This window comes from Daphnia carinata, chromosome 2 (genome assembly GCF_022539665.2).
Source record: "Daphnia carinata strain CSIRO-1 chromosome 2, CSIRO_AGI_Dcar_HiC_V3, whole genome shotgun sequence".
NCBI lineage: Eukaryota > Metazoa > Arthropoda > Branchiopoda > Diplostraca > Daphniidae > Daphnia > Daphnia carinata.
Window position 1 is genome coordinate 1,167,566 of NC_081332.1, and position 267,565 is coordinate 1,435,130.

Genomic DNA, 267,565 nt, shown 5'->3' on the forward strand with positions numbered 1-267,565 from the left:
TTATGAAATACATTGAATAAGTGTAGCAATGACCTTATTTGATGTGTTTAAGATACCACCAATTTGCGAATTATTGTTTCAAGTGTGTCTACTTCATTTGGTAGACGTCATTCAATTGGATGGAATAGTAATGGTCATTTCTAATGCAGAAGGTGGGATTCTCAGATGAAATTATTCCAGCGCCGAACGACGTAAGAAAAACCTTAATTTTTAAGCTTTTAAAAATAGTACCTTATGACATAAGGGTCGGATGCCTGTACGTTGTCCTCCCATCAATAAAAGTTGCCATCGACACGGATTCTCCTAGAACATCTGCAGAAATACAAAAAAAATGGAAAGACCTTCATTGGCAGCATAAACAACGACAGTATGGAAATCACAGAAGGTTATACAACGATCAACTAGTGTGAAAGTTGGAAGACTATGCGACCTTGAATACAATCGCTGATTTCGGATCATGCTTTTAAAATTCAAGTACGTGCGTACCGCAAAATAAATGCTAAACGCATTCAAGCCTGTTAATTCACTGTTAAGCACTGTTAATCACTCGATAATGAGGCATTTATCTTTTAAATCGCCAAGTTTCTATGCAAAGAATAGACACGCTATGATACATAAATAGGATGCGTGAATTTCAGAAGGAATTAAATGCCAAATCTGATACCTTTGTTCCAAAATAGTTGCTCTTTCGTACAAGTTCGAAAGTGGTGCTCGACTAAGTGAATCTCAACTCATTCCCGTTTCAAACCGAAAAAAGGTCGGGACGGGCCCAAAAGTTCACCAGGTCCAATGTGGGCATCGGAGAACGAGAATAGCCCAGCAAACTTTTCCCTGTTATGTAATATGTCAATATTGGATTTATAAAAATCAAACAATTGCATCTGAAATGACTAATAGAACCGTAATTAAACTTCATTCAATTTAAAAAGTTAACAACTTGTTTACGATCCAGAAAATGAAAACGACGGTGGTACAGTGCGCAAACCCCATGTAGAACTGCAACTATCCTACAATGGGGTGTAAAAGCATCAAAAAATCTAAATGGGAGCCTAAAATGTCACTGAAAACACGCAGACTAAAAAAGGCGATGGTTATTCAAACAAACAATTTAAGTTAAACATCTGAGCGGTAGGGTTTTGAAATGAGACATCACTTATACCAACGTTATTCGTTCATTGTGAACGTCCATCCATTCGGCTGCAAAAATCTTTTGCATTTCCACTGCCAAACGCATCAGTTGTTTCTAAGACTGTTCAGCACCTTCAACGTGAAGCCATTTCCCGACTGGTCATCATTTCTTTACATTTGTCCTTTTTTTTTTGTCCGGCCCGTCCGCCGGATATGCCGGATATGACTGGAGCCGGATATGACCGGAGCGTTTGTGACATGCCCATCCAGTTCTTAAAGAGCTTAAAAAGCTTACTGATTCTGATCTGTAATCAAATTCGGTGGATGAAAACTTACTTTGACATTCCATGATCACAATAAGACGTTACGAGTCCAAGTTCGTCAGACGTAGTGTCCTTTCAATGGTTATTTCAAAAACCACGTTTTATTTGTTCTTTTCTATTTCTTTCTGGTTTTGAATCGGATAAAAGGCAACTGTTCAGGAGATGCATCTGGAATTTTTGGAAGGGCTAAAATCCAAAAAGAGAAACGTTAAAGTAATGAGACAATCAAACCAAATATTGCGTAACAATGAATAAACCACTCGGATGGATGAATCGAAGGGCTCGAATGGATTTACTGATGATTTTTAGCATCGTCCAATCACTTGCTTTGCAAACGATACACGACTATTCTTTGGCGTACGAGATGTTGATGTGAGATTTGATCGTTGACCTGGCATGGGCCATCAATATCTTCAAATCATTAAAAATTGAGCTGGAATCTGATTTTGTCTAAGGCCTTTATTCCTCTTCCTTGTGTTTCGCTGTTGCCGCGTAACTGATGCAACAATGTTTAGCATCGTTTTAATGTCTAATACTGCATTGGACAGTGTGTTCCTCATCGACAACAAAATGGAATACACTGCATCCCACAGGATTCATCGACAGCCAAGACGTTGTTGGAAGGTCTGGCGGAAACGCCATCTGTCGGAGAAAATTATAATTATAAAAATTCACTAATAAAAATATGGCTCTCAAACCATTTCACTTTAAGATAACCGTATAAGACTTAAATTAGAGCGGTGCATCAGAATTACCAATTAGAAGTGTTACCTTAACCATTTGACCACCTAGCCAATAAGTTCAAATTTCCAGGACATTAGTTCATAAATTTTCCTAATTGTTTTCCTAATTTTCCTAATAGAAGGAAAATAAAACGATAATCGCACATCCACCAAGTGGTAATATAGAAGGATAACGAGAAGTAGATGATTTCACTACTTGCCAAGTTGAGATTTATCATCGGAAAACCACTTCCCCATTTGGAATGATTTCTCTGTGCAACACGCCCTCTGTGCAAATCACGACACACAGTGGCATGTCGTCGACGTTGTCTGTCGGTGTTTTCCAAATCTACCAAAGCAAATCAAAAACAACAATTTAAAAAATTGGATTCCACAGTAAAACCAACAAAAACAATGTTATTCATCGTGTTCTTCACATTGTTGCCCCTAGGAAGTAACGCCAATCGGCTAGTGATGATTCCCCACCAAGAACAACACATCGAACAAGCAGGTAACAATCTCACCTTAACTTGCATTCACCGGTTCAACAGCGACGAAGAGAAAACGTCAGCCAACATAACGTGGATACTGCCCGCACATCTAACCAAGTACCGACAAGTAGACACGAAAAAATGAGTCTTTTAAAACATACGTTGAAATAAAATGAACTTCAAACACAGCAGAGCGACTTCGTTCGTTTGAATCTTCGTTTTCGTTACAAGGCCGAGAGGAATACAACTCACGAGACGTCGATGATGACATTGGAAGAGACCCAGCCCACCGACACGGGATATTATCGATGTGTTGTATGCCCCGAAATCCAAATCGACCACTACGTTTACGTTTACAGTCAGCTCTCTTTTTTAAATAGTCAGTTATTTAAAAATAATAGTAACTCTTTTTAATACCATTAGATGAAAGCCGACTTGTTTTCTTCGGGATGTACGAAGACGATTACAACCCTATTTTTCAGCCCGATGCCATTCAATCTATCACGTTGGTGGGTGAACCCCTCGACATCCCGTGCAAACCAACCCACCCAAATGTCACCATTTCACTGTACCGCCTACCAATACCACCAACGCGAAACGATGAACTTGTAAGTGTAACGTGACTGTAGTCCATTCTACACAAAAATAATTTTAAAAAACTTAAAAAAAAAAGGAATCGCCGCTTGAATTGGGAAATGCCGGTTGGTTGCTGAAACCTTTGCCAGAACGGGGACTGAGGTTAACCAATACAAAACTAAGCGACAGCGCATTTTACAAGTGTGTAGGCACCATGAACAAAACAACGCCAACTGGTCCACAACCCGGAATCGAATTCCAGGTTTTCGTGATTGGTATTTTTGGACTCTGATCGAAATCCAAAATAAAGTTAATTTCAAGCGAATTGAATGTAAAAAAAATATAGGAATGGAACTTGTTAGGGTTAAGGATTCAATCGAAAGTAACAACGTGGTTCTCTGTAAAACCATCCGCCGAAATCATCTCGATACGGTGGAATTTTGGGAACCCAATTGGTTTTACTTCAACAATGAGACCGGCCAAGAACAATTTATCAATCGAACTAACCCTCCTAAAGGTATGCGATAATGTCAGTGCCAAAGAAAATGTCCACTCATTCGTTCCGAATTACAACAGGATTTCAAGTAGAAAACACAGCGTTCAAAATGAGTTCAGGCAACCATTATGGTGGAACATTTTGGTTCGGATTGTACGAGAGTCACTTGCAACTGCCAAGAATAGGCCTCAATACACAAACGCACATTCAATGCAGAATCAATGCCAGTGGTCGAATCATGTCTAAATCCGTTTCTTTTACAGTTCAAGGTATTTACTAGATTTTTGTGATTAGCAAAAATAAGTGCATTTTGTTTTTATTAGAAGAAAGCATCGATCCAGTGGATGTCAAATTGGAAAGAGGAATAGCTCAAAATTTGATTTGCCACCGATTCGCTGATGACGTCCAAATCCAATGGTTCAAGGTAAACAAACCCAATTTTTAATCCTTAATGAAATCATTACGATTTTGGAGTATCAGGACGACAAAGAATATTCGGGATTAATCTATACGAACGGTAGTTTATCTATTTTACCACTAAACGGAAGAGATGGACAAAAAGGACGTTATTCTTGTCGCTGGAACAACAGCCGAGGGGAAAAGAGATTTCGAAATTTCAGTTTTCCTGACGAACCTCAATCAAACGGTGTTGTCATTTTCGTCTGCGTATCTGTCGTGACGTTAATTGTAACTGGAATAGCAATCAAGCAATACGTCGACAAGGTGAGCTTCAACAAAATGTGTAATGTTTTCAATTTTAAAATTAAATTTTTGATACCCCCCCCCCAAAAAAAAAAGAGAAATCTGGAAACAGAAATTCAGGAAAGATTGGATGGCAATCCTGATGGTATTGATCCAAATTTGCCAATCGACTATCAAACTGAATTTCTACCTTACGACAAACGCTGTGAATTTCCAAAAAATCGCCTCAGACTTGGTTTGTGTTTGCCTTTTTTAAGCTCAATTTCAGAAAGTTAACCAACTACGACAACATAGGAAAACAACTGGGAAAAGGATGTTTCGGAGAAGTCTATAAAGCGGAAGCTGTCGGACTCAAAGGATCGGATGAAAATGTGACAACCGTGGCCGTCAAAAAGGTCCTATCGACATCGCAATTTCAAATGAAATCAAAGACGGCCGCCTTAGACGCTCTCATTGGAGAATTGAAAATTCTAAATTTTTTAGGATCGCATTTAAATCTCGTCAATTTACTGGGGGCCTGCACCAAAGACATCATCAAAGGTAATTAATTAAACCTAGCCAATTATTCACTTCAGTATATCACATTTGGTTGGGACAGGCGAACTCTTGGTGATTATCGATTATTGCCCCTTTGGCAATTTGCAATCGTATTTGATTAAACAACGCAATACATTTGTCATCCAATTGGACGAGTTTGGTGACCTTCAACTGTCAAATGATTTCGTGGAAATTGACGAGACTCACAGGTACAAATAATTAAACAATTCAAAGTTGATTTCAAAATTCAATGCTTTAAATTGTATTCAGGACAGTGACTCTTGTACAGAGTCAAAGTCTGGACCCTCAGATTATTATGGATCTCAAGCAATTTTGACAATCAACGATTCACTTTCTGTCGGTAAAATTTCAAATTTGTGAAAACAAAACGATTTAATTCTAAACAAAAGATGATTGCCATTAAAAATCAGAAGCCATTTGGAAATCTGAAAATTCAGACGCTATCACCACTGGACCCATTTCTACTTGGAATTTAATCAGCTTTTCTTTACAAATAGCCAAGGGGATGGAATTTATTGCGAGCAAAAAGGTGGCCTTTCAATTTTATTTTAATCTCATTATTTCGTATGTGAATGGAAATATCTGACATCGATCAGGTTCTCCATGGCGATTTAGCGGCTCGCAATGTCCTTTTAGCCAACCACGGAATTGTCAAAATTGCAGATTTTGGAATGGCAAGACAAATGAAAAATTACATTTACGAAATGAAAGGACAGGTAAACTTGGTAACTGGGAGCATCTAAAAATGGCGATCATTTACTTTGATTTCATTAAAAGGGATTATTACCAATTAAATGGATGGCTATTGAATCACTGACGGATCACATATTTTCCAGTAAGTCCGATGTCTGGTCTTACGGCATTGTTCTATGGGAAATCTTTGCCCTGGGAAAAATTCCTTACCCAGGTATTACAGGGATCAAATTTCAATTAGCCTATTGAGATTTACATTTCTGCATTTTTTCAAGGTATGAACGGCCTTATACTCGTCAAAAATATTCAAGAAGGACTACGAATGGATAAACCAGATTACGCGCCAAATTTCTTTGGAGAAATGATGAAAAGTTGTTGGAACAAAGAACCAAACGAACGACCAACGTTTCAACAGCTGGCCAACACGATCGAGAAGTACATGGAGCCATTCGTTAGCTCTGGCTACTTGGATACAACTTTCATGGAAAACAATGCCAACTAAGACGTTGATGACTCTTCCCTTGGAATGATTTGCAACGAAATTTCAAGGACAAGAAACAATTTCTATGTAGCCCCACCCGTTCTTTAGAGAAAAACGTTAAACAATTGTTGGCGAGAAAGAAACAAAATGATGGGCACGTTGCTCAAGTAGTGTTTGCATGCACTAAAAATACAATTCACTTTCAATTAGGAAATAATCTTTAACAAAACCCAATAGCGGGAAAAAAATACTTTTTGGCGCTTTTTACTTACAAAGCTAAATTCTTTTTGGCTTTAAAACCTATTCATGTGCTTTGAACCAAATTACTAAAAGTACTAACATAAAGTTTAATTAAAAAAAACTATACCTTATTCCAGTTCAGAGACTAGATGGTCCCAACATTCCATTGGTGCAAAACAAAGGAGCCACAGCAATCCGTCCACTTGGTTTTTTTCTTGGCGATTACCCACATTAAACACTCCACGAACAATGAACTAACAATCAGTATCGGTTATTTTAGAATTTCAACTATCAAAAGAATGTTAATCTGTTACCTTTGTTAGTTGTTTGGTTCCATAATTGAGAGAATAGATGAAATAACAGTTCACTATGAATGTACTTGCTCTGCCGAGATCTGGAGTCAAACTGATCACTGGTCAATACCAGTTTTGGCGCCAGCGTCTTCTCGAAATCTACCCACCCCTCTCCTCAAAACAAAAAGATAATCTAACCAAATTCGATTTCAATTATCAAAATAACGATAATCTATATTTTGTGCTACGTTTTAATGCATCCTTTCATTGCAAGGGTAAAGAGATTAAAAAATGTGCTACCTACAAAATGTATCGAGATCTGAAATCAAACAAGGTAGGCTAGTTGACAAGGAGCGCCATTGTCTTCGAAAAATCTACCCCTCCCTCTCTCAAAATCTCTCCAAAATCTAACTAAAATGGGGAAAATTACTAAATTAAAAACCAAATAACCAACAACACAAAAAAAAGTACTATTCGGCAATAAAATGGGAAAATCTTAACTTTAAATATTAACTGTATTTGTTTAGGCATCTGTGGGTTGAGGTTTGCAGACTTTTCGGTTAACTGTATCCGAATATAACATTTTAATGTCATCCGTGTTTGCCAATAACTGCGAAGGTCTAAATGGATTTTTTTTAGAAAATGATTGATTGTATTTCACATACTTTATTTTAAAACCTTAACTGCTTTTGATATACACAGTTGATGATCAAATATACCAGAACCACAGTTTTATCACAGTTTATGTTTCAATGAGGGGTACAATTTTCCCATCGTTTATACATTTTAACGATTCGTTAAACAATTAAACGATTACTACTATCATGGTTTCGTCTTTCAAATGCACGATTGTTGTACCATTCTTCGGCTATGTACAATTCACGCTTAGTGCCACTCGTTTACAGTCCGTCGTCGAGTAGAGAACTTCGTCTCAAGGGTAATAAGAAGTCATTAATAATTTTCCTGATGATAGAGAAAGTATTGTAGCATTATTTTAGCAAAATCAAGAGATTGCGCTCACTGTAAAGTTGCTCCTTTGTTCCTTGGAAAATAGATACTGTCAATTCCTCCCGTTTGACGTTCACTTTCAACCAGTTGTTGTATACTGTTATAGTACTCTCATTCCCTCCAGTATGCTCAGGAATATAAATATGGATCTCCTTAAAGTGGCAGAAGAGAGTGGTCAATCAGGCCACATTATATCTTAGCTAACTTTTGCCTACCTGTAGTCAACACCATCCTATCTGTCACGATAATCCAAATATGCTTTGATACTATCCAACACTCCTGATGGCATATTCTCTACTTCATTGAAAACAAAGTGATGGGGGGCAACTGCTGACATTACCACTTACCCAGGATCTAATCTGATCCTGATATAGTAGTGAACTGTGCTGTAATGACAATTAAAATTTGCAATAGGAATGGTGTATAATCCTTTATATTGCTTTATAAATACCTGATGAGGATAGTGCACTGTGGATATGAAGTGGTGATAGAACTGACTTTAGACCGTTCCCTGTTCAACCATGGAAATCTAATACTAGATGCTTTTAAGGACTATCATTGGTCAAGTGGGCTTCTATCTGACGGGATACAACCTCAGTTGCAATATGTTGACCAAAGACATCTTGTTTCAATAATCCTTGTCGTCCTGTGGAAAGCAAGAAAAAATGTCAGAAAATATGGGGCCCGTCATATATAACATTTTACTTGTAGTGCCATTTGGAATCCAGTAATTGTTGCAGCAGTCACCTAAAGGACATCATAACCTTTCGCAGCTAGAAAGAAGAAAATCGGTTACAAGAGTTGGCACCGAATACACTGACGTAGATTTACAGGAATGCCACAAGGGCACTGAAATTTCGGTTCGAATTCAGATCGTATTCAATTTAAAGGAAAAACATTGGCCGTTTAAATTCGCGAGAGCTAATGTTAAATGGAACGGACAAGAGGCACACACAGCCGATGCGGATTTTTATAAGCTCAGCGTTCAGTCACCATCACCTCTTTTCATTTACTGGATTCATCAGCAGTTAAAGTAGATTCACCACACAGTTTAGATTTTATCGTCTAGAAAATAAATAAGATTTTGTCTGGAATAAAATAAAAGATAATCTATTTACCTTGATACCTTTAAATGGAGCGATTCAAAGTGTTGAGTCCAGCGTCAAAACTCGCAAGCAGTGGAGAGTTGGGCAATAACTAGACGTCTGTACGCAGGTAGACTATTCAGTCTAGATAACGTAAGCCACTGGGTCTCACTTGAAAGCCGATCCTTGGCAGATCCCAGAAATGAAAACAACGGCATGAAACGGTAAGTCCCTGAAAAGAGAATTAAACGTAACCAATTTTAAGTGATGAAAATCTACTCAAAAGCAAACATCGACATTGAATAGCAAATAGGAAAAGAATTACGCACCGCAATTCGTGACATTAACGAACCCCGACAAGTGGACAGCAGCAAAGAAGATCGCACGTCAAGTGGAGATGCAGACGACCTCTTCTATTCGACTCATTTCTTGGCATTTAAAAAATTCATATTGTGTCATTGGAATATTATCCCATCTGTTACTTTACTCAACACTTTGCTTCGCCATCGGCTGCGAAGCAAACCACGCTTTTATTGTGTTCTTTATCTTATTTCATCCTACCTGGACTCGAATGGGTTTATTGGTGATTTTGCTACCAGCCAATCAATGCTTTGCAAAGGACACACGGCTATTCTTTGGCGTATCAGATGATCTTGTTTTTGTCTCTCATAGACACATGACCGTTGACCTTGCATAGGCCATCAGTATCTTCAACTTAATTTTTAATAATTATCCTCCATGTTTTCGTCGTTGGGTTTGATTCCTCATACTTGTGTTTCGCATTTGCCCTAAAAGATTAAGCAAAAATGTTCAACATCGTTGTAATGGTCAGTACTGCAATGGACTATGTGATCTTCATCGACAGCTAAATGGAATCCACTGCAACCCACAGGATTCATCGACAGCAACAGATGTTGTAGCAACTTTTGGTAAATACGCCATCTATCGGAGAACATAATTATTTCTAGCAAGTAAAAAAAATATGGCTCTCAACCATTTCTCTATGATTAGATAACCTAATAAGACTTACATTAGAGCAGTGCATCTGAATAATCAAGTAGCAGTATCGCCTTAACCTCTTGGCCACCTCGTCGACAAGTTTAAACATCGATGATATTACTTCATAAATTGTCCTCAAATAGAAGGCAAATAAAACGATAAGCGCACATCCGCCAACTGGTAAAATGGAAGGCTAACGACAAGTAGATGATTTCACTACTTGCCAAGTTGAGATTTATCGGAAAACCACTTCCCCATTTGGAATGATTTCTCTGTGCAGCATCCCCACTATGCAAATCACGACACACAGTGGCATGTCGTCGATGTTGCCTGTCGGTATTCTCCAAATCTATCATAGAAAATCAAAAACGATATTTTAAAAAGTGGATTCCAAAGTGAAATCAACAAAAACAATGTTCTTCATCGTATTTTTCACATTGTTGCCCTTAGGAAGTGATGCAAATCGGCTAGTGATGATTCCCCATCACCAACCACACATCAAACAAGTAGGTAACAATCTCACCTTAACTTGCATCTACCGGTTCAACAGCGACGAAGAGAAAATGTCAGCCAACATTACGTGGATCCTGCCCCAATATCAAACGGTGCGTAGATACGAAAAATCAGTTTTTAAAAATTTACATTGAAATAAAATGAACTTCAAACGCAACAGAGAACGAAAAAACGTTTAGGTTACAAAGTTGAGAGGAATACAACTCACTTGACATCGACGATGACAATGAAATGGATCTTCGTATCCGGCACGGGGAATTATCGATGCGTTGTACGTCCCGGAATCCAAATCGCTCACTACGTTTACGTTTACAGTCAGCTCTCACTTTCAAATAGTCGATTATTTAAAAGAAAATAATTTTTTTTTTTAATTAGGAGACCGGGACCAAGTTTTCATACCGGGGATAGACATTAATCGCAAGTTTGGTCGTCACGCTTTTAAGACATATATGAAGTTTGCGGGTGAACCTCTTGAAATCCCGTGCAAACCAACCCACCCAAATGTCACTATTTCACTGTACCGCGAAACGCTAATGCCAAACGATGAACTGAAATGGAAGTTGATGGTAACCCCAGCTAAACAAAAAATAATAATAAACTTCCACGTAAATTGATTTAAAAAACCAGGAACTGTCTAGTGGTTATGGAAATGCCAGTTGGTTGCTGAACCCTTTGCCTGAACCAGGATTCAGGTTAACGAATACGACACTAAGCGACAGAGGAACATACAAGTGTGTAGGCACCATGAACAAACCGAAGGAAACTGCTCTACGTACCGAATTCAAAACCAACAATTTCGACGGACCTACGCCAAGTGCTCTACAGACCGAAATCGCTTTCAAGATTTTCATCAACGGTAATGTTGGGCGCTGATTGAAATCCAAAATCGAATTCACCAGCGAATTGAATGATAAAAATATAGGAATGGAACTCGATAGGGTTGGGGAACCAATCGAAGGTAACAACGTGACTCTCATCTGCAAAACCATCTGCCGAAATGAGTACACGCTTAAAATTTGGAAATTCGATTGGCTTTACTTCAACAATGAAACTGGCCAAGAACAATTGATCAATCAAACTAACCTTCCAAAAGGTATGCGATAATGTCAGTGTCAAAGAAAATGTCCCTTCATTCACTCCGAATGGCAACAGGATTTCAGGTGGAAAATTCAAGGTTCCGTATGATATCAGGCAACTTTCTCGATGGAAGATTCCCGTACGGTTTGTACGAAAGTCGCTTGCATCTGCTAAGAATTGGCCTCAATACCCACACGCACTTTCAATGCAGAGCCAATACCAGTGAACGAATCATTTCTCAATCCATTTCTTTTACAGTTCAAGGTATTTACTTCATTTTTGTGGTTGCCAAAAATTAAGTGACATTTATTTTTATTTAAAGAAAACAAATACCCGGTGAATGTAACATTGGGAAGAGGAATAGCTCAAAATTTGACTTGCAATCGATTCATTGATGACATCCACATCAAATGGTTCAAGGTAAACAAAACCAATTTTTAATCCTCAATAAAATCATTACGATTTTGGAATATCAGGATGACAAGGAATATTTGGGATTAATCTATACGAACGATACTTCATCAATTTTACCACTAAACGGAAGTGATGGACAAAAAGGACGTTATTCTTGTCGCTGGAACAATAGCCGAGGGGAAGAGAGATTTCGAAATTTCTATTTTCCTGACGAACCAGAATCTAAGGGTATTGTCATTGCTGTCTGCGTATCTGTCGTGACGTTACTTATAACTGGAATAGCAATCAAACAATACGTGGACATGGTGAGTTTGAACAAAATGTGCACGTTTTGAATTTTAAAAATTCCGAATTTTGACACCCCAAAAAAAGAGAAATCTGGAAAAAGAAATTCAGGAAAGATTAGATGGAAATCCTGATAGCATCGATCCAAATTTGCCAATCGACTATCAAACAGAATATCTACCTTACGACAAAAGCTGTGAATTTCCAAAAAATCGCCTCAGACCCGGTTTGTGTGTTGCTGTTAAAAAATCAATATCAGAAAGTTAACCAACTAGGAAAATGTAGGAAAACAACTGGGAAAAGGATGTTTCGGAGAAGTTTACAAGGCCGAAGCTGTTGGACTCAAAGGATCGGATGAAAATGTGACAACCGTGGCCGTCAAAAAGGTCCTATCGACATCGCAATTTCAAATGAAATCAAAGACGGCCGCCTTAGACGCTCTCATTGGAGAATTGAAAATTCTAAATTTTTTAGGATCGCATTTAAATGTCGTCAACTTATTGGGAGCCTGCACCAAAGACATCATCAAAGGTGTTTCATTCAATTTAGCAAATTGTTCAATTCAGTGGATCACATTTGATTGGGACAGGTGAACTCTTGTTAATTATCGATTATTGCCCCTTTGGCAATTTGCAATCGTATTTGATTAAACAACGCAATACATTTGTCACCCAATTGGACGAGTTTGGTGACCTTACACTGTCAAATGAATTCGTGGAAATTGACGAGCCTCACAGGTACAAATAATTAAACAATTCAAAGTTGATTTCAAATTTCAGTGCTTTAAAATCTAGTCAGGACAGTGACTGTTGTATAGAGTCAATGCCTGGACTCTCAGATGATTATGGATCTCAAGCAAATTTGAAAATCAACGATTCACTTTCTGTCGGTAAAGTTTCAGATTTGTGAAAACAAAACGATTTAATTCTAAAGAAAAGATGATTGCCATTGAAAAACGGAAGCCATTTGGAAATCTGAAAATTCAGACGCTATTACCAATGGACCCATTTCCACTTGGAATTTAATTAGCTTTTCTTTACAAGTCGCCAAAGGGATGGAATTCATTGCGAGCAAAAAGGTGGCCTTTCAATTTTACTTCAATCTGATTAACCAAGATGTCAAGGGAAACCTCTGAAATCGATCAGGTACTCCATGGCGATTTAGCGGCTCGCAATATCCTTTTAGCCGATCATGGAATTGTCAAAATTGCAGATTTTGGAATGGCCAGACAAATGAAAAACTACGTTTACGAAATGAAAGGACAGGTAAACTTGGCAACCCTAGAAGCATCTAAAAATGGCGTTCATTTACTTTGATTTCATTAAAAGGGATTACTACCAATTAAATGGATGGCTATTGAATCGCTGACGGATCAAATATTTTCCAGTCAATCCGATGTCTGGTCTTACGGCATTGTTCTATGGGAACTCTTTGCCCTGGGAAAAATGCCCTACCCAGGTATTACAGGGTTCAAATTTCCATTAGCGTATTGCAATTTACATTCTACATTTTATTTCAAGGTATGAACGGCCCTGTCCTCGTGAAAAATATTCAAGAAGGACGACGAATGGAGAAACCAGACTATGCGCCAAATTTCTTTGGCGAAATCATGAAAAGTTGTTGGAACAAAGAACCAAACGACCGACCAACGTTTCATCAGCTGGCAAACACGATCGAGAATTACATGGAACCATTCGTTAGCTCTGGCTACTTGGATGCAACATTCATGGAAAACAATACCGCTAAGAGTTTGGTGACTCTTCCCGCGGAATGATTTGCAATGAAATTTAAAGGACACGAAACCATTTCTATGTAGCCCAGCCCCTTCTTTAGAGAAGAACGTTTAACGATGGTTGGCGAGAAAGAAACAAAAGAATGAGCACGTTTCTCAACTTGAGTTTTCACACATACAAAAAAACAATTCACTTTCAATTCGGAAATAATCTTTAGCAAAACCCAATATTGGCGGGAAAAAAACATTGTGAAAGGGACATTCTTTTTGGCTTTAAAACCTGTTCATGTGTTATAAAGCAAATTTCGTTCCTTAAGTACCAAATTAAACCCTTGATTTAAAAAGAAAACTATACCTCATACAATTTCTCAGAATACGATGTCCCATCTGGTGCGAAACAAAGGGAGCCAGAGTTACCTCGCCCACGTGGTTTTTTCATGGCGATTACTCACATCGAGTACTCCATGAACAATTAACTTACAATCAGCATCGGTTATTATAGAATTTCAACTATCAAAAGAATGTTAATCTATTACCATTGCTACTATGTAGTTGTTCGTTTCCATTGGGGAGAGAAAAGATAATCTAACAGTTCACTATGGATGTACTTGCTCTTTCGAGATCTAGAGTCGAACTGATAGCGTTGACCAGTTTTGGCGCCAGCCTCTTCTAAAAATCTACCCATCCCCTTCTCAAAACAAAAGATAATCAAACCAATTTCGATTTCAACTATTAAAGTAATGATTATCTATTTTTAATGCTACCTCTTAATGAATCCTTTCACAGTTAGGATAAAGAGAATCTAAAAAAGTGTTATCTACAAAATGTATCGAGATCTGAAATCGAATTGGGTATTTGACAATGAGCGCCATTGTCGTCATCAACTCTACCCCTCCCTCTGAAAAATATCTAACTAAAATGGATAAATTTACAAAATTAAAAACCAAATAAACAGCAACAACATAAAGAATAAAATAAACTATTCGACAATAAAATGAAAATATCTTAATTTTAAATACTTACTAAATTTGTTTTGGCAGCTGTGCATTGAGGTTTGCAGACTTGTCGGTTAACTATATCGATGTCATCCGTGATTGCCAAAAACAGAGGTAGTCTAAATGGATATTTGCTTTAGGAAATGATTGATTGTATTTCAAACACTTTATTTTTAAAACTTAACGGCTTTTGATCTACACAGTTGATGATCAAGTATACCAGAATGACAGGTTTATCACAGTTAATGTTCCAACGAGGGGTACAATTCTCCCATCCTTAAAACATCTTAATGGGTCGTGAAAAAATTTAGAGCTCGCTACTATCATGGTGGCGTCTTTCATGTGCACGATTGCTGAAACGTTCGTCAGCAATGTACAAACTGACTCTTTGTGCTACTCGTTTACAGCCTGTCGTCGAGTAGAGTTCTTTATCTTCCGGATAATAATGAAGCCCGTCAACAATTTTCCTTATTGATAGAGAAAGTATTGAAACATTATTTTACCAAAACTATAAAATCGTGATTACTGTAAAGCTGCTTCTTTGTTTCTTAGGAAATATTTCTGTTTCTTAAATTCATTTTCCGCGCACAGTCGAACATGCATTTTTTCCATGGGCAGAAAAGGAACAAAGACGTCTATTAAATGTTTTTCAATCAGACGACTTTGGTGCAATCCACCACCTTTAAAGTAAAGCATAAATATTCAAAGAATATTAAATTACGAGGTCAAACTCATTTTACCTTCTTCGTTGAAAGCTCCCAGCTCAACGAGTCGTTCAAAATCTCGTACTGTCAATTCCTCGCGTTTGATGTTCCCTTTCAACCAAATGTTATGTACTATTTTAGTAATTTCTTTCCCTCCAGTATTGCTCAGGAAAATAAATATGGATTTCCTTAAAGTGGCAGTAGACAATGATCTATCAATCTAGATTATGTAGTAGCTGATGTTAGCCTACCTGTAGTCAACACCATCCACTCTGTCAACATAATCCAAATAAGCTTTGATACCATCCAACACTCCTGACGGCATCTTGTCTACTTCATCAAAAACAAAAAGCGATTGGGGACATATGCTGACATTGCCCCTCACCCATGATCGAATTTGATCCTGATATAGTAGTGCACTGTGCTGTAATGGGCAAACAAGTGGCAATAGGAATGATATATTAATTTTGCATACTGCTTTTTAATTACCTGATGAGGAAAGTGTACTGTGGATATGAAGTGATGATAGAACTGACTTTTTGTTTCCTTCAGGTACAGGCTCTTGGCTATTAAGTACGTAAAATGATTCTTCCCGTTTCCTGTCCAACCATGGAAACTTAATACTAGAGGCTTTGAAGGACTAGGATTGGACAAGTGGGCTTCTATCTGACGGGATACAACCTCAGTTGCAATATGTTGACCAAAAACATCTTGTTTCAATAATACTTGTAGTTCTGCAATAGGAAGAAAAAATGTCAGAAAAATACACGCGGGCAGCCATATATAACCTTTTACTTGTAGTGTTATTTGGAATCCAGTAATTGTTGCAGCAGTCACCTAAAGGACATCGCAACGTTTCATAGCTAGAAATCAAAAAATTGATTACAAGGTCTGGCATCGAATACCCTGTCGTAGGTTTAGAAGAATGCAATAAAACTATAAATAGCATCAATTTATAGAAATCCATTACGGGAAGAGATTTAAATTCATGCAAAACTATTAAAAAATTGCCATTAAAGATACAAGTTTGACTTTGTAATTAACAATTGGCAGTTGAAAAATTCGTCTGCCACTGGCGCCAAATTGCTAAAAGCATCCAAATCATTTAATTAAAATCTGGCGCTAGTGCCCATTTCCGCTTGTTATTTTCTTCTGCTGTGATCATGCATCAATCGTTCTCTTCTCTTTCAGCCCTCATCGCAAGAAGAACTCGCTTGTTGGAATGGTAACACAAAAAATTTTGTAATTAGCAAAAATCTCGTAGCTTCTAATGTTGGTAATGTGATTAGTAGAAAATAAAATTTAACATGGTAAATTGGTGCCAGTCGTGGGTATATTCCAGTTTAATAGATGAGGGGCGTAGAATGGCTGCTATAGACACTTGCACGTGGAAATGCTATTTTGAAAGGGGATAGTTTTGATTCTATTTTATCACTCTCAACTAATATTTTACTTTACTTTAATTTTGGTAAATAGTAATTTACAAGTTCCATAGTTAAATTACTAGAATAATAGTTGCACAATATTTCTTTGTCAAAATATATATTATCAAAGATTTCGTGTTGTCGATTCTGTAGAGGGAAGAAATAATTTTGGAGACAAAGCATACCTCAGGACTTTGGCCGTAAAAGCTTGGCAGTTCCATTATCCAAGTGGTGAGTGTCCTGAGATTGTTTTGTGTTAATTAACTCTATGATTTTAAATACTGTTCACATTCAGAGTGTTAGTGTTGATATTAACCATTATGAGATATTTGAAATTTTTGAAAAATTTATTAATTTTTTGCTTAATGTTTAAAGATTTAATCTTATAATTATAGGGATCTGGAAAAAGCATTTTTCTTCAACAAAACAAGGATTTTTCTTTTTTAAAGGTGAATAGAATTTTAAGTTTCATTAATGTTTTCTGATTCTTAGTTTGAAAAATAAATTATGTTCAACTGAATTTCAAACTGATTTTAGGTAATGATAAATTATATGGACATTTAAGTTACAAGGAGGTATTTAATTTTTAGACAAGTTTTGTGGTGCTACTACTCTCCTGGTATTCCAAAAGTTGGTAAAGCAACTGTAACATCTCGTGAATTCTTTGGATTTACCCGTAAAATCTCATTACGAAAATACTTGAATTAAAATTAATTGGAAAAAAGTGGATTAAAAACTGACAGAATTCGTAAGTCAGCTATAAAAAAAATCGAATTCAAATCAAGAATTCAGTAGCCCTTCTGGTAAAACTTTTCACAATGCCGATGTATAAAATTTGAAGATGGCCATTATTTGTGGGCCATGAATTAGAACCATGTAATGAAAACAGTGGATGACAGGTACTATTGCATGGTCACTCTCGAACACTGTTAGAACTGTCGCATGTAGCCGATACATCGTGATTCCCCGCTATACTGGATGTAGTGCATGTTTCAACATCGACTTCATCTATTAATTCTAATGGTTTAATGATTGTTCCTGTTTGATGGAACGTTTGACATTCTAAAGATTACATTTTAACGCGACCCACATCTAACATAAATTAAATACATACCGAAATGGAATTCTCCTTTCAAAGCGTAATATCCTTCATCGTCCTTGGGATCTGTCATCGACAGTAACTGAACGCTCTCAACCACCTGGCTCATTTCAGAAAAAGATTTAACCTTGAATCAGCTTATTTCGCACTCGGTGAATATTTGTTACCTGTCGACCGAATACGCAATCAACGTGTTTCTCGTACAAATGGGAGGCCACAGCCTTGATCCCCTGAGAAAGAAAGATTTTCATTTTCTCCTAACCAACACCAAGTTTCATAATGTGCCATAGACGAGTTTCGTACTTTACGCCTGAGTCTGGGGTCTTTGGATATTTTCAGGAGAGTTACGTGCGGTGTGAATCTGTCTCCGTCAATTAGGGAAATGCCTGCGGTTTGGCAACCATCGCGCAACGATTTCCAAAGGTGATTGAGATACTCCGCTCCGTCGCTTTCCTCCTTTATACGGGCGTAGATGACTTTGTTGTTGAAATGCCCCATCTGTGCCAAATCAATGTCCAACTGAGAGTTTGGCAATCTGGCTGAGAAGAGCCCAACAGACTCCTGCAATACCTGATTGGCCCTTGATGGGTTGAAATAAATCACATGGTAAGTTAGTGGTTATGTGAAATGAATGATGAATAAATCACTTGACCACATCCTCGCTGGTGGACAGGTGAGCCACTGCCAGCGTGATGTGCAGGGTTGATGGAGACACGAGGGCAGTCTTGAGACGAGGTTCCTGTTCCAAAATGGTGTTGTGGACATTGTTCACAGTTTGGACAATCTATACGAAAGAAAAGTGAAAGGTTATTGATAAGAATAAAATGTTTGATGGACCAACCTGACAGTCTGATATTCGCACAGCAAAGAAATGATTTGGTGCTGGTGCCTTGGGCCTCTTAATTTTAGGTGGACGCACGCGCCTTATCGGGATATCCCGTACCGTGTTCATCTCTGGTTAAGTATCTAAGGTGAAGTACACAAGAAAAAAAGAAGTCGTTAAAGTACGGCTATACGGAACTTACTGGCGGCAAAAAGCAGCAGGTGGTTTCTTGGAAGATGAAAACAACAAGAAAGGAACACCAATTGTCGCGTTATGCACGGTTTTTATCTCAATTTCTTGTCTTACGTGTGTTCAGAGCAGCGTATCACCAACGTTTTCACCTGTGTAATGACTGGCAAAGAGAAAGTGATCAGAAAAGATGATGACGGTGTTTACGATAAATGTTTTGTTGTTGCTGGTGTCGCTCAAAATTATAGGCAAAATAGAAAGCGGTGTCGCCAGATTGCTCGGTAATTGAACTCGATGTGATTTCGCGTACGCCAAAATGGGGCCGTTTCTTTTTTTTAAGAAGAAAACGGTCACGTCGGTCACACATTTCTTTGAACGATACGTGAGTCACGAGACATGTTAAGATTCATCGGTCAGCTTTGTTTGCAACAATGGTTGCGTTCCTGTAAAGAGAAAAAACGTGGGAAATATGATCCATTGGGGCATATTTCACGAACGAAAAATCGGAAGGATGTGTTTACTGAAATTCAGAAAGAAAAACGTTGAATAATAAATACGATTCCGTTACGACCGGTACGTGGCGCTGTATCATAGAACCCGTTGTTGTTACAATGTTTTTATTTGAAGGACTAAATAATAAAAAAAGAATCTAACATGGATTACATGAGGGAGGTCTCGAGTTTAACACATTCCCACAGCTAAAAGTTTTTCCTTTTCATGTTCTTTTTTTAATTTTTAAACGTGGGAAACGTTGAAAAGAATGTTCCATCGTCAAGGTTCTGAAACAAAGAAATTTTGTTGGTTACATACGGGTCTTGTGTCGCCAATTGTATACACAGCACATCTTTCGCGTGCCTTATCCCTTGTAATGGCAGCGAATCCCCACCCCTTAAATGGAGAGAAAGTCTCGTCTATATAGAAACTGCGAATAATAACAAAATTTGAGCCTTAAAGATGTGACTTTGGCGGCATTTTCTCAAACAATCAAAGATAACGTGTCTGCCCCAACAACTTTCTCTGTCGGACGAGTAGCGCATTTTCTTGCTTAAAGTACAAACAATGACACAAGTACAAACTACCGGCTTGTGTAGTACACCTTGTTATCATTCAATTGGTGATGATGTACAAGCACGAGCTTCGAGAAAGTTTGTCAGCCTAAACTGCGACATGGGGCGGGGTTCTTTTCAGTTCAAGAGGTTACAGAGAAGAAGCAGCTCTTATTTTTATTACAGTGGAAACAATAGAGTTCCATGTCTTGGTAGCAACTAATTATACGACGTTGCCCAATAAGGAATGCAACTCGCTAATCAGCTAAGCACCAAACCGCCAGAGATACACAATATTAGCCTTATTTTGTGCTGCGAGTCCGAAAGGCACGCCAAAAAACAATAGCGGCGCCATTCATGGACGTAAAAAAAATATTTAAATCAATGTTTTCAATTGAATTTTTTAAATCATTATTAATGTATGCATTTAGAACTCGTTTTTTTTTTACGAAACAAAATGCGTTAAACTTTCGTTTCTTAAAATTCGATGACGGCGTATGTAACACGTCTTATATATAGGAGCGATCGTACGTCATTTAGATGCCTAGTGGCTGTATTAGTGATATGTATGTACACGCAAAATATATACGAGATTTCACCGCTTCCAGTTACATGCATAATATTAGCGAGTCCCATATCATCACCTCTTATATGGGCCTGGCTCTTGATCGATGACATTGCGGCTTTTTTTGGCTATAATTTATGCGAAATTCAAAAGATCAGGGGGTTCGTGAATGTTAGAAAAAGGACGTCAGTGTTCTAAATTTTTTTTTTTTTGTAAAGGTATTTTTCCAATGAAGGAACGCAATGCGGAATAATTGCAGTTATGTGGGAAACATTTCGAGTATTTGTTGAATTCTATACGTAAAATGTCGTTTTGCTTGGATGTTTTTTCTAAAGAAATTTCTCGGGCTAATTGCCGTTTTCCACATTTCGAAACGATTTCGTTGTTCCACAGACAATCGAAACGTTTAGATTTTTAATTTCGAGATATTTATATACGCCGAATGGCTACATCATTTTATTGTTTCGTGTGTGTTCATATAGTCGCCTATATGTAAATGTTTTTTTGTTTTATTTTGGGATTATACAATTGGCTCGTATTTCCTCCCTAATAAATCTGTGCGTAGCAATTAAAAGCAACAAGATTTTTCCGAGAGAGAGAAAAATTTATTGTTATTATCTCTTCTCTCTCTTTCGTCCCGAGAAGAGAGCCTGAGGCACCGCAACAATCATTCACGTAGTACATAAAAATAAAAAAAAAAAAAGACAAAAGAAATACGTTGGAATAACTCTGGTGTGTTCGATGATCTTATGACATCAATTTGCATACGCACAAAGTTTGAATAAAAATCTCTAAATTATTCCGACAATGAAGAATTAGATTTAAAAATGAACTAATTGAATACTAGCGGCAACGTCTGTGTGACTATCTCACCACGTCAATATAAAAAAAAAAAAAAATATTCGTGTGCCCGCGTGTAATTCGAGTCCATAAAACATCGTCCCCCTCATTGTCTTGAATTTCAAGACGTGAAAGTCAACGACACATAGTGACGAAACAAACGTTATTCTTTTACAAAATAAAAGGTGTTGTTTCATAAATGATTGTGCTACATAATATTTAAAAAAATAGGAGGGGGACACACACATTTCCGGTGTGTGTGTACTCGGTGTGCCGCCGGATTTGAACCCAACAGTTGAAATACGACACGTATATAAAAAGGTTTTTGTGCGAGCCCATCCACCTGGAAAAATACGAAACCTGCTGGGAAATTCTTGTTTGTCTACATCGCCACAAGCGATTGATAGCCCTAAAAAAAAAAAAAATAAGTTTTGAATGAAACTGACGAAAAAAGATTGATGGCCGATGATGATTGAAACGAATATTGTTTTGAAAGTGCGCGCATAAATTTCGAATAGAAAAAACACAAAATAGATTGGCTAAAAAAAAAAAAAAAAAAGGAAATCCCGTTTGATCACGAAATATATACGCGCCCTATTTTCTCTTGATAAAGGCGGGATGAATGGTCCCCCCCTGACGTGCTACTCGAAAACGATCTTTGCAATTGAAAGAGACGCAAAACAGATGGATGAAATTCATTTGGATGTGGCTCTTAAAAATCACGCAACCATCGTGATTGTATTGATATAAACATCGTGACGGAATATGACACACCTGTGATATCTTTCCTAATATACGACAATGTGTCCGTGGACAAAATGGCCTAAACGTGATGTCCACTCGCTTGTTCTACTTGCACCTATCGGCTCTGCACTTTATTGTCTATAACAAAAGAATTCTCTTTGTATATTTTTCGGGGAGGGTGGTGTGTAAATATCGAGAGACACATCAAGGACGTGACTATTAGCCCAGGTGGAAGCTTTAATTTCTCGTGGGAAATCTTTCGAAATCTCCTAAGAAATCCCACCGCCTTTTAAATGTATTTAAACTTGATGCATTCAAATGTTAAGAGAGAAAGTATAAACGACCATCGAGCTACTGATATCCAAAAGCCAATTCAACTGCCCTTGTACGTGCACGACACGCTCCCCCCCCCCCTAATTGACACGTAAAACACACAAAGATATTTGGCGTCATATTTGATCCTTATAAAGCCGAACGATATTCTCCACCTTTATTAGGCAAGTAAAAACTATTTTTTGAACCGATGCCAATATCTAAAAAAATTTCGTGTTGCACATTCCTGCATAAATATTCACATGTTTTCGTTCATGCAGAAAAAGCGTAATTATTTATGAATTTTCACCGCGTGTGTTGCTGCCGGCTTTCCCAATAACGAGGTCTTCTTTATAACGACGTTTCAGAGAGAGAAAATCATTTCTTTTTTCAACTCGAAAAAACAAAATCGATCGCGAGACGATTACAGGTTTTGATGGATGAGAAAAAAACTAGTGTGTGTGATACAGTCGATAATCATGAAATCTGTTTTCTAGTCAAAAAACGAAGGAAACGTTGTTATGTTTATTCTCACGCCACACCACTGCAGCTCACCTATAGGCAATTCTTTTGTTTCCCATCATTAAAAATCGTGAAATGTTTTTTTCGCATTTTTTCGTTATATATCGCACAAAAGAATATATTTTGTAGTTGTAACACAATTTTCGTGTAATGTATTGGGAAGAGAGAGTTGATACAACACCTTTTTTCTTGATTTGGGAATCTGTACCTGTATCCGGCGGGCGTTATATGTGATACATCCATAATATTTTTTTTTTTCTTTTCGTCGTGTGTATAGACGAACCTTGAAGATGTTAGACACACTCTCTCTCTTCTCTCTGATCTCTCAATAAAAAAGAAGAAAACTGTTTTTTGCCTAATTTTCGTCGAGTCACGCGTGATTTGTGGCCATTTTTGTCCTCAATTCTTCCCTCTGAAATCAAACAATTGTTTTGTGTACGAAATAAAAAGAGTGTTTCATAGCAACAGCCATTTTCTATCGAGATGTCATCACCCAGTTAATAAATGATTGATCATTGTGAACAATTAGATTCCAATATTCAGATAAATAACATTTTTCTTTGTATTTAGAGAAAGAAAAACGGAAGCCTTTTTTTCCATGCGGAGGTGCCACGTAGACAAAATGTGAAAACCACATAAAAGAGATGACTGATGATACGCATCTACCCTTTCATCTTTGGCCACAAACTATTTTTTTTTGAAGGTTGAAATCGATCAGCCACTGGTTTCTCGTGTTGTCACATTTTGCCCTCCAGGCTACTGTTGTTCCTATCTGGCACCAACAATCAGATGGATCAATACATTTTCCAGGTGAAATGGCAAGTGACGTCCTGCTGTTTGTGCCCAGACAAATGGGACATTTCCAGTTCAATGCAAATCTTGCAAGAGGATCACACAAACAAAGTGGGATGCTGTGTAGGATCATTCGCTTGGCTTCCATCATCTTCACATTCCTACAAAGAAAAATCGCGTAAAATCGCATGCAAAACAAACAACAGGATTGAGGACACATAGATGACAAGTTTCTCTACATGAACAAAACCACAAGGACCTTCTATTTGACTATCACCCACTTCCGGCTACGAACGGATGTGTCACGTGCTCCATCTCTCTCCCGCTAACATCGAAAATGCATCTATATATATCCACTCCCGCATTTTCTTTAGGCCAAAAAAGAAAATGAGCAAGACATGCCGGCGGAAGAAGAAGACGGACAGTTTTTTTCGAACGCAGCGTGTGATGATGACGAACGATGATGGCTGACTCACGATCAAAGGCAAGAAAAACAATTCACCCCCGCATCTCTTTAAAATGCCATCTGGTGATGTTCAATTGAAAATGAGATTTTCAAAGTTAAAAGAAATAAGAAAAAAATGGCGTGCAATATCATTTTGTCCGTGCAAGGAAAATCACGTGGATTAGAGACGCAAGGGAAATTACCGTTACGCACAACATATCCACATTAGATATAAAGAGATCCGTTTCAGAGACCCGCCCTCTTTAGTCGAGGCAGCAAAGAGAAAGAAGCAACTTGAAAAAAATAAAAGAAGATGCGTAGAGATAAACGAAAATGAGTTGCGTCATTATGAACCGCACAATTTTTATCAGCGCACGGCATCGTTCACGCAAGGAAGAATCTTTCTCAGCTCTTTCCGTGATTTATTCCCCCTCCTGTTTTCTAAGTCGAAAATCAAACAAAAGAAGATTTTTGACGTTTTCGTGATTACGTTCACGAGAGGCATCACAGTCGGTTGATTATCCAGGCCGTTGCACATATCTCGCAAAACATTTTCTCCAACTGTCTAAACGCACATTTCTCGAATCTCAGCAACGGAAATCCTTTAAAAAAAAAAAAAAAATTCTGGGCAACATTTAGTCGACTTGGCAAGTCGATTTTGAAGCACCCTTCCTCCTTGTGTGTGTTGTGCTGGTGGAGCCAAAACCAGTTGGGGCTTTGTCAGTGCCTGTCTGGACGTGGCTGCGAGAACACGTGTGTCTCCGCGTGTCGACATCTGTGATCGTGTCTGTGAACTACAACAATTTTTAATTTTCGTTTTTGTTGAAAGAAATCAAACAGTTTAATGATAGGCAATTTGACGTCATGAAACATCCAATGGATTGACACCTTCGATAAGAATAGAATCGCACTTTTTCGAATCACAAACTGAAAACAAAATGGTGGTCGTGAAATTCGCAGTGATTTTCTTGCAGTTGTTGTTATTGCCAATCATCGATGTTCATTTGGATCAAAGTGTGGCTGCATCGGCCATTATCCAACGGTTAATCGTGCGCCTAGAAGAACCCACTCTTCCATCGAGCGACAATTGCACGTTCTTCAAACAAATCGAGGTTGGTCAAAAATCTTTATTCAAAGCCAAGTAGGTTTGTGAGTTGGGCGCGCGCTAATGAGGCGATTTGCATATTCATGTCGTTTAACAGCCCGTATCCCCCCACCATCTTAATGCGTATACACACCAATCGTTTAACTCTTTGTCGAAAGAAAGAAAAGAAGAGATAAATTGTCTTTCCATTATGGATTTTTTCCTCGAAAAAAAAAAAAGAAATAATTCGTAAATATTATTCCTCCTTGTTGTTTTCTATGGAAAAATCGTATTTTCTCCTTTTTTGAATATGGAAAATGCGTAGGGCATCAAGAAAAACGAAAAATATGCTAATTTCTCGTTAAGGTTCAGTCAGTGCCTTTTTTCCTACAAATGCGGGGATGGGAAATGATTCGAAAATGCTCTCCCCACCTCCTTGAATTCTTTCGCAGTAGAAACAAGCAGAAGCCAATGAAAAGATTCCAAATATTGAAAGGAAAATGATGGATTGAATTCTTCAACATTCCAATTGCATTTGTTTTTCTTCCGTTAGTACACTATCGTTCTATTACGGAAATATGGCACATTTTTTTTTTCAAAATTTCGTCTTTTTATGCAAATGAGAAATTGGGCACGCGAATCATCCGTCATTTCAAAGTCCCGCCCATTCTAGTTGTTTTTTCCTCTTTCGCAATAAAACGAAAAAAAAATTCACACTTTTGAAATTAAAATAGTAGTTGGATGATTCATCTCGCACCGTGTCAATATTTTCATAAACGGGGGAAGAAGAAAAAGGGCGGAATGAACATTCGGCGTGATCGTCTCACGCCACCCTCCGCCATTAGAAACAGGAAACTGAATGCGAAGCCTTGTTGTTGTCGTGTTAAATAGCAGATAATCATCTGCAATTTTGATCAGCCTATCAAAAAAGGATTTCTTTGTTTCCTTGATTTCAACACCTGAGAAACGAACCAATGTTTAAGTAGCATGTATTAACAATCATTTTTCTAACGGCCATTATTATTTTTGCATATTTCACGACCTCGTTGTTTCTTGGAAAAACGTTGACAGGTCAAACTCGTAGATACCCGCACGTATGCAAATGAGCCCGATGGCTATTTTGCCCCTATAGTTTTTCAAAAAAATTCTTTGGCACGGTCCAGGTATATACTTAAAAAAAAACTGTATTTTATACAAACGTCATGCCACGTAGATGGATGGACTAACAAAAAAAATGATTTACATATTTTTATGATCTCCGGCGCGTTTTTTTTTCTCTGAAAGTGGTGACATCTTTTCGTTCCCCCCCCCCCCTCTTTTATTGTTTGAGCAAAATCCGTGTCGGAAGGGATCTTTTCCATAACAATTGGGGGGAGGGATGTTATACAAGAAGCCGACGGACAAAAGAAACTGGACAACAAAAAATAAGAAAGGCCGTGTGTCGTCATCACTGGGATAAAGTGGGAAATACAATTTACGACGGACACACTTTTTTTTTTTTTTAAGGTCCAGACTCCTCCTCTTTTTATTTTCCACCTACGCGTTTGAAAAAATTTTTCATCCGCCCCAAAAACCTTTTAAAGAGAATATGCAAATGATTTCCGTTTATTTTTTTTTTCAAAATGAGGGAAAAAGGTTAATAAAATAATGATGTCAATCATTTTTCCCAGACGAACTTTTCTTTTGTTTATTCAATAGACGTTCTCACGAAAAAAAACGACGCCCCGACATTTTTATTACAAGATAATGACGCAATTGTTCCTTTTTTTAAAACTCTTCTTCTTTTATTGTAACGCCCTGCCAACATTTCCTGTTTTTTGACATTCAAGAGACGCGTGAGCTTCAAATTCTTTTCTTTAAATGTCCCTTTTAACGTTTGCTCAGTAAAACGATGGGGGTACATGCGTCCATCACGATTTTTTAAGAGAAATTCGTGACCGTGAACCCATCGACCCTCCAACCATCTGGCATCGTCGCTTTTAACGGATACCCCGTTGATTGAACAATCAGAGGATGCTGTTCAAAATACTAAAAAATGGCCGAGGATGTAACAGAAGGTTGTTGAAAAAAGAACGGGATCGTCGGCCGTGTAAACATGTCTCTCTCTTTTGAAAAGCATCTGTTCCAGTCGGTTTGCGCTTTTTTTGGTCAGTGTGAAAGACGACACGTGTCGTGATATTTGAAGAGTTTCTTTCCTCGTATTATTGTTGAATCGGCAACAGCGCGTGCATTGAAATGCGATTCCAGTTCAACCGGTCTGAACCAATCGCCATCTTTTGTGTTGATGTGGGCGCAAGCGGCCACACGTTTTTTGATGGATCGTCCGAGGCCCTTTTTTGGTTGGTGAAAGGGACGATCGTGACGAACGCCCTTTTAATATTCCCGAGCGAATTTTCGTTCTGATTAGATATAGACTAGGATTAACATTTTTCTTCATTAGTTTCCAAATATGATTGTAATCGTTCCGATTCCAAACGATAACCAATCGATGATGCATAACGGCAACAAACAGCTGGACCGCGTTTATGGATACGGCACGATTTTCTTTTTTTTTTTTTGTCTGAACGTTAAACAAACACGAGAGATGTCCATAATAATATTATAAAGATGCCATAATAATAATACCCCCCCTGTTTTAGGAGGTACGCAGCTCCAGTTTCTCTTTTGGTTCACGGTTTGGACTCACGCTGGGTGGTCACGTGAACGTACGACGCCCATTAAAGCGTCTCTGCGTTGGGTCTTTTTACCGCTAGAGAACACGGCAGACTATTTACATAACTCTGATCGATTTCAATTTTATCTGAATTAAATTCTATAAAAGAAAGACTAGTAGCAAAAATAGACGCTAGAGGGCAAATCATCGTTAATGAGGCGTTAATCAAGCCCAAGGCCCTGAGATATCGATAGAAAGTGTCGCCTATTGTTGTACGCGGTCACGACAATGTTTCTATTGTTGCGAGATGTTGATCGAAGTTGACAAACGTTGTCGAGGACGTCGGCCTCTTTTCATTCATCATTCTTTTGGGGGGGGGAGTAAGAAATGGACTGCTGAGATATAACGCCATGTGTTTTTGTGTTGAACAGCAGATGGCCGGCAACAGGTACGCAAGGCTATTAGCCCCGCGTTCAACAGCCGCTGTTTCATTTCATCGTACCTTTTTAAAAAAAAAAAAATAGTTATCGATGTTTGATTTAGCCATTATGTTTTCTAATGAATTGCATCAAAATATGAGCCAAAAAAAAAAAAAAGCAAACAATGACGTCGGTTTAAAATGTGTGTTGGCCAGCCGTTATCCGGTCATTTTCCCCCTCTTTTGTTTCTTTTCCAACAGCAGGTCAGCCTGACCGTATTATTACAGCGCATAATTTAAAAAAAAAAAAACGAATTTCAAACGTTGGCTGAGGAATTTGAATCAATTGTTAAACCGCACAAAACAAGATTCAAGTCCTTTGTCGGAACACGTAACAAACGAGCATTCAGTTTTATTCAATCGATTCAACCGGAAGTTGTCCTCTTCAATTTTTCTCTTCTTTTTTCTTCCAAAAAAAAAATAGAATGTGTTGACGTCGACGTCGGAGCAGCTGCACAACGTGACCGGGGGTCGGTTGCAATGGGACAGGATCAGCGTGTTGGTCTCTAAATCGCTGGCGCAAGATTGTTTTCGATTGACGAGACATCAGCAGCGATTGCAAGTCATCAAGAACAAGAGGATGAACGCGCAATTGGCCGCCTCGCAGACGGCCGACATCGTCATTCACGACGGATCGCATCCGCTCATCGCCGATCTACCACACGCCAAACAGTACGGCGGATGCAATCAGCAAGGATTGGGAGTTCATCTGAGTCGTTCGTTTATCCGCTCCTATCATCCCCTTCATTCCTTCATTTCCGGTTAGATTTAATTTCTTTTTAAACTTTAATTTCAATTTAAATAAATGAATTTCAAAAAAAAAAAGGTCGGCAAGTGTTGAGAGAATGGGTGAAACATCGGTACGGCGTGTTTGATGAAACGGGGTTCGATGCCGACCTTCAGTATCCATTACACACGTCGGAATACGGTTCTCATCCGCCCAACTCTACTGAGCTGCAACAAGAGAATTCCTGCACGACATTTGCCAACAATACCAGGTAAAAGAACCTTTTCTTTTTTTTTTTATTTGATGTTATTGTACAACTGGAGATTTATGTCCCTATGTCAGCGTGGCCTTTGCTCCTATCGGTTTGCCTTCATTTGCTAGTACCCCCTGAAGGTGTAGACCTACACCCCCGATAAAAAGAAAAGCCTCTTCTTTCTTTTTTTTCTCACGAGTTAAACAACCCTTAGGGAATTTTGTTTGAAGTAACCGCCGTAGCACGGACGCCAGGTGGTCACCCGTCGACGACGTTTTTAAAGAAAAAAAAAAAAATATTTCAGTTTGAAAATGGGCGAACTCCTACAGTTGCGGGTCAACTTGAAAGTTCACATTTTCCCGATCGTAATGGACGCGGTTCCCATCGAATTATTTTTAAAGGGATCGTCACGTATTTAAAAGAGAGAAAAAAAAAAGGAATGTTTACATCCAAGTGTCTCGCCGTCTAGTCTTCCTTTAAGGAGGAGGGGGTGACAGTTGACATTGGTCCAAACGAATTGTTTAGTTCCAGCCTTTTCTTTTACCTGGAACATTCGATTGCCATCCGTGACGATGTTTTTTTTTTTTTTTCTTTCCTTAGTGACGCTGGCCAAGATGATCGGCGGAACGGACATTTCGACACGGCATGGAATTCGACGTCGCAAGAGGTGAAAGCGACGCCACCTCAGACTTCAATCATGGCATCGTTGGACGTAAGTCTAAAACTTTCACCGTTTTCTTTTGACGCGGGTCATTTCCACACGATCGACACACATCGAACAAAATGGCCGTCGTGACTTTGGCTTTCTAATTTGCCTATGTTTCAATAGCTTCATTTTTTAAAAACAAATCATGTCTTTTACCCAAAAATGGTTTACCTCCAGTGAAAGTTGGGACGCATCTGTCAGACTGGAACATTTCAGTTTGACTCGGTTGGGGGTTGAAGGTGTCGCGCCCCTCTCCGCAGGACGTAAAAAACATTATTTTTTTGAAAAATAGGCGGAAGATTGGTGCGATGGATCGAGCCACATCCGCTGGATGCCGACCAAACAGAACGTGCTCTGTCAGGAGCAGAGCATCTGGCAAGTCATGGAGACCCACCCGGATTTTAAACGTCCATCGCCATCGACCACCACTGAATTTGTCCCGATGACGGATGATCCAGCCGAACCATCCGACGATGGATGGATGGCCTTTTTCCCGCCTGAATTTGAATATATTCTACCATCCAACGGACATCGTTACATCCTCGTTCTCGATCGAACTCCATCCGTAAATTTCTTTTTCTTTTTTTTTTCATTTTCAAACAAAAATTTCAAAAACAAATTTCTAAAAACACAAGAGCCGAAGATGGAGTTTAATCCGGCGGGCGCTCTACCGTTGGATTCACGCTCTGCCATCCACGGAAGACCGTGAAACTCATTTGAGCGTGATCGTCTCATCGGCCAGCGATCATCTGGTCGTCCTTGGATGGACCAAAGTGACGGCCGAGAATCGCGACGGTCTCGTCGGTCGCATCCCCCGTCGCCCTCTCGGCTCGTCCCCGCCAATGTCCTCCGAGCATCTCGTGTCTGCCATCCGACTCGCTCATCAGGTAAAACACAACGCCCTTCTTTCCAAGACACTTATCCAATATGGCTCCTCTCTTTTCTTTTTTCTTTTTTTTCACGTCCCATTAAAAATTATTATTTTAGCCACTTGTCTCCCCTTGGCATGCCACAGGCGTTTTCTCTATTCTACCTGGATAGGTTCTTTAAAAAGGGATGGGTGCATTATGTGGAAATTCTTTGCTCATCATTTTGTGTTGTGTTGCAGCATCAGCAGCAACAACAACCGCCTCCACATCATCATCATCATCTTCTTCTTTTGTTTTTTTTGTTTCCCCTCGTTTTTTGATGGATCGACTTGATGTTGCCAGTCTGTCTGATGACCTGAACTCGGCACAACATCTTCTCATCTTCCGATAAGCCACACGTTTTTCTCGCTAGAGAGGGGGATGAAAGAATTTATGAATAAATCAACGAGAGAAGCTGTGTAAGAAGAAGAAGAAGAAGAAGGGCCTTTTTTTTTTTTAAAAAAAGGAAAACTAGTTTTACTTTGTTGTGTGCCGTAGAGTTCGTGAGTTTTGTTTGTTGTATGGCCCTTTTTGTCTTGGTTCTATAGTGAAAGTATCGAACTGTTCACGAAGACGACCTCCGTGTCGTGAGAGATGCGAAGGCCCTCCCGACCTTTTGACATTCAAAATACTTCGATAACCAACAAACTTTTTATTTCGTTTTGTTGTGTGCAGACTTTCACTCAAACATGTTTGGCTTTTTTTTTTTTTTTTTTGTTTAGATGTTGAACGATGAAAAGGAAGCGACGTGCTGCGGAGGACAATTGATTGTATTGGCTGGAACGTCGATCGAAATGCAATTGGACGAGCAGCACGACGTCACCGTGCACGCCATCGCTTTCCCGAGCAGACGGACGACGCTCATCGATTTGGGCGTCGTCAACGGACTTCAATTGGCCGTCGACGACGATGACGAAGAGACGTCGCTGACGCAATCGCGATTGGCTGCCGCCTTCCTCCAAATCTTGCGCTACGACCAACTCGATACACCTACCCAGGTAAAGAAACAAACGACTACCGTTTTTCACAGCTGACCTTTTTCCCCTCTTTGCCTACGGCTAAATGGCTGCCTCTCTTTTGAAATGAAAGATAATGCCCGCACTTTACCGTGTTCCAAAGTCTTTTTGTTTTTATGAAATTGACAGCGGTATCGTAAAAAGCTCCTGGAACTCTGATTTCCGAACCATTTGGCCTCGAGTGTCCTTTGGAATGCAAAAGTCAATCACACGTGAATCAAGGACCCGTAGAGTGTAAAATCATTAAAAATTATTTTCTTTAATAAAGTCACCACTAGATTCTCATGGAACTTTTTTTTTTTTTTTTTTTTATATTTGAAGAAAGAGACGGGAAAAGGGAGGGAAACTAGCTACGGGGGTTTCAAAAGACTTAGTTCCCATCATTAAAGATTTGGTGGGGGGAGGGAGTTTGGCTCTCCCGCAGTTCATTCCCACGCCTGTCCCGCGGTTTACATCCCCCCCCCCCCCCTCCATATTTTTCTGGTTTCAATATACGACGGAATAAAAAAAAAAGACCTTCCCAGGGACATGACGAATGTCGAAATGTGAAACACATGTGATTTTTTCCAAGGTGAATTTTAATTTCTTATTTTCATACTCAGGTTCTAGAAGAAACGGTGACGTCCACCAATCAAATGCAATCTGGAACTTTCACGCTGGACGCTCCACTCGGCGCCAATGTCCGCGTGGTGGCGCATTGCGCAGACGAAGCTGATCTCGACACGGTCGAAGTCGTCAGTCCGAACGGACGCGTCTACGATCTTCCGCTCGTCTCTGACGGAATGTTGCACATCCGCATTCCGCACACGGATGAGGTAAGCCCGCATCGTGTTTTGAATGAATAATCGATCAGCAGCATATAGGGGATGAATGACCTTAATTAGATCGATAAATCTAAATGTTGAAGTGGGCACGGCGTTCTGTAATCGCTTACCTGTAGAGTAGGTCATCAAATTCACTGGCCAAAAAAACATTTGAACACAAAAAAAAAAAAAAAAAAAAAAAAATGCAATTAGCCGATCCCAAATTTGGAATGCACACACACAACAACAGAGACTGAATAATAAAACATAAAAGACAGTTTCACGGCAATCGAATGATGATGAAGTTCTCCTTTTAAGAGGCAACCCTCCTATTAGTCATGCGCATTTTTCACCATTTGGACTCGCCAGGTAAATGATCATCAATCGGCTGCTGGCCCAAAACGGAGGGTCTACTCTTCTTTTGTAATACAAACGCGCTAATCATCCGTCATTCGATGCCTCTTTTCCTTTTTTTTTTTTTTTTTTTTTTTTTTTTAATGATACACCGCATGTGAATTGCAGCCCAACCCCAAACTGTGATTTTAATTGCCTTTCATTCAATTCTTTGATTCAAGTTTGGAGAGTGGAATTACCGACTCAGATTCGCACAGCCTGTCGCGTCTTCGTCGAGACAACAGGTGGCGACGACGGTGGAAGTGACTGCCCAGCCGGCCATGACCACGACGCAAATCTACGACCAGGCCATCACAGTCCAGGCCTGGACGAACGTCGGACGCGTACCCGTCAATGCCTCGCAAACGCCCATTTTGATTTACGCGGAAGTTAGGCGCGGACGTAGTCCCATCGTGGACGCTAAAGTCACTGCTCTCGTCTATCCGCCGGAAGGATCCGACAATTCCACTGTCCAGGGTCCTTTTCTTGTCCAGCTGTACGACAAAGGCACCGGAGGTAAATCATTTCATTTCACTTGTAGATGTAAAAACAGCCCACGCCATCTAGCGTCAGAAAAAATAAATGTTTATTTAAAACATAATAATTTTAGATCCGGATATTACGCGGGCGGATGGAATTTATTCCGCTTATTTCACCAACGCCATCAATCAACCTGGACATTATGCCGTCACCATTCAAGTGACGGATAACAATAGAAAGGCATCCATTCCCGTCAGGAAACTCAATCCGCCCGCAGCGGCTGCATCCACCGACGCTTGTTGTGGCAGTTCCATGCCTTACGAACAAACCGTTTTAGTTCAACCCTTCCGGCGGATCATCAGTGGTCCCAGTTTCGTCACTGTGGACGGACCCAGCGAAGACGAAGATGTTTATCCACCCGGAAGGATTTCAGATTTGCGTGTCGAGCGCATCGTCAACGCGACCAACGAAGTCGAACTCGGCTGGACAGCGCCCGGCACGGATTACGATTCCGGATCGGCTGCATTTTATCAGATTCGTTGCTACACGGATCGTTCGGCTTTGAACGATTCCGGTTCGGCTATTTTAGTTCACGCTTCACTCACTCCGCAACCGCTTCCGGCCGGAACGTGGCAAAAGGCCATGGTGGCTGTCCCTTGGCCCAATCAGATTTTCTATTACGCCATCGTAGCCGTGGATTTCGCCGGATTGCGGGGCAAGGTCTCCAACATCGTTCCGGTGTACATCGAGGAACCTCCTCCGCCACCCACGACGACGACAATCAATCCGGTACCTCTCCTTCCGGCTGGTGAACTGGACGGCAATAACGTCACACGACCGGAAGCCGCTTCTCAGGCCTTGTCGGAACAGCAGATGTACGCCATTGCGGGTGGAGTGGCTGGATTCATTCTACTCTTAGTTATCCTATCGATCGCTGCTTGCCTATCCAGGCGGAAGCGGAGCGACGATCGACAAGAGAAGCCGAACAAATCGTCATCTTCTACTTTGAAAATCCAAGTGGAACCGTTGAAGATTAGCCCGTCTCATCACCATCCGGCGGAAGCGAATGCTCAACATCAGAAGGAGCAGGAAGCCACGGCTGCTGCCACGACGAAGTCCAGCAACGAATCACGGCCCGTCTACAAGATTTACGTCAACAACGCTTACATCCAGGAAGAAGACGGCGAATTAAAAATCGTCACTCCGGACGGACGCATCATCCAGCGGGGCTCGCCTTGGTTCTCCTCGGCCAACACGTTGCCTCGCGGACGCAGTTTGACGAATTTAGAAGGGCTGGAAGCCGGAACGAGTGCGACGGATTTGAATCACTGGTCCCTTCCGCGGGCCAAAACGTCTCCGCACCGGCACAAGGTGCTCACCAACGGAAGCATCATGCCCAACAGCGGAAGTCAGAGTGTCATCAACATCAACAATCCGTCCTCTTCTTCCGGAGCGGGAGGTGGGGCCATCGCTGATGGGACGTCCATTTCATCCAAACCGTCCGTCTCTTCAGACGATACGGGCATTGAAGTCTCTGATCATCAGACGGATTCTAGAGATAGTGCTGAAATGATTCTGCCTCCGCCGGGATTCGGACCCATTCAAAATCATAACGGATACATGCCCATGTACGCCAATCACAATATGCTTCCGCCTTTGCCTCCCTCTCCGGGCATGTCTTCTCAGCATCAACAGGATTCCCGTTTGATGCGGATGCCGAGCTTCCTGGACAACAATAATCCAGCGGATCATCACGATGTCAGCGGCGGATCGTTGGCTTGGCTGGGTGATTTCCCCGACTCGAATTTCTGCAGCCAACCGTCGAGTAGGCGGCCTTTGATGATTGGATCGTCTTACGGAACAGGAAGCGAAGATCGGACGCCTCAAATCAGTCCGCCTCCGCCATCAACTCCGACGTCTCAATCTTCTGTTGTTCATCAGCCCAGGAGGAAAACTAGGCACATTTCGTTCGTATAAAAGTATTTTTGTTTTTAAATAATTTGACATATTTTTTTTTTTTTCAAAATTGTGGAGTAAGCGATAAATGTACATATGATGCATCAATTGTGATATACGTATATAATTATGTGAGACTTTTGAAAATATAAAAATTTGTCTACCTTTGAAATCAAAGATGTTACGCCTCGCTCTATTTTCAACCCGTCACGGAGAACATGGGACATCCGCTCAACTGCTTTTTATTGACTTTGGCTGTAAAGATTTTATCATCGTCACAGGTGTTTTTTTTTGTGTTTCAAACAACGAACGTTAACGGTATTCCCAACGATGTAATTTCAGTTGTAGAAATAAAACATTGTTTGGAAAGAGACATTTCGAACGTCTGTTGTAATGCAATTTTGAATTAGACATGGCGAAGGATACTTTTGAATTGACTTTATACGAAGCAGAAAAATGTGAACGTGGTGGCCACGCTGATGAAATGTCCAGTTGCTTCTTTTTAAAATGAGAAAATTCAGGTCCTTAATACTGCAACTTTGGAATTCGAGGATCTGCAAAGAAGAAAAATACATTTTGTACAACAAACATGAATTGCTTGATCCCATCATGGACCCCACTTACTATACGTTCTCCGTTCCATTCCACTATTGAAATAGGGCTCCTTATGTAAGATAACCTGGGGCCAGGTGAGCAAACAACACCTTTTAGCTTCAGGAAATAGGTGTCATGGGAGTCATTCAAACGTTTAGTTGCCTCTGTAAACAAGAATACGTCATTCAGACGTCTACTATTTTACAAATCTGGAAATGCGTTACGTTTTTATCTGTGAAGTTGCAACAAAGTTTAGACTTAAAAAAAGGTGGCCATTGTGTGGCAACATTCTGCATTCGTTTTTGCTAAAACAAAATCAACAAAAAAAAATGTAAGTTTCGTTAAAATAAAGACATTAAACTATTATTATGTTACTGTATTCACAGGATGGATTTCTGTTTTCGGCTCAGTTTCGTACTATCGGCATTGTTGACAAGAACCTCGTCTGCTCGCGTTTGGTACGAGTCCAATGACGTTCGCTGGTCGTCACGTTGTGCTTTCCGCGGCCAAGAAATACTGACATTAGATGTCCCCAACTGGGATTGTGGGAGACAATGTGTTAACCATGATGCGTGCACTCACTTTACCAACACTTTGTATACCTGCATTTTGAAGAGAAATGTCAAAGGTTCTCGAGAAATCAATTCGCCTTCATCTGATTGTGGATTTATTGTCGGCCGTAGCCAGCAGTCTATAGAACCAACGGAGGATTCTCTGGATGACGATTCGCTGATCGGGCCAGTTACCCCTGGAAACTGGGTTCCCTAAGTATTCAACAGCACTACTATTCCAAAGAGGTACTCTTCTAGCCGACCTGTTTTGAGAGCAAGGAAAACTGCACTAATATTTTTTAAGTGGCATTTGACAGCACGAAATGGGTACTTCTCTTTACTATTGAATACACTTTGAAAATGGTTCACTTACCCATTTAGAAATTACTCGCTGAACTGGCAGTTTTATTCACAAAACAAATCCAGCAGACACCAGTCAAAATTCAGTAGCCCTCGAAATCCGAGATTTTGTCAACCTACGATTTTTGTTATTGGAAGCTGGAGCTAGAGCAACAAAAACAATTCGTGAAAAATATAGTTTTTAACTAAAAATTTTAATTTTTGATTTTCAGATTTGTATCTTTCCAATTCCCAAGATGTTATTACCTTAAAAGGACATCGACGTGGTGGCCGAGTGGTTAAGGCGATAGACTGCTAATCTGTTGTGCTCTGCACGCATGAGTTCGAATCTCATCCTCGTCGTATGTATCTTTAGCTTTTTGATTTTCGAAAAACTCTATAACTCTTCAACGCAGTTGGATGGCTGCATTTATCTCACACCTCAAGCGAGGACCTTCGAATAAGAAAATAAATTTAATAATTAGGTTCAGAGGTAATTCGAGAACAAGATGCGGAAAAAACTAGTCCCGCCGCAGGCATGGACCTTAGCATACCAAAAAAGGAATACTTCCCGCCGGAGTCACCTTCGACATCACGCCACCATCACGTGATACAAGGAAGCGCACATTTACATCGCCTATAAAAAGACCAGACTCGCAAGCGTCTCGGGAGAAATTTTTAAGCCAGACTCAAGTTTAGTCACATCGTGGTGAATTAAAAAAAAAGTTCATTTGAAAAGGTGTGTTTACTGAAGACCTCCACACATTACAACCAACCAGCTCCTGAATCAGCTTAGAATTCAACACAAATGTTAGTATTTACACAATAATATGATATTGAATTATTATTACCTTAATGTTGTGCAGGACAACGCTGTGTCTTCGATCTAGCTTGCTGCTCGTGGTATCGGCACTGTTGATAACAACCGCGTCCGCTCGCTCTTGGGAGAAATCCGGGGCAGTTCGTTGGTCATATAATTGTGATTTCGTAGGCCACGACATTCAAACAGTAAACGTGCCTAACTATGAATGCGGAAGGCAATGTGTTAACAATGCGGCGTGCACGCACTTCACCAACAACCAGCATGCCTGCTTTTTGAAGACCAGTAGCTATGCTGTGCTAGAAATCGATTCCCCTAACACAGACTGTGGTTTCATCCTTGGTCGTAGCCGGCAGCCTGAATGATGATGTGCTTTAATCACTTGTATTGTCAAATCTGGATTTTCATACCTTTCATTCTTTCATTCCTTGTAACAGTAGTTTCCACATCTGTAGGCTACAGTTTTCTCAAGCTTCATCTTTTGGTGTCTCTTAATTATGGAAATCTGAAAATAAAAGAGAAAAGAAGAAATCAGAGAATATATTTGTTATAATTCAATAGAATTGAAATAATTTCAAGAAATTTAGAAGTTTATATTACTTAGTATTCTGGCGCCAAAATCCTCTGAAGTCATCCATTATCCTGTAGCAACATCCAGTTCGGGACGAATAGAAAAAGCAGGCGCATTTCTAATCCGAAATTGGAATGGATGGCGCCAATATCCATAGCTTCAAAATGATACCTTTCGTGGTAGATGGTTCCCGGTCGATTGTAACATGCTAAAAGTTGAACAAATCGCAATTTCATCCGATACTGTAGTCACAGGAAGCAAACAACTTTCAACTTGGTGGCCGCTCAAAGCAAAACGAAGAGGTTACGCCAGAGGCATAGCGCCAAAGCTTTTGGCATTGCCACATGAAAATAATAAATTAAATATTAATAGTATTAACAATAAAACCGTAATTTATAAAGAAACTTATTTTTAATACGATAGAAACAGAAAAGTTAGATGTAATGTTAATGAAAAGTGAAACTATTCATTAAAAATTGAACGTTTACTACATACGTGGAAAGTGGCAATGTAGATCAAAGTTCCGCTGGCGCGATTTCACCCCGATTTCACAAAGGGTCAACCATTCCCGTTTTAGTCGTTCGCAACGTAGGTTGTTGGAAATTTGTTTGCTGAGCGGGAATAAATGGCGGGTTTTCTGAAACAGTAGTCCCAATTATGGAGCAACATCAAAGGAAATGATTGAAATGCACGTAAATAAGTAACAAATAAGTTATTATCATTATTTATATTATTGCTGGTTGACTCAAACATATTTCTGCCTTTGAAAGTATCATCGACGCCACTTGTGCTTCATTTTCGTCTACGGTAACATGTCACGTGACGCATTTAATTGGTTTACGGATGTGCTTTGTGGTAGATAATCCGAAGAAATGGTGATAAATTCATGACGTTGGTTTTTTAATCAAGATGGTAACACTTTTTATATCTTGTAGTATTTTCACATCTCATTCCTGGTATATTGAAGCACAAAACTATGATTAGCCCAAGCAGAAACAATGGTGCTATCAGAAGATGAAATTTTAACGTTATTAGTGACAGAGCCATAGCATGAAGATTCTTGCCCAAGATCGAAAAAAATGAGGTATCATTAAGCATATTACCTTCCAAGTACTGTAAAATGTGCTATTGTGTTGTATGATAACTGCTAAATGTTTTCCACTTTATTTGTTCTACCACCACGGTAGCTTATCATTTGGAATAAAAAATTTGGTCAGACAAGTTTGACCGAGAGTTAATACCTTCCTGAAATAGTCTCTATTCGAGCAGTGAGTAACATAGTATTACCAATTGATTATGGGTAATGTTTGGCTTAAGTGTTTGATTCATTGTTCTCATTCATTTGTTTTTTTGTTTAGAGCATGATAATGAGACTGGTGAAAATATCTACAGGGGGACTTGGACTACCATCTGGTAGTAATAATGAATTACCTACAATGGACTTGTAGTTTGCCATGATAGTGGTTTCTTTATAATAATGTATGTCATAACAATCTCTTAATCAAGTGGAATGTTTTAAATCCCATGTTTATTTCATTATGTTAGAGGATGTTGAAGAGACCAAAGAAAAGCATTCAGTAAGGGAAAGTAAACTATAACCCACTTCAAGTCTGCCTACCCCAACAGTGATGCATCTTCTGATGGGCTACAACATTTAGCAGCTGCCATCCAAAAACTTTGGTACAAGTTTTTCCTCATCAGGTTAGTTTATAATTTTATTCTCGCCATTTTCCATGTGTTGTTTTCTTTTGCAATCATTCATTTAGCACGCGTTTGTTTTCGTCGCAAGAGATATTCTACTTTTATTCATTGCCGAATGATTCCCCTAGAACTTCCTTTTTAAGGTCGAAAGTGCCAAAATGTAGAAGGTCGGCGGGTGGGAACCATCGTATACCTCGCCAAACACAATCATGTATTTAGTAAGGACGAGGATGATACAAGATGGAGGAAAAAATTGCCTGACAATCAATACGTATTGCACATACGGTCTCTTATCGCATTCACTTGCTATGCATAACAATTTTGATTGTTTCCAATAAGATAGTTTAGGCTAAAGCGTTTCTTACCAACATCTATTTTTCTCGTGCATTACTAATTGCCCTGTTGCTTACGGATGCTTAGATAAGAGTACATGGGATCTGGATGGCAAGAAATAATAGGATAACTCAAGGAATTTAGTATCTTCGCAAAAACACATTGTTTTGATCTATCCAAAGACGGTACCTGGTCGTTAAGAATTTGCACCTCTGGAAATAAGCACACGTTACGTGTATGGCTGCAGAAAAAATTGGCCAGTATAAATAGTGGCGGTTGATCACAGCAGATCTGCACTCATGTTTGCTGAAACAGCCATCTATTGTACAAGCTCCTGAATCAGTTTGGAAGACAACAAAAATGTTAGTATCTATTCATTAATGAGATGTTGAATTATTGTATTATCTTAATGTGGTGTATGTGCAGGATAGCGTTGTGTCTTCGACCTAGCTTCCTGCTGATAGTATCGGCAGTGTTGATAACAACCGCGTCCGTACGCTTTTGGAACAAATCCGGGGCAGTTCGTTGGTCATACGGTTGTGATTTCAAAGGCCACGACATGATAACATTACGCGTGCCTAATTGGGATTGCGGAAGGCAATGTGTTAACAATGTGGCGTGCACGCATTTCACCAACACTCTGTATACCTGCATTTTGAAGAGGAACGTCCACGGTTGGCGAGAAATCAACTCACCTAACACAGACTGTGGTTTTATCGTTGGTCGTAGCCGGCAATCTGAACATGTGATCAGGGATTTTCTGCTTAACGATGTGCTGTAATTTCTTATATTGCCAAATGTGGACTTTCATTGCTTACAGAAGTTTTTACATCTGTAGTCTCCTGATGCTTCATCTTTTGGTGCCTGTTAACTCTGGAAATCTGAATTAAAAAAAAAATTTTGTTAGCATTCTATAGAGTTGAAATAATTTATAGCACTTTGCATAGCTTCAAAATGATACCTTTCGTGGTAGATGGTTCCCGGTCGGTTGTAACACGCTAAAACTTAAACAAATAGCGATTGCACCCGGTATTGTAGTCACGGGAAGCAAACAACGTTAATCTTGGTGGCCGTGTGGTTGAGGTAACGAACTGTTGAACTGTGATACTCTGCATCCCTGAGTTCGAATCTTATACTCGTCAACAAATCAATTGAATTTTAATGATTTCACAATCTGGCATGCTTCTCATTGGACATTTGTTCTTTGGTTATATCATTAGTGGCACGCCTAGTACAAATGGGATAGCATACTCCATCTTTGTTCGAAATAACACTAAAATTTTCAACGTCTGGCGGTGTCATTTTCCTATGCGTTGTCATCAAAATTAATTTCTAAATGACATACGCGAATGAAAGAAAGCAGAGATTAATCAAACGTCGTTGGGACAGGGCCGAAAAGCAGAGCAATAAAAAAAATAATAATTTGGAACGAACGTAAATGCCGCCATTATTATATCATAGAGAAAGGGAGGAATACAACCTACTCTGGTGATAGCAGCAAAGCAAAAGGAAGAGATTAAGCCAGAGGCATGGCGCCAAAGACTTTGGCGCTGTCACATGGTGATAATTAATTAAGCTGTAATAATGTTAACGAAGAAAATGTAATTTGTAAAGAATTTAATTTTAAATGCGTTGAAAGCAAATAATTTAAACTTTATGCTAATGAAAAATGAAAGTACTCATCAAAAATTGAAAGTTTATTTTAAACGTGAAAAGTGGCAACGTAGATACAAAATCCACTGGCGCGATTTCACACCGATTTCTTAACGGGTCAATCATTCGCTTTGTAGTCGCTATGGAAGTAGGTTCCTGCAAAAATTCTTTGCTGAGCTGGATTAAATGGAGCGTTTTTTGAAATAGCAGTCCTCTTTATGGAGCAAGAACAAAGGAAACGATTGAAATGCAAGTACATAAGGAACAAATACCATTTTAGCATTTTTTATATTTTTGCTGCATGAGTCAAACATATTTCTGCCTTTGAAAGTATCATCGATGGTTCTTGTGCTTCATGTTCGTCTGCGGTAACCTGCCACGTGACGCATTTACTTGGTTTACGAATGTGCTTCGTGGTAGATAATCCGAAGAAATGGTGATAAATTCATGGTGTTGCTTTTTTAATCAAGATGGTAACATTTTTTATACCTTGCAGTATATTCACACCTCATTCCTGGTATATTGAAGCACAAGATTACGATTAGCCCAAGCAGAGACGATGGTGCTACCAGAAAATGCAATTGAACTGTTGTAAGTGACAAAGCCATATTATGAAGATTCCTGTCCAAAATCGAAGAAAATGAGGTATCATTAAGCTTATTAAGTACCGTAAAATGTGCTATTGTATTGTATGATAACTGCTAAAGGTTTTCCACTTTGGGTTCTACCATCACATTAGCTTGTCATTTGGAATCAAAGTTTCGTCAGGGAAAAAAGTTGACTGTGAGCTAATACTTCCCTGAACTAGTCTCTAACCGAGCAGTAGGTAATGCAGTATTACAAATTGATTATGGGTAATGTTTGGTTTAAGTGGGTGATTCATTGTTCTCATTCATTCATTTTTGTTTAGAGCATCATAATGAGACAGGTGAAAAGTTCTATAGGGAGTCATGAATTACCATCTGGTAGTAATAATGAGTTACCTATATTTGACCTGTATTTTGTCCTGATACTTGTTTCTTTATATTAATGTAAGTCATAAGAATCCGTTTATCAAGTGGAATGATTAAAACCCCACATTCATTTTCATTGTGTTTGAGGGTTTTGATGAGACCAAAGAAAAGCATCCAGTAAGTGAGAAGAAGATTAGACCCACTTCAAGTCTGCCCACCCCAACAGTGATGCATCTTCTGGTGAACTACAGTGTTTAGCAGCTATCATGCAAAAACTTTGGCACAAGTTTTCCTTCATCAGGTTAGTGTATAATTTTATTCTTGCCTTTTTCCATTTGTTGTCTTAAGAGATATGCATTACTTTTATTCATCGTCGGATGATACCCCTAGAATTTCCTTTGTTAGTTCGAGTCTGCCAAAATGTAGGGAGGAGGGAACCATCGTATACCTCGCCAAACACAATCATGTATTAAGTACAAAAATGACAGTTATAAAGATTAAGCAGGTTCAAGCCAACAATATCGCAAACAGACTTTAAATTATAGTACAAGAAATCTCACGTTTTTACAGCATTTGAATAACATCTTTAACGTCGTACTCGGTGTAGCGATTGAGAAGGAAGGAACGTGCACTTGCTAATCCGATCGTCATCACGCTCTTGTCGATGTTGTAAATGATCAACAATCGAACAACAGCGTATAAACTTTCTCTTGGACATTTTCGGCAGACGAAATGTAAAGCATTCCATCCTTCATTATCTTTGCAATTCACGTCGATTCCTTTTTCCAATAGCAATCGAACGATATCAGCCAAATTTTCTTTCTCGCATTCACGACACAAGGCGATGAGCGCATTGCAACCGTCTTTGGCCTTCCAGTGAACGTCAATTCCATTTTCAATTAATAATCGAATGGTTTCTATCACATTTTTCCTGGGGCCGTATTGACAGAGGTAATGGAGTGCGTTCAATCCCGCATGGCTTTTACAATTGACATCGATCCCATTTTCCAATAGCAATTTAACGATATCGTAAAGATTATCTTTCAAATAATAACGACAAACGTGAAGGAGAGCGTTGCAACCGTCAAATGTCGTGTAGTTGACATTCACTCCGTGTTTAATTAAAAGCCTTGCAACTCCAATTAGATTATCTCTTTTGTAATAGCGGCAGAGAACGACGAGGGCATTCCATCCATCGAGAGTTTTGCAATTGACGTCGATTCCAAGTTGGATAAATAATTCGACAATTTCGATAATTAAATCGTCCTTTTGATAATTGCGGCATAATAAGAGCAGAGCGTTCCATCCTTCTTCCGTTTTGCTGTTGACGTCGATTCCACTTGCGATGAGCAGTTCCATAATCTCCGTCGCGTAGTCTTGACAACAAAACGTGCATACGTAATGAAGAGCGTTTTCTCCGAATCTGTCCTTGCAATTGATGTCGATCCCGCGTCCCAGCAACAGATTTAATATGTCAATGAAATTATCTTTGCCGTAATTTCGACATAACGCAAGTAATACGTTCCATCCGTCGTTGTTTTTGCAGTTGACATCGATTCCTTTTTCAATCAACAGCCGAAAAAATTCAATCATGTCTTCTTCGTGGTAATATTCAATAACGAAATGGAGGGCGTTCCAGCCGTCGTTATTTTTACTGTTGACATCGATGCCACTCTCTAGAAATAATTGAACAATGTCGAGCAAATCGTTTTTGTGATAATTGCGACACAACAAGTAGAGCGCGTTGTTGCCAATTTTCGTTTTGCAATTGACGTCGATTCCATTTTCGAGGAATAATCGAACAATGTCGATTAACTTGTAGGTGTAATTGTGTTTGTAACATTGACATAAGGACATGAGCGCGTTCCATCCTTCGAGGTCCTTGCAATTGATGTCAATTCCACGTTCGAGAAAGATCCGAATGAAATCGATTAAATTATCTTTGGTGTAAAAACGGACTAGAGAGAGCAGAGGGTCACATTTGTCCCATGATTTTTCAATTTCAGTATCAACTAAAAGTCGAACAATGTCCATCAATTTCTCGATCGGGTAATGGCGACATAACATGTGCAGGGCATCCCATCCATGATGATGGATCTGCTTCCGATGGACAACGACAGACGAATCGGAATCTGAATCGTCTTCTGTAATTATAATCCTGAATTCTGTCATTTTGAAATCTGTATTTGCATCGATTTCAGATGGACTGAGTTCAATGTACGTGTCGGGTGCGGTTATGGCGAATGCGAATCCTTTAGCATCTGTTTTTTCTTGAATTAATTCCGCGAAAATGTTGATCTCTTTTTCGATCCGTTTGACAACATCTTTCATCTCACACCACAATTTTTCATTTTCAGGTGGATCTTCATTGACATCGGTGTGCAGCGTTTGATTCTTGACGACATCGAGGAAAGGCTCGGGACGTGCCAGCGATGCGAACGCGAGTTGGTAAGCGAAACGTACTGTAAACTTTGCCGTTTGTTTACGTAGCATGTCGGCCATGGGGAAGAGCATGACTGTGTCTGTGTACACCAGCTGATGGGTTGTTATTTGCTCGTGAAATTTCCTCATCGCGCAGAGCTCCTTGTGTTTGTCTTCCAGCCACACGTTCAAACGATTTGGATTGTAGGCGAATTGCTCGTTGCCCATACGTCCCATCAGTTTTTTAAATGATGCCACCGTGTCTAAGCCACAGCGGATGTTGAAGTTCATTTCTCTTAATTTCGCATTGAGTTCTGATAGGAAAGAGCTGAAATGCTGTCTAAAATCTTGCAATTTCTCGTGAAAGGGATTTAATTTTACCACGAGCGGATCGTTGAGCATGTAATCGAGTTTCGTGTCCACCTCTTCGTAGCCCTGCATGTGTTTGACGCACTCTGACGCCAGAGTTCGGTTAATTTCATTCTTAAGAGCCGGTGCACCGTCGGAAGCTGGCAAGAGTACCAACGGGTAGAGCCAAACGATACAGGGCACGCCAAGTGGCTCGTTTCCAGCTGGGCCGTCCTTGGCCATCGAGTCAGACGAGATTTGAGTAAACTTGCCGGCGAATTTAATGGCTTCTTCGTACGTTGTTGGGCATTTCACATTTTTCGGCAGTGGGAAATCGCTTTTAAAGAGACATTCAACATTTGATTTGTTGCCGTTTGTTGTCATCGTTTGACCTCTAAGAACTTCGAGTAAATGACCGCCGTAGTTGGATAATTGATCAGCTGCTTCCTGTTCATCTTTCACGTCCTTGTATTTCTTTGTTAAAGTGAACGTCGATTCGGATCCGTATTGAATTTGAGTCACGACGTGAGTGGCCGTGCCATTCTTGCCTATTTTTGCTATGTCCGAGTAGCAAAATTGATCATCTTCTAAGAGATGAGTGGGGACTTCTTTGAGTGCGGTATTGCGGTAGCATCGGACGTGAACATTTGATTCGTGGAACGTTTGTTTTCCTTTTGTTAAATAATCAGCCGGCCCTTTGGGTACGACCAATCCCGTTAATATATTGATTTGAAGCGAACCGTTGACATTCAGTTCGTGAAATTTGTCGGTTAATTGACCCGGTGCGATTAACGAAAAAATTGCGCTTTCATTGCGGGTAATGTTGCAAATCTTTAATTCCGTATCGGACCAAAGCGGATTGCCTGTCGATAATCGGGGGATTATTAGGCATTTTGATTTCTGTTAGGGATTTGATTTACCTGGGATAATTTCATCTGTCCGTGCGTTGTAAAGCGTTCCCAATTTGAAAGGCCGTCCCAATGTGGGTATTTCCAAAACTTGCGTGCTGATATCACAGGACATAATCAACTATGAAATATTCAAAAAGTTGTTTTAAAATTAAAAAATTTGAATTTTGGATGCCTTACTTTTCCTTAGTTATCCACGCAACTTGAAAAATATCCAATGGGGGCCTACGGTCGTTGAGGTCTTAATGTCTTGAATAAGTAGGTCACGATTGCTTTGTGTCAACTAGCTGTCACTTTATTTATACCGGCCGAATAGAGAGCGCTGCACGCGAGCAGCGAAGCAAGAGCGTGACACGGCCGACAATGCTGCCTGACCCAATGAAGTGCAGTTGCCAGAGAGGCTTGTCGATAAAAGGGAAAATAGGAGAGAAAAGCTTGGCTCTTTTTTATTAATAAATCACGGGGTCACGTGATGCGAGAACCTGTAACTTTCATTGGCTCAGTCACGGAACTTTTCAAGGTTTCCTTATTTTCTTTTTTTGTTATTTTTAGACAAGCCCCCCACACCCTGATTGCTAGTCAGGAAAAGAAAACAAGGGTCGTTATACTTGAGCCTAAAACAACCTCGTCTCGCTTGAGGAGGTAATCAGACTCGATTTCTCTACGGTCCGGCGCTAGGGGCGGGTCGCGTGTCATTTGTTTCGGCTTTCTTGTTTTTTTTCATTTGTCGGAACAAATGAGCTACGCAATCGTTCGAATATAACTAGCAATTTTATTCTTCTAATTAAATGTACAGATGCGTAATTGTTGAATTATTGAGAACAATTGAAAGGGACGTCGTTGCCAGTTTGAAAGAATGCGGACGCTACAAGATCACGTCAAAGCTCTTGAAATGCCTTTAACGTTAACGACCTCGAACGCAGCGATTTCTTTCTTTTCAAATTCTAGCTCAACCGTCATCTCTTTCCACTTATCACTTGCAGAATGCCAAGGGTGTTGGCCGTCGTCCAAAACCAGTGGCGACTTTCGATAAGGGCATGCGAACATTGTTACAGAATTAAAATCAACGCGTTTAATAGCTGAAAACAATGTTTTGATCATTTACCCTGTATGCAAATCGTGTATTTCAAATAGGGTAAATGCTATACGTTCGAATCTAAAATATTCAAAATTTCTTTAATACTTTCTTCTTTGTAACGACCTAAGAGGATAGATCGGGCAGTACCGATTTTACCTCCAGTCGTCACTGCGTTCGTGTTGATTTTGTGCTGAATTAAAAGCGGAATGAGTTCTAGCATGTTCTTTTTGCGTTGATATCGGCACACGTTGTGCAGGGCGTTCCATCCGTCGTTGTTTTTGCAATTAACTGAGATTCCGCTATCGAGTAGCAGTTGAACAGTTTCAATTAAATTATCGTTCTGATAATATCGGCCGCACGCGAAATGGAGGGCGTTGCATCCGTTGTTCGTCCTGCTATTGATATCGATATTATAATCTAACAAGAGTTGAACGATGTCTATGACGTTGTCTTGCTTATAATATCGACAGATTAAATGGAGAGCGTTCCATCCTTCATTGTTGGCCCAGTTAACGTCGATGCCTTCCTCGAGAAAGAGTTGCACTAAATCAATTAGATTGTCGTTGGGGTAATATCGGCACACATTTAAGAGGGCGTTCCATCCTTCGTTGTTTGTAAAACTTGCGAAAATGCCACTATCGAGAAGCAATAGAACGATTTCGATGAGATTATCGTTCGAATAATAGCGACACACGTTATGGAGAACGTTGCATCCGCTATTCGTTTTGCAATTGATTTCAATGTTTTTATCGAGAAGAAGTCGAATAATTTTGATGAGATTATCCCTCTTGTAATATCGACACACTAAATGCAATGAATTCCAACCTTCGCTGTTTTTGCAATTGACGTCGATCCCTCGTTTGAGGAACAATCGAACGATTTCGATTAAATTATCTCTTTCGTAATATCTGCACACTAAATAGAGGGCGTTCCATCCTTCGCTGTTCTTACAGTTGACGTCGATGCCGCGTTCCAGCAGCAATCGAATGATTTCGATTAAATTTTTCTTGTCGTAATAGCGACACAGGAAGTGAAGCGCATTGTTGCCGCCTTTCGTCTGATAATTAACGTCCACCTTTTGAGCCAGAAACAAGCGAATGATGCCAAGTAAATTATCCCTCTGATAATTTCGGCAAAAGAAAAGGAAAGCGTTCCATCCGTCCTCGAATTGACAGTTGACGTCGATCCCGCGTTCGAAAAACAATCGAACAATGTCAAACAGGTTCTCCTTCTCGTAGTATCGACACACTAAATGCAACGCGTTTAATCCGCCGTTGGTCTTGCAATTGACATCGACTCCGCGTGCGAGCAACAGCCGGGCTATTTCCAACAAGTTCTCCTTGGTGTAGTAGCGACTTACGAGCAGAAGGGCGTTCCATCCGTCGTCCGTCTTGCAATTGATGAGATCCACTCCGCGTTCGAGAAACAGTCGGATCAAGTCGATTAGATTATCTTTGTCGTAGAAACGACACAAGGCGAGGAAATTCATGTGATTCCAATAGTCGGGTATATCGACGTCGGTTAACAGGCGAACAATGTCGATTAAATTGATTTTGGGGTAGTGTTGACATACGATGTCGATGGCGTTCCATCCGTAGCTCTTTTTTTGCTGTTGATGAACGATGATGGACGATTCGTTGTGCTGATCGTGCGCTGTGATGGCGAAGGCAAATTTGTCGTCATTTTGTTTTGATTGAATTAATTTAGATATAATTGTTATCTCCTTTTCAATGCGTTTGACAATGTCTGGGTTTTCGTACCAACGCCATCTATCGTTAACGTCCGTGTTTAGCGTTTGTGTCGTGATGAGATCGAGAACAGGTTCCGGGTACGTTAGGCAAGTAAAAGCAAGCTCAAATCCGAAATTAACGTTGCATTTCATCATGTGTTCTTGTAATGTTTCGGCAGAGGGGAAGAGTAGGGCGTTGGGGGAAAGAGTGATGGCCATCTGTTCTTGATACTTCCTCATCGTACAGAGTTCTTTGAATTTTTCATCCAGCCAACCTTCGAGCCGTTTTGGATTGAAAGGAAATTGCTCATTATTGATACGCTGCACCAACTGCTTTAAATTGTCGATTTGCATCAAGCCACTACGTAAGTTTACAACCATTTCTTTCAATTCAGTTTTATGATTGTTGCGGAATGAAGTGAAATGTAAATGGAAATGGCGTAGCTTTTCGTGAAACGGGTTCAATTTTTTCGCTAGGATGTCGTTGAGCAAGTAATCGAGTTTGGCTTGCACTTGGTCATAGTTGTCTATCTGTTGAACGCATTCCAGTACGTCACTCTGAAGTGCATTTTCAGCGCCGTGCGTCGATGCCAATGGATAGAGCCAAGCGATGCAAGGCACACCGAGAGGAGCCTCTTTAGCAATTGAATTTGATAATACGTGTGTGAAGTTTTTAGCAAATTGCTTGGCATCTTCGTACGTGGTGAATGTCATCGGAATTAAGAAATTGCCTTGCAATCGACATTGTATGTTAGTTGATGTAATTGAGTCTCTAACACATTCTTCATCTCCGTTGAGAATTGCAATCAAGTTGTTGGCACAGGCTTTTAATAGGCTATTCGCTTCGTGCTCGTCTTCTGTTTCGTCTTCTGTTTCGTCTAGTCTTTTTGTCAAAGTAAAAGTAGCTTCGGCACCGTACTGTATTTTCGTGATGACGTGCGTTGCCGTAGAGTGTGTCGGTGCAACGTTGAGATAACGTATCTTGGCCTCGTCTAATTGGTTGCTAGTAAATTCCTGAGTAGCCGTGCGGTAGTGACATCTGACGTGAACGCTGTATTCGTGAAATTCATTTTTTTTCTTTTTCAGATGCTGCAACTGCTGTGCGATGGGGTCCACTGAAATGGTGATTTGAAGCAAACCTTTCACGCCGAGATCGTCTAATTTTTCGCTTAATTTATCGGAGGGAATCAGGGAATAATTGAAGCCCTCGTTGCGGGTAGTTTGAAATGCTCCCATGTCTTCGCTGCACGCGATGTTACCTGTGTAAGTTGATTAAATTCATAAACATTAATTTTTTTGTGTGTGTGGGGGGTGGGGGTGTATGTATATACTACCTGGCACAGCGATGTCATTGCGAGCGTCGTAAAGAGTTCCCAAAGTGAACTGTCGTCCGAGTACAGGGATCTTCAAAACATGTCCATTTAAACCATTCGACATTTTCGCCTATTGCCTGAGAAAGTCCACAAGAAACAATCACAAAGTCAGCGTAAACAATGAGCCCCATCTTGAATCCACGTCATCGGCACAACGAACAAATACTTGACAACTTAGTAAAAAACGATGTTGTGAACGTGTTCAAGAATTTGGATTCCATGAATCGAGAAATGCTTGTTCATTGCCACTTACCAAAAGTTGTGTCGGACAAACGCAACTATGTAGCACGCTGCACGAAGCGTCAACGTTAGTGGGAGAAGAGCAGACGTTACTATCGGATTCTAAAAATAAAATGCTGTTGCTTAATTGCGGAAGTTGGAATGCTACTCGAAGAGAGAGAGAGAGAAAAAGTCGTCTCACTGAAGGGGGGTATCTTGATGCAATCATTCAACGGGGGGACAGGCCGTTAACGAAAAGAATGCCCGTTAGCTTCGTAAAGTCAACATAGTTTTGCTGTGCTGCAGTGACTGGAAGGTAAACAGACCAGCTATATTGAGTTTATTTTTCTTTTATACCTTTTACAGTAAATATAAAAGAACTTGAAATGGTAAAAAAACTAAGTATTTTGTGCTTCGTCTGCTTTTAATAATTATTTTAATTTTCCTTTTGTTGTGTAGATTTACGAGGTTAAACAGAAACCCATGTTGGTAACAGTCCTTTGACGTTCTTTTGTCCGGAAATCAGCAGTTCGACAGTTGTAGAAGATTTCCTAGGGATGCTAGAGGTATGTTGAGGATTGTGAAAAAAGAAAATTTCGGTACACAAGTGTAGAACTAATGCCTTGAAACATTTGCAGGAAAAGTTGCCGAAACCAGTTTCACGTCCCGCCATTTTGAGGGAAAGATGGCCGAACTCTTCCCATCAACCAATAGAATTTGAGGAGGACAGCAGGCTGGGTAAAGAGAAAGGAATTGGAGGCGCTCATTTCAGTGGCCATTTTGTTTGAAAAGGTGCAGTAGCAACTTGCGTGCTCTGCACAGAACTGCCATGCCTTTTATTGGAATCCTGGAAATTGATTACTGATCTAAAGCTAACAAGTTATTCGACTACATTGTGGAGAAAATGCAGTCGTTCTGAACTGGCAGGTAACAAAACTAAACACTCTTTTTACTTGAGATAACTAGAAATTGATTTTTATTGTGGTATCTATCTGTACAAGAGAACATACTTCTATAAGTTAAAACAAAGTAAGAATTCTAGGTGAATTTAATAACTGTTATCTTAAAGATATTTTAATTAAATAGAAACAAAGGGGAAAGGTATTGAATTGATGTAGTAATCTTCGCGTGTCTTGTACTGCGTACATGTGCATCTCTGGCTGTCCATATCTCTCTTTTCTAGCTTTGGTTTAGCTTTAGGTATCGTAATTCCTTTTTTGTGTTCATGTCTTTTCTGGTTTAAAATTGGTTTTATTCAAGATATGTAATGATGTTAAGAGTAGGTAGCTTAAATGATCTAACATTTTTTTAGGATAAAGAACATTGTTGAAGAAGAAAGCATAAATATCTAAATCTAGCTCGAATACATTTGCTGTTGGGTGAGATGGGTCATGTTGTCAATTCCTTTAGGGAAATTCAAAAAGGTTTCTTGATGTACTGGCAAAAATCAGTATCACATTATGGTAACTGAATACTTACACACAGGTTAGTCTTGTACTTCCAAATCAGATTATGCTTATATTAACATTATGTCCCATTTTGAAGGTTTAACATGGAAGAAATGTGTAAGTGTTGCTGTGGCAGTGGACAAAAAGGTGGTGTTTAACAAATGGATGTGAAAGCTACACATAAGCCACAAGGAAATTCAAGTAAAGGGTTTTAGGTTAGATTGCTATTCAGCCTCAATTTCTTTTTTTTTATGTTTCTTTTTTTAAGAATATTAGTCTAATTCATGTTGCAGACTTGACAGCCATGAAGATGACAGAACTCAAGTAAACCTGTTCGACTGAAGGTGGTTGGTGAAAAAAAGAGGTAACATTTTTTGTTCCATTTTCATACCAGGTTCTAAAAAAATTTTAAACAAAAGCACATATAAGTAAAATGAGAAAGATAGCACAGCAGCTTGTGCAATCAATCCAGCTTGTTACACTAGAATTTCCATTCCACACAATCCGCTACTAAATTTTTCAGTAATTTCTTAGTATAAATTTCATGGTCTGTGTGCAGGGAGTGCTGGGGCCTACAGACTGCGTCTGGTCGAGTTGGCCAGGATCATAGGGTGGTTGCAAATGGATGAGTGGTTTGTCTGCTTACCCTATAAAGCAGACAATCTGTTCCCACCCAGAACTCGCTGATGACTTAACGGGGAGCGGTCCGCTCCTTGCTAAAGGAAAAGCTATTTTCACATTCCAATTTTGAGGAATTCACAAGGTCTATGAAATGGGGCAGCAGTCGACTCCTTACTAATGGGAGAGTTACGGTGGTCAACAAAAATCAAGGTTCAGGACTTCACCACCAGGGGAAGTATGTTTGTAATTTGATGTACACTATTGAGTTACGTAACCTATGCTTCATTGTTTGAATTGTTTAAAGGGAAGTCGACGACGTTGATGATTCCGAAGATGTCACTTAAACACGTTAAGTAATTTTGTTTGGATCAAAATAATTTTCGAAGAAATGCTTCCTATAGGGTCTTCCCAAATGTTGGATATTGGTCCGTATTGTGACAGTGAATTGAGGAAGACAAGTGTTGTTCAAGAGACAGACGCTAAACGCAACGGTGAACGACTAATTTGGTTGTTGGATTGCAGTGGGAATGTTCTCTCGGCGTTGTACCTTGCGACGTGATGACAACGAGCCCGTACTAGGTGTAGTGTTTGGACCCTGCACGTACGTCTATCTTCTTTCAACGACCGGGCTAGCATGTGTTGATGAAGCTCATCATAAGCGACGTAGTGGCGAATGCGATGAGGAGCAGGTACTAATATCGTGGTTCAATGTCCTTATTGATTTTAATACTTAATTGTATTGCTTAAAGGTTTTTGTTTGTTGGGATGAAGATGGGGAAATTTCGGTAGGTATTTCATACCGTAGGTAACAGCGGTGCGTGGAGAACGAAGTAGAAAAGTAAGATTAAGTTTATCTTCCTCCCATTTCTTCTAGACATTTCATCACTTTTCGTGGTTTTTTCGAGATGGATTGATCTGTATAGCGTAATCCATACGCTTTTCATTAGAATAACGGCATACGTAAGTAGAACGCTGTTAATTCAGTTGCAACATCGTGCGCCTTCTGTCAACGCATGATAACATAATTGGCATTCTTGTTGCTGTTTGCATATGTCGTTGAATGTGGTAGGCCTTGTTGCCCATCATTTGAAACCGGAAGGTTATAGTTTAACGATATTTAAAGTGGGTAATTGTTTCTCTGATTGTGCCGTTAAATAATAATTTTTTGTAGGTCTCGAAGCGAAATGCTATTCCCGGAACCTCAGTGAATGTATTTATTTTAATTAATCAGTGTTCTTGTTGATGTAATTTAACATTTTACCTGAATATAGATTACTGTAAGAAAAGGATGGGGCCATATATCACCTATGCTGTCGTACAACAGGAAAGTTACACGAAGAAAAGAATTTCTTTCTACGAAGTTCTTTCTATAAAGATTATGGAAGATGGCATGTGACTTTAGTAAGATATCTGTTAGTTATTGTTGAAAAATTAGTGATTTGATAGTTGCCAACAATTTGAGCGGTTGATATGTGTTGAAGGTAATCAAATTGGCATTGTTGGAATGGGTTATTTTCTTTTGAATAGGTGATGAAAACATCGCTGACGTGGACATAGGAAGGGAAGAATGGTTAAACGTCAATTATCGGTTAAACTTAACGTTATCTCGCGTCGTTCGGGCTTGTCATCTGGATGGCAATGAAGTGATAAAATGATGGGAAAAAATGTAGAATTTCATATGTGAAAATTTGTATGTACTAACCTTATTATTTTGTTTTACTATTCAGATCAAATAGAAAGAAAGGTGATAAAATGGGGGGAAATTTCTAAGTAAGGTCATTCTTACATTGCGACGCAGTTGATAGGATAATTTTGTTATTAGAAAGGAAGGTTCCTTCTAAACCTTGTTGCTGAAGTAAGAGTAAAAATTCATAACGGTAATTAATGAAGTGAAATGGTGCCTCAGTTGTGATAAATTAAGCAAACGATTTTCTGAAAGTATCAAGAAACAAAAGTAGTGCATTGAAAGGTGATATGTATTTCGCGTATACAGAAACGTGTTTGGTTGTTAATCGATAAATTGGTATAAACTATTAATGACAAGGTAAGTAATATGTCGGATTATACTTTTGAATGTCAGAAAAAAACCACGGAAGTGTTGACCGATAATTGTTATGAAAAAAATTAAGGTAAGTAACATAAGCAAAGTTCTTAAACTGCAATAATAAACGGGAAATTTTAATTGAAATTTATTTAGTGAATCATTAAAAACGTCAATTGGTTTTCCGGAGGATTGAAGAACATGGTTACGAAATGGTAAGGAACATATCATTATATTCAACGAATTGGGGAAAAGACAATCTTTAGATAGGGATGACACAACATTTTGTATATAGCATTCACAGATGTTATTCAAATATGTTGGCAGAAACAACTGATGGGAAATTTCAGTTAAAAGTAGATGAACATATGATTGATAAACTTAATTGACGTTTTTCGAATAATGTATGTTCGTTAACGCTATTTAATGTAAAAAAAAATTACCCACGAACTTATTCGTAAAATATCTAATACAATTTGATATCACTGTGACACGTTTTGGTATTTTTCTACGTGATAGAGAAACAAGTAAGAGTGGGAAAACATTTCTAATTCCAGAAGTTGATTCCAAAATGCCGTAGACTGGTAGAACAAATAAAACAAAATTCATAGCTGAGTGGTAGAGTATCGGATTAGTAAATCGAAAGGGGTTCGATTCTCGTTGGGGATCGATTCCCAGTCGGGTGAACTTAATAATGTACATGACAAATTTTTATCTTAGGACCTTTCAACAAAATTATTACAAGTGAAAATATATTCCCCTGAATAACAACGAAAAGTGGAGATGCAACACATAATACTCATAGCGCAATGGTAGAGCATCGGCATTGAATGCCGAATAGGTCGACTATGCTCATACTAGGTTCGATCCTAGTATGAGTAGTTGGCTGCCACGACACTACACAATACAACTAACAGGTTGGATGCCACGACCCTACAACTACGGTAACTACATCGTCATCTGAAGGATGGCGACAGAGAGGGACACAATGGTCCGGGCTGGCACGATGTTGGAAGCCTTTATGGAATGCACACCCCCTGGCATACCAATCATCGCATCTGGCAAAGAGAGTCCCTGTGGTGCATTGCCTTGTGCGCCTTACGGCGAATCTTGGGCAGTGGCGACTGCTCTATCCCAAGGCACAAAGCCCGTTGGGCAGAACAGCGCTGTAGGTCCCTATCGAGCTAAAAAAACCAAGGGGATGAAAGGTGAGTGGCAGTCAACATTTTAATTAGCACTACACATGACACATTATATAATACAACAATGATAAACGAGTAGTAATTTGCCAACAGTTTTGTACGTACTGGCGGTAGCATTGCGTCAAATATTCGGTTTATTTAAAAAACGATTAGCTTAATAAAAAAAGTAGCAATTTCCCTGGAATCAGCATTCAATTTGGAATATATCGTGTGATATTCGACCAATTCTGATGAGTGTCAGTTTTTGTAGAACAAATTTTTAAGCCCGACCGAGAAAAGTCGGGCTTATTTAGTCGGGCTTAAAATTTTTTTCTGCAAAAACTGACACTCATCAGAATTGGTTGAATATCACACGATATACTCAATATCGGATGCGTATTCCGGAAAAATAGCTATTTTTTTAATTAAGTTAATCGTTTTTGAAATAAACCGAATATTTGACGCAATGCTACCGCCAGTACGCTACAGCGCTAGCGCGATGCAACATAAATATTCAGTGAGTGTATAGAGAATTCAATACAAATGTGACCGTTAGATGGCGATAGCAGTAGAACAATTTTTACGATTTTTCTATGCGACAACAAGACATGGCAGACATGGATTGGATAATATGGTTACTTGAACACTGGATTTGCAAATGCAGAACAGCTGACTTATGTTCACATGTCAGTTGGAGATTTTCCTGGTAAACTTTCTAGTAACTCAGCATTTGGTTCCATTTACTATAATTTTATAAAGTATCCTGCATGTTTCGTTAATTAAGATCTAATCCTTTTATAGATTGGCACATCAGTGAGTAAGGTTCAGTTTAGGGATTGAGAGCCTTCAGCGACTATAACATCTAGCCCATATTCAAATTGTAGCACTTGCCTGCTGCCACTAATTCTTCCAAAATGTCCATGTTGTATGGAATGCTTGACAGTCAAATGGTACTCCTATGTCACATAAAAATTAATCATTTACTTTATTTACATTTATTAAAATTTTTCTAAGGAATGATTTAAACAGATGCCAAAGGTGAGACATGATGGAAAAGCTTGGTATGAATGTGTAGGCGTAGTTTTGGAATTCAGAAGTGCTAGCCAGCTGTTTGCTAAAACTTCAGTTAAATTGGATTTCAGTTCAATATGTTTTACTTATTATTTGTGTGATTACGCAAAGGATTGCGCCATCCAGGCAATGTGGATATTCTGCCATGTACATGATAGACCTGGGATTCTTCGTCAACATGCAAGTTATTACCCCCTGGTAATGCCTTTCCTCTGAGTTTCTTTAGTTTTCTAATTTAATCGTCAATGTTGCATTAGCAAACTACTGTTGGCAGAAAAGCTGATACAACTAAATTCTTTTTCCAATCGAGGTGTTTGCTGAATATTGAATCATAACTTATGCAAGTACTTAGAGAGGGCTGCCCATTACAAAGAAGAGCTCATCACGGTATGTTGTGAAATAAATAGTTTTTTTTAAGAAAGAAAACTTTTTAACCTCTCCTGTTCCTCATAGATGCTGTGATGGTATGTTTGCAAAACTAGAAAAAATTCTGTGCTATGGTGGCCTTAAGTACATGCTCAACACTTTGAAAGATGTGAACAGCAAAAACAGTTGGTCAGAATTCCAAATGTCAAAAGTACTTATTTCTGGAAAATGAGTTAATCTACATCCTTATTTTCTGCTGTTCCATCAGCCACTATGCAGTGTGTTTGGACAGCGGAAGCATTCTTGAATCAGACTGCTTCAGTTTATATCGAAGATGTATTGCTTGTCATGCCCTGTGACCAACTTCACAGGACTATGTTGTAAGTTAGTATCACTTTACAAAGCCAAATAGGTGTAACAAAATGCAATTTTGTAAATTTTTTATACAGAATTATTTTACTGCTTTGTTTTTTGTTGTACATTGTACAGCAAATTTAGATTACATGTCTAGTATGAAAGAGATCAAGTATATTACCGAAATTGGCTATCTCAATTGCGACTACCGAACTCAGTCTCAGTCTGTCATTCTGATGCAGGGGTCCTGAAAGAAGTTGGAACGTTTTGAACCGCCTCAACCAATAAGTCTGTCTTTTTCTTGTGCCTGCAAACCCATGATTGCAACTAATTAAAATGCCATTTATTGTGTTATTTGCATAGGTATTAGAAAATAGGTAGTCGGTTAATGATTAGTTTCTTCGCTGCCCGTCAACTTACCATCCAAGCAAGCACTATGTCTGTCAAACCATTAGCTGAATACAGTTAATACCACTAGTTCACCAAAACAAGAGGTAAAGAAGGATTGCACCAATCCTTATTGAATATATATTGATAGGCAAATGTTTAAAAATTGATTCATGTTTCATTTCCTCAAATAGGTTAAAAATCATACTGAATCAAAAGAGGTATCTAGTCGAACCAAATTTCATAATGATAACAGTTGGAAGCCCGAAGGAATTTTTGAAAAATGCTTCCTGCCCATTACCTTCAGTCGTTGCTGCGGCCCGAAACAAAGTATTAAAAGTTATATAAATTGAAGTGCATATCTGGGCTCCCTTCTTTTCTGTGGCCCCGTTTCCCTTAAATTTTTAATAAGCCCGTAGGGGGTCATGCCCCTACTGTGATCAGCAGTAAACGGTTGTGAGTGCGCTGTCCGGAAAGGGGACGTGGGGGTCCCCATGGTTCGATGATATCATTGGAGGGCTGTGGGGCTGCCCAAAAATCCGAATTAACGGTTAATCGCTCACGTAAAAGCTTGTCCGCGACCTTCGCTCTTCTTCCGGCTTCTCTTAGCCACGCACCGGGTAATCTCCCCGGTGAGTCAACTGAGGTAGTGTCTCCCCCTACCTTGGTTGACAGCAACTTTGAAATCGGCTATTTTGCCCTTTCAAAATTGCACGTCTTTATATTGGAAGTATTGTCAATACAAATTATTTTAAAAAATTACAAATCTTGTCTTTACTGTCGTGATGTTGCTCTGCACGTTTCACTATTTTGAACAATTCCTTATTTATATCGGAATGTCATTTTATTTTCAATTTTTGCTGTTCCCAATCATGGGAGAATATTTCTTTGATAGACGACTTAATTGTTTATTGAACGATGCACTTTTATCTCACTTCATGGAGATTCTACAACTTTAAGTGCATTAGCGATATTGATTTGTATACACGCATTGTATATCTAACTTGGCATTTTAAGTTTTGTCTATTTATTTAATTTCATATTGACTCTTTAGGGATTGAACCCTTGATTTCTAGCGTGCGACGCCGATGCCCAACCATAGAGCCATGAGTCTTGAAAATTAGGTAACTATTTTTCCATCTCTTTTGAAGGAGACCTATTTGCACTCGTAATAATATTGTTATGCGTCCCAATGCAATTTAATATTTCCGTCTCGGAATGTCACCTATAAATACAATAGAGTGATTCATTTTTTGTACAAAGAAATATTGTTTACATTGGGAACCACACTTCAATTCTTGTGCACAGAGGATCCAGAAGCGACTCGAACTCTTGACTTTCGGTTCCCGTAGTCAGACGCTCTACCACAGAGCTATTATTATTACACACCTTCCCGTAGCGTGCTAGTATATTATACAGCGTAACGTAAAATAAGAAAAAGTCTTCTTTTTAATCCGGACTGTACATCAGATGGCCGTGCATGATAAGGTTATAATAATAGCACGACGTATATCGTGCTATGATCTATACTTTTCAGGTATACCTTCCCATTAGTGTGATACATAATGCTAGTAGTTTCTCTTAACGAAGTAGTGTTATAAGTATATGCAACTCGCGTTATCAACCAATAGTGAAATAACAAAACAAACACGAAAAAAGCCGCCACCCCATTTCATATATGATCAAAATGCTTAGAATGTTTGGAATATTAATGTTCATTTTTTACTTTTTGCCAAGTTGAAAAAAAAAATTACCGGAAGTGACAGGAAGTAGCCTATATCTCCAGAAATACTAGGCCCACAACAAAACGAATATGATTTTCGTGATCCTCGTGAAATTTAGGGTGTGTCTGACCTCTTTTGATCCGTTTTTGGAGAAAAGTCCATTTTGGCCAAAATCGCGATTTTTCCTGAACTATAGTTCAGGGAAATTTGCGATTTTTGACGATTTTCGGGTATTTTCTACTGGCACATGAATTCAACCCCAAATTTCACGAGGATTACGAAAATGTTCTTCTTTTTTCATTCAGAACAACAGGTAGTGAGTTATTAAGCATTTAAGAACCGGATCTTAAGCCGGAAATTAAAATTTCGGAAAATTCAAAAATGAACTATGTTTTTCTTTAAATGTACACAAGATTTGTGTAGTTCGAAACATAAGGGATGGTAAATTAACATAACATGATCTTTTAAAGTTCAGTTTTCAGGTACGTCTCATATACCACCACGAGGCAATACCACACATAATAATCAAGCAAATATTTCAAAGCCCTCACCTTAATTTGATATCCATCAGAATTGATCAGCTTCACACGATTACACTCGTACGTTTACATTATTACAAATGGAAACCTACAGCACAAGCACACTTCTGAAACAACTTTTCATAACAATGATTTTACTGGCATCTGGCCAGCTTTACGTGCTTGGAACGGCTTTACCCTGAATGATACAACATGAGACCTGGTTTTCCAAAAGTATGTTAATATTACCTCATTCTAAGCCCAAGTGCAACGTCTGACATCCCGTTTAGGTAACGAAGCACTGCAATATTTGCACATGGATATAGGGGTGGAGGTAAAAAAAACAAAAATAACGATACCGTTCAGACGAGGGATACTCAAATACACGTAAAAACAAAGTAAACAATGAGAATCACATGACAACAACAAATAGCAATAGTTCGATTTCAGACGCTAGAGGCTGATGAACCTGCAGCGCCATCTAGTGGAATACAGTTTGGCCAGGTTTAAAATAAGCCCGACAAAATAAACCCGACTTTTATTATTATTTTTATTTCTTTTCAAAACCTAGATATTTCCACAATAATACGTGGTGTGGATTTAGTATTTAACTACGATGACGTAAAATCTAGTAATTTTGACTTGGGAAGAGAAATAAAGTTCGGCCAGGTTTTAAATTTAATCCCGACAAACAAAATAAGCCCGACTTTTCCTTTTCTTTTTTTCGTTTTTCAAAAACCTATATAGTACCCCAATAATACATGCTGTCGCTGTCGCGTGTAGCTAACGATGACGTAAATCAAGTTTTTTTTTTACTTGGGAACTTTCGTTTATGATTTGTTGAAATTCAGTGTGGTTGCGATAAAACCACTTCGATTTTGTTTTACTCAAAAACCACTTAGTTGGCGCAAAAGCTAAAATTTTACTGAAACGAAACATTATTAAAATAACAAAAGAAACACGAAAGAAGCCGCTACACCATTTCGTATATGATGAAAATGTTTAAAATGTTTCGCACATTATTGTTCATTTTTTAGTTTTTGCAAAGTTGAAAAAAGAATTACCGGAAGTGACAGGAAGTAGCCTATATCTCCAGAAATAGTAGCCCTATAGCAAAATGAATACGATTTTCGTGATCCTCATGAAATTTAACGTGTGTCTGACCTATTTTGATCCGCTTTTGGCAAAAAGTCCAATTTGGCCAAAATCGCGATTTTTCCTGAACATAGTTCAGGGAAATTTGCGATTTTTGACGATTTTCGGGTATTTTCTACTGACACATGGATTCGACCCCAAATTTCACGAGGATTACGAAAATGTCTACCTTTTTTCATTCAGACCAACAGTTAGTGAGTTATTAAGCATTTAAAAACCGGATCTTAAGCCGGAAGTTAAAATTTCGAAAATTTAAAAAATGAACTATGTTCTCCATTACAAGGTACAAAAGATCTGCATAATTTCAAACGTAAACAATAGAGAATTAACGTAATAGGCCTTTTCAAAATGCTTCAAAAGTTCAGTTTTCAGGTGCGGCCTACATACCACTTCAAAGGACTACCGCACACATAACAATTGAAGCTAATGTTTGAAAACCATCACCTTAATTTGGTAGCCATCCGAACTAAGGTGATAGTGGAACAGATATGGTTATCACCAGAAGAAAGTAAATTGGAGATCCAGTTCTTGCAGAATATTTTGATAGCAAATAGAACATCCTGCAATAATATTTTACCCATAATCAGTGATTTATGTTCGACATAGCACATCAGTTTTGCCACACAAATACATGATTCGAACTCGCAATTCAACGGCTGTGCCGAAAATTCAATTTGGTTTACCTGGAAGTTATAGTTTTGGAGTTATCGAAATTCGAAGTGGTTGTTAAAACACAATCCTTTGGGTAGAGGTAAACACCACAATTAAAAAACAAAAACAAAACACTGTTGAGATGATGGAAACTCAAATACACCTTCCTAACGCAACAACGTGTTTAACAATAAACACCATGAGAAAAAGGAACAAAAATAGTTCGAATTCTGACACTAGGGCTGATGAACTTCCATCGCCATCTAGAGAAAATATAATTAGGTCAGATCTTCAAATAAGCCAGAATCTCCTATGTTTTATTATTTAATGCTTAAAACCTAGATGGTGCCACACAATTCACATGATTTGTACTCACAATTCAACAGTTACGTGTTAGAAACTTGTCGGTCTCATCTTGCAGGAAATGTAATGTCCCGGCCAATTTCCGGTGCGCTACTCTGTCATTTATCCCTCTTCCCATTCATTAACGTGTATTGAAAACTTTCATAATAAACAAAGGAATGACATGTGAAATAAATTCTCACAGTTACAAATGTTTAATATCACAAGAGGCATATTGACCATCTCTGGACAGATTTATTCAAATTCCATTTTTATTTCAATCGTTGAGTCACGTTTGCCAATGCCACAGCAAAGGCCTGGATAGCTGAGAAAGATACTGAAAATCTACGTGTAGGCATTCCCATCGATTCTGCCAAACTGCATAACCTGTCAATCATACCAATTAGAACATCATCAATGCACCATAGTATAAAGCCTTAGCTGATAGTAAACTACCTGTTTTCCCTTGAATTCAATCTGGAAATTTTTCGCAGATTCTTGGGTCACTCTCCCTCCAAAGTCCAACTGATAGACTTGACTGTGCTCGTTCCACAACGGGGCTTTGTTGTCCAAAACAAACTCACATCTTCGTCTCGTCTGAGCTGGTGTTTCACGTTCTTCACCATTAGTTGCTGAATTCTTTTCAGCTATCCATGTCTGTCGTAGCTAACATATTCAATTAAAAATCTATGCCGATGACAGGTGATGACCACCATTACCTTATTGAGCAGCTGAGCTTTTTGGAAACTCAAGATCGTGAAAATTATGGACTGTTGTTGCCTGAGGATCATCAATGTCATCGTCTGAGCTTTCCATAGCTGTTGCAGTGGCGGCAGCAGGAGCAAAACGATTTTTTCCCAGCCGTCTGGCCAGCAACGGAGAATTGAGCAATTGCCTAAGACCCGGACTAAGCAATTGCTGGAATTTGCTGGCCGGTGGAGGAGCTAACAGCAATTCGGAGCTCTTGTTTAACAACGGCTGACTTTTACTCATATCGTTGCTGGAGAACTTTCGCGGATCGTAAATAACAAACTCTGGTCTTATTCTCGACGTTGGTTTACCCTAAAGATATCGAAAATAATCGTTTTTTTAAATGGCGACAGCAACGATGACAATAAATAAAGAGTGGGGGAGAGAAATGTAACTGAAAAGGAAACCTTGAGAAGAGGAATGAGTCCACCGAGGAATTCGAGATAGAGGGTGAAGCCAACACCTCCACCGCTGCTGATCGGATCGATCAGTCCGTCCACTTCATGCCAGCCGGCAGTCTTCTTCATCGCGTCATATCATAGTGCAGTAGAGCCGTATGTTACCAGGTGGCGCTTTGCAGACATAATCTCGAATTCGTTGCTCTTCCGGAACATGACACTTTGAAATAATTAAACAAATGCGTTTAGTATTTTTTCTTGTAATTTGAAAAATAAAATGATTTCTTACATGGACGGTGTTGGAAAAGAAGGAAGCGATCAAGTTACGGATGAGCCTGGATATTCGGTCAGCGAATATGGGATTGTCAAGCTGGTCCAGTCCGGTTAGGCATAGTCTGAGTTTGAGACGCGCTAAATGTTGCAAGGAAGCGATCCTTCGAGGTGAAACCATGCAACATGAACTGTGCGGAGCCCGCCACGTAATTTTTCTTCCTCCATGACTTTATCTAGAAGAACACCAGAAATAAAGTAACCAAATAGCCTAGGAACAGTGTAACGCACCGTTTACATAAGCCATCAATTCATCAGCCGAAATTTCTTTCTTTGTAGATAAGACGACGAAAGCGAATGGCCGTTCCCCATCTTCGTCGTGGGGTAAACCCACGACTGCTGCATCTTCGACAGCAGGATGACTTACTATATGACTTTCAATGTTACTTGGTAATATCTGTTATTGTTCAAAGCAAATGTTTACTTGTAATCAATTAAAACAAAATAGTCGATCATCTTTCTTACGTCGAGAATACGAAATTTAATCAGTTCTTTGTAGCGTCCAACAATAACAACTTGTTTATTATCATCATAGTGCCCATCCTTCTCTAAGGAAATTGGTAGTTTCCTACAATGCGCAAACATTACATGATTACTAGCTGAAAAATTAAATGTTTATTATGATGTCATACTTACGGCTTGTTGAGATACCCTGTGAGCATAAATGGGGTTTGCACACAGATTTCTCCTTCCTGATTTGGGTCAAGTTTATCACCAGGATGTGCATTAATGATCTAAAATATTGCATAAATAATAAATGCTTTGTCATTGGTTTGTAATAGCAATACATACATTGGCAAATCAAATATCTTTAGTTTGCAAAACATGTATAATGTCCCCACTGAGCCAAAAACGTGCCCTTCAATTTTCAAAATGTATACAGCTACAATAGAAACTAAACATTAAAAAATTTATTTCTACTTTTAGCTTACTTGTGATGGCTATAGATTTCTCCAGTGCAGTCATTTCGGCCATAGTTGGTAGGCGCTGACGACATACCACTCCAGCTTCACTCATTGCATACACCTGGATTGTAAATTATATAAAAAATAATGTATATTGATAATTGACTAATATGCTAGAGAATTTGCAGAATCCTTTCCATAATTGAGTATGGACAAATTTGGAAGCTTGTAGAAAATGTCGTGTTCATATTTGGGGTTTACCAAGGATCCTACTATGGAGACGATTTTCACGCTTGACAGATCATATTGCTGCAAATGGGGGTACTTGCAAACCCAGGCATTATGGGCTGGAAATATGTTGACTGTTTAAAGGCTTTCACTGAATAATAAACAATAACAATCTTTCTATGCAACATTACCATAATAATGATAAATACCTTAACAACCAATGGCTGATAGCAAATTCTCTTCACTAAAATTTGATATGCAGTGCAGTTCTAAGTGGCATGTTGTTGATCCAATGGCTGTGCAGAGTCCACCTGTGTTGTTCATATTATTCACAAAAAGAAACATGGTTTTACTTGCTATTCTTGGTGTACTTCATTATATAAAAAAAAACACATTAGTCATAACTGGTAATGTCTATCTATTTGTTTTCAAGCAAATCACCTGCTAGTATCCTGTTGATTTTACGATTTTTTTAAGGAGCAGACATCTACCGAGAAAATGCCACTTTTCCTGGTGTGACCTTCACAAGTTAGGGAAAACAAAATACGAAAAATCAATCAAATGAAGCTGGGAAGAAATAGCGATTGTTGTTCAAACGATTCTGCCAAGCCATCTGATGATTGAGAAAACAGATAATGTTTCCCCACTTCTAACAAAAACACAGGCCACTTGCATTGTTCGTCAGTTCGAGCAACACAATGTCAAAGATACCCCTCACTCTATGGCGCCATCGAAACAAAAATGGCGCCTAAATGGCGAAACGTGGCCAGAACAAAAAGGTCTGAAAGGCAAGGCCGACCATTAATGGCCGAAAAAAATGCGGAATCGGCGCATTCTCACACTGCATCATTTTAAAGGATTTCTCGCAAATCAATAAAAGGAAAACAAATCAATAAAAGGAAAACAAATCAATAAAAGGAAAACAAAACAAAAAATAAACGGTTGCAATGTGAAAAAAATCACAGCCAAATAACTGGGAGAGGGGAGGGGTCGAGATTTTAAGCCCTTCTGAGATGTCATTGTGCGATGATACATGCAAAACTAAAGCAAAAAAAAAATATCTAAAACTAACCTGGAAAAATAGCAGATAACTTGTTCCGTTATGAATTGCATTCAAACGCAGCACAGCCATCGATGAACTATCTGCTTTACACTGGGTGATTGGTTCTTGTTTGATGCATTCCCGTCGACGGTGCCAATAGTCTCTCAATCAGCTGACCGACTTGCCATCGCCGTCTTTCTTTACGCTTGATACATCATATGATTTCAACATTAAATTGTTTGTCAGCCGATTCTGACTGAAAACTTTTGTCGTCAACACTGTAACCCTTTCAATACGGAAACAGAAAGTGAGACGAGTAGAAGGCACCACGTAACACATCCTTTCGGGATGCCAGTTAAAATGGCAATGATGAAATTGATCAGTTGGTGAGCACAATTTGGCGCTTTTTTTTTGTCCCCCCCCCCCCACTCCAGCTCCTCGACAGCATTGCCAAATCACGCTAGGAATAAAATAAAATAATTAATCGGGAAAAGATGGCGATGGAAATATGAAATGTTAGACTGAATTTCATATTAGGAAATGAATTTGAATTTAAGGATTTCGAATGATTAAGAAAATAATGTATTCACCCTGCTCCTTATGATCATTAAACTATTTGCCATCAACCATAAAAGCGTTTCGTTTCAGGTGAAAACTGTCGGTGATAGCCGATGAACGCTTCGGCACCACAGCGTACCATTCACGATAGTTTTTGGGCCTCAGGAAAATAAAATTTCAACTGGAAACCAACGGTACATGTTTTGAGAAACGACGAAAATGATGAAGATGAGGAGCACATGGTGACCTTGGTATAGATGCAAGTTGGCTTTAGAGACGACCGAGAAATCAAGACAGTTGATAATCATGGTCATTGCCTCTGGATCTGATTTGGGTTTCGCGGAACGTACACGGTCAAAGCCAGAGCGTATTCGTTCAAACAACGCAATAGAGTTTTCGTGCGGAAGTCAGGGCGTTCCTCTCACATTATCCTGTAACATTTTTTAAAAAATCAACAGCTGTTCTTCTTCATTCAGTATCAATTGTAAAAAGACAGGTTGTTGAAATGATGGCGGGCGTCTTGAACAAGATTTCGATGGCCAAGGGCAGACCTTTGACGTCAACAATATGGGTCGAATGACTATTATTTTCAACTCGAATGTTTCCACATTGAAATGCGAACATCTACGCTCTTTATTTCAAGGAGACAAACATCTAACTTTTCCCGGATAGGTGAAAGCCTCAAGCTAAGTTTCCTACACCCGTAAAAAAACAACATAAAATCACGCTAATACAAATATGAAATAAATTCATCACTTAGGCGTTGTAAATTCCTCGTTCAACATGAAACCTGTAAAGCGATTATGTCCGTGATGGTTATCAAACAGAAAGCTCGTCGGTGCCACGCCTGTAATCTGCAACCAAACATGATCGTTGGCTTTCAATTTCAACGTTGATTGAAGTGTCAGTGGACGATCGTGGTGCGTGGTGACGTCACCCTCATGTTGAAAAGTTCTACCAACTTGGATTGCGTTCAAAAAAAGACCTACTCCGACGTAAGCCGTTCCCTCTGCAGGCTCACTACTGGCCAATCCGTTAAACGAGAAGAAATAAATGCCATCCCGTGGTGCGGTGAATATTCCCGTTTTTAAATTTATGCCGTTGCCGACGTTAACCTTTTCGACATCAAATGGTATAGCAACATCCGTTGTTTTGAACAGCTGATTCTTCTGGACAGAGAAATATGTCGGCAAAGATTTCACATCGACATACCCGATCCATGTTTGATAACCTGTTCATCAATGTATGTTCAATAACGTTCATCAAATAAAAACGTGAAAATCCACGTATAACCATTGATCTATTATACCTCGTTCGTTAGGTCGTTTATCGAATTGGCAGAAAACAGTTTCCACTTGTTTATCTCCTCTGACTAAGAAGACTCCGTTGAGAGTGTGTCCCATCCGCCACAAATCGTCACACGATCTCGGCATTGCCTCCGTTTTTGCCTTTCCCTGACATGCTAATCGAGACACTTGGTGTTGACCGGAGCCCTTAAACGGGTTGCTAAAATGGAAGCGGGTGAACGGCAAACGCTTGTCTGTGTTGTAACCTGGATTTTAACACCGATTTCAATTGTCGTTGAGTTTTTTTTTTTTTTAATCAAATAAATAGATCACTCGTACCGTGTTCTTTATATTCAGAGAGTTTGTCGCACGTCGTCAACCAATTGGAAAATTCGTGTCTTTTGCCGTCTTTGTCGATCCACCAAGCGTAGGCTATCCCTTTGTGGTTTAATGGCGCTTTCTTGCAATAGTACTGCACCACCAAACGCCAGTTTTAAGGCAAACGATCGTTCAAAATCAGGGCTTTAATCGAAATACCAAAATGGTTTGTGAGCAGCCATGGGACAATTGAATCAACGCTTGGATTTGTCTATCGCTCGCGTAATATTTGATTGGCCTCGAGTAACATCCAGGTTCGGTGCAATTTCCAATGTCCATTTTCGATTCGCTGTCGTGCAAAATGGATGTTTTGCCATATCTGGACACCTCTTTTCCGTCCATATAACAATGGACGTGGATTGGTGGATCACCGACGCCTTGGCCGTCTGGATCGATCCAGTACATACCGGAGGGGTACGACGGATTTGCGACGTGGATTTCATGGCAAGTACGAAGAGTTGCGTTCTGACGACGATGTTGATTGATGTCGATATTGTCTTTCAAAGGTTTATGTCCTTTCTTCAGAACAGCCAAAAGTGAATCCTGTTTTTCAATTTTAGCTTCCAGTCGACCGACTTTTGTCTCCAAATCAATAATTTTGCCTTCCAAATGTTCTTTGACTTTGATCTTTAAGCGAACACGTAAGTCAAACATTAGGAATTAATGCAGCAAGAAAAGATATTAATTTGGACTCACATAGTTTTTCTCAAGTTGTTCAATTCTTGCTTGCATATCAGGGGGAGCAGCCGTGAGATAGCACGTAGACAGCGCCAAAATAAGAAGAAATGATCGAATCGTCCCGGAGAATTGATGTCCCATCCTTTCGCCTTTGCATAGCGGCTTAGAATGAAATACCGAGTAAACTATAAGCTGGTTTAAATGCCTAGATGATGTTTTGAAATGACATTCATTAAAAAAAAAAGAGGTCAGTTGCATGGTAACTTAAGAATCTATTTATCTGATCTTATCTATAGGATATAGCGGAAACGCTATTTCTTCTTAGTTGCAGCGTATTTTCCAGATTGGGAAAGCAAATCTCAAGGCTGATGTTAAACTATTCCATAAACCAAGAATGATAGCCCATCACTGATCTCACAATCAGCATTCTGTTCTCCTTTTTCTCGAATTAATCGCGTCTTTCGTTCTCGTTTTTCACGTTGCTTTTGCATCTTCCTTTTGCATCTTTTTTGAATCAAACAGTATTTCGGTTTCTTGGTCGTCTTTCCTATGTCTTTTCCTCTCCGTTTCTCTAAATCATTTTAGGTGATGCTGGTCGATCCTGAAAAATGAAACAAACACGAAATGCCGAACTTGATATGAGCAACAAGAAAATATTACTTACCTCGCTGGCCCTTTCTTATTCGCATTCGTCTTGCTTATGTAAAGTCGTTGATATTCTTTCATATTATTTCATTTTTCATCGGCAACAGCTTAAAATTACGTGCCGGATAAATAGAGAATGAAATGAAATATTCCGAAAACAAATCACGGTTTTCTTTCGCGATACATTGTTTTTTCGTTTTCGTCATCATATTTTTTTTGCAGTTAATACTTAACAAAAATCTATTTCAACCGAAGCAAGGGTAAAAAAATTACCAAGGTGGCCTCAACAACAACACGTCGTTATGCGAATGCTTTACCACAAACGCGACCGCCAAACCCAGCACCTACAAAGAATACAAAACGTTAAAACTAGAGAAAGGGAAACAACAAAATGTAAATTGTGCCAAAATGTGAGAGGATGGGCGGGCAGTAACAGTGAGTGAGTCAACGGGCAAGAAAGGGGAATTCTTAATTTGTAAAACCAATTCAGAGTAGACGGGCGAAAAAAAGACGTGGATCAATGTTCTGATAAAAGCGTAAGGATACGCTAGCGCCACCTATACCCCGGCCCTGGACGGGCCCAAAGTTACTAGTCTATACTCTATAAAACAACAAGGAAATTGGAGGTGGAGCCTGTCACGCTGTGCATTTGTTGTGATTGGCTGGCGCCAAACCCGCCGTCTGCTTGGTGGGATGGGGTTGTGGAAAACTAAACTGCGGGTGGAATTGCGGAATTAGACAATTTTCCAGTTTACGGGGTTAGCTTAAAGCCGATGGGCAACGGCACGTAAGCTGACGGGCAGGGCATTTTATTATGATTATTCTAATCAATTTTTAATTAATTTTATTTTATTTTATTAGTTTTATTTATTATTTTTATTGGCCACTAGCCCACTACGGCAGGCGTTTTGGCGGGCAGAGAGGAGGGTCGTTGGGCAACAACGGCGAGTTCTTGGCGCGTAAAGTGGGTTGACGGGCAGAGACTGTACAATAGGTCGGATAAATGCAATTTTTTAGTCTACGGGCTTGGCTTAAAACGAGTGGGCGCTACAGTAGGTAAGTCGACGGGCAACTACAGCAGGTTTTTTTGGTGGGCAAAGGGGGTTGACGGGCATAGACTATTCAACAAAAGACGGGCAGAGGGAAAAAAGTGGTTGGACGGCAACTACAGCGGGCGTTTCCTGGGCTGGGACTGCGAGGGAAAGACGGGCAAAAGCAAATGAAAAAGTCAATGGGCCACTATAGCAGTCGTTTTGGCGGGCAGCAAGTGGGGTGACGGGCAGAGAGGGGATCGACGGGCAGCGAGTGGTTCGATGGGAAGTGCGTGGGCCGACGGGCAGATGAGTGGGTCGACGGGCAGCGAATGGGCCAACGGGCAGCAGGTGGGTCGACGGGCAGTGAGAGGGTCGACGGGCAAAGAGGGGCCCGACGGGCAGCGAGTGGGTCGACCGGCAGCGAGTGGGTCGACCGGCAGCGAGTGGGTCGACCGGCAGCGAGTGGGTCGACCGGCAGTTAGGGGGCCTACGGGCAATGAGAGGGTCGACGGGCAATAACAGCAGGCTTCTTAGCGGGCAGAGGCAAAAACTGAGTGGTCGGACAACAATAGCAGGGGTTTTGACGGGCCGAGACTGTGAGGAAGAGGTGGGCAAATGCAAAAAAAAAGGAAGAAGTCCCCTAGCAGGCATTTTTGCGGGCACAATGTGAGTTGACGGGCAGAGTGTGGGTTGACGGGCCGAGAGAGGGCAAACGGGCAAAGAGTGGTTTGACGGGCAAAGAGTGGCTTAACGGGCAGAGAGGGGGTCGACGGGTAACTTCAGCTGGGTTTTTGGCAGGCAGAAAAGTCAGGTGATGGACGGGCAGAAACAGGGAGTGGGTCGGCGGGCAAGAAAGGGGAACTCCTAATTTGTAATAAGAATTAAAATTAGACAGTTGAAAAATAGGCGTGGTCGATTTTCCTAATAATAGCATTAATTACGCTAGCGCCACCTATACCCCGGCCCTGGACGGGCCCTAAGTTACTAGTCAGTGACATGTATGGTAATAAAAAGAAATGCAGTACCAGAAAGATGTACCACCACTCGGAAAAATTCACCACAACAAAAGGAGCATTGCCTAAAGTGCGGAATCCACTTACCAGGGCACCAGAGACCATCCAAATCCTGCAAAGAAAGCACTAGAGCATTAAGAAAACAATACAATGGTAAACTGCTGCCCCCTGTTAACGGCATAACCCATAGGCAGAAATTACCTCGGTTGCTTCCTACCTGCAAATGCAACGTGTTTACTGCGATGCCAAATGCTGTCGATCTTATTTCATTTCACTGTTCTTACATATCAGTTTACCTCAACTTCGCATAGAAGAATTTGAACTTGGAACGACCTACCTAAATAAACAAAAAAAAAAAAGCAAGAATGGCAAATGGAAAATAAATCATAAATTCAAACAGCTCAGTTCCAACTGACCTCCATCCATTGCGACGACTGGCGTTTAAAATCAGCAGCCACGTAGATTCCGTATTTCTTCACAAAAACAGCTTCTAATACGCTACCGACACTTGCCTATTACTGGAACTTGTTTGAATTACCAAGGACTTGGTATCTAGTCTTCGAATTTGCCTTCACCTCTTGAAACTCAGTTCTGGGTGTTTTGTTATAATTTTTCATTAAAGACTTGACTCTGTCTGAGCAAATTTTTGTTAAGCTTTTTTATTATGTTGATCACTAAGATATCGACAATAATCTTCTAATGTCTCTACAGAAATCTGAAACTACATTGATAATGGGATTGAAGGTCGTTTTATGCCCGTTGATGCCTTCTGTTTGTGGTCGTAGTATTTGCTGCCAAACTGGAGTGTGATGGAAAATGTTTGCGTTTTGCTTAGACTTCTTCTTCTAAAAGCAACCCGTTAAAATGCGTGTGTCCACCCGGGTGCAAAGCATGCCTGATGTTGTGTAGAAACCCCCCAGTTTTCCCAATATAAAACTGGATCCATACTTTGTCTCCGGCTTGCAAAGACATAGTACTTTGAAGGGTGACTGGACTTAGATTATCCGGATATACGACGTGGCCTTTGTTAACCTGACTGACTGCTACTCTTTCACCATTTTTATAAAGATTAGCGCCTAGTTCCCTTTGCACTGGATTTGGACCCTCCGGAAATTGCGCGAGTCCAGCAAACGAAAAGAAGTAGATTCCGTTGACGGGTGCTGTGAATACGCCGCTTGCCAAATCCATGGCCCCTCCAATGTTGATTACGCTACGCTCAAACGGAAGTGGAACGTCTCTTGCCGAAAAATGTTTGTCTTTCTGTACGTAGAAGTATATTGGCTTTGTTTTTATGTCTTGATATCCAATCCTCTTCTGGAAATCTGAAATTTTCATAATATAATTTAAAATCTTTTACTTTTTTTTCCATTTTTTCCCCTGTAATTTGGAAAACAGAATTATTTCAAGAATTTGATTTTGACATAACTCCTTTTGCAGATCTACCAAAATGACAGTTAATCTAATCAAAGATGTGACTACATATCACCTACCTTGTTCATTCGGTCGTTTATCGAATTGGCAGAAAACAGTTTCCACTCGTTTATCTCCTCTGACTAAGTAGATTCCGTTGAGAGTGTGTCCTATTCGCCACAAATCTTTACACGATCTCGGCATTGCCTCCGTCTTCGCCTTTCCCAGACATTCTAACCGAGACACTTCGTGTTGACCGGAGCCCTTAAACGGGTTGCTAAAATGGAAGCGAGTGAACGGCAGCTTGTCTGTGACGTAACCTGGATTTTGACATCAATTTCAATTGTCGTTGAGTTTTTCTTTAAAATCAAATAAATAGATCACTCGCACCGCCTTCTGCATCTTCAGAGAGTTTGTCGCACGCCGTCAACCAATTGGTAAATTCTTGTCTTTTGCCGTCTTTGTCGAACCACCAAGCGTAGGCTGTCCCCTTGTGGTTTAATGGCGATTTCCTGCAATAGTACTGCACCACCAAACGCCAGTTTTAAGGCAAACAATCGTTCAAAATCAGGGCTTTAATCGAAATACCAAAATGGTTTGTGAGCAGCCATGGGACAATTGAATCAACGCTTGGATTTGTCTATCACTCGCATAATATTTGATTGGCCTCGAGTAACATCCAGGTTCTGTGCAATTTCCAATGTCCATTTTCGATTCGCTGTCGTGCAAAATGGATGTTTTGCCATATCTAGACGCCTCTTTTCCGTCCATATCGCAATGGACGTGGATTGGTGGATCACCGATGCCTTGACCGTCTGGATCGATCCAGTACATACCGGAGGGGTACGACGGATTTGCGACGTGGATTTCATGGCAAGTACGAAGAGTTGCGTTCTGACGACGATGTTGATTGATGTCGATGTTATCTTTCAAAGGTTTATGTCCTTTCTTCAGAACAGCCAAAAGTGAATCCTGTTTTTCAATTTTAGCTTCCAGTCGACCGACTTTTGTCTCCAAATCAACAATTTTGTCTGCCAAATGTTCCATCAAGATAAGATATGCACCTGGTTTCACATAGTTTTTCTCAAGTTCTTCAACTCTTGCTTGCAGATCAGGTGGAGCAGCCGTAAGACAGTACGTAGACAGCGCCAAAATTAGAAGAAACGATCGAATTATGCCGGAAAAATTACGTCCCATCCTTTCGTCTTCGCACAGCCGTTTAAAATGAAATACCGAGCAAACTGTAAGCTGGTTTGAATGCCTAGATGGTGTTTTGAAATGACATTTATTAAAAAAAAAAAAAAAAGAGGTCAGTTGCATGGTAACTTAAGAATCTATTTATCTGATCTTAACTATAGGATATAGCGCGAAGAACTTGAAATGAGCAACAAGAAAATTACATACCCCCCCCCCCCAAGACCCTTTATATTTCTAGAAGCAAAGCGTTGCTCACAATTTCTCCCCATGCGTCAGCTAATGACTTAAGGTTATCAGAATTTGAGTTTGGAGATGAACTCATTCTGGCGAGTATCAGTCGTCGTCTGCCTTTCGAAAGACAAACAGAAATCGGTGCTTTTGATATCCAACCCGTCCAAACTGTTTCGAACAGGGAGATACAGTATCCTCCAGAAAAAAGAGGCACCCCCCCGGTCGCCAAAAATAAAATAATATATTACTATCGCTAGATGGCATTTAATTTTTACAATATATAAACAAAAAAAGCATGCCTTTCGTTTTTGTTTGTTTGTTTTGACGGCAAAATTCCAGACGGTTTGCCGATTTCAGATGTTTTTTGTAATTTTGCTTCGAGCAAAATAAAGAAAACTGAAAATTTGAGAAGTCAATCATTGTACGCGTCAAGTAAAACTAAATGACTATCAAACGTTTTTTAAAAAAAGATATTTAATCTTGTTGCTTTTTGCTGCAGTTTACTCAAATAATATGACTAAATTTTAGACATACCATATACTTGGGTTCAGGACGGACGAACAACGCGATCGAAATGCACAAATTTTCCTGTGGCCAGTTTACCTCCTGCAATTTTCAATGAGAAGATGAGTCATGACCACACTTCAATTTAAATATTACATCAATCAGCATTTCTTCTATTTAAATTACAGCGATATTTTCATTTATTTTCGCTTGATTTAAATTAGTCAGAAAATACGCGATTATGCACAGCAGGGCAATATGGAATTCGTCGGTGCAAGTGAAATGGAGATTTTAGAGCCATCACAAGCGGACATGCGTGAATCGTTACGTGATGCCAAACATTCTTCTACAACAGAATTAACAAGAGAAAATCCTGCCGCTAGATGTTTAATTACTGACTGCTATTTCAATCGAAACCGCTTTGAACTAAATGGCGAAATGAATGAAATGGAGAACATTAATAAGATCGATAATGATTAATTTATCATATCGGCTTCAACGAGTTGTTTGGGTGCATCTTGGCACACTGCAATTGATCAATTTTATTAATATTATGGAGGTTTTTATATGGAAACGGTTACCATGTACAACGAAGCCATCGTGCGAATCCTGAAGTAACGGTTGGATCTAGAGTAATCTACCCCAACTGCCTTAAATTGTTTACTTAAACGGGAGTACGAAAGTAATGACGTGGGATACCACCGTCGCTATTGTCGAGGAATATCTGCGTGCGTGCGCTTTAACCGCATACACTCGCCACGATTTCGATCAAGTTTTTAATTGATAAATGGATGGATCGAGTGTACATGAATTGTAACGATTTCGTACATACAGGAATGACTCCAATAGCCATTGATACATAACTCATCACCAATTACATGTATGAAACTGCTGCCTAAACGCCTCAGCATCCTGCATTGCTTCAATACACACAAAAATAAACAATTGACATACTACCTTAGCTCGGCTTCCTCCTTGATGGCTTCAGATTGCTGGCCAAGAATCTGGAAATAAATGGTCGTTTGAAGCACAAGGGATGCGTAGGAATCACGGTCAAATTGTTCGGACGATTCTTGGAAATCGGAGGTGGATCACGTGTTACCATTTTTTATTCTATTCGCTGCCAACTAAACATACAATACGCTAATTGGTAAACTGGTCATGAAATTTATGCAACAGCTTAAGTAAAGTTTTGTCTTACCTCACACAAAGGACTGCAGAATCAGCATGCAACTCTCAATGGCACTCAACAAATCCTTTCAATGTCAAAGCCGAGATGTGGACCAGAATGTGGTAAGAGTTGATAACAGCCTGAAGCCCGTTACTTACTCGTAATTCGACCTGCTAAGTTGTTAACAAACAAAATGTGATAAATTTTCCTTATAGCAAGTGAAGTAAAGTACGATTTTAAACGTCGATCGCAAATTAGAGATTACGTAAGAGCTACTTCACCTGTATTGACAGGTCCATTCCGACGTACATGATTAATCCTGTACTGAAATATTTACCCAAGTGGGTTGACTAATATCCAAGCGCTGATGACTTTTGAACCCGTCAAGTTGTCTGCCCAATACAAATGGAATTATGTTAATAAGGCACACACGTACAACAAACACGTAAGGATCCACTTTCTTCCATCTTCTTATCTACAAGTGAACAATTTACCAGTAAATGTTTGACACGTTCGAGTTGTGTCATAAATCGGTGATGCAGTCGTCGAGATAAAATCAGTATACGTCGTAGGCGTTGCAATAGCTGGTTATTTGTATCCCACGTTCGTTTTGTTATTGTGTGCTTTTTAAGTATCTTCAACCAATGGATTTTCCTCAGACAAACAGCAGCAACAATCAACTGGCAATCATGTAAGAAAGTCTGTTCTTTCCATTTCACCTTGAATACAAAAAACAAAAACGTCTTATTTATTATTTTGTTCAGACTGAAATTATCACACTTTTGGGGAATAAAATATTGCAACTGGAAAACAGAGATAACCGATTGGAGGCCATGGAGTTAAAGGTTCAACAACATGTAAGCATCTCAATTGATTTGTTACATAAATAAAACCAAATTACTATTGTGTTACATCACTATCCCTATCAGGCTGAAATTCGAGAAGCTTTGACATACAAAGTTATTGGGACAAATTCATGAAGACCTCATTATTATAAGATTGTGAAATGTGGTCTTTTCGTCCTACCTTTTAACGAGGGAGCTCGCATCGATGGCGCGAATATGATTTCGTTAATGAAGTTAATGGAGACTAGTGATTTCCAGAGAAAGGTAGAGCTGACATGACCATACCTAAAGGAAAATACTGACTGTTAATTGATGCTCCTTTTTAGAAATGTTCGAACAAAAGCAACATACAACTTTCACTTATTACATTAAGAAGCAGAACCCCAGAGCTTGCCTACAAATATAGCTTCTGGCAGAACTATTCTTCGACGCACACATGGCATCGTGTACTAGACCCTTGTGTACTCCTTGTTCACCATGCACAAGGCTGTCCAAGTTTGGCACCGTACATCACATGCTAGCCGTATTCGACGCTGACAGATTTTTAAGTTTTAACAATCTCGTATGTAAAGCAAAATGTTTTTATGGCATTGGGTTAAAAAAATTTCAATACACTAGATAAATATTAATATATTGATGATATTTTGTAAATGTGAAAAAAAATGAAACAAATATTCACTCACGTCTGGCAACATTACCTCATTCCTTAAGAATAGTTCAAAATGGTGACATTCGGCAGGATTTGTTGCTGAGATCGTTGAATCTCTGACTAGAACCACCAGTCACAAATTGCTGACAAGTGTTCTGGCCATGTAGTTCTGTTTCGGCAAGAGCGACGTTTGGCTCTCACATTTTTGGAATCAGAGAGAACCATTTGGTAATTTTTGATATCGAGGGTTTCATCTTTTCTTTTCAATTGAAATCTTATTTATAAATTTTAAAGCAAAGTTCATTACTTTGTAAACTTTCTACATATGTGGGGCGGCAAGCTATTTCCTTTTCTATGAACATCTTCCCGCCTAAAACTTCCTCAACGTAAAATGGTTTTTCATATAAGAATAGTCAATGTAATTTCTTCCAGGTTTGTTTAATCACTTTCAACCTTCTGAGCAAAATATTAAAATTAGAAGTTTCTGTTGAGATTTCAGTTTTAAAATTTTAGCTACAACCTGGAAGTATTTCCATAATCATTCATTATTCATGAAACTTGTTTTTTGTAAGTAAATGAAAAAGGAAATTAAAGAAAATGATTAACTTTTGTTGCATATTTACTGAAGGTCTTCTGATGTGTTGCATATTGTCTTTTTTAATTTGAGCAGTTTTATTTTCCTGTGGTGTTTGGCTGCTGACATAGGCATTGCTGATCTAGGAACAATGAGTTGAAGAATTTACTAAAAGATTTCCATGAAGTAAAAAATTGTTATTCAGTGTTATTGAATTCTTTATCTAAATATTGGTGTTTCTGTTTCAGGCCATTCTTTCTGTGAAGGATCATCATCACTGGCTATAGACTACAAGATTAAGATGTCTTTCAACACTTGAATGAAGAAGCTGACATGAAGTAATATGTACGTACGTACATAATGAATACTCAAGTGGCGGCCATATGCTTTGGCACCTTTGGCAGCGAAATTTGTCCAATATCCGTGATGTTAATAACCCATCGCCATGGTCAAGGTATTCTTTTTCCTTTTCGTCCTACATTCTCGTATCGTATGCATTCGTCCATATGTATCAACACCGTGCTTACGATTGGGGTAGGATGACGTGTAGCAATTACTTAATTTCAATCAATCACTTAATAATAATCAAATCAATCACTTAATTAGGTAAGGTTTCATTTAAAGTTTATTATTGCGCCACTAACTACTACTTTGGGTGCACTAGGATAAAAAGTACCAGTGAATCGTTCTAAAGTTGGTGCTGCATATTAAATGTTTCTTAAATTCACCGTGTATAATGTTTTTAAGTCTAACCTCTCCTAGCCATGAACTATATTTTGCCACATATGGTTTTTAAGCTGAAATTTTTAAACGTTGAGTAAGGTGATGTAATCTAGCCAGAAATTGATTCCAGGCTGTTATTACTTTCGTTAAACATAGGCTCTTCAGCACCTGGACACTCTTCAACACAGTCGTAAAACACGTCATCGTCCTCTGCACATTCAATCACCTCACCGATGTCCTCGATGAGTGCCGTCAGCCTCTCAGTCATAGTCCTTGCTGCTCTCACATCGTCCATCGTCTTGGCTTTACTTGTATTCGTCAGTGTTTGGATTTGAAGGCGAGTTTCTTCAACCAAGGGCAGCGCCCATTTCACGTGATGATAATCACATTTGGTTAGTAGTTGTTCCACTTGTTGCATCTGTTCCTGCCACAATTCCTTACATTCGTTGTGGATAGGAATGCTGACCTTTGCTGATCCAGTCCAAACATTTTTGACGTGGGAAATAAGTTCTCCGATAACATCCTGGAACTACGTAAGACAAAAGTAGCCAGCCATCAACAGCGTTCAGAGGTTGACAGCTGCCAAAGTCTTTTTCTGTGGATGAAGGTAGTTTTCTCACCGCGACACGTCACGAATGCTTTACCATGCCATTCAGACTGGTCGGCGACAGTGAACGTGTCTTCCAGTGTGTTCCAGCAGGAGAGGACTATCGGCTGGCTGGGCAAACAACAGCGTTTTCCCGGTGTAACCGTAACAAACGACTGATGCATCCTCAGAAAAGGTAAAGCAATTGCCAATTGCCGGTGTTACATATCACGATAATCGATTTTATCGAAATCTTCTTTCGATGGTAAATTAATCGCGTGTTGATAGTGAAATTCTCCGCCAGATTGGTGTTTCCGAATGCAGAATTCCATTATGGATCGATCAATGATGGAAACGATGGATTTGATGATTTGGCGTCCCAGTTAGAGGTGACAATAAGTTGATCCATCTGCGAGGACGAGAGGATCCGCTGGATGTTCCATATTTCGCGGAACACAAAGATGATAGGGTTTCGTAAGCGTTATCTAGTCATTGACATTTGAATGGGTAGCTTGTATTTCTGTTTCCATCAAGGGTGAGCGACGGGGCGTCCTCTACCGCCGATATTTATGTCACCCCGGACATCCACCGGCTCAGTCTTATTCTGCCATCTTCCGGTACTGGTTTCCGCTTACGATCGACGTCTGCCTTTAGAGAGATTGCATGTGGTCTTTGAAATCTTTTCGGGTTGGAAATCATGCGCAAGTAGATCGGCTTCGGAATTGAGATCGCGGTATGGAGTTTAGCTCCTTGATGACAACTCCGTTTGTTTTCGCGTTGTTCTCATTGGTAAAGAAGTCACTAACCTTACCATTAATTATCGCCTGCTTGTTTACGAAAGTCGGCGTAATTTTCGGCGAATGAATCTGGATAGACTTTGAAATCTTCGAAATTGTGTGGCTCGCTGTTCGATTTTCGGTACCATACCTTTTGCGAGGCAAAGTACCACTGGTTGTCTTTAGCATCTCTGTATAGAAGCGGTGTGGAGGCCATACTGCCCAAATTTTTCACATGACTGAATCGTAATCTTGGCAATCCCAGGTAATCCTCGTAACGTATTGCGACGTCGTATTCTGCCGCCAGATCGTCCTCTATCTTTGAAAGTTCGCGGTTTTCTTTGACTATATCCTCTCCTAACTAATTTAAGATTGCCGCTCATCCTTACGGTAAATATTTTCTTCGGTGTGATTTCACCCTTTTTAGGTTTTAAAACATTTCCATTAACGTCATACAACTGTTGTGCGCCTAACTCAGTTCATGGATCGGCTCTCCATTTTCGCAACGAAATGTCACCACATCTTTTAGGTAAATGACGTTTGGAAATTTTCGTGAACTGGTCATTTGTCATTGGGGCTGGGGCCTGTTGTTGTCGCCCGTTTACTATTCCTTTGTTGTTAACGTAATCGTATTTGACGTAGATGGAGTAGTCCTGTAATTCTAGTGTGAAATGAATCGTGTGAACAATTTCAGAGGGTTGATGTGATTTTTTCCCCGTCGACAACCAATAGCCTTGAACAGCCGTCGCATCGTTTGAAGACGGCGATCCATCAAGTGGTACCCTTGGGCCATTCAAGTTCCACCAGCTGGAATCCTTGAACTTTTCCAAATTCACGGGCGAAATATAGTTGAAAATGTCGCTTTCGCAATCACTGCGTGCTATTGCCGTTTTTGAGTGAACCGGGATCTTCCGTCTAATTTCAACGGCTTCCTGCTCTGGTACTGTGGTGCGTATACCGCATGACGTTGATAGCCGACGCCTGCAGGTTCAAAGTCCCCCCACAACCCATTGACCCGATTTCCCTGTCGGTATCAATTTCGTTTTTCTTTATTTCGATTGGAGGTACTCGATTGCTGCTAATCGATTTGAAATCGATTGAATTTCAATCAGCTTCCGGCCTTGTTGTACCAGCCGAAGGTTTAGCCGAAGACTTGAATCCAATTTGACGCTAACATCAGCAATTTAGCTAATGGCTTAGCATCAAGATTGAGTTTGATCCATTTCTGAATGCGTTGCTCAGGCTAACGCCGTCAAATGCCTTTTAGTGGCTAAACGTGTTTTTTCTACTGCATAGTGAATTCTTTGGTTGCTTTTGTTTCCAGATGGTTGCCAGCGCGTTTTTTCCCGGTTGGGCATGTTGCGAACTCATATAGAAAGCTGTTGAGGAATGCTTCGTAAGTGGACAACGATGTGACCGTCCCATCCGCTGGGATTGAAATTGTTGTTCACCAGACTGGTCACTTTGACATATGGCGGCGGTCACTGCCCCCAGCGCCTTTGCCTAAAGGACCTTTGGCTACCTTGCCAACAGTGTAGTTGCTTCAGTTTTAAATGATTTAAATTGGGTAGAATGGCAGCTAATTGTTTCGGACTGTTTTTAGCCAGTTTAAATGCCGTCATTTGAGTCAAATCGGTGGGTAAGCCAATTCCAACGTCTATACCGTCGATCGTTCAAGATTATGCTTACGGATTAGTAAAGTTCCACTTGAAGATTCATTTTACCTTTATGTAATACGCCGTGGCCGTATCAGCCAGACCTTTCAGCGGTGCCGTATGTTGCAGTCAGGATGGACAACTTGGGTAACGTTGCAAACTTTCAGCGAACGAACTATTGGTAAAGACTGCTGACTCCTGAAACACCATTGCCTAAACAGAACTCACCTGGAAAAGCCCGTTGTAGGTACCCGGACTGGTAAAGTTCCACTCTAATGGATTCCATTTGGTTATTAGACGCAGCTGCCGAGATATAGCCGTTGTAGCAGCTGCAATGGTAGCCGGAAGTCCTATGGCTGCAATAGTGGTCCCACCGTAAAGGGCGTGAAGCCTTACACCACCTATGATGCCCAACCAAGTCGTGGGTGTCTTGTACTCCATTGTTGACAGGTTCCAGTTGTCGTTCGCCCGCCTATATACATTCCGCCTATCGCGCCGAATCCGATGAGGCATGCCAGAGGAGGCCAATTCTCCGTCGGGATCGACTGGCGATGTGGCGAGTTACTTATACTTGTACGGGCTAAAATATTGTGAGCGTGGATCCGGTTGATAGAAACGGCCAATGTCCCAGGACAAGAATCGTGCGTGGTAATTGTAAAGACCCGTCTCTTCGTCCCATTCTTGGCCAGTGTATGGATATTGCAGCAGCTGGATCGTTTCCGTAGACGCGCATCAGTTGTCCGTAGGGAAGATAATCGTAAGCGGAGACAACATGGCCATCTCTTAGGACAAGTCGGGCGAACCGGTGGTGGACCCATACGCTGTGGAAGATGCCGTTGCGGAAGAAATAGAGTCCGCAGGGATCACTAAATGTACGACGTGGTCACTGCCATGGATGCGCATTTCAAGTTCTGGAACCGACGCCATCATTGGTGTACGCGTTATGTGCGCCGATCGTACAAAACTCGTCCGTCTTCGTCGCGTAAGTACTACGCGCCCAATATATACGACCTTTTATGGCCTTTGCTTCAATGTCCTTTCTCCATGTCCGTCATAGGCGAAGCGCACTGTTCGGCCATCGACCAGATGGATGGCTGTCGTGCGCTTGGATGCCACATTATATTCTATTCGCTGGATGCCCTTGTGAAGTGCTTGAATCACGTTGCCTGACTGTCGTGAATCATTTCCTTTTCTTTCTCGTTTTCCAGTTGACCGGGATTGTCCACTTTGATAGGGCGGTGATTGATCCGTTTGTCGTCGTAAGAGAAAACTCGTATCGATTGAAACCTGTGTAAAAGGTACGATGGTACCACATTGTATCCGATTTTCGTACGAAGCCGATGAACAGATGCTGGCCCAAAACCATTGGCGAAACGTTGACCCAATGATGCGGATGAAATCGGATAGAAATGGAAACCAAGTGAGATGGACGAAAAATGTCCCGTCAATTTTTGGATTCAACCAATCCGAGTTGTCTTTGTTCTTTGTTTGCTGAGCAACTGATGGACTTTGGCAACCACACGCGCTTGAAACGCTCCTCATTAAAGTAATCCATCTTTGATACCTTTCCATTGAAAGAAACATTTTCTGAAACTGTTCGTAATCAATGAATTTATGTTTACGCGGACCAATGTTGTACAGGATGAATATTCTCGATGTGATCTTTGTAGAGTGCCACGTCCTGAGCGGTTGCACGGCTCGAAGACCGTTATCCAAATCGGCATTACGCAGCAAAGAGTTTGCAGAGTTGGCATTGCCGCGCCAACCAGTCAGGTGCGTTGGTCAGTGAGGATGAATCCAGCGTCATCAGTTTCTTTGATGACCCTCGCTGTTGTTTATTCAGAGCAGTTTGCGTTGCCAGAGAAAATCCGCTGGAACGGTATAGCCATACTTTCCGTTTCGTCCGAAATTTGCTGCTTTAACGAGAGTTCTAGTGATGGCCGTAAGCGTAACGGTGTCCATAAATTCGGGGCATTCGCTTTGGGCCAAGACTTTGGCCATCTGTTTGTGCGTTTTCGTCCTCTGCACTAAAGGCATCATAACCCTGGCCGTCGGCGCTGAAAGGGTAGTAGTAATCTTGAGTGGCGGCCAGGTCTTGGGTCATGTACCCGTTACGTTTAAAGACGTTGAGCTTAAACAGCGGATGTGTTTGATTCCAACGCAAATTTCGAGCCATCTACAACCTGAAACCACCTCAATCAGCGTTAGGCCATCATGTCGCATTAAACATCGTTTTCATGACAATCACCGTCGCCGTAGCCGCTTTGCCCGTATCCGTCTTCGATGTAGATATTCACTTCCGTCAAGGATCGGAAGGCTAAATCGAATAGCCGGAGTGAATTCGTAATGACCAAATGTCGGTTGAATTCGCTGCGGCTTCCTGGCTGAAAGACTCGCTGCCAGCGAGCCACTGACCGGTAATGACGAACGACAACGTCTTTGGCCCTCTGGCATCAGTGGTCAGCTGTCAAGTTTATTGTAATGATATTGCAGCGTGTAAAGGCTCGCCATTTCGTTGGATACTCGAGTCGATTGCAATCCAGTTCGCGTAGCCAGATCGTATGTTTTGCAGGTACCGTCGGACATCCTGTCGGGCATGATTTGTTTCAATTCCACCAGATGATCTTGGCCGTCCCATCGCATTTCTTCCACGACGTTGTAATTGGAGTTTTGCGTCACGAATGTAGCGCTGCGTTCACCCCTGGACAGCGACGGATCATAATGGCGTTGTTCCACCTCTGTTCTGTCAATGAACTGGTAAGATTTGGCATTCGTCAGTGATCCTTCTGCTAATGATTTTTGAAATTTTTCTCGTGACATGGGCATCTGTTCCAGATATCCGGTGCGAGTAACAGTTCCATCGTCGACGTCGTACTCGTAAAAACGACGCTGTCGATCGTGTGTCCGTTTTCCTCCGAATGGACTTCCAGACGAACTTGTCCGGCACTATTGTAATAATAATGGAACGTTTAGCATCAGGGAGTCGTTTTGCTAGTGAGTCGATCAGTTTGGTCGTCGTAGCACATGAAAGTACCGAATTTTTTTCTTGTGGATCTCGTCCGTGTTGAAGCCGTGTTGCCGGCAACAACGGACTGAGCTTCATTAACGTTTCGGCCTGGAAGTGGTAAAGGGGCGGAAGGATTTTGATGAGCCGTTTCTTGGAATCGTATTCGTAAGTACTCAGCAGTGATCGCAGCTGGGACGTAAATCATGTAATGCCACTCTGTTGTCGTTTTCATCCAGGACGGCCCTTTTCTTGTCCCGTTTGCCAATTCTTCGACCTTGTGTCGGAATCCTCTACGCGTTGGGAAATGGTTTTCTACGACGTCGATTTCGTTGTCTTTGGCGCTGTACCACGTCCGCGATTTCTTAGCGAATGGACCGTTGACGGTGAATTCCGGGCCGGGTAGTCCTTCGATGATCTTCTCGTTCAGCGGATTGACGTCGTATTCTACGCGAAAGTAAGCAACTCCTCTGTCTGGGGCATTCAAACGATCCACTTCGCCACGGAGTCGATGGGTCTGCCAAACTGGAGAGCGGATCGATGGATCGATCGGCCCACGGATGAAATCTTTGTGGTACGTCAGCAATGGATGTTGATCATCCGACGTGATTCTCGTCACTTTGGTGGTGATTGCTGGCCGACCCAACGCGTCGTAAAGGGTATGAGAAACCAGAACGGATGTATCGGATTCCAACTTGATTGTCTGCATCCTTTCTCCCCATTCGTTTAGATATTCCATTTCTGTTCGTGGATTTCCCATGAAGATGCAATCTTCGATGAAACTGTTGCCTCTAGCCTCGAAAATCAACGACGTTAATGCGCTTTTGACTGAAATGACGTCGTCCATGAGCAGGACGCTGTCGATCCAAATGAACAATCTGCCTGCCTTCCATCAACACAATCAACGCCTGCCATTGTTGGGCATGTTGGTAGCAGCGTACAAATTTTGTTTATGCCTTGTAGTGAGAGTCAATGTGCTAAACGTTTCTGCTGATTTTCGCGACATTGACGTGTCCCGCAGGTTTCCTGTTACGGATGCGTTGGAAGACACCAACGAATAATAGCAGCGAATGGCTGCTGGGAATGGTCTGTTCCAAACAGGGCCGAAGGATCCGCACTGACGAGTTGATGAGATTGCTGATGGTTTGTTACGGCAACCGGCCGGGAGCGACGGTCCATGCTGCGTTTCGTGATTCGGATGCTGGAATAGTCCAGCGATTGCGCCATGCGAAAGCGTCGAAAGTTTCATACAATCCGCCGTTATCCGGATGGAAAACAATGCGACATGGTGGCTGTTTGGCAATGTAGGAAGGCAGCCCTCTCGGTGTTGGCAACAAATGGCCGGTGACACTGGAAGTTGCAACTTGCTCTAATTTGTGCCGTCCGTCGATTGCAGTGACGTCATCGATCACGGCCATCTCCCGGCCGTGGTAATAAACAGTTCGGCTAATGGAACCAATGGAGCCAAGTATGGAAACGGGTTGTCCGTTGTCCGCATCGTAGACGATCGCCTTGAAGTCGTGTGACATTGGGGTGAATCGAATGTGGTCCACATCCAGAACAGCTGTCCGCCCGTGTTGCAACTTGGCTTCAGCTTTCAGCGTGATGGAAAATTGAGGTATTGTCGTACTCTGTTTCGCGCCTTCTTTTAGCGTCCCCAAATGCTCGTCGTAAAGTTGCTTAATCTTGTTAAAGTTGATCGGCATTTCCACGTAGATCCAGTCACCTGATTTGCGCATAATGCGGGCCAACAGGCCTACCACCTCGGTTCCATTAGCATTGACAATGGCCTTGAAATAATTTGTGGATTGATCAGTTTCAATTGTGGTGGCCAAGGAGCGAATACCATCAAGTGGTCGGATCCAGCAAGAAGCCACGTAATCAATGTTCTGTTTAGTCGGAATAAAAGTACCTTCCAATGTTGATTGTTTGTTATTGGCTTTTAGTCGCAAGTGGCGGTTACCGGTCAGAGAGAACCCTCCCTCTACGACGTCGGATTCAGCAAATCGCCAGCGGATGGGCGAACTCGAGTTGTTGACTTCGTACCGTTCAAATCCGTAATACGAAACCATCTGATCACCTAAATTGAAAGGTGAGAAATCGCTAATGATTCTTTGCCTGTTGGTATCCCACAAGATGCTGTTGCTCGTGCGTGGGTTGTCATTATTCTCCTCAGTTTCGTGTGTTTTTGGTACCGAGTGGCCGCGAGCGTCAAACATTTCTGATGCGGTTCGAGTCCATCCACCGGAAGGTTTGCCGTCGTACGTCCACATTTGTCTTATCCATCCGGCCAATTTTCTATCGTTTCCAGGGATGATGGTAAGAGTCACGTTACCTTCGACATTGTTGTTCCACTCGTAACCGGTATAACGGTGTAAACTGGCGTCGATGTTGCTCGTTTTCATTCGTTTAACGGCATTCGTTTTCTGGGCAAAGCTGTTGTCGATGGAACGCAAGGATCGCGTCAACAACTGCATTTTCTCCGGATGTGATCCATCTTTACTCGCCAATGTCGTCACTCTGTCGTACAAGCTGCTGTGTGTCATCAGCTGTTCGTTGGGGAAAGTGTGGACGTTTCCCAGCACCTTGCCGTTATCAGCAAAGGAAATAAGTATTGTGACGTTGTTTGCTGTTTGGTAAGCCAAGTACACTGGGTAGCGATTAACAATCCTATCAGGTGGGCTGGGTTGTAACTGATGAAGTTGGGGCCCGATCTTGCGATTAGGCACAACGGTATCTTGGGCATACAGCGTCCAATGTTGTGCTTGTTGATCATCGACTTGCATTTCTTCCAAGACGAATGAATGACCAAGACTGACGGATAATGGCTTGCTTTCTTTGGCATTCATTTTGATGTCGGGATCTTGCAGTTGCCAGTCGTCACCCATCATTTGAATCAATGTGCCGTTTCCGGTGTGAAGCCCTTGCTGAGTCATCTGTACTCGATAGAATGGCCAGTTGATTAAAAACCAGTTGTCGAATAATTTTAGAAATTCCTCATTAGCATTGAGATTGGCTAACATGTCTTGCGATTCTTTGTGACCACTATTAATATCTATTCCTTTATTCTTCCACTCGATTTTCAGCTCTAGGATCTTGTTTTTTAGTTGCCGCATTGGTTTATAGATCGACTGTTCACCTGTAACCGTCACGTTTTTCTCCCATTGCTTTTTCCAGTTTTCGGCGTAACATGCGTCCCAATTTTTTTTAATCCGTGTTGCGTCATCCAACGTCGCCCTTTCATTTTTAGACAGGGCTACCATCTCGTGGCAATAGCGGTTGCATGGCCTATACGACACGTCATCACACGTTGGCTGTTTACCTTTCGTCTGTTCGTCCGCCTTGTTGGATGTCTCGCCGCTCGCTGTCCGTTTCATTCGCCAAACTGGTCTAGCATTGCCTTGTCGTAAGTCTTGAAATCTCTATCCTTCCAAAGAGTGACATTTTTCTTCCATTCAGCATCCAGTGTATTGAAATTTCTATTCTGTTCTTGTTCCATCTTTGAATGCATTTCTTCAACCCCTTGACCGGACACGTTAACGATTCTCAAGCGGAAGAAACCATCTTTCAGCAACTGATAGGCTAGTTGGAATTTTGTTCCTTCTTGTTCTACACGCTGCCTCACCTCCAAAATGCGTTCACCGTGCAACGTGAATTCTCGTCGACGCGCCACGTTAAAATGAGCATCCACCAGATAAAGACGCATTTTCAAAAGGAGTTGCTGATCATTGTTGAGGTGCAACGAAGTAATGGCGATCGTGTTGCTGGATATCTGCAGAACATCTTCGCGAAGAGTTTTGATTAATGTTTTCTCAGCGTCCGATGGCAAACGGAACTTTTTAACAATGGACGATCCTCCCTTAAATAGGCCGTCCAATTGCTCGATATTGCGGATTTGCCATTTCCCAGTAGACCTTTGCCGGTGGCAGATGAAAAGCTGCCGATCGTCGTAGCCGACCACCATTTGCTTGAACATTTCAAGCCGAAGGACGTTGTTGGATGGTAATTTTAATCGGTGCTCGTTCCATTTGGAAAGATCTTTGTTTAATTCTATTATTCTGATATTGTCTGATTTGTCCTCAAGTAAAACGACTCCGGCTTCATTGGATTGCATTACCGCATCGTGGCCGAACCAAAAGCAAGTAGAATCCTTGTTCCATTTTGGTGTCTCATCACGAATGGTTCGATGAAATAAACACATTTTCTGCTTTTCCTTTGATTTTAGAAGGAGAACACAGAAATTTGTGTAAGCGAGAACGTCGTAGGACAGGACTCGGCCTTCCACGTTTGCTGGCAAAGCTGTTAGCTCTGCCAGCGTTGCCAAAGTATGGGTGTCGAGAATTTTCAGCTGAATCTTGTCGGCTAATTGTCGCTGTCGGAAAGCCATAACCGCGTAGTCCTGACTGTAAGCAATGGCCGGTTGTTCATCAACAGGATGCGATACAGACGAGGGAGAATCCGGCAGAACGATACCATCAATTTTTCTGTGTTGAAAGTGTACGTTTAATCCCTTTGGCATTTGGATTTCATTCAGCAACATCTCAACGGCTTCCGATGTTTCGTCCTGGTATTTGAAACGGAAGATGGATTCGCGGACGTCAGCCGTTATTGGCTGCTTGATGGCTTTCAACAACCGCCGACTTTTCTTGTCTGTTTCGTAAATGAATTCCAGCGTTTGCTTGTAGTGTTCTGTCGTTATTTGGCAGCCCGTCAGGTAATGTGACTCTCTTAAAGGTACCGGAAAGAGTAATAGACTACTCCTGATTTGTTTGAAGATTTAATGATTGATATTCTCGTCTTGGAGTTTGACGGCGTAATCGAATGTGATGGTTGTCGACGACTCGATCTTTTTCAACCGGATGGCGGATGTCCAGCGATATTTATGAAGGCTATTCTTTTCTTCGATGGTATCAATGTCGTAGCGATAAATAATTAGTTTTCCTGTAGCTTTCACCTGCCGTTGGATCAAATACCAGGCGATTGAACTCTTTTAAGCGATTTGACATCGTTGCCCAATCCTCGCCAATGAGGCCAGTGGAGGTTCCAGCGAATGGCTTCTACGGTGTTTTCGGATCCGTAGGTGAGCGTTTCCGTTTCTGTGCGAATTAACCAGCGCTGTTTTTCTTGATGGAATTCAACATCCCACTTGAGTGCAGGTTGCCGGAAGAATAGAACAGGGCCTGCAGTCGAAGCTGTTGTGAGTTGAAAGAGAACGCCGTCTACTGCTAAGGAAAATGTCCAGTCTTCGATGAAGATGCTATTGTTGTGATCGACAAAGATGTAATTATCCGGCAGATGAAGTGTCCAGCCTAACCCAGCAAGATTAGAAAACATTGCACTTTGGCTGTCATATGAAAGTGAAATTGAATGAGGCAGATCCGGATCGTAAAATCTGGTCGGTTTGAATATAGGCAACTCAAAATGGATGGCACCGGTTATCGGATCAACTGTATCCGTTAAGGAAATCGGCTCAGCGTGCTGTTCTGTCCATCTGAGTATCGGTCTTTCAGATACTGGAATGGCACGTCTCACCTGCAGTGGAATTTCTACAGTTGAATGACGGGGAGTGACTGGAACAACCGCGGGAGCAGGAATGGGAGAAATTTTTCGTTTTATTTCGTCTCTAAGAAAATAAAAAAAGAATTAATTGTGATCTTACAATTTCTACATCAAAAATTTTAAAAATTAAAAGGAAAGATGCCGCCAATTTAACAGGTAACTTGGTTGCATACTTAACGGAAAGTCGGCTCAAATAAAAGTTTTTTTCCTCATCCAGTGTCAGTAGAAATGACTCCTTGTATCCACCTTTGACCTTTACGGCTTTTAGTAGCACCGCCAATAATAGCGTAGCGTTGTGTGGCATCATTGAACGACGAAGGATCCAACAGAGTTTTCCAGAAGAATTCTTCTGCATCGAATTCAAGTACTGTCAGTCCTTTTGGGCCAGTGAAGAGCAAGTCATCTTGCCCGTCACCGTTCACATCAACTAAGCGGATGGATTGATCGTATTCTTGCATCCATCCATTCGTCTCAGAAAATGCAGCGTTGTAGTGAATGAGACTGTAGTCCCTCATGGAAATGCCAGTTACATTCGGAGTGTTTTGTTGGTAGACAAACAATCCATGTGCAGTAAAGTGGGCTACGTCTTGGAAAGGTCGTCCGGTCAAGTTAACGAAGAAAAATCGTTCATTTAATCCGGCGGAACTGTCCACCAGTGACACTTTGGCCACCTGTCGAAGTTCGTACCTATCGTCGAACTGATACAGCTCTAATTGAGTTTCTTTACGTGCGATGATGCTGTCCTGTCCGTTCCGTTGGATGTCCGCCACATAAAAATCGGTTGCTTTAAATATTTTGGAGACCGCAGCCGAAGCTGTTGCGCTTTTTCGCAAAGGAAAAAGCGGATGCGGCTGGCGAGATTGAAGTCGGTCCTTGGAAGCTGCGTAAAATTCAACAACCGGGCCGGACTTGTCGTTCTTCCGGCTCATGACTCCGACCAGCCGCGTGTTGTGATAGAATCGGCCAATGAGGACAACAGACTGATGGACTTCTCCCCTTCCATAAAGATCACGGAAGCTGGTGTCACGTGACATGCCCTGAAGCTTTGCGGCGGATTTATTGGTATTCTTTGGATCGAAACGGTAGAAACCTATTCCGTCCTCGTTACGAAGGACGATCCCATCACTGCCGTCATCAAGCATAGTATTAGTAACAAGCCATGGATAGGCTCGCAATGGGTAGGACATCTGTTGGGCATCGTTAAACAAACGATGATTCCAAAGTCGATTCAAATGACTGAAATTATTAATATAAGACACGTTAAATGCAACCAGATTGGCACCGTGTCTGATGTAGATCCTTTCACTCGATGGATCGTCATATTTCGAATCGAGAACAAAAACATCGTCGATGTGACCACTGAATGGACTGCCGAGCAGCAACTGCCCAGCTTCCGAAATCGATTGAAATTCAAGAGTCATATCTAGCCTATCATCTTGATTTAAGTTTAAAAGATAAAAATTGTTTTCAGTTCGATTATTAAAAACAAATTACTATATTAGCTTACCTTTTCCTTTTTGTTATTCAGGTTAATTCGAAGAGCGTATAAATGATGCGTGTAGCACAGAGTTATCAACTTGACGAAATGAAGCGAAATATTAAAATCCTTGTACTTTCGCCAACCGACGAATTGAGACGCAGATGTTGGAAATACTCATATCATTGGCAAGGGAGGAAGCTTGGCCCCTTTGACCCTTGAGAGTCCAGCATTTCGAAGAGATATCACATGTCAAATTCGCTTGCGGCAGATGAAAAATATGGTTCGTTTATTATTTATTTGGTGAGTATAAGTCTGCGTCGTATCAGTAGAACTCATTTTGCCTTCGAATTGAACTGTTCCTTCCAGAGCTTTCGCTGCAAACGACATTTTAAAAAAGTACGAAGTTTTCTTAATTTCAATAATGGCTTACATGGTCTCAAATACTGCCAGCAACCTGAAAGTTTTCTGGTCGTTTTCCAACCGTCATCGCTTGGCCAAATTTTGGTTAGTAACTATTGCTCTCTTCGTTACTAGACCATTATTGATTTCTACAAGTCCATTAACAGGTTAGTTCCTTTTGTTAAAAAGGTCTCCAACATTTCAGAATGTGTGTTTTAATTGCAATATTATTCACGGCAGATGGCCCTGGAAAATTAACTGACGCGATTATGATAGAAGTTGATGCCGATTTCGATCGATTTGTCGACCAAATCAAAGGATTGGTTTCCGCGGTCGCAACTGGTACTTCAAGCGGTGACAAGGCGGCGAGACTTCGGAAGAGGGATGCATCCAGTGGGCAACTGCTTTCCGTCAGCGAAGCAATAAAGCACATTGCACAGGGTTCAGATTTTCCTTTCGAAGCACCCAATAGTTGTTCTCTAACTGAAAATGAGTTAAACAACATCAATAATTTGCTAGAAAGTCTCGGTAGTGGAGAGGTAAGGAGCAACTTGACGTGTGAAGTGAAGGAAGATAAACTTTCAGTTTTTAGTTTGCCTGGTTCGCCTGAATATTGCAATCAGATAATTGAATCCATTATTAGAAATATTAATGGTGTGAAACATGCTTTTCGCTGCTTGAACGCGTCAGAAGAGGTTACAGATCAACGCTACGAGGAATTAAAAGCAGCTTACGAAGGCGAAGTTCGTCGATTGAATTCATTAATGGAAAATGAAAAAAAAAAATTTGATCAGAAATTTCAAGAGGAGATCGATAAGTTAAAGAAAAGTTATCACGAAATAGAAAAAAATGCAAGAGATTTTGGAAAAATTTCAAGAAGAACGACTCGCACATTCAATTGTTAGTATCAAATTGATTGTTGAGTGTTTGGTAAATGGGAATACGGAATTAGCGTTGGAGACACACAAAGCGAAATCCATGGGCATCAGTAAAACCATTGCGATAGTGCAACGAGCTATTGGCAAAGAATTCAACGGAAGAGTTCCTAATAAAAACGTCATCAAGTTTATAGATGGATTGAAGGATAATGTTGACGCAATGGTACACGGCATTATCAGTGTATTCAGCGAAATGGAGAAAAGACAGATCCTTGATCGGGATACTGTTAACAGTTTGCATGTAACAATAAAAAATGTCATTAAAACATGTATCGATCTAGAAGGCACTGATTCGGAGGAATCTAAATTAACTCTAGATGACCATACGATGGATGAACTAATTGTCATTAATAATAAAATAGAATTTTTAAAGTATAGTTATGGTCAATAGAATTTGAAATTTCTTTTTTTTTTAAGTGTTATGTTTTTTTAACGCACGCTGTTAAATGTCTTATCACCAAGCTCCTGGGTAAACAGTTTGTTACCATTTCATGTTACTGTTGAATGCACGTTACGGTGATCTGATTCTACTGAGCCAAACACGGTTGTAGTGTGGGAAAATATGTAGCAATTATACATCTAAGCTGGTAGTAATAAAAATATTTTGAAATATTGAGTGTATGTCTTAAAACATTTAAATGATTGTAGTGAATCCAGAAAAAGTGTTTCTCGAATATCCGTCAAATCCGTCCCGACCGATGATGTAATAGAATAACATTTATGAAATTTCGCAGTTAGCTACTTGGTGAAGCATGTGCTTCAAAAGCTAAAAGTCAGTGGTTCAAATCTCTGCAAACCCGTTGTTCTTTAACGGTTAATTGTTTATTTACTCCCTCTGAGTGACGATTACAAATACCAAAAAAGGTTAAACTGCTCAAATGAAGCCTTCGTGTCCAGCAAAGTCCTAATATGCTGAGGTCAGTCTGTGGAAAGTACCGTTCTTCGAGGGCAAAATCCCTACTTTTAATTCAGATGAATATTCAATTCATCTTTCGGATTCACAAGATTTGTTGACAAGTTTGGCATCGTAAATCACATACTAGCCATACTCGACGCTGTCAGATTTTTAAGTTTTAACGATCTTGTACGTAAATCAGGATGTTTTTATGGCGTTGGATTTACAAAGTTTTATACAGTAGATAAATATTAATTTACACGTATTGAAGATATTTTGTAAAAGTAATAAAAATGAAACAAATATTCGCTGATATTTGGCAACATTTTACCATTCCTTCTAAATAGCCCAAAATGGCGACATCCGGCGCGGTTAGTTGCTTAGCTAGCGAGAGCATTGAACTATTAGTGTAGAACTACAACTCACCGCCGTATGGCACGTGTTATGGTCATTGTCCAGATCCGGTAAAAGCGACTTTCGGATTCCCCACTTTGGAATCAGGAAAATTGTTCGGTAATATTTTATGTTAAAGGTTTCAGGTTTTGCTTAAGTGTAGTATCATTTATGAATTTTAAAGCCGATAGTTAATCATATCTTAATTTTCAAAATGACTTGGGCAGAAAGCAATTCCCTTTGCTGTGATCGTCTTCCCGCCTAAAACTTATTAAACGCAAAATGGTTTCTATTAGCACTAATCTGGGATTATTGGTATAATTATATGTAATGGAGCAAGATCATTATCACAAGGAAATTGGATACTTTTGTTGCACTATAATAAGCAATATTTCTATTAGTTCAGGTCATCCTCCCCCTGAATCACCATTATCGTTGGCTGGAATAGTGGATTGAGATCTTTTCTACCCTTGTGTTTCTGGTATGTTCATTTGAGATGACGTGTTTGTTTGTTCTAAGATGTTAATTTCCAATATCGTTTTTAGACTGTTCATCAATAAAAGCAGGTGTTTGCTCCTGAACTTGTCTACTCTACCTGCGTATTAACTTAACCCTGCTTCAGTAAATGGGAAATTCACACGGGTAAGAAGTTTCCTATTCCTTCAAACAAAAAGCTACTATAAAGTAAAGCGTTCATTTCAGATTCTCGTCGTGGGAAACTTTATCCAAAATCGTCCGCTTGCTGCTTTTCGGTCCGAGAATGGGAGTTAGTTTCTCGCCCAGTGGTATTATCTTGCTTGTTGAGCTAAAGTTTCCGTTATAACGCTATTCACTACAAAATTTCCTTTTCTAGAACATGTGTGTCTTTATCGCCGTGGGACTTCGCCAACGTGTTCCGATTACTAATTGGACCCAATTGAACGGGTACGAATGTCTACACGTTGGAAGAAAGTGAAAGGAAGTAAAAGGCAAACCACAGTATGCTGGGAAGTTTGTTTTCTTCACCCGAGTTCTTTGAAAGGAGAGGATGACAGCTCTTTGAGTTGGTGAATTCCGTGCACGTAATTCACGGCGATTCGAATTTAAGGAACATCCGTATCTATTAGTGGCGGAAACGCACGTAACCAACGCTCTTCTTACTTTGGTTGGACCTTATTCTTCCTTTCTCAACTTATTTCTCATTCATTTTCTTTCCTATTCATTGCCTGTCGTTTTCATCATTCAGTTTTTTTTTTACTAGGTGTTGGTGGCTTGCCCTATGATGGATCGTTTCTTGCCTGCAACCCGTCTTTCCGTGGTCTGTTTTCACTTTAGTGCTGCTCGCCATTTTAGGCTTTCTGGGAGGCAAGTATCTGGCGGATTTGTTCATGTGAGGAAAAGTATCTGAAAACTATGTGCATAACCTTAAAGTAATGGTGTAACGTAAAGTCCATCTGGGGAAAAGTTCGGGAAAATGAAATCTTTTTTTTTTTTTTTAGATGTTTCTCCCTTCCTCTCGTCACATGGGTTCCTTGTCCTTTCTCTTGTGGAAATTGAGTCGGGGCTTCCTACAACCGGCGGCTCGGCGAGTTACCCAGGAACAGAGGGTCACGGGAACTGGATTAGAGGTTTGTCACTTTATCCTATAAAGCCGTCAATACGTTCTTACCCAGAATCCGCTGCTGGCCTGGCGGGGAACGGTTCGGTAAGATAGGGTAGTTCAGGATTTCAGCATCAAGAGAACGTAATTTGACGTGTAAAAGTACAATATATTTAGTAACGCATTCCTTTTCATTAGACGTCGTTTTGAATGTTTTAACCTAAAATAACTTTCGAAGATGAGAGAAAATGGAAAAAAAATTCGAGAATTGAGATTAATGACCTATTGTTCGTTGGTGGATTGAATGATTGTTCTGGGAATTTGCATCTGCTATACATATACAATGACTACTCGGATCGTGCATGATAGTAGGTGGAATGGAACTGAGAGGTTGTTTAATGATGTTGGAATTGTGACTCAAAAACAGGAAAGGTATGTATTGTTTTAAATGCTGCTATTGTATTACTTCAAACAATTTGTTTGTTGGGGGTTTAACAGCTGTGAGGATGGGAGAGTCTCTGAGACTTCCTGTCATTGAAATGGTTTTAAGTTGCCGTGTGAATGTTTTCCGTGCATTCTGCACATCTGTCTTCTTTCGACGGCCGGCTCAGCAGATTATTGAAGACGCCCAACATAAGCATCTCAGCAGTGAATGCGATGAAGAGAGGTAATATTCCAATCGTGCTTTAATGTCGTTATTAATTTCCATTTTTTTCTTATTTATTCGTAGCTGGGTCTAATTTATCGTTGGGTGAATTGGTTTCATTAACTGTTAATATTAAAGATATCTTACTTAAGTAGAAACAAAGTGGAATGGTATTGAATTGATGTATTGATCAGTAAGTGTCTTGTACTGTTCAAATGTGATCTCTGGCTGTCCATATCTCTTTTCTAGCTATGGTTTAGTCTTAGGTATCGTAATTCCTTTTTTGTGTTCATGTCTTTTCTGTTTTTTGAACTTTTTTATTCAAAATATGCAATGATAAGAATAGATAGCTAAAATGAGCTTACATTTTTTAGGGGAAAGAAGAAAGCACAAATATCTAAATCTAGCTCAAATATGGTTGCCATTTCTTGTGGTGTGAGATTGGTCATGTTGTCAAGTCATGAAGGTTTGCTGGTGGGTTCTCATCTTCTCTGTAAACTTCGATCAATAAACATTATATTGTTAACTGATAGTTGGTTAAAAACTGATAGTTAATGAATTGATTCTCATTTTGAATGTTTGTTGGCTCTTTCAAACCCTTTTACGGACAGATTCACATGTGCTGATTTGAAAATGAAACGAAAGGAAACACAAAAATTAATACTTACAAAAGAAGAAAGTTAGCTAATCTAGGAAGATAGCTGTTGGGTCATTCAACCAACTGTAGATTGGAACGCCAAGCATAAATTACTAACTTAGGCATGCAAATTGCATTGCACCATTATCATATTGATACTTGCCACTTCAATCGGTCTCTCCTTCTCTTCCTTAATGGATAAGATACTTATTATTTACATTTTCTATTTATCCATCAACAGCAAGTATATTTGACATAGCTGTTGATGGAATTAGGAATACAAAATCAAAATTACCTAAACGGTTAACAACACAGAAAGGTAAATAGTGACCAAGACGGTTAAAACTTATGCCATGTTATGTTTATAACTAAAAACGAAGAAATTCTTGCAGCAGTCGTAGCGGCCATTAATTTAGTACTTAAAATTTTAAACTTGTTGAGAGATATAATAAACGGCTCCTAGATGGCGTCAAAGTCTTTTGACATCACTTTCCCATAATTTCAACACATTTTGCTTGTGCGTTCGTTTGGGTGTGCAACTGTCTGACTGAAGTCCTGTGTAAGTTTACTTCGAAATATGGTAATTGTCAATTTTTTAAAATTACAATTGGAAATCTCGTTTATTGTTAAAAGGATCAGCTATTGTTTCACTATTTACTTGTTTTTCAAAGACTGGATATAGTGAAGATCAACTTGCTGGTAAGAATGCTTTTTAAAGTGGCTATTTTCTTACCTTATATGGTAATGAAAGTTGTAAAAATGTAAAATAAATCATTTTTAATATTTCTGGTTCTAATAGAATCTAATTTTTTCTTTTTCAGAGCACAAATTTACCGTTTTCACACATCTTCGAATTTAGCGGTACTTGGGGTTTTCTGCAACCATCCAAAATTTCATCGGACATCAAAGTGAATTAGGGTGGAGTATTTTCTAAATGATTCGAGTTTTCACTTTTGAGGTTTTGAATTTGCTTGAGGTATGTCCTGGGCTGATTTCCATTGAAAGCGAATAATTTACAACTTTACCAAAAAAATATGCTTTTCAATGTTTTTCAGCATTTAAAATTATAAACAGTGCTTCGGTAATTTTATAGATAAAAGTTATTCCATGTACGTAGATGTTCATTGTACAGAGATTTTCAGAAAATGGTCCCATAGGTGATAAAATTAATATTATATGTATTATATATACATATTATTAAAGTTAAGGAGGGATGTTTTGTTAACAAGAATCGGATAATTTGATTTCTTGGGGATTCCGCTACACTTATACTTTGTGAATGGCGATTAAGCGTAAATTTTATTCAAAACGGATGATCATTCAGTAGTTTTGACTACATTTGTGCGTCTAAATATATGTTAATATTTATTGTGTACTATGTATTCCTTGTAAGCAACATACGTCTTAACATGAAAATTGCTTTTAATCTATGAAACTATCGAAGCACCAAATATCTAGGCGCATTATATGTGTCCGTGTATTACTGATAAAATTTTGTTTGTATGTTGATGCTTTAGCCACGGGTTTAGAAGCGTTGCATGTACGTTTAATGATATAGAAGTGAAGCAAGGAATTTCGATAGGTATTTTGCTAACGTAGAGAAATAAGTAATTTTTTTAAACTTTACCATTACGTTATTTCATTTGATTTGTCACTCCAATTCTTTGTTATTAGCAAAATTTTCTTTAGGATTTGTAAGTGTTATATTTTCCTAAGTCTTGTTTGAAACTAACAGTGTTTTCATTTTATTGTAGTGCTGTTGAAGATGGAACTGCCATGAAGAGGAATTAATTAACTTGCGGTATGCCCTTGAAATCGAACAGCGTCTAAGGGTGTAAACTGAAAGAAGTTATTCAATCATTATTTACTCAACAAAACAAGATAAGGTAGAAAAATGCCTAAACTAATTTTCAGGCCCGTTTGAAATGTATGTTTTTGATGATAGATGGCGAGTGGCTTCCCGTGTGCCCTTCGACATCGTCAGTACGCTTTCGAATTTGACATGTTCAGGAATGCTAGTAACATGCATACATAACAGCATGTTAATACCAGAGCATCCTGGTGAGTTTGTGCGAAACAGCTACACTTCGAGCTTGACATACGTATTGATTATGCCTGGGATACTGCTGGTAAACTAAATGTTAAACCATTGTAGCAGCCATTTAATCGAGACACCTAGAGGAGGAGTTATCACCTATTTTGCCATGCCATGGAAATATCAGCTGTTCCGTCTCGTCTGACGTCAACCGAGAAAGGCATCGAGGTTTCGTTCTGTGAAATTTCTTCGCCGATTTGTTATTTGAGGTATGTTTATGACGTAAATTTTCCGTTTTTGGCGTAAAGATAGATTTACATTGTTGAGATAACACATAGGTGCCTCTTAGAAGTCTCACAACTAAAGTTTTAAGTAAAAGCAGCATTATGCGACTGTAGTAAATTACGGGGAGAAGTATGGCTGAGTATCGTTTGGTTACCAGCATATGTTTTGCTTTTGTTATTTTAATGTACATAATTTTACCATCTTTAAAGAAATGGAACTATTGGTTGTAAAATTTTTCAATCTAAGTGTCAATGCTTCCAGGTTTTGTTAGGTATTTTATTTTTACTTTGAGTACTATTTATCGTTGGATTTATTATTTGAATACTTTTTATGTTAACAATATTGGTGTAAACTGTATTTGCAGGTTTCCAAGCTGTGTCTGGTGTGCTGGCTAGGGGAATATGCTGTGAAAGTATGAAATGCCAGCAATATTATGGTGTCAATTTGAATATAAATATATAATATTTGCAGTGTCATTCCTGTGTTACATATAGTGCCTGCTTTGAAGAAAAGAGAAAAGCTAAAGATTTAGTTGTTTGAATGGCTTTGAAATACTACCAGGAAAGAAGTTTTGTTGTAACAGTAAAGCATATAGAGAAGAGAGTCAGAGGAAAATGCTTTGAAATGGAACATGAACATTCCTAAGTTCTTTTGCTTTTCTTAGTTGGCTTAGTGGAACAGTTTGGTAGCACGAGTAGTTGCTTTTATTATAAGTTTTAAATTGTAAAATAAATACAAGTGAGAAATTTATAAAGAATTCTTATATTGTCCCACCTCCACCACACAATTCCACCACTATTTTACATACATAATATTTACATAAATACAAATACATACAAACATACACTTTACTAAGTTAACCCGTTGGCTGCCAGGCCATGCAACCCGTAGGTTGCTTAACTACAGTAACTACGCATCGCCGTCTGAAGGATCCGCGAACAAGGTGGGACTTGTCCGAAGACAAGTCCGGGCTGACACGGCAATAGATTCCATTCCGGGAATGCACACCCCAGGAATCTATTGCCGCATCGACAAAGAGAGGCCCTACTGGTGCATTGCCTACGGCGCCTAATGGCATAAGCCATTAGGCGCAATGGCGACTGTTCCCCCCATGGCCATGGGGAGAACAGCGCCCGGTCCCTATAAGCTACAAAAAAAAATGGGACGCAAACGGGGTGGCAGCCAACGGGTTAACTTACAGATTACAATGCAAAACAAAACAATACCAGGGCAACGTTCCACGGTGAAATCCTCCATCCTCGAGGGGACGGTGACAGCGACCAGGTGAAGGCGATGAGGTGAAGGCGATGAGGTGAAGGCGATGAGGTGCGACGAGGCGAAGGCGATGGTGACAGCGACGAGGCGAAGGCGATGGTGACAGCGACGAGGCGAAGGCGATGGTGACAGCGACGAGGCGAAGCCGATGGTGACAGCGACGAGGCGAAGGCGACGGTGACAGCGACGAGGCGAAGGCGACGGTGACAGCGACGAGGCGAAGGCGACGGTGACAGCGACGAGGCGAAAGGCGACGGTGACAGCGACGTGGCAAAGGCGACGGTGACAAGGCGATGAGGCGACGGTGACAGCCCCTAGGCGAAGGTGATGAGACGATGGTGACAGCGACGAAATGAAGGCAATAGATGAAATGTGGTCCTATCACGTAATTTTACATTACAATACAATAATACTCCACAACATGAAAACTTGAAATACCAAAAAGGTGGATGGTTCCAAAGCCTATGCAGGTTTATAGCCAACGGTGGGAAAACTGAAGGTTTGAAGATTTGAGGCTCAACGGATGAAAGGTAATGGGAAACTGCATTGTGGCCAAATGAAGATTGAGAGATTTAAGCATTGTGTCTTAATCTACTCAATTTTGTTACCTACAGTGTCAGCATCCCTTGTGAGTGTAAGACCATGATCTTGATAGCAATGGAAGTACGATGCCCATACAGAATAGGAATCCTCTCACTGTGCAGTTGCATGATGACCAGTGGCAATTATAGCCTGTCCATACCATGATATAACAAGCTGAACTGTTGTATGAAGGGGAAAAATCAGTGTAAAATATTTGCCACTCAAAACACACAGCACAATGGATTTATTTCTTTACAAAGAACATACCATCGATTCTTTGTTGAAGTATCCTTTGAAAGACAAAATGTAGGGAACAGAACAAACGTGTAAACCATTCACTTCCGTACTCACATAGCAATTAACGATGACAAATTTTCCAAATAGTTGAGTTTCAACCGCTAGATGTCTCTTAGTTATAAGTAAAATTCCTATCAAATTTTAAGCCCGACAAAAAAAAATAAGCCCGACTAAGGCAATCCGTTTTACCCATAATAAAAATAAGAAATGTTGTCCTTTTTTTCTATTTTACTGCTATCGCCATCTACCGGTCACATTTCTAGTTATAGAATGGGCTTATATGCTCGGGCTTAAAATATTTTAGATTACTCCAAAACTATAAAATCTACGTAAAAACAAATTCCATATTCGTTTTTCATGGTTAATCCTGAATCAAAATCAACTATAGTTATCTAGATTTAATGCTATTATTTTTTTAATAGGAAAAAAATATTAAGCCCGGCAATATAAGCGCGGGCTTATTTTTTAACCCAACTTTTACCATTTTTTACGTTTTATTCAAAAGCTATGAGTTCCACGAGAAAACAACACTCACATTCGTGATGCCCGTTCAATTCTGCATCGTAACATGTATTTAAAGCGAAATCTAAAATTTTGCAAAAATTGAAAAGTAAGAAGGCTATATTGCCTTCTCACTTTTCCAATTTCTTAAAATCCTAGATTTCATTAAAAATACATTATTCCGATTCAAAATTAATCGCTGATCACGAAAATGGGGTATATTTTTATACGAGGCATTTAATTTTTGAATTAACCATAAAAAACACAAAGTAGGGCTTATTTAGTCGGGCTTAAAATTTTTTTCGGTCGGTGTATGCAGAGAATCAACTAGAAATATTACCGGTAGATGGCGTTAGCAGTAAAGAGGAAAAAAGTCCAATGTTTTTTATTTTTATCATGGGTAAAACGGATTGCCATAGATCAACACCAAAAAGGAAAACACTTAATTGGAAATAGCACACCATTTGATTTGATGGAAACTCTACGAGCACAAAATAGTTTGATTTCTGACACTACGGCTGATGAACTTGCGTCGCCATCTAGCGGAAATTCAATTTCGTCACATTTGCAAATAAGCCCGACAAAAATAACTAACCCCGACTTTTCGTATTTTAAAAATTAATGTTTGAAACCTAGATATTGCCATAACAATACATGATTTGAATTCGCAATTCAACGCTGATGTCGAAACTTCAGTTTGTTTTTACCTGAAAGTTATAGTTTAAGAGTTATTCAAATTCGACGTGGTTGTTATAAAACCCCTTTAAGTAGAAGTAAAAACCACAATTAATAATCAAAAACAAAACGCTGTTTAGAGAATGGAAGCTACACTTATGATCAAAATGCTTAAAATGCTTGGAATATTAATGTTCATTTTTTACTTTTTGCAAAGTTGAAAAAAAAAAAAATTACCGGAAGTGACCAGAAATAGTCTATATCTCCAGAAATACTGAGCCCACAACAAAACGAATATGATTGTCGTGATCCTCATGAAATTTAGGGTGTGTCTGACCTATTTTATCCGTTTTTGGTGAAAAGTCCAATTTGGCCAAAATCGCGATTTTTCCTGAACTATAGTTCAGGGAAATTTGCGATTTTTGACGATTTTCGGGTATTTTCTACTGACACATGGATTCGACCCCAAATTTCACGAGGATTACGAAAATGTCGGTCTTTTTTTGTTCAGAACAACAGATAGTGAGTTATTAAGCATTTAAAAACCGGATCTTAAACCGGAAGTTGAAATTTCGGAAATTTAAAAAATGAACATTGTTTTCCTTTATAGGGTACAAAGGATATGCATAGTTTCAAACGTAAACTATAGAGAATTCACATAATATGACCTTTCAAAGTTCTTAAAGTTCAGTTTTCAGATGCGGCCTACATACCACTTCAAAGGACTACCGCGCACATAACAATTGAAGCTAATGTTTCAAAACCATCACCCTTATTTGGCAGCCATCCGAACTAAGGTGATAGTGGAACAGATCTGGTTATCACCAGAAGAAAGTAAATTGGAGATCCAATTCTTGCAGATATTTTGATGGCAAATTGCACATCTTGTAATAATATTTTACTCATAATCAGTGATTTAGGTTCGACATGGCAGATCAGGTTTGCCACACCAATACATGATTCGAACTCGCTATTCAACAGGCGATGCCGAAAATTCAGTTTTGGTTTACCTGGAAGTTATAGTTTTGGAGTTATCCAAATTCGAAGTGGTTGTTATAACACAATCCTTTGGGTAGAGGTAAAAACCACAATTAAAAAACAAAAACAAAACACTGTTGTGATGATGGAACCTCAAATACACCTTCCTAACGCAACAACGTGTTTAACAATAAACATCACGAGAAAAAGACACAAAAATAGTTCGATTTCTGACACTAGGGCTGATGAACTTGCATCGCCATCTAGAGAAAATATAATTTCGTCAAATCTTCAAATAAGCCAGACTTTCCTATTTTTTATTTCTTAATGTTTAAAACCTAGATGGTGCCACACAATTTCCATGATTTGAACTGACAATTCAACACCGACGTGTTAGAAACCTGTCGGTCTCATCTTGCAGGAAATGTAATGTCCCGGCCAATTTCCGGTACGCTGCTGTCATTTATCCATCTTCCCATTCATTAACGTGTATTGAAAACTTTCATAATAAACAAAGGAATGACACGTGAAATAAATTCTTACAGTTACGAATGTTTAATATCACAAGAGGCATATTGACCATTTCTGGACAGATTTATTCAAATTCCATTTTTATTTCAATCGTTGAGTCACGTTTGCCAATGCCACAGCAAAAGCCTGGACAGCTGAGAAAGGATACTGAAAATCTAACGTGTAGGCATTCCCATCGATTCTGCCAAACTGCATAACCTGTCAATCATACCAATTAGAACATCATCAATGCACCTTCGTATAAAACCTTAGCTGATATTAAACTACCTGTTTTCCTTTGAATTCGATTTGGAAATTTTTTGCCGACTCTTGAGTCACCCTGCCGCCGAAATCCAGTTGATAAACTTGACTGTGTTCGTTCCACAGTGGAGCTTTATTATTTAATACAAACTCACATCTTCGTCTTGTCTGAGCTGGTGGCTCGCGTTCTTCACCATTACTTGCTGAATTCTTTTCAGCTATCCATGTCTGTCGTAGCTAAGAGATTTAATTACAATCTACGTCGATGGAAAAATAACTGAAGAACACCATTACCTTATTAAGTAGCTGGGCCTTTTGGAAACTCTCTAGATCGTGGAAATTGTGGACTGTAGTCGCCTGAGCGTCGTCGATATCATCGTCTGAGCTGTCCATAGCCGTTGCAGTGGCAGCAGCAGGAGCAAAACGACTTTTTCCCAGCCGTCTGGCCAGCAACGGAGAATTGAGCAATTGCCTATTGTTCAGATATTATTCAGTTATTGATTAAAGATTGAATCAAAAAGCATTTAAGGTGAATTTACCGTATAGGAGATTGGTGGCGGCGTTCATTTTTTACTGTAGCCGACGAATTATTCCGGCGACGTCCTATGGCTGGACTAGAATTAGGTGTGTTGGGTTCAGATCGGCCAGCAGTCGATTTCCCTGCCGACGATGAGCATTTACGACCAAACAATGGACTGAGTCGGGCCAAAGCGAAACGCTTTTCCTTATTAACTTTACTATGACCTTCGCCATCGGACACATGTTGGGCCTGCAAAACTTGGCTGCCAACTCTCGAACGAAACGAGTTTGTGCTCGTTTTTTTGTCCGTCGTCGTTGCTTTTGTAACTAATGGTTGAGTAATTTGGACGGCCCAAGAGCTACGAATGTCCGGTAATCCCGAACAACGGCTCCGATTACTACCAACAACAGGACTAGAGTCCAGTGAGCGACTCTTTCTTCGTCTACTATAAGGCCAATTGCTATTGTTGCTGATTGCAGACGCTATTGCGAGATGCCCAACGCTCTGACTACGCCATCTAACGGCCGGTGTAGACAATATGATCCGCGAGTCAGAGTTCCACTCGATCCGTAACATTTCGTCGAGTGTCGTCTGAGGTTGATGTTGAACCGTCCGTCGATGATGAGTCGGTGAAGGTGGGGGTTCCATCCGGCTCATTCCGGCTTTCCGTCTCAATCGTAAATTAGGTGTCGTCAGTGGAACTATGGGCGGATGTTGACGGTTCGATGATTCTCTATTGCCTTTCGAATTATCTTCTTCGTCCGACGGGCAGATTGAAATGGGTGCCCCTTCTTCTTCTACTTCAGTTCCAGGTGAAGAATCACGTAAATCGACCACGCCCAGCGTCATTTGACGCGGTTGAAGGTGTAACAATGACGTCTTGTACGTAATCTGACCAAGATGCGTCGGCAGAGATGGCGTTAATCCAGTGATTTTGAATCGAGTTCCCCAAATGTTTGAAGCCACTACAGCCAGCGTTGAATTCTACAATTTAAAAATTGAAATAAACTTGACTTTCATTTTCAAAAATTTTTTTCAAGTTCAAACCTCTCCATTAGTTTTACAGTCGTTATTATCCCCAGGATTAGCATGTTGGTTGTTGAGTTTCCTCCCTCCAAATTTCCGCTGAAGTCTTGGGGTCGATACGCAACTATCGTCCGTTTCGGAATCTGAATCAGCCGAGTGCTGTCCAGCAGCCGGACGATTTCGCCTGAATTTACGTCTAAGACCAGGACTAAGCAATTGCTGGAATTTGCTGGCCGATGTAGGTGGAGGAGCTAAAAGCAATTCGGAGCTCTTGTTCAACAAAGGCTGACTTTTACTCATATCGTTGCTGGAGAACTTTCGCGGATCGTAAATAACAAACTCTGGTCTTATTCTCGACGTTGGTTTACCCTAAAGATATCGAAAATAATCGTTTTTTAAAATGGCGACAGCAACGGTGACAATAAGTAAAGAGTGGAGGAGAGAAATGTAATTGAAAAGGAAACCTTGAGAAGAGGAATGAGTCCACCGAGGAATTCGAGATAGAGGGTGAAGCCAACACCTCCACCGCTGCTGGTTGGTGCATCAGGATCGATCGGATCGATCAGTCCGTCCACTCCATGCCAGCCGGCAGAGTCTTCTTCATCGCGTCGTATCATAGTGCAGTAGAGCCGTGTATTACCCGGTGGCGGTTTGCAGACATAATCTCGAATTCGTCGCTCTTCCGGAACATGACACTTTGAAATAATTAAATAAATGCATTTAGTATTTTTTTCTTGTCATTTAAAAAATAAAATGATTTCCTACATGGACGGTGCTGGAAAAGAGGGAAACGATCAAGTTACGGATGAGCCTGGGTATTCGGTCAGTGAATATGGGGTCGTCAAGTTGGTCCGGTCCGGTTAAACATCGTCTGAGCTTGAGACGCGCTAAATGCTGCAAGGAGGCGATCCTTCGAGGTGAAACCCATGCAACATGAACTGTGCATCCCGTTGCCACAAACAGACGTCGATCGTTATGTCCCCACGTAAAACTTGTAATTGGAGCCTTTGTTACATTACATGAACAAAACAAAGAAAAGCTTATTTAAAGACAACAGCCAACGTCTCGTTTTCTTAGTGATTAAGAACGACGAGATCAGTTTCAAAATAGCTCAAAACTTTTTGTTTTCTGCGTTGGAAAGTTTGCACCGTGTTTGCCAGATGAAACGGATCAATATAGCGCACTATGGTTTTTTTTTGTTGTGGTAACCGGAAACGGGAAGGATGCGGGAAAAAAAGTGACGAATATGCGAACCTGGGTGTAGGGCACGGCGATGCGGAATCGCAAAACGCCACGGCTGTTGTAAAACTGGAGGACGTTGGCGTAGTGATGAAGCCCAGCAGAGGAGCTCTGAACGTGATGGTGACCCCCGAGGCAGAGTAATTCACCATCATTATTCCATTCCATCATGGGAGATGACAGTGGTCCCTTGTTCCAGCAAGGAACGTTTCCACTACCTGAATATCCGTCGGCTTCGTCGTCATCATCCACCGCGGAACAAGGATGGATGTCGTCGAAACCTTTAATCAAACTCAACCGGCCCCCCACAGTCAGGACGGCCAAGACATGATGTTGATCCTCCACTAATCCCATGGAGAAAAATCCAATATTAAATAGGGGAAACTAAAAACGCGGTCATAAATCTTACCACCATTGGGCATGGAAGAGAGTAAATGGCCATCTGCAGATGTTGTTTGACGTGGTGCGTTAGTTGAAAGCGTCGATGACGTCGGTTCTTCCATTTTAAATCGCGGACAGTTCCACGCCAGCTGACGAATGCCATTGGCAGGTGATGTGTGGTTAGTGCTACTACTCGATATCGAACCAGGCGATATGCTAGTCGGTTCCGACATTTGAATTTGCGCTACGACAGCGCCATTATGCACGTCCAACACGACGATTGATCCACTCGACGTTCCCAGATAAACCTGTTAAACGATTTCAAAATGAAATATTTTTTTCAAAAGATATTTTTGAAAAGGAGAACCTGTTGATCATCAGGGGTCCAAGTTCCGGTGGTAATGATGGACTCTTGGTTGAGTACGGTCGACCAATAGCGCTGTCCAGCAACGGAGCCAACGAGAACGAATCCATCCTATGGGTACAGCAATGCATCAACATCCCAATGCTGTTCATTTAAGCAGTAATAGAGCAAGGACAAGTAAGAAACAGATACGCCCCATAAAAGAGCGGAATTGCACATATATAAAAAAAAAAAAAAAGATGTTAGGGAGAAAAAGTCTCCTCTCTGGGGGCTTTTGTTCGAGAAGGAGACCATGATCCAATTTGCGACGCTCTGTCCCTCTTATCGATCTCTCCCACCCTCATGTATCTAGGAGCTTTGACGTCATGATCAATACTTACGTAAAAAGCCTCTCTGTCAACCCATCACACCAAAAGTATCTCCTTTCCAACCAAAAAAAAAAAAATAGGGGGGAGGGCCTTGCGTCGAATGAAAAGCCACCATCATTGACTTTTATTTATCGACAATGAACTTTATTGCGTTTTCTTTTACCTGGTAAGCGATGACTGCCATACGACCGTCGTGCGACCATGAAAAGTGGGTTACCTGTAAAATGTACCAATTAAAAGTCAATCGATACAAAACGTAATGGAAAATTCGATTGTTTAATTTAAATGATTCGTTTACGGGAGTGTTGCGATCGTTGATGAGCTCGATGGACCAGCGGCCTTCGTAGCGGATCCAGACGAAGATGATGCCGGACACGTCGCACGTGGCCAACTTTTGGTACGGCTCGTTCCACCTCACCAAACTTATCTACACAATTCGCCATCATAAAAAATTAATTAATGATCCGTTTCCGCAAAAACACGTAAAAATATTGCGTAATGCTGTTTACCTGAGCTCGATGTCCGCGCAAGTTGTAATTGGTGCGTGGCGGTAACGGAAGGTGTGGCGGAGTCGGCGGCAGACTGCCGGATATTTCATTACCATCTCCCGTCGAATTGGAGACGTTGCGATGAGGTAGTGTGCTCGTAAACGTGACTCCAACAACGCTCCTGTTGTTACCAGCCGCTAACCAGCCCTCTTGATAGTAACTGGTTCGATTCAACTTCCATCCGTGTCCCTTTTTTGAATCAAATTGTCAACAAACAAGCGATCATCATCAAAGGCACCCAAGTACAATATCCCGCTTGATTGAGAAGTACAGCCCCCTTCTACATTCTTAAGGGAGTTCTCTTTAGTGCGGTCCCAATTCGCTCGAGCACACATTTTCAATCAACGTCTTAACGATGAAAAATCAATAAGACTATTTTTGTTTGTAAGGAAAATATAAAAATTAGTACAGCCATTAAGGTTGAAATGTTGTTTTCCCTTTTTTGATGATTAAGTCATTCGCTTCAGTAACAATAATCCTCCTCCCAACTCCCCACTGAATGTCCACCCCATCTTTCAATCGACCGTCCTCGTATAAAGCCATTTATACTGAGCGTGTGCTGGCTGTACCGTCGTGCGCGGTCGTTGTATTGATCGGAACTTTGCCCTCCTCCCGAACGTAACCCATGGAAGACTACGTGGTGAAGAAGAACAGGGAAAACTTTTGAGGTTTTTTTCTTCTTCACTTCTACTTTGAGCAGTGAAACAAAAGCTAGCGTGAAAAAAAAAAGGAAACAAAGAGGGACTTTACACTGTTGACCGCCACCTATTTTTACCCGGTTGTTTCGGCTCTCAAGTGGACTGAAAACTAATTAATTAGCCATGTGACACTTACCTCGGGCTGTTCATCGGGGACGCGTCCCATCCACGATAGGGAATTGATGACCGAGTCGCAACGCAGTTGGCTACTAGGCTCCTCAAAATGCAGATGCATCTTGCGATGCAAGGAATTTTTTTTGCTTCGGACGGGAACTTGTTCTTCAGACGCCAGGCAATTCAACAACTCGCACGGTGAACTTGATCAATAAAAAAAAATAAATAATAATTACGGGAACGAGATAACAGGAAACATGTGTAGAGATAACACTAGATACTGATAGAGGATTTAGGACGAGAGTTGACGGGCGACGTACGTGTTGACCCGTCGGCAACTCTGCACAACTACCCGCCGACGCTGTAAACCTGTTCATTTCGGTGCCTTTCACGGTTGAAAAGATCCAGGGGGGTGGGGTGCACGGAAGGGAGGTGGGGAGCCTTCATCCTCTTAAGACGTCGCAAGCGTCGTCGCCGATTCTGCGCATCCAGCGCAAGGACGATAGAAAATTCCGTTGGTCTTTCAGCGACATCTATTATCAACTGAAGCAACTTCAATGCGTTCCGCAATAACATCAATCGTTCATAAATCGTAATTTGTATTCTAATTAAAATAATTCTCTAAAATGCTTCGTGGAAAGCGCTGAGTATAGGTAATCGGTAAAAAGGATGACAATGCACTTCAAAATCAGCGACATCCACTTCCGTATAGGCCTGCCCATCTGTTAATATGCACCCGAAACTGTTAATAAACGCAGAAGTTGAACAAGTAAACAATGACGACCAACCTTCAAATTCCAAGATGACTTTTTCTGGCAGGATTTCATTAGGTTGATAATTCAGTTGAATGCGAATAATGAAGCTTTTGCTGTTCTCGTCCGATACTCTCACTCGCACCAATACGTTTAACGTATCCTTTGAAAATGTGATGGTCCGATCAACGCTATCTCCGAATTCAGCCTATAAGTAATAAATCGTCAGGTAAGCAAAAGCCTCTCTTACATTTTTTAGAAACAATACTGCAAACCTCGAGCTCCTTGATCTGTTGTTGCCGATTAACGAAACTATCTACCAAGATGGATATATCCCAGACCAGGCGATCAAGAGGTTTGGTTTCATCCATATCTGACATATGGATGGATTCTGGCAAAAAACATTCGTCTACTTCGTAACCTTAAAATGTCCATTGCAAACGAATGTAAAGTCAATATTAATATTTAAACCCATGTTTAAAAATTAAATATACCTTTCTGGGTGAATTTCACAGTCATTGCGTATGTCTGGTAGTTTGTGGATTTATACATTGAGTGGAAATGGAACGTACACGCTTTGTCGCTGCATTTATTCACCGAGATCCCTACGGTAGTGAATAGCATTGAAATCAGATCCTTTTTGTCGTCGGATTAAAAGAAAAAAAAAAAAGATTCTAAGAGCCAAACCGGAGAATTTTGTCGCCTCGTGAATCCATTTCCAGTTTGCAACTTGACGGTCTTCCATGATGCGTGTCTGTTTCATCAACGCTTCCTTTTCCAGTTCCAACTCAACCAGCTGCCCACGTAACTTCGTCACTTCTGATTGAAGCTGTTCCAGCTCAGTACCTTGTGCGGCTTCGTCTTCTTCGCCCCCTGACGAACGTTCTTCTTCCTCTCCAGCTTCCATATTATTGTTGTACTGGCTCACGTTCCGCAACCACTAAATCACAATCTGAAAAAAAAAAAGAGAAATCGATTGATTATATTAAATCGATCTAGTCGAGACGGGTTTGCTACTGCGGGAGGGGGGAAAAGCACAGCACAAACGGGACAGGCAGATCAGTCGTGACCCGTCAAGGCCACAATAGACACACACGTGTGGTAGGAATATCGTTCATATTTACCGTCTGCGCAATTCACTGGGTGTTTGTTTTCCCTTATCCTCGTGCCCGGTTTGATTTTTCGTTTGCTGCGAAAACAATACAATTGCAACCGAAATGAATACACCTGCGTTACACCTTGCGGATCCAAAGAAACTTCAACAGGTATTTCCTTTACTGCAGACCTACAAGATAAGACTTCAAGTCAATTATTTCCTGTTAAGTTATTTTTTCAATTAAAATGCAAATTTTTTTCATTTTCCGGACGAATGAGCTTAAGTTGTGTTCCCTACAGTTATCAGAAGGGAACTCGGGAGGGCAGGCGACGATAAACATTAAGGATGATTGATTGACAACCTGATAACTAAATGAAAGATTTTTTCTTTACTTGCTTCAACAGGTTCTTGAATTGTTACAAGGCCTTGTCCTAACAGCAGAGACACAGAAGAAGATTAGGGATGTTTTCGAGTCTGAGATGGAACTAGGGTTGGCCAAAAACCCTCCTGTGCCCTCTTCCTTGCAGATGGAAAACACTTTCTTGCCTGAACTCTGTGATGGCTCGGGTTTGACACTTCACTAATTTATTCTTAAATAAATCAGCAAACAGGATGTTTTCCCTGATTTCAGAGGAGGGAGATTATTTGTCTCTAGATCTCGGAGGGACAAACTTCCGGGTTATTTGGCTAAGCATCAAGTCTGGTGCTGTGATTAGTGAAGAAGTTCAATACTACCAGGTGCCAGAGGATGTGCGTCTGGGGCCCGGGGTCAAGTTGTTTGATTTTCTTGCCGAATGCATCCACAATTTTATGGATGACAGGCAGCTGAAGGGACAGAACCTGCCGTTGGGCTTCACATTCTCCTTCCCCATGACCCAACGTGGACTGGATGTTGGCATCCTAGTCTCTTGGACCAAATCTTTCAACTGCTCTGGTGTCGTCGGCGAAGATGCCGTCAAAATGCTCAACGACGCTATTCACCGACGTAAAGACACTGACGTGGACGTTATCGCCGTTTTGAACGATACAACAGGTAAAATTTTGCTTACGATCAGAACAGGATATTCTATAACGCTTCCCAAAACTGGGTTTCACTAAATAATCTCAGATAAGTATTGAATTTACCTCGTGATTAACTTTCTGCCTTGACGAGTTTTCCCAATCTGAATAGCAACGTCACAATTCTCCAGAGGAAAACTTTTAGGCGCGTTTTTCACGAACCACAGTTGCCAAATCGCACCTATTCGCCAAATGAATTTTACATTATAAATATTTTTTTCTTAACATTTTTTATCTTTGTAAAATAAAAGGAACTCTGGTGCAAGGAGCTTTCGTAGACAGAAAATGCGCCATCGGGTTGATTCTCGGCACGGGAAGCAACGCTTGTTACATCGAACGAGCTGATCGCATCGAAAAGTGGGAAGGGAAAGATAAGGACGTCGAAGAGGTTCTTATCCTTTTCCAAATGCCTTTTAAAGGGAAGCCCTAATGTTCTTCATTTCGCTAACAGGTCGTTATAGATGTCGAATGGGGTGCTTTCGGCGACAATGGTGTGCTCGACTTTATCAAAACAGAATACGACAAAGAAGTCGATCGAAATTCTCTGCTTGTTGGATCTTTCACGTAAAGCTCTTGATACTCTTTTTTTTGGAGGATTGTTTAACTCTAAATTTACCTCAGGTTTGAAAAGCATTTTGGAGGGAAATACCTCGGCGAAATTGTGCGTTGCATTCTAGTTCGTCTGACAAAAGAAGGACTCCTCTTTCAAGGCAATGCATCCCAACACCTCCTACGACACGGCGCCTTCACGACTCGCTACGTTTCGATGATAGAAGAGTTTGTTTTACCTACTATTTGAAATTATTACAGTTGTTAATAACAAATTTATCTTAGGGACAACGTGAACGGTGTCGATACCAACACTACCACTGCATTGAAAGAGCTCGAGCTAAGCTTTAATCAGGAGGACATAGACATCGTAAAATACATCTGTTGGCTCGTATCAGACAGGGCAGCCATCCTCGTTTCCATCTGTAAATAGATTTTAAATTATGAAGTGTCTGAAAATGAAAGAACTTTTCATTACAAAAAGGTACGGCATCACTTTTGGAGCGGATGAATCGACCGGAAACGACAGTAGCGATTGATGGATCTCTCTTCAAGCACCATCCTCGTCTTAAATCATTCATGGAGAAATACATTGCCGCCATGGCACCAGCAAACAAGTTCAAACTAATGCTTGCCGAGGATGGAAGTGGAAAAGGTGCTGGGCTTATAGCAGCTATTGCCAGCAGGTTGAAGAAATTACAAGCCAAGGCCAACTAAGAAAAAGAATTAATCAGTTGGCTATTACATTCCAAACACAGAATTATTTGTTTGTCTTGTGAAACAAAAACATAAAAACGATCATGAAAATTATAAACCGTCTAGTTTTCTCTCCAGTGTACTTCCAATTCCATCGATACAAGCTATTCACACTATTAGGGTTTCTCTTTCCACTCCCGACATTTTATTCGCAAGCCTTAACCAAGGCTTCGGATACTTCGATGCTGATTTCAGCTTCAGCTTTTGCCACATCAGAAGATGCTGAAGCCAACTGGCTTTGGGATTGAGCTAAAAGCTCCCTGGCTGCGCTGATGTCGAGGTCGCCGACTGGCACGGCTTCTTCCGCCAGCAGTTGCACTACACAATTTATGTGTTCATCACTGGGAATTCATAATTTTTTAACTGGTTTTACCTGTGGAATCTTCGTTGATGGTGACGGTACCACTGGAAACAAAGAATTTCTTGGCAGCACCATCATTTTCGTAGACGGTGACTACACCAGGCTTCAGAACAGCCAAGGTGGGTACGTGGGCGGGCAGAATACCAAAACTTCCACTGAAGGATGGCACATCTACTTGTTTGACAGAGGCATTGTTATACAGAACCTGAATATACAATTTTTAACCATTAATATAAAAATATTTCTTGGCAGCTTTATTCTATTAGGCTGAATGATACCTGGGAAGGTGCTGCGAATGTAAGGGACATTGAAGGTGCATCAGCATATCCGCGAACCTGGCAGGCCTGAGCAAACCGGTTGGAGAAAAGTCGTACTGCTGAGCGAGTCAATGCCATTCTGTCAAATGTGATCTATAAATATTCACACAGATTATTAAATAGTAATAGCAGTAAATGTTTTTCCCGAGCAGCCAAGATAGGTCGGTTACGGTGGAGCGGGAAATGAATATATTATAACACGTACAGGGGTGGAAAATGTTTGTCAAAAGCTAAAGGGCAATATCGTTCAAAGCTTTTCGTATTAAAAGGGTAAATTTTTATAATTGAAATGCATTAAAATTGTCTGATAAAAGCAAATTTTTGTTACCGTGCAGCCGGAAACGTGAACTAACACCAGATGGCAGGACGACGAAGAAAGCGATGGGCAATTTTACTCGATCCCTAAACACCAACCATTCCATTCCCTGAAGTAAGAACTTTCCTTAATCTAAATGAATTTGATTGACATTCATATTTGATTTTTCAAGTCTAAAATTCAAATTCTAAAATTACGTTAGAGATTTACTTGAAAACATTAGCTAAAAAAAATAAAGCAAAGGCCGCCACGAATGAGTTCAACTGCAGTTATAATTGCTACCACCATGGCGCTTGCGACATCGCTCATTTGCACGAGTTAGCGAAAACCCTTGAACATATTGTGCTCTTATTTAACAAAATTAATAGAGCATTTTTTAGTTAGAAATGAAAAATACGTGTAACTTTTCTTATTGTGAACTTGGTTTTTTCATAAATGATCAAAATCCATGTAATTGTCAATAAGTGACATTCCCCTGGTTTGGTGGTAACCTTAGATTGAGCTTGCGAATCCACTTGATGGACGTGTTATCAAAGTGAGCTGCATAACACAAAAACAAGACGTTAACGGTGTTGAGCAAAGGCGTTTCGTTTATTAAATGGAAATGCAGTGAGTTCCAGTGAACACAAAGCAGTTGCAATTCCAATCTTCTCAATAAGTTAAAACTTGTCATTATACTGATCAGTATGCTGGAAATTATATTCAAATTTCGTACCTTTGGATAAACAGCTTTCAGATACGAAGTTAGCTTACGACAAACAAGAACGCCCTCAGGAATTGATTTGTTATTGATCACCTGATGCACTTTTTATCGAAAATAAAATTTACATATTCTTCGCTTCACAAATTGTATTGCCTCATAAATAATCATATATTTTCAGTTCTCTTTCAGTTGATCCATTATTTAGTTACGAAACAATCAAGGTTATATGAAATTTAGTTCATAAACAAAAAATCCTCCAAAATCCACGACTCTGATGTAAAACAAGTTCTCGTATAAAATAAATCTTGACATTTCCAACACATTAGAATAACATTTTTTTAAACGTTACTGTCGTCATCAAAGTTCTCTGGCGAAATCATCATGATACTTTTCAGTAGAAAATAAGCAACTTTTTCGTATGGATTATCACTTTGATTGGAAACTGTCAAAGTCTTCTTGGGAGTGTTTGGATGTTGCTGGTGATGGTTGATAGGCAGACACAGTAGCTGATGATGATCTTGTTCGTCCTTCTCCGATTCTTTAGGACTTGACTGGGCAGCTGGCAAGCAAGACGGTGTCATTTCAATGGCGGGGTACACAATAGTCTTGATCGTTCCATCTTCCAGTGGCGATGAAAGTGGAACTAGACCGATCTGGTAATAGCTGTATTGCTCATTGGAACACCAACGTGCCTCTTCCGAAAACCCGTGAAATGCTCTACTAATTATTCCGAGACGCTCTTTCCCGGATGAGATGGCCGGAAAAACTGGAAGTTTATAAACCGGTTCCAAGTTGCCAATCAAATTTTGAATGCGTTCCATCAGCGGATCTGAGATGTAGTCAACTTTCAAGACGAATACTCTGGCTCGTTTTTCACAACTGGATGGAGGTCGAGACTCGATTTCCGCCATGTCGAACATTCCCATCTGGTGGCCTTTCAGCATCAAACAGATGGCGTCAATCTCACTGCGACGTTGGATCAGCCAATCTACCATATCTGATAGTAAAACACAATCAGAAATAGTTTTGACGTCTTTTGAAACTTGGTCTTGGATACATTTCTTTGCAATAATGTTAAGGTCATATTGCATTATTTCGCTTTCAGCTGGTTCCAGTAATTCGATGAACTGACATATCGCTCTTTCAAAAGGAGGAACTCGATTAAGAAATGGATGTTTTGCTATCCTGTGACTCTCCTTCATAATCCAGTGCCATTTCCTTTCAATTTTCAGTCTCTTATCAGTTAGTCTGTCCAGCACAATCCGAGTTTCAATTTGTTTAGGAATTTGGCGCCGTACGATGTAAATGGGACGCCACAATTTCGCAGGTTGATTATCTTCTTTGAAATTGATGACGTCCTTAAGAAATTCGCAAGACAGTCGAAACGAACTCTCTGTCGGTTGAACATCTTCTAGGCTGCTGAGTATTCGGCAAGACACTTTTTCTAATTCAATTGGCGGCTCGGTATTGATTGCCTTCGGTCCGATAATGCGATCGAAATAAGCTTTGGCCACCAGGTAAATGTTTTCTTCAGCGCTGTCCTTTGTCTCTCGCCTCCAGTCGACAGGTCTTCGCATGGAACAAATCAGCTCGGCTCCGTAGACAACCTGTTCGACCAAATGCGTGGCCCATCCACCGCTGTCTAGTTGATAGTTGTATATTTTGGAGTTGAAAAAATGTTGATCGAGTGTTTCAGTCCGACGGATGACACGGAAGAAGACAGTGACTAGCGCCTCATTTTCGTCGCCTTCTGACGGACTAGCTTTCAGAAAATCGGCGAACCAAAGAAGATTCAAATCGACAGACCCTTGTTCGATGCTCTCCCTTAAATGCGAGTTGATGCCAAGCAAAGAAGGTTTGAATTTGGCAGGTTGATTAAAGAAAAAGTACCGTTCCGTTTCGGGAATTAATTTGTGCTCGATGCGTATGCACTCGCCCGGTACTAAAATACTACCTAATCGATTTAAAGATAATTAGAAATTAATGAAGTAGTTAATTTATTTTAAAACATCTTACTTTTCAAGATAGTGTCTGTATAATAGTTGTACAAATCTCCAACTAGTACGTCACGTCCTAGTGCCGAAACCGATATCCGACTGCAATCCATTAGCGAAACGCTGCGTTTTTTATTGGTCTCGCGAACGTAACCAAAAGGTCAATGGAAACGAATCACTTCACAGGTCATTACGCAATGAATTCTGTTCCATTCTGCAGGCTGTAATTACCTAAAAAAAAAATAAATAGCCGATGTTGCACGTCAATTGTTTGAACTCAATTGCCAAACAACAACAAAATAAAGCACTTGAGTAATGTCTGACACTGCGACAGCCAGCACTGTAGCGAATGAAATCCACAGACAAACTGAATAAGAAAAGATGAAACAAAGCCCCAAAGGGAACAAGTTGTTTTGTAAAAACAACAACACAAAAAAAGGCTATGATCCAACAATATTCGACGACCCGACAATGCCAGTTTTCTTTGGGATTGCCAAACGTACATAAGGAAGAACTGGACAAGAAAGGATGACCTAAACAGGAATCCCGATTGTATTCGATTACGTGGCTTGAAAAAAAAAACATTAGAATTTTATTCTCATTGCAAGAGCTAGGTTATTCCCTTAATAAAAAAAAATGTCAACCAGTGAAGCTCGAACCGGTCCTTTTTTTTTTATAATTGCGCTGTTTTTAATTCCGTAGAAAGCGTGTGAAATGGTGTGGAGCGTGATATGGTTAGACAGCTCTTCTTGCATATTGTGATGCGCTGTCATTCTTCAAGGATATGTAGCGGTGGCTTAGTTGTCAACCTCATCCCGATTCTTATCTACAAGCAACAAGTTCCCTACAAACAATTTGGCTCATACTTGTACGTTTTTCGAAGCACGTACAAGTCAACCGATTTTGTTTTTTCCCCTTTACCACGAGTAAAAAGTAACCCGAATTCTTTTTCAAACCTGCTACCAAATTGGGGAAAATGACGAAAAGGAATGGGGTGCGGTTCTACACGAAGATATGTTCGTTGTTGTGGGGCAAAGATAAATATCTAGATCTATTGGGATGTGATACTAGTCACTTGATGTAGCATTTTGGCATTTTTCTTTGCATCGGCATCCTGACCGTTGTTTTTACTTGATCGTTCTACTGTAGGAGCCAACCATTTGAAATGGTTCATTTGCACAGCAAAAATTATTCGAAAACCGGTTGTGCCGAGCTTCAAAAACCGTCTCTGGGGCAGAAGATTACCCAACAGTTTCAAGTACCACGAACACATTTTACGAAATGATAAAATATGAATAATGGTTGGCCTGAAGAACAATGCCGACAAGCCACTAAATCATAACTAGAATTCTACACCTATTCAATAAATCGGAAGGTACCTTGTTTTTCTCCTCGATTCCGTCTTGTGCGTTCGTTGGTGACGTCCACACCTGTATGCACTCGAGTTTCTATGCTACTTGAAATGGTCCATCTAAAAACAAGTGTCCAAATTAACTCTATTTTCATTGTGGTTTATCCTTTTTTTTAAACCCACCTTTTGACAACGCCCCGGATGATCAAGTCCTCGTTGAATTGATCTCATTAAAACCGGAAGAACATCAATGCTACGACAACGTGGGTAGGAAATCTGGTTTGTGAATGTAGTGAATTAGTTGCAAAAGAAAACTCAAGTTTTGTTTATGTACCTTGTTCAAGTCGTGCCAGACCTCGTGCCGTTTTCAATTCGCAGCAGAGTTTTCCATGATCACATCGTTGACAGGCTAGGAGAAAACTTTTATGACTGATTCACAAGGTATTGTATAGATTATCTCACTCTTTCAAGTTCGATCGAATAAAATATGTGTCGATATCCTTGTTGCTCCCGTCGCATTCGACACAGTTGCAGGACGTCCACATGTGAGCAAACTGGTTCCCGAAATGGTATGGATATTGGGTGTGGAACCATCATCTCCCGGAACGGAACCCAATAAGATAAATGAGGGACTCGCTCCGGCAGCTGTATAATTTTCTTATCGTTCAGTCATCGTGTCAATGATGGCAAGAAAAAAAGGTTCCAACTTTCAAAGGAAAAAGACAAATTTAGTTGTACTTTAATCAACTGGGGTGTCGTGTTCGTTATGTTAATTCACTGATTGAACACACATTTCCCTTTGGTATTATCTGCATATTAAATCGAGGGCGTCCAAAAAGGAGGGTGGAAAAAAACCAAGTTACATTTTAATTTTGATGTCACAGCATAGAATGGCTGTACCTTTTTACAATCACGATTGCTACTTAGAACACGAAAAAATTTGTTACAGCGCTTTGAACAACAACTCCTTATTCGAAAACGTTCACATTCCATATTATATGTGATGCAATTGCAGTGCTTGGCAAAATATAATATTATTTCTTTGAACTGTTGTTTAATAAACCCTTGGCGGAAAAATCGTTAGTTATACCGAAAATGGCGCGAAGATGTACAGTTGACAAGTAACAAATAAACTGGTGAGACAAATCGACCGGTTTATGTCGTGGACAGCAATTGAACCATTTCTTGAACAGATGTGTACATTAATCAAGTACCAAAATACCTGTTTATATGGTAGCTTCAATCCTGTAGATAATTTCGGCCGTTTGTATCAAAATTGCTCAATTACTGTCACGAGAAAAATCGTGTCAAAGATACCGTTCGCTGACCTAGACATTTTTGCCAATAGTTTCAACATAAATTTTTTGTGGGATTGGCTATTTACTTGCTATCATACCATTGATCATGCCCATCATACATTTTTGTGGTAGCAATGAAAAAAAAACTTGGGTAATGCTAGTACACATCCAAACAACTATCAGCAACCATCGAAGAAACACCAAATTACCCACTTGCCAATCACTAGCAGGAAATGTGAAATTGTTCCAAATAACCCATTCCTGATCAAAACAAAGAATACACATTTTCTGTTCGAAATAGCTGGAAACACTTGCCTGCAAAAGTATTACTACCCTCCCTCTGCGAAGCTGATCTACTGGTAAGGACTGTCCCATTAAAGGCTATTATTTGAGAATGCTGAAGAAGAACTGATTTGTCTCATGGTAGATAATTGGAGATCTCAGGAAAATGTAACTGTTAATTAGGAGAAACGAAAACACTAATGAGAAAAAAAAAAGAACACGCGACTTTTCGTCTGTGAAAACGTTCTCCCAAAATTGTCTATTACCTTACTGTTTTGGTTCTGCTCACCACTAGGAAGGAACAAAATTCCAGAAATTGCACTAATTTAAAAAAAGCGATAATGAAGCTTACTATTGATAACGTCGATATCATTGTTCGAGAAGTGTACATAACCAGCACAAGCAAAATGGGTGGAGGCCAACTGGCTCTTCAAATTGTTCATGGTCATTAAGTGCCAGCTAGTGGCAAAGGTCAACATTTTCTAGAAAATTCGGCGATATGCAGCCGTACACGAGGTCAAGCAAAAAGTAGGGCATTATAGTTTATCATGCAACTGTTGGGTGTTACACCAAAATGTATTTATTTTGATCCTATTATGGTAGTAAATCGATTGGAAAACTTGTTGAGCAATTTCCTAGGTCGTTATGGGCATTCAATAATTATGATGCCAGTGTGTGGGCATTGAGAAACTGTTTGGCCCAATATTAATGCATCAGTTGAGACCTGCTGTATGTTGGCTTTCCTAACGCCCGAGATGGCCATAAAGGTATACCTGGAGTAAAAGACTCGCTGTTCATTATGCAAGCACTGCAAGAAACAAATGGAACTGTCAAAAGAGCTGTACGATTGAAATAAGTAACGGGTTTTCGTGCCGGTCATTTAAGATAGGACTTTAAAAAGCCTGAACAGATGGGACGTTTCACTAGAATGATGACAGTCTACGTCAACAACTAAAGGTCCATCGCATCATTCCTGGTACTCCCTCTCAGACAACTTAAGATTTGTCACTGAAAATCTGAACGATCGATGGCATACAGAAAAATTAAGGCGAACGGAAACAACTGTAAACGCCTAGAGTGATTTTGAAGTTCCCTGGAAAAGCAATAGTATAAATAAATAGCTGTGCCAAAGGAAATTGATTGGTAAGATATCACATGGATATTATTAGAATTAAAGCAAGTCTTTTGGGTTTTTTTTTTTTTTTTAGATCGCATTGGTGGCTGGCTTGACATACGATTCGTCTTTGTCGACCGGTTTTTATCTAAACGTCGTCGTTACAAGCCAAGGTGAACTGGCTATCTCAATTGCTCTTGAGTTTGATCACCAATTTAAATTACCAGTTGGAGGTAGTTCCAAAAGGTCACAAAATGATAAAAAGAAAAATTAAGGCATAACAATTTGACAGAGCTATAACCACTGTTTTGTTAACCCACAGCATCTAATAAGAATTTGGATCCTCAAAAGAAAAATATACCTCATTTGAAAAGCGTTTGGTGGCTGAAAAACTAATTGTGTTTCAATTTTCTTCTGGTGCCAGGCATCAAGCTTTTGCCTCTTTGAATCTTCTCATCTTTATTCTCCTCTTACATTGGTTTGTATGCCAACAAATGACATCTCGTTGTCATATTGGTCATATCTTTTGGGCTGTTGGCTTAGTAGGCATGCAACACGGCGTGATTCATACAACAATGTAGAAATAGAAAATCCAATCCTGGATCAATGCTATTTGGACAACAACACGCACATCGACTTAGCAAGAAAGTACATTGCCGCAAATGGACTCTGGTCCTCTTTTTTAGCTATGAAACTCAAGGTGGGACAATCGTTTCAATTTGGAAAACATCAGTGATAAATATATTGGTTTTAACAGGTTGCAAGCCATCAGGTAGGATTAGCCATTCTTGTTTTTCTTGATGCCATCAGCAACCGGATTTCATTCGCTACGACGTCACCAACGTAGAAGCAGGCCATACATCTTTGACCATTGACGATATCCCATTATTCGGAGAATCGGAGAAAACAAAAAGGGCTGACAGATCCGACCGTTGGGTTTACTGTAACAACAATTAAAACGAAACCAGCGACAACAGTTGGAACGTTAAGGCACGGGAGATTGTTAATCAGCTAACAACCAGTTGAGTTCGACGTGGGCCAAAATAGTGCGTCAGGTGAGCAGAATATTAATGTTGTTTCACTGGAATCTATAGGTCAGTGATAAGGAATGCTACGAGCTGGACAGAGAATTACCTGGAATACTGGATGATCGGAGTTTGGCTAGCGAACTTGTGCTCTAATTTAAGTTTATAGCATAGCAGGTAGGATGAAACACAAGAATAGTGTGATTTGTGGCCAGATTTTGCAATGATAAAGACTACATTTCGTGGAAGTCGTTTAATGATACTCGTTTGTCATTGTCGCACACATTCTAATTAGCTTTTCCAGCGTATTTCATCTTAAGTACTTCCCCGCGACGTAAGAGCAGATGAAACTTTTAAAATTCTTAGCAATGAGGTGCCATTTGTTAACGACGTTTACGTGCCCATGACTACCTACACATAGTATCCCTTTTTAAGTTGTGAAACGACGCCCCCACGTTAACAGAGTGCTGGATTGAGACAAATTGAGAGAACGGGTTTTTATCTTTTAATTGGCAAGTTTCAAACGAGTGCATGTCGTTGTTCGTGCGCCCAGGCATTCACGTTAAAGCTTATTGAAACTGCACAACTAGTGGAAACTTGGATGGATTTGGAAGATGGGAAAAGGAATGCAAATCAGGGGGGGGGGGGGGGGGGGGCTGAAAGCTCAGAAGATTCAGAAATAGAACCAAATGTAAAAATCACTCACACAAATCTGATGATGCAGAGCAGCCGTTGGTGATAGGACACTGATCGATCGAAGAGTATAAGTAAATCTTAAATTAGATAGAGCCACCATAAATGAGCCGTAAATAGAACTTACTTTCGTTTCTAGTAAAAGGCGCAGGTGTGGCGGAGTTGAGCGCTAAATGCATATTGATCCAAAGCAGATATAAAACTGAGTTACGCATCGTGTTGTACAACAGTCTGGAAGACGACGATCTTACTGGAGAATACCACTGGAAGCTTCAACTGTCTCAGCTCCTCTTCACTATACGAAAAGTAAGTTTAGTATTAAACATCGTACCATCTTATTGGGACGGAATTTAACTACATCTTAATAATTTGGAGGTATAACCAATTTTTTAGAAACCGAAATACCTGTGGCAAGAACAATAAAATGGACGAGAGCACCAATAGAACTCGAGGAGATCTTGTTTGCTCCATTGCGGCTGAAGATGCTCAGAATGTTGCCCGATTGTGTGTTCTTTTACTTCTGGTTATAACTGTATTTGTCATCTTTGTAAAAGCTTTAAGGCAATTGTTTCAAGTGACGGCTACTCCTTACAGAAAGTTCGATAGTAACGCACTCTGCATTTTGGTTTTCGGGTTGGCCTTTTTTCTTTTCGTGATTGTTGTGGATTGGACTAGCATTAACACTTGTGGGGGTTTACGCACAAACCATACCACTAACCTTCATTCAAACGTTGTTGCTTGAATGCGATGTGGAAACACATGATTGATTCTTCTACAAGCAACTTCAAGTTCAAGAATCCTGAAATGGAGAAAGACGTCTTAAGGCCACTGGAATAACATTTCACAATCATCACTCGCTGCTGTAGGGGTAAACCTGAAATTGCAACCTCGCTTGAGGGACACGTTGATATATTTGGAATTATATTATGTACCTGCTGATATTTATTACAAATTATGTGTGGCATTTGTGATGACGCAGAGTTTGTTCTTGCAGAGAAAAAGAGCTCAGGTCAGTCGTTTATCTTTTCATCACGTTAGGTCTTCAAATTCCAAACGGATCTAAGGTATGAAAGTCCGTCGACAACTTTTTGCAGTGGCTATAAATATGTAAATCAGTAAGCAGATAAAACCTCAGTATACTAAAAGAATTTTTTACTTGCCGTTTAGGTTTAGCTAAACCGGTTTAAATACATGCGTTAGGAATGATAGCGATCCACCTTCCCGTACGAAACAACGGGATCGCCGTAGATAGAACGAACGAGATTCGTTAACAATTCCACGTGCTCAGGTGCAAAACTTTTATCTTTCATCAGACAGCCTTCTCCTTCTGCCATTATAACTGTTTCTAGGTCGACTGTTCGGCAAAAAACATTGTTTAAAAGAAAATAATCAAGAGCACAAAAAAAAGAAATAAATAAAATAGATTTTGCGAAATTTGTTTACCTTTCCCAGCTGTTGCACATTTTCATTGATGTCGAGTAAGCAATTGGAGCCACTCTCTACTAGTAACTCTGTCGAATGTGAAGTTTTGAAGGTTCTAAAATTCGATATTCACTTATGGGCACTGTCCTCTGTTTGTTGACAGATGTGGAACCGGCAGAAAATCATGTCGGAATTTCATTTTTCACTGGTTCATTTTTATCGGCGATGGAAGTAAATTTTCAAATCCAGTTTAGTTGTCCTTTTCGTTCCGCGGAACACAATCGTTCTAACGTGATTTTGTAATTTTACTTGGTTGGATAGTTTTACACGGCGCTGATGTATTATGTATTTACCTCTAGTATGCACCCGTTATGTTTTCCTTTAGAAAAAAAAGCCGACTTTTCCACACTTGTGGGTTGGCTGACGTGAATATTGGTCTCTTTATTATAGATAAATCAGTGTTGCACCACTCTTTACCAGATGTTCCGTTCGTACTAAATCAAGTTTTACACATTATTTAAATTTTTAAAGCGAAAACATTTTGGAACAGGAATACCTTAAACGGGTTCAACTCTAATCGGTGTAGTGGAGAATGCGGCCACAGCACATGGCGTAGCAGGAAATAAATTTGCTGAGACGAGATTAGTCCCCATCCAAAGCAGCTGTACGAAATTTAATCAAAACGTTTCATTCATCGAATGAATCGGTCCTATTGAAAGGTCAAGCTTGATCAATGATAAAAATGACACAAACGAAAAGAGAAACTACACACACAAAACTGTAAAATAAAAAGAATTAGTCAGGTGTACATACCGTTCATACTCGCCATAATTTTATAGACCTTTTCTTCTGTATAATGCTATCACTTTCCCTATCGTTTGAACTCGACTACAATCAACGGCTGACGACTCGCGCACCATCGGAGATAGAACAAGAGACACTTCGAGCCGCTGGTGGTTTAAGCTGTTCACACTTCCGTGAAAATGGACAATGAAGACGAAATAACTTTCCCTCTCAGTTGAAACAATGCAGACTTACGTATTGAGAGTTAGTAAACCATTGTGTGCGTCATTCATTCTTCAGAAATTTGAATGTGTGCTGACAATGCATTCTGCAAGTATAAAAACCAGCCGAATTCTGGAATAAACCATCAGTACGACTTTGTCTGAAGAACACATCGTTCAGCAGCTACTAGAATCTATCCAACATGCACAGCAGCAAGGTAAAATCATGGCAGCTTCAATCTGGAAATTCCCTTTTTTGCATTTTTCGTTTGCATACCGTCTAATTAGATTTCCGTCATTCTGGCCATTGTCCTGGCCATCTTTGGGGCTACTTCTATGGCCGGTCACCTAAGGAGTGGAGGATACGGTGGTAGTTTCGGCGGAGGACACGGGGGTAGCTTCGGCGGAGGACACGTTAGTGTAATTGGCGGTGGAATAGGAGGATATGGTGGAACACATGGTGGAGCACATGGTGGCGGGATCCATGGAGGACACGCCAGTAGCTTCGGAGGAGTACATGGCGGAGGACATGGCGCAGGATACGGTGGAAGAACTGTTTCTGTAGTTGTCGTCAGAGGAACAGGTGGAGGTCATGGTGGGCACGCTGGAGGATATGGTGGCGGATTTGGCGGTGGTTTTGGCGGAGGCCATGGCTGCCCACACTGCTAACGGCTGAAAGTAATTTATTCCAAATTACTAGTTATTGGAAATCCGTCGCTGGCTGACTGGAAAAAATAAACAAACTATCATTGAACAAGAATTCAGAGATTTTCTTTTATTACACGTTTGACATAAACCACACAACATGATGCTTGTAGGTGGCCTAGTCTTCTCCAGCTGGCATAGCATCCTCTAATTTTTTGACGAACTTGACTCGAAGTTCTGTAGTAGGGTCTCCTTTCAAAGAATCTTGAACAAACCAGCTGGTAACTTCCAGTTGAACCTAAAGCAGTCAGGTAGTATCTAAAGTTTGTACTGATGTGCTTAACATGTTACCATTTCACAGGCTCCCCTGATAATGCCACAAAAGAGATTGCAGTACTTCAAGCTAAGACAGCTGTCTGGTAACTCAACAAATTCTGTCATTGGGTTCTGATCAAATAATAGGGAAAACTCATCGCTGGCAGCGGACCAACTAGTCACAGTTGGGTTCACCCCTAGATACATCTTAAAAGCACTCTGGATTTTTTCGGCAGTGTCCCGCATGTCAGTACATCTGGCAGTAGATGTTCTAGCCAGAAAATCTTCAATTATTCGAACACCAATGTTGTAACCCATTCTGTCAAGCTGTCGGTTCACATCTTCGGCGTTTTCGTAATCTTTCAGTAGCTGACTTACCAGGGCTCCATAAGTAAGTGTAAATAATTCTGAATTCTTCATGATCGTTTTTGAACAAACAAAATTAAATTTAGATTAAAAATTGTGCCCAAAGAGCTCAATGGAAATTATAAGCTTACGATCTTTTTGGAATCTGCTACCCTCGCTCCAGGTCTTGCCATTATTTTTGAATAAATTAGTTGGAATGATAGTTTAAAATTTTTATGGTTTATGACAACCCGTTTCACCCTCCTAAATAAAAATCAGGCTTTTTTACATATCGCCATCTGACGGTCAGATTCGCAGATAATCCTCTAATGACAAAGTTGGCATACTCTAACCATATAAAAACCGAGACCGAGCAACGTCCTAACGCGGTCGCATACTGGCGCGGTACTGCGAACCAGCGCTAGTACCGCGGGAAATTCACTCAAAAATCTCGAAAATTTGACACTCCTTGGAATTTTTTGAAAATTGCAGCATGTACTCAAAATTTAATGCTGATTCCGGGAAAATTTTATTTTTCTTCAGTAAATCAACCGTTTTGGAAATGCACCGAATATTTGTGGTGCCCCAAGCGCTGTAGCATACTGGCGCGCCAGCGCTTTCGCGCTTTGCGAATATTCGGTGTATTTAAAAAGTTTTTGACTTAATGAAAAAAAGAACAATTTTCCCGGCATCAGCGTTTCATTTTGAGTATAATCTGTGATATTCAACCAATTCCAGTTAGTGTCAAATTTTGCAGAATTTTGAGGGAAAATTCCCATGGTATTAGCGCTGGTTCGCGCAAGCGCGCCAGTACGCTCCAGCATTAGGCCGATGCTGCGCAAATATTCCGGGTATTTCGACAACAGATCCATTTTTGAAGGGTTATTGAGCAAAGAATTACTTAACGTCATCTACTAAACGATTCCATGGTAGCAATTATTATGAAACACTTCTTTCAACCGACATAACTTTTTATCACTCGCTTGATACAATGTTCTAAAAAAATCTACTTGACAAATGAATAGTAGTTTATCACAAAAAGCATATTTATTCAATTTCCAGTAAACAAAAGCGCAATGGGGGAAACGACGGATGGAAGCTTTCACCTAGATGCATAGATGCACTGACAGGTTTGACCGATATTTTAGATAATAGCGTACTGATCGTACAATAGTTCTCTGACGCGGTAATAATCGTCTGATACACAGCCTTCCAGTGTAACTTTACCCGACTCGTTCTACAAAAAACAAACAAGGAAAGGCCCCTAAACGTTTTGTAAATTTAATTAGGTATTGGTGGAAGTTCATACCCTACGAAGTGCAACATTGCCATTACAGCACCAAAGAACGCCTCCAATAAACTCAGATGGGATACCGTGACGCACAAGCACTTGTTTAAAATCCGATAACTTTAGTTCATTAATATATGACGTTTCATGGCCAGGAATCTAAAGGGAAAAAATGTTTATCATTGGCACTCAAAATAAATTGAACTTAACATAATTACATCTTTGGGCTCTAACGGCTCCAACAGCGGTGCTTGTTCTTTACGGAGCGAATTATTTTCTTTATCGTCCAAGTCCCGCAAGTCTTCTGCCTGTTATCAAGAAAGCCCACCAATTATTTGTATTTTTTTGTTCAGTTCTTTTGTCATATTAAAGGAACAGCGAGTGTACTTGATAGGTAAGCTTTGCATCAATCCAGGCCACTTCAGCATCTCTGGCTTTACCAAAGGAAAGTGAGGACAACAATGAGTCTTTTAAGCGCACTTGGTAAATATGGCTTTCGATTGTTGCATCAATTGTTTCTCCTTTTCGGGCTATAAAGGCTTTATTGTCTGATGAACCTAACACACAAAAACAAGAAAAATAAGGACAGCCGGCTAATTTTGACTAACTATAAAGAACTTTACCAGTTGAAAGGCATAAATTATGCAGTGCTTGGCAAGATTCGGGTGATCCTCTGACGACTATGGTTCTCTTCGGTTTCATGGATTCAATTAATTTTATGATGGATTCACCGTCAGATCGTCCTTCGAAATCAATATACTGGATACTTGCATTAATCGGCAAGGTTGTCGTGGTGGAAATGCACTTGGTAGGACACTCTGTTGTTTCCGGCTAGAGTGAAAGAATGAAAAATCAAACGCAAAATAACACGATTGTAAAAAGCAAAAGTATAGCTCAAATTGTTATACTTCTTCTTCCCATTTGGGTTTTTCAACCGAATAGTCGGTCATATCGTGGTCCTCAGATTCGGCAATTACGTAATCTTCCGGGCGGATAATCTCACCGTATTCGTCGAATTTGATTTTATCTTCAAAATACGGGAACATGGTGGGATGCTTCTTCGAACTTTTAAAAAAGTGCTGTACTGCTCCTGGACCTTTATCGTCTGACCGTACAACAATGTCATGCCGGCCTTTTTTCACCTCATCTTCCGATTCGCTAGATTCTGCTACAGTTTGATCTTTAACTTTAATCCCTGCTAATATATTTTTTTCTCGTTCTCTTCTTCGGTATTCTTCCAACTCCGCACCTTCAAGTTCAAACAGAGCTTTTAGAAATTCCGTTTGCTATGCATCGCGAAAGCAATGTGTTACCTTCTAGTTTGACACGCTGTTTCAGTTCGAGGGTGACAGACTTTAAATTCGGCTGATTGTACAAACGTTGGCCCAGCGTACCTTGTCCTGACCGGCTGGTTAGAACAACAGAATTTCTGGAATCGGAACACCATAAGGCAAACAGGTCTCTGGCGAATCCACACTCCAGATCAGGCCAACTGGACAGAACTACTTTTGAGCCCGGTATGCGAAGCACCTCCGATAAGGTGTGACATAACTGCAAATACCTATAGAATATTGGTGGAATTATTTCAATAAATGCACCGAATTTAGAGACACTAAACGGCTTACTTGAATCCAAACGGATTATTTCTTGCTCCTTCAAATGATTTCATTAATTTATCTGACATCCATTCTATCTGGGATTTGGCGAACTCATTCACATTGTACGCCACATTGTTTAGCAGAGCCAAACTGTAGGCTCTCAAACCAGATTCTTGATTTCTCCACAACTGCTCCAACATGTGGGCCAATTCGAGAACTCTTCCAGCCGTGTCTACAGCGATAAGGACATTACCGCCTCCTCTCAACGTTTGTAAGATATTTGTCATCAGTTTTTCATCACGGCTTCGTCTTCTGGGCTGTTGGTAAAGGGTGTTAAATGCATCTGTAATGAGAAGCGATGGTCGTTGTATCTTTTCTAACTCGCAACCATTTAGATGGCGTTCCTTTTTGTGATTATAATCCACAGCATAAATAATATCTTCTTCACCATCTTTTACTATTTTCCACACTGTTCCTCCCAACATATGTCCTGCTGGAAGTGGTGTGATAATCAACCCTTGCCCTTTTCCTGTAAAAACATATCAATATTTATTAATCAATACAATGTATCATGTTCTTAGAAGTTTACCCTTTAGAGGCACACTTTGGCTGTATTTTAACTGTACAACTTTATCAAATGAGGTGTCAACATCGTCCAATGTGAACAGATCAAAGTCTTCCCTAAGGAGAAATTGTAATCACATTAGATTTTTTTTTGTAGTACTATAAGCTCGATGAGGTATTACATGTTATCCTTGGACTGATACCAATCGTACATAAACATCTGCCCCATTTTGTAGACAGGGACCGTAGCATAGACAGGACAGGCAAGGCCAAGTTTCCCAACTGCATATGCTAAGGCTCCCAGATGCAGTTGATCAGGATATGACAGAAGCACAGCATCAATCTTGTTCACATGCTTTTTAAGCTCAACTATGAATCCTTCCGAGCACTTTTCATCCCAACCGCAGTCCAGCAGGAAGGTGAAATCATCGACTTTGAGAAGGTACGAGTGTGGTGAATCATCAAGTGCGCCTGAAAGCGCACAGAATTTGATGATAGACGTCATCTCTGTTTACCGCCAGTGATTTATCATAAACCAATTTGTCAGCTAGATTGTTGACGTGTTATTCTTCAATTTAACATGTGTAAAAAAAAGTCATCGCATTACTTCTCAATAACGGAATTTGTAGATGTTGTCTGCCTGCAGCGGTGCCATATAAGTTTTCCCATGAAATGAACATTAGCAGGAAGCCGGCAACGGTGTTCTGTGACATACTAGCAGACAGCTGAATGTTTCACTGTGAAGAATCATAACAATAAGTGCTGCTTAAACGTGCTTAGCATGGCTATAAGTTATTCTAGGTTAATCCAATTGCGATTAGCACAAAAGTGTTTCCAAAGATCATGTAGGAGTGTTTCTAGACAACGTCCCATAGCGGCCTCGTCACAAATTTCCAAAATAGATCATAAGAAGATGATAGAACCAGAAAAGAAAGAGGACCGCGTTATCTACGAACTTCCTAAAGTCCATGTAGAAGAAAAAAAGACCGCCCTGGCGTTATTCTCTAGTGATACCAACTATGGCATTAAAGTAATCGAAGTTATAAATGCAATCAAATTTACGCCGTATGGAATAAGACAAGCATGGGATATATTTCAAGAAGACAAGTTGCTGAGATCACAAGTTTATATAAAAGAACGAGCAGAATTCCTTGGCCCAGAGTTAGCTACAGCTCATTTTCTTTGTTATCGTGGAGGAAAAGTACGTTTTCATGGACAAGAGGACTGGATCACACAAGATCCTGATTCTGATACCTTAACAAGTTTACCCAAATTCTATGTTGGATCATACAAAGTGGAGGCTGCTGACTGTTCAAAAATGACCCTCATTTATGAGGGTTTGGAGAACATGAGTAAAATTTTTAACAAAAAAAAAATTTGGTGACATTACTACATTGCAATACTGTGCATTTTAGAGAAAATGGAGAACCTAAAGTGGCTTAGTCTGGAAAGTTGTCCATATATTGATGATTGGTGCCTGGATAGGATTTCAGGTGAGTATGGCGACACATTGGAATACCTAGACATTCGAAACTGTCCGCTAGTGACAGATAAGGGGATTGCCTCGTTAAGCAAAATGAAGAAACTCAAAACACTTATTTTGGGCGGTCACCCTGAAGCTAAAAACCTTGAACTTGTATGTCTCATGCTCGAGGATATTTTGCCTGAAATCACCATCAGAGGTATTGTTTACTGCGATACCTCTCTATTGAAACCCAATGAAGCTAACGAGTAACATGTACAGCCATTATGTAAGGAAGATCCTTTCTCGCGACAGGTCATTCCTTTTTTCCCCTTAGAAGTTAAAGACAATACATAAATGGTATTATTTATTCAATCCTTTTAAATGGAAATGACAAAGGTTAATAAGAACGAGTTTGTGGGGCTTCTTAAGACGAAATCATGTACGAAAAATATTGATTATTAGGAAAAAAACAAGGGGTTCAATAACGACAATTTTAACGGATTGGCGACTTTGAAATTATTTGAATTAAGGACGGGTCTCACAATTGTTAATTATTTTTCCATTCATTCAACTCCGTAAAATGACCTTATAACTGTTCTCCAAGTTTTATTATGATCCACCTTGATTTAAACATACAAATTATGCCCCCCTATGCCTACTATGTTTTTTTTAAAAAAAAAGGTGATTTAGTACTAAAAGAAGGGATGGGTTTTCTAATACATTTTAATGTTTTTACCCCAGATGTTTTCCATAATTATTTTTTTTTTTTTTTTTTTTTTTTTTGTTTTTTTTTTTTTTTTTTTTTTTTTTTTTTGTTTCTTTATTTCCCTTCTTTTTTTAAAGCCTGCAACGATGTAGTCAGTCCTAAAAAAATATTCAATGCCGAAAATGAATGGATTGCCATGTAAAATTGTTAGGGCAATCATACCTTGTCTGTGCCGTATTTATCGTTAATCACCTGCTCGATGAAACTTCGTCTGTGAATAACAGATAAATATCGATTAAAACACAATGTAGGTATTGCAAGGTCAGGTTAAAATTACTATACACGACTCATCTACTTTGGTCACTTATGACCGAAAAATAAAGTAACACACCATGCTGGACCAGAATAAAATTGGAACAAAACCAGCAAGTCATTCATGCAGACTTCCGATTTGGCACGAATATTTAAACTTAAAACGACGCCATTCTCAGAGCGTGAAAACTGAAACTGTAACTTACTTCGAGCCAACGGAGCTAAGCGGTGGTTGATCCGGAATTTCTTCATCATTTAGCATTTGTAGGATACGACTAACTTCGGCATGTAGGTCATCTTCCAAGATTTCTGAAAGTAATAAAACAGAATGGGAACCAAGTAGAATAGATAAATAAAAAAAAAGGGTAAAAATATGGTGAATTCTAAAAAATGCGATAAACTTCAACAAATGAAGAAGATAACTAACTATATGTTTTCTCTTGGATCCAATCTTCGAATTTCTTTTCGCAGTCCATCACTTCTTTTACAGGTTTAGGTGCTGCTGGAAAAGTAATCAAAACTATGCTCATGTTATCTCGGCTTCCCTAAATAATCCAAAAATCGACGCTGAAAACCCAATTCGTAAAAAAACGATTCAAGTAGCTCTGATACCTTAAAGAGGCAATGATCAACGACAGCCGCGCAAACTTTTGACAAATCATCCGTGATGGTTAATTGATAACGAATAAAATGGCATAAGTCCTCGTTTGTCATAACGTCCCATATACCATCGCACGCGAGAACGAGGAACTGGTCCTCATCATCTGGCTTTCGTGTTTCGACGTAAATTTCTGGCTCTGGAGATACCAATTGTTCGGTCGGCCCTACGATGCATTAAGAAAAAAAATTCATACAGCGTTTAAATTAGATGACAGGGATGAAATGAAAGTTATACCTCTGCCTTCTACGCTTTTGTATTCGAAGTCACCAAGAGCCCTTGAGACTGCCAGTGATCCGTTGACCCTGTGAATCATAACCGAGCCGCCTGCGTCTTGTATTCTTTTTTTTTTCAGCAGCCACTGTCGGTTTGTGGTCCATCGTGCACACGGCTGCCTCGCCGTTTCGACACAAAACAGCTCGCGAGTCACCGCAATTAGCAATGTAGAAGTGGGTTGGTGAAATTAATGTGGACACTGCTGTTGATCCGCTCTTATCTTCGCCCTTTACCACACACGGCATTTGCCTCATGGTCTCATCTAATCTATTAGACAATAAATTCTTCTTAAAGATAGCGCAACTAACATGTGACTTTTTTTTTTTTTACTTAAGAAATCCCGCGTGAATGGCACCTCTAATGCTTTTTTCAAGTTCGTTGTTTTCTTCATCAATTTCAGCTGTCTTTGGTGAAATTTTCTTGAAGTCCTCTGTTTCTGTAATGGTTGGCAACAAATGACTTGCACAATGAGCTGAAACAGTCGAGCCGCAGTGCCCGTCAAAAACGGCGAAAAATGACCAATCTGCATGTCAAAAACAGGAGAGAATGAGGAATTATGTTAGTCATATGCTGCACTTTCTCAGGAACACACATACTACTAATTCAACTTAACATGGAATCCAGCAGGACACAAAATTAACCTAAAACTGACAAAACCATACAGGCAAATGAAGACTTGACATTTATAATACCTTCGAAACCACCTGGTAGCCCAATAACTGCAGTATGTGAATCTTCCATTTCTACACGCCAACCTTGCATACTGACAACTCCATATCTGAGTCCATTGCCTTCATTACACTCTTGACTTTTATCCGTTTTCGGTTTATCTAGGAATCCCCCCATTTTTTTTCTCAGGTGAAATAAGGTTAGCAGGTACAGTACAGCCCTTCTCTTGGCTTTACTAATGATTTGTTTACTCTGGGTGATGACTGTGCTGGATTTCACATCCATGCATTGATGGACGTCCCAACAAATTGCTGGCTGTTTCCTAGTGCTTTCCTAAGCACATCACACTGCCTACAAAAAGAAAATTTGGAAAGGTAAGATGTTAATTGAAAAATATTGCCAAAGTCGGGAAACATGGTTATTAAACATGAATTAAAAAATTATTAGATGTGAGTAAAGTACAAAAGACAAACCATGCAACTTTAACCTCAACATGAAAAGAAGTTTCAGAAAATGGCTACGCCTAGACGCAGTGGATCTGATAAGCTAGATAAGATGAAATTTATCTTAGGTGATAACGGTCGTAGTCATTTCTTTACCTGGTATGTGACGTTCGTTTACTCTTGTAACTTTTTTTTTATTGATTTGCTTTTTTCGGCCCGTGTTAATTACAACTGCCAAGACTCCTTCAATAATAATTATAATAGGCGACGGCAAGTCAATAAAAATTTGAGACACTGCAGATTATTATCGCCTGCCTTAACTCAATATCCTCGTCGTTGCAAAATCAATTCGCCAAAACTGTTACTATTGTACTACTATCTCCTCCCAACAACGTTCTTCTAATGGCGCCATCGATTATCGAGTTACACGTTTATATCGATATGTAGACTTAGGTATCATCCATCGTTTTTCAAAAGTCATAACAACTTGGAATCATCATTGCCGTTTCTAAATAATTTTTAATTAAATTGCAAACTGGAATTTTGAAATTTACAAATCCAATATGGGATAAGGTATTGAATCACTTTAATACAATAAGGCCATCTAATGAATAATTAGATTACTAATGTAAGGCAATAAGTGAGTGGGACAACTCTGTGCTTTATTTTTGTAATAATACTTATCATGTAATATTCACAAAACAAGTTGCGGATAGAAAATACAATATTATCATTCACCATCATGTATTCCATTGTCACAGTCTCACTTTTTACACATACTCATGGTAAACAAAAAATTTTTGTGGTCAGCCCAAACCGTAGAAGTCATATCCCTACACAGAGTGTTACATGGATAAAGGAAGGTATGGATATAGCCACTTGTGAAAAAAAATGCACAGTTTGGAAGATTAGCTATTTCCCTCCTCCTCCTCCCATGCCCATCAGGTTTCCTAGGCCACCGGCAGCCCCTTGTTGAAGTTGTCTCATCATATTCTGCAATCCTCCCATACCACCTTTATGAATAAAACCACATTATAACTTTCCTTTCACCAAACATAACTTAAACTAGTACCATACCCATTCGCTGGAGAACTGATGGGTCCATCATACGAGCCATCTGCTGATTCAATTTGGCCATTTGTGTGGGATTCACATTTTTGGTCATATCTCCTCCTGTCAAAACAACACGATAATGCGATTAGATATCCATAATATAAGCCCAGCGCGAAAACTCGGCGTACCTTTGAAGAGTCCCTTGATACCACCCATCTTCTTAACAACGGCTGCGAACTTTGTATACTGAGAAATCAATTCTTTAACTTCACGTTCAGTCACGCCAGACCCTCTGGCTACCCGCGCCATCCGCGTAGGTTGTTTGCTGAAAAGTTTAGCTCCATCTTGATTGTCTAGCTCAGAATCGTTCATACTATCCATGATTGTCATCAATTTCTTGAGTCTGGCCATTGACTCTTGTTCACCACCTTTGGTCATGAAATCTTGACTGAAGCCCGGTATCATCCCCTGTATTTCAAAAATAAATATATATGTATATATATATATATACATACTGAAACAATTTTTAAAATAGAATTAAGAAAATGAAAAAAAAAAGAAAAACTTAACAGTGGAGTAGCATATTCTTGAACTGCAGTATAGAAGTTAAAAGCACTCACCATGATTTGAGAAAACGGTCCCATCTTCATGATGTTCGTAAACTGTTCGTACATATCGCGTAAAGTGAACTGTCCATGCTTAATTTTTTCTATGAGTTCCTCATTGTCGTCCAACTTTAGCTCATTGACTTTGTCTATGAGGCCTTCGATATCACCAAGCCCCAGCAATTTGCTAATAAAAGGCTTCGTCTTAAACGGTTCAAGGTCGTCGATATGCTCTCCGGTACCAATGAAAATTACGGGACTCTGCGTGGCAGCCACACTAGTCATTTGCAAAATGTATGCGTAAAGCAAATCTTTTAAACATTTTTTTTTTTACGTGGCTGACTTACGCGCTGAGGGCACCACCACCCTTGGCGTGACCATCCAACTTTGTGATGATAACTGAACCGACATCTACTTTTTCTTTGAAAGCACGGGCTTGCGCCTCGCAAGCTTGACCGATGGAAGCGTCCATCACGAAGATAATGTTGTCTGGTTTCTTTCGTTTTCGATCAAGAATTTTGGTAAATTTCTAGTGTTAAATTGTATTTTATTCGTTTTACTTACCACAGCATTTGAAACTTGCAACATTTCTTCGAAAAGAGAATCCTCTTGCTTGTGTCGGCCACTTGTATCCACCACGATGAACTCAAAATTCTCCGCTTTGAACATATCAACACCCTCCTGGGCAATAACCACCGGATCAACTTCTGTGTAGCTAAAAAATATGGAATCAAAACAAACTGCTGTGTAAATGATAAAACACTTAGGGTTACCTTCCATAGAAGGGAATTCTGGCTTTGGTGGCATTTTGCTTCAACTGATCGTAAGCACCAGCACGGAAGGTATCGGCACAGACAAGACAAGATTTCCAGCCTTTCTTCATATAGTGGTAGGCCAACTTTGTGCAAGTTGTGGTTTTACCAGAACCTTGTAGACCAACAAACATGATCACATTTGGTCGCCCCTTGACAGGCTGATAAGGCTTCACTCCTGGATCTACCAACTACCATTTCAAAAAACGTTAAGAAAAAATAACAGCTGGAAGTTTGTTTGGGTGTACCTTGATTAGCTCTTTGAAGACTGCACTTTGGATCATACGGCGCTTGTTCAAACCACCAGCCATGTCATCGAAATCAATGACTGATTTCACATTTTCTCTGAGTTGCTTGACCAGCCTGATGTTGACATCGGATTCGAGTAATGCGGCGCATATCTCCTTGAGCATAGCATTTAAAACCTACGTGGACAAGAAAATGTGAGATTAGGGTCATACAGCTAAGCATATTTTTGCTTTCTATTAGGCACAACCTCTTCATTGATGACCGTTGCATTACTCAACGACCTCAGGGCCGAGGTAATTTTCCTTCCTAAATCTGCCAACACCATTTTCGCGAGCTATTTCGTCGAGAATTCCCTAATTGTAGTAATTTGTTGAGTGAAATTTATACTAGCAGAGAACGAACAAGAGCACGTCACTCTCTTACTTCTCTAAACAACTACGGGCGAAGGGCTCCTCTTCTAGCCAGGAGTAAGAATTGGCGACAAATTTCTAATCGTATTTATTACCATTTTCTTATGGTAATACGAACAAACTAGCTGCCTACCTGCTAGCCGCACTGGTGTTAGAAACAAAAACTTATTGGTATCGAAGAGGGTCACATATCCCGATGATTAGCTGCCTGCATCCATGAACCTAGTGGCCATGGGGAGATTTACCAACAACCTACGACCTACGATTACCTCTTCTCTACCTCAGTTTTGTGGGTCGATCTTTAACATGTAGTGAACGGTACTACAGATCGATGTGAAACGTCTGTATATGTGTTGTGTAGGTATATGTGTGTATTGTTTTTTTAGTGTGGTGCCATTTTTAGCCCCTTTATAGTAGGCATGGCTCTTCTTTTTTCTTTTTTCTTCTTTCTTCATATCCAGCGTTGTCATTTTGTTTTTTGCGTTTAACAAAATCTTATGGAACCTGTGTCCAACCAAATAGAAAAAAAATGAGCGTTGTTTAAAGTTTTGTTGACAATTAAAATATTCGTTTCATATGCAAGCAAATTACATAAAAACCATTTGAACCACTTATCAATGTTCATCTCGCGTGGCACCAGGACAACTGGAACTGAGATCTAGATCGTCATTAAATTTCGTTGCACACCAAGTGCAATACCAATGCACTTGGCGGAGGTATGCCGTGATCAACTCCAATTGTTCACCAGGTTCTAAAAGTTGTTCTTCTTCTTTTTCTTCAACGTTTTCGTCTTCTTGATCAGATTTGTCCGACTCTTTGACCACTTGGGGCCAAAACCAAAGTTCAGCCGGTTCCAGGATGTTCTTTTCTTCGTCCAGAACTTGGCACATCCGTTGGCTCTTCCTCAAATCAACGAGCATGAGTTTCTGCACGGTTTCATCCTTTTTACGATTTCTAAATTCAGTTACACTTGTCGAACTGTTTTGGCTAGAGATTCTGTTCTGCAACATTGTCATCTTTCTTTGTAGTATATCCTTCACGGCAGCCTCTCTACCCAATCCAGCTCGCGTAGCCTTTATTTCAACGGCTACAGGCTCCACACGACCTTCTTCTGTCTTTCCCAAGCCTTTGCCTGGATTGTAACCCATTTTTTGTAACATGGCAAAGCCTGCAATAAAAGTAGAATGCAAATTATTTGTCTAAAGATCTAATTTTATTCTTTCATACCTTTATTCTGGCTACTAATAGCTGTGCTTAGCCCTTCTTCACGCTTTTCAGCCTCTAAAACTCTGACTGGTTTGTTCAATTTTCTCATTTTTTCATTTGCACTTCGGTGCTGCTCCTCCAACTGGAACTGCCTTTTAGTGCTCTGCTTGAAAACTAGTCCTGGCCTGACATCTTTTACACTGTAAAATGATTCAGTATGAAAATGACGTAAGATCCAGAAACATTAAACAATTAAACTAATGAATTTTAAACACACTTTTTGTTATAATTTCCTCACTTAATTGATTTTCAGTGAATTTGATATTCATTACGACGACGGAAACCAAAACTATACATCTTGAGACAGTAGTTTTCTTTCATTTCTCTGCCTCTTAAATTTGTTTTAGATCCAACCCATAAGCTTGCTTAGATAAAACACCATCATTGGAGTAAGACATTCATATTACCATGCCGCCAAGAATTCTTCAGACATGTAATCCGGCTCCTCGTCAGTATCTGCCATAATTGTTATTTCTGGTCAACAAAATCGAACAACAATCATTATTTCTCCAGCCTGACTGCTGGAACAGAAACGTCTTTGTAATTTCATGGTGTATAGCAGACAAACTGCTCAGTGGGGAACAACATTGCCGCGTTTTTCAAAAAATAAGCGCCAAAATTTGAAGAACAACACAAATCTATTTTCTTCGTGCTTGGATGGACTACTTCTATTTCATGTAACATGATTATCGAAAATAACGTCATGATTGAAATAGTGTACCAATCAATGTATTTGACGTACAAGGCTTACAGCATTGGAAATGAAAATGCAATTAATTGGTCGAAAATGAATCTTTCTTCCACCACATCAGTTCCAGCTGTGTGGTAGTATTAAATTCAAGGGAATCAAAGCGAGCTGCAAATGCACCTAATATGGAGGCGGTGGTGCGTAGGCAGGTGCGGGAGGAGAATACGCAGGCGGCGGCGGAGCGTATGATGGTGGGGCATAAGCCGGAGGAGCGTAAGGTGGAGGAGCGTAGCTTGGTGGGGGAGCATAAGGTGGGGGTGAATACTCTGGAGGTGGTGAATAAGCTGGAGGAGGGTAGGGCGGGTATTCTGGCACGCCGACATGGACAGGAACTGGTTGCTCCACGAGACCGACCATGGTCATTGCCGGGACTCCAGCGCCTTTCGGTCCAAGACCCAAACCGAGGCCGAACCCGCCTTTCTTGCTGTAGTACAAGAATCGCTTATGCCGTTCGCCATGGCTCTTGCGTTCTTCCTCTCCTTGGCAACTCCAAAGGCATAGTGAAAGCAATAGAACCTAGCATTACAGCCAAATGAACAGTTAGAATCTCGGTCTGAAGAATTGTTAGATAAAACACACGTAAAAAACTGAATCGTAATAATGAAAAATTAAAATGAATTACCACGACTGAGACGCAATGCAATTTCATCTTGCCACAGAACCCCGAACAGAGTGGGACAGGTTTCCAATTGGTTTTCGAATTGCTATTGGCTTGAAGCCGGTAGAAGATCGAATGATGCCGCTCAACATCTCTTCTTCTTCTTTTTATTCATTTTCATTGCTATATTATGGTGTGCGACCTTAAAATTCAAAACAAATTTCCAGTAGAATAAAATGTGAATACTCATGGTCAATTATTAATTCAAGGTATTTCAGGTGCTTGACAAGGTCGATTCCACAAAGCTAACGTTTTAAACTCTACATTTTTCGTGAAAAATTCGGAATAACTCAAGTAGGATCATAAGTTAAACTACAGTAAACCAGATTTTCCAAAATGCAAATTTCTTTTTACCGATAAATAAACCGTGAGGTATTCGTAAACCATTAGCATAGTGAGTAACGTACATCGTACTGAAATTACGTACATCTCTACCAAAGTAAATTGTTTTCGCTTCTACTTGTTTCATGGACGAGTATTACCTGTGAAAACTGAGATTAACGACTTCCGAGAAAAAAATTACAAGACAACAATGATTACATTTTTGAAAACCTATTAGCTCACGAAGGTCAGAGTTTAACCTTTGGGTTCTTCCCGGGAAAAGTTTAAACCCCTCGCTACATTACATCGTTTTGAAAGAATGGAAGGCAATAAATACCGACTTGCGTGGTCCTATCAGCATCAATCACCAGCCTTCATCGGCCTAGTATTGTTGCCAATCGTTGTTCCAGAAACACGGTTATTGTTCAGAGGTGTAACTGTAACACCTCTACGATGAAGTTCCGCAAGGTAATTTCGATAATTTCAGATGTTAACATGGTACTTTGAATTTAATTCTATTCGCTATCCTAAAGAATGTAGCGCTGCTGTCGCTGTTGGTTCTCTTTAGTTTGATGGCTGCTAGAGCTGATGAAGAGGAGAGCACTACGACCACGGAGGGATCTACTTCTACAGAGGAATCTACCGACGACTCGATAAATCGAGATAAGCGTTTCTTGTTCTTTATGAAGAAGAAAGGCGGCGGAGGAGGTGGTGGAGGAAAAGGATTAGGAGACGTCGACAATCCAATTCCGATGGTGGGAATCGTTCAGCGACCTGTGCCTGTTCCTGTTCCTATACCGATGGACTATCCTCCTCAACCTTATGCTCCTCCGCCAAGCTATTCTCCTCCAGCATATGCTCCTCCTCCTAGCTACCCACCTCCATCTTATCCTCCCCCGAGTTATTCCCCACCTCCGTACGCTCCCCCGCCAAGCTATTCACCCCCACCTTATGCACCTCCTTCTCCTCCGCAATATGCCCCTCCTTCCCCACCACAATATGCCCCTCCCTCGCCTCCGCAATACGCCCCTCAATCTCCTCCGCAATATACCCCTCCCTCGCCTCCGCAATATGCCCCTCCTTCTCCTCCAGCTCCTCCTGCTTATTCGCCACCAGCTCCACCTTCTTATCCATAAAGGATTCTTTTTAATGTTCCTCATGGGCGGATTAGCAAACCACCACCTTTTGAGCTGGCTTAAAAGAAAACGTAGTAAATGTCTGTAGTTTTGAATGCTTACCGAATATTGTTAGGTTCGATGTGAGTTATCGAGAATATAGTAATTCATGGTAGTTGTTTTTTCGTCTCATTTGTTTCTTCCTTCTGTGAACAGTGAATTAGCCTGTAACATTTCAAGTATCTATGGCTTTTTTTCCAAACTGTTTCAAGGACTGATAACCCTCCCCACATCTCTCTGAAAATAAAAATACAATTTATAATAAATTAAATTGAATCGTATTACATTTACGAGTGAACAAAAATAGAAAATGAAACTGCCGATAAACAGGGTATCTTTGTTATCAGAGAACAAACCGATTACGTCATCGGGTTTTTCTTGCGTGCTTGTGTTTACGTTACTTGAGTGAGTGATGAAAAAAGGAATGTTTTAAATAACCCCTAACTTGAATCAATAATAATAAACATCAATATGAGTTCCTAAGAATTTACCTATTTTATTTTCGACAAGCTGTCAACGATGTTCTGCGCGCGTATTTTCGCATGTGATTTAACCTCCATTAGTTAGAAAAATGATATTTTCCACCTGAATTTCGGCGAAACGTGCACAAGTAAGCTGTTTTTATTAATCTATTATGCCACCTTAATACTATTTTCGATAAAAGCACGTGAAATCGGCCCACAGAAATTGCATGAAATTTCATCGAACCTTGCGATGGCCTTATGAATTCTATACAAATCCATCAATTGGGAATAAAGAAAAGACATTCAGTTGTTCGCATCTATCGTGTCAACAACTATAAAACAGTGTCTCAATAACAAATCTGACAGTATATAAAACGATGCACCCAAGAAATTAAAGCATTGACTCGATTGTAGACCGGTCGGCAACACTTGGCAAGGATGAAATTTCAAATAATTTCAGTATTAGTACGACTATTTCATCATGTTATTTTGACAATTTATTTTAATGTTATTTTTTTTTTCAGGTACTCATTTTCCTTATGGCAGGAGCAGTAAAATCAAGTAAACGTCAAAAACGTTTCATTCTTTTGAAAAGAATTCTACAGATGAACGGTGGAGGGATTCCTCTCTCTTCCGAGACCCAGCACCTTCGTGTCCACCCATCTACATTCAACAGCAATCACAAACAGCGGCTACTCAGACACCCTACTACACTACTACACCCACTCCTTATTATACCACAACAACCACCCCTTATTATACTACTATGCCAACCCCCTATTATACATCGCCGGCTTACAACCCTCCACCAGTATATCAGTACACTACACCAACACCTCCGCCAGCTTACAATAAACCAACTTATCCACCAAGTAAGCCAAGATACGAACAGCTACCGACTTACCTCCAAATGCCACCAATCTACAAGCCACCTACGCCGTCCGAGCAGATTTATAATCAGCAACAACCTCCGTCATCGTACCAATCTCCACTTTTGCCACACCAAATGTTCTGAAATTAAAACAAGAAGTTTAGTTTAGTATAGAATGAAAAATGCACGGGTTGCACATGTCAAAATTCATCACTAAGCCTTCGGAATGTAAACTCAATTTGCTACATACGTCAATTGCTAATACAGAAACGACTTTTGAAAATACGAAACTGGAAATAATATTTCGCTAGAATTATTTGGCTTCATTGTTTCTTTGATAATCTAATTACAACACATATCATTGTTGCATCAGAAATTTTCTTTGCTAACACTTCTTTAAACTAATTTAAATGTTTTTCTAGACGGAATACCTAATTAATCACGGCAAGTGTGCAAGGGAACTTGGCCCAGTACCCAGAAAGCAATAGACGAATGAAGAATGTCTTCTCGTGACTTGGCAAACCGTCACATTCGGTAGCTTTTGAAACACTGGAAAATAACACGTCATTCAACACAAGAATTTTATGTGCCAGAAAACTCCAATTAGTAACACTACATTGCATTGTAAGCCATATTTCTACTGGTTCATCAGACGTTAATTTTTAGGGCAGAATCCCTGCACGAGGAATGTATGCCATGTTTAGTTTTTAATTTAAATAAAAACAAAGAGCCATTCTCTGATAGATAAAATCACCTAGCAACAAGCAAGGCTTTGTGCAAGTCATACCTGATAAACGTTCGAGTTTCACTCGTACATTAACGTAGAGAAATTGGGACGAGTCACACGATCACCACATGCTCGTTGCCGCCTCAGTGCTTGCTGACTGTTATCTTTTACTTCCATCAAGTGAAAGAAAAAGAGCGCCATCTCTGTCGTCTGCAAACATTCCCGTCATCACATTCCGGACGAGTCTAATTTGATCAGTTGTTAATCTGGCTTCTGTCACTGCCTAGAAAAAATAATTATAACTGAAGGGGAACTACTAGTAGCGAGCCAACAGTGATGCATATCTCCGGAACAGCGTGATTCACTTTTCCTTCGTATTCTTCTTCAGCTTTGAAAAATCTGGTCTTTCAGAGAATAGTCTTCAAAAATTTGTCTGCCCCATTGCACATGCCTCAAGTGCACTATTATCTTTGTCGGTTTTGGGATTGCCCGTGTCTGTCGTAATTTTGCGAGCTTTTACCAAAGTCCCATTGTCGTGCATCAAGTTGTTTTTCCTTTGCATTTCTTGTGTATTTATAATTCCAGGTAACCCAACATAACCAAGAGCTACAATACTACTTACATTGTTGTTGAACATAACAGCTGTTTGCACTATTTGTTTAATTGATACTGCTAACAGAAATCAAAATGCAGTCCTTTTCTTTTCTTGACAATAGACGAGATTTGCTAGGCTGCATCCCATAGGATGAACATGTCTGTGAGAAATCGTAACAAGGTAGCAGACATGTTTTTTACTGTTTTGTTAAATCAATAATAGTTATTTGAGAAAATACCATGGCTGTCATCCAGTTTACCCCAGAGAAGAATACGACAATGTCTATTAAAGAGAAGACGACTAGCATTTCAAGAGCCTTCCTAGTCATACGGATGCTCTTCTTCACAACTGTGATTGCACTGACTGTTCTTATTGCAACAGGTAAGAAATAGTGTAGAAACAAAATGAATTGGATATACCTTAATAGACTTTTTACGTTCAAGTTATGGTCAACAACACAACAGGCTGGATTTCTCCCCATCACAGCACGAACCTTTTGGACAAGCTTTCTTTAAGCCTTGGCCTTCAGGAGCATGTTTACACGGTTGTTATTGATGCTGGTAGTACAGGCTCAAGAGTGTTGGCTTTTACCTTTCATCGGTCATTATCAGGTAAATACAAAGTCCATTAAATTGTGCCTTCTCTTAAACAATTACTTTTCATAGACCGAAGTGTAAAGCTAGACCAAGAATTCTATTCACATATCAAACCTGGATTGTCTTCCTTCGCTGATGATCCCAAACAAGGAGCTGATTCGATAAAACAACTTCTAGACAAGGCCAAAATAGTTGTACCCCCTCACCTTTGGCACCAAACGCCCCTAGTCCTGAAGGCAACAGCCGGCTTGAGACTTTTACCTACTAAAAAAGCAAATCTTATTCTTGAAGAGGTAAATGCCTTTTTCATTACATCGTTTGCCCACTTACTAGGGTTGTGTACAATTTCAGGTTCGACGAGTATTTGAAGAATCTGGATTCATGGTGACACCGCGGTCGGTGAGCATCATGGACGGCATTGACGAGGGTCTCTTTTCTTGGTTTACCATCAATTTCCTCCTCGGTTAGTAACTTTGAATTCGTAGCTTACTTGAATAAAAACATGATTTGTTGTTTTACAGATCGTCTGCACCATCCTGAACAAACCGTGGCAGCATTAGACTTGGGTGGAGGTTCAACGCAAATTACTTTCGTTCCCAAAGGTAGGAATCCAAAAATTTACTGTTTAGATTAGAACAATTACGTAATTTTCTAAAAATCTTAGAAAAAAGTACAATGGAGGGAGCCCCTCAAGGATTTATCCACCAAGTAGCCACCCTTCAGCAAAAGATTGATGTTTACTCATTTAGGTATATAACGTTTCGGTACTATTTCATTGCACACTGTAACATTATCTTTTGTTTTAAAATAGTTACCTTGGGTTAGGATTGATGGCAGCGCGAAAACAAATTCTGTCGGCTGGCCAAGAGGAAGGAGAACTTGAATTGCGTTCACCTTGCATTAACCCTATGGTAAAGAAAGGTTGGACTTATAGTGGCGTGAATTACATTGTGAAAGGAACTCACGATGTTGACGTCGAGAAAATTCCTCTGTCCGAGTGGCAAAAGAAAGGCGGTGTACCTAAAGCTGATTTTAACGAGTGCCTCAGACTCAGTCGTAGTCTTCTAGAAACTTCTGTTCATAAACCTGCCGAGCTCAATGACCGCGAAGTGTTGGCCATTTCGTATTATTACGACAGAGCCAGCGACCATGGTTTGATAGGTATATTTTCTTAAATTCCTTTAAATCCACAGCCACCCTAATAAACTTTCATTTATTCAGACTCATCTGAGGGTGGAACATTGACCATAAAAGAATTATTTAAAATGGCAGAACAAAGTAATTTGATTTAAATTAAAATTACCATGAATTTTCACTAAATTTTTATGTCGATAGTTTGTGCCGTCCCGAATCCGGACCAAGCTTTTGCCTGCTTGGATATGACCTATATTTCTGCCTTGCTTCATCATGGGTTCGGTTTAGCTACCAATACCAAGTTGCAGGTGTGTTCAATATGGCAAGCGTTTCATCCTTCCATTACATTAATCGTTTCTTTTGTAAAAAACAGTTGAGGAAGAAGATTGACGGCTACGAGACCAGTTGGGCTTTGGGCGCCGCTTTCCATGTTCTTCATAATGGAATTTAAAGTGCCAGTGATAGTGCCGTATCACATTATGATGAATAAGCTTTTCGTTTTGTACGAGGAATCTTTACTTTCGGTTTCTCTCATTGTGTTGTTGAACTTGAATGTGCCTTCCTCTCTCTCTATTGTTGGTCAACTTAATTTTTCTTCCTTTCTTCCATTGGTTGCTCCTTTGCTATAGTGTCTGCCCTTTTTATTTTAACATTCCTCAATGGCGCTTGATGTTTGCAGCCCAAGTGCAATGCTATAAGAGTCGATCTTCCCAAAACACCAAGTTCCGTTTGTTCCCATTTTAATTCCTCGCATAGTCGGAGATCAAGTAGTGTTGGCTTTTCCTTACATTTGCGTGGTTGGTTACAGCTGTTTTTAATCAACTGTAAATATATAATAGTTTGAAGGTCATGGGTGATGAAATAAATAATATAATGAACAGTTTGGCTTATACTTAATGGTTCATCATTTGCCATAAAATGATTGCTTTCCTCAACTATTTACTATGAAAGTACCTATAGCATTCCAGAAGAGCGTGTAACAACGTATTGAGTTATCCGCCTTTGATCTTGGGTGGCTTTATTACTTTCAAAAATTACAACGACATTCCATTTCACTTGAATACTGAACTTTCAAATTCTCGTTTACGTAGGCGAAATATATGCCTTGAATCTACATCCAAGAGAAGTAGAATTATGGAAACTTTACTTCCTTAAAAGTCTACAATAATCTAAGATCTATACTCTAATAAATGCTAATTAAAACTTTGAAAATATTTTCTTGAGGAAAACGACTTACTTGATCCGGGTTTCTTTTGTTTTTCCAGCAACAGGAATATTAAAGGGTCATCTTCTCTTCGCCAAATTTGGAAAAAACCCATTGATTAGAAATGTCCAAGGTTTTTCTCGGCCATTGGTGTCAGGAATTTCTGGTTTTCAAATGACGTGATTGCTGTCTTTGATGATAGCTCAACTATATCACACAGATTTCTCCTCTAACCTGTAACAAAAGCTTTCCTTAATTGTGTGTTAATAACATTATTAGTAAGTTTAAGGTCACTAATACGAGTCAAAAACGATTTTCAGAGTTACCTGTCTACGGTTCATTTCGTTCTTTTTTCAGCCTATAACACTGACCTGCGCCATAGGTGTACGTGTTTACATAACTGGACAGTCTTTATAATGGGCTTGCAGTTGCGTTCCACCAGCATGCCGAGTGATTCAGCATTTTTCTTTAGCCGGAAGCGTGAATCACGACGTGGGCGGCACCGATACAGGTGTCGATATGCTTTGTTCATTTTTTTTCAATAACTTGGTGACCGATAACAAAACGTTCCATTTGAGTTGCGAGTTGTTCCACTAACCTCAGTGTCATTTGGCTTGTGATACAAACTGGAATCGCCCACTCCAGTCAGAACACTTTCGAAATTCTATGTAAACGCGTAGAACCTAGAAGAGAAAAAACAAAATTCAAGCATTAAAATAATCACACAAAAAATAAGTGAAGCCTGCTAGAATATAAACGCTGTAACCAATTATTCTAATTGCACTTTCTATTCCTATATGCGATTACGTCTGTTTGGACATTATCGAGATACGAGTAGTAATCTTTCAAGTCGGTTAAACAGAGAGAAATAATTCCGAATAAAATATGTTTACACGATAACATTTTCGGGATGCTCCCTCGTCCTTGTCTTGATGGGGAGTAGAAAGGGAACTCCCCTGTCAGGCGGACCAGTTCGCTTTTAATCAAAGCGCTCTCTCGCAATGACAGAAACCCAAACTGAAACATTTGCTCAATTTCAATGCGTACATATTTATCGTTGCAGAAAAACCGGTCGGGAAAAATAGAAACGCGTGCGTGTGAAAGCTGACGGTGATGAGTGACCCAATAACAGCTGATAATTCATACACACAGAGTTGCTACAGATGCAACTCGCATCAAAAAAGGAAAAAATCTACCGTTAGGTCTGACCAAGTTTTAATGCAATACCGTCCCAATTCAAAAAAACTGGAAGATGAGAATGCCACTCATTTTCTCCGACAGCAAAATCCTTTTTTTTTTTTTTTTTTTTTTTGGTGCATACAGAAGGTGAAAGCTCAGCGAACACGGGGATCAGTTTTCTCCTATACACCTTCATTGCGAACGAGCTCATCTCACTTCACCTCAACTCTGTGACCAGTCAAGTGCTCAAAAACCATTCGCTCGCCGGTGGGGGAAACAATAAACGAAACTCAATATCCACGATGGATGGCATCATTGTAAGCATAGCCGTTTTACTCGTATCGTTGCTGGCTATTCTTCTCGGATCTAGCGCCCAGCAGCAGAGCCTCGCCCCGGAGAATCGCACGAGATTAATCCGATCTTCCATCCCGTACGCGAATGACAGACGAACATGGACGGAAAAATTATTTTCACGAGGAATAACAAGGAAGAGTTCCAGAAGAAGTTCGAAAGACGATGGGCGTAGTTTATCGACGTTAACCAAGAAAATGAAGAAATGGTTAAAGAAAAAGGAAAAGAAAGAAGAATTCAATCCGAATATTGTCGTACTGCCAACGGACGACGCTACGCCTTTCTTCCAGCAAACGATGCCCGCCAACGGAACGATTCCAGACGATGGTTGCGATTCAAATTCCGTTCGGTTCGCAAAGGATGGAAAATGCTACCCCGTGCTCGGTCGAGGCCCTTGCAATGACCCCAAGCAGTGGGTCACAGTGGACCCCTACACGTTCAAGGTATGACGGGAAATGTTTGTGTCAAAAGAAAAGGAAACATAAAAATGCAAATCTTATCAGGGACGATGCACTCCGCGGCTCTGCGGAAGGGAAAGAGTTTTCGTCGTTCGCGATGGACTTTGTCACGATATCTACGACCCGATCGAATGCCAAGGCGGTCGTCGTCTCTATTATTCGCCTTACGGAGACCCCATTTGCGATTGTCCCGTTGGACATTATCCTTTCCCGTACCCTCAGGACGATTGTGTCCCACTTTTCACTCAAGGTTAGCCAACTATACTTAGTTCCGCCATCACGTTACTGCAATTCCTCGATTTCTTCAGGCCCGTGTCCCTACCGACATGTTTTAACTATCGATTCGGAGGGGTTTGAGTTGCACGCCATCTCAATGTCCAGAATTGCCCGCGACAATCTACGGAGACGGTGCCATCTACGGCCATGCGCGACAGGTGCAATGGGTACCCACCAAGAACGGAGTCTGTTACGAGCTGGGAACGAGCGGCCCGTGTTCGAGTTATGATTCTCAAGATAAGCTGTTGGGATATGACGTTTTGAAACGTCAACTGGAATGCGTCGATATCACCAATCCTACTTCGCCCTATTTCTCTTCGTGCGAAGAAAACAATTTACTCGATAGCGTTTACGATCAGTTTCATCCCGAATACGACGTCTTCCGCATCTGGTTGGCTTATCAGAGTCTTCACTTTGAAGACGCGGTCAAGTACGGTAAGAAAAAGAAGAGTAAGAAGATAATCAAAGGCAATGGATACGAACGTCGACAACAGGGAAGTTTAGGAGCCATTCAATTTCCCAGCAGCAATATTCCTTTGCTCAATCCTAGTCGGACTGGAACTGGACAGGGCAAAGGCACCAACCCGATAGTGTAAAAGAAAATTTTTAATACCTTTACGATTGTCCACGGTACGATATTAATTTCTGATGGTTTTCATGCAGACCCGACCGGAACCGAAGGGAAGTGCAGCAAGTTGTTAAGCCGGGCAGTTCAACAAACTGCCAGGGACGTCAAGTGTTTAACGCTGCAACTGGTCAGTGTCGAAACGCATTTTAGCTTCCAGCTTCTTATTTATGCATCAACCACCATAAGGGGACAGCCTTCAATAGTTTTGTTAAATAGACATTATTTCAAATAAATACACTTGTTCAATATATACCTCTGTATATTCAGCTGTAAAAATATAGAGATCTACCATACGCTGTTTTTCTTTCTGCATTTCGTCGTTCATAATCGCATCCATCAATTCTTCATGAATTGGCCGATAGACATATTTCAGCTTTACCATCAGGCTGTTGGTTCTCGGGATTGAGTGATCTGTAACAAAAAACCTCGACCTATTAAGCAGATCTGATCACCTATGACATGTTCTTTGCAGATTTTCATGCAAATGGACGATATTAGCTTTTTCCGCCCTAACGGTGTGCCGCTTCGTTTCATCTATATTCAATTGATAAAGTTAGAAAATGTCTTCAGATGCTCCTACATTGTAACATTTGAATTATTTACCTATCATGCTACACACTGATTTTGTGGATTATCTCTCTGCGGCAGTTGAGTTTTTCAGATAGCCATGACAACAGCACTTCAGTCTTGTAAGATCAAGTAAAAAACATATCCATATATTCTTGTCTTGATATAAATTTTCCAGGCTGTGCCCACGCAGCCATACTGTGCATATTTAGTGGCCTATCGTTGAAGTATGCCAGAATGTCTGCAAAGCACAAAAAAAGTAAAGCGATAACTTTAGGTAACTACAAAACTTGTGCAATGAAAACACTTGAATATTTTTTACTGCACTCACATTTACATAATCAAGCAGATTTTTAGTAAATTTTACCTTCCCTTTATGCAAGCATAGCACATTCAAAGATAATTAGAGCACAAACGATAAAGATCTACACAATCGGCCCAGATACATTTTCTTTCACGTTAATATAGACCTTAAAAATGCATTCCTCATGAAAAATAAGTGATTGTAAAAAACTTGAAAGGTTGAAACAAACCTGGCCTTTCAATCTGGTGACAACTAATTAAAATGGCTGCACTTCGTTAGATTCACCAAGCAAGAATTTTGGCGGCAAAAGATCGGTGTGAAACTGGAATTGAAGAATGCATAACTAGAAATTTTTACATAAATAATTAAATTAAACAATAAAAAAAAAAACGTTCAACTTGTCTTCAGTTACAAGCATAAATTTTTCATGTGGGTGAACGGCAACACTTGTCAGTTTTAGAAAGTCTATTGCTTAACGTCTTCAACGTTCATAGTTGTATAGCCAACACATGTGTCGCTCCACCAGCAAGTCACGAGATAAAACGTGTTACATCTGGATGCACGAGGTCAACTATTGTACCACAATGGAGACTACGAATATAAAGGAGTTCTCGCCAAGACACGAACCAAAAAGAGATATCCTTAAATTAAGGTAAGAACGACATTTCTGTGTACTAATGATAAACCAGTTAATACTTGTTGCCTCATGTTACAACTTATCCCATAGAGCAGGATGTTTCTTTTAATACGGCAGTTTGCCAAGTTGGCTAAGTGTTTTGTGCGCGCCAAAAAATGTCAATATTTTATTTTTTGCAATTGTCACAATTTAAATGAAGGTTCATAAAATTTTTTAGCTCATTTAATTATATTTTGATCAAATTTTGACAAGGAATCATGTCACAAACAGATGCAATTTATTCCATGTTTTTTTTTCAGCAACAACGGAATCAAATGCCCAAGAAACTTTCATTTTTTTCGAAGTCACAATCTAGGAAATTTTATTTTAATACCTCAGTGGAGAATCTGAATACTATACTATCGTTAATCAGTACACTGAATGTTAAATACATCCTTTTGAAAATTGTTCGAATAGAGTTACAAATTCGCTTAAACCCTATTTATGAAAAAGGATTGTGCAGAGTTATAGAATAATAACCCACGTCACAACCGACAAAAAAAGAGAAATATATCATTAATCTACTTGAGATACAGTAACCAGAACCGACAAAGAAATTTTGTAGGATTACAAGATTGCCAAACCTTCAATTCTTACCACAAGTTAACGCTACTTTCAATTCACTCTGCCTCACAATAAATATGATTGGGCTATAAACAGCGGAAATCAATTCTAATTCCTGGAAATAAGGTACCATCCATTTGAGCAAACGACATTGATATTCGTCTACAATGGAAGGACAGCTAAGATTAACGCATGAAAAGATGACGCTAGGAAAAGCCACAACAATCATAGATATAACTCCTATAACTAGAGTGCGAGTAGCTTGCATTATGATTTGGCTTTGTTTCCTTTTTTCCGCCTGAACAGACATTATCCGTGTGGATTGATAGTTTAAGCTGTCTGATTCCCCTACCTTTCTTTGGCCAGTGATATCCAGTTGAGCGTTAGAATATGAACAGATTGTTCGATATTCACAAAGAAGACTCTTCGTCTCTTGATAGACGATGAAATTCAACACTGTACAGACGAAGTATAATAAAATTGTGCTTATCGTAACTAATTTAACACGAACAAGCCACACCTCGCAGCGTAAGGTTCTCAGTCCGACTATGTAGGAAAAGTTCTGGACAAAGACTGTAAGCAATGAGCTAAAAATGACAATGGCACAAGCTAGACGCTGTGTCATCTTCCTCCGATGAAACATCGGATGTTTGATGGCTAAATATCGGTCGCCCAATGCGAGCAATAAATTCAATATCAACAGAGTTTGCGGAAGAGCAGAACAGGCAACGTAAGCCTGGCAAACTGATTCAATCGGATACAGACACACATAAATCAGTTCGATAATAGCAACAACAAAAAAAGACAAGTACGAAAAAATTATGCCCAGCAAGAAGACGATGCGTGGTTTCGCACGTAGCTGATGATTTCCAATTAATGCAACGGCGATGGATACGTTCAGAGGTATTCCGACGCAACAGGAAATGGATTTAGAAATCATGAAGCCATTTATATAGATGGGGTTGTATACGTCTTCGTTTTCGTTGAGTAAAACATCTTCGTTTCCGCTAATGCTGTTATTCATGATTGTAAAATATGCCCTAATATTTAAAATAGTTAATTAGTAGAAGCATTAAAGTTAATATATGATAGTGTTACCTTGATAATTAAGAATATTAAGTAGTACCTTTGTACGCGTAATCGGATGACTTTATATGATGCAGTCTCGACTCGGGATGCTTAATGGAGTCTCGTATTTTAGTCGATAGTCAAGAAATGATGTGTCGGTCAATTTTTCATTCGCTCTAATTTATATCAACGACCTTTACGTAATTAATGGAGTCTGCGCAGAAAAAAAACCCCAGAAAATTATACGAAATTTATCCGTTATGCTTTTACTGAGGAGAAATAAGTTCGTAATAAAAGAAATGACGAAACATTGAATACCTCGTGGATATATACTGACAATGTGTAACAACCTATCGGACGAGATCCAAGCAGAATCGGTTTTTATGCTCAACAAAGGAATGGACGACTTAATACTACTATTGAAAGAACGCCCATTCATAAACCGCAGTGCACTTGGCATAGCGCAAAGTACGGAGAAACGACAAAGGCAACATTTATTTAGTAAAAAATCGTATTTTACCAAAAAGCAACATGTCGTCGGGTACTTTGGAGCGGAACTGGCGGAAAATAGTGAAAAACGAAAGATTTCCTTAGACAACGTAAAAGGCGGATTAAGAACTAGATTGTGTCTCGTGAACGAACGCGTGGGGATACGATGCCATAGCGAAACGTGACAGATGCCGGTAACTGGAGCGGAGAGGTCTTCGGGTACAGTACATTCTTGTTTGGGGCCAGTGAACTCATTGAAACGCCAGCACGTGTTTGTAGCTCGTGAGGATTACACTATTGCTACTATCATTACTCCAATTCAGGCCTCTGATGAGATGATGAATCTAGGAACATTTTTATATCGGACTCAGGTAAAGCATTCGTCGCATGAAACCTGTAGATCACGAGTTCGTCCTAACAAAAGCAGGGAACGCATTTACGAGATACAGAATAATGTCAAAACGCCAAGTATGTTACGTATTCCTTGCAAAATCATCAGTTTGGTTCGTATGGAATGAATACGCAAAGCAAATGCAAAGACAAGTAGTGACCGTTCAACTCGCAAGTAACGGTCATCAACATACGCCCGTCTAGCTATGAAAATCAAAATGCACGATACAAGCGAGTCGGTTATGACCACACAACGCACAAGACGACAATAGAAAGCCTCAGTGATAGCACAGAAAGAAAATTCAATTCGATAGCATACCTTCAATAAACCAATTCCACTATGACGGCGGTGAATTACGGCACGTCACTATATGCCCAATAACGAAATGTTGCTCGATGAAGCGGAACAATGGAGGGGTCATGGAAACGGCCATCGGGAATTCTGGGAGGCCACTCGATGGCACACGAGACTGCGTCGATAATGTAGACGCCATTGTGCAGATCCTCAATGTGTGTCCAGACTACGCCTTCTCAACAATGGCGCTACTGTTGCTCATCCTGGAATAGAAGGAAAAATATTGAGATTTCAATTACACAAGTGTAGACATTTCATTATAATGAGACTGAAAAATAATAGAGGCTGCAGTACCTGCCCTACATCCTTTCACCTAACTCTGTCAAAAAGGTAAAATTTTTTGATTTCATACCCACCAGCCTGGGCTTTGGAGATCGTGATCGTGATTCACCCACGTTGTGGGAAACGAATTTAATTGTTCCGTCAATCTGTTCAAAATGGGACAAAACGTACTGGTTACACATGACAAACCACCACAAAAGGCAAATGTACACGTATACTATGTAAATCCAGATCTTACCACACGATTTGCGAAACCTCCATTACTACTACTACTACTACTAAAATGTTTTCAAAAAGAAAAGAACAAAAATATTACCCATCCATTTCTGTAGGACATTGGCGAAAGTAAAGGATAAATTTTTTTTTACCTCCAACTTGTTACAAAGTGCTTCCTCAGCCACGTTGGCTGCGGAGTTTAGTGTTCCACTGGAAATGTGTACTAGAGATTCACACAACTAAATTATGTTACAATTATTTTGATTGATAAGGTGGTTGAACAACATTTCTCACCCAATAGGCTGCTAGGTATTCAGGATGGAAAGTGAAAGTTCGAACCAGGTAATTTCGATTTCAACGACCATATCTGTAATGTCGCAACACGTGCTCAACAGGTTGCGGAACCTATGTTAGTTAAGAAATTTATTTTCAAAACGGCCTGTGGTGTCGCTAAAGGAAATTTGGAAATCACTTGACCAAAAACTAAAAGTTGCCATGAGGAGCACCTGCACACGTGAGATCGTTAGCCAAGAGATGACACCTATGAATTTCAACAATCTAATAACTAGTGATAGTATAGATACAATACACATGATAAATTTCGTTTCAGTGCCAACAATTGATGCCCAATTAATATTTTTCTTTACCATTATACACGCAGCTGGGAAAGTTCGATGTGCAAGTTTTCAAAATCGTCCACGCCGCCATGATGTCTTCACAGCTTTGCACCTAACTCACGTATATCACTATCCCAACGTACAGATAAGATAACTATATCAAGATCTTAAAAATCATCAGAAAACCGATAAGATTATATGAAAACTTAATTATGTAGCTGTTATCGAGAGATAAACATCTCCATTTTCTCGGGAGATGCAACCTTAACTACGCAGAGAAAAGAAATGAGACGAAGAAATTTCAGGACAACCTTAGGCAAAAAGAAGCTCTCTTAACCCTCTGCGAAAGGCGGGAAAAAACATGGCCGTCATTAACCAATAAGATTCGAGAAGATGGTGGATGAGGTTGGGGTGAGGAAATGAAGCATTCTGGATCCTTTTGATTCCAATTATCAATTTGTCAGTTACTAACCAAAACATGGATTTAAGCCCCATGCACGTAATATAGAGAATTTTTTTTTAGAATCATATTTGAATGATTCTGTAATTATCACGACTGATAAGGTTCAGGCAACATTGCATTTCGTCATGGATTGGACATCTTTGATTCATACTAACCGGAGCCTTCAGATTGCCTAGTTCATACTGCATGTGTTAAGCCTGTGACACGATACCGAAAACGTAATTGTAATTTCTAACTCAATAGGGTAATATACCTTCCCAAATGTGTGACAATATGTTGCTTGTTTTTGATCATGGCTAAAGTATCGCCCAATCGAGAACCGATTCAATTCAAAGCAGACGATTCTGTCGAATACTAAGTGTATTCCAACGTTTTTGAAGATGATAACGTTCTGGATGGTTGCTTTGTTTATGCTCATTGGATCTCTATTACCGAGTATTGTGAAATGGGTAAGTTCTTGGTTTAGTTTCATTACATTTTTTCTAAATTTTATGGACTAGGTTGGCAAAGTAGAAAGTTCTGGACAGAATACTTTGAATATCTTTCGAAACATGTAAATGCATATCTCTATCAGGCAGGTTGAGATAAGATAAGTTTATAAAAAATAAGACTTTTTTTATGACTGATTATATTTCTTTTATTACTATCATCAATTTCACCATTCTGTTGGCACACCATCTACGTGACTTTAATCATAATCCTAGTGCACATCGAGATAGTGTTGAAATTGTTGTCTAGACTAAAACAAACATTTTCCAACGATTTATGTTTTTAGGGCACACACTTCATATTTAAGATAACTGACGAAGAAAATATACATAGAGAAGAATTCAAAGAACTCAGGAAAGAGTTGGCTGGTATATCTGCTGTAGATGAATTTGCACGTTACGCCCGCACTCAGCGAAAAATGAACAAGCTGGAGGAACAAATCCAAGCTCTTGGTCAGTCGAGAATGGACGATCGGGAATCTATCAGATGGAAATTTACTAAAACCATACAGGTTATCAATGTAAGGTGTAGCATGTGAATATATTTCTAACGTCATTGAACTCTGATTTAGTTAACCCTCGTTTGCTTGTCTGACAGGGTGCCGTTCTTGTCTACCTGGCTGTCACTCAACGGTACGAACCAGTTCTTACTGGAGTTCCTGACTGGTTCTGGCCACTGAATCTCGTGATTAGTTACCCCACCGGGGTCGAAGGCGCACTCAGCATTGTATTCTGGTTATTTATATGTAACAACGCCTGTCGGGCAATCCTCAAATGAAAACACTTGCACGTGGTATGAACACCAATTTCCGAATGATGTATTTTGAAAAGAATGTAGAAAAAAAGAGGGAAATTAAGCGTTTCTTAATTGTGGAAATGTGGGATGAAAACATTCTATTTAAAAAATAATCATTTAAGAAAATTTGCACTTGCTGAAATCCATTTCAGGATGTTGTTCCATGAACCTGTTAAAAATAGAAAAGTTCACTTGTCGTGATGTAAGCTGATTGCTTATTCAATGAAATATTTACTTTTTGAGCATGTCTTGCTTCTTTTGCTCCTCGGACGTCGGCAGTCCCATTTCCTTCTGGCGCTGGTCGTACATCATCTTCTCGACGAGCCCGCGCGTCTCCCCGTCCAGATCAGACAGCTTCGACGGCTCCGGATTGATCTTTTTGGTGTTGATCTCCGGATCCGACACGACTAGGCGACTCCACCACTCCATCTTGTTCACCTTCTCGAGCGTGATGAGCACCGTCTGTTTATCTTCAAGCAGCCACGTTGATTCTTCCATCTTGACGTCATGCAAGAGCCGGTCGTCGAGCATGGCCGGCAGCTGATTCTTGACGGCGGCCTTGACGTGATTTTTCTGGATCTCGACCGTCAGATCGCGCGAACGGAGTCCGGCCCTCGGCAACGGGATCCGCACCTGTACGGCCCAAAAAAAAAATTGTAATTACGAACTGAATCATGGAATAACCCACCCTAAGGCACTACAGACAGTTTTAAGAGATTATCGTGTGGTGTTCTACCTGTTGGGAGGGACTGGTCATGGGGAGAAAGAAAAGCAAGAGTGTAACAGAGGAGGAGGAGGAGGAGCAGAGAGAAGAGGGGGGTTTGGTCCGTTTGGAAGGAGAGGTCGTGGATCAGTTACACAGAGTGAGTCCACCTTTACGGTTGCCTATTTTTTTTGCCCACACAACAAAGTAGGAAATAACAAACAACCAGGAAATATTCAAAGTGACGCGAGAAAATGTCATTCAACGGCCACTGGATTCCATCCAACGCTAATTTCATCCCGCCCGTCGCTCAAGTCCATCGCCAATATCTGCATCATCAACAGGAGCAGGTCAGAATGAATAAACTTATTCTACTGTTTCGAAGACGTCGATGGCTTCTGGGAACGCGTTAAGCGAACGTGACATGTGAGGACGGCGGAATGTCAAGGCCGAATGGCAACAGATTCCTGGGGTTAACGTACTGGTTAAGACCACTGCTTCTATTCTCCGTTGTCAACACATGTCATAGTCCCGTGCTCGTGGTGCCATTATACAAAGGTAGATAAATGAAGAGGTAAATGACCTCACCCTTGACCTTGACTGCCCGTGATAAAGGAAACCAGTTTCAAAAGGAAAAAAAAACGAGTGTGGTTACCGTAGTACGTTTTTCAAGATGGGCCATAGTTATCCGGGAAAACCCTTTTTTTTTTCCCCTAAAAAAAATCTTCTCATAATTCAACGGACCCGTTATTTTCTAGTTTTGGAGAAGCAAACAGTGTTCTTAGGTAGTTTCCAGGAAAGGTAGGAGGTTGTTGGGGACGAATGGGCCGAAGCATCGCAGAGATCACGTATAGATAGAAGAGCAAGTGCCCCCTTTCAGCTTAAGAGTATTCGCATTTTTTTTTGCTAGGTGACCTTCTACAAGTGTCCTCCCAAAAAGGGACAAATGGCCATCAAGTTCAATAGTCAAACCACAATGGAATTCTAATCTAAGCTGGCGAAAAGATACAGACAATATGATTCAACTCGGAATTTCCACAATTACTATTAAACTTGCTATTATTTACAATATACAATACCCGGGGAAAAACCAGTTGGTGAGGAAACGCACCACCGGCGCCTACCTATTATAAACAGCCTCACCATACAAAGAAACTATAGGAGAAATAATAGAGGTAGAGTACGTAGACTCGCCCTGAGGGGCCAAAACACAAATAAAAAATTTTAATAGATCAGTGGAGAAGGTTCTCTTAGCACTTTCAGTTTTTTGTTTTTATTCATACGGTAAATTTTACTGTACCCGGACTTGACGATCAAAACCTTGAACTCTGTCGTGCTCTATCATCGTGGGGATGCGGCGCTTAACATTCACAAATGCCTTCTATTAACTATTTCGAATTTGCTTAACGAAAATTTTTCCAGGGAACTCTTCACATTCCTCGTCCTGTTCTCACTATCGTACAAATGCCTGGGGAACAACATAGCTTGGATAGCATCAATTTGCCGCCTACACCACCGTCGTCATCGTCTAGCAATGAGCTGACAATGTCCGTCTCAAGCAGCTACATTTACGATCGCTGCGGCACGCCGACGAGATTCACCTTATTGGGAGAGTCGGGAGCTATTACTCGGAAAAACCGAACTACACCCACCACTTGTCAACTGTCCCTCACGTTTTGTACTCTGGCCCTTTTGGCCTTGGTCGGCATGATCGTCTACATGGAAGGTAAACATTTGTCCCATCCAAAATTTATTACAATTAACTACTTATATAATTATAAAGTTTACATGAAGGAAAGCCGAGTCTGACCTCAATGTCGGAGAGGGTCTGAGTCCATCGGTAGTTGGGCATATCGCAACCATTGCCGGCATTGGGTTTGAGTTTGCCAGCGTCCTGTGGATCCTCCTCTTCTTCATCCTTTTTTGTGGTGTCAACGTCCTTTGTGGCTGCTTTAGCCACCGCCGTCGACGATTCCTTTTGCTTTTGTTGTTGCATCATCTCAGCGGCTTCTTCATCCGTCAATTCTCTGATTTTCGGCTCGAGAGCTTCACGTTTTTCCTGCTCTTCCAATTGTTTCTGCTCTTTTTCTCTACGTTCCTTGATTTTTCTTTCCCGTTCCTCGACTTCGGCTCGTTTTTTGGCTGTTTCCTGGTCTGCCTTTACCCTATATTTGTTAAACTTCTCCATCAGCAGCTGGAGCAACAAGAAAGTGATCATCAGTTCTCGTACAAAAAGAATAGAAAACATTTAAAATTCAGCAAGAGACCAAATCATGCTATGTCAGAATAAATGCTATTAATATTTATTGCCTGTGTTTTGCTGCCTTCAGACATACTTGTACGACATGTTTTCATGAATTCTGTCTCTCGGTTTCTCTTTTGAGTTGTTACCCTGAAAATACATGTTCGTCCTAGTGGGGCAACGTCAGTCACTCATTATTACCTTTTCAGCTGCTTGAATTCCTGCACCAGTATAAAAGTCTGTTTTTCGACACAGGAAACTGAAGATCGTGTCGAGCAACTGAAAATAAACATTTTAGTACATACAAAAATCAAGCATGGAACAGAAACAAAAACCAAGCGACAAAGAAATAGTATTACGTCTTGAACACCCCCTTCATGTTGGGTGGCTATGGACAACAAAATTCCATCAAAAGCTTCCGTTTTATCAGCCATTATGCTATGAAATGAGTTTCACGTGTTAAATTCGAGAATTTTCCGGCCGAAATTTGCACGCAACTTCGAACGGACGACGTTTTGATAAAAAACAACGAGCTTGGTAACCAGCGTTGCACAACAATAACAAGTAAAATTTTCAAAAAATCAGAAAATATGTAATCGTGTTTTACATACTTAAATTCAAGAAGTTTTGAAAACCTGATAATTTTCATTAAATATATGAATAACTTTATTAGCATATACTATTACGCAACGTTGCCTTAAGACCAAAACATGGCCGTATGGTAAAGGTGGGAAAACTGTGGGGCGGTCTGCTGCGAGCGATCCTGAAATAAACACTGACGTGAGTTTTATGGGAATTTGAGAAGACCCATTCCCCCATTGTGAACCGTCTCCCTTTGGGAATCGAAAGCTATTTCTCGTTTTAATTTCCAGCCAAACGTTTGCAATAGGCAAACTAATTGGTTTGCAATTGGTTATGGTTTGCTAAGTCGATGTACGCTTGGATATTTCACGTCCTTCTACTATTGTTTATTCCCACCTACGCCTCGAACGTTAATGATGCCAGACGGTAGTGCTTTTGCAAGTACGGTGGTTCTTTATTTTTTTTTTTCTCCTCCCTCCTAATGTGCTGTACTATGAAACAAATTTTATTATTAGTTGTTTGTTCAGGTTGAATGGATTGTTACCTGTAATGGACCCCATTGAACTCACACAATTTGGGCTGAAACAACTATTTTATCAGGTAAAGCAAGGCTTTCCTGAGGTGCCTGATTCTGTTGTCAATGATTGCATCAGAAAGGTAAGATCTTGGTTGGAAAATTGCTGTGCAGAAGTTCACCCACTGTTGTTATTTGCCATCCCATACAGGCTTGTTACAACAGGCAAGCTGCAGAAGCCCTACTGCAGAGAGAGGCTCCTAAATATGGCAGGTTTCCCCTCGTCAAGAAAACAACTCAGGGAAATCCCAAAAGTCTTTCGGCAGGAAATTCACCCCTCGACGGTGGACCCAAATCTCTCACTGACTGCGTGACACCTACCAAAGTTCCTCCAGCACTGCCAGTCACACCACCAGTGGCTGCAGCAGCAGCTGCATCTTCCGGTCCTAGTCCACCGATCTACAGCTCGCCACTTTATCGGCCCGACATTGATTTGTCACTGCCTCCTCCAGACATCTCCAGTGGTCGGGAGACAAAAGCTTCGTCCCAAGTCCAAGTCTTTTGCGAACAGCCAAGATCATCCACGTCAGTCAACGTGATCTTGCAACCCGCCACCGACACTCTTCCCTACGTCACCTACTCGTCAGCCTCCACTGACCATCACAGAGGATTACACTCGCAGCTACAAATTACAATCAGTCCTCAAGGTATCGAATTCCCTGAAAGAAAATCGTTGTTTAATTATTAAAATTTTAAATTCCTAAATGATAGGAGGAACAGTATCGGCCGTTCAGCGATCTAATTTACATTCTCCGTGGCATTACGGTGCGATGCCTGTACCTAACCCGGTGAACGGCCTCAGCCAGCAACAGTCGACCTCTTCGTTGAGCTTACCTGATCAGGCAGAGCACATCAAAGAGCAATGCAAACGACGTGAATCTTTGCGTCGCTCCTTGGAGGAGGACCGCCAACAGTTGATCCTGTTGCGTCGCAAAGTCGAAAACCTTCAAGAAGAATTGACGAAAGAAAAACAACTCCTCGACACGAGCGAGAGAAATAACGTACCCCAACGATTACCACCAGCGCCACCTATTGCCCGGATTCTGCCACATTATCCGCATCAACTCCAGCGCCAACAAGCCGTAATCGCTCATATTTTTTATACGTCATTAAATCATTTGAATATTTCCTTTCTCTCGCCAGGTGATTGACTTGGAAAACTTGAAAGATGAAATGCGCAACTTGGAGGTGGATTGCCAGCGGATGTATCAAGAGCTGGTCACGCGTAACAGCGAAAACCCTAATCCATCAACGACTCTGTCTACAGCATCGACTGGCAGCCCAGCGTTCTTTAAGGGAATGCCGCTGCCAATAGCCAGTTTGACGGAGGAGGAGGATGATGAATCGGACGGCTGGAACTGCAGCCGTTGCACCTTCCAGAACCACCCGGCGTTGAGCAAGTGCGAGGAATGCGAATCGCCACGTCCCGTCTCCAGCCCGCCATGCGCTCCTTCTTCGTCTATGGTCACCTCTTCAACGCAAGGTGATGAGCTGTCTTTGCTGGGCAGTGGTAGTCTTAATAATGATGATATTAGTAGCGATAATAACGTGGTGGGTTGCTTTCTCCAGCGGACGCAGCCGGAGATGGCCAGGTTATTGTTGTTGTGCTTTTATTGGCTTGTTGTGACCTTTTGCTTATTCTACCAATTTCTTGTCCTCTTTTCTCGGGTGTGCTGGTTGTGGCTTTCTCTATTCACAGCAGGGGTGATGGCCGTCCGCAGCTTTATACCGTACAGCCGGCCGGGCAACATCCACATCCACGTCCGCCACCGTCCGCGTAAATACCAACATCTCTCATTTTTGCATTTGGTGCCAACCTATTTCAAACGTATTCGCTTTTGCAAAACACCTGCCGCTTTTTAAGCTTCTTCTCTTAGTTTTAGTGCCATCCTCTGAAAGACACAAACTAACCATAACAGTCGTTTCTCTTTGTTTTTGTTCCAGGTACGATCCAAGGGTGGGGTGTCTAAAAAGAAAACAACGAATCGGATTGGATTTTATCTTTGTTTCACGGCATTTCTTTCTTTACAAAAAAAAAATAAGAATTAAAAAAAAAAAAATTAAGTCTCGTCGGACGGCCGTGCGATTCATCATCAGAATCCCCCCTGAAGGAACCAACGGCCGTTTCTAAAATATTATTATTTTTTACTTCTCCTTCTGCTCATTTGTTTCGATATTTCATATTCTGAAAAAAAAATTTGCAGTGAATGAAAGATTCGTTCATTGCATATCCTCTGTATCATCCCTCTCCTTTGAATTCACGTGTGTACATATATTATATACTTATTGATCATTTGCATACATCTGCACATCGTCCGTTAAAACAAAACGGAGTTGTGGTCATTCAAAATTTCCTCAGTTACAGGTGCGCTCACCCTTCCGGGCCAACAAAATGAAATTCATAAGAAAGGTATACATTTACGTTTTTCTATTTTCTTTAAGGTCATTGCTCTTTTATTTATTTTTCTTGGCCGTTTCCTCTATTGTTTTTTTTTATAGACACGTACATGCGAAAATTGCGCAGCCTTAAGAGTTCGTGACAAAGTTTGACAAACACTTGAAATGCAACGTCGAAAAACCTTTGCTGGAACGCCTCAGGCAGTGCCCGGTTATGGTCTTTTTTTTTTTTAAAAGAAAAGAAGGGAGTGCCATAAACCTTTGTATGTCGAGACATTTCGTCAGACATGCACATGTTGAATGCACTGTTTAATTAAGAAGCAGGTAAATACGTTAAATCAATGAATAATTCAACGCGAACCGTGAAACCGTTTTTCGTTCTTTTACCGGTTGAGGTTCAACCCTGGAACAGGTGCAGTCAACGGTTCGTGCCAACTAGTAGTTCAACAAATAGGTAAATAAAAAATAAAAAAAAAAGCCAAGTAGCCACACTGAATGCAAGTTGTGCCAATGACTTTAAAAGGAAGAGCCGGTTATAATCCCAACCCCCCAAAAATGGGGGATTCTGGAACCGGCTTGTAGCGTGATGGAAGGCACATGTTGGCACGGAAGGGCGGTGTGGGAATGTTATTTGTTCTATCCTTTAGCGAAAAGGAATGGAGGTCAAACCGTTGTAAACGATGTGTCACGACACATGTGGCCTTCATTTGACCAGACTCGTTTACAATGGGCGATGACGGCGTCTAAAAGACTCTGAGCTTTTGAAAAAGGAATTGCTCGTTTGAATCCGGAGAAACACATGGTGTGTATTGTAATCAATCATTAGTGAATCGAACGGCATGTTAACACGAGGGAATTTTGAAAGGGAAAAGATTTTTGAACTCGGACGGGGGGGGGGGGGATATTTTAAATAATTAAAGCCACAAGTAGACGAGAGGCAAAAAGAAAAACATGGAAATTTTTAAATAACCAATCACCAAACAATTTTTTTTTTTCGCGTTTGGGGGAACGGCACGCGATTCGACTGGGGATTTTTTTTTTTTTTTATGTTTTGTTTTTAAAATTTTTTCTTTAAAAATCCCGACCCAAAAACAAGAAAAAGTTGCTGTTTTTTGGAAGAAAAATGAGCGTAAAAAATGGAGAACGGGGTGGTTCAAAATGTGAATGGGAAATTGGGAATTCAAGGTGGTTGTTGTGGAGACGAGTTTTTGTTCAAAATGAAAAACAATCGAAATTAAAAAATAATCATCTTGATGACACACAAAATAAATTGAAAAGGGCGTGGCTGGATGGCTTTGTTGCGGTCTCCAAACGTTTTGCTAAAAAATACGTGGGGCTTTCATTTGCATTTCAAAACGTCATCATTTTTTGAATTGCAAGGCACTTTGTTTTTTTTGAAAAAGGGGGGTTTTATTTCGATGGGAAAGGGCGTTTGCGATGGATCGTGTTTAAAATTTGATGATGCGGCGACCGAGGGATCTCAAACCGAACTTGGACTTTGTGCGGCTGTTGACTCGCGACTCGAAGCGAGCGGAAGCCGGCTTGGTTTCAGCATCGGCCGAGGTAACGACGATGGCAGCAGAGTCATCCTGCGTTTGGGGCTTTTCTTCGGCCACGTCCTTGGCATCGGCCGGGGTACCGGCGTCGTTGACGAGGATGTACTCGACTTTGCAGTCGGTGCTCTTCTTCGTCTCGTCAGCGGCTGGGTCAGCTACAACGGCTTCGGCAACCTTTTCTTGTTCTTGTTCGACGACGACGGGTTCGGCAACCTTTTCTTGTTCTTGCTCAACAATGACGGGTTCGGCAACCTTTTCTTGTTCTTGCTCAAAGACGACGGGCTCGGCAACCTTTTCTTGTTCCTGCTCAGCGACGACAGGTTCGGCAACCTTTTCTTGCTCTTGTTCTGCAGCAACGGGTTCGGCAGCTTTCTCCTCCTCGGCCACTACGGGTTCGGCAACCTTTTCTTGTTCTGCGGCAACGGGCTCGACAACCTTCTCCTGCTCTACAACGGCTGGTTCGGCAACCTTTTCTTCTTCAGCAACCTTCTCCTGTTCAACGGCGACGGTTTCAGCAACTTTTTCTTGCTCAACAGCAGCGGGTTCGGCTACCTTTTCCTGTTCATCGGCGACGGGCTCGGCAACGGGCTCGGCAACCTTCTCCTGTTCAACAGCAACAGGCTCGGCAACCTTCTCCTCTTCAGTGGCAACGGCTTCAGCAACCTTTTCTTGCTCAACAGCGACAGGTTCAGCTACTTTCTCCTGCTCAACTGGTTCGGCAACCTTTTCCTGTTCAGCAACCACCTCTTGTTCAGCCACAGCAGGTTCAGCAACTTTCTCCTGTTCAGCAACGGCAGGCTCGGCAACCTTCTCTTCCTCAGCTACCACAGAGTCGGCAACTTTTTCCTGCTCAGCAACAACGGGTTCGGCAACCTTCTCCTGTTCAGCAACAACGTGCTCGGCAACCTTCTCTTGTTCAGCAACAACAGGTTCGGCAACCTTTTCTTCTTCAGCAACAACGGGCTCGGCTACCTTCTCTTGTTCAGCAACAATGGGTTCGGCAACTTTCTCCTGTTCAGCAACAACGGGCTCGGCAACCTTCTCTTCTTCAACAACAACAGGTTCGGCAACTTTCTCTTGTTCGGCAACAACGGGCTCGGCAACCTTCTCTTGTTCAGCAACAGGTTCGGCAACCTTCTCTTGTTCAACAACGGGCTCGGCAACCTTCTCTTGTTCATCAGCAACAACGGGTTCGGCAACCTTCTCTTCTTCAACAACAACGGGCTCGGCAACCTTCTCTTGTTCATCAGCAACAACGGGTTCGGCAACCTTCTCTTCTTCAACAACAACGGGCTCGGCAACCTTCTCTTCTTCAACAACAACGGGCTCGGCAACCTTCTCCTGTTCATCAGCAACAACGGGTTCGGCCACCTTCTCTTCTTCAACAACAACGGGCTCGGCAACCTTCTCTTCTTCAACAACAACGGGCTCGGCAACCTTCTCCTGTTCGACAGCCACGGTCTGCTCGATCTTCAAGTCGTCAGCGACGGGCTTTTCCACTTTGTGATCAGACTCGACGGCCTGCACCTGGGCCGGCTCTTCGACTTCCGTGGCCGTGACGCGATCGGGTATGGCGATGACAGCGGCCGGCTTCAACGACACCTGGGCGTCCCCTTGATGACCAACAGCGAGGCTGCCAGACGAAACGACAATCTCCTCGCGGTAGATCAGCGGCTGCTCAGCTGGAACTTTCACTTGCGAATCGGCCTGCGGCAATTGGACGGGCTCACCCGACTGGACCAATTCCACTTGGATCTTCTCCACCGAGTTGTCCTCGTTCGATTCGGTGGCCGTTTCCACTTTCTCGGTCGATGCGTTCTCCATCGAGTTGTCCTGTTCCTTCGAGTTGTCCACCTGCACGGGGCTCACAACTTTGGCCGGCTGGTCAGCCTCGAGGACGGCCAGGACGGTGTCTTGCTGGTCGACTTTGTTGGGCGTAGCGACGTCGGATTCGATCCACACTTCGGGTTTCTGGAAGGTCGGCGTAGCTGGGAATGGCCGCGAAGGGACCTGGACGGCGTCCTGTTCTTGAGGGACGGCCGGTGCTACTTGGATCCAGATTTCCTGTTGGCTGTCGGGATTTGGCTGGGCTTCGGCCACTGGAACAGCAGCGTCTTCTACGGGTTTCTGTTCTGTAGCTTCAATGACGGGCAGAGGGTCGACCTGGACAACGTCGGCGACGACTGGAGTCTCCTCGACAGCCACAACTGGAACAACATCTTCGACGGGCTTCTGTTCAACTTCGACGACGGGCAGAGGATCGACCTGGATGACATCAGCGACGACTTCCTGTGCGGGCTCTGCGACTGGAACGACGTCTTCTTCGGGTTTCTGTTCAACTTCAACGACGGGCAAAGGATCAACCTGGATAGCTACAACTGGAACAACGTCCTCTTGGGGTTTCTGTTCCACTTCGGCGATTGGGGACAACTCGACGACTTGCTGTTCATCAGCAACTGGAACGGCCTCCTGTGCGGGCTCGACGACTGGAACAAGGTCTTCTACGGGCTTTTGTTCCACTTCGGCGACGGGCAGAGGATCGACCTGGACGACGTCAGCGACGACTGGAGTTTCAGGAACGACTTGGACGTCGGGTTCGGCAACAGCGATGATTTGTTGTTCGATGTCGGCCAGTGGATCGACGGGCACGAATTCAACGACAGCCTCGGGTTGATTGGCGTCAGCAGAGACGACTGGAACGACGATGGCATCATCGGTTTGGCCTACTTGGAAAGCGGTTTCGGCAACTTGAACGGGTTCGTCAACGGGTTGAGCTTCAACGGTTTCAGCAACCGCGACGGGTTCCTCAACTTTGGTGGATTCGGCAACCTGATCGGCTGAAGCTGCTTCGACGGCTACCTGAACGGGTTCGGCAACTTGTTCGACACTGGGTTCGGCAACTTGTTCGACATTGGGTTCGGCAACCACGGCGATCGGCTGGATTTGGGCTTCGACAACGGGTTCGACGACAGCCATTGGGGCCGGTTTGTCATCTTGGACGACTTGTTGGACCGCGACGGGCTCTTGGCTGTCGAACGACATTCCTGATGGAACAACCAACGGGCTGAGTTCGGGCTGATCGAAATCGGCCTCCGATTGGACGGCAGCCACCTGTTGAGTAGGTTCAAACTGGGCCTGTGCCACAGCGCCCAAGAATCCGTCCTGAGTGGCCGGCTCTTGCAGTTCGGGTTGCTGTTCATTTAGCTGTTGCTGCTGGGCGACGTCCGGCACGAAGTTGCCAACCAATTTGCTTAGATCGAACTCTTCTTCTTCCTGTGGTTGGTGATGATCTTCGTTGTGATCGAGCACAAGGACGACGGGTTGTTGAGCTTTCAACCCTTCGTCGGCCACGTTGGGCGCCACGACGGCGATCACGCCCGCAGCTGTTGGCTTCTGCACCTTCCATTTTTATTCATTGCCAAAAGGTAAAGGTATTTAAACGATGTTATTATTCGATGTCGTCTATACTTTAACAACGGTTTTTGTTTTGAACGTAAAAAAGGTCATGTTATTTCTAACATAACAATGTGCCGTAGGATAACATTCCGAATGTATACGTGCAGACGGGGCTCTTATCAGCCACCTGTCTTTATTTTTGTTTTTTTTTTGTTTTGTTTTGTTTTTCAACGCTTTCAGGAGTTTTGACATGGACATCACGACGGTAGAAAATGAATTTAGCCTCGAGCAATGAGAAATATGCAAAGGTGCTATTGCTCCCCCCCACCGATCGTTTGTGGTCAGTTTCAAAACTTGAATGAAAATGTTAATCTTTTTTTTTTTTTTTTTTTTTTTTTTTGTTTGGTTTTGACAGCGATCCAAATGGCCCCGGAAATTAAAAAAGTCCTTACCGGTTGAGGTGTGGCGACGTAGCGCGAGAACGGGGACCAACGGGGCCACCCGAACACGTTCGGGTAACCCGATTGGTAGCCGAGTGACGACGGGTAGCGATAAGCCGAGTAGCTGGTTGGCCTCATGTACGGCTGATTTCGATTGTAGCCGCTGTAACTGGAATAGCCGCCGTAAGGGGAGCTGTAGTAGTCGTCGGCCGAGTAAGCAGCCGGCCCGTAATAGGAAGACGGTGGGTAATAGCCGGCCCGTTGCGGGTAATATTGGCGTTTGTACGGGGCAGCGTCGAGCGCTACCAGGACAGTAGCCAACAGAACGGCGACCTTCATTTGTTTTTTTTTCAGGTATAAAATGATGTTGAAATATTTGGGTAAATGACGTCATGGCGAAAAGAGCATCAAATAACATCGAATCATTCAACGAGTGTCTATAAATAAGGAAGTTTGAAATAATAGCCTTGAAGTGGGCAAACAAAAAGGGATGAGCAATAGACTGTGACTCTTTCGATGATCTCGAAAGCCTTGGCCAATGTGATGCTTCGTCTATTGGTGCGTGACTGGACCACCAATTTGTCCTTTTGTAGGAAAAAGACATAAAAGGACAACCTTCGTTGATTAGAACAACGAAAAAAAAAATAAAGGTGGGATCTGAAATGTTCAATTGACATTTCGCAAGTCGACCGTGTCTGGCCTTTCCCATTTTCTACGAATTTATTCGAACATTTGAATAGAGTCTAATATTTAAAAAAAAAAAAAAGGGGGGGCGTACTAACAAGTTCAAACACCTTTTTTTTTTTTTTAGACATTCCTGGAACACGAAAAAAAAAAAAAAAAAGAAATTCATTTTGAAGAAATGGAAAATGAACTTACGTGGAAACGCATGTTGGTTCTCGTACGCAAAATCCTGGCTGATTCAAATAAATAAATTGGATGAGAACAAGGAAGTGACTTGTCCGGATGATGAGCACCGACTGACGGTTGGACGATGGCGCTTCACCACTTTTCAAGCAAGATTTTTTCCCCAGGTAAACAGGGGGTGGGGAAAGGAGGTGGCCAACGTCGTTCCGCGTGTGTCTTCCGGCTGTGACCTTGCACTTGCTGCTTCGTGAGTTGTCTTCTTTCGTCTGCCAGCCCAAGGCGATTTCCCCTCCAAAAAAACGATGTTCTCTTTTTGTTTTTCAACCCGCCTTCGATTCGCCCAGCAGTGGCCAGCTCCTCAGCTGGCCAAGTTTTTATTTTGGCTCCTCCTTTTTCCGAGAAACCTTGAAGCTTCTTCCTACCAGCTGATTGCGTCTTGCACAGGTAAAAAAAAACACGTTCCACCTTTTGCGCTTGTCTCTTAAACGCTCCGCATATGGTGGCCGTCTTTTTCTTTATCTATCGATCCATCTCGAATTCCAAAATGAAAACATTCAGCGTAGGCCATTTCTCCTATCGGCAAACGTTTGAAATCGAAAGGTTGTCGGCCCTCAACAACACGATTTCTCTTTTTTTTTTTTTTTTTTTTTTTTGTCTTCTTCCTCCTCCTTTTTTTAAGGGTCAGCAGAGTGAAAAGAAGAAGGCCCAAGTTCAAGGTTTGTTTAAAAAGAATCTCTTTTATGTTTGCCTCTCTCTTTAAGATGATAACGAGTGACAAGAAGACTCAGCTAAAACCGGCCCGTTCGTCTCTTGTTTGATTGGGCCATGTACGTTTGCCCTTATCAGGTGAACGCTGATGATGACCGGGCTCCTTTTGCGTCCTCATCAAATTTTATTGTGCGAAATTTTAAAAGATTTTTACACGAATGATGCAATGACGTTGCGATGCTTGGAAATCCCGATTGATGTTAGTCATCCGACTTTCATCATTTTGCCCTAATGATTCCAATGCGCTCAAAGACGAATTGAGAATAATAAAAAAGGAGAAACTTGTTTTGATCGTCAAACTACTCTGCAATTTCGTATTTTTTTTTTTTTTTTTTAAAAAGAATTGTTTTTATTTGAAAACATACATAATGCCGCATTCTTTGGTGTATGATGGGACGCAAGGTCGCCTGGCGCCATAGCAAGAATATAAGCCGTTGGGCCGATTGTCCACTAGCAAATTGTTCCAAACAATGGCCCCCTTTTTTTTTTTTTGTTATCTCTTTCAAGAATAAATTGCAAGGTAGAACGCTGATCCCGTTTAATGTGTCAGCCACACGTTAGTAGGGATCGTATAACGCACGTTGTAATGAAAAGCCACTGTGTGTTCTTTAGAAATAAGGCACGCAGATTTAGGCGTTTGGAGCCCAACCCACGTTGTGTGTCTTTGAAAAGAGCCTCTTCTTATTATGGGCTTTTCGGAATAGCGTGTAGCTATCACGCTCCCGATGGCTTTTTTTGGTGGGGGGGGGGACGCTCGGTGTCGTTGACCCTCCGTGCACCTTTGCTTCATTCTTCAGCTGCTTCTATCCAGCGAATAGGAAAAAAAAAAAAAATAAAAAATAGGAGCAGCTCCATGAAATATTCATTTCTTGTTTTTGAAATAGATATATAGGGCGTTGTGGTTTTATAAAATAGATTGAAACAATTCGGGTATTGCGGAATTGTTGAAATAGCCATTAAATAATAGGATACTTGAAAATTCCTGTAGAAATGTGGAAATGCGGGACTTGGCAATGCAGCCGTTCGTTTCACGCGGACTGAAGGGAAAACTTCTCACGTTTTATTACGTTTTCATTTTGCCTGTTGGCTTTTTATTCTGAAGCCATCATCGTTCTTCGTGAATTCTTTGTCAGGAGGTTTTTCTTCTTCTTTTCGGCGCCGTACACTATTATATACCCATCACCAGACTTATTCTATTATATAACTATCGTGACCACCCCATTTCTATATGGATGTATTAAATCTTAAAGAATTCAAATAAAAAAATGGCAGACAAATATTTGATGATGTGCCACTCTATGCAGACGTTCATTTTCACCTCTATAATATTTTTGTTGAACATCTCGTACCAAGTGTACAGACATGGGCGTGTGTGTGTGTGTCGTGATTTCACGCTAACCTTCACCTTTTTCTCTATGCACGTTTTCAACGACATTCTTTTGTTTGCTGGCCTCAAGGGCTAAACGCGTCTCATTCTTAATTGCATTTGAATAAAGATATTATTCACGTAGGAGTCGGTCCTTTTGCATTGCCCAAAATAAATACGCACTGTTTGACCTTGATTATAATTATACGCTTCTCACGTCCCGCGTGTTGTGTCCTACACATATACCCAAAAAAAAAAAAACTGGTACGAAAAATAAAAAATAATCTATTTTAAAAGATCCGGGTCAAAAATGGAGTGGGCCCCTTCTATATGCGTGTCATGCCATTCCCGTTATGTCACAATCATCAATCGATGATATCAAATTGCGGGCTCTTACGCAAGAATTGAAAAAAAAAGAAGGTCTCTTCAATGAGGTGGCGTGAATTTCCGATCGGCTGTTCCACTATAGTCACATGACCGCAAGGGTGGGTCGTGCCCCATTTCACGCGGCCACCCGTTCGAGGAAATCATTTGGTTTGCACTTACATTTAGTCGACACGATTTGAAACATGGCGATAAACTTCTAGAACGAAAATCATCTTACATTACAACCGGTTCAGCGACAAGCGTTTTTCCTTTGAAATGCTTTCGTGATAACCGTAAAAACTTTGGACCGAGGACGACAGTCGCATACCAAATGAGCAGCGTGAAATTTAACATACAATGGATGCGTTTGCATATGCCGCGGGCTCTATACAAAAGAAAGACGGGCCTTTCAGGCCTATTGTACGTACGATGCAAGTTTCAAGCACATAACGTAATTGAACGAGAGAAAGCCAGTTTGATCGTCAAAAGCTAATTGATTCGTATAGGCAGCGCAGGTGAAGCCGTCCATTCACATTATTTATTCCAAAACGGCACAATTCTATTTTTATTTTGGATTTTTTCGTGAACCATCTCGTTAGTGAAACGCCTCAGGCCGTGGTGGACTATCACGAAAATAAAATTTCGAACGTGGCGCCACATTTCAAAGTGAGTCGGACATCTTTAACTCGATGAGAAATAAAGGGATCTTCCGCGAATCGCTTTACTGGAGCGTGCAAACGTCTTCCAAAATATGTTTACACGAACAAAACCAAGACACGAGGAAAAACATTCGATCGACAGACTTTTCGGAATGCGCTTTTTATTTTCTAACCGGAAGTCGTTACGTAAGCTAAATAATTTTTTTTTTTTCATATTATTTATTGGCGTTTTGAGAGAGATGAACAAATATTTTTAATTTCCAATGATATAAAAAGAAAGACAATTAGAAATCATCTAAAAAAAAAAAATGGCTTTCAAAATTAGAAACGCTCGTCTTTGTTATATCCTGAGGGTTCCTCGTAGTAATCGGGTTGCGGTGCTGGAACATTCGACTTTGTCGAACTGCTCCGCGATCGAGTTGGGGCAAGTCTTCCGTTAATTGGAATTAAATTGCGTCTACTCAACTCTTGTCGCAGCTCCTCCAGGAACTGGTGCTGCATGTGCTCGCCCAGCCGACGTTCCAGTTCCTCCCTGGACATCATTTTCAATTGTTCCATGAAAGGTCCTCTGCTCATATTCGTCGACTCCTTTTCTGCCTCTTTTTCTTCTTCTTGTTCTGAAGATGAAATTTGGACATCAGCTGGCTGTTCTTGCATCCCAACCATCGGATACATCTGTTCCGGCTGGACAGGTTCCATATCCATCATCCCGCTGATGCTGGGCGCTGTTTGTTCATAAACCACGTCAGGTTGATAATGAATCTCTCTCACCTTTAGATCCCCAATTTTTTTAATTCAAATTTTTTAAATTGAAAATTGTGAGGTGTGTACCTTGGGCCGTTTCATGCCCATTGATATGAGGATAACTAAAGTTAATGCCAGGACGAAATTAACTCCGCTGATCACAGCGACTCCTATTTCCAAATCAAACCACAGCGAGCAGTTGATGCTAGTGTTTGATGTACACGGATGTTGGGCATCGTCGGAGCCGATCCGCGATGATTCCATGGCAGTGACGGCCGTGGAACCGATGGCCCCGATAGCGGCCATTACGTTCATAAAGACACTGAATCCCAATCTGAATACGAATCAAAACGACGTCAATAATAAAAAAAAAATAGACGTTAAAAATGGATGATGATGGATTGTGTTTGTTACGTGGATGAGGAACGTTTGGAAGAGACGCAGCAAAGGCAAAGAATGCCGGTCAAGAGGCAAACAGCGCCGCTGGCCATGGCCATCCCGTTGCAAACGAGGAAGAACTCGTACGAGTCAGCGGCGTCTCCGAACGTGATGAATACGTACGTCTGCACATGTGAAAACAAATGAATAATCATTGGATTTGAGGTGTTTGAAATAGTACACAGGTACCTGAATGGCTACAACAGCAGCGCCTGTGAGGGCCATCAAAACGGACGGGACGTTGGCACTGTCCGTCGTTGGTTTTCGATGCCCATGTCCAGGTGATTTGTCGTGATTGTCACCAATGTCCGACATGTTTTGACCTTCAACGTTTGAGAACAAAGACGGTCCACTTCCTTATTTGAAACTGCGCGTATTGAAATGCTAAATCGAACTAGGTTCGATTGCGCCAACTGACGGACAGACCACCAGCCATAAGGACGTCGAACGATGATATCCCCGATGTCACGATAAAATAGGTGGAAAATGTCCTGAACTGATAATAAGAAACAAGGTTCGAGACTGCGTGAGTCTGATAAAAACTAGATGTTTACATTGATGCTGATAACAAACGATTACAAACACATTATCAGTTCATATAGTCTCATGCATCGTGCCAATCTGCTTCCCATCTTAAAAAAATAAATGACACATTCAAATGATGATGACAAAAACGATTTTTATTTTCTGTCCAAAAATCAATAGGGGGAAAGAAATTTTAATAGCGATAAAGGCTGCTGTTGTTGGTGGATGGTTTGGACGGGACGGGCGGAGCTGGAGCGCGTTGCCTTTGATTGTGCAGCACTTGCAATCGTCCTCGATTCGTTTGGCTGTGCAGAGGCACTTCGGGAGCGACGCGTTGAGGCGGGCGGTATTGCAAAGTGGGCGATGTCTTTGGCGATGGTTTGACGGCCGCCTGCTGGGCCATTTGCTGTTGCAACGACAATTGCTGCAAGTGATAGCTGTACTGCGGATTCAAATCCTGGTACGAATGTCGGCTAGGCTCGGGCGATCTCGGCTTGCTGGGCAAGTTGTTGTTGTAGGCGCTGTACGGCCCGTCCTCTCCCTTCACTTGCGGCTTGTTGTTGTTGTTGATGCGCACGATGGGCTGTTGCGGCTCCATGGCCGGTGAGTGATACGGTGTCACGTGATGCTCGTGTTTGTCGGCATGTTTGCCACCCGAGAGGCCCATAAAGATCACGCAGCCGATGAAAATGTACTCGCCAAATGCCAGTCCGCTCAAGACGGACACGGTCACTTCCAGGGCCAGCCAATTGGTGCCTTTTTTGAAAATTGTATTTCATTATTAATCAATTATATTGATTGAATTGTGTTCATACAAATGAGAGGCGTGGGCACTGATGTGTTTGTTTGCGAATCGGATGATGCGCTGCACGGATGTTGCGAGTCCGTGTTGACGGGCGTGTTGAGCCAATCGGCTTCCAGGGCCGTCAGAACGGTAGACGCTGCAGCCGCACCTGCTCCCACGACGGCCAATATCATCCCCCATAAAAGCCTGTTATGTCCACACACAATTTTGAAACAAGAAAATGGCATTCGTTGTTAACACTAAAGGATACAGTTAGAAATAGCCTATAGCGTTTGCGTTGAATGTTGCACTTGTCTCTTATTGACGAGATTACGAATGTTGGACTCGTTTTTGAGGACGCCAAGATAAAAACGTACAGTGCCACTCGCTAACGGTTTCCGTTTGCCCGAAAACCTGATGAGCAACTACACGTCCGATCTTATTCCAATTGGAATCAAACAAAAACTAAACGTTCCAAAAGGTGTTCAACTGAACAATTCAATTCATCTAAAGGTTATTTACATTTTGGTAGTTGTCTCTTCGGTGAAGGCGACGATGTAAAAAATGCCAAAGAACAAAGAGGCAGCGCTGTTGGCCAGGGCCATTCCGGTGTAGGCATTGCTCCAGCTCGTGCTGTCCGTCCCTTCGCCGTACACTTGGCTGTAATAGCCAAACACGTACAACTGCGCGGGTAAACATCAATCGAACGTGTCAAATCAAATGAATGCCTGAATGAGTTTTGAAAATAAATACAACACCTGCATGCCGAGGATAAACAGACCCCAAACAGTCAAACAAATGGCCCCGATCAGCCCCATTTTCTTGTTCAATTTCGGATACATGGCCAAATTCGGTCAGTTCGGCTTGTTACGACCTCAACTTGTCAATGACTAATGTCCTAGGTATGGACATTACGCTTTTTTTACGTTATCATAACGTTAAAACAAAAGCAAAATGGAGCTTAGTACGATGCAGACGGCCTACTATCATCGCAACAAGATGGAAGCTGTTCCACATGTTTTGTAATGATAACCGTCACTCCTTGTCTATCGCATTACAGCCCTAAAAAAAAAAAAAAAAAAATAGATAAAGGCTATATAGGGTAGTGACGTTATCTGTTTTATCATTCACGTTGTCCCGACATTATATTTTCACGAGTGTTTAATTTTTGACATTTAAAATAAACGTGGGACTAAGCGCTGATGTCACTGCATCCGGAATTATCGTGCGTGTAGAACCCAAGAAATGAGTAATAATTGCGTGTGTGTGTGTTGCGCAAAACTAAACGAAAAGCGAAATAGGGGACAGTTGCGTATCTTGCAGCGAGTGGCCAGCCCGACGGGCGTGAATGCGACTACATAGCGCACCTGTTGCATTCTGCACGGCCAAATAGAAAAATCCCGTTTTCTTATTATTTTATCCCGTACGTAATCGATTGACTTGGCGTTTGAACCTTTGCATATTCAGCGTTTCTATAACGCCGTAAACGCAATCGTTCACCTTGCGTGTCCGTCGACCACACGCCGGGCCATAATAAACAATTCTTTTCCCTTTAAATATATACACGAACACACCCTTTTTTTTCTTTTATTTCGCTTCTTTTTATAAAAGAAAAAACTCTCGTTCGAATAGAAATTTTGATCGTGCGATCGTATTCACTGATTCGGCAGCATTTTTTCAAAACAAAAACGAATAACAATCCTACGGCGTTATTCGGCCGTCCATCAAGGTGGAAAAAGCCTTTTTTTTTTTTTTCTTGAAAATGCACTGGCGAAAGGAAGTCGCACCATTTGTGCGTCGAGTGCCATCTTCTTTCATTGCTTTTTCCCCGCCGGCTATTTTTCAACTCGTTTTTCTTTTGGTCCTCTTCCATCGTGCGTGATTAGCGCTCGTTTGTTTTTATTTCGGTCAAAGAATGACGTCGCGGACAAAATGCGAAAAACAAAAGACGACACCTAAATGAACTTTATGCATTTCATTAATTTAAATAAATGATGCGACAATAGAAACTTTCTTTTTCGTTTTTATTTGTTTTGTTTTTTTTGGCGACCGTGAACCCTCCGACAAGTCCATGTGTGTCCATGACTTTCATTCTTCTTTTTTTTTAAAAAAAAAAGGGAAATGTTGTTCCCACACTCTCGCCCTGGAGGGGGCAAAAGGAAATACTTTTCTACGACTATAAGAAAATTAAAAAAAAAAAAAAAAACACTTAAAAAAAATAAAACACACGCTGCGCTGCCGTGAATACTGATATATACATGGTGTGTTAACCCCTTACAGGTCGTCTGTGTTTGGACGCAAGGGGGAAACAAAATATATCGACGTAGACGGCGGACCTATGAACACATTTTCATCCGGCCGGAGCAAGCGGTTCATTTTTTTTTTTTTTTTATGTGCACGGACCCTCGTGACAAATGACCGCAGTTCCGGGCCGCGTGATTTCCTTCGACAGTGTGGGGTTGAAAGATGGTCAAACTCTGATAAAAAAAAAAAAAAACAACTAAAGAGAAATTTAACGAGTACTTGACTGTGTTTGTGACCTGAACGCCCGACTCGATAATTGGTGCCGTAAAAACGCGCATTAAAAAATTGAGAAAGAAACGTGCAAGAGGTGGGAAATGCAAGTTGATTACACAAAGCCGATAGCGCCAAAAGGAAGGATTATTTCGAATGTTTTATTTTTAGGAACCCCCAGGTCCACCATCACGAAAAATATTTCTCGAATCAATTGCATTTCAGCGAAAGTTATTGCGACATTCAAATCAACGCGCATTTTCTTTTTAAAAAATCGTCTCGCCGCCATTTTCGCAGGTGTTTCACATTTTTTTGAAACCATTATCAAGGATCTTGGCCTTGTGGCGATCGTTAGTACAGCCTTGCCAAAATGGGAGGTCAGTTAAGTTTCATCTCTACACGCGTAGATATACAAAACGCGCACCGTGACGTTACGAAAGGCCCCACAAGGTTGGCATAATCTTCGCATTGTCCATCTCTTTTTTATTTTAAAAAAGACTGGCGAAAATGGCCCGAAAGCAAGTGGTGTAAACGAAGCGAAGAACTTGAATTATGTTTGTTAACAAACTACACTTTGTTTATGACGGGATAGAAGCGACGCTCTTTCGAAAATGAGCTTAACAGCTTTTCTTTTTTCTAAAATATAAAAAATGATGGCAGATCATTTACAATGTTTAGAGATCTCTAGTCAGGTAGAAAGAAATTTTAGTTCGTTTCATTTTTTTTTTTTTTTTCGCTAAATAAATGGCGCAATTTACGACCTCTTCTTCTATTTCCTGCTACGCGCATAAGAGCAATTGTGTATCACGCAGAACGTTAGTATTTTTTTTTTTTAAACAGATAGACACTGTCTGGCAAACCGAAAATTTTGTGTCTGTAAAAAAGAAAAATTCTTGAATTGATGATCCGCAAATGCGCTTGATTTTTTTTAAGGACGGCGCCGGAGAACCTACAAAATGAAATGTTTTTAAACGAAGAAGGAGGAAACCTGTTGGATGATTATCACAATAGAGAAGACAGACAGAAAAAATAAAAGAGGACGTGCACACAAGTTCAACAGACGTGATTGCGTAGGTCGGCGGGAGACGAACGTCCGTATCGGTACTCGAGAAACTCCATTAACAGGAGAAAAAACAATCTGATGCATTTGAGTCAATCGCGCATTAAAAATTGAAACTTGTTTGGATTTTGAAGTCCGTCAAAGATGGCATCCATCATCGTCGGAATTTCCCGAATTATTTGATTCGACATTCGAATTTCTTTTGTCGTCTGAAAAAACGAATAGTCTTTTCAAGATTTCGGCTAGGAATTTAAATGCTATTAGATCCGGCATATTAATGCAATCAGTTTTCATGGGCAGCACTTAAAGAATAGACTTAGATAATGCGCCAGCTTATAGAATCCAGCACGAGCCCGCGATATTTCAAATTGCTTTTGTTTTTCTTCTCGATGCCTCTGAAACACATTATTTTTTTTTTTTTTTTATGCCATAAGAGGTATGTACTAACGGTAAAAACATATAAGGATGCTGCTTAGCCATCTTTCTCTTCACTGCGGGATTTTTTTTTTTTTTTCCAGAAGTTTATTGCACACAAGAGCTATTTCCTGCCCGCTTTGGTCTTTACTGATTTATTCTTCTTCGTGCTGATCCTTTAGGCTATAAGATTCATACGTATTATACAAGTCAAGGAACAAGAAATGGCGGCGTTCTATAGTTTTTCTTTTGGTCTGGTCGTGCAGCGGTTGACGGCCGCCAAAAATTCCACCTTTGGTTCGGTGGGGTTACAACTAAACATCTCCATGGGTATTCTCAATCTCTTGCCCATTCTTCACGGCGTCCGAGAAGACACAACGTCTCTCTTGTCCGCCCAGGTCTCCACTTACAGCCACATGTGCAGCTTTTTTAGAAATATGCTAGACACAAGAGATAGTCATTTGCATTTTAGACACTTTAGGGAGAAGGAACAACATTTAAACGTTTCTTTACCTATCGCCTATTGGTGGCTCGTCGTCAAGTGCGGTTCAAGTTGGCCATGATTGTGCATTACAAGCCGTACGCGTTTATTTTTCTTAAACGAATGCCTGAGATTTTTGAATGCGTGGCTATCTAAATTCTATTAGGTATCTCTCTGTACAACATTGCTTTTGGCATCATAATGAGTCAGACGTACAGAGAAGGTGAATCGTCGGATAGAGGTAGACGGACCGGTTGGCTCTAATGGACGAGGAAAGTAGGGATAAGCACGGGAGAAAATGCTACATGTTTTCAAGGCCAAGTCGGTAATGACACAGCTAATTGGAGAATTGAATATTGAAACAAGGTATACTGGTACTAAAGGCACAGGACGTACGTGAAAAAGACTCTTCTCTTTCCTATTTTTAACGAATCGAAGAGTTGATTGCTTGACTCAAAAGAGAAATAAAAGACAAAGGAGATTTAATTCTGTTTGGGTTCTCATTACTTTTTGTTTTCATTAAGGACCTAACGAAAGCCAAAGGTTTTGTTCACAGATGGAGGCTTAACTATTTGTTTTTTTTTTTTGCTTTGCGTGAATGCAGTATCAAACAGGAGGAAAGTCGGTAGAAAAATAATTGTCATTGATGGATTGAATTTATTTCGTGTTCAAACAAGAAGAGGAAAAACTAAAAAGGAGTTTTTTGGACATTTAACCACTTCCGTTTTTTGGCCCGACTATTTCAGTCGATAGATGGCATTGGGCTTTAATAGTGGTCGATGATTAATGATAGATGGCACCACTTCTTGCAGCAGTCGATGTTCGATGATGAAATGGAGCTAAACAAAAAATAATTTAAAACCATTTCATTGAAGTCGAGGATTAAGATCAAATTTAAAGGCGTTCTTGTCAGAAATGGTACTTAAAAGGAAATTCATGTATATAATATGGAGCTTAGTTGAAGGTGACTCAACAGACAATATGATTTGACTAAAGGAAAAAAAAATCGGAAACCATGCTTGCATGCGTATTCGATCATGCTAAACCGTGCATTTGATTTTTGATAAAACTGGAACCGTTTCCAGTATGGGTAAGCCCTAATTTTTTTCCCCCTTCTGAATCCTCGTTCTAGTGGCAACCCCTTGAGCTGTTTGGTTCTAGATGAGTTCAAATTTTGATTTTTAAGCAGCAATATCACAAAATTTTTAACCAGTAATACCAGTTAATCCAGAGAGTAACCATCACTTCCTTTTAATATTTCAGGTGAAAATGAAGCTCACCTATACAGGCTGTGTTGTGGGGAATCACAATTAACCAGGTTTCTGATGTTGACTGCAATTTTAACCTGTGGCAGGAATCCATATTCTTGATGTAAGTGGCTTTATCTTTTCATTCAGGTCTTCAACATTTTCTCGTCTGTGTTAATAAGATTTCCTTGAGATGACATTCATTTAGTACTATATGGCACAGCAATAAGTTATTAATTGGTTTATGGCTGCACATGCTTCATCTATCACCTGATAAATTTGGTTTAAATCAACCATAAATCTAAAGTAGTTGGATATGTTTCCTATTCAATCCATTTATTTGCATGGTGAAGAACTGTACATAATTCATAAAAAAAAGGTATAGCAAAACATTTGATTCAAAAAACATATTTCATTCCAGTTTTTATCTTGAATCATTTGACTAAGAGCTTGTTTACATTGTCTTGGTATATGTTTTTGTGAATCATGCTACATTCACTGTTTTCAGAGACATGGCTAATGTTTAAAAATTCCTTTAATCTCTGTTTATCTTTAGACCTACTGGGCCATTCAATTACTTGGTAGTTTTTATAGCTCTATTCAAAATTTATCAAGTTATATTTGCATACGACCCTTAAGCAACAATGGTCAGGTAGAATATTTTTAAACGATATTTACAACAATTTTGTGTTGGTTTAATGGGCGCACTTATAATTAATTATGTTCGCGTGTGTTCAGCACACACACGAATATTTACTATGAGGACATGCATTCTATTTAGTTGTGCCAATACTTGTGAAAGGTCCCAAAGTCTAATCTCGAGTGTAAATATTTGTAATAGACAGTATCTGCTATCACTGCCTGGCTCTCATAGCCCTTTTGCAATTACTGTGTGAATTTGCAGTCTGCATATGTTTAAAGAACCTGTTTAAACAAAAAAATTTATTGGATCGCTTTTATTTGCTAGACCCTCATAACCATTTGGGGAAATTATCGTCGACGTGGAGGGGTATAAAAGCGCATCGGTAACACATGCAAAATCATCAGCTACATCTCGTCGCTTCCCCTGTTCTCACCAGATATTCAAAATGCGTTCGCAGTCAACTTGTGGGTAAGTCTGCTAATTCCTTCTTTGTCTTCAAATAATTGAATTGCTCTTTAAAAAATTGTATCTGAAAGAGAAAAATTGAAACCACAGTGTAAATGTATTCCAATCAGATTTTTAGCCCTGGTCGTTCTCGGTTGCGTATTACCGAGCATCTTGGCCGCTCCGTCGATTGCCGCAGCCGGTCATGAAGAAAATGGGCTGGAGCTTAATAATGGCAGAAACGATCCGAATGAAAATCGGGATAGCCTGGCAGTCGCATCAAAGTTGGTTCAGGTGCGTTGAAATCTTTGTCATTTTGTCTTGCAAATTTGGCAGTTATTAATTGATTAGTTTGAATTTAGTTAATGGATGGGGAGTTAAAAATTTTTTTTATGTGTAGACATTGATAATTCCTTAAATTTCGACAGGCATACGGTAGCGATATTGCAAAGGTAGCAGCACGCGTGTGTGATAGATTAGCCTACGGAGAGACCATTGACAAGGGTAAGAATTAAGCTCAACTCGTTAACAGGATCTGAATTTCCTCATTCTTATAATAATTCGTTATAAAAGTAATGCTGGAAATAGCTAAAGAAGAGGGCATGGATAAAATTGACATGAAACAAGTCCGTGAGATGATTGAGGTAATAGAAAACAAAAAAATATTTTCGTTATTTAAAATCCATAACCTGTATGGCCAATTTCAGAAATTTGGCTGTTCGGCAACCAAATGGACCTGCCTGCTCTGGGGAGCCGTATGCTGGGGTCGTTAAATTTAAATAACAACTGGTTGGAATTTCAAGACGGAAGCTGCTAATCGACACCATTATGTTTTGATTGATAATCAATAAAAAGAGAATTTGCAAAATCAATAGTGTGTTATGTTTACAATTATTAGTTCTGCAACTTGGCGATTTACTTTGTTTCGTACTTACAAAATCCATTTCGATTTATACGGGACCGAGGACCTAATTATAGCCAAAGGTTTCGTTCGGAGATGGAGGTTTAAATATTGTTTTTACTTTGCGAAAATGCAGTATCAAACAGGAGGAAAGTCGGTAGAAAAATAATTGTCATTGATGGATTGAATTTATTTCGTGTTCAAACAAGAAGAGGAAAAACTAAAAAGGAGTTTTTTGGACATTTAACCACTTCCGTTTTTTGGCCCGACTATTTCAGTCAATAGATGGCACTGAGCTTTAATAGTGGTCGATGATTAATGATAGATGGCACCACTTCTTGCAGCAGTCGATGTTCGATGATGAAATGGAGCTAAACAAAAAATAATTTAAAACCATTTCATTGAAGTCGAGGATTAAGATCAAATTTAAAGGCGTTCTTGTCAGAAATGGTACTTAAAAGGAAATTCATGTATATAATATGGAGCTTAGTTGAAGGTGACTCAACAGACAATATTTGATTTGACTAAAGGAAAAAAAAATCGGAAACCATGCTTGCATGCGTATTCGATCATGCTAAACCGTGCATTTGATTTTTGATAAAACTGGAACCGTTTCCAGTATGGGTAAGCCCTAATTTTTTTCCCCCTTCTGAATCCTCGTTCTAGTGGCAACCCCTTGAGCTGTTTGGTTCTAGATGAGTTCAAATTTTGATTTTTAAGCAGCAATATCACAAAATTTTTAACCAGTAATACCAGTTAATCCAGAGAGTAACCATCACTTCCTTTTAATATTTCAGGTGAAAATGAAGCTCACCTATACAGGCTGTGTTGTGGGGAATCACAATTAACCAGGTTTCTGATGTTGACTGCAATTTTAACCTGTGGCAGGAATCCATATTCTTGATGTAAGTGGCTTTATCTTTTCATTCAGGTCTTCAACATTTTCTCGTCTGTGTTAATAAGATTTCCTTGAGATGACATTCATTTAGTACTATATGGTACAGCAATAAGTTATTAATTGGTTTATGGCTGCACATGCTTCATCTATCACCTGATAAATTTGGTTTAAATCAACCATAAATCTAAAGTAGTTGGATATGTTTCCTATTCAATCCATTTATTTGCATGGTGAAGAACTGTACATAATTCATAAAAAAAAGGTATAGCAAAACATTTGATTCAAAAAACATATTTCATTCCAGTTTTTATCTTGAATCATTTGACTAAGAGCTTGTTTACATTGTCTTGGTATATGTTTTTGTGAATCATGCTACATTCACTGTTTTCAGAGACATGGCTAATGTTTAAAAATTCCTTTCATCTCTGTTTATCTTTAGACCTACTGAGCCATTCAATTACTTGGTAGTTTTTATAGCTCTATTCAAAATTTATCAAGTTCTATTTGCATACGACCCTTAAGCAACAATGGTCAGGTAGAATATTTTTAAACGATATTTAGAACAATTGTGTTGGTTTAATGGGCGCAATTCATATTCGTGTGTGTTCAGCACAGACACGAATATTTACTATGAGGACATGCATTCTATTTAGTTGTGCCAATACTTGTGAAAGGTCCCAAAGTCTAATCTCGAGTGTAAATATTTGTAATAGACAGTATCTGCTATCACTGCCTGGCTCTCATAGCCCTTTTGCAATTACTGTGTGAATTTGCAGTCTGCATATGTTTAAAGAACCTGTTTAAACAAAAAAATTTATTGGATCGCTTTTATTTGCTAGACCCTCATAACCATTTGGGGAAATTATCGTCGACGTGGAGGGGTATAAAAGCGCATCGGTAACACATGCAAAATCATCAGCTACATCTCGTCGCTTCCCCTGTTCTCACCAGATATTCAAAATGCGTTCGCAATCAACTTGTGGGTAAGTCTGCTAATTCCTTCTTTGTCTCCAAATAATTGAATTGCTCTTTAAAAAATTGTATCTGAAAGAGAAAAATTGAAACCACAGTGTAAATGTATTCCAATCAGATTTTTAGCCCTGGTCGTTCTCGGTTGCGTATTGCCGAGCATCTTGGCCGCTCCGTCGATTGCCGCAGCCGTTCATGAAGAAAATGGGCTGGAGCTTAATAATGGCAGAAACGATCGGAATGAAAATCGGGATAGCCTGGCAGTCGCATCAAAGTTGGTTCAGGTGCGTTGAAATCTTTGTCATTTTGTCTTGCAAATTTGGCAGTTATTAATTGATTAGTTTGAATTTAGTTAATGGATGGGGAGTTAAAATTTTTTTTTATATGTAGACATTGATAATTCCTTAAATTTCGACAGGCATACGGTAGCGATATTGCAAAGGTAGCAGCACGCGTGTGTGATAGATTAGCCCACGGAGAGACCATTGACAAGGGTAAGAATTAAGCTCAACTCGTTAATAGGATCTGAATTTCCTCATTCTTATAATAATTCGTTATAAAAGTAATGCTGGAAATAGCTAAAGAAGAGGGCATGGATAAAATTGACATGAAGCAAGTCCGTGAGATGATTGAGGTAATAGAAAACAAAAAAATATTTTCGTTATTTAAAATCCATAACCTGTATGGCCAATTTCAGAAATTTGGATGTTCGGCAACCAAATGGACCTGCCTGCTCTGGGGAGCCGTATGCTGGGGTCGTTAAATTTAGATAATAACTGGTTGGAATTTCAAAACGGAAGCTGCTAATCGACATCATTATGTTTTGATTGATAATCAATAAAAAGAGAATTTGCAAAATCAATAGCGTGTTATGTATACAATTATTAGTTATGCAAATTGACGATTTACGTTGGCAAGTGTTCCTTACTTACGAAATCCATTTTGATTTATACGGGACCGAGGACCTAATTATAGCCAAAGGTTTCGTTCGGAGACGGAGGTTTAAACATTGTTTTTACTTTGCGTGAATGCAGTATCAAACAGGAGGAAAGTCAGTAGAAAACTAACTGTTACTGATGAATTGATTTTACTCCTGTTCAAAAAAGAAGGGGAAAAGCTAAAAATAATGTTTTTTTGCACATTCAACCACTTTCTTTTTTTTGCCCGAATTTTGGCCGACAGATGGCACTGACTTCAAAGAGAGGTCGTAAATGATAGATGGCACTTTCGCTAACAGTGGCCGTTCTACGATAATGTGAAATGTAAAATGGAGGTAAACCAAAAAGTCCCATTTCATGTAATGTCTTAAGTGTTGGATGAAATTTAAAGACGTATTATTGAACAATAGTACTTAAAATGCATCATATGGAGCTTAGTTGAAGGTGGCAACAAAATACGTGATTTAACTAAGGGAAAAGAACTGGGAAACCATGCTTGTTATTCCATCGTGCTAAACCGTGCATTTTATTCACGATGAAACTGAAATGGTTTTCAGTGAGGGTAAGTTCTATAGGTTTTCCCTTTCTTTATCTCATTTTTGTAGCCACCCCATGAGCTGTTAGCTTCTAGATGAGTTTACTTCTTAATTTAAAACACATGAACCTGGTTTTTGTCACAAAACTCTGTACTAATAATGCCATTCAATTCAGAAAAGCATTATCATTTCTTTCTAATATTTCAGTTGAAAACGAAGATCACCTGTACAGGCTGCGTGTGATGAATCATGACTACCATGGATTCTGTTCTGGACTGCAGTCTTAACCATTGGCACAAATCCATATCTTGACGTAAGTGACTGGTTCATTTAAGTCTCCATTATCTTTCTATCTGTTCATAAAATTTCTTGTGAATTTCAGAAATGACTTATATTCCTTAAGTACTATATATGCCATAGTGATATTTTATGATTTAGAATTTAAATTGTTACCTAAAAGCCTTTTGATTTTCCAATTCAAGCAATGGTGAATCTTAAAACTAAATGGGTTTTTAAATTTTGTTCTTTTCTATTTTGCTTGAGATTGTAATCAATAGCTATAAACACTATTGTAGGAAGTAGAACAGGGTAAACACAGGAAGCATAAAACCGAAACTGTTTGAAATCGTGTGCTAAAAGAGGAAAAATAGTAATTGCGTAGTTATCCGTGGTATATGCGTGGACCTGTCTCCTCGTGTGAACTTTAACATCATCACTGAGTCATATCTACAATTCCATAGTTATTTGGCTATGGAATTTGAACATTTGACTGTAAGGGGGTGAATCACAAATGTGCTACGTATTGTGAAACCTAAACTTAAACAGTAAAGATTTTGAGCGGCATTGGTAGTTTTTTCGTCATCGTTTGAGTTGCTTCAGTTTATGAGTCACCTGTTATCTATTTCCAATATTTAGATTGTATGCTTACAACTCACCTCTAGATAACAGTTGAGCCTTGTATATATAAGCGTAATGTACGGAGCCTTCCCTCATCGACAGGAACGCATTCAATTGATACGGGCTCATTAGCTTATCTGGTCGAAATCGTTGTATTGTTTTCCTCCCTTAGCACCTTGCTACGTGATACCTTTTCACAAATCAAATTGTTGCTGTTCAATTTCGTCGTTATTTTAATCAATTTAAACCATGGAAAAAATTCTAGCAGCAGCCGACGCATTTGTGGGTCTTTTGGCATTTAGCTTGCAGGTAATTTCTCGTTGTTGTTAATCTCAAGTACGAGGTCATCTATATCCATGACCCTATTTTACTCACAATGTGAAAAGGTATCAGCGTTGGCGATTTATTCCAATTGGATTCCAGATGATATCGCTTCAGGCATTTGGGGAGGAATCTACCTTGTCGCCTTTGCAGCTCTATTGGCCAGCAAAACGTCGGTTCTATTCTTCTCTTTTTAATCGAAAATTCTTTAAGTCTAACTACAATTTTAAATTAAATTATTAGATTGAAATCGAGCCAAATTGTCATGGGCATGGCGATATTCGCTTCGTTAATTGGTGCCACGTTAATAGGATTGTACTCTTGGAGTATTGATGGCTACCAAGGTTTGATTGCCGACTGTGAATTGTATTCTAGCAATTCAACGTTGACCAATTCTACAGCAGGAGAAATGTATCCCGACATTTTCAGTCCTCCCAAAATATGTGAGTGATTTTTGAAAAATCTTTATTGACTGAATTGATATGAATATCTCTTGTGTATTGACCAACCTAGGTGACAGAGCGGCCATCGATTCTTTGATGATCATCTGTGGCATTCTGGCTGTTATCGTCAACGGTTTTATAGCTGCAACTGCTTCATCTATCACTTCATAAAATTTCTTTTAACTTTTCGTAAATCTTTAGAGTTCGGATTTGTTTCTATTTAATCCCATTTATCTGCATGAATATGAACTGTACCCTTATCTTTAAAAAAAGCATTGTAAACTATTTGATACGAGTGAAAAATTTCCGTTCCAATTTTAATCTGAGCCATTAACCGAGAGTTTGTTTACACCATCTGAGTCTGACGGTTGCACATTGCGACACATTCCCTATGGTTTTAGAGGCAGAGTTTTTGTTTAAAAATTTCTTTGGATCTTTGTGTTATCTTAGCTTCAGACACATAAGGCATTTAATTACTTGATAATTTTTATTACAAGGCCAGGTAAAAAAAATGTTTCGACGATATTTCGAACAAGGACTGTTAGTGTAATTAACGTGCGTAATTAATATTCGTGTGTGGACTGAACTAGTGAGACACGCATTACGTGCGGCTGTGCCAATACTAATTTGGAACTCAAATAGCCAATTCTCGTATTGTGTAAATAGTGTAATTGGACAGTGTGTGTCTATGATACTAGCTTTCATGCCCATTTTGTGATTACTAATTGGACTCGTTACACGCGGAAAATCTGTGCGTGTTTAAAGAAACTGTTTAAACAAAGAGATTAATTGGATCTTTTTTATTTTCTAGATTTTCAGGGCCCATGTGGCCAATCATCGTCGATTTGGAGGGATATAAAAGCGCATCGGTAAGACAAGCAAATCATCAGCTACATCACGTCGCTTCTCCTGTTCTCATCAGAATTCCAAAATGTATTCGCCATCAACATGTGGGTAAGTCATCAAATACTTAAGTTCGCTCAAAAATGTTTGAATTGCTGTGATAAACGTTATCTCGGAAAAAAAAAAAGTTAATTTGTTCAACGTTCAAATCAGATTTTTAGTCTTGATCGTTTTCGGATGCGTGCTACCAACAATCTTGGCCGCTCCGTCGAATGTTGCATTTGGTCACGAAGGAAATGAACTGGCTGTTAACGATAGAAACGATTCGACCGATGTTGATGAAAACCCTTTAACCGTAGCCATGTTAGTTGCGGTGTGTTGAAATTCCATTTATCTTTTCAGTTTTTTCGTCGAATTATTTGAATTAATTCACCGTTACTGTGATTAATTTTCCATAATTTCTTGAACTTGAACAGAGATATGGATGCCCAGTTGCCAAGGCTGCTGCTGTAGCGTGTAAGTTGTTACGCGACGGTGAAACCAACGATGAAGGTAACACTTTGGTTATGGTGACTGACATCATCTTAATTATCTTTTTCCCAATTATTTATTGTAAAAGTTCTGTTGGAGAGATCTGGAGACGAAGACATGGATCAAATTGACATGAATAAAGTCCGTGAAATAGTTCAGGTAGTATAAATAAACATGTTCTTCACTGCAAAAACTATAACCGATACGACATTTCACCTCAGAAATACGGTTGTCCGGTAATGAAAGCCTTCGCGTTTGCTTGCAAGCTGGTCCCCGGTAAATAACTGGCTAGGATTTCAAAATGGGTACACTATTGATCGATAATTGTTTGCTTTCTGGTGGAGAGACAATAAAAAAGGAAATTTACACATCAATGTCGATTTTAGATATTATCAGTTCATCACAGTGATGTTGATGTGCGTTAGCAAAGATTGTTTTAAACATCCATTGTCCAGTTTATGTTATTTGCAGGATTGGTGGATCTGCCAAAAATCTTTGAAACCACTCTAGTTAGTATGACGTTGTCGAATTCTAGGAAAGCTTGTGCAGTAGCCACTCTTCACGCTGATCATCATCGTCGTCAGGTAATATCTAAATGTTTCCTGGAATCTCTTTAATTCAAGGATTAATACGCAGTTTCACCTTAGGGATTACCATCATTTTCACGACCGGACATCCTAGAAAACCTGTTAATGGGTTGGAAGGGATACTAATGCTGCTTTAAATACCACGCTTTTTTTCAGATTGCATCACACTCTTCTTTTAGTCAATAGCGAAGAAACAATGGGCCCGAAACGGTCTTCCGAACTAACTGACATTGTGATCGACATGATGAACAGAACTGATTTATCCTTCTATTTCACCGGCACCATGAGGTAACTAAAAATCTTGTTTTATTATGTGAATGTCAAGTAATATATGAGCGAATCTTTGTCATTTGTCTTGCAGATTTGACACTTATTAATGGATTAGCTTGAATTTAATTAATGGATGGAGACTTAAATTTTTTTTTTTACGTTTAGACTGTTCGTAGTACGAGTGATGTTGATAATTCCTTAAATTTCAACAGGCATACGGTAGCGATGTAACAAAGGTAGCAGCATGCGTATATGATAAATTAGCACACGATGGAACCATTGAAAAGTGTAAGAAAAGCTCAACTCGTTAACAGGATCTGAATTTCCTCATTCTTATAATAATTCGTTATAAAAGTAATGCTGGAAATAGCTAAAGAAGAGGGCGTGGATAAAATTGACACGAATCAAGTCCGTGAGATGATTGAGGTAATAGAAAACAAAAAACATTTTTCTTTATTAAAAATTATAAGCTGTATGGCTTTTAATTTCAGAAATTTGGATGTTCGGCAACCAAATGGACCTGCGTCCTTTGGGCAGCTACATGCTGGGGTGGTTAAATTTGAATAAAAAATGGTTGGAATTTCAAGACGGACACTGCTAATCGACGACCATTGTTTTCATTGATAATCAATAACATTAGAAATGACCAAATCAATAATCAAACAGAAAGTCAGTAGAAAAATAATTGTCATTGATGGATGGAATTTATTCGTGTTCAAACCAAAAGCGGAAAAGCTAAAAAGGATGTTTTTTTGGACATTCAACCACTTCCGTTTTGGCCTGACATTTCAGTCGACAGATGGCACTGAATAGGTCGAAGGTTAACGATAGATGGTACCACTTATAGTGGCCGTTCTCTGATGTGAAATGTAAAATAGAGGTAATAAAAAAAATTCATTTCATTTAATCTCTTAGGTGGATTAGATGAAATTTAAAGACGTTTTATTGAACAATAGTATTTAAAAAGAATACTTAAGTGTATAATGTGGAGCTTAATTGAAGATGACTCAACAGAAAACATGATTTGTTTAAGGGAAAAGAACTCGGAAACCATGCTTTTTATTCGATCGTGCTAAACCGTGCATTTTATTCACGATGAAACTGAAACGGTTTTCAGCAAGGGTAAGTTCTATAGGTTTTCCTTTTTTTAAATCTCATTTTTGTGGCCATCCCATGAGCTGTTTTCTTCTTGATGAGTTTACTTCTTCATTTAAAGGACATGAACCTTGCTTTTGTCACAAAATTCTCTACCAATAATGCCATTTAATTCCTAGAATCATCATCGTTTCTGTCTAATACTTCAGATGAAAATGAAGCTCACCTGTTTCAGGCTGTGTGTGATGAATCATGACTACCGTGGATTCTCATCTTGAATGCAATCTTAACCAGTGGCAGGAATCCATATTCTTGATGTAAGTGACTTTATGTTTCATTCAAATTTTCAACATCTCCCCATCTCTGATCATAATTCCCTGTGTATTTCGAAAATGATCTGATAATCATTAGGTATTTAATATTCCATAGTGATATTTTACGTTTTAGATTTAATTTGTTACCAAAAAGCCCTCTTTCTTTCCAGTTCAAGCAGTGGTGAATCTTAAAACTAAACAGGCTCTTGATTTTTGTTCTTTTCTATTTTGCTTGAGTTTTTAATTAGAAGCTATAAACCACTACTGTAGGAAGTATAAAGGCGCAAACACGGTAAGAATAAAACCGAAACTGTTTGAAATTGTATGCTGAAAAAAGAAAAATTGTGATTGCGTAGTTATCTGTGGTTAATGCGTGGATATGTCTCCTCAGTGCCAATTTAAACATCATCATTGAATCATAGCTACAATTCCATAGTTATTTGGCTATGGAGTTTGGACATTAGACTGTAAGGGGGTTAGTAACAAATGATAACGTGTTATGAGGCCCACGTTTTAACAGTATAGATTTTGAGGGATTTTCGGGGTATGTTTTTGCGTCATAGAATCCCTTTGAGTTACAACAATTCACGAGTCACCGGTTATCTATTTCCGATATTTAGATCGTAGACTTACAACTCACCTCCAAATAACAATTTGTGCTTGTATAAATAAGCGTAATGTATGGAGCCTTCCCTCATCGACAGGGACCCAATCAATTCTTACGGGCTCATCCGCCTACCTAGCCCAAAGCGTTGCATTGTTTCCCCTGCCCCTTAGCATCTTGCTACGTGATACCTTTTCACAGACCAAATTGTTTCCGTTTCAATTTCGTCATTATTTTAATCAATTTAAACCATGGAAAAAGTTCTAGCTGCAGCCGACACATTTGTGGGTCTTTTGGCATTTAGCTTGCAGGCAATTTTCCGTTGTTGTTAATCTCAAGTACGAGGTCAACTATATCGATGACCCTATTTACTCGCAATGTGAAGCAGGTATCAGCGTTGGCGATTTATTCCAATTGGGTTCCAGACGATATCGCCTCAGGCATTTGGAGGGGGGGGATCTACCTTGTCGCTTTTGCAGTTCTATTGGCCAGCAAAAAGTCCGTTCTATTCTTTTCTTTTGAATTGAAGAATCTAAAGTCTAACTACAATTTTTAAATTAAATTATTAGATTGAAATCAAGCCAAATTGTCATGGGCATGGCGGTATTCGCTTCTTTAATTGGTGCCACGGTAATAGGATTGTACTCTTGGAGTATTGATGGCTACCAGGGTTTGATTGCCGACTGTGAATTGTATTCTAGCAATTCAACGTTGACCAATTCTACAACAGGAGAAATGTATCCCGACATTTTCAGTCCTCTCAAAATATGTGAGTGATTTTTGAAAAATCTTTATTGACTGAATTGATATGAATATCTCTTGTGTATTGAACAACACCAGTGACAGAGCGGCCATCGATTCTTTTGTGTTCATCTGTGGCATTCTGGCTTTTATTGCCAACGGGTTTCTAGCTGAATGGCTTGAATCATCACTTCGTAACATTTATTTTAACCTTTCGTAAATTTTTAGAGTTCGGATTTGTTTCTATTTAATCCCATTTATCTGCGTGAATATTAGCTATACATTAATCTTTTAAAAAAACATTGTAAACTTTTTGATTTGAGTGAAAAATTCCGTTCCAGTTTTAGTCTGAGCTATTTAACTGAGAGTTTGTTTACGTTATCTCAGTCTGACGGTTGCACATTGCGACCCATTCCCTATGGTTTTAGACGCATCGTTTTTGTTTAAAAATTTCGTTTTTTCTTTGTGTTATCTTAGCCTCAGACACACTAGGCATAAAATTACTCGATAATTTTATTACAAGGCCAGGTAAATATGTTTTGACGAAATTTCGAACCAGCTGTGTTAGTTTAACATGCGTACTTAATATTCGTGTGTAGCCTGAACTATCGAGATACACCTTATGTTCGACAGTGCTAATACTCATTTGGAACTCAAATAGCCAATTCTCGTATTATGTACATAGTGTCATTGGATAGTGTGTGTCTATGCTACTAGCTTTCATAGCCATTCGTGATTACTATTTGGACTCGTTACACGCGGAAAATCTGTACGTGTTTTCAGAAACTGTTTAAACACAAAAATTAATTGGATCTTTTTTATTTCCTAGAATTTCACGTACCATATGGCCAATCGTCGTCAATTTGTAGGGATATAAAAGCGCATCGGTAACACAAGCAAAATCATCGGCTACATCTCGTCGCTTCTCATCAGAATTCCAAAATGCGTTCGCAGTCAGCTTGTGGGTAAGTCTGCTAATTCCTTCTTGCTTCGAAATAATTGAATTGCTTTTTAAAAAATTGCATCTAAAAGAGAGAAATTAACGCTTCAGTGTAAATGTATTCCATTCAGATTTTTAGTCTTGGTTGTTCTCGGTTGCGTGCTACCAACAATCTTTGCCGCTACGTCGAATATTGCATACGGTCACCAAGAAAACGAACTGGCAGTTAACGATAGAAACGATTTGACTGACGTCGATGAAAACGCGTTGATAGCGTTTATAATTAAGGTGTGTTGAAATTTCATTTGTCTTTTCAATTTATTCGTCGAATTATTTGAATTCATTAATGGTTACTACGATTAATATTCCATAATTTCGTTCATTTGAGCAGAAATTTGGATGCGCCGCGGTCAGAGCTGCTGCTACAGCGTGTAAGTTGATACGCAACGCTGAAATCAATGATGAAGGTAACACTTTAGTTATGCTGGCTGACAGCATCTTAATTATCTTTTTTCTCATTATTTATTGTAAAAGTTCTGCTCGAGAGATCTGGTGACGAATCTATGGACCAAATTGACATGAATGCCGTGGATTTAGCTAAGGTAGGATAAACAAACATGTTCTTCATTGCAAAAACTATAGCTGATACGGCATTTCATTTCAGAAATACGGTTGTAGGATAGTAAAACTCTTGGCGAAGGCTTGCAAGATAATCTAGTAAATAAGTGGCTACGATTTCAGGATGGGTACTTTATTGATCGATAATCGTTTGTGTTCTGGTGGAGAGGCAATAAAAAGGGAATTTGCATATCAATGTCGATGTTATATGTTTCCAGTTCATCAAAGTGGTGTTGATGTGCGTCAACAAAGATTTTTCTAAAATCCGTTGTCCAGTTTACATTATTTGCAGGATTGGTGAAACTGCCGAAGGTCCTTGAAATCATTCTAGTAAGTATTACGTCATCGAATTCTAGGAAAGCATATGCAGTAGCCACTCTTAACGCTGATCATCAGTGTCATCTGGTAATATCTAAATGTTTCTTGGAATCTCATTAATTCAAGGATTAATAAGCAGATTCACCTTAGGGACTACCATCATTATCACGACCGGACTTCCTAGCAAACCCATTAATGGGATGGGGATACTAAGGGATGCTAAGTTTGATTTAAATACTACGTCATTTTTCAGAATGTATCACACTCTTCTTCCAGCCAACAACAAAGAAACAATGGGTCAAAAGCAGTCTTCTTCTCTAACTGACATCGAAATCGACATGATGAATAGAACTGATTTATCCTCCCATTTCACCAGCACCATGAGGTAACTAACAATTTTGTTTTTATTATTGTGAATGTCAAGTAATTTAACAAATTTCATTTTTAGCAGTTCCTATCAGCCGGATGAATGTTTTCATTGCGGGGCCAGATTGGAAGACAATATCTTATTTGATTCGAGCAGAGGAAAATCATCTGGAGACATTTCGGCTGTCCGATGTCGTCCGTGTCGCATTTGTCAGTCGACAAATGTCATCTTGGTGAAATTCCGAGAGGTTACCACGTCATGCCGTCGTTCTTTTCGAAGTCATCCCACTGCTGATACAGAATCACAACCTTTCAGTTTAAATGGTAATCACAATAACATGCACCATGCAACATCACATAACCGGACCCAGCCCTCACATGATGGAGGAGTTTCTACGTTTCTTTAAAACCCTTGACCACAAGTTCTATTATAAAAACAATTAGCAAGAAGAACTTTTAATTGCTTTTGTGCAGTTTTGATTAACATAAAATGTGATAGTCTCAACTTCTTCATTTCGCCTTGTTTTCAACGTTGGGAATGACACCTCTTGAAACGGAGGAAAATTCTAATTAGTTTTTATACTTGTAGAATAAAAATAAACTGTATGTTTGCTAATAGACATTCATTTATTCATTAAACCTCTGCCATTACAAGGACAAAAGTGAATTTCCCATATCCTGCGATCTTACTGATTCGTTAAAAAGTTTTTACCAAAACTAGTCCGTTCATCGTGGTCGTATTTTGTTAGTGGGCTAAGAAAATCTAAAGATCTTTCGTCATCATCGTTTGGATGAATTTGAACTGAGAAGCCAAATCGTCTTGTTGGGTCTCGTCTTGTTGAAGCTCGTCTTGTTGAAGTTCTTGTTGAAGCACGTCTTGTTGAAGTTCGTCTTGTTGGGGCTCGTCTTGTTGGGGCTCGTCTTGTTGAAGCTCAGATCGTGGGGCAGATTCATCCATGGAAGCAACTTCAGCCACGCTATCATCGGCAGGTGTTTCGATTTCATCAGCGACCTGCTGATTGTCTTCTTGAACATCGGCAGCTACTGGCTTGGCAGTGGTTACGGCAACCGGGGACTCAACACTAGCTCGGCTAGTAACTGCTTTGGCCGCGGCATTGGCTTTTCTTTGTTGAATCCACGAGCTGAGAAAACTGGACAGAAAATCGAAGTTGGAGTTTTCGTTGCTATTTTGATTGATGTTAGTGTTGCCTGTCGGTTTGCATTGGCTATTCACAACGCAAACGGCCAAGACGAGAGCAGAAAGAACGACCTGTTGGGTATTTTAAAGGAAAACATCATTTTCATTTAACGATTATTTAAGCAGTGTGTATAAACTGGAAACCAAAGGCATTAGTGAAGTTTTACTTACAAAGATCTTCATATTGATTCGTTTGAATGAAAGGAGAGCTGATGCTTTGAGAACGAAGCTTGGAAACTGATGACTTCTGATGATTTTCTGTGTCTTTTTATACTTTGCTTACTTACAGGAAAAGTTACGGAGTTTACCTGGGATCCAACGTTCGTGGCTGTCCTTTAGTTGTTTTGCGATGAACTTTGTCGTGTTTATGAGTTTTAATTCATTAGTTCAATTGGTTTTCTTCTATCAATATCTCGTGTTCAAATAGGACCTTCATACTCACGATTTAGACAAGTCAAACCTGTTCAGAATTGATGACAGGTTAATTGGGGAAGAAAACATACCCATTTTGAGCAGCTAATCAAAGTAGGGAAATAGACTAAAGACAATAATAGAGCTCCAAGGAACACAATTATATATCATCCTAACTAATCCAAGGTTAGTCGAATGCAATTTCGTCTGCCACCAGCAGCCCTTCATGGACGTATGGGACAAGTAATTGGAACTCTGGCCAATTAATGAGGTGAGCAAATGCAGAAACTTGATTTTGATTAAAGGTAATGTAAACGAATGAAGCTCGTTGGTTGCTAAAACTTCTATGTTCTTTGCCAAGGAACAATGGCAACAGTTGTAGTATAAAAGCGTTTGACAATGCAGTGTAATTTCAGCAGATCCATCTTCCTCATCTAGCAACCCACATCCCACAACTTTAGCGAACAACATGCATTTTACGGTAACTATCAAATTATTTAAAAGTTAACTGCAATGTCCAAAACAAAATATGAGTAATTTTATATTAATTTTAAAGGCATCCTCAGCTATCATTGTACTAGCAGTTTGCATGGCATCGACTATTGATGCTAGTAAGCTTCCAGTTACTAAAATGATGTCTCAAAGAACGATGATGCATCGTCCATCGTCACAGACTAACATCAACATCAACGAGAATGATAACGAAAACTACAATTTTCTCTTCAGCTCACTTATTTCTGAACTGCTTGCCAACATGAGCCAGGACTCAGACCAAGATCCGTGTGATAGCGACGATGACGACGATTCTTGCTTTTGGAATATCATTACAGCTAATCTTCTCGCGAAATCAGCAAAGACTGCCAAGAAAACTGAAAAAAAAGTTATTGCTGATGATGGAACTGACAAGCCAATCCTCGAAAAAGTTATGGATGATTCCAAAAGCCTTCGATCACGCCATGGTTCTGGCCCCAGCAATTTTAATTTCAACTCCAACAGCAACGAAAATACCAACATTGATATCAGTTCCGCCTTCGCATCTTTGCAACAGTTCTTGAAGAACAAGAACAGGAAACTTGCCAAGGCCACCGTCAAGAAAGATTAAAACAATTATGGCAATTACGACATGGACTTTGGCAATGGACAATCGAAATCAGCGACACAATTTTCTTTTTTTCTTGATTAGGAATATTGCAATGAATGGTTCCAGAGGAGTTTCAAATAAAAGCAACAAATTATAGAATTATGCATCCCTCTTTTTATTTTTAATGGTTTAATAAAAAGTTGAATCACAAGTATACAATGAGGAGTGAGGAGTTGAGGACAGCTAATTTTGATTCAACTGATTCAAATATGACAGGAGTTTCTAATTTTTTTTTCAGTCAAATGAACAGCAATAAATCATAGGGATGATAATAATGACCTAACTTTTAGCCAAAAATCAAAGTAATTAAAAAATTATTGCAAAGATTATTTTAATTATTATTGTATAATTAAATCAGGCAACCATGGATGGAAGACCGCAATTTATACGTAGTTCATTGTGCGCCATTAGCCTGGCAAAATGCTATCGATAGTTGTGAGCGTAAAATATAATAGCCACCTGAGCAAACTAATTCAATCTAATTGCATTAGAACATATATTTTAAAATTGCGAGTAAACAATACGTCGATTTGCATCACGGACGTTTTGCTTACCCACACCTAATGCCTGGCGAAGTAAACTATTTACTGCCATAGTGTGCCTGAAGCCTGAAAATTGAAGAACTTCCAAGACAGGCAGGGGATGAGTATGAAACTGTTCTAAAATCCTTTTGATGTAAAACAAGGCTAATGAGTTTTGCTTTCTAGACCCATAGCATCTGCAAGTAATGCACAAGGTCAAGAAATCAAGAAGGATAGGCGATTAATTCAATGACAACGGTTCGGAAACTGAAGACCCATCTACAGCAAAATTGCCGCGTACGTATAAGATTTGAATTGGTAAACTTGTTTCTTTATGGCCGAATATGTGTACCTTGATTATGCACGTGATTGTTCACTGGAACGAACGTAAAAAGGGTCATAAAAACGTAACAGTGATGTGTCACGAAAACATCCGGATCGGCGTGTTAGTGGGTTCTGAAAAACAAAGTTAATAGTTCGTTGTTGGTTGCCGATGAATGTGTAAACGTGTCCAGTCACCCATAAAATTGCTCCACCGATGTAGTTAGGAACCTTTTTCTAGCAATAAGCGTATTCAGAGCAGTGATGGGCAGTGACCTGAAATGACAGTAAAAGTTGGCCCAAATAAAATGTTAATACTAATGTATGTTTGAATACTAGTTTTTGGCTTTTATTTTCCTGTTTGTGTAGAGTCTAGACAGTAGGATTATAACACGTAATCGGATATTAAAGAGAAATAATTTTCTGCTCTAGATCTCTCGGCCATAGCTTTTGACCTACCCTTGGAAATTGGTCTGACGTAAGAGCGCTGTTTTTACCACCTATAAAAACCATGGACTGACTCTTGAGGTCAGACTTTTTTTTTGGAAAATTCATCACGATAATGTCGTTTAGTACAGTTGTCGTCCTTGGTCTCGTTTTGGCCGTCCCAACTGCTAAGTCTCTGATAAAACCCATGACTGGCGTTCATTTGAAAGTATCAGCCTATTACGTAAGTAAATTGTTATACCTACACCTTTTTTTCATAGTGGCCATTAGAGAATACTTTTTGTTTTGTTTTTTTACAGGAACCACCGATTTTTACGTTTGTAAAGGACGTGCATAATTCGAGCATTATTCAGTATGCTGGCCTGTACAAGGACATTATGGATTGGCTGTCAACTTCCTTAAATTTCACGTGAGTTTAACTCTTTCAAAATATTTGGTTTTCTCATTTCGTTCGAATGCCATGAAAACACTTGAACATTTGCGTTTTATTCATAGCTATTCATTTGTTGAAGTGCCAGCCAACGCCGTGAAAACACACGGATCTCTCGATTCCACTCTGATCGACTATTTGATCAGAAAAGTATGCACAACTTTGATGAATTGAAAAGCGGAGGGATGTGTAAAAAAATTTGCATTCTTCTATTAGGAAGTTGATATGATTTCTCGTTTGATGACTCCCAGGGTTGATCTTCTTGGCATTATGGATTTTACCACACCCGTTACCGTGACGCAATTTGCGTTTACGCAACCATTTCCTAAAGTCGAGGAAGATATCTTAGCGTCGGTGAAACCTTTTCAAAAGATGGTAAGTTCTATAAGTTCCATTACTTAAAAAAATGGAATCTCCTATGAATGACGTATAACAGGTGTGGCTCTCAATTGGCGTTTCTTTTATTGCCGTTATTTTGGCAATGACGTTTGTGGTAAAGAAAGGATCGATAGAACATTATAAGAACAAAACAACTGCTGGTATTTCAGCGGAGTTGGCCATGTATGGATTTCTTATTCTCCTCGGCCAAGGTAAGATTTAATAAAAAAAAATGGCATTGAATGTTAACATAAATGTCTAATTGGCGTAAAACAAAATAGGTGGACGTTTGCCAAGCAGTCGGCTGTCTTTGCGTTTGATAGCGGGATCTTGGTGCTTGATGGCCGTCGTTCTTGGCTACGGCTTCAGCGGGACATTAATCTCAAATATTACCGCTCCGAAATACGACCCAGTAATCAATACTTACGAGGACATGGCAAACAGCAAAACAATGCGGATCACCGTAGCAAGAGGAAGTCCATTTGCACAGAATATGCTGGTATAACGCACCTTTATAAGAATCAAATCTTTAATTCTTACGTTTCAATCGTTTGATAGAATGCTACTTCGGGAGTGATGGGAAAACTTGGTAATTCGTTGAGACAAAATCCTGGAGATTTAATTCTGCTACTACCTCGTCAAATGTCAGGTCATTTGCTTACGGGTTGCTGCGCTTACCTTGAGGTTAGTTTTCCATTTCACTATTATGGTAATAATTTTCAACATTGCATTTTGAACTCAGTCTAAAACTATCGGTGATATCATCGTTCGCACGGTCATGTTGAAATCAGGTGGAAAGTGTCTTTTGACTACCGGCAAACCCGTCGATTACTCTGAACTACTCAGTTTCGGCATAACTAAAGATTTCCGTTACCGCTCCATCATCGATAAACAGTTGTGGCTATTCCAGCATAACATAGCATTGCAAGAAGTTACCTTATTTTTATTGGACAGGTTGCAGCTGATGCGTGAAAGCGGTCTGTTTTCGTTCTTCAGGAAGAAATACGTCGTAGAGGCTGATAAATGCAATGCCCGTCAGGTGTTGCAACCAAAAAAGAAACCGTTGGCGCTCTTTGATTTTGCAAGTGCATTTTTCGTGCTGGGCATAGGAGGCATCCTTTCTCTCTTGGTCTTCTTCAGCGAATGGATGTCGATTATTTATCTGCGTCGTGGTCGTGTCAATCACTGTCGACATCCAGCAGTAATAAATACTGAAGAATTGATGTAGAACAATCAGCTTGGCAATGGACCAGACATGAATATGGTGTTTGAGTTTCTATTCATCTTACGTCAGTCTAATGCAATATTCTAATCATATTAATTCTAATGTTATGCTAGCTTTTTCTTGAAGATAGCTAGTGGTTTTATCATTAAAATTTATACTGTTCGCTACGATATTAGTTGACGCAGTCGACAGACGGTTTCTGCAAAATCCATGTCTTAACAGAGGAATTGATATGTAAAGTGGCCATTTGTATGCCTCAGTGATTGAATCAACGTATCCTAAACTGGGACGAAAAGCAGCAGGGCAGTATGAAGAATACTGCAAACGAATAATTTACAGTACCTACGGTTGACGTAGGAGTTCTTAATGCCTTACAGTTCTACATAAATGGATTGCTTTTTGTTATCATCTGCAACTTGTATACTTGAGACCGTGAAAGAGACAAGATAGTCTCACATTAGTAGGAAGGTCAATCGTGAAAACAGTTCGCCAATAATGTTCTTCGTCACTGGATTTTTCTTTGGTGTTTTACTCGTCGTCGGAAGTTTGGCCAAACAAATGACTGGGGTACATCTGAAAATTGCAGTTAATCACGTAAGTAAATGAAGTAAAATTCTAGTCAATAACTACTTTAAAGTGAAGAGGTGTAAATTTATTATTAGGAACCGCCAATCTTCTCCATCATCCGGAATCCAACTAACGAGAGCTCAGTCCGCTACTCTGGTTTCACCAAAGATGCCTTTCAAATTCTATCCAGTGTCCTCGGTTTCACGTAAGTCTGATATGATTGTTGTTTTTATAGTATTTCTTTTTAAGACTTCGAATATAATTAGATTATATGTTGCCAGGTTTTCGTTTGTGGAAGTCACACCGACTATGGTCAAAAATAAAGGATCAATTGATGCTGCCATGGTTCACCAACTATTGGGAAAGGTATTTCACAAGCTTTAATCAATTATAATACAACTAATTTTTAAAATGTATATATATATATATGTATATGTATATATATATAATAGAGCGCTGATATTGACGGACGACTTATTTCCCCAACTGCGGAACGTTTAGAGTACATGGATTTTACCCTGGCTGTCTCTGTTTTGAATTTCGCCATCATCCAACCAATGCCCAACATTAATAATCGATTCATGGCGCCGTTCAAACCCTTTCAGTCAACGGTACATAGTTCTAATGCACCTGTGAATGAATAACTTTAAAACTCAATTGAAATTTCGATTTTTTTTATCAGGTGTGGTACATGATTTTCGTTGCATTCGGTGCCACCGTCGTCTTTCTCAGCATGATCACGAAATGTACCAGATCAAGCAAACCTATTCCGAGGCAAATGCAATCGAGAGTGTTCCCCGGAGCCGCTTGGTACACGTTTAGTGTCTTAGTCGCACAAGGTAATTGTCTTTTTTTTTTTTTTTTTACCTTTATTCAACTATTGGAAAGAGTTGTATTGCATAGGCGCATATTTCCCGTCCAATCGTGTGTCTCTCCGTTCCATCGCCGGTTCATGGTGTCTGGTGGCAGTCGTTTTAGTTTACGCCTACAATGGTACGCTGATTTCTCACGTATCGCTACCAAAGTATGAACCAATCGTTAATAACTGGGCAGACCTCGCAGCCAATAAGAATCTGCGCGTTACCGCTCAAAGAGGAAGCCTTTCTGCTAATATCATCTTGGTAACCTTTAAGAAAAAAGACAATGCGAAATATGCGTAATTTGGAAAAATTCTGTGATTATGCAGAGCTCAAAAACAGGTTCGTTGAAAACGTTGGGTGATTCGTTGAGACGACATCCTGAAGATCTTTTGTTGTCGTTACCTGGTGAACTGGAGAGGATTTTGCATTCGGGTTGCTGTGCCTACGTTGGAGTTACTACATTTCTAATTAGACAAATGCCATTTTTCTGTTAGTTATCAATTAAATGCATTGTTAATTAGGTCAAGAGGCTAGGAGAGCTCATAGTTTATGGGAGCATGATAGCTCATGGAGAATGTAAGCTGACTATGGGCAAAGAACTTGATTATTCACAAGTTTGGACTTTCGGCGTCGCTAAAAATTTTCCTTACCTTTCAAGCATCAACAAAGGGTAACTATGAAAGAAAATGCAAATTCATGTTATTAACAATTATGGAATGTTAGCATACAATCGATGCGGCAAAGTGGACTTCTCACACGAATTGGGAAAACGTATTTGAAACCAATCGATAAATGTTTGGCTAGTTCTGCTGCTCGACCCAAACAAAGTCAATTGACTCTTTACGATTTGGCTGGTGCTTTTACCATCATTTTCGGCCTGGGATGTCTTTTTTCAATTTTGGTTTACCTGCTAGAAATGGTGGTGCCGTACCTAGTTAGCAAGACTCGTAGCCCGGATGCGGAAATTACGCAGTGAAATATTTCTAATGAACAAAAGGGAACGTGTGTTCCAAACTTTAACAGGAAAAATGGTTAGATCTAAATATCTATCTTAAGAATACACAGACGTGCGAATTTACGCAATTATTCTACCCCATATTAATCAATTGTTGATGGAATATACAAAACTTCTATTTGGTATAGGTTTTTCTTTAAAAACATGAAGTGGTAAACAAAAATGGTACCAACATTTTATCATTTTCAAAATTGCTCTACGTGTATTGAAATTCAGTGAATACAATTACATTTAAATTTATAAGACTATCCACATATTTTCATTTAAATGTATAGCATATGTCTGGAATATGACCGTTCTTCTCCTGCACTGGTTTGGATATAGGAAGAGCTCTTTGGAGCATTAATGAATGATGTAGATTGTCATTTGTTAGTTGTGTAGGACCGTTTTCCCTCCTTTTGTGACATAACAAGAGTGTCATAACAATACATTTGAAAGAAAGCTGTTGAATACAAGATGTGTCCTTTATGGATTTTTCTATTGATTAATCAAGAAAATGTCATGAATTTATCGATCGCTATCGATTCAAACAACAGCGTACACGTGTCTGAACCAGGCAAGATGAGCAATACGTGGGTACATTTTCAATACTTACACCTTCGTGGCTGATTTAGGGCTCTCTACAAATGAATCACGTCAATAAGCATTTGCAAAAGTATTTGATAAACTTTCTTAATTGCGTACGTACAATCCACATTGCAAGAAAACTATGGAAATCAAACAAAATGTAAGCTTGTGAGCTTGGACATGTCGTTCACATATTTTCTGTTTAATTCCGCTACTGTTTTTAATCTCACAATTGTTTATGCACGACGTCAATAAGTCGTTTATATTAATTTTCTTTCATAATAGCTTGAAATATTCACCCTTTTTGCAGCAGACGTAAAACGTGCGATATCTGGGAGGTGGTGACGGTTTACGTAACCTGTCCTTGGAATTTTCAGGTGGAATCGTTCTCTTCCCTACGAACATAAAAGTTTTTCAGGTTATAAAAGGTGCACGTGCAAAAAGGTCAATAATCAGTGTGTATTTAGATACTTTAAAAGGGTTGATGTCTAGCCGTTCAAATCAATAGAAAAAGTGGTACCAAGCGAGACCCACGTCTCACTTTTCATCTGCTCAGCTAGTAACCTACCGCCAAAACCTATTTGTTTATATTCTTCTTTAAGCTACCACCGAAATATTTTGCCTCCTCATGGATGCTATAGGTTAACAAAATTTAATAATTTGGTCTCAATTTCAGGGATCTGTCACCTTATATTAGCAAAATTTGTATATTTGTCCTTTTGAATGTGTCACACATGCCTTCTATCACCTTATCACAGAGAAACTATACATGTGTTGTGAATGATTATAATTTAATTACAATTTTGATTCTATTTCTCCTTTTGGAATGTTTATTATGTTCATCTTCTGGGTTCTATAATCTGGTAACAATTCAGACAAAGGAAACTGCTACGTCAATTCAGTTATCCAGCAATAGTTGAGCTATAGGTCAGTTCTCACATTATTAGCCTAAAAATTTGTTTGAGGTAATACTGTCCTTTTTTACAGGTTAGACATTTCACTGGAAAACATTCAACATGCTGGCTGGGTTGGGAAATGGATGGAATCAATTGGTGAGGTAAACCTTTTTCGTTGGGACTTTTTTCACTTGTGTATTCTATTGAGAAAGGGAAATAGGCTTTTAGTTTGACAGCATGTTTAGTTGTTACTGCATGCAGGGCACATGTTCATGTTGCATTACAATTGTGGAGGTGGGATCTGTCCAAATTTGTTTCTGTTGTTATCCAGGACCAGAAACAACATTTTATATTTTTTCTATTTCAATAGTGTATTTAGTTGGATGTCTGTCGATTCGTTAACATGAAAGCTTATTATCCTAGTTCTCTAATGGTATGCTCTAATGGTACGTTCTCCAATCTAGTAATAGTAACCTGTTTTCTTCAGGGCATATTTATTATTTAATAGTAATATAGCTTCATGTTTACATGTTTAGGCAACCCAAGATGGAGAGGACAACATTTATTTTGCCACCATGTTACGAATAACACATATTTGACAACTAATGCTACTTAAAATAATGAAAAGGAGTAGCCTGAACATTTGATGTGGTAATATTTTACCCTGCACATCTTGGCGGCAATGGCAACTTTTTGTCGTAAGTATAAGCATGAAAAGTTCTGCTACGAGTTTTCTTGGGCATGCATCACATTTCTAAACGTATTCAACTTGATATTTATAAACGACATTATCAATGAATATAGAATTTCGCCGACAAAACACAAGAACGAAAGAATGCATCCAGAAATTAAGACGCTAAACGCTCCTGAGAAATTCTTTAAGGTGATTTTTGTTTTGTTTTCAAATATTTCGCTCTTTCGTTTTTTATCCGCTTTGTTTAGACAGAAGTTGGCGTTTTTGTTTTTCTGCTCTTCCTTTCGAGTCCAAAAATCGATCAGCCCGCCTTGATGCAGCTCCATGAATCTGCACCACGAATAATTGGTATTATGCCATGACTGCACATTTGAAAGGACTGAATATTAGTACCCCTTGGTGAAAGATTTGGTGTGGGGATTTTTCCAGGGCAGGGCCCATGCCGTGATTCCCGGAGACGGGTTGGATTTTCTAGCAATAGCCAAGTGGCATTTGTTGGTGGCTTTGAAATCTTCGTCGAGGACAGTCAAAGCACCAAACGCGGCCTTTTCGTACGTATTTACAAAAAACAGACAATTGAATTAATTCAACAGATAATTTCATCTACCTGGATGTAGGCGTATCGTTCGTATTTCACCAGGTTGACGCAATGTTCCTTTTTCGTGCAACGCGATTTCGGATTTGACTTTAGCCTGTCGCCGAGTTGCTTGTAAGGTCCATCTTTGGCCGTCTAGATAAAGAATTTAACGAACCGTAGGATAGATCTACTATGTTTTAATTTACAGAAAGAACGGTGTCTAAGGCTCTCCCCTTATCAATGGCAAAAGGAACGTGCGGTTTATCAGCAAGATCCCGAAGGGAAACGACTAATAGTTCTGCATTCGATTTCAGAATGTGAGAAATCAAGACGCTGTTGTAGGCGCAAACGAGTACGAAAGTGCCCAAGCACCAACAGCCCAAAACAAATAAAACCGCATTTCGTGATGTTGCGGAAAATCTGCCGCCTTCGTATACAGCAAAACGCGTGTGTTATCATTTGGTTAAAATCGTAAATTAATTAGCTTACCTTGGTTCAAAAGGATCTGCAATATGATGATAATTGTTTGGCATGTGGTTACGAGGGATGAAGGTTTTGCTTCTCGTTTCCGATCCAGCATAGATGAAGCTATCGGTCGAGTAGAAAAATGAAATACGAGCGCCGTAATCGGAATGAAGGAAATCAGTGCGATCCAGACCTATGGTAACCAAGAAGTAAAATTTTATGAACTGAAATTTCATCACTAATCAATTAGGTGTGTAATAGTTACCGGAAGTTGGAAGGGTTCGGTGATGGCTGCGATGTTGGCTGTTGATTCCGGCATTGGTATTACAACATCGATTGTCGTGTACGCATAACCTTCCGCAAAATCCATTAATCCTAAACGGCTAGTTGCCATTAGGATGGTTCCAACAATCACGTCACATCGCTGCAAAACTTCAGCGTTAATTTCGAGCTACTAAACACTGCATCATTTATTTGGTGAGTCAACGTACCCCGTTTCTCATGTAATAAGCCATTCCTGGTGAACCGTCACTTTGTTTCTCTAAGAAGGTGTCGTTCACTTGTAGAATCGAATACCTTCGTCGTTTACGTATAATACTTGTAACGATAAAGAAATGTTGAGAAATCATTAAAGCAACTTACGTGAACTTAAAACGTTGAGATAATGCAGCGAGAGTGTTAGCTCCTACACCGTGTAACTTGAGTATGTGACCGGAGGCGTTTCTCATTACATACAAGTGAACAGCCGTGTGCTTTCGGACCCAAGAAAAATATAAAAGAATTCTAATTTTCAAATCTTTTTAGTTTACCTGTGCACCTACAAACAAGTGTTTTCCTTGAAGCGGATTGTATTCGCTTGACACGATTCCTACCAGAGCCAAGAAGAACGAAGACCAGTGAAATCCCTTCATGGCTGGAGAAGAACAACGCGTTCTAAAATTGGAACTCAACTGTTGCGTCAAGTGTGGTGGAGGAATGGATTTCAACAGATTGGAAGAGAACCATTCTTTTTATCCAAGCCAACGAACACGAGAGGGTATAATTCTATCGCCGCGACATCTAAAGATCCTGTCGAAACATCACATTAAAAATCCACAACATTTTTATTCCATATATCTATTTTGTTGTAAGCAACGATAATCCTAGGTTTTGGTAAGTTCGGTTCATACGTTGTCAAGGAAACGCTGTCATTTAGAATTAGAAAAATCACAAGTTGGAAATCATGGATGGTAAAAATTTCAGATCTAGGAAAAGAAATAATTCAACATCTGTCACGGGATGTAGCTCCATATAAAACGAAAGATTGGGAATTTTCTTTAAGTTAACATAAAGCTTACCACGAAAAATATCATTCATCATTTCATTGCCGTCGAAAAGATGTCAATTTTAATATTGTATGATACGAATGAAACTACATTGTAACTTCCCAACTACGGAGTGTACACTTATGTACCTCGTGAACCACAAGAACAGAATGCAGCTAAAAATATGTGACTTGTCGACAGCTTGTAAGTTCTAAGAATGAATAAAGGTAAAAACCTAGGTATTGATTAAAACTGCCATGCCCTACACAAGAAAATGTTAGGCAGCCATTTTACATGTCGATTTTTGTTCAGTAACCTGTAGAAGCTGCCATTTCCTATGTGGCTCTTAGTGGAAAACAAATATGAAATTCTTCGAAAATTTCTAACTGATTAATGATATAGGGCAAAAAAATTTATGTAAATGTGGTGACATATTTGTTTTTCTATAACGATAGTGATAAGCAATACTTCGATATATTGATGTTTTAGCATTATGTATAGTTGTTTATCTTCCCATTCCTTGCTTGCCATGTGCATTATCTTTTCCAGCCTCTTACATTTTTCTCATTTTTGCTTAGATTAAAAAAACAAAAACAAGAAAAAGTCTTCCGAAGTCTTGACAATCTACCATGATAAAGGAAAAGGTCAGTAAAGTACTCGGTTGTCCTTTAGTGTAATTGGCGATGTTGTAATCGAATCATTCTAAACTGAGCCCGCCAAAAAGTGCAGACATTCACGAATGAAACAGGCCACAAAGAAATGACATAACCATTAATGGAGACGTTCGTCAAATAAAGGTATGTTGTTTTTTCATTGCGTGCTATATTATGCTACGTTAATTGCTGTCTGTTTTATTAGTTGATAGAAGTTCCTAACGAGAGCCTGAATCGAACTTTATTGAACTCTGGAAACTAGTGACGACCTGTGTAACTGCCATTGGAATTTTTCTGGTGAAATTCTTCCCTACCCTGCGAAAATGAGGTGTTTTGCGTCGTAAAACGTGTTCAGTCTTTTGATTACGACAAACATTTTGATCGTCCTCTGCAGATTGTTATGTAGCCTTTCTGGATTAATTTCTTCATTAATATCACTAGTTGTAAGTAGTCGTTTGACTTCAGTTCCACTCATGGAAAGCAAAAGATTGCATTGCATGCTCAGAATTTGTTTTGCCCTTACAGTGATTCCCAAAGTATGTATCATTGACAGTGTTTTCCTCTGTCATTTTTTTAATTAGCAGGTGCATCAGATTGCAAAAAATTGGAGGCAATTGATGTTAAGAAGTAAACATGCCCACATAATATGCATTTGGGACACATGCAGTAAAATGCAAACATCTCCTAAACAAACTGGTAAATATCCATTTCTTGTTAGAATTCACGTCATAAGAAGTTTAATCAATTTTCGGAAGCTTCCAATGCCGCCGTAATTCCATGCATTTATTAAGTGCAGTTCTGTTTTTCCCATTAAGGACAAGTCTGGAAAACTGCAGTAAACTCAAATAGTCTATTTTTCCATGGCCACAAAAAGGTTGGAAGGAATAGCTTAGTCTTCCTCTCTACTCGTTCAAGTCCTTAGAACCTTAGGTAAAGATTTTGGAGTGTTCAATCGAAAATTTATCAACACAAGAGATAAATGTTCGCCGGCAAAACAAAGGAAAGACACGATACTGCCAAAGATTAAGACGTAAAACGCTCCCGAGAAATTCTTCAATGAAATTTTCGTTCGGTTATCAAATAATTTGCCTCGTTGCTTTTCCTTAGCCTCTTTGAGACAAAAATTGCCGTTTTGATTTTTTTCCTGTTCACGTCGAGTCCAAAAATCAATCAATCCGGCTTGATGCAGCTCCATGAATCTGCGCCAAACAGGGAAAAAATTACCAGAAGTAAAATTTTAAAAATTTTAGCAGTACCCCTTAACAAAGATTTTGGTATTGGGACTCTTTTTGGGCAGGACCCATGCCAAAGATCCCGGAGTTGGATCTGTTCTTCTAGCCAGGGCGAGATTGCATTTATTTGTAGCCTTAAAATCTTGATTGATCATCATCAGAGCGCCAAACATACCCTTTAAAGCATCAAAACAAGGAAAAAAGCAGCTAAAGTAAATGTTTCGACCTGAAGGAAATTTCAGCCATAAAGCGTTGATCGTTTGATGTTTTTTTCTTTACCTGAATATAGGTGTACTTTTCAGATTTCACCAGTTCGATGCAGTCACGATTTGTCGCACAGCGAGACTTTGGATCTGAACGTAACTTATCGCCCAGTTGTTTGTAGATTCCATATTTTGCTGACTAAATTAATATATATTTTTTTCTTTTAGAATGACCCAGGCCTACATGTAAGCATTGATCCAATTACCGATAGGACTATATCAATGCCCTTCCCTTCATCGACCACAAGACGAACGTTCGGTTTCAGGGCAACGTCCGTGATTGATTCGACCAGCGGTTCTGCATTTGAGCCCAAGATGTAAGCAACTAAGACACTGTTGTATGCGCTACTTAGCACGAATGTGCCCAAACACCAAGAACCCAGAACAAAACAAACAGCTAATCTTGTTATTTGCGGCACTTTGCCTCCTGAGTGAAAAGGAATTTTTACATTTTTTATTGGAATCGGATTAAATTGAATATTCTTTACCTTGGCCTAGGAGAATTCCATAAACTTCGAAAATTATTTGTCCTGCTGTTGAACGTTTTGGACGATGCATTGCATTTTGCTTCCATCCCAAGCCAACAGAGCGGATGGTTCCAGGCATCGGAATAATTGAAAGGTAAGTGACAATCGCCGTGATAGGAATCAGTAATAGCAATGCAACCCAGACCTGTTTATTTTCGTAATAATGTACAACTGTTGTTTACAATCCATACCTTCAATGTGCTTACCATTTTAGGAAGATATATAGTTAACAATTAACTTACTGAAATCTGGAAGGGTTTGATGATTGCTGCCGCATTGCTTGTTGATTCAGGCATTGGCATCAGGACAACGGCTGCCGTGTAGTAATATCCTTCAGCGAAATCCATCGACATTATACGGCTAGTTGTCATTAATATGGTTCCCATCATTAAATCACATCGCTGGAAGGTAATCAAAGCAGATTGGTAATGTCATAGCATTATTTGAGCACACAGAAAAAAGGAATGTAACGGACTCCCTTTTCCATGTAATAAGCAAATCCCGGTAACGAATCACTTTGCTTTTCTATGGAGTTGTCGTTCACCTGCAAGTACGAATACCTATATAACAAAACAATCAAAAAGGTATAAAAAATTTTAAAAAGCATCGTTCAAAGTTGATTTCAGGTGACTTACGTGAAATTAAAACGTTTTGATAGTACAGCCAGAGTTATAGCTGCCACTCCGTCTACCCTAACTATTTGACCGGTGCTGTTTCTTATCACAGTAGCGTGAACTAACGCCACCTGGGAGTAAATAAAGGTGACGATAGTTTAAAAAATCATTAAAGAAGCAAACCTAAAATCCCATTGTACCAGTGGCCCGACATTCAGGTGTTTTCCATTCAATGAATTGCAATCGCTTGATACAAGTTCAATTAAGAACAACGTCAAGTGGAGTGTTTTCATCACGAAAAGACGTGAACCTGTAACGGCTGTATCTTCACATATGCTGGTCGAAGGAGAAGACCCGTGCTTTTTAACCACATGGACACATTTTGTATCCTGCTTCAATCACCACGGAAACGTAATTTTTAAAAACACGGTAAAACTCAGATATATTTCATCTATATTTTTTCCTTTGTCTTTCAACTAACACAATTCCAGGGTTTCGCGAGAGTGGTTCGTTCAAAGCTATTGTTGGTTGCGCAGTAGACATGGATCTATAATAGAAAGCAACCAAAGATGCTAAGACTGTCACAAACAGCTAATGATAGAAATAATTGAACGCCTCTGCCATCAAAAGATATTTCAACAAAACTTCTGTCAAACACAAAAGAACCGTGCACCGAACTCATGTTTCTGTCTTTCGTGAAAGGAAAGAAGACTTTCATGACAGGTAGAATAAGTTGTTCAGAATCACCAATAGACAACGTCATTTCCATGGCTCGGGATCACATAGGCTAACAAATGATCGATAAAGATTGGAAATGAAATTGCAATGGAAGGCGCTCACATGTCCCCACAGATGACCTTCAGTAACAACAAGTGAACCGTAAACATCTCGGAGTGAACAATAACAACTGTCATCAACTATCAACAATCAAGCCGTCATTACGATGGCGATGTGATAAACGTGTGCACACGACCCATCACCATCATTTTACCACTACCCGTTACTGACGGAGAAGTCTCAATCTACAAAAAGGTTCGTTGACGTTATTCGCACTACTGGCTGACAAAAGCGGTGATGGAGCTTGTATTCTTTCACATCTGTATATCGTATGAATTATGCAGCATTCTATTGTGGATCAAATCAATACGACAAAAACGAAGTGGGTAGCTACAAACAAGAAAATTCAACCACTAATATAGTACCCGATACGGTTGCAGTATCTCTGCGTAAGTTAAGCTCAATGTCATTTGTTCATCGTTTCGATTGCAGCTCCAAAACAACCGCTTGGCAAACTTGTCTTGAAAATTTCGATATTGTAACGTTAAAAAAAGTAGAAATGACGAAAGATAATCTTTACACAGTTTATAGTGAAAAAAGGTAAACATTTTCCCCATTATTAATTCTTTGTCAATATTTCATGTTCCTTATGTTCCATATTGTTTCATATTTCCCAGAACTGATTTCTCGTTTTTTATTTACAGCGTCCTTTGAAGTGACTGTCTTTAGCCGGTAGATGTACGCCAATGAAGCAGGCCACAAGTAGTCCGCACAATCACCAAGTGAAACAATCCCAAGATGTGCTTCAAGGTAAATTTTATTTGTCAAAGATTTGGCGCCCGTTTTATTGGCCTCGATCAAACCAATAATAAGGAGGGTTTTTCATTTCCCAATGACAATGTTGATAAAACTTGCAGACCTTGCTGAAATACGTACGGAAGTGACACAAGAGGAAACGTAATGACATCATCAGTGTCGGAAGAATTTCTCCCAACGAGGACGGGGGTACAACACAACCTCTTTCACTTATAGGACGAACAGAATAGCACAGATTACGGACACGCTATACATGGAATTCATCGTGCAGAACGAAAGCTCTGCAGCAAGAGAATATGCCTCAAGCGGGAGTATAGAGTCTGCATCCGTACATGGTAATGCTAAAATTAAAGCCTGAAGGTTGAGCAATGCTCGAGTGACGTGGAAACGTGGGAGACAGTTGTAATCAATCATGGTTGCAATCTCGTTCAAGGAAACTGACGCAATCAGGGGAAATCCCATAATGCCGAAAGGCGGTATACTTACGGTATTTGTATAATTTCACGTTTCCCTTATGCTAGATTGATATTCGTCTACAATAAAAATAGTCCCGTCTGCTTTACCGCAGAAACCTTTACCTGGAAAGACCCAAACATTCCGGATTTTCCGGTGATTGTGGAGAAGGAGGTAATCAAAGGATACTCGGTAATACCTAAGGTAATAAAAAAAAAGGAAAGAAAATCGTTCTCCCACAATACCGCTGACAGGCTCCTCTGCAATCCCATTCTGCAATGGATATAAAGCTTTGAATAATAGCATTGATTCGATGTCAGTCTCCTGTGTCTCAGCACAACGAACCCAACTACAACTAGTCAAAAAAGCTAACTCCATTATGCATTCACTGAAAACACTGGTAAGGCTTCACACTATGTTTAAAAATAATACTCCAGTTTTTGATAGATTAAATTTTTTTTTTCAGATAATAGCTCTATTGGTGTTTGTTTGCGCCATTGTTGCCCGACCTATGATTCAATTAGATTCTGAATCTAATGACGACGTATATCACAGTTTGAATGTTCAACAATTACCTGTCGGCTATCATAGTTCAACATCCAACAGTCCTATCCTGCAATCAGAAAACAATTCAATATTGCCATTACCTCTGCGGAAGGATCGCTTTAAAAGTATGTCGGACTCATTTACTCAGCAAGATTAAGTTAGGAAAATTTTAGGAAACATGTTTAATAATGACTTTTACTTGAACATAGGAAATACGGTGGTACAAAATCATAACGGAATACGTTATAACGGCATAACTATTAAACTTCCAGAAGGCGATGGCCTCGCTAATTCACTGGTGTCATCCAGCACGGAAAAACCACGAACGAAGCCAGGCAACCGACTGACTCGTATTCATATCCGGATAGGGTGATGTTTGGTATAGAGATTATTTGTGTATTTACAATCGTAGGTGTAAATAAAATTTCGCGGTATGTTTTTTAGTGGGTTTTAATCTCAAAATGTTTACCATTTCGGTACGCAGATTCTCCGTACTAAACAAATATTTTAGCAAGTAAAGCCTTTACTAACAAAGAACGGAACGTTGTTTGGCTTCCTGGCACAGTCGTTACCATGTAAAAGATTTCATGTTTTAAAATCAAAATGCAAAATTAAATAAAATAAACCTCTGTGGCCTAATGGATAAGGCACCGGCCTCCTAAGCCGGGGATTGCGGGTTCGAGTCCCGCCAGAGGTACAGGTAATGAACGATAAGTGGGAATGTCGTATACATTGCCTTTTTCAAAGAAGAGATATGCAAGAGATGATTTAGAAAATTCTAACACTGTCATGAAATACGGTTTGACTCCTATTCAAGCCAGTGAAACAATCTGATTTCACTGCTTCGGTACACGAAATCCAGTTAGTGCAATGCAACTTTAACATGCATCTGTTTATTCGTGAAAATAGGTGGGTTTATAGCAGAGTAAATTCGGGCCTGCAGTAAAACGAACTATTACATTATATGGCATTGCAACGAGCAAACATGTCTGGTTGAAAGTTTGATTTCCATCTTACAGGGTTGTCAATGCAATTTATGATTCATGATTCACAAACATGCACTAGGGCTCGGCCCCGATTGTCTTTGATCGGGGCAAACCGCGGTTTTTCATTTAAAAATCGTCAAACCGTGGGTTCGGTTTGGTCTTTGACTGCGGTTCGGTTTGCAGTTGGGCAAAACTGGTTTGAACCACCATTAAAATTTTTTTTTAAATTTTACTAAAATTCCAAATCAAATAATTATCACTAATTGTTGTGAGCGTAATGACGATCAGTAACTTGTTGTAAATCAAATTTCCGATCAGACTTGTAGGCATCGCGATAGAAATTGGTCGATGCTTCCGCCATCTAGCGACAAAATCTGTTACTGATGTTATTGTCCTATGCAAACCATAAAACCGCGGTACAAACCGTCAAACCGCGGTTCAATCGGTTTGAAAAAACGGCAAATCGAACCGCACCGGTTTGTCTCTTTAAAAAAAAAAAACCGCGCGGGTCGGCCAAAATCGTGCCCCATCGTCGCGGGGCCGAGCCCTAACATGCACCTGCATGCACAAACAATGAAATACTTTTTTTCATTTACGTCACTATTCTTCCGTTTGGCAACGAAGCGAGCGATCCGGCCTGGCCCTCTGCTGGTAATTTCGCACCTGTTTCTTGTGTTCCTCCCTGTTCAGAATTTTAAAGCATGGTGCCGGCAGCCAAGGCTTCCGGGCGAAAGCTATAGCTGGAGATGGTTGCTGTCGTGATACTGCGGATTGTCGTTCCTACGGATCCGTAAGTTTTATTTCTATTCATATTAGTTTATCGAGCTTGCCACAGCTGCTTGAAAATAATATTAAGTTCATGCGATGGAGTGATTCATTTTCTTAATTTACAGTAGTGACCAATTGTTTCTGATACGTAAACTTTCATGGTGGAGTCAGTCATATATTAGCCATGCATGATTTTGACATCAATTGATTGATGGCTGTAAATTTATTGAATGCTTGATTGTTACTAAGGATGTCTTGATTTTATTATCAGCTAGGATATGGGAAAGCTCTATCCTGAGTATCTTTTAACAAGTGTGGGCCGAAGTACCTTGACCTGTGTTTAGAATGGCTGTGTTATGGTGTGAAATCTGGTAACTTGTGACAAATCAATTACTGTATGTGCAATTGTTTAGGAAAGGCAATGGCTGCTGCATGTCCCGTTAAAGGTGTGTTAAGATGTCTGACTCAGTTTACGTTTCTTGGTTACATGAATGGTCTGTGTCTAAGCTGATTTTTATGATTTAAATCATTTTCACGACCATGGGTTTTGGTTCTTAACACATTTTTTCTTTACAGCTGTAACTGGCAATTCCGTGTACATGTGGGTCCTTTTGATTCTTCATTCATTGTGCGCTTTGATTGGTGGGAGCCTTTTTTAAAAATGATAGTATGATTCTAATGACTGTGGTTTGTTTCTTAGGTACTTTACTTTAATAGCTGCTCCCCACCACTCAACCTGTTTTCCATATTACAGGTGTTACATGTGACCGTGCAAGATAAGTTGAATTTGCTTTGGCTATTGGATTGTAAGGGGGACTTGAGCTAGTCATGGCGAACACTTATGCTGCGTACGGATATGGCTGCTCTGCAGTTTCTTTGAAATAGGTGGTCTCATTTTAGCGACGCCATGTGATTTTAGGTTAGTATTCTTTTGTTGATGTGTTCTTGCCCCTGTGATGAGTTTCCGCTCTGCTTTAATTGGCTTCCGGCAATCCCGTATCTGGGGGTTACAAACGGGGCACTTGTTGCTTGTTTTAGATACTCTCGGGAAGGTCTGAGATATGGCTTTGCTCTTGATGTAGAGCTGTACGCTCTAGCCGGGCGGCCTTTTCATGAAGGTGTAGGGGAATAGAAAGATTTCGACTGGAGCGTTATTAGGCCCATGATGTTCGTTCCAACGGACTAGGCGTTGACTTCCACGTACGATTGGAACTGCTTCTATGGCTTGCTTTTTGAGTCTAATGTGCGGGTTGCGGGATGCTTTGGTTAACTGCAAAACTCAATTCAGACTAGTCTGTCGAAAGCCAAATTTACTGCTCTGCGTCTGAGGGGATTCGCATGTTTTAATGTTGGTTTGTGTTTAAGCTTAAGGGTATAGCTTAAACATTTCCTTTTCATTAGGATTTACACGTTTTGTGTGGCGAACAAGAGGAAACCAACAAAAAAAAAACATCTCTCTTCTTGTGATCTGTTATTTCTTACCCCCCTCTAACACACAAGAGCAGCTCCACTAAAATAATAAAACAAAAATGTATAAGAAGAATGTCGAATTCTTTTGATTTTTACTGACACATTTTTTTCATTAGGATTTACACGGCTGGTTGTGGGTTCAATGGATGTTGGAGATTATCAATGAAATTGGTCTGTATTCATTGAGCATTGATGTTGTGAAGTCTGAGTGGCTGTGCATAATGTTACCATCTTGTTCTAGGTTACGTAGGATAGACAGATTGGGTGCCATTGCTTTGTGTAAATTGTGCCTCTACATCAATCAAGTAAGTTCATGATTATTTCTAGTTTTGGTTATACGACAATTTTCTAATGCTAGTTCTTTTTATACAAAGCATGTTTCGCGTTTTCTCCTGTACGGCGTTTATGGCTACGACTAATTGGTGGAGTTAATATAATCCATGGTTTCGTCAAAATGCAAGCTGACATTTTAAACTTCTGATTGTTGCATTCTGGTTAGTCCCGTGGAATTAATGTTGCTTGTTAAGCGCAGATTTTTATTCCAAGAATTCGCTACTGGAGTTTTCTTCCTCGTGTGTGAACGGCGTTTGGCTCGGCCGTCGACGGTGCGTTGCTGCTCGTCTGTTGCTGCATTCTGTTGGGGGCTGCCTTTAGTCAGGTAGGCCATCTGGAAGTGATGTGTGCAAGTTTTAAATGGATGGCAAAACTTACAAACCGTGGAGAAAGGGGATTGAAAGGGTAAGTGAAATATCCCTTTTATCTTTTCCTTCCTAACCATCTTTACATTGGTCCCATGGTGCTCTTTGATTTTACAGGTAGTGAGCCTTTTTTTCCTGAACGGTGGTTTGTTTCACAAGTTAACCGGCAGGAAAGGGTGGAAGTCTGATCCTTATTGATGAAGAAGAAGAGTTTAACAGACTGCTATCAGGAAATAAGTTTGTAGATAATATATTATCTGATTGATTAAAAAGGAAGAACTTTGATTTCAATTCCAACTCAACGGATATTACGAAACACTTCACTACAAAATGTTATTTATTTCTAAAATTTATGAAGAACTGTGCAATTAACAAATCCAAGGCGTTTGACTGTTATATGGTTATTTTCCAATCGTCATCCCTTGGCTGGCCTTTGTTTAGTAACTTTAGTTCTTATTGCTTATCCATTATTGTCTTCCACGAATTCAATAGCAGGTTCGTTAATTTTAGTGAAAATAGGTTTCAACATTTCAGTATTCTACTTAAATGGATATAGATTGCATCACTTATTAAACAAGTAAATGACGTTAAAAATGCTTTTCGATGTCAGACTAAAACTATGTTAAACGAAGTAAATTAGGTTTTGGGGAGTTGAAATCAGACTATAAATACAAAAATTTATTTGTTGTCATCAAACGGTAAAACAATAGAAAATTTATGTAAAAGAACAAATCGTTACACAGTGCAACGATTCATTGGCAAAGATCTATTGTCGATGTTCCAATTAATGACGTCATTAGTTTTACAGGAAAATTTGTAACAATGTTGAAATAATGAACTGAAATTATCTTTGTATTCAACCATTTGAAAGATGAAACTATTGATCTGGATACTGTAATTTTTTGTATGTAGCATTATGTATGTTGAAATATTTTATCTAGAAGCAACTGATTCAGAAAAATCCATTAACTCTAATCGTACATACCTTTCATTAACAAATTGTCATTAATAATTAAATTTTTGATACGTATTGTTCTTTAGTTAAGTAAAACATGTTTTTCAACGCTATTTAATCTAAATAATTAATTTACCTAGAAACTTGGTGGTACGACATAATTTAATGTCATAGTCGAAGGTACGTCTGGCTAGTTTTTTCTGTGAGAGCGAGACAAGTGTGTAGAGTGGAAAAATATGTTTTAATAATAGTACATGTGAACAATTTGTAACAAAAAGATTGAGTGTTTTGAGATCTTGAAAATTTAGAAAAATTAATTTATCTTAAGCAAACGATAAGACGGCTATTGACATATTCACAAAGTCTGGCTTTACAAAGTCTAACTACGGCCGCCAGATGTCCTAAATCATTGTTATGAAAAGTTGTCAGAAGTGTGCTTGTGCTGTAGGTTTCCATTTAATAACAATGTAAACTTACGAGTGCCATCGTGTGAAGCCGATAAATTCTGATGGATATAAAATAAAGGTGAGGATTTTGAAATATGCTCTTGGATTATTGTGTGTGTGGTATTGTTTTAAAGTGGTATATGAGTCGTATCTGAAAACTGAACTTTAAAAAGGCTAAATTGTAATAGTTAATGTTTGAAACTGCCCAGATCTTGGATACCGTGTAAAGAAAAACATAGTTCATTTTTTAATTTTTCGAAATTTTAACTTCCGGTTTAAGATCCGGTTTGAAAATGCTTAATAACTCACTATCTGTTGGTCTGAACAAAAAATGACCGACATTTTCGTAATCCTCGTGAAATTTGGGGTCGAATCCATGTGTCAGTAGAAAATACCCGAAAATCGTCAAAAATCGCAAATTTCCCTGAACTATAGTTCAGGAAAAATCGCGATTTTGGCCAAATTGGACTTTTCGCCAAAAACAGATCAAAATAGGTCAGACACACCTAAAATTTCATGAGGATCACGAAAATCGTATTCGTTTTGTTGTGGGCCCAGTATTTCTGGAGATATAGGCTACTTTCGGTCACTTCCGATAATTTTTTTTTTCAACTTTGCAAAAACTAAAAAATGAACATTAATATTCCAAACATTTTAAGCATGTTAATCATTAGTGTAATGGTGTGGCGGCTTTTTTCGTGTTTTTTTACTAGTTTACTACTGGTTGATCGTGCAAGCTGCTTATCTAGATATGGTAAGCGCTATGTCCTATGTAAATTTTTTTTCCGATATCAACTTTGTCCGGCTTTTCATTGCTCGTAACAAACGAATATACTCGCTGGAAAGTTGCGTTCTGCGATTTTATGGGTATTATACATCTGTGATTCGTTTCGTTGTGTAATTAGTAGTTCAGAAGTTCTTCGTTACTTCCGATACACTTCGGAAATTTGCATATAAACAGTAAGGAACCTTGAATCTAATCAATCACTGGGGGTATATTTAAAAATTGAGAATGCTTATCTCGGTTGCTTCGCATTAAAACCCGAAAGATTGAACACTACCGTCGTCTGTCATGTCCGCCATTAGCCATGTCACCATGCAAACATTTTTGCCCTGTTTTTTTTTTTAGTTTTCCCCCTGTTTTGTGCGTCTACATCAACGAGTAAGTAACGTACGATCATTACTTTTTATTCAGGCATTATTATTTTGCTTTATTGTTAGAATTAGGAAGATGGAAGCGTTTTATGTAAACCAGCAGTGATAAGTTGAACACAGATAGTAAGGAAGTCGATGCTCAGCTGTTGCCTTGGAAAATCAGCCGTATGATGTTTGTAGCGTAAAATATCTTTAAGCTCTTCTTCAGAGCATAACAGAAAAATTGTTGGCAAATTGTTGAGTATTACTTGGCAGTGAGTCTCTTACATAGAATTCTGAGTAGAGGTTAAAGGATTGGCTTAACTTTTTCAATAACGAGCACACTAGCTGAGCTATCAGCATTTAACTTATCAGCCTTTTTCATCTGTATCGTAATAATATAAACTAAATGGTTTATTAACCTTTTTCCAGTTTGTATTCAATATCGTGACTTCTGTTGTACTAAATATTTGTTTGTTTGAACTTCTTGAATCTACGTTCAACTAGCAAAGCTTTATGACAACTGTTTGTGACAAACTCTTTTTGAAGAAGATTGAACATATGGAATGTTTGATAACCATTTAGCAAAGGATTTCTTTTGAATGCAAAACTATTTTACAGAAGTAACATTCCCTGTCTTCAGTCTGTTCATATTATGGTCCCAGTAATCCTGGGAAACTAAACGAGCTAGTTTTCGTTATTTAACTTGTATCATTTTTAAAGTCCCGGTAAACCATAAACATACTTAGATCTCTTTTGTTAAATTCCTATGTTGTTCTTTTATCTAATTCCTTTACATCTGGTACATTTACATAGGGCCAATAAAAAGAAAATCCTGATAGTCGCCTCATCGCCATCTCCATCGCCGCCTCCATCGCCTTCTCCTTCCCCGCCTCCATCGCCGTCTCCTTCGCCGCCTCCATCGCCGTCTCCTTCGCTGCCTCCATCGCCGTCTCCTTCGCTGCCTCCATCGCCGTCTCCTTCGCCGCCTCCATCACCGTCTCCTTCGCCGCCTCCATCGCCGTCTCCTTCGCCGTCTCCTTCGCCGTCTCCTTCGCCGTCTCCATTGCCGTCTCCATTGCCGTCTCCATTGCCGTCTCCATCGCCGTCTCCATCGCCATCTCCATCTCCATCTCCATCTCCATCTCCATCTCCATCTCCATCTCCATCTCCATCTCCATCTCCATCTCCATCTCCATCTCCATCTCCATCTCCATCTCCATCTCCATCTCCATCTCCATCTCCATCTCCATCTCCATCTCCATCTCCATCGCCGTCATCTCATCGCCGTCATCTCATCGCCGTCATCTCATCGCCGTCATCTCATCGCCATCTACGGGATTCGCCTTGGTATATTGTTTTGTTTTGTTTTGCATTCTAGTGTATAAGTTAACCTGTTGGCTGCCACGCCGTTTGCTCCTATTTTTTTTGGTAGTTGTAGGGACTTGGGCGCTGTTCTCCTCATGGCCATGGGGGGAACAGTCGCCATTGCGCCTAATGGCTTTATGCCATTTTTTACGGATTGCCATATTTTTATGGCAATCCGTTTTACATGAAAAAAAAAAAAAAAATGGCGGAAAAAAAAAAAAAATCGCACTTTTTTCTATTTTTTCTACCCGTAGCCATCTATCAGTCGGTTTCGTTATTACAGGCATGTAAGCAATTTGAGTTAATTGTATCCCATTAGCAGTTAATTGAGTAGCGTGGCTGGAGAACAACGCGTGGCTGGAGGAACAATTGAAAAATGGATAAGATAATAAAACAAAAAAATGGTAATTATAAACATTATTATATTGGTTTTCAATTATTAATTATTGTTTATTAGATCAAATTATGAAGCTGCAGGCCCAGTTATTGGAACAACACAAAATATTAGATAACAAAGCTAAGGATCGTAGGCCTAACACGTAATGATTCTATTTATTTGCTTTTATTCATTCGTGTTTTGTAGCTCAATTGAGTCTTCAAGCTCAGCTAGGGGAAAAGAACAAATTGGAACGGAACAGTTTCCAAACAGTGAAGGAGGTTTTTCAAAACTCATCTCTAACTGAACGTGAGGATGAGTTGGCATTAGGCGAACACAGCCAGGTACCTAAAGTTTTCAAATAAGAATTCAAAATAAGTATAGAATTTTAAAAAAACAATTATTTATTGCTTAGTTATTCAGTCCACCACATGACAGTGTGTTAAATTTAAATTCTGTTAGTGCTGCACTAAAAGAATCGTTAGTAATAAGCTCATGCAGTGAAGGAACTGAACAATTGTGGGAACGTATTTGGGCCGAAAATGGGTGTGGTACAGAAACCCAGAAATGGCACAAGTTCAACATGAAACATGGATTAGGTACTTTTCGGTTTTTTGTCTATCGAAAAAGTATTTTTAATGCTATTATTTTGCATTCACAGATTTTAACGGGGGATCAACTCAAGTCTGGAAGTGTTACAGGATGGAAGAGTGAGCCTACAGACGAAAAAACACTGAGAGTGCATTACCGTAAGGTGTGAGGTGAATTAATAGAGTAATGCAAATTGCCTAATGAGAAGTACCATCTTGTGTTAATGAATCCAGTACAACAGCAATCCTTTATAGTTCTGTCACAGCTAGAAGCCTCAAATAATTCTGCTTCTCTGTCTAAAGAACAACTTGTCCTTTACGTTCAGAGTGTTGGGGAAACTGGGTACTTAAATGGCCCTAAAGATGTTTTAATTTTGCTGCTATTGCAGAGATGAACATCGTACATGGACTCTTTAGGTATGAAAGGATTTTTCTTCAAATAATTTTGAATTTATGACGAAGAATTTCTCCTCCTTTTCGCCAACCAGGTCTTATCTACCAAAAAAAATTTTATCCAATAGGAAAGGATTTTCATGTACTGGGAACACAACTATCAACAATGCAACATTCTACAGGTGCTAGTTTATCATTCAAGAGCCTTATACAATGAAGTTAATCTGCAATTTGTATGTCCTTTCCCAAGCTTCCACCAGAAGTTGAATCTATGAGTCATGTAAGTTCCATGATCAACAATTGATGTGTTTAACGGTGTTGTTTTTCTTTTCTCAATATAGGTTAATAGTAAAATTGGATCTGAAAGATTCTTGGTTGGGGCAAGACACTGAATAAATTGTATTGATTGGATGGATGACATGACATTGCTATACTTAATTCGGATTCCCGAGACGGTATTTGATATTAAAAAAATTGAAGTGCATATCTGGGCTCCCTTCTTTTCTGAAGCCCCGTTTCCCCTTGACTCATAATAAGCCCGTAGGGGGTCATGCCCCTACTGTACGGTATATATAAAAACAACATATACCGAGGTTTGGAGGGCTCTGGCCGGAAAGGGGACGTGGGGTGCCACTTCGTCCGATGATGTGTTCACGGAGGGTGACGTGGCTGCCCACAAATCCGAACTAAAGGTTAATCGCTCCTGTAAAAATGTTCCAAATCTTCAGCTCTTCTTCCGGCTTCTCTTAGCCAATCACCGGGTAATCTCCCCGGTGGGTCAACAAGGCAGTGTCTCCCCCTGCCTGGGTTGACGGCAACTTTTGAAAGGGCTATTGTGCCTTTTTAAAGTTGCAAAAATAATTGTAATGTGCAGAGAATTGTCAATAAAATTTTTTTTATAAAATATTTTTTGCAAAATTCGTTTCTTTCATTGTCTGTGTTAGCTTTGTTCACACACTGCATTTATCAAATATTTTATTTGGCTTTGCTTTATTTGGTTTTTGTCACATTAGATGGTAAGGTGACGGGTTTTGGTTTATCGTTTATCTGTAAGCATTCTATTATTATCCAGGGATCGAACCCTGGATGTTTGGCATACCTCGCCGATGCTCTACCAGTGAGCCACGAATCATATGATTTTAAGTTGGCTTCTTATTCTAGTCCCTTGTGGACTTGCATTTACACTTAGAATAAAACTGAAATGCAATTCTGCAATATACTCTTCTACATTATTCTACTTCATTTTTACACATCTACTGAGGTTTGAACCCAGGGTAACAGGTATCGCAGATAAAAGCTCTACCACAGAGCTAAGAACCTTATGGAAGCAATAGAAAGATAAACATATAGTTGTGAAAGACTGCATAAACATCCTAGACGATAACATATGATATGCGATAATAAACTATTTAGATATATCTCGTGGCTCAATGTTAGAGCATCGGCGTTGCACGCTGAATGTCTGGGGATCGGTTCCCATACGAGTAAAACAAAATACAAAATTACTTCATAAAATATCCAGATTATTCCTTAAATCTAAGTTGAAGAATTCAAGGAGTGTAATAAATAATACTTACAGATAAACGATAAACCAATGCAAGCAAGCTGAATATAAAAAGTGTAAAGTGTGAACACAGCGAATACAGACAATGAAAGAAACGAATTTTGCAAAAAATATTTTATAAAAAAAATTTTATTGACAATTCTCTGCGCATTACAATTATTTTTGCAACTTTAAAAAGGCACAATAGCCCTTTCAAAAGTTGCCGTCAACCCAGGCAGGGGGAGACACTGCCTTGTTGACCCACCGGGGAGATTACCCGGTGATTGGCTAAGAGAAGCCGGAAGAAGAGCCGAAGATATGGAACATTTTTACAGGAGCGATTAACCTTTAGTTCGGATTTGTGGGCAGCCACGTCACCCTCCGTGAACACATCATCGGACGAAGCGGCACCCCACGTCCCCTTTCCGGCCAGAGCCCTCCAAACCTCGGTATATGTTATTTTTATATATACCGTACAGTAGGGGCATGACCCCCTACGGGCTTATTACGAGTCAAGGGGAAACGGGGCTTCAGAAAAGAAGGGAGCCCAGATATGCACTTCAATTTTTTTAATATCAAATACCGTCTCGGGAATCCGAATTAAGTATAGCAATGTCATGTCATCCATCCAATCAATACAATTTATTCAGTGTCATGCCCCAACCAAGATTTTTTTCAGATCCAATGTTACTATTAACCTACACTGAGAAAAGAAAAACAACACCATTAAGCATCTCAATTGTTGCTCATGTGACTTACATGACTCATAGATTCAACTTCTGGCAGAAGCTCGGGAAAGGCCATACAAATTGTAGATGAAAATCATTGTATAAGGCTCTTGAAGGATAAAATAACACCCCTAGAATGTTGCATTGTTGATAGTTGTGTTCCCAGTAAGCTGAAAATCCTTTCCTATTGGATAAATTTTTTTTTTGTAGATTAGACATGGTTTGCAAAAAGGAGGAGAAAAGCTTCATCATAAATTCAAAAATTTTTCCAGAAAATTCCTTTCATACCTAAAGAGTCCATATATGATGTTCATCGCTGCAATGCCAGTGAAGTGAAACATCTTTAGGGCCATTTAAGTACCCAGCTTCACCAACACTCTGAGTGTAAAGGACAAGTTGCTCTTTAGCAAGAGAAGCAGAATTATTTGAGGCTTCTAGCTATAACAGAACTATAAAGGATTGCTGTTACACAGGATTCATTCACACAAGATGGTACTTCTCATTAGACAATTTGCATACTCTATTACTTTACCTCATACCTTAATGGTAATGCACTTTCAGTGTTTTTCAACTGTAAGCTCACTCTTCCATCCTGTAACACTTCTAGACTTGACTTGATCCCCCACTAGAATTCTGTGAATGCAAAATAATAGCATTAAAAATACTTTTTCGATAGACAAAAAACCGAAAAGTACCTAATCCATGTTTCATGTTGAACTTGTGCCATTTCTGGGTTTCCGTACCACACCCATTTTCAGCCTAAATACGGTCACACAATTGTTCAATTCCTTCGCTGCATGGACTTATTACTAACAATTCTTTTAGTGCAGCACTAACAGAATTTAACTTTAACACACTGTCAGGTGGTAGACTGAATAACTAAGCAATAAATAATTGTTTGTTAAAATTCTATACTTATTTTGAATTCTTATTTGAAAAGTTTAGGTACCTGACTGTTCGCCTAATGCCAATTCATCCTCATGTTCAGTTAGGGATGAGTTTGGAAAAACCTCCTTCACTGTTTGGAAACTGTTCCATTCCAATTTGTTCTTTTCCCCTAGCTGAGCTTGTAGACTCAAAATTTGAGCTACAAAACACAAATGAATAAAAGCAAATAAATAGAATCATTATGTATAAGCCCTTACCATCCTTAGCTTTGCTGTTATCTAATATTTTGTGTTGTTCCAATAATTGGGCCTGCAGCTTCATAATTTGATCTAATAAACAATAATTAATAATTGAAAACCAATATAATAATGTTTATACTTACCATCCTTTTGTTGTATTATCTTATCCATTTTTCAATTGTTCCTCCAGCCACGCGTTATTCTCTCCATCCACGCTACTGAACTAACTGCGAATGGCATCCAATGGACTGAAATTGCCTACGCCAGTAATAACGAGTCTGAGCGGTAGATGGCTACGTGTCGGAAAAAAAGAAAAAAGTGTGATTTTTTTTTTTTGGCGAAATTTTTTTTTTTTTTTTTGTGTAAAACGGATTGCCATATAAAAACGTATTGCCATAATAGAATAGCTCGCTCCCGACATTAAAGTCTGGTGAACCTTCAGCGCCATCTAGTGGAAATAAAGTACAGCCAAGTTGTAAAAGCTTGAGAAAATAAGCCCGACTTTTCTTATTTTTTTTTTTTTACTTTTTCAAACACCTAGTTATTACCCCAATAATACGTGGTGTGGGTTAAGTAATTAACTACGATTATGGAAATCAAATTATTTTGACTTGGGAATGGAAATAAATTTTGGCCAGGTTGTAAAATTAAGCCCGACAAACAAAATAAGCCCGACTTTTCCTATTCTTTCTTTATTTTTTCAAAAACCTACATATTACTCCAATAATAAATGCTGTGGATGTAGTGTTTAACTATGATGACGTAAATCAAGTTTTTTTTTACTTGGGAACTCTAGTTTATGATTTGTTTAAATTCAGTGTGGTTGCCATAAGACCAGTTTGATTTCGTTTTATTCAAAAACCACTTAGTTGGCGGGAAAGCTAATATTTTACCTATAATCATTAGTTTATTTTCGATAGGGTAGATAAAGTTTCATCAAATCCCAAGTCAAAATATTAACCCTAGCTGAGAAAAGTTGAGGCTCGAGTTTATTTTGTAGGGCTTATTTTTAAACCTGACTGTACATCATAAGGTGATGTATGATAAGGTTAGAATAACAGCATGAGGTATACCTTTCATGTTATATCTACACTTACCAGGTATAACTTCTCATTAGTGTGATACATTATGCTAGTAGTCTTTGTTAACGCAGTTGTGTTATTAGTTTTGAATTCTGGAACCAAATGAAAAAACTGATTTAGAAATGAAAGACAAAACTTGCTGTTTCCTAGTATGCTTGCTTGCTTGGACTTACCAGTATTGGAAAATTCTTTTTCAAGCGCAGCAGCAAAGTAAATCAACTACAAGTTACAGGACAATTTCGGAAAATTAAAAAATGAACTATAATCTCCTTTACAAGGTACACAAGACCTGCATAGTTTCAATCGTAAACTATAGTAAATCAACATAATATGGCCTTTCAAAGTTCTTAAAGTTTAGTTTTCAGGTACGACCTGTATACCACTTCAAAGCACTACCACATCCAAAATAATCGAAGCAAATGTTTCAAAACCATGCCTTTAATTTGATCGTACCTTGTTCTATGCCCAACAGTTTACATTTTGTGTTGGTAACGAAGCAGTGTAAAATTTGCACATGAATAATGAGGATGGAGGTAAAAATAACAATAAAGAAAGAACGATACTGTTCCGACGAAGGAAACTCAAATACACGCTTTCAACACAACAACAAAGTAAACAATGAGAATCACATGGCAAAAAAGCAAAAAATAGTTTTGATTTCGGCCGCTAGAGGCTGGTGAACCTGCAGCGCCGTCCGCTCGAAAATAAGTTCAGCCAGCATTTAAAATAAGCCCGTCTGTTACCATTTTTAAATTTTTTTTTTTTTTCAAAAACTTCGATCTTCCCCCAATAATACGTGGTGTAGATTTGTAACACGACCGTCTGTCGGAGAAGACTAGAAAATTAAGTTCCATAATTGTTCTTTGGCTTAAACTGAATCAGGATCGAAATGTTTCGCCCTACAGAAATGACATTTGACTTGCGAAACAACGTTGTATACGTACTCTATTACGACTGCATTCAGATCGTCTTACATTAAGCAAAGGTTCATATATAAGGCTTGCCTTAAGGAAAACAATGGAAGCTTCAGCATTTACCATAGATTCCAATCATCTGGGAAGAAGGTTGTAATATCAGCAATAGCAGCAGCATCGGCGATAACCATTCAGCATTTTCAGCCATTCAGCACACCCCAAGAAATCCGCGCTGCACAATGAGATAGGCGGGGCCTTATTGTACAGAAATAAATTGCATAAATTATATCAACCACCTGTGTTGATCTTGGTTGTTGGTGTTCTTGTTTTTCGACATGCGTATCAGCCAAATGCTTGCACGTGCCAGACAAGGTGGCAATATTGTGTGTTGCACAAGAGATGATTGCACAAGCGACTAACAGGTTGTAAGTTTGTAGGTCAATGCTGAAAATTTTTGTCTGTTGCTGCTGGTGAAGACCCAAATTTTAAGATAACGAGTGCAAACCCTGTCCTCAATATTAATTTTGCGTTGGCTTTACATAGCAAAGATTTATTCAATACGTTAGGCACATTGCTATGTTCTATATCGTTGCCTTTGTCATATGTCCTAAAGTAAACATTTATCGTCGTGTCTGTCGCTCTCGATTGTTTTTTACTCCCATCTCGCCAAATTGGAGGAAAGTGCGCCGAACGGCTCGTGATAATTACACAAATCACGAATTTCACTTATAAATTTATTTAATGGGACTAGCTTTGGACTTGTTGTAACCAACCTCCCTCCACATTTGCGTCCCGAAGCTTCCTTTCACTCGTGTCCTTCGTAGCACGCAAATAATTTCAAATGTAGAGCTAACTAGCCTGTGTTGGCAAAAAAATTTCTTTCACACTGCTTGTATCCGGTTTCTCTCAATTTTTCCCGCTTAAGTCGAAAAAAGGGAGGTATAAAAGCCGGTGACTTCGAAGCGATTGGCACAGCACCTTCCACTGCTTCGTTCGAGCAAGTTGAATTCGAAATATCTGCAAAACACGCTGTTCAAGTTCATCAACAATGGCTGCTAATTTGAAGGTATGTTTCTTTTTTCTTAAATGGCACTTACGATTTCGTTTCAATTTCATCGCTAAAGAAATGTTTTTACTTTACCGATTTGTTCTTCCAGATCGCAATCCTTATCGTAGCGCTGATGCTCGTTGCTGTGGCAGTGGCGAAGAAAGCCAAGAAGGTAGCCTATGTTTACTACACCGGAGGTTACGGTGGCGGTTACGGAGGTGGTTCCAGAGGTGGCTATGGAGGCGGCTACGGAGGGTATAGCAGTGGTTATGGCGGCCACGGAGGTTACGGAGGTACAATGGTTGCCATAGTTCCTGGCTGTAACAGCGTGTTAAAAGACTAGTGAAACTAATAATTATTTTTTTTTTTACGTCTGTAAAATAATTCCAGGTTATAGCTCGGGATATTCCGGTGGATATGGCTATTAATATGGCATCCCACAGCGATAACTTTTCGGCGAGCTAAACAATCCTTAATTTATGAAGTCTTAGCGTTTTTTCATTCTCCTGTTTAGAAATACACGTACGTAGCAAAAAAAGAGTATTACAGTGTTTTTAATGGACTTACTTTTGGTACGTACTTCGTACCATCTTTTGGTCGTTTGTCCTGTTTTTCTACCGTGCGCGTTACACGAGTAAGCAAAAGATTATTAGTGGTCTAGTTGTTCAGTTGGAAGGACGCATGTGACTGGTAGAACGGGTTCCTATGGGAGATTAGTCGCGTTACGATTAGTCATCAAACATATGCGATACTTAAAGGATTAGAAGAAAAAAAGAACGTCGATAGCAGCGTACACGGTCAACAAGAAGGATTTCGTCTTTAAGATGATGGTCTCTAATAAAGGCTTCTAAAGTCGGGCAATATAATATCTAGAACGTAAATAAGATTAATACATTGCAAAACATTGCCAGAATCGTAAGAAAGCTAAAGGTTTACCGTCCACGGGAAATGTCCCAACTTTTTCTTTTGTTGCTCATTCCAAAAATAGTCAAAGACTTTTACCTTCTGTTCCGAGTCCAATTGATATTCCTCTGCCAGAATGGGATTGCACAATCGAAATAGAAAATTACGTCGAGCTCTACGTAAAGGAGGGTCCACTGTGACGTCCTTTTTCACGAGTTTCCAACATCCATTTTCAAAATACCAAAGTCTTCTGCAGCTTCCGTTCGTAAACCGGGATCCTCGTCAATATCCTTACAACAAATTCCATAACCTAGACCCCCTAAATTCTGAAAGATTACTATGTCAAAACAAAGCAACGTCGTTAATTTAACATTATATCCCATCTCAATCTTGAGTCAATGTCTGCGTCTTTATTCACCGTTTAAGTTGTTTTTGTTCAATGCAATTTCTGGTTGTGATGCAACATAAAGAAAATAAACATTTCGCTATTCACAATCTGTGAAGAAAAAAAAATTATGGGGGAAGGGGGCGAAAGCTATACACTGAATCGAACGTTACTTGAGACTTCCATTTAAACTAGATGTTAACTTTTGTTGGCTTACAATTTCAGATAAAGGAGTTAATGAAAATGTTGCTTACTTCATTGCTCATTTTTACTCCCACTTTTCAACGCTAGAGGGTTGCGGATGTGTATCAAAATTTCATTAGTTTTGCAGGTTTTTAAATTTGGCAAATGTAATGGCGGAAGGCGTTACGCTAACTCGACAGGGCGACAGCTAGGTGGACGGAAACTAAAGCGACGATAATGATGCGGGAAATGAACGACGAGGCGTTGATAGATCCGGCACTGCCATTTTTACTCCGGTGACAGGGTTCCGTAATGTGACGCGTTTTGGACATTAGCCAGTAAAAAGCTCGCTGCGAAAACAAAACAAATAAAAAAAAATACATAAAAAGATAATGAGAAGACTCATCAGTTAGTTGCGACCTATTTTTGATAGTTTAAAAACAAAAACAAATGATAAACACAAAAATAGATAGGGTATGCTCACCATCCGATTTTGGCGTTTCAACTCTTCGCCTACTTTGATCCTCACCATGGCGTGATAGTGATTCAACCAATGCAGCTATAAATGACATTAGATTAATGGCTGTTTCGCTGTTCCATCGTAAAGAAATACCTGTTTAAATGTCATTAGCTCGGGCACAATTAAGTACGGATCGAAAGGCACCAACGATACCACCTCAAAGCCCAAGAAACGTCCGTCTCGTTGGTGCTAAAAATAAAAGGCCAGCGTTCTCAGACGCTCAGTATTCGATGTCATGTGATGCACAATAATTAGAAATACCTCAAACGTTTTATTGATCACCCGCAGAATAGATTCCAAACGGATGCCAAATTCATTTTCTTGGTAAAATCCAGGCTCTGTGCAAAAATTCGCATTTTTCAAGCAAAGAGCCAACACGTGTTATTACGTTTGTATACTACGTACCATCAGAGAAGAAGTAGTTTTCCTCGAAATGATGGCCAACTTTGCCGTAAATACGAATTTGAATTGGACCTTGAAACGAGCCAGATAAGTGAGATGATAAAGCACATTTCGAAAGTCGTTATAAGGGAAATGTTACTTTCGTGTACGTTGAGAAATGAACCAATGCCATGCCCAGTCCCATGTAGGTAGTCCAGTCCGGAGCTGTACAAGTGTTGACGAGCTATCACATCAATCCTGGTGTCATCAATCGAGTCGGGGAAAACCAGTGTGGCCAGGTCGATAGCTCCCATTAAAACCCGAGTGTAAATCTCTTTCTGACGCTGCGTCGCCCGACCAAAATGGAATGTACGCGTCACATCCGTCGTCCCGTCTAGACCCGTCCAAAGTCACAATCATCAATCATTTTGAAAAAGAGAAAGGCCAAAAAAAAAAAAAAAAAAAACGGAACGACGTACCGAGATATTGGCCACCAGAGTCGATGATCAAAAACGAAGAATTGTCAATGATTCGATTGGTTTCCATTGACGGCCTGTAATGGATAACTGCGCCATTGGGTCCGAAGGCAGCGATCGTACTGAAACTTGGTCCTCGGTTCAGATCCTGCTGTTGGCGATACTCGTCCAAGGTGTGAACGACTTTCAACTCGTCCCATTGCACTTTGCCTTCGTGTACCTTAAAAAGGGCAACAAAACGCGATGCGATCCATCAACTTCATCAACAAAACGAGGCTGATATCGATTGAAAAACAAAAAATGAGAAATTCGAACCTGTTCTTGGAGAAGAGAGAGAAAATCACAGAGGGCCACTGCATCTTTCATATGGGCGTTTTTCATTCCCTCCACTTCGATGGCATTTTTTGTCGCCTTCAATAAAATCAATGGCGAAGGAGATGTCCGTCTCTTGTCTGCCGGAATCTGTATCAGCAAGCGAGCCAAAAATAGTCAAAAAAAAAAAAACAGCCACACCAAAACAAAATAGGGGAACGTACCGTTTCGTAAATGGCAAAACTGACTCCTCCACTATAGGCGTATTTCGATGGAAGTAGAATGGCGTTGGCTTTGGCTGTTAAACGGGGCAGGTCGCTGAACACATTTTCATATCGCCTTATTCTTTATCGCGTCCACAGACATCCAATCGAAAAACAAAGTAACAATCGTACAAAAATAAGAAAGATTAATGGAATAGAAGTAGGGAGAGCGAGTCGTTCCCGTAAATGGGGCAGGTGATTAGATACAGGCGCACCACCTCCCCACATCATAATTTTTCACTGTCTGTCATTGAAACAAACCGACAGTGTTTCCACTTCCTCGTCCCTTCTATATAAAACTAACGCCGTCACGACCATCACAACAAGACAAATCCTTCACCATAAGGGCGTGGCAATCGGCCTACCGCGGAATTTCTTCTTTTGTTTTTGCATAAATCAATAAGCATATCCTTTTCGTACGGTCAGGTAAAAATAAACACACGAACAAAAGACGCACATTTAAATTTTTCGAAAAATCCCCAAAAATAAATAAATCAACAAAAAAGTGAAGCCAAATGGATATTGTTTGTCGTTGGTGGGTGCCGCCTGTTAGCCTCGTAAAAATAAAAAGGAATCCCGATGTTGTTCTTTTTGATGATACGGGGATACTTTCACAGTCATTAGTGGTTCCATCTTGACGTACGTGATGAATGATGGTACCTTATATGTCATTCCTTCCCCATCGAAACATCTTCTGACCTCCTCTTTCTTTCACGAGGCCGTAAATAGCCGGCGTGTGTCGGGCGCCCATATCAGGCAGGCACACACATCTCTCCAAGACACACCCTTATTATTATTCCATCTACATTTGTGGGCGCTGAATGACGAAGGGCAAGCGACGCGAGATCAAATAAAAAAAAAAAAAGACTTTTTTTTCGCACTTACTCAACGCAAAGGTCATCGGGCTGATCCCGGAGGCAGCGATCACTCTCCAGATGCTCCCTGATGGGCGCCACTTTTAATTTCAACGGCTCGACGAAGAGGACGACCTGCTGGAGCGAGAGGTAAACGTAGCTCTTGACCAGCGGGCTGTAAGGCACGTCGGCGCCGCGTAGATTCAAGAGCCAAGCGATCTCGTCGAGGGCCGTCACGACAATCGCGTCCAAGCCGAGTTCCTTTAACTCGTTGCGCACCGCGCCCACCTTCTCCTGCCACGACTGCCCTGTCAAAGTTAGAGAAAAATAAATAATAACAATAGCTTTGTCTCACTTGATGACGGATGAATGCATCTGCAACAATACCCGCGTAGGCAATGTCGTGTATAAAAGCCGGACGAGGGTTGGGTTTAGGTCTTCCATTGTCCTCATTCCAAATGGAATCGACTAGATTGGCTTGAATCGCGTCCAATTTGATTCCACTTTCGGCTATTAAAAAAAAAAAAAAAATTAAACGTTATTTCATCATTTTTAATGTATGAAAAAGCATCAATAATTAAATACCGAGTTCGGAACGCCATTCGAGCCACTGATCGGCACTGACCAATTTCGGATCAGCTCCGATGCGGTCGCCAGAAGACAGGACGGACTTGAGCCATTCACTGATGCTGGGCACTTGATCTTGGCCGGATTTCATGACGATCCATTGGCAGTCGAGTTGTTGATCTGCCTGCAGGTGATAGCGTCCGTCTACCCAAAGAGCGGCCAAGTGTTGCGTCACGACCGCCGTTCCAGCGCTTCCCGTGAAACCCGTCACGTACTGGCGTCTCCTGTCGCTCGGGGAAACCATTTCAGTCTGCGAATAGACAACAAACGCGAGTACGTCAATCAGATGGCACGCATCATAAAGATTTCGAGTCAATGTCAAGATCACGTCAAATTTTGACGTAATGAAACGCGCCCTTTTGCATTTTGTTTTTTTCTTGGGAAATTCTTTGGCACCGACATGTTCCCACATTTCATTCTGTACTCCGACCACGAACAATGTTAAGATGTGTCCAAGAAATGAACCCCCCCCCCCTTTCTATTGCGCATCACATTGCAGAGTGATAAGGAAATAAAGGATTTCTTAAGATGACATGGATAAAAAGCTAAAGCTGCTGCTTTAAAACTCTCCCTTTGGGGGGTGTTAAAAAGGAACTTTCGTTAACAAATGACACGGCAGACATTATCATTCTAACAACAGCGTGATTACCCTCAGGCCAATTTTCTTTCAAAAAGAGTACTTGGGTGTGTCACTACGCATGTGACTGATATTGCTTTCCATAGCCTGCAGTTTGATTTTCGAGACACTCGGTTGACAAAGCCGTTAACAAACGCCATTAAGTGAAGGGGGGAAAGCCATAAAAATGCGTTGGTTCTTCGAACATAAAGATGGCCTTAATGGATCGGTATGTGTAAATCTGGTTGGCCGTTTGGCTGTTACCTGGTGTTCGTCGTCACTTGTGATGATGTACGCCTTGAGCGGTGCTCCTCTGACTAATTTGACGGCAGACATGGCGACGCGCAGCTGTTGCAGCCTCAGCGTCGTATTGACGCGGTTGATCGGCTGCTCTTGTCGATGAACGCCGTCCAGGCAGCCCAGACGATCGGGCGCGGTGCGGCTGCTAACAACCTCGGCCATCCAAACGCCACTCGTCACTATGCCCATTAAACAACAAAAGGTAAATAATAAAAACTCAAACGAGATCATATCAAATTCTATGGGAGGCTAACCGTTTGCCCATTCGTTTTGAGCATCTTAAAATAGGCAAAGGAGTGCTGTACTACCATACTAGAGATGCGGGGAGAATGGGGGGCGTCGCTCGTCAGTGACACGCTGACGAGTGCGTTACATCAACATTAGCGATGGCGGCAGACGCAAGGGGCAAAAACAAAAAGGATTTTTTGTTTTTTTTTCTTTCAAAAATATTTCTTGTTCCGCCTTTTCAATGCGTGTTGTCCCCACCCCGCTTGTGTGGTCGTTGTCGGCATCCGGCGACGCTGGATACTTACGTTCTACCGCCATCGTGTAACAAGGTGTACAAATGCGGTCGGATAAGCCAAAAAATGTAATACATTTTCTTTTTGTTTCTTTCTTTCTTGTTAAAAAAAAGAAAAAAAAAAGAAACGTAAAAAAAAAAAAAAAAAAAAAAAAATGTCTTGGTACCTTTAAAACAAATCACGAGGAATTCTTAAAAGACAGCAGGGGGGGGGGGAGTGGTTTGGCAAGCTGAATGACTCATCACGTATATAAAGGTGCACTCCTTTTTTTTTTTATGTGTACGTTGGCTAACGAGTTTTCTTATAGACACCATATGGGAATGCGCGTTATTACACTATTCCAAGGCCGTTTCGCCAAGGCAAAAATGTTGTGGCTTTTAATGGAACGAATGGAAGTTCTTGTGATGGATGCAAAGAAAATGGCAAGGGCATGTACGGCATACGCCACCGACTGTTTAAAAACACAAAACACTGTTTCCATCTGGTAACTTGGTTAACAAAAATTGTTTTTGCCCGGCAGTTGAATGAAAACATAAAGTAAATTCAATGCGATTTCAATTGGCAATGTCTTGCGTTGCGCGATCTGATTATTTTTAAAACTCCTTGCATTTTTTTTTAACACGCTTTTCTTGGGGAAATAAATTGGAGGGCTACTGTTCCGGATGGATTTCTACGAAAAGGATTCCGGCGATTTTGTCGACTCGACATTTTCCTTCGAGCAAAAGAAATAAAAAGCGACGCGGGTGCCAAAAATAGAAATAGAATTAAAATTTGGTTTCTTCCAAACGGCGGTAGATGAACGATCGGAAATTGCGCGCCATTGTTTTGATTAGTTACAACAAAAACAAAAACATCCGCCCGTTTCCGTTTACACATTTTTTTTTTTCGATCGTGACGGCAAAAAAAAAAAAAAAAACAGGCGGGTGACTACGGGAAAACACGGAAGAAAAACCCGTTCCAGGTTGAACTACTTACCGTACAAGACGATGAGCAATGATTGCAGACAAATCATTTTCCTTGTAATTTCACTGATGCGTTAAAACAGGAACGAAGACATCAAAATGAAGCACTTGTCAGACACTTCACCTGTTTCTTCACACTCGATAGTTTTTAGCGTGATTTCGATAGCGACACGTTTCTTTTTCCCTCTTGGAACACGCAAGCGATAGATGATGTGCGCGAGCGAGTGCTGCTGGCGCCTCACTGCGCCTTCGGGACCAACAGCAGCCGCTCGTCATGTTTGGAACTCTGCGTGTGTGTGTATGCATTCAAAAAAGCCCACCTCCTCTTCTTCCCTGTGACTAGTCAGCCATGCAAGCTTTTGCTTGGACTCCCCCCTTTGCGTGTTTGCTGCTCTGCTCTCCTTCACCCGATTCTTTTTCGCCCCTTTTTTCTCTTATAGCAAACTGAGAGAGCGTCCACCGTCTAATTTCGGTCATCGGCTCCCAACCGCTCCATACCTTTATAAATACATCTATATTTAGATGCCTTTTCTTTCGACTGTTTCAATTTAACAAACTTATTCTTTTTTTGCTGTGTCCGCTTGTCTCGCGAACTTCCTTTCGCGAACAAACAACAAAAGGCGCTTTCTTCTTATTGGTTGGGACCTTTAAAAACAAACAAATAAAAATGTCAATCTTTTTTTTTAGATCTTTCACTCAAACGATAGCAAATGATTTATTACGTGATAGATGAACAGAAAAGAGATGCAGATTGTTTCAATTCTTACCATAGCTGTAGATGCCATGTTTGACGTCGTGCGTTCTCGTTGTATCTCCAGTTTACGGGAGATGCAACATATTTTCTGCGCAATTTTTTTTCTAATCTCCGGTAGTTGTGCTCTTGTGTTCGTTTCGTGCGTACTGACATTAGGGGAGGGCGTTGTCTTTTATTTTTTACTGTTTCTTTTCTTCTTTTTTTTTTTTTTTTTTTTTGTACATTTCGACGTGCCAATCTACATATCCTGCACCTCCGCCCCACAACTACTACCATTTTCTTCCTCTTCTTCTGCAGATACAATGTTCAACGCCTCTTTTGCCCCCCTTTTTTTTTTCTTTTCGAGAATTTATCGACCTTTGGCTCCAGGCTGCACTCGACTTCAACAGCAATAACTCTTTGTAAGGTGTATCTCGCACTATCGAGACTAGTTTTGCAGCTTCACCCATTTTTTTTTTTTTTTTTGGCGAGAGATAATCCAAGTATCTTGACATTTTTCTAGACCATCTACGTGAAAAGATAAAATGTCGTGTAAAAGGCCCTTACATTCCTTTCTTCTGCGATTGTTTCGGCCAGCCATGGAACTGCTTCATCAGCTGGGAGTTGAGCTTTGCTAGACATGAACAATTATGATGTAACGTGGAATAATAAGAATTATAGTACGACATTTAGTTCTATAAATAAAAACATGATAAAGTGTAATGGCCTTAGAAATGAATTGTTGCCTCTTAAAAAAGACGAGATGGGCGGGGATTCTAGGTGTCGGTTACGGTGAAGAGGTTACCGGCCGAGTTTTGGAGACGAGCCAGGGCCAGCATCCGCCTGTACTGCTGGTCGACGCTGTGTTTCGCCGTTGTTGTAACTCAGCGCCGACGTTCAGCCGGACCAGTTGGTGGTAATCGTTCAACCACTTCATCTGTTATTAATATAACGCACAAGACACGCGACGGTTAAAGGCACAAAAACAAAACAGAAGACAGATTTGTAGGGTGCCCATTTATACACGGTAGTTTGATGGCGTAGATTTCCAGCAACTACTTTGTTTGCTTTGGCTCCAAAAGCTGGAACACGAAAGTGTCGGAAGAAAGAAAAAGGAGAACGAGCGAAATGTACACAGGCAATGATGGGGTGCTTTGCTCACTTGTTTGGAGGTCATCACGTCGGCTAGAATCAAATTGGGCTCGAACGGGACGAGAGTCACGGGCTCAAAGCCAAGAAACCTATTCCCGCCATAGTGAGACTCCTCCTGTGGATGCTGCTCCTATTTTTCCGTGGAATGTTGTTGCCATTGTTTGTCATCCATCAGTGAAACCAGCCCCCCCCCCCCCCCCCGAAAGAACGTCCAAGAAAAGAAGAATAGTTGGGTAAACAACACACGTTTCAATGGACGTGGCTAAATGTACCGTCATGTTTACGTCGACGACACGAAGGATCGTTTCCAATCGGATGCCGTACTCATTGGCCAAGTAATAACCTGGTTCTTTAAGAATGTTGAAGATAAACATAAACGGCTAGTAGGTGAAAATCGTAAATGATAAAAACGAGATAAGATCTCACCGTCAGAAAAGAAATAGTTGGCGTGGAAATGATGAGCTTCTTTGTTGTTGGTGTTCACTTGAATGGGACCTGCGTAATAACCGTGTCAAAAACAAACCAATCAACATTTCAATTTGATTTAGTTGTTTACATACTTTCGTGAACGTTGAGAAATGAGCCAATGCCATGGCCGGTTCCGTGAAGGTAGTCCAGTCCGACCTGGTAAAGGTGTTGACGAGCGATGATATCTATGCGGCTATCGGCAATCGAGTCGGGGAAAACTAGTGTGGCCAGGTCGATAGCTCCCATTAAAACCCGAGTGTAAATCTCTTTCTGACGCTGAGTCGCACGACCAAAATGGAACGTACGGGTCACATCCGTCGTCCCATCTAAAGATCACATTCATCAATCATTTTGAAAAGAGTGAACCCGAAAATGGAACGACTTACCGAGATATTGGCCACCAGAGTCGATGATCAAAAAAGAAGAATTGTCAATGATTCGATTGGTTTCCATCGACGGCCTGTAATGGATAACTGCGCCATTGGGTCCGAACGCAGCAATCGTGCTGAAGCTTGGTCCTCGGTACAGGTCCTGCTGTTGGCGGTACTCGTCCAAGGTGTGAACGACTTTCAATTCGTCCCATTGCACCTTGCCTTCACGAATCTTTAAAAGGCAATCATTAAAAAAGTTCGATCAGTCACTCTCTTCATCGAAACGAAACTTCAATTAATTCAAATTGAAAAAAGGTAAAAAAGAAATAAATTTTAACCTGTTGTTCAAGAAGAGAGAGAAAATCGCAGAGGGCCACTGCATCTTTCATATGGGCGTTTTTCATTCCCTCCACTTCGATGGCGTTTTTCTTCGCTTTCAATAAAATCAATGGCGAAGGCGATGTTCGTCTCTTGTCTGCAGGAATCTGTATCAGCAAGCAAGCCTTAAATAGTAAACAGCCACACCAGGAATTTCTAATTAATTAAAAAAAAAGCAGTAGAACGTACCGTTTGGTAAATAGCGAAACTGACTCCTCCACTGTAGGCGTAGTTCGAGGGCAGCAGGACAGAGTCGACATTCTCCGTTAAAACGGGCAAGTCGTTGAGGACGTTGTCGTAGTGTCTCACTCTGTCAACAAGATGGGTCTACGTTAGGTGGGCATTCCAAACAAGCAAAGCATTGAGCATGGCCAACGCTTTTTTATTTTTATCGACCACGCACTCGACACAAATAGTTCCCTCTTGACATTCGTTCAAGTGTTGCCAGATCAGCTCCGTCATTTTCGTCGGTTGGATAAAGAGCACAATGCGATCCAGCGATAAATATACGTAACCTTCTACCAAGGGGCTGTAGGGCACGTCGCCACCCCTCAAGTTCAACAGCCAAGCGATCTCGTCCAGGGCCGTCAATACAACGGCATCCAGCTTTTGTGCCACTAGCTCATTCCGCACTGCGTCCACTTTGTCTTGCCACGATTGACCTGGGAAACAAGAGAAACTTGTAAAAAAAAGAAAGTTACAATGTTTTTATTAGGGCTCCGCAATGCCCCATTTAATGAAGACGGCCAAAAAATCAGGGGTCATTAAAAATCAAACGGACTCAAAGACCCTAAAAAAAAAAAACCTACCATTTAACATGGGCGCATTAAGTGGTGCCTTAGCCAAAACAGCTAGCATTCCGTGTTTTTATAAGAGCTTATAAATTATACGGTCGAGTGTTGTGCATAATAAATAGTCTAGTATACAGTACCGGAGTAGGCTATGTCGTGAACGTAAGCCGTAGTGCTTGGTTTATTGCTGCTGCTGCTGCTGCACGCCGAGTTGTTAGGACTCACGACTTTGGCATGTTTCCAAACTGCGTCCACGAGATTGGTTGGCAAAGCATCCAGCCAAATGTCGCTTCCGGCTGTATAAGGGGATCCCGGACAAAATAGCACAGCAGAGGGAAAAACAAAAAGTTTGTTAAGTTTTAATAGTCAGCATTTTTTTCTACCCGTGAACGACAGTGGATTGTAAAACGTCATCGACAGGCAAACAACACCTGTATGTTTAAAGTGCTAGGCAAAGTTTTTTTGTTATTTTCTTACCGAGTTCGTTTCGCCATTGCAGCCAATGATTGGCGTTGACCAATTTCGGATCGGCGCCCACTCTATCACCCGGTGACAGGACAGACTTCAGCCAATGGCTAATCTCAGGCACCTGCGACGACGAGGAAACAATCCGAAATTACCAAAAGATATTGTTATTTAATTTCTTTTTTTTTTTTTTTCTCCAGAGATGTAAAAGATTAATCTCTACCTGATCCTGTCCTGATTTCATCAGTATCCACTGGCAATCCAGTTGTTGATCAGCCTGAAGATAGTAACGTCCATCTGTCCATAAAACAGCTTGTTTGTCTGTTACGACAGCTGTCCCAGAACTGCCAGTAAAACCGGAGACAAACTGCCGTCTGTCGTTTTCTGGTGAAATCATCTCAGTTTGCTAATGGAAATGCAACCATAGAAACGTGTCTAATCAATCGCCAAGATCAGTAGCCACTTCGTTGTCCATTCGCGTGTGAGCTGAATACCTGATGCTGATCTTCACCAGTGATGATGTAAGCATTTACATTTGACAAAGCCATAGCCTTTCTCAACATTTCCACACGTAAAGACGTGTTCACACGATTGGCTGGTTCAGGGTGGTCATGATCCGGTGGGCAAGCCAGTCGATCCATCATATTTCGGTAGACAATGGCCTTGATTGTTGGCAATGTTGAAGCAGACAAAGTGCTTTTCGCCATTAACCAAGCAATAATAACTTTTGTTTCACGACAATGTTAAGCAAAAATTTCAATTAGTTACATATGCAATTGATTGGGTTTCCAAAAATAGATTTTCTTACTAACCGGTTATGGCGAAACGTGGTTTGCTTGTGGCAGCACGTGCTTCCATATCTTTTCCGTTGAAGGACAGCAATTCAACTGAACAGGCGTTGTAGAGAATGATTCCATAATTGTAAAAACCTCAGAGCTGGACAACAGATTGACGTTGCTTGGTCAAAATCATCAATTCTCAGGAGGCATTAACGATTAACAGTGTAGGAATCGGGGAAATTGATGAAGCCAAGATGAGGATACAGGTAGGCTTTGGCAAAAATCAGCTAGTTTTTCCCACTGTCTCTTTGCTAGGATTATTACCAGCAGAAAAAACAACCACAAAAGAGATCATCGTGGAAGGTAAATGACCTCCAATATCAATCTATCCAATATCTGTGTATGCAAGTCTCCAACGTGTTTCGAGCTTGGCCTTGAGCGTCATTACCTCCACCCATGTTCTCGTCTTGTACTCGTGCTACCGTAGTTTCTTTTGATTCCGACAATCCTCGATTCTCTGATCCCAGTTTCTTTTACATTCAACAATGCCTGAAGACAGGCAATCCATTTCTTCAAAAAAAAAAGCTGAAATAAATGGGCATTTTGTTATTTTACACACCGAACACAGCTAGGGCAAAAGAAACTCTGACCTAGTCGTTCGACTCGACAAAGGACAAGAATCGAATGACAAAGAATCGATTATTGATATTCGTCTGCTAGGTTTTAAAATTTTTGTCAATGGTTGTCTTAAGTGCATTAGTTTTGGACAACCAAATTGGAATCAGTCTAGTTTGACTATTTTTGCTTTGCTAGTTATGGATTTAAAGAAGAAGCCTTTTAAACTGGTTAGCCAGGATCGAGTGACCAAAAAAGGAGTTGTGGCGGGGAGCCTGGAAGAGGTGAGACACAAAGGTACTTAAACAGTTTTTAAATTTCTAGTTATGCATTCCGAGTTTAACAAGGCTTTTCCGTGATAGCTAGAGCACTTTTCAACTTGGGGGCAGAAGATTTTCAGATAGTGCTGGAAGAAGATGGAACTGAAGTTGTTGACGATGATTACCTACTGTACCTTGACAACAACACGAAACTGATGGTTCTTCGAGCAAATAGCCAGTGGGCACCATCTTTCCCCGCAGTTGATGAGACTGACTGCCCAGGAACGGAGAGGTCTTACAATCCCATTAAAATCCTGCAGAAGCTTGTCCGCAGTCCTGGATCTATTGCTCTCCTCAGCGAAGAAGAATTGGATGTCGTCTCATCTTTCACAGAGCACCACAACATTGGTATACCCCAGAGCGAGGTTGAATATCTCATTGAAGCATGCCAGAGGGAATTGGAACAGAAGAAACGAATCAAAGACGCCCTGGACTTGGTTGATTTGTATCAAAGAGCCAAACAGTCAGACATACATCCCTAAAAGGAAAAGGAGATGCAAATCTATCGTTTTCTCTCATGTTTCCATTTATATATTGGCGGTGTGCTCTTTGTTCCAGGCGCGATCCGTACGGGTGGTTTACAACTTTTGGCCTGAAAAATAAATATCAGTTACGTGTCTGTACTTGGCAAATCAATAAAAAAATAAGTTAATTGCATACTCTAAGCATTTTTTTCATTTCCATTTTTTGTTGCGCGACCATCAGTTGCTTTTCGCGGGCGATTCTTTTTTCCAGTTGTCTGTAAGACTTCATTTGCTCCTCTGCCACATTCTTCAAAATAAGGTTAGCACGAAATCAAGATGTGACAGAATGTCGATAAGTTTTACCTTGGTAGTTTCGTCGTTTAATATTTTACTGAGATCCATTTTTTTTAGATCTTCCAATCTAGGTCTATTGGACTTTCTTGATAGAAGAGCCGGATGAGTTTGAAGTCTGTCAGCTACATTCAGATTTTTGGCTGCCGTTTTTTTTTTTTTTTTTTTTTTTTTTTTTTTTTTTTTTTTTTTTTTTTTTTTTACAAAGATAGGTTTTACAATTGCTAGTGAGACTTAAAAACATTTGAGTTTACCTTCTTGTTTGGTGTCAACAAAAAACACGTGATTATTTGGCTTTTCTGCATCTATGAGGTGAAGCTGGGCCTGTAGTTTGTCTATCTTTCTGGACTCTACCAGACGTTTGTGGGCAATATACTTCAAATCTTGAGTCTGCATCAATTTCAGCTGCTCAGGAGTGCATTCTTCTTCTTTTGGTGTTTCAATGTGTTCACCCTCCTCCATGCGGGATCGAATCATGTGGAAGTAGAACTCATCAGGATTCTTGTTGAGTGCACGCTTTTGAAGTCCTTTCAATGCCCCCTTCTTTTCATTGAAATCCCTGAAGAAAACAAAATGTAGATTGAAATAGATGTCAAATAAAGGTGCACTTCGCTCCTTCATAATTACCTAGCTCTTTCGCGATAGTCTTTTTTTTTCTCCAGGAAGCCCAAATGGGCTCTGGCTTCCGGCTGCCAAATGCAAAGATATATCAGCTATCTGTCTACAAAACTTAATGTAAATAAGTAGTATTGTACCTGGTGTCTCTCTCGATGAGCTTTGTTTGATTTGAACGCATTTCTAAGTGAAGCCATTTTCGTTTCGTCAACTGTCGTGTTCGCAGTAAACACGTGAATAAGCAGAATGAATTTTCGTGTTCGACACCACGGCCACCTATGAAATAAAATGAGCGGTTTAATAGTATTCAAAATGCACCACAAGATGGCGAAAACTTCTAATGAATCCATCAAAATTTAGAACTGTTAACGGCGATAAGGGTAAAATGTCATGCGTAAGGGTTACAATGACGGAGGGGATTTTGTTTTCACGGTTAGTTAAACTCAATCTCTCTTGCATTGAGGCTTGATTTGCCTTCATCCTGTTCTGTCACCACATACTACATGAAACAAACCACGCGAGAAGGCAATAATCTCGTCGATCGCGCTGCATCTAAACTGGCATAGAACTAGACTTTTTAAAAAATGCGAGTTAAATCAAACGAAATCTTTTCAGGTGTTGCTATTTGCTGCTTTTCACACGCGCTGATTCCAAATGCTGGGTCGTGTGTGTGCTGCAATGCCTATGATTTGCATAATACATCAAACGTAGTTGGCTTATTGTGATGTGAAAAGGAAGAATATGTATGAAATATAAGGCGAAAAAAAAAAAAAGGACTGATATCATAAGAATATCACCGGCTTCGGATCATGCAAAACAGGCACCCTCTCTCTCTCTCTCTGTGTCTCTCTCTCTCTCTCTCTAGCATTAGCTTTAATATGAAAATTTTTTCTCTATCATTTCCCCGTTGTTTGCGATAGATGCGACGATGGATTTTAAGCCGATTGGCGACTCCGTCCATCCCGTCGCTTTAAAAAACAAAAATACAAACTCGCTATTCTTTTACATCGATTTAAAAAAAAAAAATCATATTCCAGTTGTACGTGAATTTATGAAAAGGAAATTGTGACTTTTTTTTTGTTTTTTATTGGAAAAAAAAAAAATTTAATTCACCCCTTTATTGCGATGCACACATGTAACAGTACTTAACTTGGGATACGGTGGGGAGAACTGAAATGTTCCATCGGGACTTTCAAAAAATATATATATATAAAAAAAAAAAAAAAAAAAAAAAAAAAAAAAAGAGTAGTGAACCACCGCTAAACAGACGTCGAAGAGACAAGTCGAAACGAGTGCCATCCAGGAGAGAAAGAAAGAAAAGGGTAGTAGTATTTTTTTTTTTTTTTTTTTTTTTTTTTTTTGCTTATATCTTTTGGCTCGTACATCAGGATCGGTGGGGAGGCCAGGAGCTTTTGATGCGTCTCTTGGGCATTTTCTTCACGCCGAAATTTCTCTCTCTCTCTCTCTCTCTCTCTCTCTCTCCTCTTATACGAACCACACCCCTCTCCCCCGTTCTTTTGCTGGCATATCCTTTGGGCTTGCTGTTGGGGGCTTCGTTCATAGATCTCTGTATTTTCGTTCAGCTCATAGAGAAGAGAGGAAGAAGAAGAGCTTCTCTCTTTGGCTGTCTGCCTTCTCCCTTTGACATGCAAATGATATGGAAAAAAGGAAGAAAAAAAAAAAAAATACATGGATCTATATAGTGGAGGGAGGCAGTTGAAGCGATATTTTATATGAGGCACAAGGAGGAGCAGCTACACACAGAGGGGCACGAGCCAAATCTTGCTCTATTTTCCGAGTAATTGATGTAAGGTGGAAACTACTATATTTATGTTCTGTCAAATGACGTAATGAGCCGTCATTCAAACCTTCACTCTCATTTTTTTTTTCTTCTTCTTTTAAATTCTATACCCCACCCCCCTTTTTTTTCCAATTGTTTCAAAACTCATTTTAGCACGTTGAAGTATTATTATCTTTGATGCACATAGCCATCGACTTTATTAGTGTTAAAAGATAGAAGGAAGAAAAAAAAAAAAAAAAGCGGGGTCGGGAGGGGTGTAACGTGCGTGACGAAATCCGGTTGGCTGTACGGCCGCAACGGTCGACGACAAGCGCCGATGGGTTTTAGATCCGCCTGTCAACGCCACCCACCCACACACATTTCCTTTTTTTTTTTTCTTTTTCTTAGAGGAAAAAAAAAAAGAGGAAAATTATCTATTTTCTTTTTTTTTTTGGTATATCACATAAAAAGATGCTGCAACCCCCGCCGTCCTTGTGGCTTTTTGATGGCAAGAGGCCTCGCCCTCTGCGTCATGTTTTTGGCTCGTGGCATCGACCTTCCTCCCCCCTCTTATTCCCTATATCTAAAGCAATAGATTATCGATGCTTCTGCTCCTGCCCGGGCCATCTACAACGAGTAGTAGCCGCAAAGATGACCAGTCAAAAAAAAAAAAAAAAACGTAGAGAAATAAGGGGAGAGAAGGTCATCGATATCACGTAATGTACTACGGCTCGACACACAAAAGAAGATGACAAATCATCATTTCTTTTTTTTTTTTTTCTTTCTTTTATATAGATGTATAATAGATAATATAGAAGGCTGTGTGTGTGTGTGTGTGTGTGTGTGTGCATGGAACAAGAGGTCTGTCTCTGATGTTGGGACGCGTGCGGCCATAAGAAAATAAATTGGGCGGAGCTTCTTCTCTCCATCATCTTCACGTATAGGCCGAGCTTTTCTTTTTTCTTGGCAGCACGACGCTATGCGATTCAAACGATTATCCTCTTGTGTTTTTTTTTGTTTTTTTTTTTTAATGTATGTACGTGTTTGTTTTTATCCGGCTATTGAATCGCTTAGTTTTCGGGCATGATTAAGAGTTTTGCCCCCGCATCGTTTAACACACACACACCGCTGCGTCGGCACATTTTTTTTTTTTTTATCAATGGCGAGCAAAAAAAAAAAAAAAAAAAAAAAAATAGCTCTGCATGTTTTTAGATGAATACTGAAATTGGTTTCAGCCCTCCCTCAATCGAAAAAAAAAAAAAAAAATAGAGGGTCTATCCATCAGGATAGGACACAGGTACACAATCTCTTGTTTCATGCCACCGTGTGTTGCAGCAGCAGCTACTGAATCTCTTTAAGAGATCATACCGCGCTGTGCTACGATTTCTTTAAAAGAAAAATATGCTATTAGCATATGATGATCGGTAAACGTTTGGAATGAATGAGTCAATGTTGTGGGGGTAGAAAAAAACAAAAACAGAAAAAAGCCAGAAGCTGTTGATGAAAGAAATTCTTCTATTATTCACCCCCCCCCCCCCCCCATCTTACGCTACAAATAAAGAAGAGCCCCCCCCCCCCTCACTAAAACGCGTTGAATATTAGTCCGCATATGTACAATCCTGAAAAAAACAAAACAAGGAAGAATAATAAATGTCTGTATAGATAAGAATGCGCCCTGTGCGTTTCTTGCAGTGGGGAGAGATGAAGGATCGTGTTGTTATGCATTTTGCCTACACATACATGAATAAAAAGAATCTCATTGAACGCTTTGATTTTCTTCTCTCGGCAATAAATGCGAGGGAAAAACAATCGAGATTCGACGTTAAGAATCGACTTCATCGCACACTTTTCTCCGCTCCCATTTTTTTTTGGGGGGGGGGGGGGGGAAATCTAGCGCATCAGTAAAATATAACAAAACAAAATCAAAATGTGACAACAACAAGAACGAAAAAAAACAAAAACAAAAAGGACACGCGGCCAAAAAAAAAAAGAAAAGAAGAAGGGAAGTGGCAGCGGAGCGCACGCGCCAATTAAATATATGCGCATATTTTGGTCGATGCGGGAATTAGACACGCTCTTGCTGATGTAGGCAACAACAGCAACGACATAGATATTTACGCACCCTCTTTTTTCTCTACGTGAATATGACTATCAAAATAATACGAATCTTCCTTAAAAAAAAATTTTTTTAAACAATCAATTTCGGATAGGTGCGTTGGAATTTTTTTTCACGACCCTCTTCGTTTGGACGCGCTGACGAGCAAGAGTTTGGCAACATTGGGCGCAAATGTCCTTTTAGAAATATTTCTAAAAAAAAAAAAAAAAAACGCCAGTCAAGGGGAGATGTGAAAAAGGGTTATTTTACAATTGGATTTAGCGTGTCAATTTAAATGTCTTCCCCCTCTCCCCCCCCTCCTCGCCGAATAAAAAAAAGAGAAAAAAGAAATGTATCATATTTGAAAGCATTCACCACACAACACGGCATGTGGTCACATTTATCGCATTCAACCAAAAAATAGTGAGGGGGAGAGTAGTGCACACATCAATTCGATTAGAATTAAAAAAATAAAAAATAAAAAATAGCGGCGTCTATTTAGGAGCTTTAATTGGATTAAATCGCTTTGCTAGTCCGAATCATTTTAAATAGATGCCACTCTTTTTTTTTTTTCAAGTTCTATTTGGGAAGAAAGGTTGAAAAGAGTTTTTGGGGGAGGTAAAAGAAGAGACTTGACGATATATTGTCTGAATATGGGCCGCCTTGAAGAGCTCAAATACAATCAGAAGAAGAAGAAGAAGAAGCACATTTTATCGATGTGTGTGCAGTGTGTAGGCGTCGTAAGGAAGGGGAACGAGATGCGCCAGCAAGAAAAAAAAAGGGGGTCGCCCGTTTCGAATATAAAATAAGAAGAAAAGCGCATTTGCAATTCAAATGAGCCAAACGAGGAGTCATCCCCTATATTCTCCCAAGTTCTTCACCAACATTTCCACACACACAGCAGCAGCAGCGAGCGAGCAATGTATATAAAAGCGAAAGAAGAGGCTACATCACAGTAGAGCGACGACGTCAACAAGACGAGCTGACATTGCCATTTTCTCTCAATCTCCTTTAACGTTCAACAACTCGACTTTCAAAAAAAAAAAAAATAAATAAATAAAGTTTTTTAAGGGAAAATTGCACGGTTCGATAAATCAAGTCTTATATTCGATCCGTCGCCTCCAATCTTCTATCGTCTGTTCTACGTAATCAACTTCAAAAAAAATAAAATAAAAAGAGTTTAAATAAAAAAAAAAAAAAATGGACGAATCAGCGTTTGAAATGCGTAGATCATGCGCTGTGTACGGGATCGATACGTTCACAAAAGATACTGAAAAATATATTCATTTTCGAGTGTGTGTGTGTGTGTGTGTGTGTGTGTGTGAAGCGACCGCAGAACAAAAGGGCACTCGAACGAAAATAATAAAAGAAACAAATGATAGATCGACGACATTTGATGACGACTACAGCAGCAGCCAAAACAAAACAAAACAAAAAAAAAAGAGTTGATGTATCTAACACGAGTCTTACAAGAGCACCGCAAAAGATAAGAAAAATAAAGAACAATCATCACTCCAGACAGACACAAAAAAAAGGAGGGGTCTGAACATGCATAAATTATGGTCAGAATAAAAAGACAAACAACAACAACAAAAAATCTAATCGACATATCTTATACATTAATCGCAAACAAAAATTTTCAAAAGAATTGCTTTTTTTTTTTCGTGAAAAATTGCTGATTTAACGCTATTACGCAATCGGGACCGTTTCCCAATTTCAAACACGTTCATGTCTACATTTATCGAATATTGTATCATATACACGTACACACAAAATCTATACAGCCCCGTGTGTGTGTGTGTTTGAATGTGTGTGTGTATATAAAGCTTTATAGATGGCCATCTGTCGCCTTCCTGTTTAGAAAGGGGGGGTCCGCTTGTTATACACCGACGCCTCTAACTGCCATTGTCAGTTTTTATTTGATAGGGCCTATTTAACTAAATAGTTTTGGCTTCTATAGCAGGGACCCCCCCCCTATGATTTTTTTTTTTTTTTTTTTGTCACCACCGCAACTGTTAGATCGCGCAAAAATTGTTTCGTGAAACGCCATTGACTTTTTTGTTTTGTTTTCTAGTCGAAATAGGTGGGGGAGAGAGAGAGAGAGAGACAACAACAACAACAAGCGTCGAAATGGTTTTTCCACGCTCGACGCCATGAAAAGAAAAGAGATTTATCATCATAGAAAAAAGAACAAAAAATGCGATCGCTTACAGTTTGGCCCTTCTTTATCAATCGCTTTCTCTTTCATCATATGCCCAACTCGTCATAGACGTGCATGGGGGGGGGGGGGGGGGGAGACAGACGTTAAACGACAGCTATTCTCAAAAACGATACAATGGCACAAAATTTCGACTCCCACGTGTGTGGCTCCCTTCGATTTCAAAACTTGCGTTTTTACCATTTTGAAAAAAATTGTATTTCGATCTGATGTGGATCGTATGACCGTGCGAATTTCGAACGTGTTGCAATAACAACAACCGAGTTGTTTGTCCAATGCGGAGATTAGAGTCACGTGTGATTGCTCTTAAATGCTCCAAATTGTAGAGGCACACAACGGTGTCGAAAAGATTGACAGTTGTGTGAGCATTTGAACGTCCCTCTTTTTTGTGCAAAACTCCAAACAATAATCTGTTGATATAAAAGCTATTCAAACGTCTATTTTCTATTTGGAAAAACAGCAATCAAATATTGTTGTCATTTCCAATCGTTTCACGCTCCGATGCATCTGATTACACCATCCCCTCTTCTTCTAAATGTATCCACATCAAACAACGACCTCATTAAACCCTATTTATTTCAATATTTAAACAAAATGCACTTGGCCTACGGACAGGAAGTAGGAGGAGCCAGCAACGTTTTCTCATTGGCTACTTGAACTATTTCTCATATATATATATATATATATATACACCCGAGTGCATAAATGCGTGTGTACATCCGCACGGACGCCATCTTGGCTGTATTATACGAGATCACGTCTGGCTGAGCCCAGCAAAAAAGAAACATTCGTATTTCTTTCTTCTTCTTTTTTTTTTTTTTTTGCGTTGCGATGTATAAAAAAACGTAGATGCTACTGCGCATGATCTTCAATTTTTATCTTTTGCTACGTAAAGAAAACATAAAATGTGCGGGTTGAAAATGATCTCCGCCCTTTTCTTTTTTTTTTTCTTCTGACGCATTTTGCTGTGGGTGGGGATTACATCAAAGAGAAGAAGCTTTAGAATATTTCTTCGTGCTGGATGGATGTTTAGCGTGCAGTGGGCGTGACCTCTTTTCAACGCTACCATCTTGATTTTTTCCGTTCCTATTTAAAGATTGCACAAATCACGCGGGATAAAAGGTTTGCACTCGACGATACACTTTTGAAATGTTGTACCTCCCCCCCCCCCCCAAAAAAAAAAATATATATATAAAAAATAGAGGTGAACGCGGTGCTGGACGATTAAAGACTGGCGACGTCGGACGAGTCGCACTCTTCCTTTTATACATATGGCCCATCTACATAGAGACCCACACACACATTGACTCTCTTTTTTTGTGTGTATAGAAAAGACGAATCATTAGCATACCACTGATATATACGAAGCATCGCAAATCGAGGGCGAAAGCCAAACTATTGGCCGCTAAAAAAAAAAAAAAAAGAAGGGCTGCTCATTCAAACTGTTTATGCGACACATTAAAAAAAAAAAAAAAGGGGGGATCATGCAAGATTCATGAATTCACGCGCCCTCATTACGTAGGCTAATGGCATTCACGCTGCCACGCTACGTAGCGCACTGTATAGGGCATCGATATATCGATCAGTAGGCGAGTTGAATTGATATTCCAAAAGCGTTCTTTTATATAGGATGTGTTATGGAACAGGAGGGGGGGGGGGCAACGACGAAAAGGTGAAACGATGACATCACACGTTCGCCATTGGCCTTGCTGATGAGATTCAAATTGGCGCTCGTATTACGTCTACATCTCTTATACATCAAATGAAATATGTATAGCATGATGGCCGATATTCAAGTTCAAGGACGACCCATGATTTATATCATCAAAACCGCCAGTTTGTATCATTCAAAACAGCATTGGCAATTCAAATGAACGTGACGTCACAGGTGGCTATTGAACTATTTTCACTTGAAAACATTTAAAACTTATCATCAGCTATGAAAACTCTGGCTTTTTCTCTCCCAGGATCAACGATTTCAAAAAAGAGCGCACCAGAGCCGTTGAGTCAACAGACGATCGGCATGGTGCACTAAACAAACAACAAGCGGCAGGCGGTGGATGCTGCCAGAGAATAATATAATCCAAAGCTGCATACACATTTTTTTTTTCTCTAGAAAATGAAGAAAAAACAACATAGAAGAGAGTAGGCACTATCATGCATGACCACGCAACCCCCCCCCCCCCTTCAAAAAAAAAAAAGAAGCTGTATATATATATATACACGTCAGTTTTGTGTGAGAGGATCAACACGAAAGAAAATAAAATAAATTTATAGCGCGATGAAAAAACACGAGCGCGCATATCTGGCCTAATATAAGTGGCCTCTCTTGAAGGAGATCACACAAAAAAAAAAAAAGAATAATATGCTAATGAGGATTGATCAATGCGCGGCAACGCTTTGATGCGATTGCTATAAACACCCTTTTGCGGGATCAAGTCTATATATTTATAGGATCTTCAAACGCAAAAGAGACTATCGTGCAAACGGTGTACGGGGAATAACAACGATAGAAACATCGGTCATGTGAGACTTGGCCGCTCAGATTAGAAAATGGCACTTCCCTGAAGGCTATACAAAAAGATTGTTCATTACGCTGCGGACATTTGACGCCTTCTATATCTACGTGTCTTTTCAAAGAAAACTATATTTTTTTTTTTTTTTAAGGGGGGGGGAAGAACTACGTGCCTTGAACGGCCGAGAAAGGAAACGTCAATCATCGACTATGTCGGTTTGAAAAGAAAAATCAGAACAAAAAAGAAAAAAGAAAAGCTCGTTCTAATGAAATAACAAGAGACCGGAAGGAAATGCAACGTGACTTTCAATACGAATACCTGCATTACATTTTTTTTTTCTTTTGTTCTTATTTTCTAAGAAGGGGCAAGAGAGAGCGCGCCAGTTTATTAAGTGTTAAGACATGGGGCCAAAAGAGATCAAAGTCCATCATCATTGAGCGCATAATCACCAAATAAGGTTCTTTTATTACTCGACACACAGTAGGGGGGGGGGGGTGGGGGTGATATTGAGCATCCAATAATTGAATACGGTCAGCATCTTATTGTTAGATTCTCATCACTATCGACTCTTGTAGGGGGTGCGTGGTCAATGTCTTTATTTCGATCAAGAACGAAAAAAAAAAAAAAAATGTGACGGCCATATTAGTTGATGAAGCCTCGCGTTTTCGATACGAAAAATTGTAACCGACCTTTTCGGAGCCCCCTTCGGCCATTTCCCAAAACTAAAATAAAAAAATGGGGGAATAAATACGCACAATAGAAATCCCCCCCCCATCTATACACAAGTGTGAATAGAAGCTGGTCCGATCTTATATCGAGATACTTTATTATATACATTTTTGGATTTCTTTTTTGTTAGCATCAGTCCAGATGTGTGGCTGAGGGTTCTTTATAAATAGAGGAAAAGGGAGGGACTTTTTGGCGGAGCAGAGACACACACACACACACAAAAGATGGATAGATACAGTAGATATACACACAGACACACACACACATCCGATATCAAAGAGGGAGAGAGACGATAGATACTTTGAAAAATATATATATGAAAAAGAAAGAAAGAAATGGTTAGCCCAAGCGTGTAATCCGTTTTGCCACTGGGTGACAGGCGCGAACACATCAGCAACCTCACGCATGACAGGCTCCGGCCAGTTGTGCCCGTCCGTCGGGGGCAAACTATAGACCACCATATTTCCGAACTACCCCCCCTCCTCCCGAAAAAAGAAGAAATGATGTGTGTGATGGTTGGTGGCGTGTCGGACAAGCGCTCATTTGAATATTAAAGTTTACGTCTTTAAGGAAGAATTCTCTTTAAATGCAATTTCGATTCAAAGAGATGGTGAATCCCTTCATTTCATCAATCAGAGTCCAACGCACAGAAAACAGATCAATAAAAACAGCTTTTTTTTTTTATCGCACTCTCCACCCCCTACCATTTCGATATTTATCTCGCATTTCGAAGTGTAACGGACAAAGAGCAATCGCAGATGAACCTTGTTGGCGCCTTTCACCCCGGGGGTTCTCTGTTGGGTCATCAAACGCCACGTTAAGAGAAAAGCGGTGCCTTGATGCGACACTTTCTTTTCATCTTCTAGGACAGAGGTGTCTATTGCATTCCACCATCACACAAGATCAAAAAGTTTTATTTAAACACCTCCTTCAGAAATAGCATCTAGTAATCAAGTCACGTTTTCACACAAGAAAAATGGTGAGGTACAATGAAGAGCCAATTGACGTCCCATACATCGACGTGATGTACTATTTATAATATGTATAAATAAAAAAATAAAAAAAGACTTTTTTCTCTATGTTTTGAGGGGGGAGGCTGGATAATACAACGCTTGAAAAAAAAAAAGGAGGTGTGGGAGTTGAAAAAAAAAGAGGGGGGGGGGCGAACCTTGCGAAGCGGACGACGCTACGAGTTGACTTGTAATTTGACGATAACCGAATTTCCGCATCAGCTTTGAACGCTAATGTGTCACGAAGTCTGTGTAACCCCTCCTCTGGCTATCGCCTCTGACAAATGTTACAATGGCAGCAGCCCCATGTTGCGCGCCCTCCCCTCCTATAAGAGAAGACCCCCAAGTCTCGTGGATGGGGGGGGGGGGATCGTCGTGCCGAAGGGGAAATAAAAAGAGACTGGGTCCCAAAATTCGGTTATATCATTATATATTCCCTACAAGCAACATCACCAGTATACAAGGGTGTGTCTCACTCTTAAAAAAAAAAAAAAAAAAAAAGGCCAGAGGGTATGTGTGAGCGTCGCGACGCCATGCCATCAAGGGCATTTTTTAAAATAAAAATAAAAATTTTTATTTATTTTTTTGCAAAACCAAGACACCTTTTAAGAATACTTAAATAAGGTGTGAATGCAAGAAAGAAAGAAAAAGAAGTTGAATGTGAAATGGAGAATGTTGTAGGGCCGAATTGGAGCGTGAGTGTAGAAGAGAAATGCGATTAGACGATGGGGGAGAGGGGAAGTGACACGCAAAGGACATGACGACGTCTGAAGTGACGTCTTAACAAGAACGACGTGCCTTTCATCCTTTTTCAGATGCGCACAAGTCGAGAATATATGCCACCATATGAAATAGACTTTAAATCGTGCGTACGTACTTGATCGGGATAGCGCCAAACAAAAAATAAGAGACTTTTGGCATTGTATGCAAATTGCGACAAGTAGCAGAAAATAATTGTTTCAAGGAAGAGATAGAAATCAATTCGTGTCGTACGTTTTTGCCGAAGCCAAAAAAAAAGAAACAACCGTGGCATATTTTGATGCGTTCGTGGAAAATCAAAAGTGGATCACTCGATTGACCTGTTCTTGTGGTACATTCAAGCCATTACGTAAATGGGATAGCCAATCACCTTTCCTCACATAGTTTCGCATTTTTATTGGAACAATATTCTTTCACCACCTTTTAAGTGAAAAATCAATTAGGTCGATTGCGAGCAGGTGTTTTCGTCAACCGGTTAGAAACAATCAGAAGACACAAAGGTAAAAATGCACGAGCTGCTAAACGATTTCATCATCGTGAAACGCTGATGGATTCCCCTTTTTTTTTTTTTCATTTAACGGGATAAAAACAGGATCGCACATATTCAAACATCAACGTGAGTTATGCGCGCATATCGGTCGTCTCAATCACAATGGCCCCAGTATGCAAATTCTTTCGTTTTTTCTTCCTACCCTGCAAATGATTAACGGGATGTGTAGCAGAAAAGCTTCTTCAAAAAATCATGTACGCGTGAATCGTGATTTAGACCAAAGAAAGATTTCAAAAACATACAAAAGGTAATACACTTCAAAAAAAATGAAACGCGTGCCAGCGCGGGACAAACTCACGAAAAACGAGTTTTTTTTTTCTTTCTCAAGTAGCGGGAGCACAAAAAAAAAACTACGCAAATTTGCATATCCTGTTTTGGTATAAGGAATCGGAGACGACGGAGCGTGAATTTCTTATTGCCGCGCATTAGATAATAGGAATTGATTTCTTTTCTTTCTTTTTTTTTTGATCGCATTTTCTTTTTTATTCACCATGTGACGATCTAAATAAAAAAAAAAAAAAAGGGGAAAATGGCTTCCCTACTTTTAGTTCTCCGTATATGACGCGTATATATTTATAGTTTTCCAAGTAGGAAAAACAATTTCACTCGGTCAGCACGTGAACGATTTTAGCGCAACTGGTTCTTGTTTTGTTTTTTTTTGTCACTTGGGATGAAAATAGAAAACAATTTCATTAAAACATTCGTGTTAGATCTCTTTAAAAATAGATGACGCTATCGATCACTTGGAAATGACTTTCAAACTGGTGAATCCCAATTGATTACAGTCCAATAAACAGAACGAATAAGACGCAATGATTCGTTACTAACGAGACCCTCTTCTACATTTTTTTTACTTAAAAAACGTTGATGTTTGGCCAGATTTTTCGATGCCTATTGTCATCAAGCGGAAAGGGAGGGAGAAATACCAGCAGCTGTCGCCGAACAATTAGCCGCTTATTAATCTACATTTTCAAAAGAAAATCGTATATAAAAACCGTAGAACATCATTCGTTGACAAAAAGCAGACGTAACAATGCGCAATAGCCAATAATCCCATCACGCACAGGCTGTTTTAAGCGGATGACGTCACACACACACAATTGCTGGGGTTTCCCTCACGCTGACATTCTCTTTACGATAAGTATAATACCCCCCAAAATGAATTACATTTAATGACCCATTTAGCATTTCAAAAAGGAATTCGGGCTCAAAAGTTCGTTCGGGAAAAGAAAAAAGAAAAGGTGTGGTCGTTAGTAGGCAGTGATCGGTGCTGCCCCCTGGCGGATTTTCTCAATGGCTACAAAAATTCGTTTCAATACATTTTCAAGCCCCCAACCCTAGAATTGAAAACAAACGACATAAGAACGAAAACACAGAGGGCTGACTGGGCACGTGCGTGAGTCTAAAACAAACAACGAGGCCCAAAGTGCTGAACGCTGTACATATAATCCTCACTTGTATAACATGAGCTATACTTTGCACCTGCTGTAGCCCCCCCCCTCCTTACTTTTGTTTTTCCACACGACCCCTAGCAATTTCTCTGAAATGATGAAAAATAGCAATGAAAATGAAGAAGATTTGTAAATTAGCTCGTGCCATTGAAAAGTTGAATTGAAGGCCTAACCGCATAGAGGAAGAAGAGGGAGGGAGGGTTTATATTTAGCGGCTTTCACGCGGGGTCGTGCGGGCCCTTCCCCCCCCAAAAGTGAAATGCGCTTATTACGCTGGGCTAATTCACAATAAAGTCACACGCAGAAAATGTTCTCCCCCCACACCCCAACCACCTTTTTTTTTATTATTCTATATTTCAATGATGCGCTTCGATGATGCCAACAGCAGCACACAACGAAAACCAATTTCACGGCCAAACCCCCGGTACACACACGTCGTTCTATAAATTTGTGTGTGTGTGTGTGTGTGTGGCGGGACGAGGAGGCAAATCCAATCATCGATTCGTTGATCATCTATGCGCACACGCCGATTTCTGGTGTAAAGTTTTGTACACACCCCACAAAAGTTTTTTTTTTTTCAATGGCTTCGTTCGGCTGATGAGAAATTCAATTGCAGAAATCAACGCGGCTATAGAATTTCAACTTTCGATTCTATTCAACTGACGTACGTCGATCTGAAAAAAAAAAAAATAGGTAGGTCCTATTTTTAGAGATTTCGGTAATTAAAAATGATTGGTCCTTTCTCTATTGCGAAGGTGACACGGATCAAGAACAATGCAAAACATGTAAGAATGCAAACGAGTCGTCAATGGATGCAAACGAAGGTCGTCGGAACAAAAAAATGTTATTTTCGTTGAAAACGACCCCCAAAAAAAAAGAAAAAAAAAATCAATAGTATATTACGCAATGGCAAATTGAAGAGGAAATCAGAGTGAGCTTCAAATAAAAAGGGAGGGTATGAATAAAAGATGAAACTGCAGTGTCATCATCATTTGTTGCTCAGTTGATTTGAGCAGAGTGCTGCCGTCGTCTGCTCTCTAGCCTATCACTGCACCCAACATCATTTAGCAAATGGAGGGTAGCCACCGCACAAAATGTTTTCAACCAATTTCATTTGTTTCATATAAACAGAAAAAAAAAAAAAAGACACTACTGAATGGAAATGGGGCTGTTGTAATACAAGCTGTTTGTTTCCTACTCGGCAATCGGAAATAATTTATACAAGTGGTCTCGTAAAATAGGGCACTTCCGTGTTGTTTTTTTTTTCAAGTCGAGTGCGGGTTACAAAGGCAGATGTCCAACCAGCAGACGAAATTAAACCAATAAAATGCCAATGAAATAAAAAAGCCACGCGGCCTTGCAAATAGTAGCAAATAGCCATTTTACAAATAGCTCATGTAAATGGCTTAAAGGGTGACGCAACAATAATCAATCTCAAATAATCTTTTTTAAAAAAAATGGATACGCACAGCCTACCACCAATTTTTGCATGCATTTTGGCGACCGTATCGATTTTAAGTCTCGTAATCACAAAATCGAAATTGAAAAGAAAATGTACAGGAAGTCCGCCACCTGGCGGTTATGGTGGCTGCTGGTACCCTCATCTTTTATGCATTAGAAACGGGGGGGGACAAAAACAAAAATGATACGCGGAGATTGTTGCAACGAGCCTAACCTTATTCTATAAGGGTAAATGCATAGGCCTACCTGTATCACCTGTAGTTCCAATCGGATGATGGTAGATACACTTGGTCATCACCTGCTTCTATCAGAACCAAAAGTCTGTCACAGTTATTTCAATGTATTTGGCAATAGAACTTACTCAATTAACGGTTGGGTTTCACTTTTTAACTGATTTTCACACGATCAACACGTGGGGCACCAGATGTTTCACACGTCCACTGTCCATCAAATGCAGCCAAAAACTGAGGCGCCAAACGTTTTTTGATTTGTTCTAGATGGGCTTAGAATAAAACGGGTAGAGTAAGAAAAATGACAAGAAATGGCGGGAAAGAATAGGAGGGGAAACCTAAAAATATGTTTTGCAATAATCCCAGTGGACATAAAAAAATTGAGAAAAACATCTCAAAGTACGAAGAGAGATTCCCAGGGGAGTTTCAAAAGGGAAAAAAAAAACAAGAACGAAACAACACGCAATGGTCAAAACCATGTTGCATATTTAAAATAGAACAAAACTAAAATGGCATAAAAATTAATTCCAAATGAATTTGGAATGTGAAAACATTTACATAGGGGATGATTATTTGTTGCTAGGGTCCACGCTTCGAATCCTACAAAAGTCTTTTCTTTTTTTTCACCGATTTTAATCCAATTAAAAATGACATTCAAGTCTGTGCAAGGCCTAAAGTGATCAATTGCATTTTCAATCATTTTCCCTTGACATGCACTAGGAAAATTGATTTTTTCTTTTCAAAAATATCAGGTGTTCTTCGATCGTCCTGTGACTTTGGTAGACATTTTTTTTTTGCTCTCTCGTTTTGCGCCATTTTGCTGTCACGTCTACACCTACACAAAAAGAACGAGGCATTCCTAGTGAAAACCGGTGTCGTTTATGAACAATGTCGTGAACAGCACGAATAATTCTCAAGAGACAATTCCAAATCGTGAGGTTACTACGACGATGGCCATTTGTTTCAATTATTCAACAATATACAAGTAATCACCTGATGCACATTACGCATCAATTTCAATCGTCTTTCTCTTTTTTTTTTTAATAAATTCCCCTGGAGAAGAGATCAAATATATACATAGCTAGAGATACGGTGACACTATGCAAACTGGAAAACAGTTTTAAAAACAAACAGAAAAAATAAGAACCAGACGTACAAGAGCGACCGGTTCAACTTGTTTTCCTTCATTTTCTTGATTATTCCTTTATCGTGAGACGAGTTTTTTTTTTTTGTTTTTTACCTCTTTGTCATTTAAACTGTGTGCCCGCCTTTTGCATAGTTACTGAAAATGATGTAGCTCCAAATCATCAAGCACATGGTCAACCAGACGACTAGACAGTTTTTTGCTTCTGAAACAAGAGAGTCAACGACTTTTGCCACACCTGTTGAACGGAATCAACTCACGGTGATATTGAACGTTATGAGAATATGCTTTATATTTTCAAACTGATTTTAAATGATTTTTCCAATTGTTTCAAAATGATTTAGAAAGATGAGCTACGCGCACGCGCCACCTTGCACCCCCTGGAGCTATTGGCTTTCCATTCTCGTATGGCGGCACGTAGCCATCGACTTTGTCAAGAGGAAGTGTTGAATTCACGACCAGTTTGGGGGGAAATAATAGAATTTAAAGAAATACACATCGCTCCCCCTTTTTTTTTTTCTTGAAGGAATTCCAGACGACCAACACCTGGTGATACGAAGGTAAAAAAACAAAAAAAAAATGAAGAATTTGGAACAGCGCACACGACAGTAAATTGTTGTTGTTTTTTTCTTTTTATTCACGAAAAAAAATTCTTGGTGAACGAACAAAAAAGTCGTTTTTACAAGATGACTAATCACGACTCGTTTTCACGTAGCACACAAAGAAACGTCGTGAAATAAAGACATTGTCCTCCTTTTTTTTTTTTGAGGTATAATATTCCAGAAAAACATTACGCAACATGTAAAATTCAATTACACAGCGTGTAATAAAATCGAAAAGAAATCAAAGATCTCAATGACACCTGAATGTGTTTGCATTGGAAACGAAAAGAGGACGAAAAGGAGCCACTTTGAATATACGAGTGTACCCCATTTGGCACATGCTCTTTTTTTTTTTCTTTCTGTTATCAACGTGATTCGTTGCGACTTTTGTACACCTACGTACTCTTTCTATCAATTACACATTTTCAGCAGAGTGGATTATATTGACCTTATTCGATTGGAGGGGGGGGGGGTTTGGTGAAAACAAGTGCTACCCAAATGTACGGCTCCTTATAAGTGCATTTTATACATACGCACCGAACATATCCATTCGAATTACCCAGCCAAGAAGGTGCACTCACGTTGGTGTGTGCCGGCATATCACGGCCGCAAGGCGATGGCGTCAGCTACTCCCGACGCGGTCGAACCCAAAAGAAGCGCGCCGAGCAGATAGGCACCGGTTTCCCTTTGCTTTTTTCAATCGCCATTTTCTTTCAGGCCCGTCAATCAAAGTGCCCGAATTGAAAACCAGTTCCACGTGAAAACCTTTTCTTTTCGTGAAGCGGCAACACGGGAGCAATATGCAGTACGTATGCGACACAAAACGCCATTTTTGGAGGGGGGGGGGGGGTTAGATTTATTCAAACATTTGCCGCCGGTTTTATTTTTTAAAATTCTATGTGACTTTTTTTTTGTATTGCCCTTAGCGTTTTCTTTAGGGAGGTTATTTTTGTTTTAAGAAGATATCGAAAGCAAAAGGACGAATTATGCAAATGGTATGCAAATTAGCTGTGTTGCATGTTCGCCTCATAGGCGCTTTCCGTATGGCTCCCGTATTCTTACTTGAAAATATATATATATAAAGAAATGGAAACAATAATAATAAAAGCTTGATTCGATTGAGGGTCGATCAACGTGAAAGGGAAAAAAAAAAGAAACGCCAGTCTAGATGTAATATAATACACTTTCCATATATATAGAGCAATATATATAGAGAACCACTTTAGTCCGGCTGCTCCTGATATTGACAAAAATTTATTTTTTTTTCCCCCTTTTTTTTTTTTTATTCGATCCGACAAAACCCACGAATGATATGTTCCTCTATATCAAGTTGTCGGTGCACCGCAAGAGAGTCATCGAGCTGATTTGCATGGCAATGCCTTTCTGCTACTTTGCCTTATAAAAAAGAAGACTGGGAGAGGGGAGATATACATATAACCGGAAATATATCTATTTTTTTTTTCCTTTTCTTTATAAAAATAAAAGAATAGTTCCCCGAATTTTTTGGGTGGATACAGTGATGCCGAACTTGAGGGAAGAATTAGCGGTTTGGCAACCTAGCTGGAAAAATTGTTTTTTAAAAATTGAAAAAATATCAGGGAAATGATAATAATAGTTTTTTTCCTCCGAAAAATCAGATCGTACCGATGTATAGGCGAAATTGGGTGTTTGCAATTGAGCGGTCGGTGGAGGCGTATACCCCACACACGAAGTAAGAGAAACGATAACAAAATCCTGACCTTGAAAGATAATTGTTTGTTATTGTACAAAATTCTGAAATTTCGTTTCTTAGAAAATAAAAAGATTTAGCTTGTGACGGGAATCGAACGTGTGATCCTTGGTTAACGTGTCATATGGTTCTTACACACGCAATATTGGTCAGATGACGATCGACCAAGGTTCATAAGAGTCCTTGTCGCTGATTGGCTGTCGGCCATCATTCTTTTTTATTCACTCATCCCGTCTTATTTTGCTAAGATGCTGGCGGTGAGAAAAAGACAAGTCTGAACAGGCAAAGCCCCATTTATCGATTGTACCGACCGTGCATAAACTAGGCCTATACCATTTCTAGAGGCACAATAACCGCACCAAATAATATAGACCAAAAAAAAAAAGTACCCCTCAATGTAAATATACATTGATAAGATGTTTATCAAAAAAAAAAAGGGACTGGTTCAAGCATTTTTTATTCTGAACCGTCCTCAAAAAAATCGAATCTGTTGTCATCACCTTCTCTATAAAGTTCTTCAACATTGTTAAACGACACTCGTGTCAAACTCGAATAAAAAAAAAAGGGGGGGGGATGAAATTCGTCAACGATAAAGAATTCGGAGCAGATAATCATCGTCGATTTTTATATTGCGCATGTGCGGGTCGTCTCCCAATGGTTGCGTAATCGTAATAACCATCAGGAATTTTCATTTTTTTATGACACGGGGAGAGGGGTTTTGATTGTAATCAGTTTATATCAGTGTTTTTTTTTATTTAAAAAGAAAGGAATTTTCGTGCCAAAGGGGGCACCAATAAAACGAGGGTGAACATCCCTGTGTGATGGAAATAAATCGCGTGATGACGGTGGCAGCAATGTCGATAAAAATGCGCTTCAGTTGCCACACGAGTCGATAATTGGGCAGAAGATCCTGTTTTCTTTACTTGCTAGAGAAGAAGAAAAGCTCAGAGTTGTATGCTGTTTTGTCTGGTTTGGCTCGTCTAAGATTGTTATGTAGCAGCCAAGGTCAGTCAACCAATCAAAAAAATAAAGGAAAAAACAAGATTTTCTTTTTTTTTTTTTTCGAAAAATGTGCCCAACAACCAACAACAACACGTAAGTCCGGCAAAAGGATAATGAGAGGACGCGTGCCAGCCAATTAGTAGGGATTTTTGTCCCTTTATTTTTTGTTTATTTAAAAAAATAATAATAAAATAGGCTAAACCGAAAAATATGTTTCAATAGCAATAAGAACATTTTCGAAAGGGGAAAAATTGAATTGATGGGTCCAAAATGAAGCCAAAAAAGGTTATTAGTCTTTGTCTTTACAGTCCCGTTGGTCCGCTTGTTTTTTTTTTTCTTCGTGTTGAGGTAAAGTTCAACAGGCGCGTACCTATTCAAACTGGTTTCTCCAAATTTTGATATCCTCTCTCGAGATTTTCCTATACATCCAACACACATGGTCACGTACAAAAAAAATAAAAAAAAACACACGGCCAAGAAGAAGATATGGCATTTGTTATTAAGGACTGAATTGATTGGGGAATGGTGAAATCCAGTCTGGTCAGTAACTCCCGTACTTTTTTTTTAAATCACGTTCATCTGTTGTTTTTTTTTTTCTCTCTCTAAAAAAGTTAAGCAGGTTTTTGTTTTTGAGGTTGATGCCGCGGTGGGACATTTCTTTTTATCGTTCACAACAAAATGTGTGTGTGTTTTTTTTTTTTTTGTGGGGCGATATTGCAACACTGATATTTCTTACAGGTGAACAACAGGTTAACTTCGTGTGACACGAATCCAATGTATATATTTCACGAAATGAATAAAACACCTGATCTTTTTCTTTTTTTTTTTTGTGATCCTTTGAATATCCGAAAAAAAAAAAGAAGCGGCATCGTATTTATTTTCCTTACCTGGGCCACAAAGATGATGGAATACTCGAAACAGAACTCTGTTGGCCTGTATATATATATATATATATACCTTTCATCCGGACGTAACAGCTTCTCGGCTTCTCGTCTTCCAGCAGCTGCTCCTGGAATTATTGATCATCCAGGAGCTTGATGAGTTTCTCCCCTTCTCGTTGCATTCCTCAAAAAGAGATTCGTGTGTACACGTCTATTTCCACCCTACCTTTTGGGGCTAGGAAGAACGTATGGTAGAGGGACACAGGTAGGCATAGATGGCTCTGACAGTAGCTCGGCTGCTGGCAGCAATGAATCATAGCGGTACAAGGAAA

General features: G+C 40.0%; 43 protein-coding genes, 17 long non-coding RNA genes and 2 other non-coding genes across 105 annotated transcripts; 32 read left to right on the forward strand and 30 right to left on the reverse strand.

Annotated features, from left to right (window-relative positions):
• Positions 1-3,588: 3,588 nt before the first annotated feature.
• On the forward strand, positions 3,589-6,249 carry LOC130686011 (vascular endothelial growth factor receptor 1-like). The gene is made up of 12 exons (XM_059494105.1): positions 3,589-3,757; positions 3,817-4,005; positions 4,060-4,160; positions 4,217-4,459; positions 4,535-4,673; positions 4,733-4,978; positions 5,037-5,184; positions 5,251-5,336; positions 5,407-5,525; positions 5,593-5,712; positions 5,774-5,903; positions 5,965-6,249. The coding sequence occupies exons 1-12, from the start codon at positions 3,589-3,591 to the stop codon at positions 6,189-6,191; spliced, it is 1,917 nt and encodes a 638-aa protein (XP_059350088.1). The 3' UTR covers positions 6,192-6,249.
• A 1,919-nt stretch (positions 6,250-8,168) lies between these two features.
• LOC130686021 (uncharacterized) lies at positions 8,169-9,239 on the reverse strand. The gene is made up of 4 exons (XR_009422080.1): positions 9,126-9,239; positions 8,838-9,028; positions 8,417-8,776; positions 8,169-8,357 (listed from the first exon to the last, which is right to left on the reverse strand). It is a non-coding gene; the product is annotated as an uncharacterized LOC130686021 (long non-coding RNA).
• Positions 9,240-10,085: 846 nt separating this feature from the next.
• LOC130686012 (vascular endothelial growth factor receptor 1-like) lies at positions 10,086-13,959 on the forward strand. Its single transcript, XM_057509317.2, has 16 exons — positions 10,086-10,131; positions 10,246-10,400; positions 10,469-10,622; positions 10,684-10,874; positions 10,936-11,164; positions 11,231-11,401; positions 11,461-11,649; positions 11,708-11,805; positions 11,862-12,104; positions 12,172-12,310; positions 12,370-12,615; positions 12,674-12,794; positions 13,042-13,162; positions 13,230-13,349; positions 13,413-13,542; positions 13,605-13,959. Exons 1-16 carry the CDS (start codon positions 10,086-10,088, stop codon positions 13,856-13,858), a joined length of 2,607 nt encoding a protein of 868 aa, XP_057365300.2. The 3' UTR covers positions 13,859-13,959.
• A 1,077-nt stretch (positions 13,960-15,036) lies between these two features.
• Positions 15,037-16,497, reverse strand: LOC130686004 (torsin-1A-like). The gene is made up of 6 exons (XM_057509308.2): positions 16,311-16,497; positions 16,005-16,249; positions 15,767-15,939; positions 15,552-15,703; positions 15,338-15,491; positions 15,037-15,278 (listed from the first exon to the last, which is right to left on the reverse strand). Exons 1-6 carry the CDS (start codon positions 16,480-16,482, stop codon positions 15,119-15,121), a joined length of 1,056 nt encoding a protein of 351 aa, XP_057365291.1. The 5' UTR covers positions 16,483-16,497; the 3' UTR covers positions 15,037-15,118.
• Positions 16,498-16,677: 180 nt separating this feature from the next.
• LOC130686016 (uncharacterized) lies at positions 16,678-17,459 on the forward strand. The gene is made up of 3 exons (XR_008999781.1): positions 16,678-16,740; positions 17,093-17,170; positions 17,335-17,459. It is a non-coding gene; the product is annotated as an uncharacterized LOC130686016 (long non-coding RNA).
• Positions 17,268-19,303, reverse strand: LOC130686006 (A-kinase anchor protein 7-like). Of its 2 annotated transcripts, none has more exons than XM_057509312.2 (7): positions 19,064-19,303; positions 18,880-18,992; positions 18,686-18,822; positions 18,342-18,618; positions 18,206-18,268; positions 18,054-18,138; positions 17,268-17,977 (listed from the first exon to the last, which is right to left on the reverse strand). In XM_057509312.2, exons 2-7 carry the CDS (start codon positions 18,988-18,990, stop codon positions 17,853-17,855), a joined length of 798 nt encoding a protein of 265 aa, XP_057365295.1. In that variant the 5' UTR covers positions 18,991-18,992; positions 19,064-19,303; the 3' UTR covers positions 17,268-17,852. The 2 variants fall into 2 exon arrangements, with proteins under 2 accessions (XP_057365295.1, XP_059353575.1); XM_059497592.1 differs by having other exon boundaries at positions 18,880-19,004; positions 19,168-19,301.
• Positions 19,304-25,055: 5,752 nt separating this feature from the next.
• Positions 25,056-36,086, forward strand: LOC130686136 (calcium-activated chloride channel regulator 1-like). Its single transcript, XM_057509428.2, has 10 exons — positions 25,056-25,428; positions 28,956-29,292; positions 29,358-29,529; positions 30,112-30,223; positions 30,510-30,782; positions 30,853-31,104; positions 31,848-32,123; positions 32,744-32,956; positions 33,520-33,853; positions 33,948-36,086. The coding sequence occupies exons 1-10, from the start codon at positions 25,255-25,257 to the stop codon at positions 35,792-35,794; spliced, it is 3,990 nt and encodes a 1,329-aa protein (XP_057365411.1). The 5' UTR covers positions 25,056-25,254; the 3' UTR covers positions 35,795-36,086.
• A 474-nt stretch (positions 36,087-36,560) lies between these two features.
• LOC130686139 (uncharacterized) lies at positions 36,561-37,168 on the reverse strand. The gene is made up of 3 exons (XR_008999828.2): positions 36,970-37,168; positions 36,743-36,903; positions 36,561-36,672 (listed from the first exon to the last, which is right to left on the reverse strand). It is a non-coding gene; the product is annotated as an uncharacterized LOC130686139 (long non-coding RNA).
• Positions 37,169-37,538: 370 nt separating this feature from the next.
• Positions 37,539-37,620, forward strand: Trnas-gcu (transfer RNA serine (anticodon GCU)). Its single transcript has one exon. It is a non-coding gene; the product is annotated as a tRNA-Ser (tRNA).
• Positions 37,621-37,762: 142 nt separating this feature from the next.
• On the forward strand, positions 37,763-38,616 carry LOC130686138 (uncharacterized). The gene is made up of 2 exons (XR_008999827.1): positions 37,763-38,067; positions 38,124-38,616. It is a non-coding gene; the product is annotated as an uncharacterized LOC130686138 (long non-coding RNA).
• Positions 38,617-39,224: 608 nt separating this feature from the next.
• LOC130686194 (uncharacterized) lies at positions 39,225-40,342 on the forward strand. The gene is made up of 5 exons (XR_009420541.1): positions 39,225-39,348; positions 39,419-39,523; positions 39,584-39,916; positions 40,007-40,127; positions 40,194-40,342. It is a non-coding gene; the product is annotated as an uncharacterized LOC130686194 (long non-coding RNA).
• Positions 40,343-42,657: 2,315 nt separating this feature from the next.
• On the forward strand, positions 42,658-43,161 carry LOC130685821 (uncharacterized). The gene is made up of 3 exons (XR_008999713.2): positions 42,658-42,771; positions 42,832-42,980; positions 43,043-43,161. It is a non-coding gene; the product is annotated as an uncharacterized LOC130685821 (long non-coding RNA).
• Positions 43,162-43,717: 556 nt separating this feature from the next.
• Positions 43,718-47,282, reverse strand: LOC130686052 (uncharacterized). Its single transcript, XM_057509343.2, has 3 exons — positions 47,146-47,282; positions 46,978-47,086; positions 43,718-46,920 (listed from the first exon to the last, which is right to left on the reverse strand). Exons 2-3 carry the CDS (start codon positions 47,078-47,080, stop codon positions 43,853-43,855), a joined length of 3,171 nt encoding a protein of 1,056 aa, XP_057365326.1. The 5' UTR covers positions 47,081-47,086; positions 47,146-47,282; the 3' UTR covers positions 43,718-43,852.
• Positions 47,283-48,107: 825 nt separating this feature from the next.
• LOC130686145 (uncharacterized) lies at positions 48,108-51,217 on the reverse strand. Its single transcript, XM_057509434.2, has 2 exons — positions 51,107-51,217; positions 48,108-51,031 (listed from the first exon to the last, which is right to left on the reverse strand). Exons 1-2 carry the CDS (start codon positions 51,207-51,209, stop codon positions 48,108-48,110), a joined length of 3,027 nt encoding a protein of 1,008 aa, XP_057365417.2. The 5' UTR covers positions 51,210-51,217.
• A 12,138-nt stretch (positions 51,218-63,355) lies between these two features.
• Positions 63,356-111,444, reverse strand: LOC130686077 (tubby-related protein 4-like). 5 transcript variants are annotated; one of them, XR_009420582.1, is made up of 14 exons: positions 110,999-111,444; positions 110,126-110,353; positions 109,915-110,043; positions 109,780-109,833; positions 109,252-109,359; positions 108,913-109,192; positions 108,519-108,847; positions 108,030-108,269; positions 107,729-107,959; positions 107,286-107,633; positions 106,258-107,222; positions 63,943-64,118; positions 63,680-63,880; positions 63,356-63,610 (listed from the first exon to the last, which is right to left on the reverse strand). XR_009420582.1 is itself a non-coding variant. In XM_059494236.1 (14 exons), exons 1-14 carry the CDS (start codon positions 111,095-111,097, stop codon positions 105,560-105,562), a joined length of 3,513 nt encoding a protein of 1,170 aa, XP_059350219.1. In that variant the 5' UTR covers positions 111,098-111,444; the 3' UTR covers positions 105,523-105,559. The 5 variants fall into 5 exon arrangements, 3 of the variants coding, with proteins under 3 accessions (XP_059350219.1, XP_059350220.1, XP_057365353.1); XR_009420581.1 differs by having other exon boundaries at positions 63,680-63,889; XM_059494236.1 differs by lacking the exons at positions 63,356-63,610; positions 63,680-63,880; positions 63,943-64,118 and adding exons at positions 105,523-105,676; positions 105,746-105,955; positions 106,013-106,190 and having other exon boundaries at positions 108,916-109,192.
• LOC130686085 (uncharacterized) lies at positions 64,131-65,433 on the reverse strand. 2 transcript variants are annotated; one of them, XR_008999804.2, is made up of 6 exons: positions 65,338-65,433; positions 65,167-65,269; positions 64,933-65,098; positions 64,661-64,877; positions 64,381-64,591; positions 64,131-64,285 (listed from the first exon to the last, which is right to left on the reverse strand). It is a non-coding gene; the product is annotated as an uncharacterized LOC130686085 (long non-coding RNA). The 2 variants fall into 2 exon arrangements; XR_008999805.2 differs by having other exon boundaries at positions 65,334-65,414.
• On the reverse strand, positions 68,036-69,951 carry LOC130686079 (uncharacterized). The gene is made up of 5 exons (XM_057509372.2): positions 69,795-69,951; positions 69,258-69,725; positions 69,060-69,192; positions 68,744-68,986; positions 68,036-68,665 (listed from the first exon to the last, which is right to left on the reverse strand). Exons 1-5 carry the CDS (start codon positions 69,915-69,917, stop codon positions 68,187-68,189), a joined length of 1,446 nt encoding a protein of 481 aa, XP_057365355.1. The 5' UTR covers positions 69,918-69,951; the 3' UTR covers positions 68,036-68,186.
• Positions 73,112-76,934, reverse strand: LOC130686078 (uncharacterized). The gene is made up of 6 exons (XM_057509371.2): positions 76,768-76,934; positions 75,841-75,912; positions 74,467-75,139; positions 74,269-74,401; positions 73,959-74,198; positions 73,112-73,790 (listed from the first exon to the last, which is right to left on the reverse strand). The coding sequence occupies exons 3-6, from the start codon at positions 75,073-75,075 to the stop codon at positions 73,300-73,302; spliced, it is 1,473 nt and encodes a 490-aa protein (XP_057365354.1). The 5' UTR covers positions 75,076-75,139; positions 75,841-75,912; positions 76,768-76,934; the 3' UTR covers positions 73,112-73,299.
• LOC130686082 (uncharacterized) lies at positions 93,173-94,781 on the forward strand. The gene is given in 3 exon segments (XM_057509374.1): positions 93,173-93,398; positions 93,472-94,078; positions 94,080-94,781. Coding segments are annotated over 3 exon segments (1,233 nt in total). The 5' UTR covers positions 93,173-93,253; the 3' UTR covers positions 94,561-94,781.
• Positions 95,455-98,155, forward strand: LOC130686086 (uncharacterized). Of its 2 annotated transcripts, none has more exons than XR_008999806.1 (8): positions 95,455-95,577; positions 95,859-95,938; positions 96,003-96,099; positions 96,160-96,242; positions 96,311-96,601; positions 96,698-96,866; positions 96,936-97,468; positions 97,535-98,155. It is a non-coding gene; the product is annotated as an uncharacterized LOC130686086 (long non-coding RNA). The 2 variants fall into 2 exon arrangements; XR_008999807.1 differs by having other exon boundaries at positions 96,311-96,381.
• Positions 99,173-101,321, forward strand: LOC130686087 (uncharacterized). Of its 2 annotated transcripts, XR_009420588.1 has the most exons (5): positions 99,173-99,237; positions 100,074-100,205; positions 100,265-100,380; positions 100,475-100,623; positions 101,004-101,321. It is a non-coding gene; the product is annotated as an uncharacterized LOC130686087 (long non-coding RNA). The 2 variants fall into 2 exon arrangements; XR_008999808.1 differs by having other exon boundaries at positions 100,265-100,623.
• LOC130686088 (uncharacterized) lies at positions 102,196-102,843 on the reverse strand. The gene is made up of 4 exons (XR_008999809.1): positions 102,764-102,843; positions 102,527-102,675; positions 102,353-102,455; positions 102,196-102,292 (listed from the first exon to the last, which is right to left on the reverse strand). It is a non-coding gene; the product is annotated as an uncharacterized LOC130686088 (long non-coding RNA).
• A 114-nt stretch (positions 111,445-111,558) lies between the features above and the next one.
• On the reverse strand, positions 111,559-113,323 carry LOC130686083 (uncharacterized). Of its 2 annotated transcripts, none has more exons than XM_059494257.1 (6): positions 113,186-113,323; positions 112,416-112,680; positions 112,223-112,333; positions 112,004-112,149; positions 111,765-111,936; positions 111,559-111,698 (listed from the first exon to the last, which is right to left on the reverse strand). In XM_059494257.1, the coding sequence occupies exons 2-6, from the start codon at positions 112,633-112,635 to the stop codon at positions 111,598-111,600; spliced, it is 750 nt and encodes a 249-aa protein (XP_059350240.1). In that variant the 5' UTR covers positions 112,636-112,680; positions 113,186-113,323; the 3' UTR covers positions 111,559-111,597. The 2 variants fall into 2 exon arrangements, with proteins under 2 accessions (XP_059350240.1, XP_057365358.1); XM_057509375.2 differs by lacking the exon at positions 113,186-113,323 and adding an exon at positions 112,853-112,994.
• On the forward strand, positions 112,854-115,304 carry LOC130686081 (hexokinase-2-like). Its single transcript, XM_057509373.2, has 8 exons — positions 112,854-112,993; positions 113,229-113,391; positions 113,456-113,857; positions 114,135-114,271; positions 114,335-114,447; positions 114,505-114,660; positions 114,718-114,857; positions 114,917-115,304. Exons 1-8 carry the CDS (start codon positions 112,946-112,948, stop codon positions 115,147-115,149), a joined length of 1,392 nt encoding a protein of 463 aa, XP_057365356.1. The 5' UTR covers positions 112,854-112,945; the 3' UTR covers positions 115,150-115,304.
• LOC130686084 (ATP synthase subunit delta, mitochondrial-like) lies at positions 115,252-116,308 on the reverse strand. Its single transcript, XM_057509377.1, has 4 exons — positions 116,195-116,308; positions 115,828-115,959; positions 115,562-115,754; positions 115,252-115,506 (listed from the first exon to the last, which is right to left on the reverse strand). The coding sequence occupies exons 2-4, from the start codon at positions 115,942-115,944 to the stop codon at positions 115,334-115,336; spliced, it is 483 nt and encodes a 160-aa protein (XP_057365360.1). The 5' UTR covers positions 115,945-115,959; positions 116,195-116,308; the 3' UTR covers positions 115,252-115,333.
• Positions 116,309-117,019: 711 nt separating this feature from the next.
• On the reverse strand, positions 117,020-120,338 carry LOC130685947 (uncharacterized). The gene is made up of 3 exons (XM_057509251.2): positions 120,259-120,338; positions 118,902-119,110; positions 117,020-118,839 (listed from the first exon to the last, which is right to left on the reverse strand). The coding sequence occupies exons 2-3, from the start codon at positions 118,990-118,992 to the stop codon at positions 117,224-117,226; spliced, it is 1,707 nt and encodes a 568-aa protein (XP_057365234.1). The 5' UTR covers positions 118,993-119,110; positions 120,259-120,338; the 3' UTR covers positions 117,020-117,223.
• Positions 120,339-127,185: 6,847 nt separating this feature from the next.
• LOC130685967 (ctenidin-3-like) lies at positions 127,186-127,828 on the forward strand. Its single transcript, XM_057509275.2, has 2 exons — positions 127,186-127,286; positions 127,357-127,828. The coding sequence occupies exons 1-2, from the start codon at positions 127,272-127,274 to the stop codon at positions 127,735-127,737; spliced, it is 396 nt and encodes a 131-aa protein (XP_057365258.1). The 5' UTR covers positions 127,186-127,271; the 3' UTR covers positions 127,738-127,828.
• On the reverse strand, positions 127,829-128,673 carry LOC130685959 (trafficking protein particle complex subunit 3-like). The gene is made up of 3 exons (XM_057509267.1): positions 128,526-128,673; positions 128,065-128,442; positions 127,829-128,011 (listed from the first exon to the last, which is right to left on the reverse strand). Exons 1-3 carry the CDS (start codon positions 128,565-128,567, stop codon positions 127,892-127,894), a joined length of 540 nt encoding a protein of 179 aa, XP_057365250.1. The 5' UTR covers positions 128,568-128,673; the 3' UTR covers positions 127,829-127,891.
• Positions 128,674-129,360: 687 nt separating this feature from the next.
• Positions 129,361-132,437, reverse strand: LOC130685942 (probable cleavage and polyadenylation specificity factor subunit 2). Its single transcript, XM_057509236.2, has 10 exons — positions 132,006-132,437; positions 131,849-131,940; positions 131,287-131,788; positions 130,975-131,222; positions 130,570-130,910; positions 130,285-130,492; positions 130,049-130,218; positions 129,880-129,969; positions 129,683-129,820; positions 129,361-129,610 (listed from the first exon to the last, which is right to left on the reverse strand). Exons 1-10 carry the CDS (start codon positions 132,326-132,328, stop codon positions 129,518-129,520), a joined length of 2,205 nt encoding a protein of 734 aa, XP_057365219.1. The 5' UTR covers positions 132,329-132,437; the 3' UTR covers positions 129,361-129,517.
• Positions 132,438-132,567: 130 nt separating this feature from the next.
• On the forward strand, positions 132,568-134,030 carry LOC130685955 (distal membrane-arm assembly complex protein 2-like). The gene is made up of 2 exons (XM_057509263.2): positions 132,568-133,175; positions 133,239-134,030. The coding sequence occupies exons 1-2, from the start codon at positions 132,605-132,607 to the stop codon at positions 133,556-133,558; spliced, it is 891 nt and encodes a 296-aa protein (XP_057365246.1). The 5' UTR covers positions 132,568-132,604; the 3' UTR covers positions 133,559-134,030.
• On the reverse strand, positions 133,640-139,476 carry LOC130685971 (signal recognition particle subunit SRP54-like). The gene is given in 17 exon segments (XM_059494258.1): positions 133,640-134,152; positions 134,217-134,265; positions 134,513-134,615; positions 134,734-134,851; positions 134,919-135,130; positions 135,202-135,313; positions 135,315-135,507; positions 135,571-135,763; positions 137,291-137,365; positions 137,430-137,525; positions 137,594-137,873; positions 138,026-138,287; positions 138,358-138,506; positions 138,575-138,725; positions 138,784-139,013; positions 139,071-139,247; positions 139,319-139,476. Coding segments are annotated over 17 exon segments (2,484 nt in total). The 5' UTR covers positions 139,397-139,476; the 3' UTR covers positions 133,640-134,146.
• Positions 139,477-140,017: 541 nt separating this feature from the next.
• Positions 140,018-141,296, reverse strand: LOC130685956 (G patch domain-containing protein 11-like). The gene is made up of 3 exons (XM_057509264.1): positions 141,155-141,296; positions 140,709-140,887; positions 140,018-140,649 (listed from the first exon to the last, which is right to left on the reverse strand). Exons 1-3 carry the CDS (start codon positions 141,208-141,210, stop codon positions 140,096-140,098), a joined length of 789 nt encoding a protein of 262 aa, XP_057365247.1. The 5' UTR covers positions 141,211-141,296; the 3' UTR covers positions 140,018-140,095.
• Positions 141,297-141,480: 184 nt separating this feature from the next.
• LOC130685975 (uncharacterized) lies at positions 141,481-145,863 on the reverse strand. 5 transcript variants are annotated; one of them, XR_008999752.2, is made up of 7 exons: positions 145,772-145,856; positions 145,416-145,533; positions 145,018-145,124; positions 144,141-144,234; positions 143,713-143,886; positions 142,118-142,295; positions 141,481-142,011 (listed from the first exon to the last, which is right to left on the reverse strand). It is a non-coding gene; the product is annotated as an uncharacterized LOC130685975 (long non-coding RNA). The 5 variants fall into 5 exon arrangements; XR_008999753.2 differs by lacking the exon at positions 145,416-145,533 and having other exon boundaries at positions 145,772-145,863; XR_008999751.2 differs by lacking the exon at positions 144,141-144,234.
• A 41-nt stretch (positions 145,864-145,904) lies between these two features.
• LOC130685948 (ectonucleoside triphosphate diphosphohydrolase 5-like) lies at positions 145,905-148,919 on the forward strand. 5 transcript variants are annotated; one of them, XM_057509252.2, is made up of 12 exons: positions 145,906-146,296; positions 146,428-146,486; positions 146,561-146,687; positions 146,750-146,917; positions 146,972-147,195; positions 147,254-147,365; positions 147,424-147,504; positions 147,567-147,651; positions 147,714-148,063; positions 148,124-148,180; positions 148,238-148,344; positions 148,410-148,919. In XM_057509252.2, exons 2-12 carry the CDS (start codon positions 146,457-146,459, stop codon positions 148,485-148,487), a joined length of 1,419 nt encoding a protein of 472 aa, XP_057365235.1. In that variant the 5' UTR covers positions 145,906-146,296; positions 146,428-146,456; the 3' UTR covers positions 148,488-148,919. The 5 variants fall into 5 exon arrangements, with proteins under 5 accessions (XP_057365238.1, XP_057365235.1, XP_057365237.1 ...); XM_057509254.2 differs by having other exon boundaries at positions 145,906-146,113; XM_057509253.2 differs by having other exon boundaries at positions 145,907-146,067.
• On the reverse strand, positions 148,795-149,855 carry LOC130685978 (uncharacterized). The gene is made up of 3 exons (XR_009420589.1): positions 149,567-149,855; positions 149,274-149,491; positions 148,795-148,858 (listed from the first exon to the last, which is right to left on the reverse strand). It is a non-coding gene; the product is annotated as an uncharacterized LOC130685978 (long non-coding RNA).
• An 825-nt stretch (positions 149,856-150,680) lies between these two features.
• Positions 150,681-152,423, forward strand: LOC130685949 (uncharacterized). The gene is given in 5 exon segments (XM_057509257.2): positions 150,681-151,213; positions 151,274-151,478; positions 151,537-151,579; positions 151,581-152,096; positions 152,168-152,423. Coding segments are annotated over 5 exon segments (1,371 nt in total). The 5' UTR covers positions 150,681-150,721; the 3' UTR covers positions 152,283-152,423.
• Positions 152,424-154,596: 2,173 nt separating this feature from the next.
• Positions 154,597-156,967, reverse strand: LOC130685977 (uncharacterized). The gene is made up of 4 exons (XR_008999755.2): positions 156,840-156,967; positions 156,510-156,748; positions 155,370-155,525; positions 154,597-155,283 (listed from the first exon to the last, which is right to left on the reverse strand). It is a non-coding gene; the product is annotated as an uncharacterized LOC130685977 (long non-coding RNA).
• Positions 156,968-158,466: 1,499 nt separating this feature from the next.
• Positions 158,467-159,428, forward strand: LOC130685963 (guided entry of tail-anchored proteins factor 1-like). The gene is made up of 3 exons (XM_057509270.2): positions 158,467-158,572; positions 158,899-159,132; positions 159,210-159,428. Exons 1-3 carry the CDS (start codon positions 158,504-158,506, stop codon positions 159,387-159,389), a joined length of 483 nt encoding a protein of 160 aa, XP_057365253.1. The 5' UTR covers positions 158,467-158,503; the 3' UTR covers positions 159,390-159,428.
• A 12-nt stretch (positions 159,429-159,440) lies between these two features.
• On the reverse strand, positions 159,441-162,871 carry LOC130685952 (nuclear migration protein nudC-like). The gene is made up of 5 exons (XM_057509259.2): positions 162,712-162,871; positions 162,554-162,631; positions 161,921-162,304; positions 159,643-160,040; positions 159,441-159,576 (listed from the first exon to the last, which is right to left on the reverse strand). The coding sequence occupies exons 1-5, from the start codon at positions 162,784-162,786 to the stop codon at positions 159,525-159,527; spliced, it is 987 nt and encodes a 328-aa protein (XP_057365242.1). The 5' UTR covers positions 162,787-162,871; the 3' UTR covers positions 159,441-159,524.
• Positions 162,872-163,100: 229 nt separating this feature from the next.
• LOC130685946 (TGF-beta-activated kinase 1 and MAP3K7-binding protein 2-like) lies at positions 163,101-180,315 on the forward strand. 9 transcript variants are annotated; one of them, XM_057509246.2, is made up of 8 exons: positions 163,151-163,375; positions 163,462-163,591; positions 163,660-164,155; positions 164,220-164,590; positions 164,652-164,991; positions 165,208-165,285; positions 165,453-165,476; positions 180,301-180,315. In XM_057509246.2, coding segments are annotated over exons 2-8 (1,419 nt in total). In that variant the 5' UTR covers positions 163,151-163,375; positions 163,462-163,483; the 3' UTR covers positions 180,303-180,315. The 9 variants fall into 9 exon arrangements, with proteins under 9 accessions (XP_059350236.1, XP_057365229.1, XP_057365231.1 ...); XM_057509248.2 differs by having other exon boundaries at positions 165,211-165,285; XM_059494255.1 differs by lacking the exon at positions 165,208-165,285.
• Positions 166,692-172,277, reverse strand: LOC130685970 (calphotin-like). Of its 10 annotated transcripts, none has more exons than XM_059494245.1 (8): positions 172,177-172,277; positions 171,310-171,630; positions 170,375-170,854; positions 168,866-170,326; positions 168,434-168,565; positions 168,290-168,334; positions 168,236-168,259; positions 166,692-167,896 (listed from the first exon to the last, which is right to left on the reverse strand). In XM_059494245.1, exons 1-8 carry the CDS (start codon positions 172,186-172,188, stop codon positions 167,354-167,356), a joined length of 3,018 nt encoding a protein of 1,005 aa, XP_059350228.1. In that variant the 5' UTR covers positions 172,189-172,277; the 3' UTR covers positions 166,692-167,353. The 10 variants fall into 10 exon arrangements, with proteins under 10 accessions (XP_059350228.1, XP_059350222.1, XP_059350227.1 ...); XM_059494239.1 differs by having other exon boundaries at positions 168,290-168,358; positions 168,389-168,565; XM_059494244.1 differs by adding an exon at positions 167,981-168,041 and having other exon boundaries at positions 166,692-167,791; positions 168,231-168,259; positions 168,323-168,565.
• Positions 175,547-176,939, reverse strand: LOC130685954 (uncharacterized). Its single transcript, XM_057509261.1, has 4 exons — positions 176,695-176,939; positions 176,482-176,630; positions 176,155-176,401; positions 175,547-176,094 (listed from the first exon to the last, which is right to left on the reverse strand). Exons 1-4 carry the CDS (start codon positions 176,818-176,820, stop codon positions 175,645-175,647), a joined length of 972 nt encoding a protein of 323 aa, XP_057365244.1. The 5' UTR covers positions 176,821-176,939; the 3' UTR covers positions 175,547-175,644.
• Positions 177,168-178,717, reverse strand: LOC130685953 (uncharacterized). The gene is made up of 4 exons (XM_057509260.2): positions 178,573-178,717; positions 178,337-178,497; positions 177,846-178,021; positions 177,168-177,786 (listed from the first exon to the last, which is right to left on the reverse strand). Exons 1-4 carry the CDS (start codon positions 178,654-178,656, stop codon positions 177,224-177,226), a joined length of 984 nt encoding a protein of 327 aa, XP_057365243.1. The 5' UTR covers positions 178,657-178,717; the 3' UTR covers positions 177,168-177,223.
• A 4,188-nt stretch (positions 180,316-184,503) lies between the features above and the next one.
• Positions 184,504-185,489, forward strand: LOC130685965 (uncharacterized). The gene is made up of 5 exons (XM_057509273.2): positions 184,504-184,641; positions 184,749-184,911; positions 185,046-185,121; positions 185,191-185,261; positions 185,325-185,489. Exons 1-5 carry the CDS (start codon positions 184,619-184,621, stop codon positions 185,388-185,390), a joined length of 399 nt encoding a protein of 132 aa, XP_057365256.1. The 5' UTR covers positions 184,504-184,618; the 3' UTR covers positions 185,391-185,489.
• Positions 185,490-187,261: 1,772 nt separating this feature from the next.
• LOC130685966 (uncharacterized) lies at positions 187,262-188,247 on the forward strand. The gene is made up of 5 exons (XM_057509274.2): positions 187,262-187,399; positions 187,507-187,669; positions 187,804-187,879; positions 187,949-188,019; positions 188,083-188,247. Exons 1-5 carry the CDS (start codon positions 187,377-187,379, stop codon positions 188,146-188,148), a joined length of 399 nt encoding a protein of 132 aa, XP_057365257.1. The 5' UTR covers positions 187,262-187,376; the 3' UTR covers positions 188,149-188,247.
• Positions 188,248-188,652: 405 nt separating this feature from the next.
• LOC130685964 (uncharacterized) lies at positions 188,653-196,109 on the forward strand. Its single transcript, XM_059494117.1, has 6 exons — positions 188,653-188,885; positions 189,067-190,065; positions 190,143-190,249; positions 195,334-195,533; positions 195,983-196,033; positions 196,105-196,109. Exons 2-6 carry the CDS (start codon positions 190,006-190,008, stop codon positions 196,107-196,109), a joined length of 423 nt encoding a protein of 140 aa, XP_059350100.1. The 5' UTR covers positions 188,653-188,885; positions 189,067-190,005.
• Positions 190,751-192,268, forward strand: LOC130685968 (uncharacterized). The gene is made up of 6 exons (XM_057509276.2): positions 190,751-191,022; positions 191,332-191,474; positions 191,577-191,736; positions 191,840-191,915; positions 191,983-192,053; positions 192,116-192,268. The coding sequence occupies exons 2-6, from the start codon at positions 191,452-191,454 to the stop codon at positions 192,176-192,178; spliced, it is 393 nt and encodes a 130-aa protein (XP_057365259.1). The 5' UTR covers positions 190,751-191,022; positions 191,332-191,451; the 3' UTR covers positions 192,179-192,268.
• Positions 196,110-196,345: 236 nt separating the features above from the next.
• Positions 196,346-197,259, forward strand: LOC130685969 (uncharacterized). Its single transcript, XM_057509277.2, has 5 exons — positions 196,346-196,470; positions 196,577-196,733; positions 196,837-196,912; positions 196,980-197,047; positions 197,110-197,259. The coding sequence occupies exons 1-5, from the start codon at positions 196,448-196,450 to the stop codon at positions 197,161-197,163; spliced, it is 378 nt and encodes a 125-aa protein (XP_057365260.1). The 5' UTR covers positions 196,346-196,447; the 3' UTR covers positions 197,164-197,259.
• Positions 197,260-198,355: 1,096 nt separating this feature from the next.
• LOC130685961 (probable basic-leucine zipper transcription factor R) lies at positions 198,356-199,222 on the reverse strand. The gene is made up of 2 exons (XM_057509269.2): positions 199,117-199,222; positions 198,356-199,017 (listed from the first exon to the last, which is right to left on the reverse strand). Exons 1-2 carry the CDS (start codon positions 199,126-199,128, stop codon positions 198,511-198,513), a joined length of 519 nt encoding a protein of 172 aa, XP_057365252.1. The 5' UTR covers positions 199,129-199,222; the 3' UTR covers positions 198,356-198,510.
• A 490-nt stretch (positions 199,223-199,712) lies between these two features.
• Positions 199,713-200,600, forward strand: LOC130685958 (uncharacterized). The gene is made up of 2 exons (XM_057509266.2): positions 199,713-199,837; positions 199,913-200,600. The coding sequence occupies exons 1-2, from the start codon at positions 199,826-199,828 to the stop codon at positions 200,456-200,458; spliced, it is 558 nt and encodes a 185-aa protein (XP_057365249.1). The 5' UTR covers positions 199,713-199,825; the 3' UTR covers positions 200,459-200,600.
• Positions 200,601-200,938: 338 nt separating this feature from the next.
• On the forward strand, positions 200,939-203,837 carry LOC130686147 (glutamate receptor ionotropic, delta-1-like). Its single transcript, XM_059497632.1, has 11 exons — positions 200,939-201,143; positions 201,205-201,315; positions 201,772-202,009; positions 202,086-202,195; positions 202,282-202,366; positions 202,433-202,591; positions 202,653-202,806; positions 202,876-203,093; positions 203,153-203,278; positions 203,337-203,488; positions 203,549-203,837. The coding sequence occupies exons 3-11, from the start codon at positions 201,902-201,904 to the stop codon at positions 203,820-203,822; spliced, it is 1,386 nt and encodes a 461-aa protein (XP_059353615.1). The 5' UTR covers positions 200,939-201,143; positions 201,205-201,315; positions 201,772-201,901; the 3' UTR covers positions 203,823-203,837.
• A 451-nt stretch (positions 203,838-204,288) lies between these two features.
• Positions 204,289-206,265, forward strand: LOC130685950 (glutamate receptor ionotropic, NMDA 1-like). Its single transcript, XM_059494256.1, has 9 exons — positions 204,289-204,413; positions 204,482-204,591; positions 204,668-204,752; positions 204,839-204,997; positions 205,069-205,225; positions 205,290-205,507; positions 205,573-205,698; positions 205,768-205,916; positions 205,970-206,265. Exons 1-9 carry the CDS (start codon positions 204,315-204,317, stop codon positions 206,220-206,222), a joined length of 1,356 nt encoding a protein of 451 aa, XP_059350239.1. The 5' UTR covers positions 204,289-204,314; the 3' UTR covers positions 206,223-206,265.
• Positions 206,266-212,405: 6,140 nt separating this feature from the next.
• On the reverse strand, positions 212,406-213,065 carry LOC130686148 (uncharacterized). Its single transcript, XR_009422099.1, has 3 exons — positions 212,929-213,065; positions 212,674-212,825; positions 212,406-212,616 (listed from the first exon to the last, which is right to left on the reverse strand). It is a non-coding gene; the product is annotated as an uncharacterized LOC130686148 (long non-coding RNA).
• A 1,578-nt stretch (positions 213,066-214,643) lies between these two features.
• On the forward strand, positions 214,644-215,255 carry LOC130685980 (uncharacterized). The gene is made up of 3 exons (XR_008999760.1): positions 214,644-214,776; positions 214,840-215,085; positions 215,175-215,255. It is a non-coding gene; the product is annotated as an uncharacterized LOC130685980 (long non-coding RNA).
• Positions 215,256-215,309: 54 nt separating this feature from the next.
• Positions 215,310-217,087, forward strand: LOC130686149 (uncharacterized). Of its 3 annotated transcripts, XM_059497654.1 has the most exons (7): positions 215,310-215,430; positions 215,535-215,640; positions 215,748-216,133; positions 216,195-216,273; positions 216,354-216,499; positions 216,566-216,770; positions 216,855-217,087. In XM_059497654.1, exons 3-7 carry the CDS (start codon positions 216,059-216,061, stop codon positions 217,016-217,018), a joined length of 669 nt encoding a protein of 222 aa, XP_059353637.1. In that variant the 5' UTR covers positions 215,310-215,430; positions 215,535-215,640; positions 215,748-216,058; the 3' UTR covers positions 217,019-217,087. The 3 variants fall into 3 exon arrangements, 2 of the variants coding, with proteins under 2 accessions (XP_059353637.1, XP_059353638.1); XR_009422081.1 differs by having other exon boundaries at positions 216,215-216,499; XM_059497655.1 differs by lacking the exons at positions 215,310-215,430; positions 215,535-215,640 and having other exon boundaries at positions 215,711-216,133.
• Positions 217,088-217,269: 182 nt separating this feature from the next.
• On the forward strand, positions 217,270-217,342 carry Trnar-ccu (transfer RNA arginine (anticodon CCU)). Its single transcript has one exon. It is a non-coding gene; the product is annotated as a tRNA-Arg (tRNA).
• A 943-nt stretch (positions 217,343-218,285) lies between these two features.
• Positions 218,286-221,351, forward strand: LOC130685974 (uncharacterized). Of its 5 annotated transcripts, none has more exons than XR_008999748.1 (9): positions 218,286-218,421; positions 218,671-218,893; positions 218,976-219,041; positions 219,100-219,318; positions 219,801-219,930; positions 219,986-220,040; positions 220,111-220,174; positions 220,244-220,607; positions 220,685-221,351. It is a non-coding gene; the product is annotated as an uncharacterized LOC130685974 (long non-coding RNA). The 5 variants fall into 5 exon arrangements; XR_008999743.1 differs by lacking the exon at positions 219,801-219,930 and having other exon boundaries at positions 218,671-218,758; positions 218,813-218,893; XR_009420584.1 differs by lacking the exon at positions 219,801-219,930 and having other exon boundaries at positions 218,671-218,758; positions 218,813-218,845; positions 218,976-219,086; positions 219,154-219,318.
• Positions 221,352-224,742: 3,391 nt separating this feature from the next.
• On the forward strand, positions 224,743-225,840 carry LOC130685976 (uncharacterized). Its single transcript, XR_008999754.2, has 4 exons — positions 224,743-224,874; positions 224,928-225,190; positions 225,262-225,445; positions 225,508-225,840. It is a non-coding gene; the product is annotated as an uncharacterized LOC130685976 (long non-coding RNA).
• Positions 225,841-233,867: 8,027 nt separating this feature from the next.
• On the reverse strand, positions 233,868-239,639 carry LOC130685943 (xaa-Pro aminopeptidase 1-like). Its single transcript, XM_057509237.2, has 14 exons — positions 239,588-239,639; positions 238,056-238,270; positions 237,134-237,425; positions 236,936-237,058; positions 236,580-236,856; positions 235,656-235,776; positions 235,435-235,581; positions 235,123-235,339; positions 234,804-235,037; positions 234,668-234,736; positions 234,524-234,600; positions 234,356-234,451; positions 234,227-234,301; positions 233,868-234,092 (listed from the first exon to the last, which is right to left on the reverse strand). The coding sequence occupies exons 1-14, from the start codon at positions 239,622-239,624 to the stop codon at positions 233,931-233,933; spliced, it is 2,142 nt and encodes a 713-aa protein (XP_057365220.1). The 5' UTR covers positions 239,625-239,639; the 3' UTR covers positions 233,868-233,930.
• A 436-nt stretch (positions 239,640-240,075) lies between these two features.
• LOC130685944 (xaa-Pro aminopeptidase ApepP-like) lies at positions 240,076-245,284 on the reverse strand. Of its 4 annotated transcripts, XR_009420583.1 has the most exons (15): positions 244,745-245,284; positions 244,427-244,656; positions 244,156-244,338; positions 243,945-244,056; positions 243,608-243,763; positions 243,080-243,338; positions 242,866-242,986; positions 242,637-242,783; positions 242,314-242,530; positions 242,020-242,253; positions 241,886-241,954; positions 241,732-241,808; positions 241,470-241,589; positions 240,342-241,244; positions 240,076-240,219 (listed from the first exon to the last, which is right to left on the reverse strand). XR_009420583.1 is itself a non-coding variant. In XM_059494250.1 (14 exons), the coding sequence occupies exons 1-14, from the start codon at positions 244,788-244,790 to the stop codon at positions 241,095-241,097; spliced, it is 2,133 nt and encodes a 710-aa protein (XP_059350233.1). In that variant the 5' UTR covers positions 244,791-244,858; the 3' UTR covers positions 241,043-241,094. The 4 variants fall into 4 exon arrangements, 3 of the variants coding, with proteins under 3 accessions (XP_059350233.1, XP_059350232.1, XP_059350231.1); XM_059494250.1 differs by lacking the exon at positions 240,076-240,219 and having other exon boundaries at positions 241,043-241,244; positions 241,470-241,583; positions 242,637-242,801; positions 244,745-244,858; XM_059494249.1 differs by lacking the exon at positions 240,076-240,219 and having other exon boundaries at positions 241,046-241,244; positions 241,470-241,586; positions 242,637-242,801; positions 244,745-244,857.
• A 137-nt stretch (positions 245,285-245,421) lies between these two features.
• Positions 245,422-246,473, forward strand: LOC130685960 (DNA fragmentation factor subunit alpha-like). The gene is made up of 2 exons (XM_057509268.2): positions 245,422-245,623; positions 245,689-246,473. The coding sequence occupies exons 1-2, from the start codon at positions 245,527-245,529 to the stop codon at positions 246,126-246,128; spliced, it is 537 nt and encodes a 178-aa protein (XP_057365251.1). The 5' UTR covers positions 245,422-245,526; the 3' UTR covers positions 246,129-246,473.
• LOC130685957 (probable U3 small nucleolar RNA-associated protein 11) lies at positions 246,076-247,352 on the reverse strand. Its single transcript, XM_057509265.2, has 6 exons — positions 247,217-247,352; positions 247,089-247,150; positions 246,716-247,020; positions 246,474-246,604; positions 246,307-246,417; positions 246,076-246,238 (listed from the first exon to the last, which is right to left on the reverse strand). The coding sequence occupies exons 1-6, from the start codon at positions 247,271-247,273 to the stop codon at positions 246,149-246,151; spliced, it is 756 nt and encodes a 251-aa protein (XP_057365248.1). The 5' UTR covers positions 247,274-247,352; the 3' UTR covers positions 246,076-246,148.
• Between the last annotated feature and the right edge of the window lie 20,213 nt (positions 247,353-267,565).

Bases quoted from the DNA above. Each gene is read 5' to 3' on its own strand.
- LOC130685953 (XM_057509260.2), bottom strand. From the start codon at position 178,656: ATGTATCCGAAATTGAACAAGAAAATGGGGCTGATCGGGGCCATTTGT. The intron at 178,498-178,572 runs GTGTTGTATTTA...TTACCCGCGCAG, and splicing joins TGTTTATCCTCGGCATGCAG to TTGTACGTGTTTGGCTATTA. The intron at 177,787-177,845 runs GTATGAACACAA...TTTTCAAAAAAG, and splicing joins AGTGCCCACGCCTCTCATTT to GCACCAATTGGCTGGCCCTG.
- LOC130685944 (XM_059494248.1), bottom strand. From the start codon at position 244,790: ATGGAAGCACGTGCTGCCACAAGCAAACCACGTTTCGCCATAACCG. The intron at 244,339-244,426 runs GTATTCAGCTCA...CATTTCCATTAG, and splicing joins CTGGTGAAGATCAGCATCAG to CAAACTGAGATGATTTCACC. The intron at 243,339-243,607 runs GTACTGTATACT...CTTGTTTCCCAG, and splicing joins TCACGACATAGCCTACTCCG to GTCAATCGTGGCAAGACAAA.
- LOC130685952 (XM_057509259.2), bottom strand. From the start codon at position 162,786: ATGGCTGATAAAACGGAAGCTTTTGATGGAATTTTGTTGTCCATAGCC. The intron at 162,305-162,553 runs GTAATAATGAGT...TTGTTGCTCCAG, and splicing joins GAATTCAAGCAGCTGAAAAG to CTGCTGATGGAGAAGTTTAA. The intron at 159,577-159,642 runs GTAAATATTTCA...TATTTTTAACAG, and splicing joins AAGCAAGACATGCTCAAAAA to GTTCATGGAACAACATCCTG.
- LOC130686077 (XM_057509370.2), bottom strand. From the start codon at position 111,097: ATGCATCTGCATTTTGAGGAGCCTAGTAGCCAACTGCGTTGCGACTCG. The intron at 109,834-109,914 runs GTAAACGAATCA...TACATTTTACAG, and splicing joins TCAACGATCGCAACACTCCC to GTAACCCACTTTTCATGGTC. The intron at 108,270-108,518 runs GTTCGCATATTC...AATGTAACAAAG, and splicing joins TCGCCGTGCCCTACACCCAG to GCTCCAATTACAAGTTTTAC.
- LOC130685954 (XM_057509261.1), bottom strand. From the start codon at position 176,820: ATGTCGGACATTGGTGACAATCACGACAAATCACCTGGACATGGGCAT. The intron at 176,631-176,694 runs GTACCTGTGTAC...TCACATGTGCAG, and splicing joins CTGCTGTTGTAGCCATTCAG to ACGTACGTATTCATCACGTT. The intron at 176,402-176,481 runs GTAACAAACACA...ATTCGTATTCAG, and splicing joins TCCAAACGTTCCTCATCCAC to ATTGGGATTCAGTGTCTTTA.
- LOC130686004 (XM_057509308.2), bottom strand. From the start codon at position 16,482: ATGGATTTCTATAAATTGATGCTATTTATAGTTTTATTGCATTCTTCT. The intron at 15,940-16,004 runs GTAATTAAAAAG...TGCCCATTACAG, and splicing joins CAGTACACTTTCCTCATCAG to CACAGTGCACTACTATATCA. The intron at 15,279-15,337 runs GTAATCACGATT...TCTATCAATAAG, and splicing joins AACAAAGAAGCAGCTTTACA to GAAAATTGTTGACGGGCTTC.
- LOC130685942 (XM_057509236.2), bottom strand. From the start codon at position 132,328: ATGACGTCTATCATCAAATTCTGTGCGCTTTCAGGCGCACTTGATGAT. The intron at 130,911-130,974 runs GTAACACATTGC...TTGAACTTGAAG, and splicing joins ACAGCGTGTCAAACTAGAAG to GTGCGGAGTTGGAAGAATAC. The intron at 129,970-130,048 runs GTACACTCGCTG...TCTTGATAACAG, and splicing joins ATGCAAAGCTTACCTATCAA to GCAGAAGACTTGCGGGACTT.
- LOC130685955 (XM_057509263.2), top strand. From the start codon at position 132,605: ATGGCTATAAGTTATTCTAGGTTAATCCAATTGCGATTAGCACAAAAG. The intron at 133,176-133,238 runs GTAAAATTTTTA...TGTGCATTTTAG, and splicing joins TGAGGGTTTGGAGAACATGA to AGAAAATGGAGAACCTAAAG.
- LOC130685960 (XM_057509268.2), top strand. From the start codon at position 245,527: ATGGATTTAAAGAAGAAGCCTTTTAAACTGGTTAGCCAGGATCGAGTG. The intron at 245,624-245,688 runs GTACTTAAACAG...TTTCCGTGATAG, and splicing joins GGAAGAGGTGAGACACAAAG to CTAGAGCACTTTTCAACTTG.
- LOC130685950 (XM_059494256.1), top strand. From the start codon at position 204,315: ATGTTCTTCGTCACTGGATTTTTCTTTGGTGTTTTACTCGTCGTCGGA. The intron at 204,753-204,838 runs GTATTTCACAAG...TATATATAATAG, and splicing joins TTCACCAACTATTGGGAAAG to AGCGCTGATATTGACGGACG. The intron at 205,917-205,969 runs GTAACTATGAAA...ATGGAATGTTAG, and splicing joins CTTTCAAGCATCAACAAAGG to CATACAATCGATGCGGCAAA.
- LOC130686012 (XM_057509317.2), top strand. From the start codon at position 10,086: ATGCAAATCACGACACACAGTGGCATGTCGTCGATGTTGCCTGTCG. The intron at 10,401-10,468 runs GTGCGTAGATAC...CAAACGCAACAG, and splicing joins TCCTGCCCCAATATCAAACG to AGAACGAAAAAACGTTTAGG. The intron at 12,616-12,673 runs GTGTTTCATTCA...TGATTGGGACAG, and splicing joins CACCAAAGACATCATCAAAG to GTGAACTCTTGTTAATTATC.
- LOC130685964 (XM_059494117.1), top strand. From the start codon at position 190,006: ATGGAAAAAATTCTAGCAGCAGCCGACGCATTTGTGGGTCTTTTGGCA. The intron at 190,250-195,333 runs GTCGGTTCTATT...TTAAATTATTAG, and splicing joins GCTCTATTGGCCAGCAAAAC to ATTGAAATCAAGCCAAATTG. The intron at 195,534-195,982 runs GTGAGTGATTTT...GTGTTATCTTAG, and splicing joins TTTCAGTCCTCTCAAAATAT to CCTCAGACACACTAGGCATA.
- LOC130685946 (XM_059494253.1), top strand. From the start codon at position 163,484: ATGGACCCCATTGAACTCACACAATTTGGGCTGAAACAACTATTTTAT. The intron at 163,592-163,659 runs GTAAGATCTTGG...CATCCCATACAG, and splicing joins TCAATGATTGCATCAGAAAG to GCTTGTTACAACAGGCAAGC. The intron at 164,156-164,219 runs GTATCGAATTCC...CCTAAATGATAG, and splicing joins AATTACAATCAGTCCTCAAG to GAGGAACAGTATCGGCCGTT.
- LOC130685965 (XM_057509273.2), top strand. From the start codon at position 184,619: ATGCGTTCGCAGTCAACTTGTGG. The intron at 184,642-184,748 runs GTAAGTCTGCTA...TATTCCAATCAG, and splicing joins CGTTCGCAGTCAACTTGTGG to ATTTTTAGCCCTGGTCGTTC. The intron at 184,912-185,045 runs GTGCGTTGAAAT...AAATTTCGACAG, and splicing joins TCGCATCAAAGTTGGTTCAG to GCATACGGTAGCGATATTGC.
- LOC130685943 (XM_057509237.2), bottom strand. From the start codon at position 239,624: ATGATTTGTCTGCAATCATTGCTCATCGTCTTGTACG. The intron at 235,038-235,122 runs GTACGTCGTTCC...GGACGGGTCTAG, and splicing joins CTCTGGTGGCCAATATCTCG to ACGGGACGACGGATGTGACG. The intron at 234,302-234,355 runs GTATTTCTTTAC...TGTCATTTATAG, and splicing joins AGCTAATGACATTTAAACAG to CTGCATTGGTTGAATCACTA.
- LOC130685948 (XM_057509252.2), top strand. From the start codon at position 146,457: ATGAACATGTCTGTGAGAAATCGTAACAAG. The intron at 147,366-147,423 runs GTTAGTAACTTT...GTTGTTTTACAG, and splicing joins TACCATCAATTTCCTCCTCG to ATCGTCTGCACCATCCTGAA. The intron at 147,652-147,713 runs GTATATAACGTT...GTTTTAAAATAG, and splicing joins ATTGATGTTTACTCATTTAG to TTACCTTGGGTTAGGATTGA.
- LOC130686011 (XM_059494105.1), top strand. From the start codon at position 3,589: ATGGAACTTGTTAGGGTTAAGGATTCAATCGAAAGTAACAACGTGGTT. The intron at 3,758-3,816 runs GTATGCGATAAT...GAATTACAACAG, and splicing joins TCGAACTAACCCTCCTAAAG to GATTTCAAGTAGAAAACACA. The intron at 4,161-4,216 runs GTAAACAAACCC...TTGGAGTATCAG, and splicing joins TCCAAATCCAATGGTTCAAG to GACGACAAAGAATATTCGGG.
- LOC130685956 (XM_057509264.1), bottom strand. From the start codon at position 141,210: ATGGCAGATACTGACGAGGAGCCGGATTACATGTCTGAAGAATTCTTG. The intron at 140,888-141,154 runs GTAATATGAATG...ATCATTTTACAG, and splicing joins GAAGAATTCTTGGCGGCATG to TGTAAAAGATGTCAGGCCAG. The intron at 140,650-140,708 runs GTATGAAAGAAT...CTTTTATTGCAG, and splicing joins TATTAGTAGCCAGAATAAAG to GCTTTGCCATGTTACAAAAA.
- LOC130685966 (XM_057509274.2), top strand. From the start codon at position 187,377: ATGCGTTCGCAATCAACTTGTGG. The intron at 187,400-187,506 runs GTAAGTCTGCTA...TATTCCAATCAG, and splicing joins CGTTCGCAATCAACTTGTGG to ATTTTTAGCCCTGGTCGTTC. The intron at 187,670-187,803 runs GTGCGTTGAAAT...AAATTTCGACAG, and splicing joins TCGCATCAAAGTTGGTTCAG to GCATACGGTAGCGATATTGC.
- LOC130685957 (XM_057509265.2), bottom strand. From the start codon at position 247,273: ATGGCTTCACTTAGAAATGCGTTCAAATCAAACAAAGCTCATCGAGAG. The intron at 246,605-246,715 runs GTAAACTCAAAT...AAAAAACGGCAG, and splicing joins TGTTGACACCAAACAAGAAG to CCAAAAATCTGAATGTAGCT. The intron at 246,239-246,306 runs GTATGCAATTAA...TTTATTTTTCAG, and splicing joins AAATGAAAAAAATGCTTAGA to GCCAAAAGTTGTAAACCACC.
- LOC130685947 (XM_057509251.2), bottom strand. From the start codon at position 118,992: ATGGATTGCAGTCGGATATCGGTTTCGGCACTAGGACGTGACGTACTA. The intron at 118,840-118,901 runs GTAAGATGTTTT...TAAATCGATTAG, and splicing joins TACAGACACTATCTTGAAAA to GTAGTATTTTAGTACCGGGC.
- LOC130686006 (XM_057509312.2), bottom strand. From the start codon at position 18,990: ATGAACACGGTACGGGATATCCCGATAAGGCGCGTGCGTCCACCTAAA. The intron at 18,269-18,341 runs GTACGAAACTCG...TTTCTTTCTCAG, and splicing joins ACCCCAGACTCAGGCGTAAA to GGGATCAAGGCTGTGGCCTC. The intron at 17,978-18,053 runs GTATGTATTTAA...TCCATCAAACAG, and splicing joins GAAAGGAGAATTCCATTTCG to GAACAATCATTAAACCATTA.
- LOC130686147 (XM_059497632.1), top strand. From the start codon at position 201,902: ATGTCGTTTAGTACAGTTGTCGTCCTTGGTCTCGTTTTGGCCGTCCCA. The intron at 202,807-202,875 runs GTAAGATTTAAT...AAAACAAAATAG, and splicing joins TCTTATTCTCCTCGGCCAAG to GTGGACGTTTGCCAAGCAGT. The intron at 203,094-203,152 runs GTATAACGCACC...ATCGTTTGATAG, and splicing joins CATTTGCACAGAATATGCTG to AATGCTACTTCGGGAGTGAT.
- LOC130686145 (XM_057509434.2), bottom strand. From the start codon at position 51,209: ATGTCGAATGGTTTAAATGGACATGTTTTGAAGATCCCTGTACTCGGA. The intron at 51,032-51,106 runs GTAGTATATACA...CAACTTACACAG, and splicing joins CAATGACATCGCTGTGCCAG to GTAACATCGCGTGCAGCGAA.
- LOC130685969 (XM_057509277.2), top strand. From the start codon at position 196,448: ATGCGTTCGCAGTCAGCTTGTGG. The intron at 196,471-196,576 runs GTAAGTCTGCTA...TATTCCATTCAG, and splicing joins CGTTCGCAGTCAGCTTGTGG to ATTTTTAGTCTTGGTTGTTC. The intron at 196,734-196,836 runs GTGTGTTGAAAT...TCATTTGAGCAG, and splicing joins TGATAGCGTTTATAATTAAG to AAATTTGGATGCGCCGCGGT.
- LOC130685963 (XM_057509270.2), top strand. From the start codon at position 158,504: ATGATAACGTTCTGGATGGTTGCTTTGTTTATGCTCATTGGATCTCTA. The intron at 158,573-158,898 runs GTAAGTTCTTGG...TTATGTTTTTAG, and splicing joins TACCGAGTATTGTGAAATGG to GGCACACACTTCATATTTAA. The intron at 159,133-159,209 runs GTAAGGTGTAGC...CTTGTCTGACAG, and splicing joins AAACCATACAGGTTATCAAT to GGTGCCGTTCTTGTCTACCT.
- LOC130686083 (XM_059494257.1), bottom strand. From the start codon at position 112,635: ATGGAAGCTGGAGAGGAAGAAGAACGTTCGTCAGGGGGCGAAGAAGAC. The intron at 111,937-112,003 runs GTTTGCAGTATT...TATTACTTATAG, and splicing joins AACAGATCAAGGAGCTCGAG to GCTGAATTCGGAGATAGCGT. The intron at 111,699-111,764 runs GTTGGTCGTCAT...GCATATTAACAG, and splicing joins AGTCATCTTGGAATTTGAAG to ATGGGCAGGCCTATACGGAA.
- LOC130686084 (XM_057509377.1), bottom strand. From the start codon at position 115,944: ATGGCATTGACTCGCTCAGCAGTACGACTTTTCTCCAACCGGTTTGCT. The intron at 115,755-115,827 runs GTATCATTCAGC...TTGTATATTCAG, and splicing joins CATTCGCAGCACCTTCCCAG to GTTCTGTATAACAATGCCTC. The intron at 115,507-115,561 runs GTAAAACCAGTT...TAAATTGTGTAG, and splicing joins CATCAACGAAGATTCCACAG to TGCAACTGCTGGCGGAAGAA.
- LOC130686079 (XM_057509372.2), bottom strand. From the start codon at position 69,917: ATGGGACATCAATTCTCCGGGACGATTCGATCATTTCTTCTTATTTTG. The intron at 69,193-69,257 runs GTATTTCGATTA...TTGGTGGTGCAG, and splicing joins GCTGCTCACAAACCATTTTG to TACTATTGCAAGAAAGCGCC. The intron at 68,666-68,743 runs GTATAATAGATC...ATTGATGAACAG, and splicing joins TAAACGACCTAACGAACGAG to GTTATCAAACATGGATCGGG.
- LOC130685970 (XM_059494238.1), bottom strand. The intron at 170,327-170,374 runs AATGTCGAACAA...GTTGCCGAACCC, and splicing joins TCGCCGTGGTTGCCGAACCC to GTTCAGGTAGCCGTCGAAGC. The intron at 167,897-168,235 runs GTTGCTGAACCT...GAGCAGGAGAAG, and splicing joins CCGTTGCTGAACAGGAGAAA to GTTGTCGAGCCCGTTGCCGC.
- LOC130686136 (XM_057509428.2), top strand. From the start codon at position 25,255: ATGGTGGTCGTGAAATTCGCAGTGATTTTCTTGCAGTTGTTGTTATTG. The intron at 25,429-28,955 runs GTTGGTCAAAAA...AAAAAAAAATAG, and splicing joins CGTTCTTCAAACAAATCGAG to AATGTGTTGACGTCGACGTC. The intron at 30,224-30,509 runs GTAAGTCTAAAA...TTTGAAAAATAG, and splicing joins CAATCATGGCATCGTTGGAC to GCGGAAGATTGGTGCGATGG.
- LOC130686078 (XM_057509371.2), bottom strand. From the start codon at position 75,075: ATGGGACGTAATTTTTCCGGCATAATTCGATCGTTTCTTCTAATTTTG. The intron at 74,199-74,268 runs GTGCGAGTGATC...GTCAAAATCCAG, and splicing joins CTCTGAAGATGCAGAAGGCG to GTTACGTCACAGACAAGCTG. The intron at 73,791-73,958 runs GTAGGTGATATG...TGAAAATTTCAG, and splicing joins TAAACGACCGAATGAACAAG to ATTTCCAGAAGAGGATTGGA.
- LOC130685968 (XM_057509276.2), top strand. From the start codon at position 191,452: ATGTATTCGCCATCAACATGTGG. The intron at 191,737-191,839 runs GTGTGTTGAAAT...GAACTTGAACAG, and splicing joins CCGTAGCCATGTTAGTTGCG to AGATATGGATGCCCAGTTGC. The intron at 192,054-192,115 runs GTAGTATAAATA...ATTTCACCTCAG, and splicing joins AAGTCCGTGAAATAGTTCAG to AAATACGGTTGTCCGGTAAT.
- LOC130686081 (XM_057509373.2), top strand. From the start codon at position 112,946: ATGAATACACCTGCGTTACACCTTGCGGATCCAAAGAAACTTCAACAG. The intron at 113,392-113,455 runs GTTTGACACTTC...CCCTGATTTCAG, and splicing joins TGAACTCTGTGATGGCTCGG to AGGAGGGAGATTATTTGTCT. The intron at 114,661-114,717 runs GTTTGTTTTACC...AATTTATCTTAG, and splicing joins TACGTTTCGATGATAGAAGA to GGACAACGTGAACGGTGTCG.
- LOC130686149 (XM_059497654.1), top strand. From the start codon at position 216,059: ATGGTTGCAATCTCGTTCAAGGAAACTGACGCAATCAGGGGAAATCCC. The intron at 216,134-216,194 runs GTATTTGTATAA...CAATAAAAATAG, and splicing joins CGAAAGGCGGTATACTTACG to TCCCGTCTGCTTTACCGCAG. The intron at 216,771-216,854 runs GTATGTCGGACT...ACTTGAACATAG, and splicing joins GCGGAAGGATCGCTTTAAAA to GAAATACGGTGGTACAAAAT.
- LOC130686052 (XM_057509343.2), bottom strand. From the start codon at position 47,080: ATGTCCTGTGATATCAGCACGCAAGTTTTGGAAATACCCACATTGGGA. The intron at 46,921-46,977 runs GTAAATCAAATC...GATTATCGACAG, and splicing joins GACAGATGAAATTATCCCAG to GCAATCCGCTTTGGTCCGAT.
- LOC130685959 (XM_057509267.1), bottom strand. From the start codon at position 128,567: ATGGCAAGACCTGGAGCGAGGGTAGCAGATTCCAAAAAGATC. The intron at 128,443-128,525 runs GTAAGCTTATAA...ACGATCATGAAG, and splicing joins TAGCAGATTCCAAAAAGATC to AATTCAGAATTATTTACACT. The intron at 128,012-128,064 runs GTAACATGTTAA...TGACTGCTTTAG, and splicing joins TCAGGGGAGCCTGTGAAATG to GTTCAACTGGAAGTTACCAG.